A 287379-nucleotide genomic window follows, 5' to 3' on the forward strand; every position below is an offset into this window, starting at 1 on the left:
CAATTAAGCTCCAGTTAATACAGAAAAATGCACTTGAGGAAATTTGGTTGGGGTTTTCTGTTAGAATCACAGCAGTGAAAAAAAAAGTCTTCAATATTTCCTAAAATTATTAACTATTAATAACATTAATCTGCAACAAAAAATACAGCATGTTTTTACCTAAAATTTGAGCTTTGTTTTTTTTTTTCTTGGGCTGTGAGATTGAAAATAACATCAAGCATGGACGCAGATATCTTCTTGCACTATTCCTAATAATTAAAATCTAAAAAGTACCCTATTTCATCAGGTTTGGAGAAGGAAATTCAGCAACTGGCAAGTCATCCATTCAGTATAATATAGGAGCATCAGGAAATCAGTTTCTCCATTAAATTCTCCATAGTGATTATACCATCTTCTCCCAGCCATTTGAGTTACACTTACCATTTTTTAATTTACCTAGGGATAATGGTAAATAGAATATTTTTCTAATATTCTTCTTCCCTCAAATGATGAAACTGCGGAGTGCAGCACTCTTCATAAATGAGGCATTGAATTCTCAAAAGTAGGAGTCCCCTAGCTCTGCAGCAGATATGAGGACAGTTTAAAAGCTGCCACCCAAAAGCAGTGAATAACCTTGGTCCCTGCACCCAACCTGAGCTGGCAGTTTCAACCCTGGACACTCGTGTCACTGGAGGGTGGCACCACCACAGGAGCAGAGCTCTCTGCCCTCACCAGCTTGTGTTGCCCCTGCCCTTGGCTTGCAGCAGGCTCAGGGGGCAGGGAGGGCACCCCCAGTAGCTCCCCCAAGAGATAAGGCAGGCTGCTCTCTGTCCTGCTCCTTTTCACTCGGGAGGTGCCTGCTCTCCACTGGTTTTGGCAGGTGCCATTTAGGATGAACACATTGAAAGAATAAGTGTACACCAAAGAGAAATATTTTAAATCTATGTAATAAATGTGGTTGTTGGGTTCGTTTCTCTTAAGTAGAATCTGCTGGGCAGAAAGGTAACATAATAGAGTATTTTACAATCATACTGGTGTGAGAAAAGGAACCCCAAGGCAGAACATAATTTAATTAACTCTATTGCAGGAAATTATGATTATCAGAACTCATTGAAGTTAGGCCAGTGTGTAATCATCTACAGCTTTCAGAAAATACATGCTGCTTTAACTTTGATGAACTTGACTCAATAGCACACCCTCTGAATAGGTTCTCATTTGTGAATATTCATTATGTATTCAAAGAGCTTTGGTACAAAATAAATTCTCAGGACTGTACAACCAGACCCCTGCTAGACTTGTAATAATGTTGTGACAAAAGCAAGATGTTTGTCATGTTTTCCTCCTTATAGCTACTTTTTAAAGCAGAGACTGGAAAGATTTTATACTGTCTTTAACAACAAGTGCCAAGCAATTGATAAATTTGAAAAACAAATGTCCAATGATCTATAGATATAAAAAAAATTACCATTTGGGCCATGTATTTTTTACTTGGTGAATTTCAAAGCCTAAGAAATTCTAAAAAGTCAAAGAAAACATTAACTTGACAGGTTACATTAACATACACTCACGAATATTGGTAGCCCAATTTGAAATGAAAAGCTGACCCATGAAGCCCTTTCAGTAGACACGATATATGTAAATATCCATGCATGACCATGCTGCATGAAATAAATGAATACAGATTTTCCTGCAGATTACACAGAGGTGAAATTTAAGTCTTTTAAAAGCGCATTATGTAGATTAAATGGGATTAAAAATTTTAAAATTTAAAAAATTAGGGATAAAAACTTTTGGTTTAGTTAAAATCCATGTTAACAATTATTGTTTTGGTTGTCTGAGATATAAATTGCCAAGAAATGTAATGTAATATAGATGATTTTTTTTTTTTTTACACAAGGTAGATACAAAAACAGAAGTCAGTTTAATTGTTGAGACAATGTAAGCAGAATTTGGCTTAAAAAAAACTGCACGGGGAAAATGAGAAGCAAAATCTAAGGATTTTTAAATTAATACATGCTTCTGAATATTCTGTCAGTATGAATATAAAGTTTTGCAATTTAAATAAAATTACAGGATGTAAGAAAACATGTATCACACTTTTAAAATTTAAAATTATATGATCAATTTAAAATTATATGATCAATGTTTAAATTTATATGATCAATTATTTTATGGTTATAAATAAACATGTATCACACTTGTTATTAAAATACAGTGTTTAAAATTATATGATCAATTATTTTATGGTTATAAATATGCACTTTTTATGAAAAAGTGTCATGCAATTGTTCTATAGGCAAGGGTAACGCCACAAATGAACTGTGAGTTTTATTTTCATGATGTTGCACCTGGAAGTAATTTCAACCACCTCACATTCAAAACCTACCAAAAGTCTACAAAAAAATCTTGACATACTCTAAGGAAAAAGAAAAAAGAAAGAGAAGTCTAAGATTATTTTGGTCTTTTAATAATGCATTTATCAGTTTCATTGTTTTTGTCAATAGTGTGTAGTTCTGACAGACCGCTTGTAGCACTGGATGGGGACAGGAAAATAATGCAAAGAGAATGGGTCCCTGGAGGAAAGTTTGAGATAGGGCTAATTGCCAAAAAGAGAATCCAGGTCTGAATTAAAATGTAGAAACCTGGCCTTTTAATGGTGTACTCCCAATTATTTTAATATGGCAAGATTTCAACCCTGGGGAGAGGGAGCCATCACCATCAATGCAAGGGAAGAGGATTTACTACTTGTTTTATCCCTCATGTTTTTTAACAACAGAAATTGTTATCTGTTCCATGTGGGGTCTCCTCAGCACTGCTGCTTTTTGCTAGACTTGAAAAGTAGGAAAAACCTTGTGCACTTTCTGGGGTTATTTTTGTTTTCCAAAACCTTTCACCGAGGAAGCCACTGAGACCACAAGGCCTGCAGCAGACCACTGATGATCTCATGTGCTTCTTTTGCCTTTTCAATCGATAAACCAGTTTCAGATCATCTGATGTCAACAGAAAGCAGCTTTTTTTGTTTGGTTGGTTGGCTTTGCTGCAGGCTAGACCCGAGGACCTGGCTGTGCGAGAGCCTCTCGCGCTCGGAAGGAGCCTCTCAGGCCTGCTGCGGCACCGGCATCTGCTTTGTGCGCGGGGATGTGCAGAGAAGCTTAAGTAAGTGTGGGAAAACAGCAACTGCAGATCAGGATTTGCCATAAGGCAAGACCTAACACATAGCTCTTTCTGGTTCATCACAAACAGATGGAAAAAAACACATAATAGACTCCAGTTAAAAGTCTTCTGTTCTATTATCTTTCTTATGAATATACCACTGAGAAATTAGCAAAGTTGTTCAAGAACACAAGAACACTCACAGAGAAAGTAGCTACATAATTGCAGAGCCTTTTTTGTGTTAACAGTTTTCACGGAGATATGGGAGACATAATAACTACAGAATATGTGTCCAGGGTAGTTCACAGTGAACACGGTAATTTTTACAGCCCACAGTTTTTAAGCAACACGGTGATCTTTAGAGCACAAAGGAAAATTAGGCTCGTCACACTCACAACCCAGAGCATCGTATGCTGAGCAGGGGGAGGTCCTTCTGCAGCAAAGAGCCCTTTTCTCTTTCCTTTTTTTCCCCATGTGACCTTTAAGGGTGGTGGGAAGAGAGCTAAACAGCAGGAAGAGACTCATCTATACCTGTGGCTGCTCAGTGCAGCTCAGGTAAAGCCCCTCCAGATACAGGGAATGGTATATAAATATATATAATGGTATATATAATAAATATATATATAATATATATATAATATAATATAATTATAATTATAATATAATTCATACCAGCTGGGATTTTTCCTTGTGCCAGTTTCAGCTCAGTTTCATTTGCTGTGTTTGATATGAAACCCTTGGAGTTAGAATCTCCTGAAGGCATTGCATGCTGGCAGCCTTTTCTGGTGGGGGGAAGTTTGGGTGAGAGGGAGCAGAGTTTTCCCTACTGTAGGTCAGGCAAGGTGGAAAGTTTTGCTGCTTTGTTCTCTGTGCTGTACCCTAGCATTTCAATAAGTTGAGAGGTGTCAGCTGAGAAATAGGTTCCAAGAAGCTGGAATGTAACCAGTGTCCCCCGAAAACACTGATTACATAGACAAGGCAAGTCCCCTCTGTCTCCTGTAGTATAGAGCTAGAATTTAGAGGGAGAGTCAAAATTAATTAAAATAATAGAGGGACTTTAAATTGCAGAATGCAATTATACACTTTAATATGGTTTTATGTCCTATAACCTGAAACCTCTACACTCTAAACATCCACATCCCAATCAATCATCCAAACAGAATAATCCACTCATCAGTTACAAAGGAAGACTAATAAACTACATCAAGGATAGGTGCCTATATGTGACAAATGTACCTGTATCACATGGCAGGTGACCTCCACATACTGCCACAAGGTAGGATGAGCTCTGGCAAAAGTCTTCATCCATTCCCTGTGAATTTTGACTAGCCTGTTGGTTGTGCACAGAAGTATCTTCTCCTTCTTTGCTTGCAGAAGGACCTGGCACAGCCTGTCTCTCTGCTGGTGACAAGCAGGAGTCCTCCTTGGCACTGTCTAACAGGAACCTTTTCTTCAGCTGTTTAAAACTGAGTATGCCAAGCCACTGTGGACTTCCTCAGACTGCCTCATGTGACACTTTGCACATAAGTTAAAAGCACATACTTAGACTATGTTGAAAATTAGTATATTAATTCACTTTCTCCTAAACATACGTGCCTTCAGGCTGGCATCCTACACACTGCTTCATGCTTGATTCCCCCAGGTGCACTCCACAAGGCCCCAGGTGTGGATGGAAGACACATTCACTCCTAAGAAAATCCTGTGCTGCATTCTGTATCCTTAATACACATCTAAATTAGCAATCACATTAAAGGATTTGCCCTCATTTTGTCTTTCCTTGTTTATTTGGAGAAATCAAACATGCATCAGTGCTCTCATACACACAAATGAAGAGCCTCAATGTCCCTCCTCTTGTATCCACCTGCAGCCAGATTAACTATTTTGTTCCCAGTGACGTTACTATCGCTGTATATGAGTGGAAAAGAGAATTTGGTCCATTCTCACATTCTCAGAGTCTTAATAAAAATAATTCTCATTTACAGACAAACCAGCCTCCAGTGGCAGTCAGAGAGAAGCAGAGATGTTTGTCTGCCTGGCCTGGTGTCTAGGAAGAGAATACAGACAAAACAGAAGTTAAAGTTTGATGCCACATGGCAACTGCTCATTTATTCCCCTACATGCTTATTATACTGCACTGGAAACAATTAAAGCAAACCTGCCATGGGAGTGCTGCAGTTGTGGTGTAACTCCGTGCCAAGTGGTGGAAATAACAACACTGGGTGAGCCATCTACTGCTGAGCTACAGAAAGGGCAGTCTTTGGCACGCTTTTGCCTGAGGAAAGGTCCAGCAAGCAGATGGAGAGATCGGCTGAGGCTCTGACATGCTGTTAGCCAGCACTGTGGCAGCAGCCTCATTCAGCGTGGTGTCCTGCTGCTGGCAAGAGCTTCAGAAGTCACTCTATAACCCAGCCAAGGCTGACCAACTCACCACCACAGGAGTTAACCTCCTATGGCTCAAGAAAGTTAAAGAAGGAGGATAGTAAGATAACACTGAGTATTTAATAGCAGGCAAAGCACCCCCAAAAAAATGCCAGAAGTGAAAACAACAACTTTGAGAGTCTGACTCTACAGGAAAATGAGAAAATCTCAAAAAAAAAAAGGGTTGAAAACAGCCTTCATCCAACATCCAAGGTCAGGCCATCCATGAGCCTAACGGGACAGAGATGTGCTTTCAGCCATCCACTGCCCTGGAGCACAGGCACAGCTGGCAGCATGGGCACAGCTGGCAGCACGGGCACAGCTGGCAGCACGGGAACAGCTGGCAGCATGGGCACAGCTGGCCTTCCAGCCCAGGCACACACAGCACAGCTGGCTGGCAAAAATGCCACCCTGTCAAATGGGAGTCTCACACTCTGCACTCCCTGAGCTCTGCCCATTGTCCTCCCACCAAGATAATAACCATTTGTGTGAGCACCAAATCTGGCAAGTCTCCCATAGCGCAGTGTCCCATGGTTGGCATCTTCCAAAGATACCAAGAAAGAAAACAACATCTTTTGTGGAAGTAGGTGGTAGGCTTTTTTTTTTTTTTTGCCATCATGAATTCTTCAGAGCAAACAAAAATCTAGGTCATTAATCTCTTATGAATATCAGCACCATTTTATTACTTTGATATATGGCAATAATTCCAGATTCTGGCTGCTATTGGTATTACATCTGAATGTACAGCCTTAGTACATTTCATTACTGCTTGAAGAATATCCACAGACATAATCTTATGTATATTAATTTTTTTGTAAATGTACATGTCTACACAGGTTATCTGGTCTTGATATTTGGATATTAATTCTATTTTAGTGTACAACAAATTAACTTTTAGTTATCAACACTTCAAATTATTGCTGTGAGTTTTCAAAGAATTGAAAGAAAAATTGCAAGGCCATCGACAAGAACTTCTTTATAGTCATGCAAGAGACTCACGGTATGTTCTGATTTCTGATATTTCCTCTTAATGTTCTTTAATATAATTACACACAGTTACAAAGAGGGGACATCAAGAGAAACTGCTTGAAATAATACAAATTAAATATTCAGATCAAGGAAAAAAATTGCTAGCTGATCCTACAACTGCTGAATTTCCTTAAATCCTTGTTTCCCAACAGACTGATAGAACCTAATGAAAATAAATTATATGTTGGTCTGATTAAGCTGCAGTTATTAACTGAAATATTATTCATTAGAAAATAATCTAGCTTCTACTGAGCAGTTATACTTGTTTCAGCAGGTGATAAATGAATTTGGTTCTAAGATACAATCTTCTTTCTAAGGTATTCCACATCCAGTTTGCTAATTTCTAAAATACAAATTAATGTTTGTATTTGCCCACATTCTCTTTTTGACTTAATAGAGGGTCACCAAGGGATCTAAGGAATCACCCTTTGTATTTGTGAAGAAAGACCCTGAACTTGGCTGGCAAGTTTTCTTAATATGCAAGGTGGAACCGTATTTGTGCTTTTACTTCTGCCTGTGTGGCAAATAAATGAAGAAAGACCCTGAACTTGGCTGGCAAGTTTTCTTAATATGCAAGGTGGAACAGAGACACATTGGTACAGAGGTATGAATGAGGAAATTCTGCTTTATAGAGGCTCAGGATAGTCTTATTTGACTTTCATTTTCATTTTTCTTCTAAATATGTTATTGGTATTCTTTTGTAAGCACAAGACAAGCTTTTCAGTAAGTATAGAAAGGAAAGTATAACTGAAACAATTAATAATGTTCAACTCACCATCCTTCCATAAAGTCAAGCACCAGCTTCTTTGAGCAATTCACAAATTAGCAGAAAACCACCACTGACAGCAAACTACACAAACACAGAGCTGCACACAGGTCTGTGTATAGCTACATTTCACTGTAAAATGTGTTCCAAATCTCTTCTTACACAGCGGAATGTAAATTTGCAGCATCCAGTCACTGAATTTCCAAGCACCAATAGCTCTGTGCTATCAGCAACACCACTCACAAGTTTTAATTTTATGATTGGAAAGAGGGTAATGTTTAATACGAGCACCAGACCCTTCTGCTTTTGGTAACATACTGTGACCACTGAAACCATACTAGGAATTAGTTAAATCTCTTTTTGAAACAAGTGAACCAGAAGTAACATCTGTGAACTTAAAGAATTTCTGTTCTTATCCAAGTATCTGACATTTAATCTTTCTCATTTTGCTTTGTTAGAAAATATCACCTACTCTGGAATGTCCTTTGCATAAGAAGCCTCTTATAGAGGTTATAACTTAAAGAGGTCATCATTCATAAGCTCTTTCTAACAACAGTCTACAATTCTACAATAGTCATTAAAAATCATTCTTCTCCTTGGTTTCATTGTGCAATTCAGCCCCTCTTAGGTTAATAAACCTACATTTTGAGGAAACATTTTCTCATATTTTGTCACAATTATTCTGCTAGCATAGTATTCCTGCAGCGAGGTAAAATGCAATCTTTTACATTGGATTTTGGTGTTGTCACATTTACATGTACCATCCTGGACCTGCATCTTGACAACTGATCCTATGAAGAAGACAATTTGTGTGGAATTATGGTCTTAAACTTGCAGGTCTCTGGCACAGCCATGAAACACATTCATCTTTGCCTATCAATAGCAGTTCCCCTTACTGCAAGAAGAGCAACCCAAAGATATGTTTTGACTCAAGCAGCTGTACAACATTAGGGTAGCATTAGTCAGTACCCAAGTTTTCTCTATGTTAGTCCCTAACTTTGGCCAATATTCCAACAATAGTCAGTGTTTGTGAATTTATTACACAATTTTGCTACTTTCAGAGAAACTAATATTACATGTAGGTCTGTTGCACTAGAAATTAATGTTCTTTCTTGCAAAGGAACAAACAAAAGTTTGTGCGGCATCACAGAATAAGCAGAATTGGAAGGAATAAACAAGGATTACTGAGTCCAGCTCACAGGCCTTCACAGAACCATCCCCAAAAGTCACACCATGTGCCTGAGAGCATTGTCCAAACACTTCTTGAACTCTGTCAGGTGTGGTGCTGTGACCATTTCCTGGGGAGCCTGTTCCAGTGCCCAGACCTCGTGTGGGGAAAGAACATTTTCCTGATAGCCAACCTAAACCTCCCCTAATACAGCTTCAGGCCATTCCCTTGGGTCCTGTCACTGTTCACCACAGAGAAGACATCAGTGTCTGCTCCTCTTTTTCCCCTCAGGAGGAAGGTGTAACTGCAGTTTGGTGTTCCCTCTGCCTCCTCTTCTCCAGGCTGAACAGAACAAGTGTCCTCAGCTGCTCCTCATACAGCGTCCTCTCAAGGCTTCCCTTCCCCTCCTCACGGCCCTGCCTTGGATGCTCTCTGATATTTTTATATCTTTCTTATGTTGCAGAGGCCAAAGCTGCACACAGGTTCATAGTACCAAATGAACCTGATAAATATGCAACTTTTGCCTTCATCAAAAGTTTTCATATACAAATACAGCTTCATTGTGGAGTCCAATATGTTTCAAATTGAGAAAACAGTGGGTCATTCAATAATTTTTTTTTCTAAAAAAGCTCAAAATTCCAGTGTCATAATCAGGTTTTTTAATGCTTCCTACAATGTTATGTTGACCTTCTTATCAATACAGAATAGCTGAACATGAGTCTCTACAAACCAGGCCTTCCAATGAAGGAATTTCTATGAAACAGTGAAAGGCAAAATGCTTCTTTTCTCTTTCAATGGCTTGCTTTGTCTCTCCAGCACTCCAGGATTCCTCTTGTTCGTTTTAGTATAATCATTTTATTTTTCAATATTTGTACCTCTTAGGCAAAACTAATTTTTGAGTGCTCTTCTATCTTCCTTTGGGGTATGATTCTGAGAGCATAACATCATTTTGAGTCCAGAATGTGTTACACCTCAAAAATCACCTTGCAGAGCATACATTATTATGGGTGGCATCTTCATGTGCTACAGTGAGCAGTGCAATAAAATACCCTGAATAAAATCAACAATTTTTTATATAAGACTCTTAACGTGAGCCTTTACTACAACCTTTGTCTTAACAAAAATACTCAGTTTCTCAAAAGCCTGTTTTGGATTTATTTTAACCTTGCTACACATCAAAGTACAAGGATGAAGCTTTGTTCTTGCTGTCAAGACAACCACTGCCTCTTCAGCAAAAGGGGAAAAAAATCAAAGACTTGTAGAATGCCAGTTGAGTTTGAACCTGAAGGCCACAGTCTCTGAGCACACCTGGTACTCCCCACAAGAGCAGGATACTCAAGAAAATTGAGGCTTCAAACGAGCTTCCATATAACAACCTATAATTTCTTTTCAGGGAGTGGGGAAAAAACGTTAAAGGAAAATTTGACATGACAGTCCCTTTGCTGAAGCACAAGGAGGGGTTCAAGATGATCCTCAGAATGCTGCAAGACAAAAGGCCTCATTATACATAATAACTGCTTACCAGTACCCCAGATTGATAACAAGCTTCCTTTGCCAATTTTGTTTTATCATTATATGAAGAGGTGATTAAGTTATTTGACAAATCTTTTCCTCTGAAATATGGAGTTATTTACCTCAGGTAGAACCAAGCAAAAAAAGTAAAAAAGGGGGTTAACCAGCATGGCAACTTTAAAATGCCTGCACTTGCTCAAAACTTGCCTACAATGTGCAGAAAATATTCAAGGTAATTAGTGGTCTGGTGAAAACTATCAAATATATGTTGTGATATCACAGGGCATGCCAGCCTTCAGGCACAGTTTTGTGTGTATTGCCTGCTCCTCTTTTACAGATTGAAGAACTTTGCCCTATTTGATGGTTCCAAATCCTCCCTGGGTCTCCAGAGCAGCCTGGTGTGGCATCAGCTGTTGGGATCTGCTCAGACCAGATGAGGCTGCATGGGCGATTCACAGCAGCCTCTCAGCGTGACACTTCTTTTCCCCTCTCTGGGTGTCTGGAACAAGAGTAGCCATGCCACAGGCCACACAAAATACAGTGCAGATGGTTGCAACAGAGCAGCTGGCCATTTACCCTGGTCCTGTTTGGTTTACTGGTGCAGACATAGCCAATCTTTTCCACTTTATCATTTCAAAAGACATTTCTCCAGTACTCAGGATGTTGTTATTCCCTTGTTGCTCATTTGCAATCTTTCTCTGGAGGGGCAGAAGGTCTAAGCCAATTACCTGGGTTTCTCTGCTGCTGGAAACATTTGCAAATCTCAAATCCTGCAACAGGAAAATCATGACTGAGAGCAAAAGACATATGTCGAGTGACACTAGCTGAATTTTCTGTGCTGAAATGTTCATACTTTAAGCAAATATGACTGAGATTTATTCAGCGTTCAGACACTGCTGAAGTGAAAATGAGGCCATGAGAGAAGGTCACTTGATAAACAGCCCCACTCCTGGTGAATTCAGCAGGAGGTGCTGCATAAAGGGCAGTTACCACACAGTACCAACCCACTGTGCAGTAAGAAATGAACTACCTGAGTGCCAGCAACTGAAATGGCATCAAGGCGAGTGAAAAGCAAAGGTCAGGCTGATGTTGCGGTGCTCTGACAGTGCCCAGCAATAAGGTGTGTAACTCCCTTCTGTACATCTGTATTCCAAATTAGAAAATAAGAGGTGTGGAAGAAGAATCCTCTCCAGCAATAAGGTGTGTAACTCCCTGGTACATCTGTATTCCAAAATAGAAAATAAGAGGTGTGGAAGAAGAATCCTCATTTGACAACTAAGCGGGGCATTGCTCTTTCCACCTGTGAGTGAACATATGACCCTGACTGTGGCAAGAGCTGTCTCCTCTAAGCTCAGCAGATCAAATGTACACTTCTCCTTCCCCTACAAAATGCATGCCCAAGCATCCTCAGCGACCTTTGCAAAACTCACCTTAGCCAGCAGGCAACCACATCTCACCACACTGCATAAATGGAATCATAAGTTTTCCAACTCATTTGCATGATCTTTTGGCCAGCTGAAAAAAAACTGCTATCCAAAGCAGGTGCTGGCAATAATTGATTCTTTCTAAACCCCATGGGTTGAGTGTGAAAATGGTACTACATATGCTAATTTCTCACAATAATATGTGCATGAACTATTCTCTTATTTTGCCACATGAGTGCTTTGTTTTGAAAATCCCACGCTGTGTGGTTTCACACAGGCTGTGCTGTGCTCTTCTCCGTATGGTGATTCAGGGCTAATCTTTTACAAGTGGCAAATAACTATTTACTCCTCATGAGCCCATCACAGAGGGGCCATCAATTTCCTGTCCTCTTTATAGCATCCCCATCCTTATCCAGGGGTGGCAACTCCCACTACCTGTCTACTTGCCTAACTGATTAAAAGAATTATGTTGACCCCAAACAAATTGTTCTCTAGCAGGCTGCTTGCTGTGTTTCTAGAATTACATGCACATCAACAACAGTCATTCCAGCTTTTTCATTCTTTCCAACTGTTTAAATTGCAATATAATTATTGTTTTTATCATATCTACTGTGTCCAGAATCCACAAAAATATACACTTTTTTCCCAGACTTGTGTTTTGAAAGAATTACATACATCTTTCTTACAAATCAGGACTAAAATATAAAAGATGCACTGGATGTTTCATGAAAGTGTTTGCTTGGTAACTAGTTGTTTCTCAGCTCTCTGTATTAATTAATTCCTGTTTGTTCTGACTGAATTCTGTAAAAGCATTTGGCTTATTTTGTGGGAGCATTATACGAGCAATACAATCCTGTATTCTTGTGATTCCCTTGTGAAATACATTTACCACAGTAATTATTGAAATTATGGACACACATACTTCTTGTTTTGGACGATGGGGTTCTGCCATGGACAGATTCATTCAGTATCTGTTGATTTCCAAGAAGTTTGTCTTTATTGCAAGTTAGGTCAAGTTAGGAGATGAGCCAAAAATGACAGAGGACGTGTTGGGGGAATATATTTCAGGATTTAGTCTTCTCATAGTAGAGATCTGTAACTGTATAAAAGACTTTTATACAGTAACTATATAGAAAATATATAACTGTATAGAAATCCTGTCTATGATGGTACTATGCTTAAATAGGGCAAGGTACTATGATTACTATGAGTATGGTCTATGATTACTAGGAATATATGACTTAGGGGAAGGTTGCTTTTTGTCTCGTAAGCAGTTATAAATCAAACTTACTCATCCATAGGTAGTGCAAATAACAAACTTTTCAGCATATTTTGGAAAACCTTTGATTCTGTGGAAGTAGGTTTATGATATCTATGTATCTGTATATTCCCATTTTTCTAATGATTAATGATGTCTGTAAAGGGTATGTAAATATAAGAGTACTCCAGACAAAGACCAATGAAATCATGACTAACTGATGGTATAAAACTGTGAAGTCAATGGTTTTGGGTGATGCAATCTAGATTTTCTTGTGAGTTATGCATGATCCATCCAGAATGCTACACCTGAGGCTGCTACTAACAAGCATCTTCAAGGGACACGTTGAGCTATATCCCAAAGCATCAAGACCCTTTGGGACATGCTCCTGTCACAGTCATTCAGGTGCTCTCAGTGCAGAGAAAAAAAGTTTGGAAAAGTTCAGAAAAAGCAAGCAGTTTCTTTTGCAATCACCTGTTGGATCTGGCCCTAAACACTCAACAACTTGCAAAAATTACTGTACAATTGAGGTTTTTGTGCTCGTTACAAACTTTTTACTTTAAAAACTATTTAGGTTCTTTTTTCACATTCAAATTTTTAACAAGACAATTCAGAGTCCCACTCTCCCCACAATAACAATAACAGCAGTTCAATACAGCTTTTAGAACATGGGTCACAATTCTTTTTCTGATCTGTGAAAGACACATTAATAAGCTCTTGGCATTCAGAGGAACAATCTTTTCTCTTTCTTTCATTTTCTTTTAGTTTTTGGTGTTCATTGGAACTTTTTTCCCCCACCTTTCAAATTCTGCAGGAAAAAACCTTGGAAGAAAATTAAAACTTCTTTTTGAAACACACTGCAATTTGTTGATATTTTCAAGCTTTTCAGTATTACTCCATTCACAAGTTGAATGTGTGTGCTGTTTAGTATCAAACAATTGTTTTAGTGCCATTTCAAGTGTCTGGCTGTGTTAATGCCTGCTAATTAAATGTTTCAGGGAAAAAAAAATACAGCCTAAATTTCACAAAACTTCATCTACATCTGCTTCTTCTATGAAAAGATGTCCTTGGAACAACTCCAGTATGTTAAATAGAAAGTAAATTATTACAAATAAGACAGTAATTTACCTGCAGGCTTTAGCATGCACTACTGTGTATTAAATTTACCATTCACTTGCTGTTGACGGTCAAGAAGACAAGGTTCTCTGTGGCATGAAAAAGAAAGTACTACTTTAGGACTATTTAGACAGGTTATGTTCCTATGCTTTTGGTGTTTGGTGATAACCAAATATTTCTGTCCCATCTTCAGAGATTTCAAGGTGGGATAAAGAAGATGTCATGTTCCCCACTCTCTTCCAGCACAGAAGGTCATTCCAAGCTGTGGTGGCAGATTCCTGCAGTTTCCTTCAGGACAGGCTCTGAGAAGCATCACCATTGCTATGGAGCCTTTGAGGGAGATGATGTGACAACAGCCTGTCACAGACAACACATACATTTACATCTTATCACTTCAACTATGTGTCTTAATCACACAACTTCTCAATACTTTGCAAGTAATAAAGAAGCTAAAGATATAAACATATAACAAGATGCACTTGACAGAGAAGTACTATGGAGCGTTTATCCTGTCTGGACCACCCATAACCATAGCGTGAAGCACACACTACCACATTTGTTTTGGACTCCTCAAGGCTGTGATCCACTCACCCATTACCTCCCAAACTCACCACTGAACACTTTCAAGTTATAAAATATTCCTAGTGGATAGAGACAAAATAGGTTCACACTGAGATTTGGAACCAAACATATGAAAACATGAAGAGGGAGTTTTTTTCCAATACAAGCTAAGCAGAATTTTTGCAATGCATTGTTGCCTCAATTAATTATCTTTACACATCTATCAAGATAATACATGTAATGCATTTGGATGGAGAAAATTCAGCTCTTTGCTAGATACATATACATTATCACCAGGAGCCTATTACATATTGTAAATCCCCTGATCATTACATAGTTCTCTTGGTTAACCAATAACTGAATAAAATAAGTGGATTGCTGAAAAAAAAGAGAGATTTTTAATTCAACATTAAGTAGGACTGTTAAATATTTAGTGATTTTTTTTAATAACATCTGATATGACAAATCCATTTGCCTATATATTTTGAGATACAGGTTTTTAGTCCTAACCTCAACAATGGCAATTTCGTTAGCAGCAGAATCAGACCAGGTTTCTCAGAGCCGCAACCTCGCAGTTTAGATCCATAGTTATGAGAAACACCATTCCATCAGCTCATTTTGGCTGCTGGCAAGACTCAGTTCTAAGGTGAGACCTACATGGCTAAGCACTTAAGCCCTGGCTCTTGCTGCTGTGAGACGAGGTTTAGGGAAGACACTCAGGAAAACCAGAATGCAACTCAGCTCCCTTGGGACAGACACCTCTGTGTGGGCAGCTTGCCTCTGCTGAAAGAAAGGCTTCAGTGCAAGAGGGGGAACGGGCAATGGGGGACATGCAGAAGGCACCATAAAGAAGTGTAGGGAATAAAAGTGAAAGTAAAATAATTGTAGAGAAATAGGGAGGATGGGAATGTTTAAAGAATGGAAAAGAATCAAAATCCATGGAAAACCAGACTCTCAACCATTGCGGTGACTAAAACTAAACATTTTATTCCACCTTTCTGTGTTTCAGATCTGGGACTAGATTTAGTCGTTTAAGAAAGTGCCTTGAAAAAAATTTCAAAATCTATAAAACTCATACCTGTAGGAAGACAGTTTAGGACCCAAAGTTTGATCCTGGGTATTGCAACATTTAGAATTTATTGCTGCTTGCTCAAGTGAAATTTCAATTTCTTGTACCTACTCATATCACTTGTCTGGCAACAACAACATGAGAAATCTACACTGACAAAACAGACCTATCATTGACCAAATTGCTTACTGTTCAAAAAGCACACGGTACAAAACAAAGTTTATGTGATTTAAAGAGCAATTTTCAGACCCCAAACCTGGGGAAATTTTCATGAAAACGCCAGAAGAGCCAAGTCAAGCTTCAGTATTCTCCACTCACCCATATTCCAAATTAAAACCAAGAGCTTTTAAAATTTGGAAAAAATAGCACTGCAGCAAGACACTCTTTTCTTCTTGTCCACTTTCTTGGGAATAGTTCTGCCAAAACAAAATCAAACTTGTGAAAGACACTGAAGCAGGAAAAAACATTTGGAAATTTCCCTTTTTTTTGAAGGAGAATATGAGGCATTGTTGGTAGCAAACTTTCTTCCAGAAATATGTGCACTAAATTTGTCAGGCATTCATCTCAGTTGCTGATAAGTTCATGACAAGCTGACAGATGCAGGTGTCCTTTTTGCACCCATCATTTGCTGAAGCTGTAATACCATGCCATCACAAAAGTGGTGACAAAAAGACTGCTGGTTCTGAGCACTCTCACATGATGTGGGTCTACATTTTCTACACCTCTTTTCTACATTTTCCATCTTTAGCAATATCCTTCCAGTCCAAATAGGATTAAGGCAAAAGTATTATCACTCCCTGTCAGTTATCTGGCAAATTTCTGTCATAAGGGTGGCTGTGGTGCTACAGAAACAGTAACTTTTCTCCTTCTGTTCAAAAAACAAAGGTATTTTTCATTCTGAATATGAATTCTACCGCAGCTTGCAGATAATACATAACTGATACAGCAAGACTAGCCCTGCATCTTTTTCTTGTAGAATTTTATATGTACTTACACAAAAGATGGCAGAGAATCAAATCTCTAGTGGAGCCCAAAGTAACTGGAAAAACAACGCGTGTCACTTTATGTTGTCTGCATGTTTTCTATTGTATCACTCTTAAATCATAGCAGTTACAGGTAATTAGTAATTTCTAGTTTCTATTAACATTAAAAAACAACATCAAGAACAGCTCCCTTTTAACAATGGCACATTTCAACTAGTTTGCCCAGGATTCTTGTTTCTATGGCCTGGGCTTGACAGACTAAGAATACACCCAGCTGGTTTTCAAACCAGTACTTTCAATAGTCTGAGGAAGGGCTGTGTGACTTGTCATAAAAACAGCTGCCTCTGTCTCCCCAACCAGCCAGGAATAAGCTGAAGAGAACAAAACCTTGAATGAAATCACCTCGACTTTTCATGCAAGGACAAAAGGTGGTCATTATGCATACCAGGAAGGTTCTATTATAGCTGGTAATTACATATAAATTGGAGAGTTATAATAAAAAAAATCATTTCTCTCTTCATTTATTTAAAATGTGATTTCTACAGCCATTATATAATTACTGGTATTTTTCAGTAATGTTATTAAGAACAAATGAGCTAGTGTTTCGGAAAGAATCACAAAGATGCAAATACTGAAAGTTCCTTATTAGAACTGGTAGTCCAGCATGAAGCAAGTGGCAGGAAAAATATCTCTTATTGAAAACTGCAAACTGAACTTTTTCAGTGTTGAAAAATGATTAATTTCTATCTTTCTGTTATGAAGAAAGAAATTATGCCTATTATCTCTGACACATTATTTCAAGCTCTCAACTTTTCTCAGTTTCTCATTTGTTCAGAAAAAGTCTGTGAACTACTGACCTCTAGCAACAAGCCTAAAAAAAGACATAGAAAGACCACAAAAAAATTCTGAAAAGAACAAGAACAGCTCCCTGCTGTCACTACTCATGAAATAAGTGTTATTCATGACACTTAGTCAAGCACTCATTCCTGTGTACAATCTGAAATTCTTGAGTATAAGCAACAGTAGCAACATACTAGTGAAATAATATAAAAATAAAGAAAAAACATCTCTTAGGAGATACACAAATCTCCATGAATTACAGCCTAGACATATTTTAGAGAGCTAATTTAGGTTATATACTTCACCACAGTGCACAATTCAGTACTAAATATTATTAATGTAAAGGAGTAATGCAGGAGTGATACAGAGAACAAAGAAGAAAGACTTGCATTTCAAGTCCCTTGCATTTCAAGAAAGAATTGCAATCAGGTGCATAAATATCATCGTGTCAGCACTGAGTCCACCTCAGTGGAAACTTTATTTCTTTTAAGTCAAATTATTTTCTATTACTGGTAGTGTTTCCATAAATGGATAAAAGCAGCCAGAAAGCACAAGAAATGCAGAAGTAAATATCCAGTCCCCCAAGATGTTTAGTGATGGCAGAATGTAAAGCAACACACATCTCCTCATGAGCCCTGAGGCTCTGATGTCCAGGGGATTCCTGCTGTCCTGAGCTACCCTGGGCCACAATGGCAGCAGAAGGCCCCAAACAAAAAAAGCAACATAACTCAAAATGTGGAAGAGCAGACAGAGACCCTTTCCAGTTCCAATGGCAGTCCATCAAAATTGTGTCTCCTTTCTCTGGTCCATGCTGTCACACCAGATGCTTCTCACTTCTCTCCCAAGGGCAGAAGCTCTTTCTCTCCCAGCAGGAAGGTACAGGTTAGATCTGATCTAACAATGGGAAACAAAGGATCAGTACTGGGATGAAGGGGTGGGAAAGATAACTAATTTTTAAGGCAAGGTCATTTTCACTTTTTTAAAAAGAATGCAGGCGATGGGGAGGCTTTTGTTAGTATAGCAAATAAACTTTTTTAACACATTCATTCGGCTTGTTGAAAATCTGCCACTTACTCCACTGATGATGGGAAGAGTCTCTATCCTTAGCTGACTGAGATTATTAAAGTGGCTTCTTCCTGGCTAATTGTTAAACATCCTGGTTTAGCATAATTTTGTTGCCTTGCTTTTTCTCTTGTGGATAAAAACTTTCTGTAAAACTGTCACTTATTTGTAATGGCATCAAAAAGCTTGGAGTAAAACTGTGTACATTTTAATGATTTATCAGAATAGTTTTTATCTTGTATTTTGAAACTCAAAGTAGCAGTTTAAATTTGTCTGTGATTATATCCCCAGTATTTGCTGTAGGGCACAGAAGCTGGTCTTACAGATTTACGTGTGTTAATCAGAAAAAAATCACAACTTGCAGATCAAGTTCTGTGATACATATGCTAGGTATTACAAGTATGTGAGTACCTGAAAAAGTATTCGCAGACCTCACAGGCTCTTCAATAAGACCTTTTTCACTGCGTTCACACCAAACACAACACTAATTTACAAATAAATGTCTTTTTCTTTGTTTGATCACAAAATGCACCTTATTTACATGTCTGGCTTTACACTGAAATATCTACCAGTCTTCTTTAGCTGGAATAAGCAATACCTTACTTTAGCTGGAATAAGTGTTTTCAGTGTGACAAAAGACATTTACCTGTGAGTAGAGCTGAGAGAGAGGCAGAGACTGAAGTTTTATGAAAGTGAAGCCTGTATATAATAACAAAGTCATAATAAAAAAGAACCATGAAAGGTGACAAATCATAAACAAAATAATGTGTATCTGAATATGAAGAATGGGGTTAAGATAGGCCATTAAAAAGTGTTAATTCTTGCTTTTGAGCCCAACTGCCAGGCTGTAGTTTCAGAATGAGTGTTCAGAGGAATCTTTGCATGATCGCTCTATTCCCTGTTTCAGTTTGTGCCCATTGCCTCTTGTCCTACACCTGGCTTTTCCTTCTTTAGCTGCTCCTCTTAGGCACATGGATGCATTGATCAGATCCTCCTGAGCCTTTTCTTCCTCAGGCTGAACAACGACAGCTCTTTTATTCTTTACTATGCAAGATGTTCCACTTTCTTAATCACCTTCATAATCTTTCACCTGCTGCATTCCAGCAAGTCCCTGTCTCTCTTGCACTGGTCTTTCACCAAGGCTGAGTAAAGAGGAAGGATCACCTCCATGCTGCTAATGCTGTGCCTGATCAAGGCCAGAAGGTGTTGGCCATTTCACCATGAGGGCACACTGCTGGATCACATTCATTGTCCACCAGAAGCCCCAAGTTATTTCCTGTTAAACTGGTTTCCAGGCAGTTTGTCCCCAGCATGTAGTGATGCATGAAGTTGTTCCTTCACAGTGGCAGGAGATGGCATTTCTTTTTTTTTTTTTTTTAATTTAATGGGACTCCTTTGAGACTGTTTCTTGTGCCTGCCAAGGTCCTCTTGAACTGCATCACAACCATCCGGGGTCACTTGGTCTGTTCAGCCAGAAGCCTGAGGGAGACCTCATTGCAGTCTACAAGTTCCTTGTGAGAGGAAGAGGAGGGGCAGGCACTGATGCCTTATCTGTGGTAACCAGTGACAGAACCCAAGGGAATGGCCTCAAGCTGTGTCAGGGGCAGTTTATGTTGAATATTAGGTTCTTTCCCTAGAGGGTGGTTGGGCACTGGAATAGGCTCCCCAGGGAAGTGGTCACAGCACCAGCCTGACAGAGTTCAAGAAGTGTTTGGACAGTGCTCTCAGGCACATGGTGTGACTTTTGGGGATGGTTCTGTGAAGGCCTGTGAGCTGGACTCAATAATCCTTGTTTGCCCCTTCTGACTCAGCTTATTCTGTGATTCTGTGGTTCAGATGATTAATTAAAATGTTATTGATTAACATTATTGGCCTCCTCAGGCACATTTCCAGTGACTGGCCTCCATCTGGACCTTAAGTTGCTGATCATAAGCTTTCAAGGCCCGCAGTTTGGTTTTCCATTTATCTAGTTCATTCTTTATCAGTTCAATAAATATGTTGTAAGAGATGGTATAAGATGCCTTGCTGATCTCAAGATAAACAGCCATGCAAGAAATTCTGTTCTCATTCTTCTGTGATCATCATAGCTCCATTGCATGTACCAAGTCTCTAAATCTTGAACAACCTGGCCTGAATGACCCTGCACTGACGCTGCTGTGTGCAGGATGCTGGACTGGATGGCCTCCTGAATGATGACATGTTTTGTTACGGCAGAAACAGCTGAATTGCTCCAGGCCAAGAAGAGGACCCAGGGCTAGGTTCTTCCTGCTGTGGAAAAGAGCTGGGATGGGATACACAGGGAACCACCATGAAGGAACAAGCTTGCTTCTCCTGTTGGACAAAAGGAGGACAGGAGAGAGGAAGGCAGTGAATGCTGCTGCCGGGAGGGTCATTTCCATATTCAGCACTGAGACACTGCACCAGCCCAGCTTCCCCAGCTCAGCAGCCTCTACATCAAGGGTGGAAGCCCCTCACATCAGCCTCACCAGCCCAATGCTGTGGGTGAGCCTCCTGATAACTGTGAGCTGACTGATAGCACTCCTTCCCAACAGCTAAAGAACATTTCCCGGTGGCAGAATGAAAGGAAAGCCAGAGAGTAAATCTAGAAGGAAAAAGGCAAAAAGAGGCAAATAAGAAAAGAACTGCTAATGGTGCACACTTAACAGTTTGCAAGAGTTAGAGGATTTTTTATACCTGGCAATTATTTGCTCAAAGGTGTTGGGCTTTCAATAACACAGAGTACACTGGGGTGAGAATGCACTTTTTAGATTGTGCGAAAGAAACCCAAAGAACATGAGAACCTAAAAAAAAAATCTTCAAAAAGACTAGATTATTTTTCCTAAAAAGTCTCAGGCTGGTGGTTTCTTGTTATCTTTTAACAAAGCTGAGATTGTTGAGTCAGACATGCAGTATTGTAGTGCCTATGGCAACATTCACTCAGAATCCACTTATAATAAGAAACACAAAATTGAAAAAGTATCTCTTAGAGGATCCTCATCTATATTTCTAAAGATTGCAGAACCAAAGCAGAAGTTTTAAAGGGATTATAAATAATGGCACAGGGAATTGAAAAGCAAAAGCAGATAAAATGTTACCCTGAGAAGTCCATAAATTGCAAAAACAGGTAGATGGTGAACAAGTCAAGGCAACTTCTGATATAAAGATAAAAGTCTGTGCGAACATGACTAAGCCAAGTTGAACACAAACAGATAAAAATGAGAATTTAATAAATGAAAAAGTCAAGAAATCCCTCCTTACTGTGGTAAAGTAAGATAAAATCTCAAAAAGATAATATTTGTGAGAGTTTGGGGAAATGGAACACTTAGTCACTTGCTTGCAGACTGAAAATATAACAGATATTAAGAAGTCCTATTGGTCACTGCAGTGCTTCAACACCAATCAGAAATTAAACTGCCACTCCCTTCCCTTGCCCCTTCTGATAAGAGAGGTACAAAAGCAGAGACTACAGGTTGAGAAAACAACCTACTGAAAGCAAAAAACACAATTAAATAAGAAACACACAGTAACAGCAGCAATATTAATAATAAAAGCAACAAAAAATAAGGTATTATACCCTTAGAAAGGTGGTCACCATCTCAGCTTAGTCCCATATGGACAATGCTTTCCTCTCAACACCACATTCTGTATCTGTCTCAGAAAAATGGGCAAGGATGGATGGAGGCAGAAGAGGATGGAGTCTGCAAGGCTGATGTTGACAGCTTTCCCATTGGAGAGAGCGAGGCAAAAAATGACACACCTCCAGCAATGTTCTTACCTCTCCTTCCCAAAACCATGCCCCCGCCAGCTGATGGTACAGGGTAACAACTTAGCCACATCCATATGGCACTAAGCTCTGTCCCCTCTCTGCAACCAGAAGAATCACTTTAGTATTGCTGGGAGGTTGTTCATTTGAGTTGTCCCTGGAAATGCCTCCAGGACTACGTCATCCTCCTCTACACACACTGCACGGCATTTTTGGAGGCTCTCAGTCACGTCCATAGTGTCTCAAACACATCTCACGTGTCCTGTGAGGTCCTCCTGCACACTGGGCAGCTCTCCTTCTCCTGGGGCCTCAGTAGCCATTGCCACACCATGTGCATCCTTCACAGCCTATACAACAGACTTTATTACAGATTACTTTTTGTTATAAACCAGGGGTTAAGAAAGAGGACCACTGGAAACAGGATAGATCAGTGGATCAACAGCCTTTTTGGCACTCTCCCCACATGTTGAATTATTGAAAAGATCTACAGAGCAGCAAAGATTGTTCTATAGGACCGGCTCATCCCAGCAGAGGAGGCTCCTGCAGGGATGAGGCACACTGTCACATCTCATGGTGTTCATTTGTCATCTCTCCAGCATGTGTCCTCAAGCCTGGGCTCCCTCTCCTCAGAGGAAGCCCGTGAGCCTGGCTCCACATCAGTAGTGCTCACTGTTACCCAGGGACATGGCCAAGGCTGGTGGGGAATCAGGGGCCTTCTCTGATTAGTGTATGTTTGGTTGAATCCTGAAGCTAAGGTCCTTCCCCAGGGCACTGATTCAAGGGACAAGACACATGTCAACATATACGACATACTTTATTTTTGCCAGAAACCTCTACTGCAGTCTGATAGCATAATTCTTACTCAAGAGAGATCATGGACAGAGAGCAGGCCCTCTTAATACCTCCTTAATATTCCATTATTATGTAATTCATTTAATGGAGAGTGATCTGCCTCTCGGTGTCAAACACCCTGAAGTCGGTCACTTACAGACAGAGTCAGGCTTAAGTCCACAGAGCTGAGGACAGGAGACACAGGGAAACACAGCAATATCTGGAGATCTGTCTCAAAGGAAACAAATCCCACAAAAGTGAGATCTCTTCTCAGCTGTTAAAACCTGAGGACTAATTGGCTAGGCAGACGGGAAAAAAAGCTGTTAGAACAATCTCAGTCAAGCTATCCCACTACACAAAATAAAAACTGAAAAAAATCATTTTCCTCCAACTTTTCCTAGGAACTTTGCAATGTTTTTTCTACAGGAATCCACAAAGCAGAATGAACATCTCTTATGGGGACAAGCAGGAATGAGCACAAAACAAAGCTTGGAGCTGCAGAAGGGCAAAACTGAAAATTAATCATTCAAGCATATGGTGCTCCATTATTGTGCACACTTAAGACATCTTCCTGAATGGGCTAATTTTGAAGGTATCTGAGAAAACCAGAAATATAACCAAAAAAGTTGTTATGGCAGTGCTGTTTGCAATGAAACTCTTCTGGGTAGATAACAATTTTGTAGAAAGAAGGTTAAGATTGTTTAGAAAATCTGAAGATCCTACCCTAGACCAGAGCAAAATGCTTGATGCTGATATTATTGGACATTCTGGAACGTTTTGCAATAAAAAATGTAGAATGAGATCATCTGGCATGAAAAAAAAAATGGCTTTAAAAATGGTTTGGGAATAGATGGAAGGGGGAAAGTGGAAGTTGACTTTAGATAAGTCTGTCAATGTATTAGCAAAGCAAAGGAGCCAAATTAATATATATCCTGCTTGTCATGACTTAAAATCTGATCCAGTAACTCAAATGAGGACTACAAAGCAGTTTCACTTCTTCAAAAGACCTAACTCCACTGAATAGCTAATTCAACTTAAATTTTACTAAAGAGCTAAAACTTCAGTTAAATTCTACTAACTCAAGTTGAGAGTGCAGAAGCACTAATTCTGCTAAGAGGAGCCTGAAGTAAGCTGTCAGATAAGGATGATAAGGATTTCAGAAATCTTTCATGTATGACATCCAGGGTCTAACTATATGGTGCTGTAACTCCTCAACAACATCTGCACCAACCAGCTTTAGCTCTACATCACTACTGGTTGGTTTTCTCGTACGTTTGTTTTCTTCTCCTTTAGTCAGGTTCTGTGATACTTTCCCTGTTCTCAAAGGCCAATCAATCCCCTGACAAGAACTTGGTCAGAGCACAAGATGATTTCCATTATCAACAATATAATATGGTCCAGCATGAGTATGCTGCAGAGTTAAGTACTTTTTATGTCACCAAGTACAGTTGTTACTTACATATAGTACATCCTCAATATTTGAGCAAGTTTCATACAGAACACACACATTATTCTTGTATGATTCCTTTGTTTTTACACTTTAATCTTCTTCAATGGGGAAAATAAGATGGTTGAGGTTTCATAAAGCAACTTGCAAAATTAAAAATATATCTATTTTTTATTACCAGGAAAGAAATCAGAGGTGGGAAGTAGGAAAAGGGGCAGATTTGAGCCAGACAAGGCAGGCAAGAAATGGGCTAGAAGATGGGGAAAAAAGACAGATAGGAAGTCATTTGTGCAAGACCTTGAAGCAAGGAGTCTGAACGGTATGTAGGAAGCTATAATACAAGAGATTTTTCCATAAAAATTCAAACCAAGACAATGATATTTAAAAGCTTTAATAAGATATGAATTTGAGTAACAATTTAATTGTCTTTCTGAGAAAATTACTCAGGCAATCCAACACTCTGGACTATTTTCCATATTGTTTTCCCCATCTGTGGAATAACTAAATAATTATGCCATTATTGTGTTGAAGCCTCGCTTATTAGGAATTACAGCAACATCTGATTATACTGACACTGGCTGTGGTTTAGTGATGAAACTTCCTGCAGTTGCTTTAGTAACCTCTTCTAGCGAAGGATAGATAGGATTAAACATTCTCTCACTCTTTTGGAAACTCATTAGTCTCTGCATTACTAATGCATTAATTTAGTAATAATAATTCTTCATACTTACCAAGGTACTGACCTCAGGACCTGACTTCTGGGGTGACATTTAAGAATGTCTTAGTGAATACATACTAGTTTTCCTCTGTGTTTGAGCAGGCTTTTATTCTCTGTTGAATTTCTAATCAGCACCTGAAGGATGCCAAAAGGTATTTCTCCAGTCCAGGAAAGGCCTCTGGAAAGGCTGCAGTGGCATTGCCTCTTTCATCCTCAAGGTCTTGGATGAGGCAAATAAGCTCTAACTTTGCACATTTCTTCATCTATCACTTCCTGAAGGTGAAGTCAGGATCTAAGCTCTAGACAGACTCTAACAAAGGTTCCCACTGTCAAGGGATAAAGCAGCCTATTTTGCATACTGTTGCATCTGGAATTTTCCAAAGAGCCCTGAAAACTTAGACACCAAATGTCCATTGTAATCCCTCAAGAGTGAGACACCAAGCTCCTTGAGTAATGCTTCAGCCAACAAATCCAATTATGCTGAGGTACAGGTGATGTGACTGGAGCTGACTGTACTCTGACAATGGCTCACGCTGGATGGGGGCAGGAGAGCACAAGGGCAGAATAACATTGGAAGCCATGTGGCAGTCTGTGCTCTGATAGTTGTGCACTGACACCTCTGCAGCTCTCTTACCTCTGGCAGCTTTAGATGCCAGGCTGCAGACAGGCACTCTAACTACCCCCAATAGGTCTTTGGGCTCACCTAAAGTGCAGGTCTAAACATGCACTCTTTTGTAGATGTTTGCCTTTTTAGTAGCATATTTGTACCTGGTACAATAAAGTCCAAGAGTGCTTACACACAGACGTGGATTGGGAAAATTGCCAGGATTTTGGGATGCTGCTGACAGTACAAGCTCTAGTACAAAAAGATAAGTGAAGTTTGTCTAAACTCCTATTACCCTCTACTTTAGCCATTCTTTAGCTAAAGGTACCTTTTAGAACTGAGTGTAATTCTGTCACTCAGTTGCTTGTTAGGTTTGACATCTTTCATAAGCACGATAGCAATTCTGAAAGTCTTGGAAGGGTGCAGATGAGACATCAGGAAAAGCATGCACACCACAGAAGACTGTGCCAAAACAAATGAGTTTATAAAGATCAGTTTGCTATGTAGTCTATCTGAACATTGTACATGCCATGTCTTTCACCGTATATTCTTCAGACTATAAATAAATCAAATTGACATATATTCACAATCTAGCACCATCTGCTGCATAAAGGAAGAAGGCATTTTAAAAGCAAAGGATCTGTTTGTTTCCTTACATGATACATCTTAATCAATTAAATGTATCCCTTGTTTTATAAATGTGCAACTTGACTTTAAATATGACAAGGATTTTACAAGAATAATTTGAGGAAATCCTTCTAACTATGGATTCTCATTTGCCATTAGTTTCTGCACCACATTTAAATTCCTTTATTTCCAAAGCATTAAGCTGAAACCAAGAAGCAGGAAGGTCTCATTTGAAGTGTGGTGAATCAGATTTTTATGGAAGAGATGCATATATAATGAGAGATAAGAGTTATGGTTCTCATGCAAATTCTTCTCAATTAAGATAAATATTGAATGTAATATTTGAGAGAAATAATTGTCTGCATCATTGTGAAGGCTTTTATTTTGCTAATTATATTTTTCAACTGTTTTCCCTGAAAATAGGTTTGGGGTTTTTACATTAGCTATGACAAAAGCATGAGATATTACTCCCAACAATTTTCATTCTGGAATGAAAGTTTTACATTCATATAACTCTTTTCCTATTTATTCCTTTATTAAAAAAAAAATTATGTATCCTTCTAAAATTCTAAGGTACACTATTTTTAAACATTTTGGAAGACCATGGCAAAGCACAGAGTCATATTCTAAAACTTATACAGGCTACCTCAAGAAATTAGGCTTAAGCAATTTTGTTGCCCCATATGAAACTAAAATTAACTCATTCAGGAACTTAACTCTCATTCATTTGTTCTATAATTAATCTGCCTTCTTTGATATTACCACACAGTGTTACAAAACCATTGAAATAATTTAATATAACAAACCTGTTTACAATTTAGATCTCTTAGACTAAAGCAGTGAAAAATTGGTTTGCTTTCTCCCTCTGCTTTGTCCAAAAGGCATTATTCTTAGCTATCTGGCTGTCAGCAACACTAAACAAAGGGATGTTAAATTAAGTTTCTGCTTTATAAACAAAAAGGGAAAAAAAATAGACCACAAAATTTCAGTGTGTTGTTGCAGTGAATTCTGGCCTGTGCAAGGCTGAAGCAGTTTTCCTTATGGGCACTGACAAAGACAACTGTCACTGTGGGCCACAGGGCACTGTGAGCTGCAACCAGAATCCTGCCTGAACTCAGACCAGAGGCTGAAGGTCCCCTCAGTCCTTTGTTTCCATCAAAAAATGTCAGTTTTGCTTGTTTCTACAAGGAGGGAGGGGCTCTCTGGAGAAATAACAAGCACAAACTGGAGGCCAACCATCAGCTGTGCAGCTACTCCAACACAATTCTAAGTTGTGCTTAGCTGTAAATGTGCATTCCCAACAGGACTCTTTAGCCCCATGCTGTAGCTAGTAGGATCTTTGGTGGAGTACCTCTGAAAACCCCAGAGTGTTCAGCCTCATTGATTTTTCAAGCAGTATACTAAAAGAATACACTGTCTGCTTTTTTGCTTATTTCTTTTGGCGAGCTACTGCATTGCTTAGACTACTGAAAAATAGGTAAGTGCAAGTCTTACACAGAAAAACAGGACTCAGAGCTGAAACGTATTTTTAGTCCTCCAATTTTCTGAATAGAGCCAAAAAAATTGCTCATGCTGTAAGGACCAGTTATATGCTCCAAAGCTAAAATACAAGCCTCTGCTGCTCTGATTCACCAGCAGGTTTTAAAAACTACAAAGGACTATAAGGACTTCACCTCTTCCCATTCTCCCTAAAGCTTTCTCATCACAACTGCTTAGCAATCAGCAATGAAACTGAACAGCAGAAGAGCGATGAATTTTTCCTTAGCACTCTGAACCTCACTTTACTGCTGTTGTCTTTTTAAATCACACTTACTCCATTTCAGATCAGGACTTCAAATTACCTGCTACTAAATCACTCTCATCGGAAGCAAGCAGTCTACAATTTCTAAAAAAGAATATAAATGCAAGCCCTTTCATTACTCTTGAAACAGGATAATACATTCCAAACAGAACAGATTAAAAAATCAAAACTTAAACATCAAAAAGCACCACTCATATGCAAATCTACATAAAAAGATTATGACCATCACTCATAGCTTCCCATAATGTTTCAGAATATCAGCTCTAAACATAGATGAATATCCACCTCAGATCTAGTGATCTGTTTCTTCAGCTACTATTTTTTCAGTTGTTAAGAAACTTTCTTCTGTTTCTTGCAAAATACAAGTTTATAACATTACATATGCTGTAGGGAATCTTTCCTCATTGGATTGACTTTGAATATACCTGAAAGCATTTTTGTTGCTTGTAGATTTTATCTGATATGGTCCAATGAACTCCAGTGAGCTTGAACATGACCTTGACATGCTGAACTTTACCTTCAGGTGAAAATTCAGAAAGTAACTGCTCACAGTCAAGCACAGAATTGCTCTTTTCAGACAGAATTCTTGATCTTCACCATTCCCTGACCTGAAGCCAAGTGCAGTTAGCTTTTCTCCCATCCTCATGTCTCCTCAGCACATAGGAAATATGAATCCAAGCCTTGCTGCTCACTTCCTCAGATGCAGGTATGAGGATTCTTTTTTTATATTGAAATTACAGCTTACAAACACAGTGACTATTACAAAATATACTTTCAAGCACATAACTTCTAGTGAACAAAAAAAAAATAGTCCCTAGAAATATCTTCAGCATGAATGCACCCAAACAAACTCATACGTTTTTCTGGATCAATAAATCCTTTATTTGCAACACCAGAGTTGCAGCTGTAGAAAGGGACCCTTAAGAGCACACATGTTTTCATACCTACAGCTGAGCTTTCTGATCCAATTACATGTGTGCATGTGTGTGGATTTAAAATATGAGTTTAATACTAAAATCTTTGCAACTATATTCCTCCAAGTGTATAGAGCCATTTCCTTGCTTAAAGTGATCAAGTACTCCCTGAGTATTGTACTATCAAGCAGTTCAAAATCTAAACTCACTTGCATTACAGCAGACTACATCTATCCCACTTACATGTCAAAGAGCCTGGCAGATTTTAAATCAGTCCCACTAACCTCACTGGGGAGAGCAGGTGTTCCACACCTTTGCAAAAGCAGATAATTTTAGGGGTTGTTTAAAGCTGTAAACTCAAGGCTATGTTCAAACCCATTTAGCAAGTTTAGAAGAACAAACCATGGTCTGTGAGACCCTGCCCTACAGCTTGGCCATTCACATCACCATTCATCTCCCATGTGCATCCTCAGGCATTGGATACAACAATAATTACAGCATTAACTAGTAAAACATATTACAGAGTTTTGTGCCAAAACCAAGTTTGGCTGAAAACCAAAATTACCTTCAAGATCCTTACAATCTACTTCTTGGCAATTCTATGCATGCCCTTCCAGATGCATCCAGATTTCTTGATGGTGCTTCTAAGAAGAAGCTAATACAGGGCAAGTCAATAATCATCAAAACTGCTTCCCAAATTTAAAAATGGCATGTTACTGAAAATAATTGCTTTTGCAAAAATAGCCGAGGTTGAGTGTGAATCTTTGGAAACTGAAAAAACAGTTTACAAAATGCCTAGGCTAGTTTCTAATAATGTCCAAAAGCCATCTCAATTTATTTATTCTTCTTGGCTCTTCATTTCCAACCAGCAAATAATGTTCTATTCTTCACTCACCAAATGCACCCTTCATTATTCCCTGTTCAACTTGACTCAAAAAACCTGAGTCCTCCCATAGAAAATAAAATAGAGAAATCTTGTCATTTAATGTCTATGGCCCTTGACAAGCATCTCAATGAGTAATATTTTAAAGGAGTTCATCTTTCTTCAGTCTTAGCACCATTTTTTCTGCCTTTGCTTTCCACATTTTCCCTGCAAATGTGGTTCATTATTTTCTCCTTTATTATAAAAATGCAGAAGACATACCTGCTTTACTGCAGCTATCAATAGCTACAAATTCAGAAGGTAAAACCTGGGGGGTTTTAGTTTTTTCCCCTAGCTTCAAATGGTAGCCAGAGAGAAGCAATGGTAGACCTAGAGGCGCTAAGAACACAAAATCCAGCGGGTACTGTGCCCAGGCTGGCTGGCACCAGCTCCGCACCCACCCTGCGCCCTGAAGCTTTCTCACCTCCCTCCAGACCCAAATTTGCCCGCAGGGAGACCGACAAACGTGGGAACCGCCGTGACCGGCACACGACTCAATGAGCCCAGGAGCTGCAATCGGCCAGGCCGCAGGCCCACGAGCCCACGGGGGACCCTTCCCGGGGCGCTCCCGGCCCTTCCCGCAGCCGCAGGTCGCACCCCACCCGACGCTTCCCGGGGCATTCCCGGGACATTCCCGGCCCGGCCCGACGCGGCGCCCGCACCGCCCTCAGCGCCGCCGCCGCGGGGCGGGACCAAGCCGCAGGAACCGACCAAAGCCGCAGGAACCGACCAATAGGAGCTCGGGCCGCCGTGGGACTCAGCCAATCAGCGCCCGCGCTGGCAGCGCGGGCCGGGGCTGCGGGCGGGAGCGGCGGCGGGGCCCGGGGCCCTCAGGCCGCGCCGCGGGAGCGGGGGAGCAGCGGGAGCCGGAGATCTGCCCCCCTGAGCCCTGAGCTCCGTCCCCAGGAGCGAGGGGCCCGCCGGAACCCGGGGCTGCGGCTGCCCACCCGCCTGAAGTGCTGCTTTCCCGGGCCCTGGTTGCATCCCGGGCTTCCGACACCGCCCAGGTCGCTGAGATTTCGGGAGAACGTTGTCGCCTCATCCCTGGCCTGACAGGGACAATAAAACAAATTAAATCAAAATTGAATAAAACAGCCCAAATTGTGGTAAAATTTAATAAAATACAGTTTAACGCGGGGGAAAATTAACCATGACACCAAGCAGGATTAGGCAGGCTCCTGACGCTGCTCGGGAGCCCCGGCGGGCCCGGGCCGGTCACCGGGGCTGGAGCACCCACGCTGGACCGTGCGCGTCCGCTGGGAACGCCGCAGGAATGCGGCCCTAAATATGTATATAAATAAAGTTTAAAATATATATATATACACAAATATATATATATATACTATTTCTTTTCTTTTTTTTCCCCTCGGCTTTGGTTATTTGAGGTTGGTTACATTTAGTTCAGTTTTGGGTTTTTTCTGAAGTCTAAGACTGATTATTATATACACAGACCATTAATATCCACAAAATTAGTTTCTGGAGTACTTTTTTTTCTTTTTTTTTCTTTTTTTTCCCCTCGGCTTTGGTTATTTGAGGTTGGTTACATTTAGTTCAGTTTTGGGTTTTTTCTGAAGTCTAAGACTGATTATTATATACACAGACCATTAATTTCCACAAAATTACTTTCTGGAGCACTTTTTTTTCTTTTTTTTCTTTTTTTTTTTAACGAGGGTAACCCCAGTATTACGATTTGATGGAACACTTCTATTACAACTCACCAACTCTACAGACATGAAGATATTTCCCGTGTCACAGCTGAATTATTATACCCTTTCCACGACCTCACAGCACACGATGCACCCCTCCCCGACAGCAGCTCCACGGTGGGTGCTTTCCTTTGGGAAATCAGCAGAAAAATGTTTTGAAATAAAGAACAGGTAGGAGATATTCCAGGTCCTGCTGATGGTGCTATGAATGACAACTATTTTCAACTCTGCCAAGAGGTGAAAAAGACCCCCCTCTTTGCAGGAGAGGGGTTTTCCATTTATTTTTCATGTCAGAAAAGACAACTTGCGTCTTGGGATAAAATGAATCGAGTAAATGGGTACACAAGCCCAAATGGAGGGGAGGAGGGGAGAACAAAAAGAAGAAAAAGGAAAAAAAAAAAAGGCGACAAACAAACAACGCTACTGAATCAAACCTTTAAAGGAAATTCAAGATCGGCATTTGAATTCCCGCTTCCTATTGCTGCCAAGCATGGTATAGCCTTAAGTGAGCAAACGAAGGATCAGTTTTGTGACTGAAATTCTCGCAGATACTCAAAGTAATTTGTTTGCATTTCACATTGCATCGCCTACACCCCAGACTGAAATAAGGCTCGATCCTGAAAACTCAGTCTTCGAAGTGTATCGAGCACTCAAAGAGATTTACCGTCTGCTTCAAAGTGTGAGCTACGCCAAACCAAAAAGCGGGGCTCCTCCTGACTCTGCCTGCCCGAGGGCACACGGAAAGCCCAGCTCGGACTGAGCGGGCACACCCGCGCAGCTGGCCGGGCACAGCTGGCGGGTCACTGTCGGTAGCGTTGCATCCTTTTGCCTGGTGAGTTGTAAGAGATGCCAGGGGAAACAGAATTTTCTGACAGGTTTTGTTTTTTGGTTTTTTTTTTTAAGCTGAACTCGTTTCAGGTTTTCCATACCAAAGAATACGATTTTTTTTTCCCTCAAATAAAAGTAACAACTATTCTAAAGAAGAGTGTCTGCAAAAGTGGCATGTTTGACCGAGTGCAAACAGATAAAAACAGACTAATAATGTCCAGCTTTTAACAGCTCTGCCTTCGCCCTGTGCAAAACAAAATTTAAAAAAAAAATTTAAAATCCTAAGCATAGAGAAGAACAGATTGGATTTGGGATTTTTGCCCCTCGGTTTTGCTAAGTGAGAGAAGGAAAATGCTCAGGCGACATATTCAGAGGCAAATTGTTCAGAGTTTGACCCAAAGAGGCGGTATACAGATGGGTCTGAGCTTCCAATCATCAGAAGCATTGTGAAGAAACACGAGATCCTGCTGACAGCACCTCAACGAACAACTAGGCAAACAGTAGTTTGTCAGTAACTTTATTTCTTTTTTTAAAAAATCGCATGACAAACTGGAACCAAGACCAAAATACTGTATCCACTGTACATCGTTCATTAGAAAACAAACATACACCACATTTGTATTCTACCAAACAGAGAGTGTATTTCCTTTAAAATTATATAGTGCGTGCTTTTAGAGTCATGCTTTTCAATATTTATTTTACATTTGTTACTCAAATATTATCTGCTATAAATAATTGCAACTTGATCAAATGGTGCACCTGTTATGCGAACCTCTTCCATGCTGCAAGAGCGGCATTTTGTTGCCTGCTTTTTTCTGTCTTTCCACAAAGCTGTTGGTATTGCTTTATTAGGACCCAAGCAAGCACGGGTGAGGTGTCAAATAAAGTGTACAGGTGCCAGAGGCGCTTGCAGACCCGGGTCTGCTGCTGAGCCCCACGGCTCAGACCGCTGGAACGAGTGATGGGAGAGCGCATAGAAAAAAAATCGTTTCCAAAAGGCACAATTTTCTCGACACAAAGGTACAATAAAAATATATGGCCACTGAAATGCGGGCTCCTATCGGGACGCGGTGCCTGTCCAGCGGGATCCCGGGCCCGCCAGGGTTTCGCCCTCCCTTCCCTGTCCCGGCACCGCAGCTGCAGCACCGGGGGCGATGCCGTGGAGGGATCCCGGGGACGCCCGCGCACCCCTGCCCGCCCCGCCGGCGGCTCTGCCCGCCTGCCCGCGCTCCTGCGCGACACGGCCTCCCGTGGGACCGCCCCGGCAGCCCAGAGTAGTGGGAGGGGGGCTGCAGCGCTCCCCTCACCCCCGCCCCGCCCCGGCCGCCTCCCGCATCACTGCTCGCGGTGCCGGCTGCCGCTCTCCGGCTCGCTCTGGTCGTCGGTGAAGCAGACGTCCACATCGCTCTCGTTATCAGTCTTTTGCTCCTGCTCGGGCTGCGCGTAGCCAGAGTCACTCTTGTCCTCGGCCGCCTTGCCGAGGCTCTGCCCCGGGTGCCGGGATTTGACGTGCCGCTCCAGGTCGCGGCGCCGCACCAGCACCTTGCCGCAGTACTCGCAGCGGTAGGGCGTGTTGCCCTCGGCGTGCAGGCGGATGTGTTTGTTGAGATTGCTGGGGTCCCCGAAGGGCCGCAGGCAGACCTTGCACTTCAGCGGCTTGTAGCCGGTGTGAGTCCGCATGTGGATCTTCAGCCCGTACTTGCGGGAGTACAGCTTCCCGCAGTACAGGCACAGGTGCCCGGTCTTGGGTTTCCCTCCGGCCGCCCCGGCCGCCCCCGCCGGCAGCGCCTCCAGCCTCCCTCGGCCTTTCTCGGCCGCCAGCTCGGAGAGCTGCTGCGTGTGCATGGCGATCTCCCGGTCGATGCTGGCCAGCGAGCCCAGCTCTGCGGCGTGCAGACCCGCCGCCGGTCCCGCGAAGTACGACACGGACTCGGGGTACTTCAGGAGACCGCCGAGGTGCAGCTTCAGCGGGTAGTAGGGCGCGGCCCCGTAGAGCAGCTCCCCGTTGTAGACGGTGAGCGGCATCACCGGCAGCCCGCACTCCCCCGCGTACGCCTTCAGCCCCTCGAAGGGCGGCAGCGCGAAGCGCTCCAGGGCCCCGCCGGGCAGCGGCGGGTAGCGGGCGGGCGGCAGCGCGGCCGCGGGCAGCCCCCGCTCCACCTGCCGGAAGGCCGAGGCCTCCTCCAGCGGCGACAGCAGCGGGAAGGCGCGCAGCCCGCCGCCGCAAGCGCGCCAGCCCGTTGCCGCCCGCCGGCCCCAGCAGCGGCCCCGGCCCGCGGGCGGCCCCCACGCTCATGTCCAGGGCGCGCTCCTGCTCCTCCTTGCCCGCCGCCCGCTTGGGCAGCGCCGGCTTGGCGAGCGGCGGGGAGGCGACGACGGCCTCCCGTTTGACGGCCTCCCGGGGGCCGCAGCCGGGCGGAGGGTGGCCGCGCACTGAGGCGGCCGGCAGCTCCTTGGGGGGCAGGCCGAAGGCGGTGGCGGCGGGCCGGCCGTGGTCGTGATGGAGAAAGGGCCGGCCGTGGCTCAGAGCGCAGTGGAAGTGGACGTGGGCCTTGAGGCTGTTGGGGTATTTGAAGGTCCTCCAGCAGTACCAGCAGATGTACCTCTCCTCCCCTGCGGAGGCAAGCGGAGGGACCCGTCAGCGGCGGCCGCGCATCCCCGCGCCTCCCCGCGCATCCCCGCGCTCCCTCCGCCTCGTCCCGCCCCCGCCATGCTGTGCCGCGGAGCGGAGCGGGCGCTGCGCGGTCCGGGCTGAGCTCCCGCGAGCGGGGCGCCGTAGGGCCGGGGGGAGCAGCTGCTGCCGCGAGTCGTCTGTCGGGGGGCCCATCTGTTGGCGTTTGCAGAGGAGGTAGCGTATGTCAGGGAGTCGGCTGCACCGAACAAAGGCCAATCTAATGATCGTGAGCCCCTCATTACGCGGCGAGACAATATCCGATATGTATGGGCCATATGTAATCGTTCCCTTTCAGAGGACAATGCCCTTTGTACCCCGTCCCATTTCGACTTCTCTCAAGCGGAACAGACCTCGGTGGCCGCGGCGGTGGTGGCTGCCCGACACCGCAGAGGCTCAGACTCTGCTTTCCCCCTCCTGCCTTCCTTGCCAGGAGAGTACTCCCAAAGAGGAGCATCTCCCCAGCCCCGACGGTGAAACGCCGCCTCTGTGGCCACCTGTCTGTCTAGCAAGTCCTTCCTTCCTTCCTTCCTTCCTTCCTTCCTTCCTTCCTTCCCCCCACTTTCCCATTTCCTTCCTCTCTTCCTTCTCTCCTCTCTCCTTTTTTTCTGTCTCTTTGTACCCATCTTTCTCTCTTTCGTTTCTCCCAGTCACCATACTACGCTGGTAAGCCCCTGAATTTCCCTTTCGGCTCTTGCCCATCCTGACCGTCCCCAGCTGACCCTCATCCCGCAATTTCATGCACCGAAACACCTAAGGTGAGGCCAAGAGCCGCACGGAAATGAGAGCCCGCTCCAGGCCTGGGGCAGCTCCTCACGTTTCAGGGAACCCCGTGGGGGATGACAGGGGTGAGACCTTGCACCGTGCCCCTCGTCTGTCGGGACACCCGGGGAGGGCGGGTCGCCGTGGTGGATGCGATGGCCGTGACCCAGCCTCCCTGTCACCGGCTTTTGAGGGGGATCAGTCGATGTCTGCTGCGGGTGGAAAACGGAATCTTCGCTCTCCGCGGGAAACTCGTGTGCAAACTCGCGTGGAAGCATCGCACGCCGTTGCGTGTATCTCGCCGCGTGTATGCTCGCCGCCTTTCCTCGCTGGCCGTGGGGAGGCGGTCCCGGGGTCTGCAGCATTGTGAAGGCGCTGGGCGCTGGTTTTCCCCCCGTCGAGGTGGGGAGAGACGGGACTGTGTCTGCCCGGGCCACGGGAGAAGGAACCACGGTGGCAATCCCACTGCCATGCAGGGGGAAAAGGGTGAAGGATAAAATGGAATACAGCCACGGACCGCCACGGATTCCCTTCTGCTATCCCCGTCGAGGTGGGGAGAGACGGGACTATGTCTGCCCGGGCCACGGGCCCTGTCTGCCATGCAGGGGAAAAAGGGTGAAGGATAAAATGGAATACAGCCACGGACCGCCACGGATTCCCTTCTGCTATCTTCGTTTGCCTGTGCAGGTCTCTACAGCAGCGCGGGTGTCCTCGGCAAAAGATGGTAGGGACAGGCTCCCGATCGCCACCGAGCCCAGCTCGGCGCTTCCCCGGCTCAGCTCCAGTTCAACAAGAACGGCTCCAGGGAAAAGATTTAAAAAAAAAAAAATCCCACTGCACACCCCCACCAAAAACCATCTCTTTCTCACCACGGTGACCCAAATTAAAGGGGTCAAACACAGAAGAATTCCAAATTTAGTTTGGTTTTTGCGTTTTGTGTTAAAAAAAAAAGCAAAAATCTCTCAATTTCTTCTGCTGTGTCTTTTCGGTTGGTGGGGGTTTGGGACTTTAGTTTGATTTTTCGGCTTTTTTTTCAGCATATGGTCATGAAAAGAAGAGCACTTCAGCATACTGATACACTTTTTCTGAGTCTGTATTAATTAGTCTGGAAACTGTGGGACTGAAGACACAGCAGATCCGTAAGGTCACTTTGCAGATCAGCCTTGCTTCGACGGGGCGAGGAAGACGCCGCACGCTGGGAGCCTCTTGCAGACCTGAACTCTCATTTTTCCCCGGAGTAGCGCTGGTACCCATCCGCAGCAAGGGCTGCTGGGCAAGGAGCAGGGCACAACTCAGCCGCGAGTCCTCCTTGCTCCCGAAACTTCGCCAGGCTTTTCGAGGGGGTGACCCTCGGCAGATCCATGGCCTCACTGCCCTTCGACGTGGCGAGGACAGAAATGTGACCAAGAGTTTCTTCTCCGGGTGTAGTTTTCGGACAAGGAGGGATTTGGGCTCTTGCCCACGGCCCGGTGTGATATGATAGCCAGAGCCTGGCTGTCCCGCAGCCATCCCTTCGGAGCCATCCCCGCACACCTTGCGGAGCGGCCAGCCGTGACGGGGGCACGGGGCAGCTCCTGCCCGGATCGTGCACTCGCTCCCTTCCCGGGGACATTGCCAAGCTGAAGGATCTTCTGCGTCAAGCAGGAGCGGCTGGGGTTCCCTCATGTCCCGCGGAGCGGGCTCAGCCCGAGGGGAGTGCCCACAGGCGGCGGCCGCCACCGACGCCCCAGGGAGCGCCCGGACCCAGGAGCAGCGGAAGGGGGTGGCCGCCGACAGAGAAGCCCGACAAGTGGACGCTGAAATGTTCCGCCTTTTTTTCCCTGCCTTTTTTTTTTTTTTAATGTGCTGCCACCTTATCATTTTGTTAACACCGGTGTAATTCCAGCTAAAATTAGGTTTGCGGATTGAAACAAGCCGTTCCAGGCGGGTGTCTTCCCCTTCCCAACATCTTTGCATATCCTGATCTCTGTGTGATTTGACACCGACTTAACCTTTTACCTAATGTATTCTAATTTACAGGGACTGCCCAGAACTGTCCAGTTTTGGCTTGACTTTGTGAACCTACCCGCAAGAGAACCTGAAAAGAGTCTCTGAAACTCTGAGAACGGAAGGTAAACCCGATGTTTTTAGAAACAGCATCGAGTGAGCTGAGCGGACTCAATTTACTGTCTCGCATACCAACTATAGCAATGTTTCACAGAAACCCCATTTGCCTATCAAAGAATCATTAAATCGGGCCGATGAGGGAAAAACTCGACGCACGGGGGCCTTTCCATACGCTGCCGAGTTAATAGATCACCCTTTAAATGTAAGCAGATGGAGTCTTAGTTTAAAGGACGGTGGGTTAAATTCACGGCAGCTGTACTGGCATTTATTTTTCTGAGGGCCCAGGTTTGCCTACCGCAGTTTGAGTTCTCGTCAACGGTGTCAGCTAAAGAGGGTTTGCTTAGTTTCATTTAATTTGGTTGCTCTGAAATGAGTGCCCGCATCTGTACCTTTCTCGTCGTGCGTCGGCGTGGCCGTGACGGGGATGTCAAACCACTGCGCCAGAGGGTTGGAGTACCAGACGGTAAGCTCCTCTCCCGGCTGGACATCTCGCAGCGCCCGGTAGAAAATCTGGAGAGGGAAGAAAGGAAACTTCTTCAGGAGGCTTGAGAGGGGAGGCAGGCGGCGGAGAGAGGTGCCATGCCAGCCCGGAGCCGCGAGTGGGGTACCTGTCCTCCTGGCAGATCCGCAACAGCCTCCAGTGTCTGCTCTTGGGAGTTTCGGGCAGCTCGGATTAACCCTATCCACTCCAGAGCTGAGCTCCCGGCTTCATCCACTAATTCCCCTCTGACCATCCGCACCTGGAAAACAGGCGGCAGTGCTGTCATTTTCACGTGAAACGAAACACGAAAAGAGCAAAAATCTTCCCCGTCCCCCTGCCTGCCTGCCCGCTCTGCCTGGCCCGTCGAGCTGCATCCCCACAGTAGGCAGGGGGCTGAGCATCGCAGCTGTAAGCAGCGGCGAGAGCATCTCCTTTTGCCGCCTGTTTAACGCTTCCATCCTCACCCACCTTTGGGAAGGACAATCCCCGGCTCGCAGGTGCCTTGGCAAAGATGCGGCTGCCCTAGCGGGGGTTGCAGATCCGCAGCGTAAGGATGGAAGAACCCGTGCCCAGAGAGGGTAAACGGGATTTTTCCTTTGGGTAGCATTGATCCAAACGCACCTTGTCCAGTTGCAGCTGTTACATTTCGCTTAAAGCTATATTAAATACCCAGGTACGATTTTTAATTTTTTTTTCTTCGTCTCTAAGTCCGTGCAAAACCATTGCGACATGCAGGACTTGTCGGGAGATGGGGAAGGGGAAAGGGGAGAAGATTCTGCTTAGCTACAAAGTCCCTGTAGCCCCATACTTCATAATCTGCTTGCCCATACAAAGAGAAAATGAAGTGCCCATTCCCTGAATGACCGTGCAATAAAAGTCATCGGAACAAAGCAGTCTAAAGCGAGAAACCAAGGGAGCCAGATGAGAAATAAATTTGAGTGGGCTGGCAGAGCGTTTAAAAACAATTAAAGTGCATTAAAAATCAGAGCGGAACGCGTGAGCCGCGGCTGCCCGGGGGGCGAAAGGAGGGGTCTCATCCGCAGCCCCCTGAAGAGCCTGATGGACGGGGCGAGAGCCTTTCACCGCCTCCTCCTCGCTCCTCCGCTCGGACACGGACTGACCCCGGAGCCGTGTGGCCGTCATCCCTCCCGCTCCGGCTGTGCGGGCTGATTGCGGCTCCGGGGGAGCGGGTCCCCCCGAGGCTCTGGGGGAAGGTCGAGCTGCCCCGGGCTGCCCCGACACCTGCGACCTGCACCCCGGCGCTGTCTCCGGGGCAGCCCCGGTCCTCTCGCCCCACACTCCCTTCAGGCCCAAGCCAAAGGACTCGCGGCCGGGAAGAGGGATTAGGGGGCACGAACCCGAGCCAAACGCAGAAATAAATCGGTGCGTCTGCCTCTGCCCTGCTACTTCCCGGGACAAAACCCGGGCACTGTGACAGCCTCAAGCCCTCGCCTCGCCGGGGCTCCAGGAGCGAGAAGCCGGCCGTGGCAGGTCCCGGCTCTGCCAGGGAAAGGGGCAATGCCCCAGTGAGCCCCGGGGGGCGGGGGCTGGGTGCCGGGACCAGGGGCCTCCGACATCGGGCACGGAGCTCAGGCGACGCTTCCAGCACGTCTCTGTCCAAGGCGGGGGAGCGCCCACTCCTCCGGGAGAGCCCCCGTGTCCTCTGGCCTCGCCCCGGAGGTCGGCGGGCTGGGGAGGAGGGGGAGAGGGCACGAGCGGGCAGGCTTTCCTGGCAAAACCACGGGGAGACATCTCAGGACGTTCTGGAAATGCTTCCCTTTGCTTTCCTGGCTCTCTCTAAGAAGGAAGGATCGAAGAGAGACGGGGAAGAGCAGCCTCTTCTCCCAAAGCGGGCTTCCCCCGAGTCAACGAATAACCAAAGTCCAGCGGTGCAGGAGCGACCGTAGGAAAATACCTTTTTTTTGGGTCCTGGCTCCTTGCGGTCTGACAGGTACTTGCCCAGTTTGAAGGTGCCCGGCACAGGACCCAGGCGCAGCCCAGCCGGGATGCAGCTCTCCGCGCTGACGCTGATGGCCGGAGCCCTGCTGGTTTGCATCGCTGCCGCTGGGTGTGAGCGCTCGGGAACCCCAACTACTTAAGGGGGCCGGAGTGACAGCGGCAGGCGGCGGGAGGATGAGCACAGGCGTATCTCCGCCCGCAGAGTGACGCGGCGCTGTGTGGACGCCGGCTTTTCAACGGGAGCAGGAGGGGTACCCCTTGGCAGGGGGATGCTCTGGGGCGCAGAGTTTGGTGAGAGAGTTTGGCTCCTCGAGCAGCTGCGGAGTCCCATCCAAGAGGGTCACATGGAGCCTTTCCCTAACCCTCCTGCATAATCAGGCGGAGTGAATGGCTGGCAGACAATGGGCCAGGCGACCTTCCCATTCCTAAAAATCCAATTTGTCAAGGGCAAAGAAAAGGCGCTGGTGAATCAAAGGTCTGGAGGGACCATTAATCCTCAGCATGGGGTATTGTCCCCGAGACAGTTACGATATTTTAAGTGACAAATCCACTGTATAATTTCTCCATAAATTTTACTTCCTTTTATTGTTCCTCGACAAACCAGTTTTGGAAAATAAGTGACTATTTTAAGTCTACTTGGCTGAGCCTTTTGAGGTTTAATATACTTCAAAGATTTTTAATTCTCTTCCCTTGGCTTTATTGTAAAGGAGATTAAACAAAGAGATGGGGAATGTTTTGAGGACTTGTTAACTTCTATTGATTCCCGGCGTGTGCCATACAGAAATTGGGCAGGTACTTGATGGGAAAACACCAGAAAATACCTACACTTTTTTTTAAGAACGACCATATTACCATTTCAGTGGTTTGGTTTCAGGCCAGTAATCTGTTTCAGAAGAGCTTTGATCCTTAAGGAGGATGAATAGCACAAAATATGAGCCGCCGTAGCCCCTGTAAAACACAACCCGCTGCACCTGCGAGCGCTGGGGAAGCTGCGTCTGTAGTTCGTGCGATTAAGAAATAGAGACAGGAGGAAATAGAGACATACAAGCACCAGGAAACAGGCAGTCCCGGACAGCAGATAACACAGATATCTAGCAAACAGTGTGCAGCTGGATTCCTCCTTCAATACATCCACAAGTTCCTTGCCCACACACTAAATCTCTTGCACCCGAAACTGCTTTAGGAGGTGGTACCTGCAAAAAGCAACCGTAAATAAAGCCAGAACGAAGATATTTGAACAGAGTGTGCGCCTATGTCCCCCCTCTTCATATAAAAATTTTAATTAAGATACAACGAGGTGCTAGGATTAAGTCATCTTATAATTCAGGCTGGATAAATGTCCCAGGAATTTTCTAGGAGCAGAAAAGGAAAGGTCCGCGACTTTTTTCCTTAAGTGCATGCAACAGTTCAGATGTGCCTGTCAGACAAGAGGGACACTAACAAATTCAATTTTCCACTTTCGCTTTTATACTCCTATCTAATTCCTGCTGGCGGCTTTTCTCTGCTCCATACCTCATAATATTCAAAAAGAAGATTTCTAAACCTTTCTGCTTTGGAGAAGTTGCAAAGTTGCACATGAGATTTTATCCACTGCTTTCGGAAACAATGGCAGAGATGGAGCCTTTTTTTTTTCCTGTTTTTTTTCTCCTTTATTTTTCTATTTTTTTTTTTTTTTTTTCTCCTTTTTTTTTCTATCTTTTTTTTTTTTTTCCCCGGGGCGTTTTTGTAATAGTCAGCCCCAATAAATTTCAAAAGGAAAGCAAAAAAGCTACGCTTAGAGGTACATCTGCCAACAGATGCCAGGTAACTGAGCGGGCTCTTCTCAAGTAACCCGCTTTCTGCAAGATAAACCTTGGCACGTCGCTTTCGATGCGATTGTGTGTGGGAGCTTTGCTCTGGATTTATTCGCCGCCGCCGCCACGAGTGGCACCGTGGGTGCAAAGGCCACAAGGATGCGCAGGGCAACGAGAGCGGTTTCGAACCGGCGCCTCTCACCAGCCGGCGGTCCCAAATTCTTCTTTCCTCTCTCCCTGCCCTTCACGGCGCCGGGAAGCACTGAAAGCTCAGCCTGGCAGGTCTGAGCTGCTGCGATGGCATTTGCCCTCGCTGGCCCGTTCGCCGCGGCGATGCGCTCCCGGTGCGGCCGGCCGCCTTCCCGGGGCACCGGCGGCCGCCGCCACGGCCGGGGCGAGCCCTGAGGTGTCCGCGCCCCGGCAGAGCGGCNTGCCGGTGCGGTCCGTGCCGCCCCGGGCGCTGCCCGCGGGCGCGGGGGAAGCGCGGAGCTCCCCCGGACGGGCGGCACCGGGAAGGGACGGGGACAAGGACGGGACGGGGCGCTGGCACCGCCCGCTCCGGGCGCTGCTGGCCGCGTAGGCTGTGAGTGGATTTGTAGTAATGGTCCGCATTGGTGCCGCGCGAGATAAATGTCGCGCCTGCCCCACCCCGTGCCTCCCCCTGCAGCATCGGCGACCATCGATCGCGTCTCTCCGGGGTGCAACGCCAGGCACTGCCCCGGGAGCAGGGATGGGTTCGTTGTCACTTCGGCAGCGCTGGGAAGAGGAGGGAGGAGAGGATGTGGGGAACTGAAGATGACCCCTTTGATCAGCGGCATGAATGGGGGAAAAAGGATAAACAAGAAGTTGAGAGCAATAAATTTAAGCCATGAACATGTCCCTGTAACCTCTGGCCTGGCCACTCGAGGATGAGACCGGCTTGAAATTCCGCGAGCCGCAGAGGTAGAGAGAGAGCCTTTAAGGCGACCAAGGTACCCTACTGCTCCGCCTCGGGAGCCGCTCCCTCCCAGGCCTTAATGAGTCAAAAAGCGTGAACGACACGCGAACAATTTTATCAATAGGACCATGTAAAGGCCGACTGTGAGGAAAGTTATTTATTAATATAGCCGATTGTGGCTGGTTCCCATCCACTCAGAAAAGAAAAGCCCTTGCTCTGGAAGCATTCACACCAGTTCTCCAATTTTTATTCTGTCCTGTGGCTCAAAGTTGAAGTTCCCCAAGTGAAATAAATTGTCCACAAAAGAGGAAAGGAACCACATTTTCTTTTATTTTTCCTTCCCTAAAAAGGAAGGGTGAAACCGATCTAATGTGCCCACTGGAGCAAGATGCAGCATGAAAGGCCGGGTGTTAAAAGTAAAAGCAGCCTTTGGAGCAAATGGGATGGAAAATTAAATGAAATTAAATAGCTTGAACGACCGTATTGTCCCTTATTAAAAAGACACATTAATTACATGGTTTCAGCTTTATTCAAAGACAATGTTTAGACTCAATCAAAACATTCCACTATCGCTCTTTATATACTTAAACCGGGCTACTAGAGGCACCATTAAAGAGAGATCACTTTTGCCCAGAGATGCGATGAAAGTTATTTTCCTTGGCGGCCCTTATTTATGCCCACCGCTGAACTGCCGGTGCCCCTGAGTAACACTTTGGCACACTGTTCTCCCTGATTTAACAGGTTGCCCCATAATGAGGCATGAATGTTAAGGAACAACAGTCATCCAAAGAGGCACAGTTGCAGAGAGCAATGTCCCACCAGGGAGCTCCATTCAAACCATCAAACCGCTCCGGCACAGAGAAGGTTCAACACCACATTCAGACCAGCATGAATGCCTGTATACAGCGCCCGGCTCATTATGCCGCAGAGCATCGCAGCGGAGGCTGGAACAAAATGCTGCAAGTTCATTCAGCAGGCCATACTCCGGCGGGGCGGCCCAGCCGGCGGCTCCCGGGGTGACCTTTTTCCCAAATGGCTTTGCCCCGACAGGGCTGCCCTTCCCCGGGCTGCGGGACGGGACGGTCCGAGGCTCCCGTCCCTGCCTGAGCAGGCCGCGAGGCTCCGCCGCAGGTGGATAGGGATGCAAGGCACGGGGCGGAGGGCAGGGGGGAGGCTTGCTGGGACCCTGAAACACGGAAATCCACTTTAAACCGAAGAGACCAATATGGTCTGAACGTTTCTTTTGGATTTTTTTTCTTCTCTTGTTCTTTTATTTTTAAATCAAAATTTTACCCTTTACCCTTTTCTCCTTTTCTGTTTCCCCCCTTTTCTCTTCTTCATATTTGCCCTTCCCTTCCCTTCCCTTCCCTTCCCTTCCCTTCCCTTCCCTTCCCTTCCCCCTCTTTCTTGCAATTTCCGAGTATCTTTTCCTCGATCTCGCTCACCTTCTCTAGTCTTAGCCGCTCTTTCTCAACCCCCCTTTCTCTCTAGCAGCCTTTCCTCTCTTCTCTTCCCTCCCCTCACTTTCATTCCTCCCCGGTGACGCCGCCCGCAGCAGCCGCTGCCGCCCCGCCGCGGAGCCGCCGGTGCCCGGTGCCCGGTGCCCGGTGCTCGGTGCTCGGTGCTCGGTGCCCGGTGCCCGGTGCCCCGTGCTCGGTGCCCGGTGCTCGGTGCCCGGTGCCCGGTGCCCGGTGCTCGGTGCCCGGTGCCCGGTGCTCGGTGCCCCGTGCTCGGTGCTCGGTGCCTCTGTCAGTATGTGTTTTTAACCCAAAGCTGCTTCACATCCATGTCTACCTATTGCCCCGCCTGTTCGTCTGTCTGTCCGTCGGCATGTCAGCCGTGCCCTCGCAGCCCCAGCACCGCAAAGCATCCTGCCGCTGCTGCGGACGCTGTGCTCGTGGGGCCACAGCGAGAGGCAACCTCCAAAGGCCAGGCCTGGCCTCCACACTGGGGCTGTCCCGTGTGTGAGGTCGTCGGGAGGCAGTAGCCCAAAACGTGGTGGGAAAATGAATAATTAGGTGAGCGATTTCTACACTCTACAGTCAGTGATCAGAAAGACGATGTTTAATCCCATCACAGTCAGACAAAAAAGAGCCTGTACCGCTACCGGCTTTTGTTTGCAGAGGCTACTCTGTGCCAATGTGATGACGGAGAGCTGGTGGCCGCCTCCTGCTCTCACCCTCTCCACTCTCCCCTGTAGGCAGCCATCGTCCCGACGGCGCGGTTTTGTGCCAAAGCACCCAGCCGGAGGCACAGCCCCTGTCCCCGCGGTGCCCAGCAGAGCTCGGCAACGCCGGGGAGATACAGACACGGCTTTCTGTGGTGATGCTGAGCTGGGTGTCCCCTCTGTGCGGGAAATGCCCTGGCGTTACCTGAGGGCTTATTAGTGGCGGTGGGAAAGGTCCTGCTCCCGCCACCGGATCGCGCTGGTCACTTATGCGGGCACCTTCCCACATCCCGTGGGGCTGGTCGGGTGGGAAGAGGAAACGGGGAGTGTCCCCTAAGGCTGCTGGGCGTGGTGCCCCATCTCCAGCTTTGAACAGGGCTCGGTATGAGACATGCGAGGCGAGGCTGGCCTGGAAAGCAGCGCTGTGACCCTTAACACCAGATATTGCTGAAGTCTCAGATCAAGGACTGAAGTCGGTTTTCTAGGGTGGGTTTGCCCTTGCATACCGCTCCCGGAGAATGAAAGATCTGGTTTAGAGGAAGGACAGTGACAGAGCCCTCTGTTCCCAGTCTCCTCCCGCACCGGCGGGTGCCCGACGTTCGCATTCTTGCAAGACAAAGAGCGGCGGGCACGGTGGTGCGTGGCGCTGTGCGGGGACGGGGCACAGCAGCCGTGTCGAGTGGCCGCCGCTGAAGCCGGTAAAAGCCCTTGACATAATTTCACAGCAACTACGGTTGGCTAAGGGCCGGAGGAAAAGGGAAAAGCCCAACCCCGATGTGCCTCCGCCCCGAGACAGCCGCGATATTTAAATAAAAAAGGAAATGGCATCCCCGCGCCAGCCGGCAGCGCTGCCCCAGCTTTTGGAGCGGGGACCGGGCGGGTTTGCCAGCACAGCCCTGCCGAGCCAAACCTTGGCCCCTCCGTGAGGACAGAAACGCGGCCCAGGGCCAGGGCGGGGAAACCGGGGCTCTGCCTCCGGGTGCCCGGTACCCCCGAGGTGCCCGCGGGAGAGATGTCCAGGAGGTCCCACTGCCTGGAGGCTGCTCCTCTGGCTGTAGGCAGAGCTGCGCGCAACTCTGCACAGCTACAGCATCCCTAAGTGTCACAGGCACCTCAGAGGCAGCCAGGATGCGCTTTTGTCTGTACACACGTACCCGAGAATGTTTATGTGTAAACATACCCAGGGATTTATTTATAAATTGATATGCTCGAGTCGCTGTGATCATGTTTTCCCCATGGTTTTTGTGATAAGAGCATAGGGATGAAGGCCCTTCCCCTCCTTCCTGACCGTCCCTGAGACACAGGGCTGTTATTTAGTGAAAAGCATGTGGAAAAGCCAAAGGTTACCGAACGTATACAGGACCGATGTCTTAGGAAACATCTGCAAAAGTCTGCGCGGCGCCGAGCTGCTCCTGCGCTCCGGGGAGCAGCAGGGTGAGGAAACAGGGGGTGCTTCCCTCCCTCCCCGTCCTCCAGCATCAAATATCTCCCGGAATCCAATTCATGGAGCTGTATTCTGATCTGAGCTCTCTCTGAGTCAGGCTTTGTAAAGACAGAGGTTGTAACACTTAAATCAGGTTCCCTCCACCTCTAGGCAGGCAACCTAGTATTGACTTTTCATTTCAGCTTAGGCTTTAATTGTTTGGGGTTTTTAAATATACAGTGGGAGTACCCTTCTCCGAGCATTTCCACAGACTGTCTCTATCCGTTCTGACAGCTTGATAGATTCCAGCCAGACCCTGAATCTCTTCCAGGGATGAAATTGTGCAGCGACAGGAGAAGCCAAAGCACGCAGGCAGAGAGCCCATCCCGCAGAGCTCCCCTCCTCATCCTCAGAGGACTTCTCTGCTGTGCTTAGCTCAGCTCAAGGCAAAAAAAAGAATTATGTGAATTTGTTGCATTTTCCTGAAGAGCTTATGTATTGGGGGAGCGGGGTTCGTTTATTTTAAAATCAGCCGTGTTTACAGAAGAATTGCAGCTGTAAAACAAGGCACTTAATTTCTGTAAATATCCTCCTCGAGGGGCACAGTTATAGCGCGGTAACAGCAACGACACAGCTGGAGCTTGCTTCGTAGGTGGATGCCAAAGACCTCGGGAGAAGCAAGTGCCATCCGTGCCGGGACAGGAGCGGGGACCGTGCCCGCTCCCGCGGCGGATGCCCTCGGTTCGGGAGTCGGGAGGTGCTAACGGTGCTGGTTTCGCCTGCTGGGCTCCCGCCGAACCCAGCGCTTGATCCGAGGAGAGGCAGGGGAAATAAATCACTGGCACGGAAGAAAGAAAGGGATGCAAAAATGGTAGCTGCTGGAAGGAAGATCTCTCAGTGCAGTGGCACCAGGGAGCAGGGCAGAGCTTGCTGGCTGGCTGGTAACAGTGTAAATGGAGAAAGAGATCGGTTCTGCCAGCGAGCAGGAGAAAGGGCTAGGAGAGAGCTGACTTCCTAATGAGCGCATATAATGTTGTTAAGGGTTTCAGCGTTTTATGCTGAAGACGCGACTTTTCAAGACACGACTATCAGCAAGAAGAAAAAAATAGAACTTTAGCAAAAATGCAGCCATCGGAAACTGTTCGTTACACTCTGGTAAACATTCCCTCGTGGTAAAATTGTTGGTGGGGGCGGGAAGCAGAGCAAGAAAACGCATCTTCTAGTATGTGCAGCTCTCTAATTAATGAATTTGACAAACTGAAAGGTCTTTCTCTGGTCCCTGTGACTTGACTTCTTTAATTTTTTTTTCTTTTTCTTTCTTCCTTTTTCTTTTTTTCTTTCTTTTATTTTTTTTTTTACCCCAATAAAGATACTAGATTTGATTTACACATGCTGAATACAGCAGGTTAAACCCAGACAATCTAGGGTTTATCAAGTACATCAAGAAGAACAGCTCTTTTTCTTCTGTTTATTTTGCCATTGTATATTCCGACGCTGAAATATGCATCATTTTTGACAGATTTGGAGTTATAAGACCAAAGAAACTTGTAGGTGTCATCTGTCAAAAACAATTTTTCATAACAGCCAGCAGATGTAATGTTGTTCTTTCTACTCATTGTTTGTGCTATTAAAATCTAAATAAAATCTAAATAAAATTATTCAGTATTTTTTGCCCAACAGCCTGTGGACCGTTGCCCTCAGCTTCCTCAGTGTCATCATCTTTCAGTCTAAATATTCAAATAAGCATTTAGAAGAAGACGACAGATTAACCTCAAAGTTTCTGTCTCACTCTGCCTCTCTCACACGGTAAAACAAGGGCACACTTCGGGCACAGACTTACAGAAGGATTAGCTCTTCCACAGCTAGGAGGGAAAAATCTTATTTATTTTTGAACATTTCTATCACAGCTTGGTATTTGGGTCTTTTTAATAAGCTGACCTCCTTAAATTATTTGTGGAATGAACACTTAAAACCGGATTTGAATCAAGCTTTGCTTGGTTATATCAGAGCGGCATTAATCCCTTCTTTTGTGTAATTGTTTTTAAAGCTGAATTAGGATGTCCACCCTATAGGTATTCTGCCTGAGAAAGGACTTGCCCCTATTTTTTCTAAACCCCCGTCCCGAAGTATATAAAAAGCAAACAAAAAAATCGACTGCGCACACGGAGTTACCGCTGAGAAAAGGTTTTCAACAGTCCGTGTCAGCCAGAGCAGCCCCCCGCGCTGTAGGGCTCACCCCCAGATACAGAAACAGCTTTCGGATGAGTGCGGGACCGGACCTTCTGCAAACGCATGCCCCCACGGAAGGAACACTTGACTTCCAGTGATCCCTTCTGAGCCTTCCAGGCAGCCCCCGGGCTGGCTGCAGCCCCGGGTACCGAGCTGCCACCGCCGCACCAAGCTGCCCGCCCCCGCTGGCGCTGCGGCTTGCGGGCCAAGTGCCTGCCCTGCCCGATCTGCGGAAAACCCTGCAAGTCCCGACAACTTTTATTTGAGAAAGGACAGCCCCTTCGACAGTCTGGGTGCTCCGTACCCGATGTGCTGAGATTTTCTAGTACTTAACCTTGCAAAGAAAAAAACATTTTTTTTCTAATTTGGGGAAATCAAAAATACGCTTGTCACCTGGGATGGGCTCCCAGAAGAGGAAATATCTGGATTTTCATCACAGCCCACCTGAAGCTGTCACCCCGCCCCGTTGTGCCAGTGGTCAAAGCGAGCCCCGCTCTCCGTGTCTCTCAACTCCAATAAATATCAACCTTAGCGGCGCTGCCCCCGCAGTCTGTCCGCGGGAGGAGAGGCCGGCCCGGAGCCGCGGGGTGCGCAGCGCAGCCGCGCACATTGTGCGGAGAGACTGCGGGATGCTCTCAGGGGGCAGGCTGCGGTATCCCTGTCCTGCGGCCCCGCCGGGCCGGCCCCAGAGGCAGCTTGTGTTGGAGGCCATTTGAACCTGGGGCGAGAAGACAGCAGTTTCTCAAATTCCCTTTGGGAGCCCGCAAAACCGGGTGGAAAAGATGTGTATGAGATATATATGCGTGTTTCTCATATATGAAATGTGTCCGGGGGAACAGATACGCGGAATTACATAACGGGGCAGGGATACATTTTCTCTCTTTGGTTGTATAGATTTTCTTTACTTATATAGATCCAGAAATTCCCTCTGAGTTTCTGGCTTGGAGAGAAACCGTTCGTTACCAGATAGAGCGAGGCAGCGAAGCCTGCCCTTCTGAAAGCATCTCTCAAGCGTGATCCGGTGAAGATGCAACTAATTAACTCGCTTCTCTGTTTTCCGCTCATTTCTCTCCTGTAATGTCAGAGGCTTGTTGGGGAAGGGGGTGGGTTTCTCCTCGGGCCAGGCTCTGCCGTGCTCACCAGGAGCCACAACCCCCTCCCGCCTGCCGGGTTGCTTCAAGGTTACCCGATACCTTCGCGAAGTCGTGCAGAAAATCCAGCTCCCGAGGTCCCACAGGACCGAGTCAAGCAAGAAAATTAGTGTTCCTCATGTTATTTGAGTTAATAAAAGCAACACAACTGCTGCAATAGTGGGAGGCTTGGGTTGAAGGTGGAGGAGCTGCTCTCCAGGGGATAATGCAGGTTTTTGAGTGAAAACCTGGAGGAATAGTGAGAAAGGAAGGAGAAGTCCTGAGGAAGTGGGCAAAGCCCCTGTGCAAGCCTGGAGTAGCAAAGGAGGCAACCCTGCTGTTTCCCAGGGGGGTGGGCTGCAAGCCACTTCCATTTCACAGCAGTATAATTTCCTCGGGAAGGGCCAAGAGCTCATTGCAGAAATCTACACCCTCGAGGCAGCTTTCTCCTTCTCTTCTCAACAAGGCATTCTCCATCATTTGTTATCAGTCCTGCCAAACTGGAGAGGTCTCAGACAACTGAGGGTTGGCCAGTGTGATGCCCTTCTACAACAAGGGTCATAAGGAGGATCTGGGGAAGTACAGGCCTTTTAGCCTGGCCTCATTCCAGGGAAGGTTATGAAACAGATTATCTTGGGTGCCATCACTTGGCACGTACAGGACAACCAGGACATCAGACCCAGTCAGCACAGGTTTAGGAAAGGCCGGCCCTGCTTGACCAACCTGATCTCCTTCTATGACTAGGTGACCCATCTACTGGATGAGGGAAAGGCTGTGGATGTTCTCTACCTGGATTTCAGTAAAGATTTCAATACTGTCTCCCACATCATTCTCCTGAGGATCTGGCAGTCAGTGGCTTAGACAGGTGCTTTGATGGGTTAGGAACTGGCTGGCTGGCTGGGCACAGGGAGTGGTGGTGAATGGTGTTGCATCCAGTCGGTGGCCAGTCCGTAGTGGGGTTTCCCCAAGGCTCAGTTTCGGGGTCAGTCCTGTTTAATATTTTTATAAATTATTTGTACAATGGGATCAAGTGTACCTTCAGTAAGTTTGTGGATGACCTCAAGTTGGGTGAAAGTGTTGATCTGCTGGAGCATAGGAACACTCTGCAGAAAGATCTGGAAAGGATGGATTGATGGGTCAAGGCCAACTCTATGGAGTGCAATAAGGCAAAGTGCTGGGCCCTGTACTTGGGTCACAAAAACTCCAAGCAGCACCACAGCCTGGGGGCAGAGTGACTGGAAAGCTGCCCAGTGGGAAAGGATGAGGGTGCTGGTCAACAGCTGGATGAACACAAGCCAGCATGTGCCCAGGTGGCCAAGCAGGTCAATGGCATCCTGGCCTGTATCAGCAATAGTGTGGCCAGCAGGACTTGGGAAGTGATTGTCCCCCTGTACTCGGCACTGGTGTGGCCACATCTCAAGTCTATGTTCAGTTCTGGACCCTTCATTACAAGAAGGACATTGAGGTGCTGGGGTGTGTCCAGAGAAGAGCAAAAGAGCTGGTGAAGGATCTGGAGAGTAAATCATGAGAAGAGGTTGATGTTCAGCCTGGAAAAAAGGAGGTTTAGGAGAGACCTTATCACTCTTTACAACTGCCTGAAAGGTGGTAGAAGTAAGGTGGGGGTTGGTCTCTTCTCCCAGGCAACTAACGACATGATAGAGGGAAATGGCCTCAAGCTGCTCTAGGAGAGGTTGAGGTTGTACATCAAAAAGAGTTTTTTTCATTGAAAAGGTGGTTAAGCATTGGAACAAACTGCTCAGGGAAGTGGTGGAGACATAATCTCTGGAATTGTTCAAAAAAACAACTGGGTGTGGCAGTTTGTGCAAAGGTTTTGTTGACATGGTGGTGTTTGGTCAAAGGACAGAACTCAATGATCTTGGAGGTCTTTTCCAATCTTAATGATTCTATGCAAAGTTGTTCAGGGTGCAGAGAGGCACCCAGGGTTGCGGGTAGGATAGAGAGGTCTCCTGTCCTGGCTGGGCAGCAGCTGTGGTCAGCCTCCTGACTTCTCAGGAAGCTTTCATTATCCATAACTGCTTAATACTTATTTAACTGAATGTTTGGGAAGAGGTGAGAGAGAAGCAAACTCTCCCTGTGAGGTGCAGGCTACCTAAGAGACCCTCAGCCCCAGAACAGGTCCCCAATGGAGTGACCCTGGCAACTTGGTCTTTCCCAGAGGCAAAGCCCTCCCTGATGGGACACATGTCCCATGTGAATGGGTGACTGGCCTGCAGGTTGATCTGTGTGACTCCCAGGGTTTGAAGGACAGCCTGAGTAACCATCTCAGCCTCAGGGAAGGGTGAGCTGCCCAGGATCCAGACACACAGGCTACTCCCTGCATGGAAAGCCTGAGCTATTGGAGTGGAGGATGCACTTCAAGCTGACCAGAGGAGGAAAAAATAATCAAAACAACAAAACATTTATATGATACTCCATCCTGCGTATGCTCCTGCTGCATGTTTTACTGAGAGAAGGTGGAGTTAAATGCCAGTGTCTGTGACCCAGAAAGGAAAACCCTTTGAAATAACAGGCTACTATGTGGGAATGCTGATTTTTAAAAATTATTTTAGGCAAAGGTCAGTAGGAGGTGGCTGAACCATCTATCCTCATCAAGAGGTTGTCATAACAGACCTGATGGTTTTAATAACACTTCTGTCCCTTCTTATTTATCTTCATGCTGTAAACCAAACCCTCGATATTCTAAGGTCTTTCCCCCATCTAATGAAATTATCCTGAATGTTTTTGACATAAAATATTAAATGGTTTCTTCTGCAGGAGTCTGCTTTGTGTGTGGAAGTGGAAGTGTCTGTGATGGTGCTTCAAATAAAAAATTCTCCCATATAAATCCTTTTGCTCTGACACTGTCATTCAAAACAACAGAATTCTTACATTCAGATACATGCATTACTGAGCAGCTGAACTTTCATTTCATATGTATAAATTTTATTTGTGGCTACTTGCTGCTGGTTTGACACATGGAGTCACATCCAGGGTTACCACTCCTCCAATCCACCTCGCTTGTTGCAAAATATAGCCTAAAAGACCACCATTATTGGGAAAAATATCGGACAACTGTCACATTACCTAACTTAGTGAAATCATAACAAAGGCTTCCATTAGAAGTGACATAACATAAGCTGGAAGGGGTTTTCAATTCCACTTACACTTCTTTTCCTCGTTCCTTCCCTGAAATGTCTCACATTCTCAGCATGTTTTGTGGAAGCTTGATTAAAGTCAGTAAATCTGGTTTTGTACCATTCATTCATTTCCTGAGGGGATATTAAACAGCAGAGGGCAAACAAGAATGCTTATTGTCAGATCTGTGAAAAGATATGTACTGTTTTCAGTTATTAGATGAATATGTAAACATGTGAAAAACCTGAGAGCATCAGCAAAGACTGTTTTTGTGTTCATCCAAGGAAAAGAGATAAAGAAAATATTGTATTTCCAATTGTGGGGGAGGACCCATGAACAAAAAACTGACCATGTATCATCCTATTTATCATGCTATTTATAAGATGTGGATTGGAAGAAACATATTTTGGGGGGGAAAAAAATCTATCCAACTATCCTGTGTGTATTTATATCTAGCAATGGACTACGAAGTATATTCAATATGTTTGTGATAGTTTTTATTAGGGGGGCAGAGGGGGACGAGATCAGCAAGAGCTGACAGATAATTTCATCTCACAAATATGACAAAGTATAATTTCACCTGCAGGTTCTTGGCTGCGATTTTTTCATCCTATGTCTGGATGTCCCTCAGAGCAGCAGCCAGGTCTGGGGCTGAGCAGGAGACATCAGCACACACAGCAGCACTGAACATCTGTTTCATGAAGTCTTCATTTGCTTGTTTTGACACACACACACATTGAGGACATGGTAAATAAAGCCATCCTCCACACAGCTCCTGGAAAAGAAAGGTTCAAAAGCAATGTCAAGGGAAAAAAGGCTCTGTCCTGTCTTTCCCCTGCCATGCCTCTGCCCAAGAAAGCATCTCCCAGCCGGGCCTCCAGGGAGATGGAGTCACAGTGGCATCCACACATGGCCATCAGCACCTCTGCACTGTGGGTCCACACCAGCTGCAGGCCTCCTGGCCTGGCAATGGGCATCCCCAGCTAGAGGAACCTCCGCCTTTTTGCTCAAGAGATGCTGCAGGGCTGAGAATTACAACCCGCCCCCAAGCACTGGGAGCCCCCTGGGCGCCATTCTGCAGGGAGATCTCCAGCACGGCAGGGTGTCCCCTTGTAGGGCACTGGAGGATCTCCAGCATGGCAGAGCGTCCCACTGCAGAGCAATATGTAGCCCAAGGAGTCTTTTTTTCACTCTGGTTTTGGGTCTGTGGAGCAGGGAGAGTTTCCCTCTCCATAGCTCTGTTACTGGTGTGGTCTGCTGCAGTGCTGTGAAATGGGGTCATAAAATATGAGGTCTGTCCTGCTGGGAAAGAGACAGTCTGGGCATGGAGCTGGCAAGAATCTGCAGTGCCAAGTGCTCCCATTCCAGCAGTAGTAGACAGCCCCAGTGATGCCAGATACAGGGTAAGCAGAGCTGTTTCCCATGCCCAGTGTGTAGTGCAGCAATGGCATTTATCATAGCTGTGGTATATATCCTGCCCAGTCCCTACTAATACCCTGCCATACTACAGTGTAAAATCATAGAATGGTTGAAGTTGGAAAAGATCTTTGAGATCATCAGGTTAACCCAGCACTACCAAGTCCACCACTAACCATGCTCCCAAGTGCCACATCCCCATATCTTCAAAGTACCTTGAGAGATAGTAAGTGTAGACAGCCCCAGTGATGCCAGATACAGGGTAAGCAGAGCTGTTTCCCATGCCCAGTGTGTAGTGCAGCAATGGCATTTATCATAGCTATGGTAAATATCCTGCCCAGTCCATGCTCCCAAGTGCCACATCCCCATATCTTCAAAGTACCTTGAGAGATAGTAAGTCTACCATTTCCCTGGGAAGCGTGTTCCAACACTTGACAACCCTTTTAGAAAAGAAAGTTTATCTAAAACTTCCCTGCTGCAACTTGAGGCCATTTCCTCTTGTTCTGTCCTTCTCTGGTGGGAGAAGAAACCGACACCACCTTGCTACAACCTCCTTTCAGGGAAGCTGTAGTGATAAGGTCTTCCCTGACCCTCCTTTTGCCCTGGCAAAACAACTCCAGCTCCCTCAGCTGTTCCTCATAAGACTTGTGCTCTAGACCCTTCACCAGCTCCATTGCTTTTCTTTGGATAAGTTGCACTGCCTCAGTGTCCCAGAACTGGACACAGCACTTGAGGTGCACCCTCTCCAGTGCTGAGTACAAGGGGTTCATCACTGCCCTGGTCCTGCTGGCCACACTATTTCTGACATAGGCCAGGATGCCATTTGTCTTCTTGACCACCTGGGCACACAGATGTCTCATACTCATCCAGCTGTTGACTGTGCAGAAGCACAGATCACCACCACAAAGTAACAAAACACAGGCACTAAATCAGAGGAAGAGAAAGGCAGGAGTCAGGTAGAGGAAGATGGTGAAAAAAAGAGATGCCCACTTGATGTGATAACCAGAAGCATGAGGTTTGCTGCTATTTTGGTTCATCCAGCTGTTTACTGTGCAGAAGCACAGATCACCACCACGAAGTAACAAAATACAGGTACTAAATCAGAGCAAGAGAAAGGCAGGAGTCAGGTAGAGAAAGATGGTGAAAAAAGAGATGCTCACTTGATGTGATAACCAGAAGCATGAGGTTTGCTGCTATTTTGGTTGCTCTAGTGTGTTCAGTGAGGCGATGACGACAAGCTTCTCTGTTATACAGCAGCCTCTGTCTCTCTCTCTCTGCTGATTCCGTGGTGCTGTGTTATGCTGTGTGTGATGTGGTTGTGGTTGTGATCCAGGGCATTTGCTGGCAATTTGATTCAACTCTTTGTGACACTGATACAGCAGAGTAAATTGCTTTTCCCATACCCTGCAAAGTCTGGATATTTTTTGGAGAAAGGTGTCAGGTCGGAGAGCCCCCACTCAAACACGACTCCCCACAAACCCAGCCTGTGGTTTCCCTCGTGTCTCCTTGCACTGGGAAAGGTAAAGAGTTTACAAAATATTTTTTCTCTACCACCCTCCTCCACATTCCTATGTACAAACAGGGTCTGTAACCTAGAGTCTCTCTGGCATGTCAGAACAGTGTCTCATTCTGCCAGCAAAGGCATTTAGAAACACCACTGGCTCCATCTGTCCTGGTTCCAGCCAGGACAGGCTCAATTTCTGCTGTAGCCATGAGGGCCAGGGCCAGGACCTAGAGGTTATTCTATGCCACCTCATGCCATTTGCCAGGGACAGGGCAGGAAAAAAGGCTGGCTTGCAGGCTGGGATAACACTGCAGAGGGAGTGGTTGGGCATTGATGGCGGTTTCCATGGGGTGTGGGACAACTTTTGTTTTCTTGTTTGCTCTGTCATTAGTGTTGTTGCTGTTACTGTTAATTTCTTATCTTGTTCCACTTTCCAGTAAATTGTTCTTCTCTCAGTCCATGATCTTTACCTTTTGTGCCTCCAGTCAGCCACAGAGGGGGACAAGGGGACAAGGGGATGGGGAAGTGTGCGAGTCATGGGAGGTGTGGAGTAGTTTCAGTGTGAACACATTTGAGAATAAACCATTACACCATTTTACCCTCTGTACATCTTCCCTCTCTGCTTCATAGCTCCTAAAAATAATGTAAATTTCCCTTTAACTTACCTGTTCCCAAGTGTTCAAGTGTATGATATTGACACATCTCAATTCGTGTGTTGATACATCTCAGATCCCACCAAGAAGCTGAAAGCCGCCACAGGAAAGAGCATGGAAAGGAAGCAGGCCCATTTACTTCTTGTTTGTAGTTTAAACATACAATTATTAAGTAAATACCTCTAGAGGCTCTCTCTGATGAGGAAAATTCCAGCATGGAGCAAGCTGAGCCATGGAAACTTGGGAACAGATATGTTAAAGGGAAATTTAGGTGTGGTGGAGACAACACAAGACAAGCTAGCTCTGGATCTTCCTAGCTACTTCCAGTAGGGACCTTATTGGGAGAAGCAGCCAGTTTTGCACTGACAGAGGGCAGGTTTGGACTGGAAACAGGGATGAAATTCCTTCCGTGTGAAGGTGGCGAGGCACTGAACAGGTTGCCCAGAGCAGCGGTTTGCCCCATCCCTGTCAGCGCTCAAGGCCGTGTCGCACGGTGCGCTAAGCAGCCAGGCCTAGCGGGAGGTGTCCGTGCACATGGCGGGGGCTGGACCGGGTGGTTCGGAAGGTGCCTGCCCCCGGGCCCATCCCGGTCTGTGTCCCTGTGCCAGCCAGGGGCCTGCGGGGCCGCGGGGCGGGCGGAACCCGCGCGCGGGGGAACGGTTCCCAGTGCCGCGTGTTGCCGGCCGGCGGCGGCCGCCTCCTCCTTCCTGCTGCCGGCGCGGGGGCGGCGGCGCTGTGGCGGCGGGGCCGGGGCATCGCGGGCCCGGGCGCCTCCTCCCCGCTCCGCTCCTTCCCATGGCCGGGAACTTCTGGCAGAGCTCTCACTAGTGGGTGCCGCGGCCGCGGGGCGCGGGGCTCGGGTGCTGCGGGCCGCCGCCGCGCTCTGCCCATTCATTGCCGGGCCGGGCGGCGGGCGCGGCGCTGAAGGGAGGCCCGGGAGCGCCGGGCGGGCGGCGGGGCCTGCTCGCCGCGGGACCCTGGCGGGAGCCGGGCTGGGCTGCGGGAACAGCCCCGCTCAGAGCCGCTTGGGAAGCGTTTGGGCACTCCGGGACACGGGTCGCGTCCCGCTGTGGGTGCCCGCGGCACGCCGGGCTCCAGCGGCGGAGTGCCGAGCCTGGGTCCCTGACACGCTTGTCCCCAGCCGTGGGACAGCCGGGCCTCGGCCTGCGGTGGACATTGGGAAGTGCGATTGATACTGGAACGGGCTGCCCAGGAAGGCGGTGGGGCCACCGTCCCTGGAGGTGTTTAAGGAAAGGTTGGACGTGGCACTCTGTGCCGTGGTGTAGTTGACGGGTGGTGTTCGGTCACGGGCTGGACTGGATCTCAGAGGTCTTTTCCAGCCTGATTGGTTCTGTGATTCTGCCCTGAAACATGCTGAGCGTCAGGGTTTGAGTGGTGCCCGTAATGAAATGGCTGCAACATAAACCCTGTTAGTGACTGTCAGGGTCTAAGATCTGTACAGCCAGCAAATGTCCGTTTGCTGCTGGTGGAGGCTAACCTCAGCCTACCCCTGGTAGTTCATGTTTTGTTGTTTAGTTTTTGGTTTTTTGTTGCTTTGTTTTCAGTTGTCTAACTTTTGAAAACCCTGAAGAAGAGTTGCTTGAGATTGCTTGTGGCTTTGTTAGAGGCCACAAGGTCTTTATCCCCGAGCCTTAACTCATGGTCTGTTTGTTCAGTATAATGTTGATAAAAAGTTGCTGAAATTATTTTCCCTTCCTCTAGCTTACAATGGATTTTGGATAAACAAGATCTATTGAAGGAACGCCAGAAAGACTTGAAATTTCTGACTGAAGAAGAATATTGGAAGCTACAGATATTTTTTACTAATGGTAAAGCTTTTTTTTATTTCTGCCCTAAAATCTGTGCAATGTGTGCCATGTCTAAATGGAAGTTTGAATTGCTTAGAGAATGTAATGTTTTCACTGTTGTATTACATATACTTTCACAGCCTATTTTGACAAAGATGTGGAATATAAAATAATTTGTTGTACTAACACAATTCTAGAAGACCTTTCAGGCTAATTAGCTATATATATAACATTTTGATCTGTAATAGGACAAAACAGTAAATTTTCTTATTTTCAAGAGGTTCTTATCAAAACATAAGAGGAGGAGAAGCAAGCAGAAACTTCTAAGCTAGTGTGTTAAAGGCTCAATGTCAAGCATTAGTACTCAGCCTGGGCTTTTGGGGGGTTCTCAGGGTGGGGTAAGTATTTTAGGTGATCTGTGCCATCCTGTTAAACGGCAGAGTTTGGAAACTTGTTATTTGTGTTTGTTCATTTAGATTCTCTGAAACCTGCAACACAGCCGCGTTTGTCTTCTGACTGATTTCCCAGTACCAGGTGGCTCTCAAATTGTCAACAAGTTTCTGAGAGCTGTTGGCAGGCAGCCTGTTCTCCCAAAGAATTTGGGACTTGTGTGTGAAGTTGTCTAAGATTTATTTGATCTTGCAAAGTATTTAGCTATCCATATGAATGGCCATACCTGAGTATATCAGATTACAAAGGCACTTAAAATTTTCTCTGTGCGATTGTTCAATATTTTAAAATCTCCTTACACAAAGGGTATTACTAACTAGTAACTTGTTTGCAAGCAGCTCTTTATATATTTATTGCAGCAGTCCTTTAAAGTACAGAATGCTTATTTTTTCAGCTATCTGGCCAGACTTGTGGCAGAGAAGTGAAGTGACTTTCCCAGAGCCACTGGAAGATCTTATGTCAGTACTGGAATGGTATCTGTGAAAGATACCGTTGCTTCTCTCTTAGCTCAGTTATTTTTGTAACAATTGCATATGCCATAAACATGATCACTATGGATACCTCTTTGTTATTGCTTATAGGGCATCAGGAAATCCAGCTAGCAATGATGTACCCATTTGATCCATTCCTGAAATTTCTTGAGGTTAAAACCAAGTGTCATAACCTCATAATACAAAAAGAGACAAAAGGAGGGTTGTGGATGTTTCTAAAACTGTATTCATATGCTACTTTTCACTAGTATTAATCTGAACTGTGAAATAAGCTTTTTAAGTGTGTCACTTCATTGTTTTTCTTGTGTAAACAAAGCTTTACAAAGTAAACAAGTTAGTTTGTTAGTTATGGTTTGTGGTTCCCAGGGTCCTTTTCCTTGGCGCTCTGTGCCTCTCCTGAAGGTAGGTGAGTGACTGGGGGCAGCTGGAGAGCAGCTCTGCCAGGATCTCCCCTGTGCCTGTACAAACGCAGCCTACTCTGCAGGAGTCAATGGTGCTGGGCTTTCTGCCCCTCTCTAGCAGAGGGCAGGACAGTCAGGGCTGCTCTGTGCTCAGGCAGAGCTCGCTGTGTTCAAACCTTTGATGTGCTGTATCCTCGCCTGCCTCTGAGCAGAGACCCTGCTTTGGGTCCCCCCTTGAATCCCATCTGCACCACCTGAGAGCAGATGAGGCTCGGCCCCAGCATGTCACATTCAGTGTGTGTCAGCCCAGGAGATGGTTGTTCCCTAAAGCAATTAAAATCTGCATGGAGAGGGGCAATTTCCTGCTGCTTTCTCATTGGAAAACAAGTGCAGTAGATCACTAACTGATTGTGTGGTTCCCTGCAGCTATGAAGAGAAGGAAAAAGATATCTTCTAAAGTAGCTTGAAAAAAATCAACTGATGTTTGTTTCTCTGTTTGGATCATGAAGCTTTAACTGGTTTTGGTTGAGAGGTGTATCAGTTGTTTTCCCTTTTTGGTTTTGGGCAGAAGCAGTAATGTTTGTGTTAGAGACTACTCAAAATACTCAGATTTAAAACAACCTTTATGAAAAAACCCCAAGCTATTGAAACTGCTTACTTTCTAAACATACAGCGATAAATGATCTTACAGTTTCTTTTAAAATATTAAAATAATTACAAGCATTGGACTTTTTCCCAGTGTATACAAGCTTCCATTTCATTAAGTCTCTCTAGGCTCTTGTCCATTTTTTTCTTCTAAACCACACTTGATTTTTCTCTGACAGCAGATGGCCTAACCATTCCTGAAAATCCCATGGGAGTATGAGACATATTTGGAGAATTCTGTTTAGCCTAATACTTGAATTTTTCTGATGCCCTAGTAGTAGGACAGCTTTTTAGCCCCATGGTGAAATTAAAGGCAAAAATTCTTTCCAACCTCCCAAGATACTCTGATCAAATGTTTAATATTTGTATAGACATTGCATACTGGGTTTAACACCCTTTTTGTAAGAATTGCTTGTCCTACTGTCACTGTCAAATTAGTCCCAGTTTGGTATTCTCTAGAAAAAGAATGATATGACACAGGCAGGGATTTAGTGTTGCTTTGGGCCTTGCCAGTGGGTGACAAATGTGTACCCTGGCTGTTTGCAGGGGATACATGATAGGAGCATGGGCAAAAAACTCTCTCTACTTGAGTGTTTAAGTAGAGAGTAAGCATTTAGTGGTGACTGACAACAGAATTGTTTGCTTTTCCCACCAACGGTCACTGTCTTGGTCTTGCTGTACATATTTTAAATATCTACGTAAATGTATTATAAAATATTATTTTTGACATTTCTCATGAGGGAGGAAAAAAAGAAGAGGGAGTCTTCACAAGAGCCGAGCCGTTCTCAGAATAATGGCGGCGCAGAAGTGTGGGAAAAATAACAAGTAACAACCTTATGTTTCACTGTGCCATTCTTTACATCCAACCCCTGCTCTTAATCCCAGCTTGATGCATCTAATTTGCTTGGCACCTTTCCTTTGCCTGGGAGGCCAAACAAGAGCTACCTGCACAGATGACACCAGGGTTGTTTCTTGGCCAACTGGCAGAGGACCACCGTGATGGAGCAGCTGACTGCATCCTCTGGTCTCCCACCCCCTCTCCCTAGACTAAATATGTCATTTTTTTAACACCTGCTGCCTCAGCCAAATTTAATGACCGTGTTTGTGTTGGCAGTTTTACATGTTTGAAAAAATACCATCCATTTTGTGTGGCACTGAAGAGCTGAGGATTTATATTTCCTGTGTCTGAATTTGTTTTGCTCTAAAATGGAATACCTGAGCTTTACCCTTCCGAGATTTGTGGTCATACTGACATTGTACACAATGAAGTCAAAGTTCCTTTTCCTTTTTGAAGGTGTCCCCAAGCTTCAGGAGACAGCGGTTCTTCACCTGCAGGTCCATAGGTTTACAGCAGCATGTTGTCTCTCTAGAGCAGCAGAGGGAGAAGACTGTGGTGCTGCTCCTTAGAATCCCCAGCACTAGCTGTGTTTTGAGACCCTTTGCTATTTGGTATCAAATTGTTTAAAAAAACTCAACTCAAGCTTTTGTTCATTTTTTTTTAAGTTATCCAGGCTTTAGGTGAACATCTTAAATTAAGACAACAAGTTATTGCCACTGCTACAGTCTACTTCAAGAGATTCTATGCCAGGTAGGACTGTTTACTATGATGGTACAAGAATAAAACATTTGCTAGGCACATTTTGGTAGCCCTTTAAAATTGGAGTTCTGTATTAAAAACAGTGCCACTTTTGTTTTCTGGATGGTGTAAAGCTTTTATGCTTTAATAAAGTTAACTTAAGCTTTGCTTTTTCAAAAGGAAGTGTGGTGCTCTTAATAGATTAATCGTTCTATATGTATGAAACAACGTATTATAATTTTGTTGTAACATTTCAGATATTCCCTAAAAAGTATAGATCCAGTATTAATGGCTCCTACGTGTGTGTTTTTGGCATCCAAAGTAGAGGTATGAAGTATTACAATTTTTTAATGTAACATTATGTGATGTATGAGAGAAAGAAAACGTTTAGGACTTTCAAATTTTTTGTCTTTCTTCATGCTTTGGGGGTTGAAACCTTCTCTTTTTTGCATAGATTTCTATAGCATTTAAGAAAAGGAGACAGAGAAGGCCTTCAAAAATTGTCTGAATTACTAACCCTGAAGTGCCTCTGAAAATTGGAAAAAGATTTTAAATGGCTGTTTCACTGTCACACAGTGTTTAAAAATTTACATACACTGTATCTTAAATTGTGTATCTCTTAAGCAGTGTCTCCTTTCTGGTGTGTTTCTCCTTATTTATGTTTACTCAAACTTTAAAACATAATTGGAATTTTTTTCCTAATTATCTTGTTCTATTTCATATAGCAAGGGATCCTCAGAGTTTACCACACTTTCATTACTTGGATTAAAAGTGTGTTGTAGCTCATGCTCTGTCCTTGGGAAGTTATCATAAGGGCCTGACCCATTAGGGGTCGTGGTGAGAGGGCTCCATGCCTCCACCATCGGTACTCCCCTTTGAATGTGGCCAAGAGTTAGCATCAGCTGGGTGCTGCTGTTAGTTCTCTGTAATGCAGCAAGTTTACAGCTGTTTGAGAAGTGTCTGTGTAGTGGAAAAAAGTCCAATTGGCCACTTTATTATATGTCAGCACTAAGTTTTACAGAAGGAGCTCAAATACTGGTAGAAACAGTCCTACTAAACTAGTGGTGACATGTGATACTGTTGTCTGTACAAGTACTATGACACTCTTCAGTGTTGGGAAGACATCAAGGAGAAGAGAGGAAGTGTTGGAGAGAGTGATTTTTAATCAACCAGTTAAATGAGCCTTTAAGCAGGCACAGACATAGAGTGTATATACATAGGTGTAGCTTAAATTAGAAGTCTGTGTAGCTTTCCTTCCTGTGTAGCCTTCCTAAAGCTTCTGCAGCTTTAGAGGGCAGCACTATTGATTCAGCTATCGGCTTCTCTGAAAGAACACTCTATACAGAAAATTTTCAGATTGCTGACTGTCAGCACAGGAGCTAAGACTTTACAAAAACAAAACTAAAAAGAGTAGTTAATGGCAGGTTTCTAAAGACAGTTTTCTTTCCAAATGGGATAAGGAAAAAAATAACCTCCTTGAAGCCTTCTTCTCTATTTTGTAAAAGGAATGTTAGCCAGCTGAGCTTTTGGTGCTTTTGTACCTTTCGTAAATTATTACTGTTCCTCATAAACAACCAAGGAAATTAATCAATGAAATAGCTCTTAGGTAAAGAGTTTAACCCTGTTTACCTTAAGGGGAAAAAAAAAGGGGTGGGGGAAAAAACCCAAATACTACAAAAAGAAGCCCAGTTTAGTAAGAAGCCATTATTTTAATTTGATAACAGTGTGAGTGTATGGTGTTTCAGGTGGTTCACCTCATTTACCATTCTTTTTCTTCAGGAATTTGGTGTTGTTTCAAATACAAGATTGATTTCTGCTGCTACTTCTGTATGTAAGTATCAGTAATTTTCATTACACCCTAGTTAAATATCTCTGTAGGGAGATCAGTTGGTTTCTTTGCTTTTTTTTAAAAGGTATTTTTTTATCAAATCGTGGAGGATTTGATAAAAAGAGCCAGTTTTATAAGAGCCAGTTAAAACCATTTAGAATTATTAGATTCTCTTTCCAAATACAGAGACAGAAGGGTCCTTTTTGTATTAGTTTTTGGGTGATTATGCTTGGAACTTATGCCAGGCGTAAGCAAAAATGAAGTAATAAAATAAAACTATTGAAATTTATAAACAATCTTGAGTAGTAAATTGAATGCTGAACTACTCAAAGATACAATTGGAAATTTGCATCTTTGCCTGTTTAATAAGAGGTATGGCTCTGTGAAAGTACCTGTTTTAAGAATTTTTGGTAGGCTGTATACCTTCAGATTTTTTAAAATCCTTTTTACCTCATCATAAAATTAGTCTTTGGTATTTATTTCTAAAAATACATTTTATGACCAATTGTTCACAATAAATTCAATAAAATTACACTGTAGTTACTTAGTTCTCTATCTCTCCCACTTGCCTTTGTATTACCCAGTTTATGTAACTTTCATGTCATCCATCAAACTCTTGAAGTGATGTCTTCCTTAGCTGAATGCAGTTATCTGACCCAGAAGGTCCAGCTGCTCTCAATGGGCAATTCCTGGCAGTGCTCTTCCAAATGTAGGTCAGTGCTTTCAAAATCCCTTGTAGCTGTTGAGGGGCCAGGTGACTGGCTGCATCTGCAGCCTCCAGATGCAGAGAGTGTATCAGTCCATGGCGCTGGCCGTGTGACAGTTCTGCCACCAGGAACTGAAACACATCTTTGGTGCCAGCATGACCAAGACCAGTACTGGATTTAGCACTGAGAGTTGCTATTTTGATATCAGAAGCATCATTGTGTGGAAGTTTTGATGCATAAGTGTGACGGTTAGATGGATTTTGGTAAATACGCGACAGCTGATTTTACTTGGATATCTAGTTCTTAGCTGTGCTGTTTCTCAAAATTCTAGTCTCAGGACCCTACAGAAGATTTTCCCCACAGCTCTTCCTTCAGATCCAGAAGTCCTGTCAGTCCTGATAAGGACTCTGCATTTCATGGAAGTGGGGGCAGGCAACAGGCTTTCTCCAATTATTTATTCTTTTATTCTACCTGGTCTTCCTTTACCACAGTTGCTTCAGTAGCACACAGCAGTTTTTGGGAGTTCTTAATACCAAAGTCAAGACAAGTAAAAGTGAAAACAAGCTAACAAAAGGACTGGCGAATGCAATAATGACTGGGTTAAGCGGTTTGCTTGCTTTTATCTCAGTAGCAACATAAAGTTAATAACACTTGTTTCCTTTGTAAGGAAGATGATCTTAACCTGGTTTTTAACAACCTCTTCCAAAGGTTTTTCTTCTGTTAACACATCTCACTAAAATGACAGCTCCATGTAGTGGTTGTGTCTGCAGCTTGCTTTGTGGGAAAAAATGCTTTTTCTCCCTATCTTCTTTCTCAAATTGGTATTTTTTTACCATGTACATCTTCAGTTTGCATGCATCTTGAGAAACTTCTATTAATTTTTCTCTTTCTTGAAGTAATTAAAATTTCCTACCAATAGCCCCGTCTTGGCGTCCTACAACAAATTTTCTAATGAAGTTCACCTTAGGTCTAAATGGTGAATTCTTTGGTCCAGAGGACGGATACTGTCTTTTCTTTGAACTGAATGTCATACTGATTTTCTGGGAGTAATATCAATAGTATCATTTAATAAAATACTGTCTGTCATTAATATAAGGAATATTGTCAACTTCCAGGATGTTAAATGTTACTTGTTTTCCTTAGATGACAAGGACTTAAAATAGCTTTTTAAATGTTTGTGTGTACAAATGTCAAATCCACATCTTCAAGTGTTCTTGTTTTTCTTTTCCAGCATTCTAACATGAAATCACTCTGGTTTTGCATATTAGCATACTTCTTACCTGTACACTAACTGTACTCATTCTCTTTGCAAAATACACAAAGATTAATTAAATATCTCAATTGGAGACAATCATTACATTATGGACCTGCAAGAAGTCTGCCTGAGCTCCCTTACCCTGCCCTTGGGCTTGCTTTTCTAAGACTTCATTAGTTCCTTTAAAATCTTGCATGTTGAAGGATCAAACCTATGTAAAAAATCCCAGATGAAAATTCCATTTGGATTTAGTGTTTGTACTGAGATCCTGAACATCAGTAGCTGGAGAGCTGTGTGAATGATGACTTGTGGGAAGTTAGCTGTCCCTGAGCTAGTTGGTGGTTAACCAGAAGACTTTATGGTGTCCAAAGCAGCAGTCAAATGTCTGGCTGAGTATGTGTGCAAATCTGGGTTTCAGGTGTATTTCTCTTTCCTTTTCAGGATCTTAAATCTTGTAATTTATCTCTTCTCTTTGAAATAAAGTTTTTTGTTCTGAAAGCTACAAACTGAGAGTTGTGTTGCCAGGTAGATTTGAAGGGCGAATTAATAGAAAGGGAAAGACATAAAAGTACTAATTACATTATTTTTAACATACTTTTTTCTGTTTACTGTAGTGAAAACTAGGTTTTCATATGCCTTTCCAAAGGAGTTTCCTTATAGGATGAACCATGTAAGTATGCTATTTGAAATACAACTTGATCAAATAAATTAATATTTGCTAGCAGGAAATGATTTCTTTTAAATACCAAGAAAGACATATTCTCATATTCATGTGTCAGGCTTATTCATGATTAGTTTTGTGTAGAATATTGGGAAAGTTACTTTTAAAAATAATGAAAATCTTATGTAACCTCCTTTCCTTAAATTTTTGACAGGAAAGACAAGTGGGGTGACTGAAATGTAGTTTTTCTATAGCAGGATGAGAAAAGAGATTTAGGTTTTTTTGAATATTCTTGGTTACAAATACATTGCTCCAGGGAAAGTAAATGGCCTTTACACCTGGAATGCTTCCAAGCTTGCACACATGAGCAGTTGGCTTACAGAAAGCAGTTTTATTTTTGCCTGTAAAATTTAATGGCTCTTGAAAAATTGTTCTTAATTAGTACTTTAAATTTACCAGTGGCTTTCAAGGTATTCTAGTCACAATACTGAGAAGTTCTGTAGTTTTTCTTAAAACCAATTTTTACCTGTGCTGTAGAATTTTGAAAGCTAAACATCTAAATAGTTTTAGATTGGCTGTAACAAATACCACTTTTTTTTTTGTTTGCTTTTCACCCAATCTAGAAAGCCAAATGATACATCAGAATATAAAATACCTAAGATCTTATAATAAAACTGCACTGCTCTTTTATAGATAAAGGCAGATGGAAATACGTTTTGGAGTACTGCTTTTGTCTAGCCAAAGTTGTCCAGTCTTTTCCTTCATGTCACCAATACATCACCTTCTGTATTGACAGTGAGAGCTGGTTTAATTGCTACAGTTACACAGAAAATTTCATAGGAAATTAAATCTGATAATGTTTTGAAAGGCTATTTGACAAGTTAGTGAGCTGATAAAGATGCTCTAATTCTACAAAAGAACTTCTCTGTTGCTGTGAAGTTTTTATGGACTGGGAACAATTTGCTGCTACCAGGTATTGAAACAAATCGGGCAAGTGCTGCCAATGAAGCAGTCTTTCACAGCAAACTTGATGCAAAATATTTAACCTGTTTGTTACTATGACTGGAGTTGAGTTATAACAGTGATAAGGCAATAGCCAATAATAGTTCTGTTTGGTTTTGTAGTTTCAGATAAAATGCATTTAGGACTGTTGGAAATAGTTGTTGAGAATTCCTGTGCATGTGTGATGTTAAACTATGTGTCAGTTAATTCTTTCTGCTGCCTTAAACATACTGCTTATTAACTGTGATTTTGCTTCTTTACAGATACTAGAATGTGAATTCTATCTCTTAGAATTAATGGTAGGTTGGGTTTTTTGGTGGAACTGCTTCTGTTTTTGTGAGAGAGGTAACTGTATCTAAGTCCTGATGCAGGGACTGGGATGTCAATGTCCTTTTTCCTAGATGGAATGGCCAGTTATGACCATGAAGAGTTGTATTCTTTCTATGCCCTCTCCTTCTTGCCTGGAAGAATCTGGGGCTACACATACATATTCTAGCAGAAGGTGTGGGTACTATCCCATTCAGGCTAGTCTGTAACAACCTAATAATTAGAGTAGGAGTAATCTTCTAGGAAGTGAGATGTGGGTTTGAATCCTGTGAGGAAGAAACTGAATTCAGGCCTCCCATTTTCTGAGATGGTGCTGTAACTATTAGGCTGTTGGATGAAAGGAGCACAGTGGGACATTTTCTTCCAGATCCTTTCAAAGAAAGGAGTCATACCTGATTTTTGTAAGAGTAGCTATCCCATTGCTGTGTTTGCTCAGGTAGCTGAAAGGAGGCAATCCAGGCTTCTTACAGGGCTTGGATAAAGTAGTGCCTAATTTCTGCATATGGCTTGGACTTGGATGGGTTAATCACTGAACAAGTACTACTGTACTAGAGCAGTTCTGCTCAAATGCAGAGAAAAGAAGTGAGAAACCAGGGAGCAGTTTACTGAGTTAGACAGCAGATGAGAGAACATGTTTTGGGAACTGAACACAGAGATCAGATGAAAGGTTTTGTTTGTACCTACAAGTAATTTTAATACAGTTTTTAGATTCCTGTTTAGATTTAGTCTTTGATACCTCTGCTATTCATGGCAGTAACTCTTGAGTTTTGTATACAGGAGTTTTAGCACAAGCTTGCATTTACAAGAAGTTTACGTTTTGGGGATTCACTTATTTTTCCAATGCAATATATAGTGTATAGTGCAGTAATGGTGTTTCACGTAAGTGTTCAGCACATGTAACTTAATGTGGCTTTTCCCTGTAATATCCACACATTTGGCTGCTTTTAGCAAGAGGATTATTCCTTCCTGTTTACCTGGACCTGAAATGAGGGGATTTGAGAGCAATGGAATTTTTCTTATCTTTCTTTCCAAACCAGCATCAATTATTTTGGCATGTTCTCCATGTATGGTATTTAGTAGCAGACTGTTTTCTGGCAGCGTTTTGTATTTCCAAGTGGGAATTACGGGTTTGTAAGCAAATGAGGTTTCAGTGTGCTGCAGATGTGACTTTCTGTGTCTCTGAGGGGAAGGACTTTGACAGACTGGCAACTGTGCTGTATAATGGTATTCTAGAGAGAGCACTGCCCTCATTAGAGCAGGGCTAGGTGTTAGAATGCTACTCGAAAAAAATCACTAATTGACTTGTAAACAAAATGTTTTAATACGAACTGACAACGTGCTCTGCATTGAAATCTAACTTCTGTCCTGATGACATTTTTCCTAGGACTGCTGTTTGATAGTATATCATCCTTACAGACCTTTGCTCCAATATGTGCAAGATATGGGCCAAGAAGACATGCTGCTACCTCTTGCATGGTAATGAAGACAATGGAAATAGTTCCTCCTTTCATCAAGAAAGCAAGTGTTTAACTGTTATGCTTCAAAGGTGGTTAAGCTTTTGCTGAACCAAGCAGGCTTAGCCATTTTTGAATAAAAAGGGTGTCCTAGTTAACCTGTGCAGGTATATGTCCCTGACTTAGCTTATTCTGGCTTTAGCCCTGTAATGATTTTACTTTGCATTGGTCTAATTTTTATTTTTTAGACTAGTTCTAGTGGCACAGTTTCAACATTACTGAATGGTGACTTTGAGTAGAGGAAATTTCTTTCTGTCAACATTGTCATAGGAGGTAAAAGCAAATATATAGGGTTTTTTAGCTGTTTTAGGAGAACTCTTATTCTTCAACTGTTTCAAATACAGAAAGACAGTAGAAGTACTACTTTTATGCTAGCCTTTGCTTATTTGTCAAACAGATAATTACTTGATGGTATACATACACATCCACTGCAGAAAGACATTTATGTACTAAAAGAATGATTCCAAATAAACTTCTGCTGTGACTACAAGGGAAAAAAAAGGCTTTAAGAGATTTTTACAAGGGAAAAGATCTCTTTTCTTGATATTTTGCCCTGCAGCCTCATTGCTTTGACCATCTAGAAAACTTACAAAATATTTGTAAACCAACAGCAGTTTTTGAAGGAATATAGTCTAAAGATGAATAGGAAGATACTTACAAGTTCTTTTTTGCACAGGAGGATAGTGAATGACACATATAGAACTGATCTTTGTCTGCTGTACCCTCCTTTCATGATAGCTCTAGGTAAGTAACAGGTAATGTCTCCTGTCATGTTTACCTGGATGTATTCTGTGCACTGTCCCATCACAAACATTCCTCAGAGTGCCCTCATAAGGTGCTTCAGGCTGTGTCTCAAACAGCACTGACATTGTAGCCTTGCAACTTAAAAAGCCTAAAAGAAAAGTCAGATAATTAATCCTGAGTTTTCTTTGTTGAACTGTATAGCATTTATAAAAAACCAGAATATTTCTAACTGTATTTGGAGTGTTATCTTTGTTCAATATCCATGTCACCTGATCTTTTCAGCTTGCCTACATGTGGCCTGTGTTGTCCAGCAGAAGGATGCAAGGCAATGGTTTGCTGAGCTGTCTGTTGATATGGAAAAGGTACTCTGTTTTTTATTCCCACCACTTGTTATGGACTGACCAGAAATGGTAGTCATGGTTATCTTACACATCTGCAATACTGATTTGAACTTAAAATTCACTGCTCTTGATAGATGCTGTTGCAGTTAGGCAGATCCCTTTGGAAGGGAGACAATGTCAGGTTATTTGGTTATCACCCTGCTCTGAAAGTCAAGATAAAACCATTGCATAACAGAAGACCATTGCTGGTATTGCCATTTTCCAGACAGAAATATAAACCAAATATCTTTTACACTGTTTGCCAGAAAAATAATTCCCAGCATTTTTCTGTCACACAAGGTTGTCAGTATGAGTTTGACTTTTAAATTCAAGTGCATGTGATTTTCTGATTCACTTTTCAGCATCATGCCAGCAACCTGTTCTCATTTTCTCCATGTACATGTGCAGAGTGTAGGATAATGTAGAACATTTTTGATATTTTCAGGATGCCCAGCACTGTGACTTCAATCACTGCTAAGCAGGGAGACACCAAGATCATTCAGTTGAGTTCCCTACTAATGCAAATTCTGTGTCAAATAATCCCCTTCATTAATTTATTAGGTTTCAGGGTGCAGTTGTCCTTACATGAACAATGTTCTTCATCCCCACTAGTTTCTTTTACTTTTTAGGTTGGCTTCTTTAAGCTTTATTTAGCTCCAGCAAGCAAATTGAAGTAGTACTCATATTCCTTATCACACTGTTTCACTTAGCACATTTTTTCCAGTGTTTTTTTGAAACTGAGTGTCTGGAATTAACTAGCCTGTTATAATTGAGAGGTACCATTTCCCTCTGTGCCTGTGGTATTGCCCTTTATCCCACTGCTGTTACTGCATTGTGTTTGTATTCCAGGATTTGTCTTGAAATGTAAACACAGTGTGGATACTATGCAGCATGGAGAGCTCTGTGAATTATGCTGTCATACATTCAAAGGCAGGGTGGTAATAAACTGGCAGCAAAGGAGAACCAACATGTACAATAGATAAAATTACCATAAGCTTGATACTGAGTATCTTTGAATGTTTACTTGTATTAGATCTTGTGTCAGTGATCCATGGGCATGGTGAAGCACCAACTGTGATTTTTCATTTCAAGGACAAACTATATTGCTCTAGCACTTAATCAAACATCATGTATTAAAAAGAAGAAAGACGTCTACTTTATTAATTTAGAGAATGATGACACGTATAATGAATGAAATATTCTCCAGCTTTTATGTAGAATATTGCACTAGAAATTTAAAGGGAAGATAGGAAGTCCAAACTGGTATGGAATGCTTACACTTCCAGAAGCAGAATATGAAGTGTCAGCAATTCTTATTATATGTGTATAGGAATGTAAGAAGTATTGAAAAACTCCTGGGCTCTTTCTTGGAAGGAAAGAGTTCAGATGAATGTTTTGTGGTTTTGGGCTTTTGTTTTCCCACACCATATCAGGGAACCCCTGATATGTATGGAACATTGATAATCATCAATTACGGTATTGATAATGCATGGTCATATAGCTGCAGTCATGCTGCCCAAGTCTGTGTTTTCCCAGGAGCTTAGTTATAAGCTGTGACAGTAGTAATTAAAATGCTAATTAAATGCTTTTTTGGGACCAGAGTAAATGTGAGGCAGCTCTGTTCATAATGTGAAAATTGTGTTGCTTAGTTCCAGTTTGGGGCCCGTTTAGTTAATTGCACACTGAAACAGGCTATGTATGACAAAGGTAAAATCACTGTTGTGTCTGACCTTAGGAACTCTTTTCTTTCTAATACAGATTTTAGAAATAATCAGGGTTATTCTGAAGCTGTATGAGCAGTGGAAGAACTTTGATGAGAGAAAAGAAATGGCTACTATTCTTAGTAAAATGCCTAAACCAAAACCACCTCCAAACAGGTACGGTACTTCCTTATTGCACCTTTCCTATGGAAAAACTAGACTGATCTTAAGAATGTGTAAATGTTTCATTCAAGGTACAGTGTATGTTTTTACAGTGCAGATATTTCTGATACAAAACCAGGCTGATTGTTCAGGAGCTGGTGGGAAGCATAACATTCACTATCTTATGGAGAGTGTTAATGTGATTAGAATGTGATCAATACAGCTCAGCAACTCTAAGGAACCCCAGTGTGAGGCTCCATGGCCAGATTCAATGGAACTGGGCCTGCTTGATGTCGTATTTAATTACTGTGATTAAATACCACTGCTGGGAATCTGCACATGCAGATTCCTGTGCACATGCTTATGTAATGTGAACTTTGCAGTGTTGACTTCAGAAGTAGATTCAGCAGGCAGCTTCATGGTCATATATTGAATTTATTATTCACATAAATATGGTGAGGTTATTTATGCATGCTGAGAATAACCTTTGGGTTTTTTATGAAACTGAGCAGAATATTTTGACCTATTTATGTGTATGTTGAAATATAACAAAGTAAAAAAATATTTATTACTTTCAAAATACTGTATTTTTTAATTAAAAAAAAAAAAAGGATAAAAATGTAATGTGGTGCTTCTTATTAACAGACCTGTTTTTGTTTTCTTCAACAGTGAAGGAGAACAGGGTCCAAATGGGGATAAAAATGTAATGTGATGCTTCTTATTGAACAGACATGTTTTTGTTTTCTTCAACAGTGAAGGAGAACAGGGTCCAAATGGTAGCCAGAACTCTAGCTATAGCCAATCTTAAGGCATTCCAAAGAATTTCTTTATGGACCACTTTGACTCAAGACATCCTGGGATATTTCCTGTGTTCATGAAATGGACAGAAGGTTTTAGTAACATCTTTGACAAAGAACTCGAAGAATAAATAGCTTGTTTGTGTCAAGCATCTTGAAAGCTTTTTCTCTAAAACTACATCATTTTCTCTGAGGCTGGAACAAATGTGCTAAGATTTTTCAGTGTAAGGAATCAAACTTTAAACCAAGCTGCAAAAGATTAACGTTTTTCACTCAAAACAAATAGTTCATTATTGGTTTTATTTGTGTTGAAGTGAGCTATTTTTAGAGCGACAGTAACCCGAGGCCTAAGTGTAACTGTATTAATGACTTGTGTTGTTTTCATTTTGTTTGTGACTGAAGGAAGATAGTGCACTCTGTGTTGAATCTATCCATTACCTTCAGTTTTGTTGATTAAAAAAAAAATAAATACAGATTCTGCAACAAGTAACACACAGTCCTTCAGAAACAAATGCCTAGAAAAGCTTGTAAAGAACATTGTTACGGTTTTAATGAAAACTGCAGGAAAGAAAGTCAGTTTCTGGTTTTTGGTTTAAGAAAGCTATATTCCTCAGTAGATCTACTTGGTTGTTTTTGCCACGATACAGTAGCCCAGCTTGCCAGAGAAGTGCAATATGTATAGTGATTCTGCAGTTTTCTGAAACATTTCAAGTATTAGAAATTAAGACAACCCAACATACTAGGATTTTTGTTTTTTTCAAATAAATGTACTGTATGGTACAATCGGAATATTTCACAATCAAGTACAAGTCTGGATATTATTGCTATTTTTATGGTGGATTTTTTTGTAGAGAAGATATACACTGTTAGTCTGCCTTCACTGTTAGTGTGAATTTGCGTGGTTCATTAGAGAGTTTATTTAAGAGGATCAAGTGTTTGGTGAGCTTCATACTGGCTAATTTTAATTGGGATGTTAGGAGCAACTCTAGAATAACTGAAATGGGATTCCTTGGTTACCTTTGTGCTGGAGAAAATGAGATTTCTTCAAACAGAAGGCCATATCCTGCATTCCTTACTCAGGCAGATATCCCACTGAAGACAGGAATTGGCCTTAATTGATTACTTGATTTTTTTAGATAACTTTGTTTCTAGCTAATTTCTGTACAACTTTATTTTGAATGATAATGCCAACTTGCCCAAGTATAAAAGTTGAATGATAAAGTTCAGTAACATTTTGTTTTGTTTTGTTTTCCTGAAACAACACATTTCACTGCTCTGAAATCCTGGAGGGAAATTGAAAATGTGTGATCTGTGATGTGTCTTGGTTCAAAAAACCCTTGTCCCCTTAAAAAAACCCCACCTGTTTTTGCAAATAACTGTCTTTGTAACTGGCTGGTCATTCAGTGAAATATAACTGAAGTGTTTTTGTATGTAGCTCATTAGGCTACTAGCATTTATTTCTGTTCAGGTTATTTCCATAAACCATTTTGTGAACCAGCCCCAGACACTTTGGTGAGGTGGAAAAAATATACATTTTGGTCTTTGCTACTTGGTTGCCATTTGGTCCATACCTTTTATAGACACTTGACTGATGAAGTGTAATTTGGCTATTTTGCTTTCATTTCTTGAAGTCTAAAATGTGCGATTTGTAACGTGGACTTGGGGAATAGAAATAAATCAAAGCAACTTGACCTGTGTTGTGTGCAGTAATTAAACAGGAACTATTCTTTAGGTAAGCATCAGTCTTCTCACATATACTTTCTGCCAGGAAAGTTCATGTTTTGGATTGAGGAATTAATTAAGAATTCTGGCTAGATTAAAATTTTTCTTGCTGCTGAAGAGTCTTTGCAGACTTGACTTCACACCTTAAAGCACAATGGGACCTAAATCTTGGAGCTAAAATGTCAGGCACTTCTTGATGGTACCTAGAAGTTTCTTAAGGCATTTCTCTACTGGGAAGATGAGGCTAATTTTACCAACTTTGATTCCAGTAAAAACAGTGAAAGGCAATAAAGTGCAGTCGAAAGAGCTGGATTCAGTGAAGACAGTTTTAAAAAGATGTAGTTTTGAACAACAGGAAGTGGAACATAATGTGAATTCAACAGTCTTGTTACTAAGCATGCAGAAAAAAAATCACCTTTCTTGTGCTTCACGTCAAAGGAGAGGTGCATAAAAATGTGGTATCTCATTGAAAAGAGAGGTAGCTAAAACTCTTCACAGATTATGTGGCAACAGGTTACTCTGAAGTGTCAAAGCAAACACAAGCCATCTATGCCAAAAAGACTTAAAGAAAAATCCCAAAGGAACCAAACTGGATCAGACAAGTTATTTAACTTAAACCCGTCATTTGGAAGGCAAATTAGAAAGGATCACCTAATTTGGTAAGCTACAAATAGTATGAGCAGAAGTCTTGGAAAACCCTACCACGATTAATAAAAAAGGAAAATAAAAAGGAGGTATACAGTAATTATCCCATTATAAAAAAAACCCAAACCAAATCTCCTCAGTTCAAAAAAGACAGTAGATCTAGAAAAATCACAGGTGGTGTGAAGACTGATAGGTGACAACTGCTCACTTCTGACAGAAGGAGCCAGAGTAGCTGATGAATACATGGCAAGTTCAGAAGCAACAAAAGGAAAGATTTCTCACCACTGCTGTGTCTGATAGGAGTTTCTGATGAAAATTTACAAATACCCATATATAGTAAGACATGCAAAGCCTGAAACACTCTTGAGTTGTAAATGAGAGTAATCTGGAGATTGTCCCACTACATACTAATCCTGGTTTATGCTCTTCCTCAGATGTTTATTACGAATTGCTGCCATACAGAAAATAATGGGCTAGATAGATCCTGGCGTAACATAGAATAACTTGCTTATTTTTTGTGGTTATGTAGTTTTAGGTGTTCCCAAGAAATGCTAATTTAGCTACAAAAGGAAGCATTGCCTGCTCATGACTAAGTACTGACTTAGTTGATTAGAGTGGCTTGCTTTGTTCATTTGTATGCTGAAGTTTGGTGGCTTGATCAATACAGCTAAGCACGATGAATTATACATTTAACTAAATCATTAAATCCTCTATACATTCTGACCTCAATGATCTTCAAAAGGCATTGTTAGTCCTGGTGAGGCCTGGCACAACAGAGCCAGCAGTAGGTTTCTCTTGTCCCCTTCACATTAGAATATCTGCAGTTTGACTATTCTAAACCAACTACCCCACACAGGTACTTGAGAAATAATAATTTTATTTGTCCTATCATCATTAGTTTAAACAGTCACAAACTACATCATACAAAAAAAGTAAACAGAATCTGCACTTAGGTTCTCTTCACATGCATTCATCAAAACCATAACCCAAAGTAAAGGCTGAAATGTTGAGCAAATGTAATGTCCTCTGTTTGTGTCATAGTCTTTGGGTATAATTTAAACTAGACAGTTGATATGTATGGCTGTTTGAAGGTGAACATCCATGTGGGTGGGGCTGTCATCTTCATTTCTTTTCTGGAGGTTCATGTTTTACCCAGTCGTCAAAGCCACCAGCATACTGCTGAACTCTGAAAATATGCAGAAGATACCTTTCTCAAGAAGAGTCTTTAATATCGTCACTTAAAGAGGACACAGCAAAACAAACCCCAAAACCAAAAGCAAAAAATAAACATCCAAAACCCCACAAACAACAACAAAAAAAAAAGAAAAACCTACAAAAACCAGATTAAAATAAACCCCAAAACCACACAAACAACAAAAAAAAAAAAGAAAAACCTACAAAAACCAGATTGAAAAAAACACAGAAATTTTCTGCAACCACATACATTTGTACCTAGCTTCAGTGAGCCAGATGGACATTCCTTTAATACTGCCTGCTTCCATGCAGTGAGTTCTGTAACTCTTTTCTTCCAAATTACAATGTTGGAGTTCAAACATCAAGCAAGAAATAGTAACTGGATCAATGGAACAGTTGTCAGTTCTTTTTTAAAAGAGTGAGAAGAAACTCACAGCAGTGGGAGATATACACATCTATTTATTATGACTAATTCTTCAGTTGTCACCAAATAAACCCTGAACACTGGTCTTTACTTCCTTGCAAACCTACATGCTCTACAGGTCTGACATCAACCTGTGCTAAACTAAACTCTGTAAAACAAAAATCCACTATGCAAAGCAATATTGACTCCTTCAACTGGGCATCATGAAAAACAGGTAATGGAGGATATTTTTCAGTCTGAAACAAGAACATGCTTCTATACTTTTGACTAGAAATAATGAATGTCCCAGTTCAGTGAAAACGTGAGCAAATAACCAATATCTTAAATTTTATCTGCAGTCTTCAAGACAGTGAGCACCTTCCAAAGATAGGTTTAACAATCCTGCAAACCAAATGCTGCATTTCACTCTATCATCATCTCATTGTTTTGTCAGCTATTGCCTTCACTGCTTTACTGCTGGCAAATAATCCAAAGGAAGCAAAGGCATCCTTTGTCAACAGTGAGCTGTAAAGGTAGAACTGCAATTCAACAAAGGGTGTGGTTTCTTAAACTATTTAAGACCGTACTACTGCCAAAGCAAGTAGTTCTCCACCTTTAAAATCTTCCTGCATCTCAAGCCTAGTGCTTATGGAGCTCTTTAAGGAAGAAACATCTCAGCAAGGGAGCCCTGAGAGGCACAAGGGCCCTTTAGCGTGGCCTTGCAGCAGTTTGTGTCACCAGTGGCACATGTGCAGAGCTGCTAAAGGGTTGTTTCAGAGGGTGGTACACCTCACTTTGCTGCAAGACCCATGGCAACCTTCCAGGTTCAGTGGAGACAAGAGATGTCTAACTCAAATACCAGTTCATATTCCACATGTAAATGTTTACCTTTGTACACAGGTGAGTATGTGTTCTGCTTCATGGGGGAAGCAGCATTAATCCCATCCTTACACACAAAATCGTACCTGCTGAAACCCAAGGACATGGCAAAACCAAGTGCTTGTTTACTTCTTGTTCCTGCCAAACAGGAGAAAACCACAGGGTCTGACTTGGATGGCATTTTTTGATTATACTGCTCCTTGAACTCCGTTGGGTCCATTTGTAGAGCTTCTATTAATTCACCCACTGGAAATACAGAAAACAAGCTACTGTTTATTCTCCATCCAAAGACAGGTTTACATTGCAAGATTTCTAACTCCTCTGGAGGAAAAGTTCATCCTCATTACACGCCAACAGCTTTTCAGCAGCATTCCTCTTTGCTCAGTCACCACCAGCTGACCATTCCAGCCAGGAGGAACACGGAACACCCGACGCCTGCAAACAGCGGCGTTGACAACTTACGCGGTATGTTGATGGACTCGGGGATTTTCCCAAACCTGTCGATCTCCCACCTCTCCCGCACGTCGATGTGAAGGACGTTGGCCTTCTTCAAGTCTTTGAGCTCCTGGTAGGACAGGTTCGGCGCCGCGGCGGCGCAGAGGCTGCGGCAGGCGGGGCCTGGCGGAGGCGCAGCCGGTCAGCGCGGCCGCGGGTCCGCTCGGGGCGGGCAGCGCCNCCCGCAGGGCCCGCGCCGCCCGCCACCAGCGCCCGGGGCCCATCCCGGCTCCCCGGCGATGGCGGCCGCACAGCCCGGCCCGGCCCGGCCCCGCAGGCGGGGAGGAGACACCGCCTTCCCGCCCCTGGCACCTGCCCGCTCACACAGACACCGCCTCCGGCTTCGGGACATCCAGCAGTTACCCTGCATTGCCTGGGCAGGGTAAATGCTACCAGCCAACCCAAACTGTGGACTCGCCTGAAAGTACCAAATGCTGGGAGATGAAACAGATGAGGAATTTTGATGCCAAATCAAATTTAAATAATCCCAGCCTCTGAGTGTGTCGAGGAGAAAAGGTGATTTTAGCACTGGCCTGCACCGCTTTCACCACTGTCACTGTTCCCTTACAGCCACAGGAGACGTGGTCCAGGCACCAGTCTCATTTCTGGTGACCAGTGAGTGGATGCGAGGAAATGGCATGAAGCTGCATCACAGATTAGGTTAGATATTAGGAAAACCTTCACCCAGAGGGTGGTCAGGCACTGGAACAGCCTCCTCAAGGAAGTGGTCATGGCTCCAGACCCACCAGTCTTCAAGAAGTGTTTGGACAATACACATGGTGTGTAATTCTTGTGGCTCTACTGTGCACAGTCAGGAGTTGGACTCAAACTTTGTATGTCCCCTCCAGCTCAGGATATTCTATAGTCGATGATCCCTGGTTTCAGTTTTGAATGTTTTGGTTTTGAACTGAAACCCTAGTTTTAGTTTGGAAGCTGCCAGTCTTCTAGCCCCAAGCCAAGATGCATGTGAGTGGAGAAATTAGTGTCTGTTCCACATACTTTAAATCAGTATTCTGTATTTACTGCATACCTTTGTAGATGTGTTACGTACCAGCAATTCTAGTCTTTAAAAGCAGGCATGCTGGATCTTCTCATAAAAGATGCACTTTGAGGAATAGGTTGTTGAATCTTTACTAATAAGTTTTCCTTCTCAAAACGAGAACAAAATATTTCTTGGTACTGTAAAGTGTGACAAATTGAACTTGGCACATATAACTGGTTCACTAGCTGCCCTTCTGCCAGCCTCTCCATATGGCCTCCTTGACAGGCATTTGCAAATTGTCTGTCTGAAGCAGTATATCTATACACAAGCAGGTTTATTGCATTTTCCATTTCCCACAAGGTAAGGATAGAATACACCACTTCTAGAAATTATCTTCTGAGGGATAATTTACTGTATATTTTATCTGTAGTAAAATAATGACCACAGTTAATCTCCACTTATTGCATGTATCACCATAAGGACCATAAAGCGTTCAATGTGAAGCACCAGAACACTTGTCATATGAAATGCACATTCACAGAAAGAAGCATTTTCATGGTTTTGATTTGACCCCGGATCATACTATGCACAAAAAGAGAACACACTAACTTGCTTGCTGAAATAGGAAACATTCACTAGCCAGTTTGTGAAAGACTCAGAGAATTTGAGGTCAGAACAGATAAAGCTTAGCAAACTCCTGCAGCTTGGTGAAAAGGTGGGAAGCAGCACATCAAATTCTCCTTTTGTCTTCATAGCTGCACTCAGTCAACTCCTCTTCAGCAGCTTCCTTAATTTTCCCTCTTGGGACTTTCCATTTCACCTCTTCTTCACCTGACTTTCCAGTTCTGTACAACAACACTCAAACCCAGCGGCACCCAACCCAGTTTCCAGTAGCTCCCTCCTCGAGTGCTGGACATCCTTTACTCTGCCTGTCCTCGGTGGGGATATACACATTTAATGCTGCTCTCCTTCCAGTCCCTCCCACGGTGTCTGCCGGCCCAGACCCTGCTGCATAACCTCTGGGCACGACTTTCCACAGCCCTGCGCGCTGCTCACGGGCACAAACCCAGCGCAGCATCTCCAGCTCTTTCAGCAAAATTCAGAAGTGAAGGTCACCCCAGCCTTTGCCCTGAGTTTCCAGGGTGCCCCGCAGCCGGACCTGTCGCTACCTGTTGCCTCCCAGTGGGCCCCGCTGCGCTCCCGGGCGGCCCCGCTTCCCCACTGCCCTTCCCCCCCGGGACACGCGTTGTGCGCTGGAACCAGCACCAACGCCGCTGCCACTCGTGCGGAGCCGCCCGGGCTGCGGCTGGGGCGGGGAGCGGCGCGGCGAGGCCGGGGGCGGAGCGGAGCGGAGCTTCCTCCGCCGCTTCCTGCCGCCGCCGCGCCCGCCCCTCCCCGCTGTCGGCGGCGCCCGCGGCAGCGCTGTCCGGCGCTTCTCCCGCCGGGCTGGTGGCCAAGTGCGGCTCGTGTTGGGTCGCCGGCGATGAGCTGCTTGCTGGTGGCGACCGCCCGCAGTCGGTGTGGAGCGGGTTAACGCTGCCGAGACGTGAGAACGGCAGCGCCGGGCCGCCTCCGTGAGCCGCAGCGCGTCTCTCGGTGTGTTGGGCTGAGGGCGGTCGGTGGCAGCGCCTGTGGCCGGGCTGAGCGTTCGGCCCGGTCACTCGGCGGAGGGCGCGGGGCTGCGTGTGCCGGCCTGCCGCCGCCGCGGCCTCGAGCGCCGTGTTCGGCGGGCGCGGAGCCGTCCGTGCCCGGGGATTAAATGACAGCCCGATGCCGGTCTTTACGGTTAGCCTGAGACGTGGTATTCTAGACCCATAGCTGCAACTCTCCACGTTTTATTTATTACTGGGATTCTCTGGTTTTGTTTCTTTTTTTTTTTTTCTCTTTCTTTCTTTCTTTCTTTTGCTGTCATTTGTCCTTTACTTTAGGACTTTGTCCTGCCCTTGCTGTACCTGTGTTGCTACTTGCACTATTAAACGGGATATGCACAACAGCATATTAAACATAGGTGCAGTAGAATGAAGACATCAAGTAGAAGCTTATGGCAATAGCTGCACGTGTAGCACTGTATTCTAGTTGTGTGTCATCTTTAACTACAAGTATTTCCCAATTCCATTAAATAATCCTCTCATGCAAGCGTAAAGAACAGACTTGTACTTAAAGGATTCTTTCTGCTCTCTAGCTTTTAAAACAGAAGCATTGTAATGGCTCAAGCATGTGCAAGCTTGAAGCAGATTATGCCTTTGTGAAATTGTTCTCGTGTTTACTACATTTGTAAATATTTTGTCAGATTTCTTCATGAAATATTGAAGAACTGGTGCTCTGTAGCTTTATTTCTGTGAGATTCACAGAAGTGCAGCTAGTGTCTCAGGGGTTCCGTTTTGAGCATCAGTTGTAGATTGAGGACAAGTTGTTCCACTTCAGACATGCCATCAAAGCAAACTGGGGCAGTCTGTGTGGAGGAAGAAAATGGAATTAAATTTTTTGTTCTTGATGGCAAGACTTGGACTTTCAAAGAGCTCAAACTAGTAGTTAATTACTGTTTTATCTGTTCTATCCTCACTGATCAACCAACTTCCACAACACCCTTCCAGAATAGATGGGAAGTTGTGGGCAGCCATTGTCTTCCTTTATTTTCTCCAACTCAGCCCTTTAGGCAGAGGTACAGCAGGAGCCTTAGCTTAAAGTGTTGTCTTGTGTGGGTTTCAGCCTTCTGTCTCACACACATGCTTCAACCACAGTTCCTTTTTTATTTCTTTGAATTCACAGAATGAGCATTTCTCCAAAGTTCATCCTTTGCTCATATTGCCCTTTATTTTCTGTTGCGACATCTTGGGCTGCTTTTCCCCAGTTTTTGGCCACATGGTTGTCCTGGCAAGGTACTGTGAAGTTCACTGGTTACTTTCCAGCTGTTTCAGTTCTTGTGCCCTCAGATTTTCTGTCATGATGGTACAGTAATGTTGTTTGTATCATGGGAATGCACAGTCTGTCATCTGACTGCCTTTTTGCATGCAAAGTTTTACCTTGCAAGCCAACATCATTAGTTATGAGTTATGGCTCTTTTTATGGTACTTAGGTGGGGTTTTGTTTTATAAAGGATGAATTTTCTAGAAAGACCTGTGTTGGACCACACATGCATCTTCCCAGATGTTTTTCCCTTTTGATATATTATAAAAAAACCCCAAACATTTAATGTGGGATAGAGAACATAAATAAAAGTTGCAGTTTGCTTTATGGGGCTGGATATTGCCAGGTATATCTGAAATTTTCCATAAAACTTTGCTGTAAGATACTAGCAAAAAAATATGTCATCAAAATGCTACTCCTTTTACCCACTTAGAGCTTTAATATACTCCAGTCATAAACCCAGTTACAGAGTCTTTTCAGTTTTGCTCCTGGACATATCTGGCTTCTGTTCATCCTCAGAGGTTATTTTTCTGTGGCAGGTGATTTTAGAAGGAAATCCGAGGGGGATTGTGGAGGATACGAACATGAAAGTTGGTAGAACATGCTTAGCTTGAGCAGCTGGCTGAAGTGCATTACTGAAAGTGAGAGAGGCTATGAGATTTTTACTGTCACTTGGAAGGTTGTGTCTAGCTTTCCAAAGCCTCCATCTCACTCTTGCTCCAGAAGTACATCAGTGTCTCACCCTTTTTAGGACTGTAATACAACGTCAGGATTGGCGTTTGAGCTCCAGTGACAGTGTAGGATGTGTGATGTGCCTTTGGGCTAGGAAATCTTGGAGATGATGCTTTCAGAATTTCAGATGACATTTTCCAGGGGAAGAAGCTTCTCTGCCACTACCAGTCAGCAGTTCTGGTCCTTTTACTGCTCTCTCAGGCAGCGGGGGCTTGTTTTCCACCAAGGTTTCCGTGGCTGTCAGAGCGCTGAGCCTCCTGGCCTGCTGATGGCTGACACTGCCCGGCTGCTGACCGTGATGGATGTGGTGCTTCTTTTGATTGGGTGACACTTGGTCTAGTGGTGAGCAAGGCAAAATGCCACAGGTAATGCTCGAAGAGAGGTCCGAAATGTATCAACTTGCGGCTTGCATCAAAACATGTAGCAGTTCTGTGGAGGATCTGGCATTACTGATCCATACCTTTCACAGATGTGTTTCAAAGCATCTTTGGACTTAATCTGCACATCTGTGGAGTTCCTTCACCCCTTTGGTGCAAGGCTGCTGTTTACAGCTGGGCAATTCTGTTAAGTCGTATGAAAATGCTAATTTTTCCCAGTATTCAATGTGTGCTCTGCCCTTTCGGTGTGACCCAGGTTTTTCTTTGCATTAGCAATGTAAAATGATACAATTTTAACTTGAAAGTTTGACAAGTGATGAGACAACTGGAATTAGGCTACCTCAGATGAATTAAGGGATTGAGGTAAATGTATTTACCCCAGCTTCTTTGAATTCAGGTGCTCACTGATGAAGTAATTAACAATACTGGTTTCACAGCTAATGGACAGTCCTATGGGGAGAATATTGCCCATATCCAAAATAGTACCTGGAAATTTTCTGTAGACTCACTTGGCTATATTTCATAGGGTCAGTAGGCTTAGATAGGCTGGTGAGTTTTGCATAATTTTTATCTTGTTTGCATTCTAGTAATGCAACTGTAATCCTCCTAGTTAATTGAGAATCAGAAAAATATTGTAATAGGTATTACACAGATAAGAACAAAAATGTGTTACTTGTTTGAAAGAGCTCGCACCCTAATTATAAGAGGAGGGGAAAAGTGGATCTAGGCAGATGGAAGTAGTGATATGATATTAATCAGTGCAGCAGGTTATTTCTCTAACATGCTGGTGGTCTGGTCAGTGTTTCTGGTCAGCATCATGGTGAAGGTACATGAGAAGACTCACTAAGTATGCGAAGACTCCCTGAGGTGACACATTTCAATGTTTAGTAAGTGAACTGTAGACATTCTAGAAGGAGGGACTCATCTTTCAAGTGAGAAGTGCAAAATGGTAAGATGGGAAAAGGTTTTGGGAAGTGGAGACAGTGAAGACAGTTTGCTTTTCAGCTCTCTTGCATAAAAATGTTGTGAAGAGGAATAACTTGTTTGGTTGGTTGGGTTGGGTTGGGTCGGTTTGGTTTCCCAAGGAAAAGTGATTTTTAGTTCATGCTAGCCTTGTAACTTTTATTGGTCTTAGCTCTACTGAATTAATGTAAATTAAAAAAAAACCAGCAGTTTCTTATTTTAGAAACAACATTCAACTCTTGTAAGTATCTAAATATATACTTTATGAAGAGGGTAAATTTCTAAATATAGGAATATTAATGCTGTTAAATATAGGCTGTATCAAGCATATCTTAAATTTAAAATAGTCTGGGCACACCGTAGATTTAACTTAACAAATTCAGCAAATTGATTTTTGGCACTATGTCAAATCTGAAGCTTTTAAAATTAGATAGGCAGATCATTCTGTTGCTTTTGAAGTGGTTTGTTCTTTCTAGAATGGTGGAAATGAGCAGTTGAGTGAGGAGGTTTTGATCTTAATCAGCTTTTTGTAGGAAGATTGACATTAGGAGTCTTTTAAGAAGTAAGAAGACAGCTGAGAATAGCTAGTGATAGTGATGATTGCACTTCAAACTCTTGTGTACTGAGCTCAAAGAATCCAAACATGTTTGGCAAGGATTAGTTCTTAGTTTTGTGCAAAATAATTTTTTAAAAGAAAAGGGTTTAGGGTTTTTTAATCTAACTTTTTTTTTTTTTCTCAAGGACACTGCATAATTTCTGCTTAAGATTTTTACTGTGTGCCAAGTACAGATGAGGGTAGGGCTAACATACCCTCTAAGCTCAGGTTTTTCTACCACAAAAATCAGTGTCTTTTTATTTGTCAAATTAATTAGTCAAATATTGTATGCACCATGACTTGATTTTATGTGTATGAAGTGAAAAACTTAAATGTATTTGTTTTTCCATCACAAAAGAAAACTTCGAGTGACGATTCATGGTGACCTCTTTCTGCATAGGAAGAGGAGGAGAGTCTGTCCCCTTTGGGATACTCCGTAGTTGGTGGCTGTAGACAGAAAATTCTCATTGGACATATTAAAAAATATCAGAATTGGTTGGAAAGAGGCAAATCAGGGGAATACTTCCATGGTTTTTGATCTTCAGTGTGTCAAGTTATTTTTGAATTGTCTGAATTGTTCTTTTTTCTTTTGCCTGCTTGTCCTGAATGGCTTGTGCCTATGGCCAACAACAAGCTATAGAGCATCCCTTTTGTTTTTTTATTAGCTATATTTTATGCTTTCTTGAGTCTGTTTTTTCAGGATTTTCATTCCAACAAAATGTCAAATCTTTTATTTCCCATAAACTGAAATATTTTTGAGAGGTTATTTCTGAAGCATCCTAAGTTTCTTCCTCATTTAACTCAAATGTAATAATCAGATTTCTAGCATAAAAATTCTGATTTTGAAATTGTGTTGATTGATGTTGATCATGTTTTTATTAAACGGGATCTTTAATTTGTAATGATTCCAGTCCCTGAATGTACTGGAAAAGGGCAGGCAGTACTCCATAAACACTTGCATCGTAGATCATATGGAGTAGCTCATTGCTCTTACCCTTCTATCACACTTCTATGCTTTTCAAAATCAGGCACAAACCCTGGCTGTCTAAGTCCTTGGTATGCTCTGGTTTTTCCAAGAGCTCACAGGTCAGTAACCATTGTCTGATGGATGTCCATCTGTGTGTATGTCCATGAAAAGTAATTAATCTAATGGTCCGTGTTGTCTTTTCCTCTGCCTGCTCTTAGTGAAAGGAGACTGAAAAGTGTCTGGGCTGTGCAGTGTGGGTGCAGCTTCTTATGCCAGTGTTCATTTCTAATGCCATGTTGGTTAGGTTGGGCTTGAAGTGCCATGCTTTCAGTCATTGTGGGTATCAGACATGTGGGTTTTTTCCCCCATGTCCTGAGAGTTCCTAGGAGTGCCACAGCAGTGGGCTGTGTTTGCCCTGATCCAGGTTGTATCACCTGTGCTGCGGGCTACAGGATTTCACACATGGGAAAGGCTTGTATTTCAGCTGGTTGGGCCCACAGTTATTCACTGGAGCTCTCTAAGTGTACTGATACAAAGATGACTTTCATTGGGGTGAAGTCTGTGCTTTGGACAGTCTTACATAATCTGTCCAAAGAGATCAAAATTGTTATGCTGAAATGAACTCATAGATGGTTTATGTCAATGTTGAATCACCTAAACACAACTATGTTCCTTTAGGGAGGACATTTTTGCTGTGTTTGCTATTGACTCTTCGCATAATTTAGTGTAAGGTCTTGTGTTTTCTCACAGCAGCTCTGTTGGCCCTACTGTTTGATGAATGTCTTGACGAATCTTGTGCTCAGTTAAGTGGCAGTGTGAGAAGTGGTGATGGTAGTTTCATATGAAACTTGGGTATATATGAGAAGCTGCCAAGGCAGAAAGACACAGCTGAAGTTGTGAAGTTGAGCCTCCTCATGTTCTGGGGATGCCAGCTTGCATGGCTGTTGATAGACATTAGGTGTGCTAACATCTGTTGAACATATATAGTCAGGAGCTGGAATATTTAGACCTTTCTTAGTGTATGAACAGGAATTGTGAACCCATGAAATCAGCAAAGCTGAATTCAGTGGCACCGTTCACTTGCGTGTCTAGGCTTTATAATATAAGTATAGGAAAATTTGAAATCTGTAATTTAAGAACATCATGTTATTTAATATAGTATAAGCCAATTTCTGTGTAAATGTAGTAAAAAAAAAGTGCTGTGTTTTGAAGGCTTGAGGAAACATGAAGCCATTAATGAAGGAAGCAGTGACTAAAGATTTCTTTTATAGTATACAAAAATGTGACTTGTCCAAAGCAAATCTCTAATGGGTAGGTTCATGCAGAAAACCTGTAGCACCAACAGTGTGTAGGGCAGATGTGTAGGAACTTGGAACAGGGGCTTGGTGGTACAGATTGCCTGCTTTGCTTCAGGGAAGGCTGTTCAGGTATCAGTGGTGGTGGTGTTCTAATATCAATATTGATGACTGTTCTGCTGATTGGCTTAGTGGATAAGTAAGGAGAGGAAATATTGAATTCAATATACAATACACTGGTTGATTCCTGTGTCTCTCAGAGCTTCAGAAATACAAATGTCTAAATGCATGTACAAAAAAGATTAAAAAAATCTTAAATAGACAAACTTGTTAAACCTTGGCAAACTTAATTAATTGATCTGTAGTAAGAATATACCCTTTGCTATTCCCAAATGTAGGGCATTTTAGAGGTTTCCTATACCTAAATGCAGTAGCACAGTTGAAAATCTTTGGTCCTGGTGGCTCAGGTGACATTATTAGCCAGTTTCTGGTACACAACAGGATGTCATTTTATTTCTGAACAGAATGGCTCACATGTGTGCAGTGTGTGAGTATTTGATTATTTTATATTCATATGCATTGTATGTGAAAACAAAAATCTGGTTTTATGAACCACACTATTAAAAGACAAACTGTAAACTAAGCCCCAGCTGCTGTCTGTATGGTGCACAACTACAGTGCTTCAGTGGATTCACATTTGGATTTTGATTAAATGACTGGTGTACTGAAATCTCTAATTATTTTTAAAGTTTACTGGCAAATATCTATGCTTTAATTCTGTTCCTCATAGGACTCCTTCATTAATGACACAAATTTCCTATGAGAGGCTTCATCCTTATGGATTCTTCAATGTTTAATAGAGGGATCAGTTTGCAGTCTAGTCAGTCATCCCTTGTAGGATAGAACACTTTTATCAGATTTGGAAGACTTTTTTATTTTCTTACACTGTTTGAAATGGCTCAAAAACCTTTAGGGAATGTGCCAAGGGTAAATAATGACCGCAACCTTTCATAAGTGATATATTTTAAGGAAGCAAAACATTTATTTTGATCAAATTTTTCTGTTATGTTGTGGTTGTAATAACTTACTTCGCAATAACAAAAATAAAGAAAATCTCAATACCTCAAATATTTAACACCTCTGCCTAGAAGTGAGTGTGCATGTGTCCCTTTTTCGTACAGCTACAATTCATAGTGTCCTGTAGTCTAACTGGTGTGACATTTGTAAGACTTCATTCCTGACACATTCATAGTCCTTGTTACACAATAGCTGATATTAGGCCAAGCCTAAAACCGTGTGTGTGATGTTTGAATGTTTTAGAGTTCAGACTCAGTGAAACATTTCAATCAACAATAACATTACCTCTGTTTGTCTTTCCTAGTAAGCAACAGATGCGGGTGAAAGATCCATCAAGGACCAACCCTGAGAAGCCGAAGAGAAGCAAAAGGCCTAACAGGCCACAGGATGAGGACTCTTCAGATGATATTTCAGGTGAGTATGTAGGGTGGTGTTTGTCCTGAGGTTGAGTGTGGATAGATAAAATGTAGGAGACTAGAGATAGTGGTGAAGGTAATCTGGCCCCTAAGGAGTTACAGCTGTGCCAATTACCAAGCATTAAGAACAGACCTGCCCTTAATGGGCCACAGCTGGATCCAATTAGGAGGGATGTTATAAAAGAGCAGGTTGGCTGGTCGAGGTGAAGTTTGTTGGTTGTGCGGAGGAGGAGAAGAAGAAGGACTTAGTGCTGTGAGGAGCTGCCCATGAGAAACCACCAAGAAGGTATGAAACATTTGTAACAAGATGGCAACAATTGGTGACCCCGACGTGATCAAGGACCCAGGATGGTGCTGAGTTCCCTCTGAATGGCAGTGTGTGCAGCAGGACACAAGCTGTGTGATAGAAGTGGCAAATGGCATGGCCACAGCAGCAGGGGGTGCCTCAGCAATAGCATGGCCCCTGAGGAGTACGGGGGGAAGTTTGCTAAGTCACTGCTACATGAGCCCTGGAATAAAGGCACCATGGAGCTCTGAGAGGCAAAGTCAGAAGTGCACAGACAACATGTAAAAGAAGCCCTCTAAAAATGTATAGTGGGCATCTCCACAGTAACCTGATGTGATTGGGAGTGGGCTGTAGGGTGAAGTGCAGCCAGAGATGGAGCCCAGCGTAGCATTGAGAGCAGCAGGAGAAGCTGCCTGATCTGGACCTGACAGATTTTGACACCTGAGGTACAGGTGAGCTGCTGGGGACGCAATGAGAAATAACATATCGAGTGCCAAACAAATTGTTTGACATATGTAGAAAGAAATTAAAAAAAAAAAAAAGACTGTGAAATATAGTGTCAAAAAGAGAGCAAGGCAGCTGCAGATTAAGCTGGCACCTGGAAATCACTTTATAAGACTTCAAAAAAATGGAAGACAGAGCAAGACAAGAGAGGCTTGCAGAGATCAACTAATACAACAAAATATGTAGAAAGAAGAAGAGAGTTATTAAAACAGTAGTAAGAAGAAATATAGTGTCAAAAAGGGGGCAAGGCAGCTGCAGATTAGGCTGGCACCTAGAAATCACTTTATAAGACTTTAAAAGAATGGAAAACAGAGCAAGACAAGAGAAGCTTGCAGAGATCAACTAATACAACAAAATGTGTAGAAGGAAGAAAAGAGTTATTAAAACAGCAGTAAAGACTGAGGAAAGAGTAACTCTATTATTTAGTATGGTGTATTTGTTTGCTAATGAAATGTGCATTTTGTTTGTGATTTGCAGCTATGAATCTTTGATTAGGCATAAGTGTAAAAGTTTATATTCCATAAGTGTACGTACACTCGACAGATGCTAGATCAATGTTGTTCAAAGTTCTATGGCTGTTGATGTGTTGCTATCTTAATATGTAGCCTTTCATTTATTCTTGTTAGTTGCCTTATGAAGTTGTACAGCTGTGGATATTGTCAATATTCTAGAAATATAAATATAAAGGTTTTTGATTATATGTAATGTTAGTTTGAGTAATGAATCAGTATAAAAGTTTCTGATGATCTGTAATGCAAGTTTGGGCAACGAATCAAAAACTTAGTAATTAACAGAAAACGGGAGAATTGTGGTTAGATAAAATGTAGGAGAATAGAGATTGTGGTGAAGGTAATCTGGCCCCTAAGGAGTTACAGCTGTGCTAATTATCAAGCATTAAGAACAGACCTGCCCTTAATAGGCCACAGCTGGATCCAATTAAGAGGGGTATTATAAAAGAGCAGCTTGGCTGGTGGAGATGTGAGATGGAGTTTGTTGGCTGTGCAGAGGAGGAGAAGAAGAAGGACTTAGTGCTGTGAGGAGCTGCCCATGAGAAACCACCAAGAAGGTATGAAACCTTTGTAACAAGATAGCAACAGTTGAGGGCTAATAGCTTCCCTGTTGACTGATGAAAACCACAAATCATTGGTACCATGAAATGCTTTTCTTGCTTGAATTTATAACAGAAATATCCCCAGTCAAGTGTTTATGACATGATCAGTTGTTACACTACATGACTTCCTTGAAGGGCTGGAGAGTTGGCTGATCTTCAATGACAGTTTCTCTGTGTGAGGTCAGACACTCGTGGCAGGAGGCTGTGTGGCTGAATAGGGAGCTTCCAGCTGAGCTCAGAGGGAAAAAGGAATGGCAGAGAGGGTGGAGGCAGGTTTGAGCTGCCTTTGCAGAGGTCTCGAGTGTGCAGGATTAGGTAAAGCAACTTCAGAATTTGACCTGGTGAGGAGTGTAAAGAGTAAGATGAGCCTTTATGGATATAGTGGCTGGAAAATGAAGACTAGGGTGAGTTCAAACCTGCTGTGTGAGGGGGCAGGGGTTCTAGGGACACAGGCTGTGGGAACTAGCCTTTGCTTCTATCTTCACATGGAAGCTCTGCACCTCCCTGGCTCCTGACCTTAATGGCAGACTCTGGGATATAAACATTGCCCAGTGTAGAAGACTGAGAACTGTTAAATGAACTGAACGCACACAAGTCTGTGGGGTCAGATGGAATGCATCTGAAAATGCTGAGAAAACTGGTTGATGTCATTGTGAAGCTGGGCTCTGCCATCTCTTTATGGCAACAAATTGAGGAGGCCAGCTGACAAGCAGGAGGATAGGTCTGCCATTCAGAGTGACTGACTGGCTGGAGGAGGGGCAGGCAGAAACCTCCTCCATGTTCAGCAGTAGCAAGTGGAGAGTTTGGCACCTGGGCATAATCACGTACCATTACAGGGTGGGAATTAAGGCAGCCTTGCAGAAAAGGTCCTGAGGGTCCTAATGCACACACTGAATAAAACCAAGCTGTGCTGTTTGTGCCTGCTGTAGGCAGGATTGTATTAATGAGAGTGCTGGCAGGCAGGTGATTCTTTCCATCTTTTCAGCACTTGTGGGACTTCATTGAGAGAACCATGCCCAAGTTGTGGGCTCTCTCTTACAAGAAAGGATGACTTGTCAGTGAGGTCAGTGATTCACCCTGTCCACATTTTTAAAGAGATTGAGAACGTGATGTGGGAAGAGGGGCTGAATGGAATGTCTTTGTTTAGCCATAGGAGTGAAAGTATAATTTCTTTCATTGACTGTCTGATGGTAGTTACAGAGAAGGTGGAACCAGATTCTTGCAGGAAGTCCACAGTGAGAGGACTAAAGGCAACCGACCAAAGTTAGGGCACGGAAAATTTGGCTAGGTGTGAGGAAATTTATTTTATATTCACTCTGAGGGTGGTCAGACAGAAACCTGATTTTCTAGTGAATTGGTGAGGCCTCAGTCCTTGAAGATAGTCAGCATTCAACTGAACAAAGCCATGAGCAAAGAGATCTAAATTAATATTTGGCAGTGCTTTAAGTGAGGACTTGGACAAGATGGCCTTCAGGGCTTACTTCAAACTTAGTTTATTCTGTGATATAGTGGAATTTCTGCAAAAAAATATGACAGGGAAGAATGGTTGATATTCACATTCAGAATAAGCAGTTGTAGTAGGGATGCATGGGTGTTTGAAGATCTTTCTTTATGGGTTGAAAAGAGGTCAATGGCCTGTGTTGTTGTATGCAAAAATAGATTTATCTATTATTTTATTTTCAAAAAATGGGGAAATTAGTTTTGTACAAAAGCAATCCTTGTACTTTTGTATGAACTAGTTTATCTGGTTTTAAGAGGTGGCATTTATTGACTTGAAGAGAATTTCCATTATGGAAAGACTAAAAGAGATTCCTTCATAAAATTCAGTATGTGGGGAGCAGCTGGCTGATCTTTCCTACTTTAATTCTTTGCTGTTCTTTTTCCTGGTGCTGAATTAATTGAAGATTGCGGTCTTTCAGTGTACATGTGCTGTCTTTCTTAGCTGTTATTTTGGATGGATAAAAGCGAGTGTGTGTTGTTCTCTGTAGGGCTGACCTGCCAGCACGTGGGCCAGGCAGTGGACGTGCATCATGTGAAGAGAGCGGTGGCGCAGAGCGTGTGGTCAGTGTGTGCGGAATGCCTGAGGGAGAGGCGGCTCAGCGATGCTGAGCACGGCGCGCCTTCAGACATCTGGCTGTGTCTCAAATGTGGCTTTCAGGTAAGCACGTGTGCTCAGTTTGCAGAGGTGGAGTTCCTGAAGGATGTCTTTTGGATCCTTGTCTGTTTGGCACCTCATTGCCTCCAGAGGAACAGTGTGACGCAAGTGCTTAGTGTGAGAGTCCCTGCCTCAGCTTCCTCGGGAAGTGGGGTGTGACCTTATGTTCCTGTTCATTTTTGGCAGTGTTTAGGGTTAGCTTTATGTGTCACAGTGTGGTGTGGCATCATGATTAGTGATGGTCCTGCCTTTCTCTGTTCTTATCTGCATCTTCTTGCCACTTACAGAGAATTGGCTCTGGGAACTGTGTGGCTGCATCCGTTCAGCTGGCTCCTCTGGCAGAAGTTCCCATAAATGAATGAAAAATAGGAATGAATGAAAAACCAAACATGTATATTGCTGAATGAACTTGTGCTGTGGACACCCAATTGCTAGATTTGATTGAAGCCAAGGAGAAAGGGAGTGAGAATGCTGCTCCTGTGGCAACTAGCCATTAGAATGGATCAGTTATAATGTCAAATCATGGAGTTCAAAATGGCAGGTCCTGACCCCAAGGGCTTTCACAGATTTTTGCCCTGGGAGTGAAGTAAAGAAAAAATTTTACTTAAAATTTTACAGCACAATTCAGTTTATGGGCGGTATGAGGCTTGGTTCAGCCAATAGTTGGCTGAACCAACTATGAACAAAGCATGTCATGATTTTCCTGGAATTTCAGTAGGTTTGACTATAGAAAACTACTTTCAGTGGGTTTTACTATAGAAGCCAGCTCCTACCAGTATAATATGAACAGATTTGATTTTGCAAAGAAACATGCTGTTCACAGGGTTCAGAATATAGTAAACTAGATCTGAGGAGGACTCATATATCTTGTTTGAAAAATTTCTATTAAGGAGGGCTTCTAAAAGGAGTTAATTTTGTGTGCTTCTTCATGTTCATGCTGTTAACAGCTTCTAAAACTTAGGCTTATTCAGAGACCATTCTGAATCTAAGTCCCACTTTGTTCATACTTGAACCATTGCAAATGCTTTCTCTTGAAATTGCTATACATAAATAGCGTGTTCTGAGCAGCTTTGTAATACAAAGCACTTCATGTACTTTTTTCATTTGCTGTATGGAATGCATTTGACATTCTTGAGCAGTGAGGGTTAACCTATGCTGTTAATATCTTCCTTGATATTCTGTGGACCAAATACGCTACATAGTTGTCTCATTCACAATTACTAGAGCATTCTTTCTTTTGTGAATGGTATAGTTTTTTGTGTGCTGAAATTTATTAAATACTTATCCAAAAGCTAGGAATTATTTCTATTCAGTTAGAGCAAACTTAATAATTCTATGTATTTCCAGTGAATTTTCCAAGTAGAAAAGATGAGAATGTTAAATCCTCTCAATCCTTACGAATGCTAAATAAGTAGGGCAGAATAGCTCCTTGTCTAGTTTTGAAAAGTGGGGTTTTTGTAGTGTATTTACTAATAATATAGTATTTTCATTCTTCCCTTTCATTCCCCCTCTTACTGGGTTGATGTGTCCATTTTTAGGGATGTAGTAAGAATTCAGAAGGCCAGCATTCTCTGAAACACTTCCAAACTGCACGCACAGAACCTCATTGCATCGTTATCAACCTCAGCACATGGATCATATGGTAAGAGTCAGTCTGCAGGTGTTTGTGTGTGCCTGTACCTAAGGACTTCACATAACTGAAAGCAGTGTCTTCTCATGATAAAGAATGATTCTGACAGATAAAATTAATGCTTTCTATAGAGGAAAGGTAGGTTTTCTGGAGGCAATATGTGTTTGTCCTTTGTGTTCTCTGAAATTATTTAAATCTGTAAGGACTGCAGTGAATTGGGACTGATATAGAAGAGCGTATATGAGATGAGGGAATTCAATTCTCTTCAATTTTTTTAGTGGGAAAAATTGAAACTGAGAGCTTAAGTAATTTGTGTAAGGTAGTTTTGGAGGTTTGCTAGAGCTGAAATGTGCATGCAGATAGCCCTGAATTCCAATTTATTTCTTCTTTTATTTAGGTGTTATGAATGTGATGAAGAGCTGTCAACGCATTGCAACAAAAAGGTTCTGGCTCAGATAGTTGACTTCCTTCAAAAACATGGTGCCAGGGCTGAACCAAGTAAGTTTGCACAGTTAGTTTTATCTGGAGTTAATAACAAGCATTTCAGATTTTGAGTCGTGTTAAAAATAGAATTGCAAAATTATGTACAATGTGAGTATAATTGCAAAGCATCTTGGGGAAGTAATGCCTATTAAAACATGGTGTCACTTCTTTTTCTACAGTATGATTACATTTTAAAAATATTTTGGACACTATAGGATGGTTTTTCTGAATTTTGTCTTTAACAAAGAAAATTTGCCATAGAAGAGTTATCTTACATAAGATAAGGCCATATGAATTGATAAATTTATCATAAATTAACACATAAAAATATATAAAAGTATGCATTTTATATTCCCTATAAATGAATTTAATTTTCTTGGTATGGATATATAACACACCACAGAAGAGTTGTTATCTTACATAAAATAAGGCCATATGAATTAATAAATTGATCATAAATTAACACATAAAATATATAAAAATATACATTTTATATTCCCTATAAATGAATTTAATTTTCTTGGTATGGATATATAACACCTTAAAATTTTCTGATTTAAGCTTGTTCTCCACAGTTAGCTAGATTTGTTTAAGTGGATTTTCTTGTACTCTGTTGTTTGGTGTAGTGTCCATTTTTACTGTTTGGTTTTAATTGATAGAATGGTCATTCCTACTAAAATAAGATAGTATTAAATTATTGTCTTATATTAGGAGCATTCTACACCTTCTCAATATATGTGATAGTGGATAGAGCTTTGTATGTGTGGCCCTCATCTGTCTACTCTTGATAATGTTGATTTTATTAATTTCTGCTGTAACAGACTTGTCAGCATTTCTGGCTTGTGACTTAGAGAGTGCACTGAATTCCACATTTGCTTCTCAAAACCCACCTTAAATAAATTTCTAAAACAATTGGTTGCATCCTTTAACAGAGATAATCAATCAGTTAGAAGTGTGAAAGGAGAACGGTTGCCTTACAGAATTACACTAAATATTCTACTAGCTGAATGTGCATAAATCCTACTGGTTTTAAGAGATGTTACATATTTTTTGAGGGGAAAAAATGAAGGGCTGCTTATAAATGCGATATTTTGATCTAGTTACAGGTTGTATATTAAATTATTCAATTTTAATAAATTGATATATTGCTACCTTTTGCATCTTTTTTTCTTGGAGCAGTGAATATATATTGAATATACAATGTGGTTTCACTTCTATTCACAGCTTAGTTTCAAATTTATGTGTAATAAATGTTGCAACTTTCTTGCAGATGAAAATGCTATGGTGGTTTTTTTTCAGTTAATGTAATGAAAGCAATTCTGTTCCATTATTGTGCTGCTGGATAAGGCTTTCTGAGTGATACAGCTCTGTGCCTCTGGTTTAGACTCTTAATTTGTGAAACTTTGAAACATCTAAAGCTTTCAGATTAAGAAGTTTAGATGTTTTCTGTGAAACGTCTTAAATTAAGCAACTAAAATTCCAAACTAACTCAGGAAAAGTAAGCGTATTTATAGCAGAGCAGGGTGGCATATGTTTCTGCTGTATATGCATTTGTGTTTAATTTTGGTACTCTGTTTCGAAAATGCTTACATTTCATGTAAATGTTTGCTGATATAACTGGAAACTTTGCTGTAACTGGAACCAAAATAGTATTTTTTTTTGTTTAGGGCTTAGACCTTGCAGTGTGCCTGTCTTGGCAGCAAGAGGTCTGAGAGTGCCAGGGCTGCTCCTGCAGGGCAACCGTGTCTCCTGCTCCGTTCTGGGAAAGGGTTGAGGCTCCGGTGCAGGCTTGGATTAATGCATTAAGCGTGTGTGTGTACTTCCAGTGATGTTTTAAAGGTGAAAGTCTGTGACCCTCTCCACTCTCTCTGCTGAGCAGTTTAGATTGCATTCTGGAAAGCTCTGGGAATGTTGGCCTAAAGATGATTTGTTGGGTTTTCCTGAGTGGCAAGGAAAAGACAGAAAAGGTCTTTGCCCAGGACTGTTGCTTTAGGCCAGGCTCCTTGTTGGAAGAGCCTGGAAAACAGCCGTGTATTTATAAATGACTGGTGTGAATGACAGGGAACTCCCAACCAGAATTAGCACTCTTTGATAAATGACAGACTTGGTACTTCCTCTACAGAAATCTATCTAAGATTTTTTTTTTCTTTAAATTAGACTACCTTTAGGTATTCTGAAAAAATAAAAACTGAAATTGAACTGCAGTTCATGCTGTTGTCCAGAACACAAAAGGACATGATGTATTACTGTGAAAATTTACTGTGCTTTTGTTTTGCTTTAATTTTTTTTTAGTGTAACATTTTATTTCATGTTCCATTGATATTTTCAGTGTAGATATCATTCTTTAAATTATTAGTTGGTGTAGAGTTTTAAAATTTATTTTGTGTATTCACTCCTTAAAAACATAAGCTAATTTAAAAAAAATGAAAAATAACTTGTAAAAAACAAGTAGTGTGAAACTGAAAATTAATTCATATTTTTCGCTTAAAAATCAATTTTGTGCTTTTTTTCCGCATTGCATTTCCATTTCTTTCTAAAAAAGCAATCAAAGTGAAGACAGTTCTCACAGCAGAATGTGGCACTGTAACAAGAATTCATCTTACGTCTGGATTTCTTTCTGTTGTAACAACTGGTTGGCATGGTGCATCATTAAAATTCAAATTGCATTGTGTAGAAATTTCTGTAGAAATGCAGTATGAACATGGATTAAGTAGCAAATGAGGGCTGCTAGGATTTTTTTTCAGTTCTCAAAAGTACAGGATTCATTTAAAGATAAAATGATCGGTTGAAACATGTGAGAGGGTTATATAGATTTCCTAATTAATGCATCTTGGAAAATAAACAAAAGCAAAATGCTTGTCATTTGGTACTAATGTGGTGGAATAGTGTGGCAGCAGGATCCCTGCTTTTCACTCGGCCTCTCATAAAGATTCAACTTCACTTCAGCTGTAAAAATGTGCAAATTACATTACTACTACATGACTGACTTTTGTAATTACATTAAGCGATTGAGATAAATCCCAGTGCTGGGTTCCCAAAAGAATGCTTGCAGCTGTGTGATTTTCACATCTGATCCTATGGTTTGTTGTACCCAGCAATGCCTGCTCTTTTCTTTTTTTTTGCCCCTTTTTTTTAAGAGGAGTCTGTTTGGTTAAGAGGTCATGTTGGGCACAAGCTGGAAGAAAAAAGCAAGATTGCTTTCTAGGGTGTACCACCCAGAAATTTGTTTTGTGGAGAAGGTTAGCAGGCCGTGATGATTGCCACAGAAAGGCAGGTGCAGTATTGTCCATGTGGCACACTTGTGAGCTTCACATGGACATAATGCACATGTAGTACACAGGAACCATGCTGAGACATTGCAATCTGTGTGTCTGCTCATTTACTGGAGAAAACAAATTGTTTTGCAGTCTTAAAAGTGAATCTTATGCGTATTTTCCTTTACAAAAGCCAAATTATATGTTGGTGGAAACATAAGATCGCATACTTTTTATAGAGCAGTTAATTGAATTGGTTTGTGTGGCAATAGAATGGGAAGGAAGAAGATATATTCTCGAATGTTGTAGTTAAATTTATTGTTGGGAGGGACAAGCAGAGGAAAGACGTTTTGCTAATAAATTCAGCTGCCTGGATTTGCCTGTAAGTGAAAGTTAGAAACTTGATTTTTGTTTTGATAGCTGTAATTAATGTATAAAAATAGGTATAATTTTACAGTACCTGAGCGTTGTAGATTTATATGGAAAAACAGGTAGTGTGATGAATAACTTGGCAGATTTGCATTCTGCTGCAGATATTAGCAGTTGACAAAGGATCATATTGAAAAAAGTGATGTTCTTTCTTAAGTGACTTTTACATGTAGTTTGGAGTCATAGAAGACCATTCTATCTACTTAAAATTAACTAGCAAAATAAAGCAGATTATAACAATTCTCTGGATCTGAAAATATACTTTGGCAAAAGACTTTTTAGTTATTGGTCAGAATTTTTCTTTCAAATTTGCTTACTTTCTAGCAAGTTCCTTGCAAAGGAATGAAAACTGCGTCATTGGCAAAAACATTTTTTTAACTACTGATTCTCACCTTTCCTGTCCGTATACTTATTTACTTGTGAGGTGTAACACAAGTCATCTCAGCACAGAGGTTCAAAAGCAGTCCTTGAATAGGTTGCTCTTCCACACTATGCAGATGTCTTTTCTAGTTTATAACATTGTGGCAAGACTCAGAGAAATAAAATTACAGTTTATAATCTTTGATTTGTAGGGTTGTAACACTACTAGCGAAATTCCGCTTTTAAAATGTAAACTTAATGATCATTTCAGAAGAAAACCAGGCTGTTTTTCTAAAGGTTGGATTCTAATTGTTGTACAGTGTTGAAAAAAAAATTTAAAATTTTAGATAAAAAAGAAGTGCCAGACAATTTAGTAGCATTTCATAATACAGCATATGTGAACTTGGTAAAAGACAGTCTGTTCACCTTGCTTTTACTGTGAAGACCTTCAGCTGAAGTACCAGAGTTACATTCAATAGAAAACGCTTGACCTTGGAATAAAAGTGTGTATTCCTAGAACCCTTACTTTAATTAAAAAAAAAAAAAAGTTGCATTGAAAAATGAGCAATAGTGCTTACTCCTCTGGCTGAAAAAAAAAACTTGATGTCATTTATCTTCTTGCTTTCATACCATCTGCACCCCCAGACACAGCTCAGTTTCTTCAGCAAAGGTGGTACGGAAGTCCACGTGTGCTGCAAATGTTTGAAAGGCTGGCAAAACAAATTGTTAGGGAACCCACAATAACTTTCCCTTTGCAAGCGGATGTGTCAGCACCGTGTGTTTTTGTACACCTGGTGCAGAAAGTGGCTCTGCTTTGTGGAATGAATCGTTGTCCATGCTAGTGTTTGCCTTAGGAATCTCAGTCACTGCCCATGAGGCTGGTGCTGAGCAGCTGTGGGATAGAGCAGTGTTCCTGCCTCTGGGGAGCTTATGGGATGGGACCACAGGTGAGTTGAGGAGCCACAAGAAAAGCTGAAGAAAAGAGCAGCAAGAAAAGGATGCTTTGCAGACAAGAGCTGTAGCAGAGGAGCAGCTTCTGCTGCCCTTCTTCCCAGAGCTCTGGTGGGAAGAGGGCTTTCTAGCATGGGGGAGAGCAGAGTGGTGTTAGGAAGCTTTGCTGAGTCTGAGGCTGTGTCTGTGTACAGAAGCAGGTGGCTGAAGGTTGGAGGTGGATATCATAGTGGGACCAGAGGGGGGCACTGATCTGGAGCCTATGGAGAGGTGGTCAGTTGGGTGTGATGATCTGGATGGAGAGCTGGGCAATGGGTTTTGGCAGAGTGCTCAAGTAGAGTGTCTGTGCAGCCAGATACACTTTGTCAAAGGAAGAGAAAGTTCCGGTGATCAAGGCACAGCTTAGGTGAGAGTTTTCCTTGTATGGTTGCCTCAGAAAGATCACCTCTGCAGCAAAACAGCAGGAAGAGTCTGACAGAGGCATGGTCTGAATGTGAGTCCCAAGCACAGTAGCTTAATGGTCACCAGGTCAGTTCTCTAAAATAGGAGTTAACTAGTGACAGAAATCTGTCTGAAATTAATGACTTCTGTGCTTTTCACCCATCCTGCTGTCATTAATATGAACAAGGTCCTTTATAACAAGTATCACTGTATATGGACAAATGACTTGGACTACTTCTTTTATTCTGTTAGGCCAGGAGCTGAAGGTCCTTGTGGGCAGCTGCAGATGACAGCTGTTTTGATGGAATCCTTCAGCTGGAATCCTTGTGTATATCTGCTTAAAAGTCACTTTTCATATCCAAAAGCACTCCCGTTAAATTACAGAATTGCAAGATTGAGTCAGCAAGGGTCCATGAAACAGTTGTTCAGTGCAAATTCACTTTAAAAAATTACATATTAGCTTTTTGATTAATAGCATGCATGTAGCCTTGGGTTAATCTTGCAGGAGGACCCTCCAGCCCCAATCTGTAGAAGTATTAACTATCACAGTCATTACCAGCATGTTCTATTAAGACTGACCAACTCTTCACATGTCAAGTAAACATTCAGCTTCAGGCCTGTCTGTCATTTATCTCTGAGTTGGGGACATTGAGCAGAGCTAAATTAAAAACTGCTGTCCCTCCTCTGTTTCTGTATGTGTACTTAAAATATCTGTGTGTTGTAAGCAAGGCAGCACGTTTCTGTCGGGACTTTCTCACAGATACAAAAAACATAGTAAAATGTCATGTAGATTGTGTTTTTAAAATTATTAAGAAATCAAAAGGCAGTAATTAAAACCTTCTGAATGAAAGGAGATTTCTAACTTTGATACCAACATCCAGGCATTTTTCCAATTTGCTGCTACTTCTCCTTATCCCTTTACGTATATCCTTATCCCTATATATATCCTCCTAATTATCCAGCTTTGTGGCAGTCGGATGTCTGGTTCTCATTTCTTGGGTTTTTAATTGCATATTCATCTAGCTCTTATCACAAAGCTGGATGCTTTGGCTTTGTTTTCCCTCCCTTAAATAATTTGTATGTAAGGTTCAGCAAATGGAACCTTGCTACTTGTGTGAAGCTGCCATTTAACCATGAAGTGAAATGCTTTTATCGAGTTTGCCCTGCAGATATGGTCCGCTGTGGCAGTGCTGTCCATATTTGGTGGCTGTGCAAGGAGAGCCAGGTGGTGCTGCAAAGCATAGCACAGTGAAGCGTGGACAGATCTAGGTTTGACATTTGTCATCCTGTACTGCTAAAGGGAAGAGAAAAATCTGCTTTTCCATATGCTTATGCTTTAATTTTTGCCTGCAGTTTTGTCCAGATGGCCCTGTGAACATTGTTTACTTTAAGATGCTGTCCCAGATGTTTTTGAATGCCGATGGATAAATGCAACAACTGTGGTATACTAATACACAAATTATTTCCACAATTTTGGCTCTTTTTTCCATCTTTTTTTTTCTCTTTTTAACCATCTCTTTTCCCCAGAACTACTTTGGATGGCCCACTTCTCTGAGGGAAAAACATCTCCAGTTACAATATTAGACTTCTGAGAGAGGGCAGTGCCTTTGAGTTGTAGATAACTTGGAGCTCCCGTTCCCATGCTGTGGTTGTTCTGAAGCTCTGAGGGTGGATGAGCTGCAGACACTGTAGCATTCCCCTTCTAAGCATGCCAGTTAAAAGGTGTTGCTTCATGTAGCCCATAAAACAGTGACTGTTCAAGGGTGTGAGCAACTCGCTTGTTGTTTATTATAGTCAAAATCACTTTGTCTGCTTTTTCAAGAGAATTCCGTCTTTTACTTTGCCCTTGTACTGTCTTAATTTTCCACCTGAGTGGAAAGGAGAGTAATTTAAAGCTGTGTAAGCACTGTTAACAAGAACATTAAAAAATATTCTTAAACAGCAAAGCACCTCTAACTCTGTTTTGAAGAACTCTGATACAATTTGGAAGAATAGTTGTGCCTCAATGGCACTGTAGGGTGCAGGCAGACTGCGTCAGAAGCTTGTTGCCAGATACAATAGATATTTTAATGACTTCTTTTTATTTAATTATATTATTTTTTTCATTTTCTAAGCAAGAAGGTATTTAGGAGTGTACATAAAAGAACCTTTTGGCATGAGAATTTCATTAACGTAAATAGGTCTGTTAGTTATTTCTCAAGAACACTTTAATGAGACTTCAATGTGAAACTCATTAGAACAAATACATGAATTCATATGTCAAGACAGAGATTGTAGCATCACAGTTCTTGGCATCTATTAAGTCCATAACTCGTTTACATTGACGTGCATTGTTAATCAATATTTAAGACACTGCAGATGTCAGTAATGTTCACATTTAGTCCTGCAACCATGACAGTATGAAAGTTGCTAGTAGAATTCAAGGCTAAATATTGTTATCTCAAGTCTTTCCATTACCTCTAGGCTACAAGTTAATGACTGTCTAACTTTGCTGCCCCTCATCTATTTAAATAATAAGGGAAACAAGAAATTATGTGGATGTTATAGCATCGTTTTATCAATTTTTTTTTTACTTGAAATTAAAACACTAGCATTGTATGTATGTGGATTGCATTAGTAATTCCTCAGGCTGTGACAAAGGGAGGTGAGTTGAGGAGCAAATGTAGGGATAATGAGTCCACTTGGGCTGTTGACAAGACAGTTGGAATGGAACACTGTAGTTGATAAAGACTTGCAGCATTCAGTGGTAACTTTGGGCTGCCTCCTTTCAAATGCACCAAAAAGCAGCCTTTGGGTGGTGTTTCTGATGTGTATAATGAACATATATCTCAGCTGCCTATTGCTATTAGTAAATAATTCATTTACTTTTTATTGCTTGTCTCATTGTGAAAGTTACAGTCTTATAGGTCAGTATGATTATTATGGAAGGTTTTGTTGGATATATGTAGTTGCTGAGGGCATTTTTTTTACCCCCAGGGGTTTATCTGTTGATGTCTAGTTTTTTGGGGTTTTGATGTTTTTAAGACTGTGTACAGCAGCTTAGAGTATTATCAAGGTATCTTCCACATATTTTAAAATTAATAAACATAATAGGAGGACTTAATTGATTATACTGTGCAGTTATGTGGTCATATTAATCTATAATTTAATTATAGGTTCATCAAAAATCATACGTCTTCGTGAAGAAAACAGTGAAACTGGTGAAATACTGAAAGGAAAAAGCTCTGGTAATGGTGCATCAGTTCCAGTTAAAGGAATAAATAATTTAGGAAATACCTGCTTTTTTAATGCTGTCATGCAGGTAAGATGGAAAGATCATGCCACTTTCTCTTAACAGATTTCAGAAATACTAAATCTATATAAGCTCTGGGCTTCTGAAAAGGTTTTGAGTATTACAAGTCGTTCATTCTGCTTTCTGAAAGTCCTTTTCAAATTCTTTCTACTCTTTGCTATCCAAGGAGTGTTTCCTGTTATAATAAAAAAGAATTCCTGGATCACTGGTGTTTTGCACAGTAACGAAACAAGTGAAAATGCCAAGTGTTTTACACAGTGCATATGTGTGTGGGTTGTACTGTAGCATGTGGTTTTATTTGGAGTTCAACATTATTAGTCACGACTAATGCAGGGTATCTACCATACTGGTAATGTGAATAGTGGCACTGTGTGCATAATGTAAATGTCTGCACTATTCATTGGGATGATTTTAAACCCCTACAATGGATGCAGTTATAAAATTACTGTTATCAGTTATGTTTTTTTTCTGATTACGATAAGAGGAATGAGCTATACTAATACACATCTGTTGATGCTTAGTGTACAAACAATCCAAAATCCTCAAGAAAACCAGTAGCCCTTGTGGGTTTTATATTGCCCCATCCTGTTGCTTGTCAGCTGAGCAGAAATACTCTGTGTCTGCAGACAGGAGTGCACAAGTGAAAGAAAACTGCTACAAAGGTGTTCTGCACTGGCACACTCCCCTTGTACTTATGATGTTGATTGCAAAACCCATCAAGCAGATGTTATCTGCAAATTATCTGTCCATACTTAGGGCATCGTAGAAACCTAAGTGATCTGCTGTCAGAGTTGACCAAAAATAAAGAAACAAAGCTGAGATATGTTGAGTTGGTTTCTCTCCTAAATTCAGAAGGATAATACTTTTCATTGTGCCAAAGCCTTTGTGCTTCATGGGGCATGATGAGAGGGATTGTAGAGTTTAAAAGAGGGAAATGGTTTCTGATAATAATGTCTTCATCATAAAAAAAAAATCAATCTCGTTCAACATAAATAAAAAAGTTATTGCTAGTGAATTATTTTGAAATTACAGAAAAAGAAATAAATACAATTTTAGAAACAGTCAATTCAGTGATTTTTTTAGTGCTCTTTCTAATGGTCAGATCTAAACTTCAGTTATACATTATGAAGTGTATCTGGTTTGGTCTACCCCTGAATCTAGAATATATAACTAAATAAACTCTGTAATTTAACATTCAGCATGTTTCTCATGGTGTTTGTTTTGTTTTTTTTTTTTCTTTAAGAACTTGGCAAAGACTCACGTACTAAATGAACTGATGTATGAGATAAAGGAGAAAGGAACAAAGTTAAAAATCTGTCACACTTCAGATTCTCAATTGGTAAGTGTGCCCTGAGAAATACAAATTTGGGAAAATGTGGGAAGAAGCTGGAGGATGGGAGATCATGTCTTCATTAAAGACACACTGTTACTCTCCCATTTCTTTCACATTTTAATTGTTCAATGGGTTTACATTACCTGTGAACTGATTTCTTTTACAGAAATCATTACTCAGCCCTGGAGAAGGAGGAAGAATTGCTTGCTTTCACATTTTTTGATGTTGAAATATCAAATAATGCTTTACCTTAAGAAAGAGCATCTGGCATATTTTTACTTGCCATTTAATTTCTCTGGTATGAATGTATGATACAGGAAATAGTCTGAATAGTTCTGCTCTAGAAAGTATCTGTGAAATATTTTATTCCAGTCCATCCCTGCCCTTCATTGATAAGGTCTGTAAAGTTTATTACATGCTTCACAGGTCAGGGGATTAAAATGAGAGAAGCAAAATTTCAGTGAGGCACAAATTTGTCCTCAAGCTCATTGCAGGCATATGGGAAAGTGTCTCCTGTGGCTATTATCCAAAGAATATTCTGCTGTTCTGGTCATGTCTTGGAGACTTGGGGTTTCATTATATGTTGTTGGCAATAAAGATAATGCCCCTTTCCCTCTGCTAGCTGAAGCAAACAGTTTACAGAGGATTTTTTCTTAGTTTTTTCCTCTTTCTTCCTGCTGTTTGCTGTGAGCTTTCTGGTGGCAGTGAGGGTAGAGGAGTGGTATTCTGTTTCAGATATCTCTGAAATGATGATGATTTCACTGTGTTCCTGTAGGTGATGTTCATAGCTTCTCCAGGCAAGAACAGTGTGAAATTCACTGTATTGCTGTCTTTATTTCCTCCAGTGGCAGTTCAGAGCAGCAACATGTTTCACAAAGTTATCCTGAGCCACAAGATAGGTCTGGAGCTTGTTTTTGCCCAAAGGCTTAGCAAGCCAGTGGGATGTTTGCTTATGCTTGATGTGTAACTGGCACAGCCATAAGGTTGAAAGACTTATTTTTCTTTTCATGACAATGCTTACAATGTAAGTAAGGTCTTTGGAGCAAAGAATGTGTTTCCTGGTCTTTGTATGCCAATGCAGAATTTGGCATTGAATAAGAGGGCTGCAGTAGTCTAATTAATAGCAATGTAGAAACCTGCAGCTTCTTGCTTGGTAAGGGGCCTTTTCCCACCTTTTGATAGTGCATATAAAGCAAATATTTTATATTTGTGAGTATCCATATTGCTTACATTTTGTGTGGATCTGCTTTCTGGATGAGGTGCCCTCTCCAAGTGTTTATCTGGCACTTGTCATCTGTTTTTCTGAGAGTCAGGCCAGCTAGTAGGGAGCACTGGGGGCACATAGGAACCTTGGAGCGTGTTAGGGAGAGCTGGTGGTCTGTGGTCATTGTGACACATGGTGTATAAGCTGTGCAGGACTTTAAAATTCTGCTTCAATATTGGCTTGATTTTGGCTTGATCCTTCCAGACCCAGAACCTGCTGGCTGGGCTGAACGTCATACCAAGAGGGGCTGTGCAGGATGTGCCTTGTGCCTGTCTCCCAGTGCCACAGGGCACGTGTGGGGTCTGCCGTCAGCTCTTGCTGTGAACCACTGCACCTGGTTTGTGGAGGAACATGTGTTTCTATGGCTGCCAGATGTGTGGGAATTGCAGTGTGTGGCTCACAGATCAGAGAAGCCGGATGCCCCATTCCTTGGGCTGGGTAGCACAGGGCCACTGAGCACAATCTGACGCTGGCCCATGGAGGTGGTCACCTGGGTTGTCTCTCCAGATGAATTTCAGTACATGTGGGGGTAGGAGTAAAGCAGGTAATGGAAAGGTTGCCTCTTTTGGTGAGAACCAGACCAGCTCATGGACATGCCTGTTTCTTGCTTTAAAATTGGCTTGATTGGCTTGATCCTTCCAGACCCAGAAGCTGCTGGCTGGGCTGAACATCATACCAAGAGGGGCTGTGCAGGATGTGCCTTGTGCCTGTCTCCCAGTGCCACAGGGCACGTGTGGGGTCTGCCGTCAGCTCTTGCTGTGAACCACTGCACCTGGTTTGTGGAGGAACATGTGTTTCTATGGCTGCCAGATGTGTGGGAATTGCAGTGTGTGGCTCACAGATCAGAGAAGCCGGATGCCCCATTCCTTGGGCTGGGTAGCACAGGGCCACTGAGCACAATCTGACGCTGGCCCATGGAGGTGGTCACCTGGGTTGTCTCTCCAGATGAATTTCAGTACATGTGGGGGTAGGAGTAAAGCAGGTAATGGAAAGGTTGCCTCTTTTGGTGAGAACCAGACCAGCTCATGGACATGCCTGTTTCCAAAGCTATTGGTTACCACCAAGAATTGTTTGGTTTTGCAATTATTACTCCTGAAATAATAAACCTCTTCTTAAATTATTTCAATCAAATGATTGACATCAATGTTTAAAAAAAAAACACCCTGAAACACTCTTAAGACTGAAAGTTACATTGCTCTTTATCAGTATCAAGTGACTTGAAAGAAGTCTTGTGTCATTACTTTTGAAATCTGATGTGTAATTTACCTTTGTTTTTGAAGGATCCTTTGGTGGTAAACCTGTCCAGCCCGGGACCTTTGACTTCAGCAATGTTCTTGTTTCTTCACAGCATGAGGGAGGCTGGAAAAGGTCCTCTGTCTCCCAAAGTGCTGTTCAGCCAGCTTTGTCAAAAGTATGTATTGTGTCCTCAAGCTCATCTTTCACTTACGTTTTTAATTTTAGTTTCTAGTGATGTGTTTCTAAGTGTGCAATGTTTGTTGTCCTTTCTAAAGAAACTGTTAAATTTTTACCAGGCAGTCCAGAAAACAGCTCCTGCATGTTTTAAAGTTGGAAGGACTCCTTGTTGCACACTGGGGTTGTACCTGCTCTCTGTGTAACATGTGGTCCAGTTCATAACCATGGGCACTCGGCAGGCTCCAAACTGAGTGTGAGGGGGCAGAAGAGGGCATGATAAAACTGAAGAAAATAGGACTACCTTCCAGGTTTTGTTGTTTGTTAGCATAAAGCTGTGCTAACACTACAAGGTGTACATAGGTATTTTGTATAGAAGAATAAGGTTTTAAATGGGGAACTTCTGCTATGATGTCTAGCCTTGGCATCAATTCAAAGTTAAAAGGGTCTAACAAGTAAGGACTTGAAGCAGTACTGAAATGGCATATGGCTCCAGATTGCAAAGAGCTTACAAGCCCTAAAGAAACTCCTGTTTCTTGGTGTGGAAAATGTTTACAGTGGTGCTTTGTAGGTACTTTCAATTATGATGCAAACAATCTTGCTTTTAAAAACACCTGTTGAAGACCTACTTAAAAGTAGATACAGATATTTAAATGTTGACTTACTAGTAACAGAATCTGTAAAAGCATAGTAACTGGAGGATGGTATATATGAGTCTCATATTTAAAAAACAATAATGTTGTGTGGTAATTTATTTGCTACAGTATTGCTGCATGGAACTTTTAAGCATTCTGCAGCATGAGAGTTAGGAGGAAAGTTGTAGCCTCCTACCGTGGAGTTCCAGGACAACCTTACTGAGTAGGAATGGATTTAAAATATGGTAGAAAGAAACAAAAGCTTTTAGAATAAAGCAGGGACAATTTAATTCTGTAAAGAAGCAAGTCATTGCCTTTTCTTTATCCTCAAAATTCAGCTTCAGAAATTTAATATTATATTTTTTTCTATTGTACTTGTCTTCCTTTTGATTCTTTTGAGCTGTAAAAGGAAATGTGTGTAAAGTTACCTTACAGCATTTTTGAGTCAAGCAGCAGTGTTCTTTGTTTAGCGTTATTTACCTGGAAGAATAATATATAGGGAAGAAAACGATGTTGTTTTCTCACTCCTCCTTGTGTTTCAAGACTGTCTCAAAAAATGTGAGTGTAAGAATTAAATTTGGCTGAGAAATAAAAGGAAAATTATTAAATAACACTAGTAGTTTTTTCCCAATTAGTACTAAGGATTGAAGGGAAAAAAATATGTAAAACATGTTTTGAAGACCACAACAAGTTTCCTGAAGAGATGACAGGATGAATATGTAAAAGGAAGAACTACACTGACACAGCTACTGGGGAGAAGGACATGGGGAAGGGCATTGCTATTGTAATAGTAATGTTTTGGGTTTATATTATATTACATAAAGGTTTGCTGACTCCAGTTGCAACCTCTTTTTTTTTTTTAAATTAATTCTTTCCCCATCACAGATCTTGCTGTCTCAGTGCAAGTATACAGTATGTCACCATACTTTTCTTCAGCAAAGCATTTATGAAGGAGGTTGTACAGATAGTGTAGGATAGAAAAGGGTGCAGACACAGCCTTGTTCAGCTGCAGCTCTGGCTTGCACCTGAATGGGATCCCAAAACCCACAAGTGGATACATGTTCACTGCTCAAAAGCAGTAAGAGAACTGCAAACTGGTTCTTTTAAGAGTCTGAGGAGATTACAGTGTGAAGTTCATAATCTTGTGTATGAAAGGACATTTGTGGTGTTTTTTTTTTTTTATTAAATAATAAAAGAAAAAAATGATACCATGTGTTAATTTTATCAAATGGTGGAGTAGCCAGGTTGAAGAAGGGAAGAAGAAAGACTCATCCACTTCTTTCTGTAGCAACTGCTCAGTGTCTGGTACTAATTCATCCACTGTTAATTTTGTTAGTGTTGCAGCTGTCAGATGTTTTGCAAGGACAGATTGTGAGCATAGCTACAGGGCCCTTCTGTTGGTTTTCCACTATGCTGAATATCAGGACTGCAGACTTCTGACTTATCTGGAGACTTTGTGACTAACGCAACACTGATGTATTAAGAGGACATAAATTTATTTCCTTTATTTGTTATGATTGAGTAATTTTATTGGTGGAAGAAAGCTTAGTGTTGTGTAGCAAGTAAATGTTGAAGCATGTAAGTGGTAAGTCCAGAAAGGAGGTACAGAATTTAGCTGCTTCAAACCTCCATTAAATAATTATTAATAGTGGTATTTTATTGCTACATTACCATGTGGGAAAAAATACTTCCCTAACAAAGATTTTATTGGTGTTCATGAAATCTACATAGGTCTTTGTTCTCCAAAGACCATTATTCATCCTTCTCATGTGCAGAAAGTGGAACTGGGGACAGAGGTGGCACTGGCAGAATGAAGGTCATGTGTAGTTAGGACTGTTGATATTAACAGAACAGTAGTTTCAGAGGGAAAACCTAAACAATTCCATATTTATCACTTCTGAGAGGAAATGCTAAGGAAAACTTAATGTTATACAAGATATAAGAGTTAAAGGAAACAATTTTTCTCATTAAGGAGTCTTTTTGAGCCTTTTCTTTTTAAATAATACTGCTGTATCTAAGAAGATATTGAAAAATAATCTTAGAAGATATTTTTTTGCTTGTTTATTTTTCCCATTTGACTTTTACCCTGTAAGTATAATAGCAGCAGAACACACAGTTTGTTTCCTTGACAGTAGTTATGGATTATTTTGTGTCCTTGTCATGGCTCCTTGTGCCTTGCTGGTGGTGCTGTGTCATGTTGAGGAGCTCTGACAGTGGAGATTACAGCTTCTCTGGGCAGTGGCAGTCAAGAGATAGAAGACATCAAGAAACTGCATTCTCAGTAAACTTTGTCAGTGTTTTCATAATTTTAGGAACAAGTTTGTGAGTGCAAAGTAGACAAATTGCATGTAAGAGTGTGTGTTGGCAGCAGTCACCTGTACGTGTTCCTGAGCTATATGTTCACTTCTGTTTAGCAAGAAGACCTGTGTAGCATTTTGGAGAACACAAGTATTTTCAGTGTGTGGTATTGGTGAGCTGTGTAAGCAGAGTTTATAGGCAAAATGAAGAAGAAAACCAGTAATTTTATTAGGTACATTGGCAGTGTATTCTCTGTTAGGGTTAACCAGAATTTAGGGAGGGGTAACAAAAATAGGAAGCCTTTATGCCAACAGGGACTTGAATATTGTGAGTTCAGGCAGGAGAGAACATGAAAAGAAGACATAACAACAAGAGAAGGCAACGAATGATAAATTAGCTGTGCTTCTTTAATTGCCCTCATAAGAGTTCAAGGAGGTGTCTCTGAAACTGAAAGGCAGCAGATTTAGAGCCAGGGGGAAAAAAAAGGCAGTTTTTTTAGCATTTTATAGGGCTAACCTATAGAACATGTTGTCAGAGTAGAGTGCTGCTGGAAATCTTAGCAGAACTTAAAGGAAGAAAGAATGGATCTGGTGCGTTGCAAGAAAGTAGAGGTATCTCATTTTCTCTTTTGGGGGAAGATGAGACAAAAATGATGAAATGAATTGGTCAGTACATCCAAAGGAGAGCCAAGTGCTGTCTGTCCAACACAGTTGTGCCTGGTGTTATCTGTTACTTACATGAGGAGGCGAGCCCATGTTTGGCTGGGCTCCTCCCAAGCACCTCCCGCTGAGCAGAACTCCCTAGTGTATGTACTGCATTACAGGATTCCTGTGCATGTTGCCTTATGGAAAAAAATCAAATAGTATCTTTTGTTTTCTGCTTCCAAGTGCTTATTGTTGTTTCTAAAATTTTCCAAGGTATTAGGCTGTCTTCTGCACAATAGTAATTCTTGAAAAGATGACTTAGGAGAAGATTTTTATTATAGACAGTAAAAGTATGTCAGCTCTGTGCAGTATGATTGAAGGACTTTAATTGTATCCCAGTTCTGCTTTTAAAGCACAGCTTAACTTCCCTCCAATGAATATAATATAGGAATTAAAACTATTAGTTTTTTTTCTTTAAAATACGATGTCACTATGTAGTTTTTGTTATTACAGTCTTCTAGGAAGTAGATCATCGTGAAAAGTATTTCTTTAAGTGACAGTCAAGCAATTATAACTGGTCTCCACATGAGCAAGGAGAGGCTAGTAGATAAGATGTCACAGTTGTCCTTCACCACTTCTGGCCATTAGCAGGAGTTCAACCTGTTCTGTCATTATCCTGCTGACACTGTACAACAGGTTGTATCGCATTGGCACTGGCTTCCATATGTCAGCACATCTGTGAGCGGCCAACTCAACCAACCATCTCCAAGTCCCCCACTTTTGCCAAGGATATTGCTTGAAGCATATTTTCAAGGAGACGAGAGCACACATCTTTTAGTTGTCAGATTTCTGTGTATCAGCATGGATTCATTCCTTTTTCTTCTCTCATACTGCTTTATACATGTCGGAAGTTCCAGTAAATGCATTGTGAGATGTAAAATTCCCTCCTTTCTTTTTATTATTATTTTCCAGTTTCCTCTTGTGGTTCCTCCCCCCACCCCAAAACAAATGCACTAATTTCAAATATTTTTACACAAAACATGAGATATTTAGAATTATATGCAACATTACATAGCATGCTTTGTACAAGAATGACAAATTAAATACATTTTAAGCAGTGTTAATAATGACATAATTTGTCAGTCCAAGTAAATGACCCAGCCTTACAGGGAATCTTTACAAGTCACTTTCCCTGCCAATTCACCTTTAAAGTGGTAGCTGTTAGATTCCCATCATCCTTGTTTCCATTAAAATCAGGCATATAAATTTAGTGCAGGCCCTGAGAAGCCTAAATAATCTTGTACTTGTAAATGCACTGTGTTCTAATAAAATGAAAAAAAACCTCAAATCAAACCAAAATAAAAAACTTACATGGCTGGGTTAATTTCCTCCTCTCTAATTTAAGCTAATAAAACTGTGTGGAACATGCAGGTAAATTATTTTACTTTGAAATACAAATTAGTAAATTAATTTGCTCCTGGAATGATTTTTGTATATTCATCAGTGGGAGGTTACACTGCAGTAACAAAAAGTATGTGTGGGGCTTTTTCCTGATTTGCATTGAAGATTTAGTTCTGTGAGGTGTCTCTGCAATGAAAAGAAAACCCCTCCTGTAACCGTGATGGAATTTTTGCTCGCTCTTTTGTCAAGTAATAATTAATTTTCTTCCCTTTTATTATAGTCTCGTAGAGGTCCTGCTTTTGTTGCCAAAAAATAATAAAAATCCTGTTAGTAGCAGGATCCAGAGCTGCTACTGGATATATGTGAAGGGTTTTCTTGCTATACTGGAGCTATTAACGTGCCTGTATTGGAGGAGATGGCTGTATATACTCATTGATTCTCACTGCCTCAGGAAAACAACAAATTTATCATAAATTAATGATAATACTGTGGCTAACTAACCAGATTCTCAGAATTGGACTGATTTTGGCATCTGGGTTTTTTCAGATTCCTGGACATTCAGTGAGAGAAAACTGTTTTGGTGAATTGAAAAGTGAAACTGTGCATGCAACTACATATGTTATTTATTTTTTAATGTATATTGAGTGTTTAATTGGAATAAAAATAAAGGTTCAGTGCTTTTCAGAAAGTATTTGCAATTTATAATCAAATTTATTAGAAATAAACCGTGTGATTTTAATAGACGAAAAGGTGACATTTTAGGAATATTAAACAAAATATTTAATTTTAAAGATTATATCAGTTTTTTAAATTTGAAGTTAATTTTTGAGGTTGACTTGCTTGTGAAAAAAATTCACTTTCAAAAGAAGGCTTGATAAAGTCACCCTCTCTACTGATTCCAGATTTTATAGGAAGCCTCACAGTACAGTAGCATTATTAAAATATTTTTTAACTAGGGATATTGTCAACTTTGTTTCAAAAACTAGACATGAAGCACAAATGTGAAAGTATCTTATTTATAAATGTGAACATGTTGTTTTGCATACGCAGGTCCCGATTTGCTCCGCTTAATTTTAGGCATTGACCTTAGACATCTGAGTTGTCACCTTCAGTCCTTCTCCAGTTACAGCCCCAAGTGCCTGCAGGGAGCAGTTCAAAGCTGAGACCCCTGTGTCACTGTCCTGCCTGTAGCCCATGTCTGCTGCACCCTGGGTTGGCATCTTGACACCTTGCCCAGCTTTACATTTTACTGTTGTGGGCACATTGCACATCTGGGGTGTTTTCTGATCACCTGTAATTTCTCCTGTCCATGAGCACAAATTTCTAAGGCAAATCTGAGCAGCTTTAGTGTATGAATGGGATGGAAGCCTCAGTAACCCTCAAGAACCCTGAGCAGCTGAAGAGCTCTGCTGGGCAAGTGAGATCATTGTGCCAGGGGAAATACCAATGTGTATTTATGCTTCTGTGTACTGGCTTGCACAAACTTCTAAGGCAAATCTGAGCAGCAAATCTGAGCAGCTTTAGTGTATGAGTGGGATGGAAGCCTCAGTAACCCTCAAGAACCCTGAGCAGCTGAAGAGCTCTGCTGGGCAAGTGAGATCATTGTGCCAGGGGAAATACCAATGTGTATTTATGCTTCTGTGTACTGGCTAGCCATAGCATGCCATCCACAGCTCAGAGTGAAAACTGGTTCAATGAGTGCTTAATAAAATCGAGGAGCTGAGTGAGTGGTTGGTTTTTCTGGCTGTTCTGCCAGTTTGATGAAATTCCTGTTTGAGCTGTGCTAATCCAGTTGTTCCCTGTGCTAGGTTTTGGAAGGGGTGCATGTGGTTACACCTGTGTGTGCTCACCTCAGTCTGCAGCAAGAGTCACAGCTGCCATTTGGTGTCATTACTGGAAATTCAGAAATCTGCCTGTGTCAATCCTGAGTAACTTGCTCTAGGGGACCCTGCTTGTGCAGGGAGGTTGGGTTAGGTGACCTCCAATGGTCTCTTCCAACCCCTTGTGATTCTGTGGAATCTCATTTTAGATTAAGTAGTTCAAGACTGTAATTAAAGATCTAAAAGGTAACCTGCCTGGAAAGACAGGTATAGTTTGGCCAGTCAGTTACACTTAATGTGAACAGAGATGTGTTAATAGTGAATACTATTCATTCATTTGGGATTGCAAGATCCTGAAGATTCAAACTATTAGGAGGAGCCTTCTGGCTGTGGTAAGGAGAAGGATCTAATCTTAAGGATCACCTTAAGGATATATCCATGTACTCATAAGTTTATTTTTTCTAATTTCTATGTAATCTGTGCCTGAAAAGTGTGATATTTAGATGCTGTGCATAGTAAAAAAGAATTCAACAGTTCTTGAATAGCAGTGATTGGTGCTACTGAGTTGCTGTCTCAGAAGTCGTGCAACATTACCCCCGTGCAGTTGCCTAGAAGATCAGCAGTATAAATGGCAGCGTAGTCAGAAATAGATGTTTTTCCTCTTCTGGCTTCTGAGGGTGATGTGGATGCTGCTGGTGGTCTAAAAGGATTGTTTACGCACATTTGAGATTTCTCCTCAGTTGAGAAAAGGGTGAGATAACAAAGGAGGTTAAGCACTTAGAAAATCTTTTTGTCTTTCTCTTCCATGACATTAGGAATATCTGGTGGTGCAGAAGTACTGGTGTAGTCTGTCAGGAAAGGGCTGCTACCATGGATGAGACTCTACTGCCAAATCTGTATTTTAGTCAAGTCATATTCCACAGAGCCAAACTGCAACCCAGGTTAAAGTGCAGCCTTGTTGGTGAAATTGCCTGCTGCACCAGGAGCTTCCTCAAGCCCCATGAGGTTCTGCAGGAATTGTACCTATTTGTACCCCAGCAAAGTGTCTGATGTTGATGTTGTCTTGTTAAGAATCTCCCAAGATAATCTAAAATTCTTTACTGTTTCTTTCATAGGGCTCCTCGATTTAAGGGGTTCCAGCAGCAGGACAGCCAGGAGCTTCTGCACTATCTGTTGGATGCAATCAGGATCGAGGAGACAAAAGTAATGTCTTTGTGTGTCTTCTAAAAGTGAACTACTAGTCATTGCTTCAATGTTCTTCATGTTCCCAAAGTTTTAAAGATGTACTTCATGAAGCAGGAGTGTCTATTTTCATTGTCTTGAGGAAAATGTATTTTTTAAAAGATACTTAATTATGTCTATATTGATTTGTTAAAATAGTTGATTAGAATCAAAGTTTCAGTTAGTAGGAGGAATATTATAAGTAGAACGTGACAACTTTAGGAATACAAGTAGTTTGCCTTGAAAAAAGGAAAAGGAGGGAAAAAAGGACATCTGAGACACCAAGAAAGTAAAGGTAGAACCTCGGCGTTAGCTGACAAAGTGAATTTTTAAAGCTATGGGCCCACCCATATTTTTAACAAAAATTTTTCACTGAAAATTGTGGGGGGAGGGGGAAAACCTTGCAGTTTCTTGTGTCTCTTGAAAGTGTGAAGAACTCTTTGCTTTATAAATAAAGTTCTGCTTGTGATTGCTTAAAATCTACATCCAAGTATGTGAAGTATAGAAGCAGTTTGTTATATTGAAAACGTCCCTGTGAGGGTTTTTTTGTTTCTTTTCCTTCATTATTTGTGCTTCCTGTATTGTTCATGCAAGAAAGAGAGTGTTTGGTTGCTATTTTAACCATATCAGATTTACTCTGTCTGACATAGTCTTGGACCCTTCTTTTCAGATGATACTTTGTGGTAAATAGCCTTTTCTAGGCCTCCTCTAAAGGAAGGCCTTAAATCTTGTACTGACCAGAGTACTTCCTCTTCCTTTTCATTTAGTAACCCAATGAATGTGATCCTGAGGTGAATTATCTCATAGATAAGATGTAAATCTGTGTCTGAGCCTGGTTCCTGGCACTACAGTAGAGCTGAACAAATCCCCATCCTACCAGAATACGAATATTTATTGGTCTTGTCAGCATTCTTGATTATAAACAGAACTGAACTGCAAGAAGAAACAGTCAAACCTTGACACTCACGCTTAGAAAATGATGTCTTGAACACAGCACACAACAGAAGCAGCTGACTTCAGTTGGAAAACAGTTCTTACATTTTTGTAGCAGAGGGAAACTTTATTATTTTAGTTTTTGATTTCCATATAATAAAAAGTGAAAATGATGTTTTCTTGACAAAGGAGGAATCACAGAAAGCAGGATTATTACAACAACTAAGCTGCTTGTCCAGGAGGTGCTTGTGCTTTCCCCTCAAGTCAGTCTCCTGTCAGCTTCACTAGTGCATGTGCCATCATTGCAATAACCTGCATTAGCATTTGCCTTTTAAATAATTTATTATTAGAGAGCAGTGACAGCTACAATACCTACCTCAGAAGAGTGATGGAAGATGGTAAGAATTTACAGTGATTTTTGGGTAGTATTTCTGCCACTCCATCAACAGGCAGAGAGACATGGGTGCCACCCTGCCCTGCAATTACATCCCACTGCTGCCCTAATGGTGCATGACTGCAAACACATCTTTATCACCTCGGGGTGCTCTGCCACCGACAGTACTAGTAAAAGCTCTCTCCCCCTCCCTCTCTGTTTTTCTTTTTTTAATTATCCCATGTTTCAGGTCTGTAGATGGCAGACAACCAGCTGGGCACAGGCAGCAGCCCAGCCATCCCTGCTTCCCTATCCCTGTTAGGATTAGTTGTTTTTAAACCCTTAGCTTTGATGAGAAATACATATAATACATAACATTAGTTATAGGAGCTAACCAAAAATCCTATTATACTTTTTCTTCTTCTGTGTGGTTTTCTGTTTGTATCTGACACCAGTGCTGAACTTTTGCATATTCCTGAGGAGAAAAGTTAGGAAGGGTACACAAGTGGACTTTTCAGCTAAAAGCTTGGCCATATAACAATAAAGATGACATAGCGTCTGCCGTCTCCAGCAATGTGGGCTGGAGATGGTTTCACACCAGGGCCTGAAGTGGCTGAACCCTGCTGCTAATTGATTAATGTCTGCTGCCATTGTCCACAGCACCCTGCCCATTCAAAGACTATGTCTTTCTTTGACCTAAATAAATGGTTCAACGCACTAATCCCAACAAAAGGGTTGCTTATGGCCCTAAACCCATTTATGGTGCTCAACTTCATGAATTACCTATTGATTAATCCTTTTAGTATATTGTTGGCTTCAAGATGAACAAAGCTGAGCTCGGGGCAGCGGGAGTTAATTCACAAGCCAGGTCACATACTCATAAGGTCGGAGTATGACTTGGTCTGATGGGTGCCTGAACTGGAAACCAAACCTCTGACACTGTCTGTCATCCTCACGCTACAGTGATATGTGGCTTGGAAGTGTGCTTTGCTGCCTGGAAACTAGAGCCATCTATTAATCTTTTCCTGTTAGGACAGAGGGTTTGAGTTGCTTTTAGAAGGTTTGGTATTTGTCTCTTGGAATGGTACTTTGCTCTAAGTGTGACTTCAGTATTTAGTTCTAAATGTCATTTGCACACCAGCAAGGGAGACTCTCTAGTATGTGTTACTAGAGTCTGTGGATCAGAGAGACAGGACATTTGCCAGGAAAAAGGAAAGCATAGGTCATGCATGGTAGCTAGAGTCAGGGGACTCGATTCATCCTCCTATTTCCCTCTCTGCAGCATGTCAGAGGTTGGGCTTTTCTACCAGCTCTGCTGCCAGGAATACAATGCCTCTTCACTTCCAGGCAGTTGAGAAATAACAGGGACAAGCACCCCCTGTCTGGAGAGCTACAACTCATTAATGAATTTGCTTCTTTCTGATCCTTATTTCAAAACTGTAGTTTTTAGGGTGATTTTTTTTTTTAGTAAATATTGGTAACATTTACATGAATTCGTAATAAGTTTTCTTTGTCTTCTAAGATTTTCTAACACACCTCTGGAATTGGCAGTGTTAGAAAATAAACAGAAGTGATAAAAATACTGCCCGAATGCAGTCACTGAAGTTTGGCTAGTGAAAGGCTCTTAGCTGCCTTCCAGGTATTTTGTATCCTAGTCAATCAGTGTAAGTCCATTCACAGTGGGAAAAATAGATAGCGTTTGTTCACTGAAAATCTCATCGTTTCTTGGTAACCTGTGAAGTGCCCTGTGATGGTTCCCTTTTAAGGGAAGGAAATTTTTGGGTGATTATCTACTCAAGTTTAGCTAATGTAGTTTTGACATTGTTAGTGAATAGCAACAATAGTTTTACAATATTAAATGACGTTTATTTTATGGAAATCAGACAAAATAAAGTCGAATCATATATGACTAGTTTTAGAATATTTACACTTAAAATACTTGGTTTTATTTTTACTTCTAGCGTATACAAACTGGTATTTTAAAAGCATTCAATAACCCAACTACTAAGACAGCAGATGAAGAAACTAGAAGGAAAGTCAAAGGTATGCAACTCTTTATTGAAAACTTCTATAACTGCACTAGTCTTCAAATACCATTTTCTTCTGAAGTGGCTATTGGGAAGAACAGGAGATCTGAAGTGCTGTAACGGCCAGAGTTTATTCTGTGTTACTCTAGTGCCGCCTAGTGCGTACCTAAAGCATAGAGAGCTTAGTGTGTGCTAAGACTTGCATCTATGTATCCAGGAGAAAGCCTCCCCAGGGTTAATCCATCTCTTAATAATAGGTAGAATTTAGTTTTGTTTTCTAAAATAGCCTGCTCTGTATTTGTTACGTACTCATAATTACTTCATACTCAGAGAGGCTGCTTTCCATAAATGAAACTGATTTCTGTCAGTTGACCGGTACTGTGAGCACTCTAAATACAATTACAAAGTCAAGATAGTCAGCTGTTTCTAAAGAAGATTTTTTTTAAAAAAGAAGAGGGTTTTGTGATTTTTTTTCATGAGTTCGTTTATTCAGTAGTTCTAATTTGGGGGATTTTGTTTTAATTAAAGTCCTAATGAATGAGACCTTTTGTAAGTCATCCTTCCCAAGTCTGCAAAATTAAGGCATAAAGATGTGCTAGAAAATTATTTTGTTACATTTTAGAGCTTTATAGTTGGAAAAGCCATTTTAAAAGGGTGAGAATATGTCTGATTACCCCAGTGTCTATATCAAGGCAATGCAATATTATTTATTCAAAAGAAAACAGATTTAAAAAGCTTCTTCTTAGGAGATACAATATTATTACTCTGTTACAGAAGATGGGGAAGGAAGGATAAAAGGGAACCTTTCACTAAAATATTTGTAAATGTTGAGATAACAGTATATGATGTATTAGTTACTCTATTGTGTTCACAACATTTTGAATATGTTTAAAATTGTGCTTTCATAATATATCTTGAAAAGAATTTTGTTGTACTTATAGTGTGGCATTGGATGTGTTATTTTTCACATTTAAAAAAGGCAATGTTTTTTCAGCATATGGAAGAGAGGGTGTGAAGATGAACTTCATAGATAGGATCTTTGTTGGTGAATTGACTAGCACTGTCATGTGTGAGGAATGTGAAAATGTAGGTATTCTGGAATTTGGTTTGATGTGGAATAGATCACATACTGGTTTGATTACATTGTCTTGAAAGTATAAAATTGTGTTGCCAATTTTATACTTGTTTGTTTGTTTGCAAAAACAAGACTTTATTGAAAGTTTCTTGTTTGAAATTATTTATTCCTTCTTTAAAGCATTATCCTTCTAAACCGAAGAAGAGGGATCCTTTGAATTCAAAGAGGATCCAAGTACTGGGCTTGATTTTACATCTGACTTAAGGCTGGAGGTTCCAAATTCTATAATCATATGTGTTACACGCTAGTGTTATTTTATATTTTTGAAAGACCTATTTTAAAATATAAATCCTCCTGCCTGCTCTTCTGGGATACACCTGAAAATTGGAAATGACTTACTTTGAATTAGAATGAGTGGGAAAATGCTAAAATTACTTCTTTTTCTTTGAAGTATTTTTTATAATTAACATAATAACCCTAATGAACAGTTTATTCCTTTCATAATTAATATTACTGACATTCCATCATAAATGCTTTCCATGGTCCTTATAATTTTCTTTTAAGTTTGACAGAGAAAAATCTTAATTGCATGACTTTTTAAATTGAATGTTACATTTGTGTTTGGCTTAAAACATTCTATTTCATATTATAGAGATTAAGTAAATTAATCAATCTGAAAAATTAAGCACAGTCCTGCAGTGCCAGGTAAACTTCCCTGTGTGTGATGTGCAGATTACTCTTCAATGTGCTGCTAGTACCAATGAAGAACTTTGACCATATAAAAAATAGAGGTTGTATGTATTTTGCATGTCTCATCTATTTTTGCTGGCTTCTTATATTCTGCCTGCACACAAATTGGGAATTTGCTAGCTGTAGCCCTTTGAGGAAGAGTTTAGTATTCATTTTCCTTTGCCTGCCCTGGCAAGATATTTTTGATACAAGTTTGTTCATGCAAACCAACACTTTAGAGGAGCCCCTGTTTGAACATCGCTCACCAGGCAGGCAGGCAGTCACCAGAGCTGCCTGCTTTTGATCTCATTTATTGCTTTACTGGAACCTAAACATTCCTGAGTCCCTCGCACAACAGGTAATTTAAGCTTGCAGTCCATACCAAATGTCACAGGTGGAAGATGGGGTCACAAATACAAGAGAAGGGACATGGTGACAGTAATTGATGGCATGGCTGTGACTTAAATATACAACATGATTTTTACTTCCTTTTTTAAGGTTTTGTTTTTCACAGTCTTTTCAGAGGTAAGATAAGTCAGTTTTGGAAGGAATTCGAGAACAGCAAGGGAGAGAGCCTAAGGAACTTAGTGATAAAGGCAGATGGAAAGTGCTGAAAGAGATTGTCTTTAGGTATGCTTTGGAAGATGTTTCCAGCTTATACATGGCAAAATGAAACCTCAGTAGAAAAAAAAAGAGGTTAGTTTATTTCAAGTCCCTTTTCCCCTGTAATTGGATTTATTTTCCCAATTAGTGTATGGTGTCAAAAAATCTAACAAAGCTTTTGACTGTAACCAATAAGACTGACTTAACCTTAACTGAGAGCATGAGGTTAGAACCTGTCACTTAACTGTCATTAACCAGTCTTTGCTGCATAACAGCTCAGACACCTGTGCAGAAGTGTCCAGAATCAGGAAACTCTAAAAGGTAGCTTTCTACAAAAGGGTACCACAGGGGCCCACTTGAAAAATCCATCTGGAGCTCAGAGAAAGTGAGCACCACACTGCTTCAAGTCAGTTCATGCCCAGATTGATGGCCTTGCCTTTTACCTCTACATGCTGAAGTTTGTGTGGTGTTAGAAAGAAAATTAGAGCTAACTTAATACATTTTTAAAAAAGTTAGTGGGAAGTTCTTCATTGTAGTTTCATACATCTTGTAAGTGTTGTATAGTTTTTGATAATAAATTGATTGAATAAAGGGAGCTATGTACTAAACCCATATATTGTTCTTCATGTTTAAGTGCATTTTCTCTTTTTCTTCAAGATTTCAACAGTAAAAGAACCTTTCATTGATCTTTCACTTCCTATAATAGAGGAGAGGGTAAGAAACAAATGTGTAATACGTAACTTGCTTCCAGTGGGTTGGTTTCAATAACCTATGAAGACATTTATCCATATACACATAGTTTTGATTTAAGACTAAAAATGTACCTTTGTCCATAAATCTGTGTACTATTATCCATCTATTCATGATATGATTTTCTTTATATATGTATATAGGTGTACAATGTCGTAAGTGCATATATCTTTAAATTAGTCCAAACTTGCATCAAATGCCTATAGTAACCCACAGAATATATAGGTCTGAGATTAGCTTAATTTAATAGTATGTACTTATATAAATAGAATTATTATAAGCCTTTTTTTTTTTTGGAGGTCCAGAGAGTCAGATTCTGACCTATTGGTTTGTATCTAGAGAACGTGGGTCCCTTGGGCTGATGTTTACCTACAGGATGAGACACTTTAAAAACAGCTATTTGAATTTATTTATTCTGGTGTTCTATGCATTTTATGGATTGCCTCCATTAGCTGCAGAGGAACTGTGTTCCTGTGAAGGCACAAGCTATTTTTTCAGGACTTGGGCTTTTCATTTGAGATTAGTGGGTGTGGCTTGGTAGTGGTTCTTCCTCTATCCTGCATATATTCATCTACATTTAAAGGAGAGTAATTAATGTAATATTTATTTCTGTATAAAATGTATTTTTCTCCAAACACCAGTTTTTTCATAACCAATTCTTCATTTTTGTTGGTGCACTGAGTGCAGATGCCTGTGGGAGTTAAGGCTGTAAGAGCATGTTGAGTATCTGTGCCCTTGTGCTTCCTGGCTCCCATGTGTTCGTGGGTTCTGTTTGAGGGTGATTTCTGTGGCTGTTCAGCAGTGGCTGCACTGACTTGGGGATGGGCATTACTTTATAGCCAGCACTTCCCTTTACAGGTGACATGTGCTGCTGCCAGTAATGTGATGGAGGGGTGTTGCAGCTCTGTTGTCACAGGCTGCACCAGGGACTGACTTAGGAGGACCTGTGTCCTTTTTGATAGTCACATCTCATGCAGCTATACATGTGCTTATACTATAGTAGAATAGATTATTTTGTATTGTATTACATACAGAAATTTTGTATCGTTCCTCTTCCTTGTGGCTTTCAGTTGTACCTTCAGAGACACTGACAGTGAGTTTATGATTAAAAAAAAATAATTAGAAAGTAGCCTTATATTACAATTCAGGGGACCATTTAATTGGTTTTATGTAGGTCGCTGTTTCCTAAAATAAAGGAAAAAATCCACCTACATTTATCTTTTCTCTAGGTTGCAAAAGAATACAAAATTTACATGTTGCCTTCCCTAATTTCCTGTCTAATTTCTTAGGTTGCAAAACCTGTGCCCTTGGGAAGAACAGGTAAAAGTAAAAGTGTACAGGAGGCAGATCTTGGTCAGTATAATTGTTCTTCTATCAGTACTCTGAATAATCAACCCAAAATTGTCAAGAAACACACTTTAACAAAAGATAAGGTAAGAACTTGACTACTTGCACTAAGCAGTCATCCTGAGTTGACCCAAGTTTCTAGGGTGACTGAGAACTTCTAGGGGATTTTGACACATGTCAGTGGGGTTTTTTTAGTATACATATAGCTGACGTAGACTTGTTTTAAAATATTTAGGTCATCATCAGAAGTGTGAGAAATGACAGTCATTGGTAACCATTTAGCTTTCCATTACAGGGTTTCATTTATAAGAAAAAAAAATGATCTGCAGGCTAGTTTCAATTCATGTTGCTTTTGGGACTATTGCAAGGGTCTGTGCTCTGTTGAGTACCATAAAAACTCTCCTGGATCAAGTCCTAACACATTAAACATATGTGAAGAAAAAATACAACATATAAAACTCAAAATATAAAAGAATGATAGGAGAAGAGAATGAGACAGAAGTAGAAAAAGGACATGGACATGAAAAAGGAAAAGATGGAAAGAAGTAGTGCAGAAACTGATTGTTACAGAAGAAAAGGCCTAAAACTCAAACTGTTGAGATGAATGGAAGGATTCCCATTGGTACCACTGGAATTTTGATCCAATTCAAATAAAGGAAAATAAAAGGGAAGGAAAGTTACTAGTTTCTTTTGGAAAGTATCCAAACAAAAGAAGGCAAGAAAAGAGTCATGAACATTTGCAAATCACCTAAAATTATGGCAGCTTTGTGAGTTTGGTTTTCTAAATCTATAGGAGTAGTTTTGTGTGGAAGCAACCTTTTACTTCTTCTTGCATTCTCGATTAAAAAAAAAGTCAACTTCAGGTAATATTGAAGTCAGCAAACATCCTCCCAGTGATGCCTTAGTTAATTCTATAACAAACCACCTGTAGGTGAGTTGAATTTTTTCTGGAGCTGCTCATCAACTAAGGCCTCTAATGGGAGGTCAGGGGAGTAACTTAAACTTGAGGACCTTTTAGAAGCTTAAATTAGATTTAGTGAGTGCCACTTCAAATGTGCCATCTACAGCTGTCACAAAGTGAAAGTAATTAGTTGTGGGAGGTATTGATCTCACAGTAAGTATAATGCTCTTAGCTGACTGGGATGTAGGTTTCTAATCCTAAGTTAGTTTAAAAAGATCTTAAGGAAATCAGCTATCTTAAACATGAGAGATGGAGAATATAGAACAATATAACCCCCCAGTAATTTGCTTTGCATTTGTCATGTTTCGAAAGATTTGTTCGCTTACAAATCTGCTTCCTGTTTCTCCCCTCTATTACTGAATTAATAATGCCATAATTTACAGAATCAATTGAACCATGAGAGACGGCTTGCCAGAAAAGCTTCCTCAAAGGAAGAAGAAAGAAGTCCTGTTATCATGCAGGAAAAGGCCAAAAAGCTTGAGCTGGAAGGTAGCTCTGGCGTCTTGTACCCCAAAGACCCCTGTGCAGAGGCGGCTGTCAATGGAAGCCAGACGGAGGGCAGTGAGAAGGAAGCCAGCCGCTCCGAAAGCAGCTTTGATGCAGACAGTGAAGCCTCAGAAAGCGAAAGTGCTTCGAAGCAAACAACTTTGAGCCCACCCAGCAGCGTGTCTGGTGTGCATGTCAACCACTTAAACCCTAAAATGCCGCACAACAAGCCAGGCGACAGCAATGAAGAGATGATTTCCAGTTCCATATCCAAGCTTAGCTTCTGCGATCCTGTCAACGAAGATAAAAAATCAAGCTGTGGAGATCCAGCACTGGGTTTATCAAATAATTCCATGTTCTCAGTAGGCAAATCCTCACTATCACAAAACCCTCAAAATGCTTTCCAGACACTTTCCCAAAGCTACATAACTAGCTCAAAGGAATGTTCTGTTCAGTCCTGCCTTTACCAGTTCACCTCTGTAGAGCTCTTAATGGGGAACAACAAGCTTTTATGTGAGAGCTGCACAGAAAGGAAACAGAAGTATCAGAAGAAAACCAACTCCACAGGTAAAGCGCTTGCACCTCTGGACAATTCCCAGCATTGCCTCCCAAAGTCTGGGTGCTGGCTGCTCTTCCATTGCTCCAGCATGGGTCTCCCTGCTGTAGTTAAATAGAAAATGTCTCCCCAAACAAAACTTGCTTGTAACAACTTCAGACTTCATCAGGCGATGGCAACAGGACTAATTTTTATATTAGAACATAATGGGAGATGTAACATAGAATTAATTTTGCATCTTTATTCTATCCAAGATAAAAAGTTCAAAGATGACCATAAACCGAGTATGTGCATTTCTTGATGCTAATCTTTGCTGTTATTTCTGTTCCTTACAATCCTCAAAGCTTTGGAATATATGCTGTAATATTCGGCCCCAGTAGCTTACATACTCAGGGAAGTAATGTAATTGTGTATGGAAAAGAGGCAAAAGAAGAGAGGTGTAATGAAGAGAGAAAAAAAATCCAAATATTTGTAAGAATGGAGATGAGAGAGAAGGAACTTTTTGTGAAAATGTTTTCCTCGATGCTTGTATAGCCCAAGCAGACCATTAGAGTTCACTGAGTAAGACAAACAAATTTAATGAAAAACCAACATTTTAGAAGAACTGGAGGATTGGGTTTTTTATATATAGAATTTCAGAAGAATAAAAATTTAACTCTTCTGATAATTTGTAAATACAATAAAGGGAGCTCATATCATAACAAAAAATTGCTTGTTTGCTGTGCATTTATAGATATCTGGAGAGATACAAGCTAAGCATGAGTAAATTCAGAAATATTATTTGTATTTTCTAGTCATCCCTTTATGCATCATTGGACTGTAAGTGCTATATAAATAACGCCTTGGTTCTATGGGCACCATGGAAAAGCAAAATCAATTCACAACTAATCGTTAATTTTTTCCTTCTAAAACAAAAGATATAAGAGGTCACCCAATCAAACATTAAGTGCTCCTTCATACCTCAAATGAACTATTTTCTTTTGAACAAATGTAAAACCAGTAAATTAAGTTTTTCTGCAAAAACAAATTCTGATGGTATGTTCTCTTTTACTGTGGAGCTTTTCTGTGGAGCCTTCACTGTGCTACTGTGTTCCGTGCCTTCTGCACCATAGTGGGTTTGGCCACATATCCCAGTCCTGAATGCTGAAGCCAGCAGGTTAGGAAGCTTCCTGAAGTAGACAGCCCTCCTCAGACCTTTTTCTTAAATAACTATGAAGTATGTAGTCATGCAGAAAGAACTGAAGAATGGAAAACTAAACTCGTAGTGACTAGGACATTAACACAGATAAAGAGACTTGTGTCTTCCAGTTTTTATCCGGGGATCATCCATTTGTTTTAGGTTTTAACAGGAAAGTTGGGTGCTATAGTAACAGAAAATGTAGATATTTCAGTGTGCAAGCTGACCTAGATAGTGGACAGCCTTCCAGCTTCTAATCTGATTTGAACAAGACTGGCTAAAATAATGCTGAGATTCACAGATTACGTTTACTAATAACTAGAAAAATGAGAAAATATTTTTCTTACTCCACAACATTTCCCTTGTGTTTTATTTAACAAGTACAAAACCATCACAGCGTAGATCTATTCTGTCAGATGTTTAGAAAGTATTTAAAAAATTCCATATGACTGCCTTCACTTTACATATTATTTTGATATTAATAAATACAGAAAAGAAAATGGAAGGTGTCTACACAAATGCTCGGAAGCAGCTGCTGATTTCTTCAGTTCCTGCTATTCTTATTCTCCACCTGAAAAGATTCCACCAGGTAAGAGGCCAGACCCCTCTTGTATATTGCTCTGCCCCTCTGATGGACATCAGTTCTTCAAGTGTCATTGTGGATCCCAATACTGCCTCTTTAGATAGAGACCTGGTAGAAGCACTGTTTGAAACGTGCTGATGTTTCTTGTAATTACTCTTAACACCTTCAGAGTGCATTTAGCCATCCTGATGTATCCAGGGAAACCCCTTGTATGTCTGTCATGTTACATGTAGCACTGTATTGGAAACATAACAGAGAAGGTTTAAATCAGTTAAAATCTTACTCTTGGATTTGGTTAAGTTTAATAGTATAATGATACACCTTAGCTTTAAAAAGTTACCTTGTAAAAATATTTATTTTACAGTTTTTCTTTTTTTTTTTTTTCATTTGAAGGCTGGTTTGAGTCTACGGAAGGTAAACAGGCATGTGGATTTCCCATTGATTCTAGACTTAGCACCATTTTGTGCTGCTTCTTGCAAGGTACAATTTCAAGTCTTTATTTTTGTTGTACTTCAGCAGTTGGTGTTCTGACCACAAGTTAAATTGGATTGGTGATGATGATGATGATGATGGTTTTTAATCAAATTGTAGAGTGAATTTTTCAGATAGTGTTCTGAGATCAGACCTGTAACTGTGTGCAATCCCATTCATATAAAGAATATCATAGATGTTAGCTACTATTAGTTAAGCTGTGGTGCCCTGGTGATGTTGGTGTGTATAACAGCATAAAGGACAAGTTTTATTGCCTCTATGGTAACTAAATTAGTTAGACTACTGAGTACTTGTAATAGAGATATTTTGCTGTTGGAAATGCTGTGGGTGGCTGCTTGCCTCTTTTGGACTCATACTGCTGATAGCTACTTAACATGCCAGTAAAATTTATCATGAAATAATTCACCTTTGTTTTCTGTGTTTCTGGGAATGCAGAATGTTATGGATGGTGCAAGAGTGCTGTACAGTCTTTATGGAATAGTGGAGCACAGTGGCTCAATGAGAGGCGGTCATTATGCAGCATATGTGAAAGTCAGGACATCCTCCAAGAAATTGCTGGAGCATATTTCTACCACTAAAACTGTTCTGGGTATGTACAAACAGAGCTTCCTTTCCTTTACTGTAAACCAAAGGTAACTGTCTACAGGGATTTATAGCAAATAATTTTTTAGCTGAGAATAATTGTGGTTTTTAGACAAGTTGTAGAAAGCCCATCCCAGGATGTGCTCTAGGCCAGGCTGGATGGAGCTCTGAGCAGCCTGGGCTAGGGGAAGGGGTCCCTGCCCATGGCAGAGCTGTTAGAACTAGATGATCTTTGAAGTTTCTTTCAACCCAAACCAAACCATGATTCTATTAATTATTCTTTGTTGTTGTTGCACACAATGCATATCCTACTTCTGCTATTAATCCCATATAGAACTGAGTGAATAATGGAATTTTGATTCAGCTGTTAAACAGATAATTGGGGGACAACTTTCCTCTCTTTCCTACTCAAAATAATACATCCTGATGAATAGTTGTGCCTGATAAAATTTAATTATTTTGCATATTTGGTATCTGAAAATGGTTTAGTACACCAGTCAAATCCATTACATTAAAACAAATTACATTTTCTGAATATTTGAGCATTTTATGTATCTTAGGTATTTTAGGATGGGAGTTTTTTAATACTTAAAAATCTGGAATACTGTGGCTTAATGTGAACAGCAAGAATCTTTTTCATGGAAGATACAAGATTTGGTGTAGGGTTTCTGTTGGCATTTTGAGAACAGCACACTAGTTCTTTCTTATTAACTTGCTGGATATGCAGAACAGATGACTGGGGATACAAGCATCATAAAGTCACCCTAGGACGAGAATTAAATAAGTTTCCAGGACAGAATCTGTTAATGAAAAGTTTCCAGCAGCAATAATACGTCAAAGTTAGGTAAATATATTTAGTGTTTCCCTTCTTGGCGGAAAGTGAGAATCAAAGCATTATCCTTTCTATCCTATGTATTATCACTTTGTATTTGAAGCTCATTTCCCAGAAAGACAATATTTTACATTATCCATTAAATCAAAGTTTCCTTCAGTCTTATGCTTATCTTGCAATAATTATTAGAACAGATCAGATCTTTTCATGTTCTTAATTTCACACTGGTCAGCTTTTAAAATAAGACCTTTTTTCTATATCAGAATTGGTCATGTTCTAGTATAACTTCCTGTTGGAACTCAGCAAGCTGTACTGGAAATGTCTTAGTCTTTCTAAAAAAATATGAAAAAAGCCATGGCAGCATCCATTCCATCTTCCCCCAATTTGACATGTAAGTTTCAAACTGAATAGCAGACTCTATCTAAGTAATGAATTACTCCTGTACGTTAGAAGTTTCTCTTGCTTTTTGAAATAGGCACTGTATTTGCTTCATGATGCCATGAAAGACCAGAAAAAAATTTTCTTTTGCTTCTGCATTTCAGGTTTAAAAGAAGCCATGGGAGCGTCAGGAGGACAGTGGGTGTACGTTAGTGATACCCATGTTCAGATGGTTCCAGAATCAAGAGTACTAAATGCACAAGCATATCTACTTTTTTATGAAAGATTATTACTATAATTCTTAACAATTTAAGTTCAAAGAGGGTAGTGTTATTTAGTTTATCTTATTTAAAGCTGCAGTGGTAAGAGTACCTGTAAATATTGTGCCTTTATCTTGTAGAGAATTTATCATATTTTGATTCTGAAGTTCAGTTAAACTATTATAAATATCTGAATGATTCTCTTAAAGTATGCACTTTGCCAAACATGTAAAATTCCTGGGTTCATTAAAATGCAGTATCGTTAGAATGTAAGATGATGTCCTATCCTACTGAGGTCTAGGGAAAGTTTGTTTTTGATTATAATAAAGATAAGCTTTTGCCCATAGTTCTAGAAGAGTTGAGAATAGAAATACTGATAGCGCTAAGTGCCTGGATTTGCTGGTGTACAGTAACAATACAAAGTGTTCAACTTCTTCTGATCCAGTCCAGACCCTTCCCATCACAGGGTTGGATGCCAGCTGTTAGGATTTCTGCAAACAAGAGCCTGTCAAATAGTGTCGCTTCCATGTGAGGTAATTGGAAAGCAGAGTCCTTCCAGAATGGAGTGACAGCAGCTGTCTCTGGGTGGTGCTTCAGTGCACTTCCCTGATAAGAGCTGGGAATAGCTTGGGAAAATATGGCTTCTAAATAGTGACAGTGAATCCTCAGATACCCAGTACCCTTTCAGTTGTCTCCAACTGGCACTGGTATAGCAATGTACTCCTGTTTCAATATAAATATGTACTTGGTGTGCATAAGTATATCCTCTGAGATATATACACACACCATAAATCCATCAATAGATATTGTCATTTTACCTTCTAGGAAAGATAATTGCAAATAATTTCTGTATTTAGTAATTTTTCAACTTCACAATTATGACAATGTACAGCATATAAGCTTGTGTATGTACAGAGTTTAAGTGTAATTCAGTAAATTCTGTTACTTTTGGTTCCAAACATGAACTTGTTTATCTGTTCCTGAATACTTTTCTCACAGGAGTAATAAACTATAAATTATTTTTGCACTGTGTGTGTGAGTTGGACAGTAAATGATGACAACTGCCTTCTGATATATGTCTGGACTTCCTTTTGTCAGCAGTGGGGGACAGCATGAGTCCAGGTGGCAGAACAGGTTTCTGTAAACTGTGTGACTGCCCTGTTTTGAGGTGGTACTTCCTTTGGTAATTTCTCATTTCCATCCCAGAGGGTAACAGATACATTCTAAGCTGACCTGATGAGTACTTGAAGTTATGTGGTAATTAATTTATTTAATAAGCAGTTACCTAAGTACAAATTACTTCTCTAACAGTTCCATCCTGTATAACTTGCTCTTTGGTAGAGAGAAAAATGTTAATATATGCTTACTGTTTTCATTTATGGTAATGCTTTTTAAAGAAAAAACATGCTGTCCCTATTACTGTCTGTACCACGTTGTCATATCTACCTGCCTGACTCTCCTATTCTCTACTTCTGTTTCAGAGCTTCATCCCACTTGTGTTCCCTCTTTTGCATAAGAAAATGGCACAGCCTCTTAGAATTGCATTTGCTCAAACTGCTGAGGTGTATCTTAGACCTGCACATCCTTGTTCAGGCACTGGGGATTGTTAGGCCATAAAACTGATAGTCATAATGGAGTGAGCCTCTGGTTGCACAGCATTTTATTTTCAAAAGGAAAAACCCTCTGTTTAGATCAAAATTAGGCTACATGTTTTGGACAAAACCATGGTTTTTTCCTTGTACAAATTAAAATTGTCTCAGTCTATCCAAAAGTAGTAAAAATCAGAGAAACCAAGCAGCCAGCTTTAGCTATCTGTATTCCAGCTAGCATCTTAACCTAAGTCTACAGTAAGTAAGAAAGAAGGGTACTGTTGAAATGAGAGTTGGTTAAAATACCATAATTCTCTTCTAGCTCCTTATCTTCCCATACCATTCATCCACCTACACACACTTTCATCCTCTTTGTATGTAGCTGATCAAAACTCGGAATTAGTTCCAAGCAACAGTGGGAGCAAATGGCAACTAAGTATCACTTGTGTGACACAATCTTGCTAGGAGGAGCATGGGGTGAATCCTCCACCCTAATGCACTCAGAGTGAGTAGCTGCCCTGACATTGCTCTCTTTGTGATTTCTGGAAAACTACTGAATTTAGGTACCTGTATTACTCTTCTCTTTAGCCTAGAACTACTTCCCTAGACTGCACAACTAGGAGAGAAACAGAATGGGGTTCTTAACCTGTTACTTCCTATTTTAATGCTGTTTTCAGGAAATTCCTGAGGTGGTCTTTGCTCCTTTTTAACTGGAGTTTGCAAGCTGTTTGCTAAAATTTTCCCAAGTGGACATAACTGCCTAGGATGTCATAAAAGATGCGGGCAGGATTATTTTCTCATTAACAGCCAGGGAACGTTTACTTGCATTTACAGGTATTTTATACAACATAGAGAGAAAGTGCCATGAAAAAGAGCCAATGCCTTTATTCGAGGCAGCCATCAGTGTTGTTCCTGGCTGAGGTGTTCTGAGCTGAAATAAAAAGCTATGTTGGCAGGAACTCTGTAAGCCTTGAGTCAGAATCAGGTATAGAAATATGATAGAAGGAAGCATTCTCTAAAAAGGAAGGCAATACTTGAAGTTATGTCTTCAAAATGAAAAAAATTATGACCAATGCAAGATGTCACACACAATTTTAGATGCAAGTCATAGTGTCCTTTACACAGACCTAAGTTATTCTGTGTAAAGTTTGGCTCTAAAGAAACTACATAAATGTGTATATTGAAGACTTAAAATTCTTTATTAGGAATTGGAAAAGAAACTTTGAGCATTCTGGGAAAACAAGAGTATACATCCCATATGTGCTAGAATGTTAAATATGATTCTCGAGTCAAGGAACTGGCAGTTTCCTGAACTGCCAGATGTGTGCATGCTATTGAAAAGCTGTATGTTTTCAGAATTTAAGTGAAGGGCTTGAAAGTTTAAGACTCCTTAAAATGTCTTATGTTACCGATGAACAATCTCATCAGGCCGACAGCAGTACTCTTTACAGAGCTTCACCATACTTTTGTGGTCCCCCACCCTGAGAAAGCGCCTGGGTCTTCATGTGGCAGAGCTTCAAAACAGCTTTCTCTTCATCCCACTATTCTCCTCTCACAAGGGCACCACTGCTTTCTTCATCAGCTCCATTTGTTCTTTATGTTTTTGGGGTCTCTATAAGTCTCTGTGTCAATGTCTTTGCTTTCATTGATCCTTCGGCATGATATGGTGGTTCCCAATCTCATCACTTTGTGAGCTTGCAAAGCTCTTGCAGGAAGAGCTGCTGTAGCTGTACTCTGCTCTGTCCCCACCACCACACTGGCTCTGCCTACAGGCTGCAGTGCTGACCCCTGAGAAAAGCTGTGGCTCCTGAGCAGCTCTCTGCTGACCAGTCACAAGACAGTGCCTGTAGAGCAATTACAAAGGATTCAAATTAAATAGTTCCTCACTCATCAGTAAGTAATGGGAATACTTCACCTACGGGAAGTACCTGATATACATATATGGACAACTGGAACCCTCTAGAAGTTTCCTGAGTACAGAGGCATCGACAAAGACCACTGCATCAGCTAAGGAGTTAGTACAGATTATAAGAAAGAGCTTTGTTATCTTTGGATTTATGTATCATTTACACCAAAAGTGGCAAAAAAGGATGGGGAGATGTACTATACTAACCTGTCTACAATATGTGTACAGACATCATGTCTGCATTAGTCTGTTCTCCTAAGAGATGGCTACAAAGAGAGGTGAAGGAAAAACAAACCCTGAACTTTGCCGCCCAAAATGTACACACTGTAATCACCTTTGTTTAGAAAATTAAATCCATGCAGTCTGCCAACCTTCCTCCCCTTTCCCATCTGCACCCTCTGTGTGCATCAATGAAGTGCTCTTGCCTATGGATTTCAAGTGGTAGCAGGTGAGATGGTTTATAAATTCATTAAAAGGCTGAAATGTCTTAACTTCACCATTTGCTTCTTTTTTGTACTAACACAAACTGAATCATAAAGGGACATGGAATTAATGCATGTACATTCTCAACCCATTACAGAAATCTTATTTGAACATATTGGTAACACAATAAGAAAGGAGTAATTTAGTAGAAAATCTATGATGTATTAAAAAGGAAACAAATTGGATGGGAATAAAGAAAGCATTTAAATACAACTCTTCTGTTAACAATAATTAACAAATTCAATTTTCATTAAAAAGTGGTAGCACATCTCAGTTTTAGCTATCTGTATTCCAGCTAACAACATCATAACCTAAGTCTACACTAAGAAAGATAATGTTTAGATGAGAGTTGTTAGAACAACCCTGATTAAATAAAGATTTGATACTCCTTAGTTTTCAATATCTGGACTCTATTTTGCTGTGCCCCATACACATTTGTACAAAGATTTGTATATCTTCATGAAAGAAATGCCACTATCCTTTAGGGGAACAATTTCAGTCTCATTATTTTAGAACAGATTATTGTTGCTTCTGTGTCTATTTACCATATCTTAGGCTGTCATTTTGCCAGCTGTTCTAGCTGTTGTACCTCTCCTGTTGTTGTATAAACAAATTGTAGAAATGGTGGAAAAGTGATTATTCCAAATGATTCATAATCTATTTTTTGTAAATGAGATTATAAAATATATTTTCAGATGGATGTCTGTTTGTGCAAGTCAAAACACTTTCTATGTACAACATTCTGTAAGAAATTTAAGTGAATTTTTATGTTATAATAAAACCATTGCAATGCTTTGCAGCCACTTCACAACTACTTGGTGTACATTCCACTTCTATAAAGTTATAAATACTTCCATCATCACTGACAGCATCGGCATCAGTAGAAAAAACTAACTTTTAAGTATCAAGAATGTTTCTTACATCTATTGCAGCTTCCAGTATTTTTCTAGTACAAAATGTAAAGGTGCAGAACTGCTTTTAAAAGAAAACAGGAGTGTTTATTTTGAGTGAGTTTAGACTTAGCAATTACCTCATTGCTTTCCTAGTTTAGGTTTTATTTTGCTTTTGAGCTGTTTAACGTGGGAATTGTTTTAATGTATTCTGTAGTGAAACCACCCTGTCAGTGGCCACCATTCCCTATTTAGCCATTCCACAAAGCTGTGTTCTGATTCTACTGTCATTTATACATGGAGATAATCCCTGGTATGTTCATGTGTGCTTGCACTTACACAAAAGACAATCCAAGAATCAAAAATCTTGTTGCTAAGTTCAAAATACTTGTGAGCAATAAATCAAGCATGTTAAAACTTTCATCTAGTTTTCATTAATTTCCTTTTTTCATCTATTTGAACTTATAGTCTGACTCTACTCTGCAGGTGTTTAAATAGCAAATAGTATTTTTAGAATTTGACTACAGTGCTGATACATGGTACATTTCATTTGTAGATTTCTAATTCCAAATATTACTAAGTAAACAGGGTTTTACATACAGACTGTACTTGAAAACAAACACAAGTCTGATCAGTTTTCCAGTCTAACCAAGGTGCTTTAACAAGTTTCTGCGAGAATAGCTGCATTTGTCATCTATTCATTTTGTCTTTTCATGTTATATATTGTTAGAAAAATGTGTAAATAAAATATCCAGCCATTTGGAAAGCTGTGTAATTTAAACATAAGCTGTATGTTGTACATCTGAGTTAGTGTATTTTTGCTTGTGTCTTGTCTCACGTCATCCCTGCCTGTGGAAAAGCTCCCCAGAGATGAGGCCATATCCTTGGACACTTAAGGTGCACCTCTTGTTTCTCCTGCCTTACCCTCTGTGGCAAAGGGCACAGATACAGTTTGTTCCCTTTACAAGAACTGAGTTCTGCAATTCTGTGATAAAGCCAAGAGTGGGACTCCCTCACACGCCCGGTTTCAGTAGCAGCTGGAAGTTTGTCCATCATAAGCATCACTGCAGAGTTCCAGCTGTGAGTCAACAGACGTAAAACTTCCATAACACTTAATGGAAAGCATTCTCAATTCTGCCATTCCATGTGATACAAACAGGGGAAAATCTAGAATGCTTCAGCCAACACTAATATGTAGTCTAACTGGCACTGACAATCATTACAAAAGTTTCTTGAATCCTTCACTTTTCTCTAGATTTATAAGAGTTAATTTTATTACTTCGTGTGGGTATTAATATAACTTTATGCAATGATCAGAGAGACTGTGGATGTTTTAGGCATTTACATCCTAAATGACGCTGAAGGAAGGGAAGGCAGTGATCCCAGCGTAAGCAATGTGCCAGCTCATGGAAACCTCTGCTCCACACAAAGGAGTGGAATTACTCAGTCCCTGCCTGCAGAATCATCCCCGGTGTCCATACAAGATACAAGACGAGCTGTTTACTGCAGGTGATTTTTTTCCCCCCCCTTCATGCCTTAAAATCAAAGAAAAATTGCAGGTAGAACTCACAGAAGTTAATTTGGATATTCAGAATAACTACTTGGAGAACTGTCCTGCTCCACAACCACTCCTTATAGCCGTACAGCGGCCTGACTGAACGCTCACACCCTGCAGCCGTGCAGCACAAAGTTATTGCGTGTTTCAGTGTAGGGCACTGCCCAGAGCCTTACACCTCTTACAGGCGGAGCCGCCAGCTTTGTTAACTTCTTCATGCAGCTTTATCAACTTCTTCATGCCGACCCCGTACGGGACACACGGATCACTCCGACTACAAGTTACCCGTGGGGCCAGGGAGCCGCCTCACGGTGCCGCAGGCGGGAAGGTGAATCCCGCTCGGCTCTCCCGGCTCCCGGGCGGGGCGCGTCCCCGCCTCCCTGTCCCGCCGCGGCTGCCCCGGAGCGCTGCCCGCAGTAAAGATGGCGGCTCGGGCGTTGGCGCTCCGGCCGGCGCCAGGGGAACGGGAAGCGCCGCCCGGCCGCCCTCAGCTAAGATGGCGGCCCCGGGCTCCCGTATATGCCAGGCGAGGGTCAGCACCGTGACGCCTTTCACTTCCGGGTGAGCGCCAGCGGGCGCCATATTGTCTTGTCCGTGAAGACGAGGAGTGATAGCGGGGGCAGCGCGGCCGCGGAGCGGCGGCACCGGCGGCGGCGGGAGGCGGGGGAGCGCGTAAGTAGCGGGGCGGGCTGCGCTCGCCAGCGCTCCCGGGGTGCCGGCGGGTGTCGCTGGCCCGGTCTTCCCCTTCGCTCCGAGCCGAACCGGGAGGGCGCCGCGCGCCGCGGTGGCGGCGGCAGCAGCTGCCCGCCGGGCGTGAGGAACCGGCGGCGCCGACAGCGGAAACCGGCGGCCAGGACGAGAAGGGACGAGCCGAGAGCCGCTCGCCCTCCCCCGCTGCCCGTCCTGGGGGGGCGGCGCGCCGCGCATGCGCGGCGAGGGCGCGGGGGGGCCGACGGGGACCCCCGGGACCCCCCCGTCCCCCGGAGAGGCCGGCGCCGAGCGCGCGCCCCGGCGGTCCCGGGATGCCGGGAGCGCGCCCCGCCGTGCCGGGAGCCGCCCGCTGCCCGGGAGGCTGCGGTTCCGCGGGGCACGGCGTCTCCTCGGTTGAGCCGGTAACCTGGTTAGGGAAGCAGCATGTGCGCTGGGATTTGGGAGTCGGCTGTGTCAGCAGCCCGGCGGCTGCGGATGAAATGTATTTGTGGGCATTTGTGCTGTTTCATGGGTTTCGGGGCCGCTCCTGTGAGTTCGTTCCACTGGAGGGCTCCAGAGAACTGAAATTCACACGGCGGCATTTGTGAGATACCTGGAGCCGTAGCTTGGCAAGCGCAGGGTGGTTTTAAATGGATCCTCAAACAGGTGATGGGTTTGAAAGCCTTTTTGCTTTCAGCGCTTATCCCTGCAGTTTCTTTGTACTTCATTAGACAATCCCACAAAGTTGTTGAAGTGAATTTTAATGGGATGTGCTAGGCTTTGCAGTTAAGGATGGAGACACAAAAGTGGTCTGAGGGCTGCAACCCCTCTTCTGTGAAGACAGGCAAAGAGAGCTGGGATTGTTCAGCCTGGAATAGAAAAGGCTCCAGGGAGACCTTATTGTGGGCTTTCAGTACCTAAAGGGAATGAAGGTACTTTTGAATATGAAAAAGGTGGTAAAAGGCTTGTTACCAGGGCTCTGGGTGAGGGACAACAGTATTAAACCAAAATATAGATTTAGACTGAATGTAAGGAATAATTTTTTTATGATAAGCATGGAGAAGCTGTGGTGTCCCAGGGAAGTTGTGCAATTGGAAATGTCCAAGATCAGGTTGGACAGAACTTTCAGCAACGTCATTTCATGCAAGATGTTGAACTAGATGGTCTTCAAAAGTCCCTTCCAACCCGAACCAGTGGATAATTCTGTGCTACCCCAGCCGAAATTTCCTAAGTTTCTGTAACAAGTGATGATGCAGAGTATTCAGTCACCTGGGTTGTTGTTAATTTCTTATCTTATAGTTAACACCTATAAATGTTTTCAGGCAGTCTGTTGGAAGTGTGGGATACAGGAAACAAGGGGTGCCCTAAAGGCTTTGCTTTAAAGCAGAGTCAGCCACCTTCCAAAGAGAGGGAATGGTGGTGTGCAAAGCATAAAGCATGTCGACCAGCAGCCAGTATTCTAACATCATTTTCCAAAGCCAGGGTTACAAATGCCAGTGCAGGCCAGCCAACACCTGTGCTGTTGGTAGGAGTAAGAAACCTCTTTTTGGAGCGCAGCTGCACTAAGGATGGCTCTTACAGGGGTGGCAGATGCTGCAGCTCCCCTGACTGTGGAACAGCGGGGAAGTGAAAGTCTTGGCTTTGTCTGGGCACAAGCTGCTAGGATTGCTGACAGACAAGCTCCTGGTTCTTAATTTGTTTGGTGCAGCAGCAAACCTTGTGTCATCTGTGCTGTTATGCCATTACAAGACTTGCCCTGTCCCATATGACATACAAACTCCTGCTCTGATAAAAATGCTTTCTGTACTTTGGGCTCAGAGGTGTTGTAGGGCTTAAGAGTCCACAAATTTAGCACAGTTCCACAGTTTTTTAGTGGTTAACTCACCTTATAAGCTGTGGTGGTAGAGTGGAATTTACTATCATGTTTGATTTTTAGTTAAGTGCAGGATTATGTAAAGATTCAATGGGAACAGGAGTGTCCAGTCTCACTTCTTTTCATGACTGAGGTATATGGTGGTTCTAATGCTTTTGGTGACATATAATATTTTGGGTAGGTGTTATTAAACTGTTCTTACTTTCATCACTAGCTGATCCATTATTAAGTGATAATTGTATGTATCATTGAGGTTAATATCTGCTCAGGACTAGTCAGGAGCAGTTGTTTATTTTGTTATTGGCACCATTAATTTTTGTGCAGAGCATGTTCATTGCAGAGGAAGTTGCAGATGGACCATTCACTTCAGAAAAAAAATAATGCTGTGTTACAGGGCTAATTGAAAATCCTGCATCAGGGCTTTCAGTGGAATGATACATGAAAAAAATAATCAGATTAGACTTTTTTTTTCCCCCAAACCCAGCACAGTTTTGACTTAAACTGCCTAAGAAGTTATGATAATGTTTCTATGGTAGTAAATGTTCTAGCAGTGATTTTGCTTTCCTACTCTATGATAATCAAATCATGTGTTTGTCTTTGTCTTGGAAATACAAAAAATAAGTAAATGGTCTCTGGATGCCAATATCTGGTCCTTTTGCTCTTTTAAAAAAGAATTGTGTTCAGCTCAGTGGATATGAACTGAACTTACAGTGGATGTAAGTTTGAATTGACAGACCTTGGAAGCTGTACTGCTGGAGTGACTCCCTGAAGAAGATTTCACAGTACTTTTTTTTTTTTTCTTTTAGTTTTTTTTTTTTTTAATTTGACCTTTGTTCATGCTGCTTCATCTTGTTAGCATTGTAAATATTAGTCAGATGTACTGATGTGTGAAGCAGGTTCTGGAAAACTTCATGGATACTGAGCAAGCTGTTTAATCAGCTCTTTTTCTGGTTCTGTATTTTGGATCTTGGTCACACATTTGAAAAGCCTCTGTTCTTCAGTCTGAGAGAGAACACTTCTGATGATAAAGAATGCAGTGGAGCAAATTTTACTGATACACAACTATAAGTGAGCTGGAAGATTTAACATGTTTTTTGACTTGTCATCATGCTAACAGATCCCAGCAGGCACAAAGGTGCCTTCTGGCTCTCAGGAGGAGAAAAGATGCATAATATCTGGGCATGAAATACTGGGAACAACTTAGGGTGGTGCCCTACATGGTGTATAGAAGTCTTGGGCCAAGTGAAGGTGTCGTGAGTGAAACAGAGTAGTAGGCAAGACGGTTACTGTAACTTTTTCTGATTTAGTGCAGACTTAAATGATGCCATAAATATTTGATTTTCTAATCATCAGCTGAGTGTAATATTGCTATATTAATAGTGAATATTAGTAAATACTGATTCTCCCAAGTAAAATCGAAGCTGGTATGTTTTTGTCTGCATTTGTTCTGACTCTGAGTGAATGTGTCTGCAGCCTCTCTGCAGGAACTTGCAGGGTCCTTTCCTGTGTGGGTGCATAGGATACAGTGCTTTTCCAGGCCCCCACATCTTGTTAACTGCAGAAGTGTTCTGACTTACCTGGGTCTCCTATGTTAAGACCACAGCCTAATGATAGTTCTTGTGACACCCTTTCTGCATTGAATTTTTCTTCTTCGTAGGGGGGCTCCTTTGGGAATGCAAAGCTATTTTTCATTTGCAGTTCTTTTCAGCTGCACCTCTTATGTACAGATTCTTACAGAAAAGTATATTTTATTCCAGTGACACAGTCATGGATGAAGCACCCTGTTTACATTTTCTTCCAGTTGGGAGCACTTTGAAATAGACATCTTTGGAGTTTGTACCATGTGTGTCCATTATTGACTTTGGATTCCAGCTTGGTTGGATGTTGATAATACCATGGCTGAGCTACTCATTCTCATTCCTTGGGAGAGCTATGTGAACTGTTGGTGTTGTATCCCTGGAGTATTTATCCACTAGTCCTTCCAACCTCATCAGTGATGTCTTTGCTACCATGGCCCTGTTGAAGCAATAGCATAGTGGGAGAAGAGGGAGGGGGGAAAGAGCTCTGTAGCAACACTTGTTCAGCTTCAACTCTTGGAGGTATTGGCCTTATTCTTGTCTTTCTACTGACTGCTTTGATCCTGGTGTGGTGAATGTAGGATTAGGTTTAGCCTGCTTGCAACTGAGCAATTGCACAGAATTCATCATGGAAACTCATCATGAGCTTTCAGTCACTGTGCTAAAACTTCACAGAGTCAATAACAGCTATCTTGAATGAAAGATAAAAATCTTACAGTAGAATAAGGCATCCACATGAAAGATCAAGAAATCAGGCTATTAATTTCAAGGAGCTCTGCTCCTGAAATATCTCCATTTTCCTTTAGGTTCACCTTCAGAGCCTAAATATATATGAGATGAAGAAACTGCCTACAGAGTATGTGATGCTTTTGAGATCCTTCTCAAGATGTGTTGTGGATGACTTCTGTAGCCCATGTTCTACAAAGAGCATCAGAGACTGATGTGCCTTTGCTGCTTGTCTTGTCTTAAACTCACACCAAAAGATTACCAAGCTAATGACACTGACTGTACAATAAGTGTGTTTCAAAACCAGTAATTGCAGTTATAAATCACGACTCCTATCTCCTGGGGTCTTTCCCTTCAACTATGTAGACCTAAATATAGTCAGAAAGTCATGGCTGCACTGTCAGGTTACCTTAGAGTAGAACATCTTTCTAGCTTTTTTTTTGTGGCTTTTTTGTTTGTTTGTGTCTCTTTTTTCTTTTTTTTTTTTTGGTTGGTTTTGTTTTTTTGCCAAGATACCTGACCTGTAAATGGAGTGCAAAAGAGTGTGTTGTCTTTAAACCCTGAGGTACAAAGACTAGGTAGGGATTCTTCAAGTATGCATGATGGCCTGCTCTTTCAGCTTCTTTGTTTAATTAGATGATGGATATTTCTTTGCTAAATGCCATGCTTGTTTGGCATGCCTGCAAGACAAACCTTTAGTCACCAGAAAAACTCCTGCAGCTGTGTGTTAAAAGAGCTCAATTTGCAAGTAAAACTCGTCAGGCCATCTTGTGTCATATATTGACCTGCTCTTCAGGAATGATGAGTAGCATGATCAGAAAAGTGATGCAGCAGCCTCCCCTCAGCATCAGAAGGCTCTTGATTTCTAGCTGTGGGTTCTGTAGGTTCCAGAATCTTTAGTCTGCCTGTCTACAGGGTTGAATAAACCACCACCAACCAGGGTGTGTGTGCCCTGAAGATCAGGTCCAATGATACTGATGTCTGATGTAAGAATTGCTAACCTTGATCTCTTCAGCTCATGACACAGCAGAAGGTGTTGCCACTCTCCTAGTGACAGCTTGACTCCTAGGCAGTCTTCTGATTTCTTGGAGTTGAGACAGTCTAGCTTCTAACAAATACTTGGTTTCATATTCCAAAGATTACTTTTTTCCTCATTTGTAAGATACTTCACTTTGATGGATTTCCTGGCAAGCCATTCAGAATCTCTGTTGAGCTGTAAGGTGTTCTGCATGGTTAGGATGGTGTGTAACATTGACATTAAGAAGAAGCAGATTGTCAGAGTGATGGGAGTTACTTAGAAGGAGCAAGGAAGCGTGTACAAGATGCACTCATCAGGACAGCTTGGTATGGTTAGTTATCTTCCTGATGCTTTCTGGAGCTGAGCTAACTTCCTAGGTCTCTGTGCTTCTTGTCTTGGACTAGCTGCATGAACTGGAGCAATTCAGTTTATCCATTAGCTGTATTAAATTTTGTTTAGGGACAGATCTTGCTTATCTTTCCAGGGGAAATTTCTTGATATTTTTCAGTTTTTCTGCAGCCAATGTCGTAAGACATTTAAGGAAGATAGTATCTCCAGGGTGACAAGCAGGCTTTGTCTTTTGACATTTCCAAGACTTGCTCCATAAGACTGCTCCTCTCCAGTGTTGAGAGGTCAGAGCACAGTTAGCTCTGCACAAGTGCTGTTGAACTGGTAGTGGATTTTAGGAGTTTGCATTATGAAACTGCCTAGGTAGGGTTGTCCAAGGAACCTGAGGAGCCTGTTACTGCCCAAGTTCTGTTGGTGGCCTTGTCTAAAAGATGGCCCCGTCTTTGACATCAAGAGCCTTCACTAAGCACTGTGCCATTGGTGAGTTCTCAAGAAACCATGCTCTCCTTGACAGGGTACATTCCTCTTGGTGTGGAAATACATAATTTGCTTCAAGATAGCTGTGTTTTGTGGGAAGTGCTTGGGAGAGTCTCCCAGAGTTAAAGGTGAGCTTGTGAATTGTCACTCAAGACTGTTTACTGGTAAGTACCTTCTAAATGTGTGCCTTTCAGTGTGTGGTGTGTCTGGACACATCATACAGCTATGTTGAAAAATACCTTATTATGCTAACCAATAGGTTGAAGGAGATGCCTTTTTTCCTAAAAGAACAGGTTAACATTGAGGTGTACTTTGTAATTTAGATGCATGTTACAATCAAGGATGGGAGTGGAAAGCTGCCTTTAAAAATATGTTCTTTGTCCTTACACAAAGAAAAGTTAGTTTAAATACAGTGGCAGAGAGTTTGACACCACATTTAAATGTTTCTGAGTGCTGTTGGCTCTCAGAGGTTGATGGTGATCGAGGTAAGTCCTGTCTGTATTGCTGCCTCAGCTTTTGTCATCAGCAGGGGAGCCCTCACCAGCAGTCCTGTCAAGGATGGCATATTTTCATACCAGTAATTTGCTTTAATAAAACTTCAGCAGATTCTGGTCCAGCCTTTGAATAGTAATTTAAAAAGAAAAAAACCCCAGCATTTGAAAGAACATATTTCAGAACATGTTTGCTCTTAAGAACTCCAACAGGATTTTCAGGTATCATGTGAACTTTCCATAATCTGTTAAATACGTGTAACTGAAATTAAGTGTGAGTTGATGGGGTGCTTTGCTCATGTGATTGTGCTTCTGTCTAAAACAAAAAGAATCCTGAATTGGCTTCTGTTTCTTCATTGGTAAACAGATTTTTAATAGATTCAGGTTCCTGTTCTGTCATCTGACATCAGGGAACAGCTCTTGAAGCATCAATAAATGTTCTTTTGTTTGTTTGTGTGTGTATGCTAGAGAGAGAAGGAAAGGAAAAAAGGCTATGTCCAATTGAATTGGAGGGTAGAACAGCTAAGTAAAAGAACCTTAACCCATCATTGTAAAGGAGGGATAGTGTCTGCATTTGCCTTTTCAAATAGGTGCCTACAAAATGGATCCATTTTTTGAACCTGTTGCTTTTCAAACCTGTTGTATGTATGAGTGATATCAGAACCAGTATGTCTTAATGACTGCTCAGTTGAGGTACCCCTCTGTTACTAAATGTTTTGCTAACCTTTGAAGTGAGTTTAATTTTAGCCAGTGTTCATCTCCCTCCCCTCCAACTTCGGTAGAAAATAAAGTTTTGTTTCACTGTCATTTGGATGCTTTGCTGTGTATTTGGTCTTAGGTCACTGGTGGGAGATAGAGCTGTCCATTGTATTAGGTGAAACCTTTCCGGTGGTGCTCATTTGGGAACTTGTGAGAAATAAAAAGCTTGTGTAAAGACATTATTTTTGTGGCAGCATCCTAATTTAATTTTGTCAGTACAGATTTTAGTTAGTGGGAGAGGACTTTGAGTCTCTTTTCTCCATTATTAAAATTACTACTTGTGTCTCAGGTTGTTTCTTGTCATATACATTATTAGTGTTAATTTTGTCAGTGCAGATTTTAGTTAGTGGGAGAGGACTTTTGAGTCTCTTTTCTCCATTATTGAAATTACTACTTGTGTCTCAGGTTGTTTCTTGTCATATACATTAGTACAAGAGGTTCCAGTTGTTTCAAGCCTTTAATGTAGTGGTTTAGTGGGTGAGAGGCATTTTTCTTGATTTCGGGTTTGTTTCCTCTTTCTCTGCCTTGGTATAGGAGGTGAATTCCTTGCAGTAATTTTAAAATTACTGCGAACAGGCTACATTTTCTCCACTGTGTTTTGTGAGTCCTTTGTGAAGTAGTTTGTGGCCTTTTCTGTTTATGGACTCAGGTTCAAAAGTGTTGTTTTGGTAACTCACATCTGGTTTGTTCATTACTGTATGACTTGACTTGATCTGGTTTTATTTTTGACACCTTTAAAATATCACTAGGAAGGAAACTGTCAGTGATGTCTGACAGGACAATCCTGAGATTCTGTTGAAAAGTCCTTTCATGCTCAGTAAAGTTTCACAAGCAGAATACAAAGTTACATTGTGTAACTTTTCACATTCTTTATGTAAAAAAAGAGTAACATCAAATAGCACAAGTGCTTGTTTTAGTTACCTTTTAGAACATAACAGCTGCAAATGAAGAGCTAAAACCAGGTTGGGGTTTGCCTCTGAAACTTAAAAGCAGATGGAATTATTAGACAGTGCAGTGCTTACCAAAACAGTTTTTGAAGACAATGAACCATCTTTAAATGCCTGCAGCCTTCCTGTACTAGATAAAAACCACCTATATCCAACTTTTTCATGTTTACTTTGTACCAGTTGGTGAAAACTTGGAGAAAATGCAGGAAAATAGTGGAGAACTAAAAAGCAGGGTAGTTTGTTTCCCAGAAAATGATGATGTCCTGCTGTTCCAGGTCACCATAAAGAGAGAGGTGCTAGAACTGACCTCTTCTGTTTAATGGCACTGAGCCACATGTTTAGTCTTCAATATTAAAAATTTTGAACACATCACCTTCTCTTTTTGCCTGTATATGTTAAGATTACTTCTATAAACATTTTAAGGTGTGAATTTTATTCCTTCCATATCCAATTCCTGTTTCTGTAAAGCAAGGATTGCTCAATAAGGAAGATGTGTTGAAATAAACAAAAAAATAGTTTTGGACAGTTTTCACATCATATTTGGAAAAGGGCTTCTGCATGTATGGTTGCATAAAAAAAGTGATGTCATTGCTTAAGTGTTTGTGTAGTACATATTTCTGATTAGTAAAGAATGCTTTTACACTGAATTTGATAATAAATCTGTACTTGAAAGCCAGTATCTTTTATAGTTACCAACCTATGCAAATCAACATTGGTTCAGGAAAATGTAGAAGTACAAATGCAGTACAGAATTAAAAGCTTTCAAATACAGTTCACAAACTAAAATTACCTGTTTCAAATAGCAGTGATTTTAAATTGGTTTGTTCTGAGCGGCATAAATTGAATTTATCAAATGTTGAAGTTCTTCAGGGTTTTACACTGTTTTTGCTGTCTTGTCATAATGTTGTGCATCAAAATAGAACCCAGCTCCATGACTTGACCTATTGCTTTGCACTTCCCCACCTGATTTCTCTCCCCAGAATAGAAGTAGTAAGGTGAAATAATCTCTCTAGGGCAAGTTGAAGACTGGGCCATATTATGTTGCAGAGCAGTGGATCAGCTGCTATCTGTGCTAACAACTAAAACCCAGCTGTGCTTTTTATTCTGGCCCTGCAGCCAGCTGGCACTGAGGGAAAGCCTGTGACCTTCCAAACTAGACTGGACACGTGGTAACTGCTTGTGGGGTCCAGGTCCATGCACACACCTGGGACGTGCTTGGAAGCACCCAGAGAGTGCGAGGTGCCCTGGGTCAGTGCTGTTCTCTAGTGGGGGGACAGTGGGGTCCTTCAGCACCCCTTCCTGTAGCAGTGTGGGCTTGGCCTCGGTGTCCTAGGGCATAATAACTTGCTGGTGGGGCAGCCAGGAGGTGAATGAATGCTGCTGCTGTCTGAGGTCACTGCCTGTCTGCTTTATCCCTTGGTCACCATTTCAGATGCCACTTGGTACAGGGCTGCAAGATAATATATCTTTCCCACAAGGTTTATTTGAATAACTTGTAAAATAATAAGGCAGTTACTGTCTTGAGGGCAGGTTTTACTGAGATGTGGAGGCATTTGTGGTCTTAGACCTTATTAATGATCTAAACAAGTGCTTCAGTTTGTCCATAGTGAGCATCAAGGCCTGAGAGTAAAGAAGGAAAATAGCCAGAATACTAAGTGTCCATTTCAATTGAGAAATAGATAGAAAATTGTGTTAGCTGGAACGTGTTTAAAAAAATCTGTAATACTGAAGATTTTAGGACAGAGATAGAACAAGTCCAGTAAAAATAAATCTCCTCTAATCCTACCGTGTAAAAGCTGCGTGTAGGAGGTTCCAATTTAGTTGCATTTGTAGAAGTGGTCTTAATATTTTTACACTTTGATAAGAGAAATTGGTATTTAACTGTGTAAATTTTAGTGCATTCAGTTATATGCAAAGCGGTCTTATTAGTAAAAAAACCCCTAAATCTTCTGCTGAGTTTTAGTGTAATTCCACAAACTTCTTGCAACATACTGTATATTGAGGTAAAGAAATGCTACCAGAATTAGTGAAATCCATGTTGATTCTTGCTAGTGGGATTTAACAGCTGGAAACAAAGGGAGCAGCACCATGAGGCTGTGCACTGCAGTGGTAGTCTGAAACCCCAATCTTATAACTTTTAATAAATAAATAAATTTATTTTGACATTTGAAGGAATCTTTATTTTGGATGGAAAGATGAACTGAGGGAAGGAAGAAACATTTACTTACCTTTTGCTTTAGGGTGAAAATAGTATTTGCAGTTACTTCATGATATGTAGTATATGAAATATGTGTCTATCAATACCTGGAGAGCTAGTTTAAGGGGTCAGCTAAAATGTTGCATTAAGTGCATTAGTAGTAGCCACCCATACACTCAGCTGGTATAAAAAAGTTACTTTCCTAGGTACAGGTAAAAATGTAAAAAGAGAGACAAGAGAAAGGGCTGTGTCTTCACTTATTAAAGGTTTGAATAGCATAAAAGTATTCATGAAATGGGAAAAAGCCTTCATACTTAGTTTGGCAAGAAAAGATGGTGAAAATAATAAAGTATTAGATAGGTTTTGCCCATTACTCTCCTTGTTGCCAAAGTTGATCTGGTCTTGTTTAAAGCCCCCCAAAATGCAACTGTATGTTTCAGAGCCACAGGTGTAATTTTTGTACAGTGCTGACAGTAAGTGCTTTCAAAACAAAGGCGATCTACAGTTTTTCATGTAAAGGATTTCATTTGACAGAAGTATGCAAAATACAAGTTTGTGTTCATCTCTTCATGGCCCAGTGCCCCTGATGTTGAGTGCAGCTCTGTTGTGTGGTGCACTTTTGTAGAGTGATGCTCTCTGCCTGTGCAGCCATGCAGTCCCTTGTGTGAGCGGGTGAGCACAAGATGCCTTTGCGAGCAGGTTCCACTCCAGTGGCTTTGTCCGTGTGCTGAGAGTGGGCTCTGTCTGTGGGGTGAGTGTGTCCCACTCCCTCAGAGCCACTGGGCTTTGCTCCTGGCTGGCCACCCAAGTGGCACTGGCTGCTTTGAGCTGGTTTGCTCTGAAGCAGAGAGGCTCTATTCATCTATTCTGTATTGCGCTTGGCTGTGAGCCACAACTGGGCCCTGTGTGCTGCTCCTGTGACCTCAGAGAATGAATTTTTCTCTTTCTTTTAAGTCTGGAGTGTTTGAAACAACCTACATGCTTGATGTTTTAACAGTGTGAACTCAGGGATTGTATATTAAATTCCATGAGGATATATGCATTGATTGGAAGGCCTGTTGAGAAGTTCTTAACAGATTGGGTAGGGCAGAGGGCGGTCACACAAGCATTCCTACCATACTGGTTTTTGGGAACAGCTTCTGGAGTGAAGTGTTCCCAGAACTGTGCCTAGTCTTTGTCTTTGGAGAAGCTGTTTGGAGCAGTGCAGGTGGCTGCTCTCTGGTCTCCCATGTCTGGCAGGTTAGGTGTGTGCTGGAGGTACAAATGATGGAAGGAACTGGTGTGCCATTGCGGGCACTCCTGCCTGGACTGCTGTGCCTCATCAAACTCCCACAGAGCTGGCCTTGGAGATGCACTGTAAGCAGGCTGTGGGGCTCTGCTGCCTGCCGTCTGCAGCCAGGGCTGCTGCTGCCTGCTCAGTGAGGGTGTACACGGCACAGCAAAAATTGCTTCTCATGATTTTAAGGGACAATGTGGTAATTGCGTGGTCACATTTATCTTTCTTTCTCAGATTTGAAGGTCTATATTTAGAAGTTAAAATGAGTCTGTACAATGCATAACATGCATGTGGGCACTGTCTTGTACCTGTGCAGTTCTCCTGTGCAATCATTAACAATGTGTTTTACCATTTGGTGACTTTTGTCTTGCTTAACAGCCTTGCATGACACTTGTTTGAAGAAATACACATCTTTTCCCCAAGAAGCAGGCAAAGATACCAATCATGCCTTTTATATTTTGACTTGCTTTAAATTGCATTTATTGCCAGTTGAGATCTTGTCGTACAAACTTGTCATATATCTCCTTGAACATCATTTGGTAGTTAATTTCTTTGTGCAAATACAGAGAAAGCATACTAGACTCCTGAAATCTTACAGTAATATTTCAGATATTACTCCAAAGGATGAACCATTTCCTCCAGCTTAAAATATTAAGCCAGCATTGCTTCAGCTTGCTTTGCAAGGCTTAACTATATCTGCAGTTATGTAAGTTTCAGTTATGTGATTATTTCATGGGCATCTATTTAAACATACAACTATTATTTTTAGTTGAAATATAGACTATATAAAGACTTAAAAGATGTGGGATCAAGGTGGACAACCTTGGCAGCAATGGCCTTTGAACCAACAGCAGTGGATGCAGTCATTTCAGCACCAGCAAGACCCAAGTAAGTATATAGAAAGCTTTGTGGATTCATTCTTTTAATGTGTTGTCATTTAAATTTTTGAATCTTTGTAACAGAGTATGACTCATAGTTGCCTTTGTAGCTGCTCTCGAGATAATACATTTATGATGCTTTTCTGAACTAGAAAGCGTAGAAAACATGCAAAGGTTCAAATGTTTTCACATAGTTAATATATAATATGCAAATACAAGCAAGAAACCTGAGTTATCCTACACAATTTACCAACATTTTACCAGTCATACAGATCAACATTTAGACCTCTGTTACCAGATATGTATCCCTGTCAGTTCTTTAGCTAAGCTAAATCCTTTTTTTAGAAAATCTGCTTTTTTATTCAGTACCTGTGTGGCAGAAGTATTAATGCAGATTATATATACAGAAGAAAACCTCAAAAGTTTTGGTATATATACAAAAAAAAAAACCTCACTGGAAGACCAATATGGTTTTTGATTTAGGTTACAGCATTCATATTCATGATCTCTTGTTGGAATTTTTTTTTCCTCACCAAAACCACCAAGTGCTTTAAAGAGTAGAACATAATATACCTATTTGATTTAGGTTACAGCATTCATAATCATGATCTCTTGTTGGAATTGTTTTTCCTCACCAAAACCACCAAGTGCTTTAAAGAGTAGAACATAATATACCTTAAATTGAGAATGAGGTGGCAACAATTCAAAATATCAAGAGAAATAGAGAAATGGATGAAAGTGCAGGTGTGTATTTCATACTAAGGCAAAGTGATCAGGCACACAGGTTTTACTTTAATTTCCGTTAAATTCACTGGAGAGTTTTCCTAATTTGATAATAAGCAGAAGCCATATTAGTGTTCGTCACTTTAATTTCTGTTAAATTCACTGGAGAGTTTTCCTAATTTGATAATAAGCAGAAGCCATATTAGTGTTCTTATCTGAGAGTGCAATTTATTTATTTACTGATAGGAATGGCAGTAAAGAAAAAAAAAATGGGAGAGAGAACTGTAACATGATGTCTGGCAAGGGTTATATGAAGAGGGTACGCTGAAGAATAATTTTCCAACTATATATCTTTTTCTCAAATCTTCAGGAATTTGTATTATAAGGATATGTATATTAATTTCTGATGTCAAAATTAGCTCACATTTGAAAAAGGTGCATTACTACCACCCATTCAATGCTAATGTGAATGTAAAATAATCTGCCTTGTGACATTTTGAACATACACAGAGAAACTGTACTTCAGCAAGTCTGTACACTGACATTTGCTTTGTTTCTTTTACTGTACATTGTGAATGAGTTTAAATAGTGCTCACAGTGCTTGCTGAAGGTAAACGTTGCCCATTTATCTTGAGCAATAAGACATGTAATTGAGAAACAGTGTTAAACTTCAGACGTGTGAGTTCTAACCTTTTTAACTTCCTCTGTTTATTTTAGGCCAGATTGACTGGGCTGCATTAGCTCAAGCATGGATTGCTCAGCGAGAAGCCTCAGGGCAACAGAATGTAGTGGAACAACAAGGAATGATGCCAAATGGACAGGATATTTCAGGAATAGAGTCTGGTCCAAACAACCATAATAATTTTCAGGGGGATCCCAACTTCAACAGAATGTGGCAGCCAGGTTTGTTTCCCTTCCTGTTAATTCCTTTTTTTCATGTTTCTTCATTTTATTCTTGTCAGACTTTTTTTGGTGTGAACATGCCCTATCCCTCAGGCTTCAAAATGCAAAACTACCAGTTGACTTACTAATCACAGCTCCTACTTAGAGAGCTACAGTTGCCTCTCCTGTAGTGTAACACCTGCTTTGGCATGATCTTGACATGTAGAATGAGTTCACAGTATAACTGGTGCTGGCTTTAAATGTCTTAAAATCTTTAAAAAGGAAGATCAGCAAAATTCTGTATGAAAAACATGGTTTTATTGTGTACTTAGGATTTACCCTTTTAAACTCAGGTATCTGATTGTCAGCATTTTTCAGTCATTTTAAGTTAAAGCTGATTGGATGCTTATGTTAGTATCAATTTTTTCTGTATTTTTTGCTTCCTCCAAACTTTATTTTTTCCCAAAAATTAATTTTCTTTATAAAACTTCACTAGATACTACTGGTAATAAGAATGGGATAGAAATGGGTTATTTTCTGCTAAGAATTTTTCTGAAATTGTTTTCTGAAAGCTGGGTTATAACAGTATACTATAATGCAATTTGAAGTGTATGAGCAACACAGTAAGCCTATGTGCATGTCCTCAGTTTTTTTGGGGAAAACTGCACTTCATGCTTGATTCTGTTAATGGTTGAAAGAATAACTGTCCCAGTTTTCACTGTCATTATCCAAATTTATTGAAATGCAACATTTAATATAAGTAGGCTTAATATGTTATTTGTAGCTCTTACATGTGTGTAATAAAAGGGAGGCAGCCATCAGGTTTCACCTACTTGCACTAGGCTACAAGTTATTGTAGGCACATGTAAGAATTTTTAACTTTTCTATGTGGCAGAGTGTATTTTAGCTGTATTTCTGTACAGTAAGTAGAAATTTTCACAGAAATAGAAAAGCTGTAATAACACTTTTTAGTTGCTACAGTAATAGATCCAATTATGATGCAGATGGGAAGGACAGTCAAAATTAGAAAAATGTACTAAATGACTGGATAGAAGGTAGGAATTAACCTGAGAGGCTAGATACTAATCTGTTACTGGTGAGAGTTATAAGGCAGCTCTGTCATGGTCTATAAGTATCTGTATAGTGCACATAATTTTTGTCTTTTTAAGGAGTCAGTCAAAAATTATGGCCACACGAGCTATTAATTCATTCCTTAGACCTTTTTCACTCTGTTAGCCAGTTGAAACCTATGTTTGAGGGCTTATGGCTGTAGCTTATTCTAGGACCTGTGCTAGATATTGGGCAGTCCAAGAAATCATCCATTATCAGGACTGAAGATTTGGAGCACAGGTTTCAGTGGTTGTGCTGCTTACAACATCATTTTCTTTCCACAGTAGGTATTTCAAGTCTATTATGCAAAATAGTAAAATAGCTCCTTGCTTTCAAAATTGATGTAGAGAAGTAGGAGAGGAGCAGATTTTTAACAGTTTAGGCAACTTGTAAGTCTTGTGGTGAACTCATTATTACTAGAAATGTATAAAAACCAATTTACAGGATGTCTGTGCCTGTCCAATTCTGTCCCCCTACTGCATTTGTCAGTTCACAGCTATAGCTGTTTGTATTTCCTTCATTTAGTTGAAGAAATTATTGAGACAGTATAATGCAGTCTGCAGATTGATGATTCTTCCTTGCTTTATCATCTGTGATGCTTTGAGGAACCTTATGATAAATACAAGAACACTGAGTGATTGGTGACTCATATGAATTATACTAACTTGGTATCAAATTGTATTCTGAATCCTAAACAGAATGGGGAATGCCTCACCAACCCCCTCACCCACCTCCAGATCAGCAGTGGATGACTCCAACCCCCCCAGGTCAAATGGAAATTGTTCCTCCATCAGAAGACAGCAACAGTCAGGACAGTGGGGAATTTACTCCTGACAACAGGCATATGTTTAACCAGAACAATCACAACTTTGGGGGACCTCCCGATAACTTTGCAATGGGGCCAGTGAACCAGTTTGACTATCAGGTGAAACATATTTGTTGCTTTAATATTGTAGGCGCGCAGAGTCCCTTCCGTGGATGTGTTCCTCTAATATCATCTAGCGGCGACTTTCATTCTTCAGTTCTACAAACATCTACAGAATCTGTTATCTGCTAAGATACATTTTAACCAAACACTTGACAGAAGATACTTTAAAGTTCTCAGTTCTGTTCAGAGGCCAAAGGGTTTTATTTTTCGACAGTATTAATGAGAAACTGCTGTTGTCTGCAATATTAAAATGCATCACTGTGTTCCAGTATATAAATTAACACTATGTAGCTTTCTGTTTAAAAAAAAAAAAATGAGGACAAGGAAAAAACCATTCAGACAGATATGCTTAAATATGCTAGATAATGTACCACAGGAAACAGTCCTGTATTTGCAGGGAGATAGACTGGATGATCCATTGATCTTTTCCATATCTATCTACTGTGATTCTTTGAATAAACAATGGTATTTCTAAAAAAAATAATCCATATCCACTTTTTTCTTCATTCTGGCATATAAGTTGTATAGTATAATAAACATGTAGGTGGTTTTGTTGCTAATAATAGCAGGGTGCATTGGACAGATACTTAAACACGAAGAAGTTTTGTATCTTCCCTCTATTTTCAGCATTTTTCTTTCAGAACTGCTGATATAAATGACAAACTAGCTGTCTAAAAACCTACCTCCTGTTCATAAACAAATACATGAGAAGATGGGCAGAATTTTTTTTTGTTATCTTCTAGGCTATTTTTTTAATCTTCTAGATTATTTTTCCTCTCACAATTCTCTTGCTCAACAGTATTGTTAAATAGGGAACTAATAATTTTCCAGTACATGAGTTTAGTATAATTTTTGTTTATTGTCATGGGATAAGGTCTTAAAATTAGCTTCCCTGAATACTACAGAAATTGTGTTTTGCATTGAATGAGAGAGAGATGCTTAATCTGAAATTGCAGTGTAGAGTGCCTTAGTGGTAGTCACTTAAATACTCAGTGGAATATTTGATACTGTACTCTTTTCCCTGAATAACCTCTTCTAAAATAGTTTCATTTGGCATTTCTGGGCAGTAAATATTAAAATATAAAACTTTCATATATGTCTCAAGATTTGTGACTTTTGGGTTGTATACAGATTGCCCAGAACCCAGGATCTGTACTAAAATTGCATATTGTGCATTTAGTATTTTAAGCAGCGATAATAATAAGATCTGTGAAGGATTACTGGAAATTGCACAGTGCAAAATTCTTATGTAATAAAATGCTGAACTTTAAATTTTTGTTCTTATTTTGTAGCTAAAAGACTGCTAACATAGCTAGACTCTTAAATCTGAGTTTTGTACACTCTTTATTTATCTGCATGCTCTGATGCTAAGCTGGCATGGAACTGATGGAGATAGATGGTGATTATAGAGCTTAATGCTTAGCACAATATGAAAGGAGATTGGTTGAAGCCCTTTCAGGTTTGTTAAGTATCCCTGCTTAAGTCTAAGTTTAGTCATTAAATATTTAAAAGAAACTTGCTTCTTGGGGACCGCAGTGAAAGAGAGTGAGAGATCTCAGTAGCATAGAAATCATGGATTCCTACTTGCATGGATTTTTGTAGACCGACTTGCTCACATGCTGCATTTAGTGTTACCATGTGAAGAAAAATAAACTGCATTACTCTTTCAGCATGGGGCTGCTTTTGGTCCACCTCAAGGTGGATTTCACCCACCTTATTGGCAGCCAGGACCGCCAGGGCCACCAGGTCCTCCAGCACCTCCTGCACCTACTCAGAATCGAAGGGAAAGGCCCTCATTCAGAGATCGACAGCGTTCGCCTATCGCGATGCCTGTGAAGCAGGAGCCTCCCCAGATTGGTACATGTTAACCACTCCTTAATGAAAAAAATTAAAAGCTGTATTTTATAAAGAATTGCAAAATTTGAAGACCTTTTTCTTTTTAATAGCAAGTAAAAGAACAGAGAAAGAAAAAGCAATTATAAATGTTTTTCCCCACCATCAGATGTGGGACGTGTTTTGATGGGGATAGGGGGCTTACTTTGTTTTGGGGGAATTTTGATTCCTTTTTGTGGGGAGAAGGTTTTTTCATCTTGCAAAACTGTAAACCTTGCTTATGTAGATGCTGTGAAGCGTAGAACTCTGCCTGCCTGGATTCGTGAGGGCCTGGAAAAGATGGAAAGAGAAAAACAGAAAAAATTGGAAAAAGAGAGAATGGAGCAGCAACGTTCACAGATGTCTAAAAAAGAGAAAAAGGAAAGTGAGGAGGCTGAAGAAGGGGATGGCCCACGGTTACCTCAGAGAAGTAAATTTGTAAGTATAAGGGCTTGTTTTTTGCTCAGGTTGGTATTTCCTGAAAGGTGTCAACTTTTTAGTCTCTTCAAATGAGAGATTCTGTGTTCGTGGTTACCTCATTGCTTTTGTTGTTTAGAGTAAGGTTGAGCTGCTGCTCTGTTGATAATTACTTGATGTTTTAAAGGTTTTAGTGGCTAAGAGGTAGAAGCATATAATTTGATCTGTAATTGCAAGGAAACAGAGATGAAATTGGACTTGTTGTTTTTGGGTTTTTTTCCCTTTTGGAACCTACAGAGCTTTTGAAAGTCAGAATTCCAAATCAGCAGCTGAAAATATTCAGATACTTGCATTTGCTAAACTGAGCCAATTTAGGAAACCTTGCATTGCCTTCATTTTAGCAGTTATCTTTTTGTAGTCCAAAGTATATATCTGGCAGGGAACTGACAACTAAGTATTTTCTTAGCTTGTGTGGGTATGTGTACCTGCATATTTTTTAGGAAGGGAGAAAATAAATGGTTTTATTGTAATACAGATTTCAGTACAAAGTAAATGAAGCTTACTATTAAAAATAGAAACTAAGGAGCTTGATATTTAGGTTTTTCCTGAAGTGTGTGATGCTGTTCTTGCAGGACAGTGATGAGGAAGATGAAGATGCTGAAAACACAGAAGCTGTAAGTGTTGGGAAAGTCAGCAGGAGTCCATCCCCAGCTCCTCAAGAGGAGCAAAGTGAACCAGAAATGACAGAAGAAGAAAAGGAGTATCAAATGGTATTAATAATGTAGTTCTCACTAAGTATTTCTGTTTAGTTGCTCATATTTTTCTGGCATATCAAAATAAATCACTTTTTCTATCTCTGATGCTGTCAACAGAGGTATAGTATGCATTCTACAGTAAAGCAGGATTATATTTGCATGTCTGTTCATAATGCTGTCTTTTTCATAGAAACAAGGATATCAGTTATGTAACTCATATTTAGCACAATAGTGAAAGAATGTAATGACTATAATCTTTGCATTGATCTTTACTAATTCTATGGGTTTGCTTCATTTACCAAATTTCTGAAAACTTTCAGCGATTAAATGCACCCATTTCAAATCTGTGCTTCAGCCTCAGTTCCTGTGAAAGGGAATTTAACAAATGTATTATTGCAAGGAAGTGCTACAACCCTAAATCCTAGATCACCAACAGTTTCACTGTGTCTGCATAACCTTCATACTTGTGAATTCTTGTTAATTAAGGCCCTGAATTCTACTAAGTTTGATTAATATATTTTTGTAGAGCATGTGGCCAGACATAAACGATTTAGAGAACTAGCTACCACCTCAAATTTTTTTTTTCAATTTTTGTAGAAAATATGTAATAATAAAATGCTGCATAAGTAACACCTTATGATCAATCTTTACAGGCAGCATACCACTCAGAAAAGTGCTCTTTATTTTTTGAAAGAATAATTGGAATCAGTCTAAGTACATTTCTGATTTACATATTCATTGTTATAATCATTTTAGACATTAAGATTAGTGCCCTGGATAGTTGTGTGCAATACATGCAGACACAGTTCACAGTCAAAATAGAAACTTTAGAGTTATGAAATCAGGTCACATTTAAACAGCTTCAGTCTTTTTGTTTTTTAGCCATGTCTTTTCAAAGAAGTTATTAAATAAAATATACAGGAGATGACTTTCATAGTCATCAAAAGAAGTGAAGCTGTATGGGTGTAATTTGAATGCAGCATTTATTCAAGATGTTTTGGCCTTTAATTGTGTATGCAATTTTCTTCAGATGATGCTGACAAAAATGCTGCTGACAGAGATTCTCTTAGATGTCACAAATGAAGAAATCTATTATGTGGCCAAAGATGTTCACCGTAAAGCAACTAAAGGTATGCTGGGTTTGGAAGGGTTTTTCTTTTTAGTTTCTTCTGCGAAAATTCTGTATTTGCATGTCTTTAGAACATTTAACCTCCATAGTTCTCCCTTAAGAACAATTCCAGTATAATGCATCCAACTTGGTAGAGTTCAAATCCAGTAATCATGTACTGTCGTCCTGTGCAGTGTATTGTGAGTTACTTGAGTTATTCCATTCTTTTCATACAATTCATTTCAGTTAAAATGGTACCTGTGTGTCAATGGCTCTTGAGTTGTAGCTGTTCCTTACTACGATCATCTTTATCTCAAAGCTGTTCAGAAGTGAAAAGAGATGAACTTTGAGTCTTTAATTAGTAAATAATTTGCTTTCGCTATTAACATGTATTGTACTGCAAAACAGATTATTTTAATATCATAGAGTTAATCTAACTATGTAACTACTGAAGTTGAAAACTATGTGCAGATGCTGTAACTTGGAAAGTGATTTATGAGTATACATTTGGGTTTTTTCTGCTCACTGTTAATTTGCAGTTAAATTCTAAATCTTCATGGTCAGAAAATCTAGAAGTGGTTTTAAATGGATGATGCGTTTTTAATGTTTCTTCTCTCCCTCCAAAGAACAGCAATAGTAGTAGATTTAACAATACCATAGACTCATGACTATGAAATCGTGGCTATTTGTGTTAACATGTTGTTCCTGTTGTTGATGTGATACAAAGCTCCTGCAAAACAGCTGGCACAGTCCAGTGCACTGGCTTCCCTCACTGGACTCGGTAAGTATGTTCCTTATTTTTGAGAGGGCTTAAAGGGGGAGTTTCACTTTTGCCTTGCATTTCTAGAAATTGCATTTTGAAATTAGATTTTAATTGCCTGGGAATATGGGTCACTTTCTGATAACTTTATCATTATCAGCACCTTTGTTTGTTCCACAGGTGGTCCTACTGATATATAAGTGGGATAGTTGCTGGAGTAAAGGACTAGGCAGTGTGATTTAGTGTATGAGAATCTTGCCCTGATTTTGAAAATACATAAAAGTTTTAGATAATTTTACTTGTCAAAGTATTATAGTTTCAGAAGCACACTGCAGCCTTCAAAGAAAGGAATACTATTTCATACTTTTCTTCTGTTTTGATCCATATGGACCAGAGGGGAAAGTTGGTAGAAGAGTATTGTGAAAGTCTTATACAGAAAAATATTATAATCTTTGTAATTATTTTATTGAAAAGCTACATAAACACAAAGGCTCTCATATCATATACTGCCAGAAACAACACAGGAAAGAGAGATTGAAATTCCAGCTTGAGACACAACTGCAAGAGATTTCTCCCAACATGACTTTTATCATCTAAAATGCATTACAGCAGTGTCAGTGAGCAGTTATGTGTTCATTACATGGAATATTGATGAATTAGATTGAATGTTATCATCACAAGTATTCATGTTTCAAAACTATCTCAGTAAAGATCCCAAGGACCTCAGACTGAAAGAAATCCGTGTCAGATGTTTAAACTGACTTTATCCTTACCAGTCTAGTAGTTAAATATCTCTAGGGGAGAAGAAAGTCTGTTTCTATTCCGTCTCCATACCTGTCAAAGTACAGTGTTTTCTTAATCATATGGAAAAAATTGATATGGCATTCAGAATTTCTGTAGCCTTGGACTACGGAGGCTGCTGAAGTCATTTCAGAGATGTCTTCTGGGAAAGATCCCAGGCATTTTCTGTCCCATTGCTGATACAGAGACAGGCATGTTACAGTCTCCACAGGGAGCTTTTTTGCCTTTCCATACAATGGAAAAAAGTACCATGGTCACAGTGGTTGCTTGCTTGCTGAAAATAAACAAGCTGTTCCAGAAGGAGTAGAAGCAGACAGTGACCATCAATGCAGATACAGGGGCCTTGAACACACTGGCAAACAGCACTGGCACTTACCAGAATAAAGTGACTTCTTCAGAGACGAGGAAGTGAAGGAAGGGCAATGTTACTCTCCACTTTGCCTCACAGAAGTATTAAGAACAAAGCTTAATCTTTCCTCGTGATAGACTGGACTTTATGCACGCAGGTGGACTGGGTGGTTATGGATCAGGAGACAGTGAAGATGAGAGGAGTGACAGAGGCTCTGAATCATCTGATACTGATGATGAGGAATTACGACACAGAATAAGGCAAAAACAGGAAGCGTTTTGGAGAAAAGAGAGAGAACAGCAACTACTACTAGAAAAACAGCTAGAAGGTAAATCATATGATGTCTTACTGTACCACTGTATATGGAGTTTACTACTTAGTGTATGTAAATTGATGGCAAAGAAACACGTTTTAAGCAAAAAAAGTATGAAACTAAATTTATAAATGAAGTTTTTAAAATTCAAATTAAAGAAAACCAAAACCCTGTGATTTACTTCTGCTTCTCTTTACAAGGTTAAGGTTTGTCCTTTTTTACAAATAATGTAGGCCAAAATGGTAGCACAGTCACCTCCCAGTGCTGAAGAGCTGTCTAAAGATGGATGCAATGTTAAGTCATGAACCAAGTTCACAGGTTGGAGGAGAAAGTGCTATTATGATAAACTTCAAATTGGTGGTTTCCTCCTTTAACTTTTTATTTAAAAGACTGAAAAAAAGACATATGGAGCCCTTAATGAAGGGCTGGACTGGCTAAACTTTTGGTTTTCTTAATGGTCCAGTCTCTCTTTGAGTGTTGGAAGATGTATGCATAAAAGCGTAGCCATATGGAGAGTGTCTGAGTGGTGGCCTCTGTCTTCCTAGTGCGGGAAGCCACATGTCAGTGTGGAGACATCTCCATGGGACTGTTTGCAGAAATACTAAACAAGGCTGTAAAGCAGCTGATTCTATACATCCAAAATACTGAAGAATGCTAGTGCAGAGTCTCATTTGTAGCAGTGTTTTGGAAAGGCAGAAGATTTCTAATGGACAATACAGCATCTTCTAATATACACTGGCTTGTGCCTGTATTGCCTAATAACTTGGGGACCAGCTGGAATTGTTTTCTGGGTTAAATCTGACGATTAGCTGCCATTTGGACCACTCTGGGTTTCTGGATGCAGTTTTATTCCCTAACTTAATTCAGGAAATGATGGCCCATATCAAAAGGCCATTTTTAGGCAAAAAATGTATGTCAGTTATTTTTTCTGGTTTCATTTTAAAATGGGGAGATAAAGTTGGCAGTGATGCAAAGAATCCTAGATTGAATAAAAACAACTTTTATTTTGGAAACCTCTGAGAAACACTCTGAGGGTCTCACTATTGAGAAATACAGCTTCTTAGACCAGACAGTAATCCTCAAACCCAGATTAATGAGGCTCAAAGAGAGGCAGGAAGCATCAGTACTTCCTGCTGTGCTGATGAGGAGTCTTGCAGGAAGGAGAAAGGTTGCAAAAGGAAAAAGTCTTTTGTGTACATCAATTTGAGAGTTCTGGTGTTCCAGGATATTTGTTGGAGAACTTCATCTTAAACCATTAAAACTGGGAATAACGTCAGTACTTCTAAAATGACTGGGCTCTACTTCGAAACCAAGAGGACAACTTTTCTAGAATTATAAGAAAAGAGAGTGGTTTGTTAAGTAGTTGGTATAGTAGCAGTGTTTTAATTCTAAGTATTATGACAGGTGCTTGGAAACTTGTTTTTTTCAATGCAGTGGTGTGGAAATTACTGACTATTGCTCGAAATTAATTGAATTTTGTTTTCCATGTACTTCTTTTTTCAGAAGAAAAGCTACAAAATGAAAAAGTTTCAAAAGAGATTAATGAATTTATCAACAAAGAACAGAATAGTAACTTAGCATCACAGGAGGCAAAAGAAATTGAAGCAGATATGGTTAATGAAAAGAAGAGATCTCCAAATGCAATCGCACCTGATGTAGAACTCAAGAAAGAGGGTAAAGAGAGGACAGGAAGGAGTGGGTCAAGAAGCTCTAGCAGTGGTAGCAGCAGCAGCAATAGCAGGAGCAGCAGCAGTAGCAGCACAGTATCCAGTTCATCGTATAGCACTAGCTCAGGTAGTAGTCGCAGCACTTCACGTTCTTCCTCTCCCAAAAGGAAGAAGAGACACAGTCGCAGTAGGACGCCATCACATAAAGTTAGGCGCAGTAGAAGCAGGAGTTACTCCCACAGAAACAGGAGAGAGAGGAGTAGGAGCAGGGAGAAAATAAGGGAAAGGAGAAGATCTAGTAGAAACCACAGTGCTGAAAGGGGGGAGAGGCGGAGAAATCGGAGTCCTTCGAGAGAGAGGAGCTGGGATAGACGTAGAAGCGGCAGCCGCTCGAGAGACCGGCGAGCCAACCGCGCGAGCCGCAGCAGGAGCAGGGACAGACGTAAAGCTGAAGACCAGCGTAGAAGCCCTACTGGAAATAGGCACAAACATAAAAGTGAGGGTAAAGATCAAGAAAGGAAGAAGGAGCAGGGTGGAGGTGTAGATAAAGACAAAAAAAAGAACAGAGAAAGGGAGAGAGATCAGGAAAAAAGAAAAGATAAGCCCAAGAAAGAGGAAAAAGAATGTAAGGCTGGCAATCATGATGACAGTAGATTAAAGAGAAAAAGAGACAGCGAAAGAACTTTCTCTCGCAGTGATTCAATATGTGTGAAAATAATAAGACAGGATTCCAGACAAGAAAGCAAAAAAATTACTACCAAAGATAGCAAAAAACGATCAGGCTCTGAATCTAGTGCAAGGAGTAGTTCTGAATCACCAGGAAGCAGTAAAGAAAAGAAGGCTAAGAAATCGAAGCATATTCGGTCATGCTCCATGGAGAAATCTCAAAGGTCTGGTAAGAAGGCAAGCCGCAAACACAAGTCTAAGTCACGATCAAGGTAGTATACTTTTTAAGTATTTTGTCTGACTTTTAAAAAGTTTTTTTATATTCGTCTTCATGTGTACGGCATATGAACCTTTTTAATAAAGTATGGTATTTATTAAACTTTTTGTCTTAGGCAAAAGTAACTTTGGAAAATCTTTTAAAACTATTAATTACTAAGCCTAAACTGTGTGTGGGTTTGGGGGTATTTTATTTTTTCCAATTAACTTTTTCCCCCTTTTCCTTTATTTTTCAGATCAACAACTCCTCTTCGTCGTAAACGCTGAGGAATTTATGGCACCAGTGCTATGATGTTTAAAAATTCCATGAGTTATAAAAGGCTTGTCTCATTATAGAGGCACATTGTGGCTATGTAGGTGAAACCAGAATCCTTTTTTTTATTTGTAAATAGGTGTATTTTTTCCAAATGCTGCTCAGAATAATAGGATTTCTTTGTATTACATTTTTTCAAGAACGGTAGTGCTTATTAAGACTATAAAACAGGCCATTCTCTTTCAGCTGTAATGTTCTTAAAATTACTATTGAATGTACTGTGATGTCAATAAAGCTCTTTAGTTCATTTTTTTTGTTTAAAATTCTTGCACCTGAATTTTGTGGTAAATGGTAGAAAGTACTTAAAAAAAAAGAAAAAGGCAGCTTTTTTGGTATAACAGATTTTTAAAGTACTTGAAAAAGATTTAACGTGAAACACTTGTAATCCATGGACATGATAAGATTACTTTATTGGGGGTATGGAAGAATAGAGAAAAGACATCTTATTTTTCTTTAGATATGTGTAATAGATTTTTTAATAACCCTTTTTTTTTTGGTCTAGCTGGTACTATATGCTGTTTGTGTAAAATATGGGTCACTGTAATACAAGGTATACTTAAACAGACTGAACCCCATTAGGAATATGTGCGATTAACTGATCTCATGTGGCAGTATTAAGCTCTGGAACTATATTCCTCACCCAGTTTTCAGAGAGATCTTTGGATGTTCAGGGATATTACACACATCTCAGAATTTTCAGTGTTTTTATGGAGCATGTTTATAAACGTTATTCAGTACACATTGGAAAACTGACAATAGGTTAACTTTACATTTTGGCACATGCATTAAATGCGTAGTGAATATTAAAGCTGGTTCTTAGTGTCACAAGAATTATGATTCATGTAAAGCTGATACATTGATGTATTAGCAATGCCACTAAATTTTTGATTTTAATATTGCCATAAAGTGAAAGAGGTCACTGATTACCTACTTAAGGAAATTGACTATTGCTGTTAGAAACAAGGGTGTGAAATGATATAAGTTAAAAAACAAACCAACAATACCCAACTCTAGGCCAGTGACTGTTACAGAAGAACATAAATTCAGGGAGAGATCTGTGCCTAAAAGGTCTGGTAAGACAGCAGTTGTGAAAGAGGTAAAAGGTTTAACATTGAAGTAAGTTCTCTTTGATTGGCTCCATCTTCTAATAAAAAATGGTACTAGTACAGGCAACTTGGAAAGCATGTCTTTATGAACAGATAAATCCATTTAACTAAATCAGAATTCAGCTATGCAGCTTTTTGCCACTGTAATTTTTTTCATAAATAAGATGCAGAAATAAACTGCTTCAGGGCAAAGAAATACATTTTAACTATGTGTTTAATAAGCAGGCTAATTGCTAGTGAATACATGCATGTTTATCAAAACACTGTTACAGATAAATAATCAGTTATAATTTATAACACCCCCCCTCAATTATATCTTTCACTTAGAGTAAGCAGTCATATTTATTAGCAAAATAAGGCATAATTTACAACACACAATTTTTACTTGCATTGGTAGGAATATAAATAATGATGTATTGATCCAATCTCACTACACTCTTGACTCTGGGTAAGAGTGAGGAATTTTTGGAAAGTGGGTAGCATAACTGTTCAGATGTCCTAGGAGGAAGTCTTGTGAGGGACAGAAAGAAACTAAGAAGGAAATAAGCTTAAGAAAAGCTGTTGAGGAATACAGTTTCCAGGATGCATTGAATTTGATTTTCAGTTCAGATTTTATATACTCTGTCTAATAATAAAAAAGATTGTGTATGAAAAGCTTTATATACTCTGCCAACAACTGGAATTCTGTCACTTCCTGTAAATATGAAAATTATTTTTTTGACACAAATGCACTTCTATGGGTAGTGACTGTATGCCAATAAAAAGAGCATACGATCTCTGTATTTAACTGTTTCAGAAATCTTACTCATCACTCAGTAATTAATACACGCCGGTACTCTTCTCAGCATCACTACATTAAACTTCTTTGGGCTTTGGAAACTCCCCTTAGGAATGTTTTTCACCAGAAAAGGCTAAAATAACAACCACTCTTTTAATTCCATACATCTGAAGTTGTCCTAAAATGTGCAAATACATACAAAAATGGAAATGTATAGTTTTAAAATGAATGTAGCAAAAACATTTCAGTGCACTACAGGAAAGCAATACATAGGATTTTGAATGTCATGCAGCAACATGACATTTGGAGGATTTTCCCTTGAAAATTTTTTTAATAAAGGAGGAATGGTGTGGAATCAAATGAATAATGATTTCCATGGAAATTGTTCTGAAGGTGAATACAACCAAGCCACTGTCCATATGTGCCCCAAGGAGCCCGCAACACCTTGTAAGAACAAGAATTGGCTGTGGCCATGGACAGGCCAAAAAAGAGTAGTTGAGTAAATATTCTGACTTTAAAGATTGAGCATCTACATGTGTTTTGAAATATGGCACAATAACAAAAACTCTGTTCTGTATTTGAGGCTCTATCTCATGGAATAGCTACTTCTAGTTTCAAACAAGCTTGTCCTGTTAAGTAGAGTACATGGCCAGTGTGCATGTATTTACTTGCTTGATTCTAAAATCAAAAATATAAAAGCAGTGGCAACGTAAGGTTTGGCTCTCCTGCTCAGATTTTGCATTTGCTTTGCTAAAATGAATGACAAATAATAAAATTGAATAATATGTGGATGCATGATTTGAAGGAAGCCTTCTGTCTCTTAAGGAGGCTATCCATAAAGGATTTGTTGGAGCTCTGTTTTTTTCAGTTGCTCTGAGGTGTTATTAATGATTCGTAACTCCAGTGCACGGTGAGCTTTGTTGGATAGAAATCAGGTGAGTAGAAAAGTGAGGCAGGTACATACTAAGCAGGGTTGCCATATGTTTAATTGCTGTCAAGACAAGCTTTTTTTGAGCCCTTTCAGCAGTCCTTATTTAGCTTTAAAAATAAAAGAATCCAGACTTTCACTACTACATGAATTATACTGTATTTACAGGAGACCTGTAAACAGGCAGATTTCAAGCAGTGAAGTGAGGGTTGTCTTTCCAAGCCAGGTCCGTTCATACAGCAGGCTGGCACTAGTGGGAAGTCAAGCCAGGACTGGTTATACTACAGATTTCCTGCAGCCCGGAGGATGCTCCTGCCCTTGGCGTTGTGCAGGCCCTGCCTCCTGCCTGCGGATGCCAGCATCGGCACTGCCAGGCAGGGAACCCGGCCTGTGGTCACCGGCCTGGCAGGCACGGGAGCACTGCCAGCTCTGCCTTCACGGCTCAACTTCGCCTTGCTCTGCACTGCAGCTTTGGTTTTCACTGGGCGTTCTTGTGGGACCTGCTGCTCAATAAAGTGTGGGAAAACTAATCCTTAAAAAAACTGGCTTAATTATTTTCCATTTGTGTGTATCAGCCCTGATCTGCCAGGGCCACTCACCGCAGTTCGGGGCCCTGGGCAGCAGTGCCTGCGAGGGAGCAGGGAGAGCAGAAACCCTTCTCGTTCCTGGGCCACAGCCTGGACTTCATCTGCAAACCGTGACACGGCAACCTCTCGCAGAGGCAGCGGCATGCCAGCTTGGGTGGCTCCCCTGAGGGGGCTGCCCCAGGCCCAGCCATGCAGAAGTTCTGGGATCGCTTCCCTCTGCAGCCTGCCCCGGGGCGAGGACTCGTACTTTGTGCCGTGCCCTGCAAGCCCGGTGTGCTTCTTGGTGATGAAGGGGACTGAAAGCTGTGGGCTCGCGCTCTGTCATCCGGACGAGCCTGTGCTTGCGGGTCTTTCCGTGTTCCAAGACACGGGAATGACGGGGCACACATTTAAGCAGAGTTGCTCCAGATGAAGCCCTGGCGACAAGCGCCACCGCAGGGGCTGGCATTCGCCCCGGCCCCAGCACCGGGCGGAACCTTCCCAGCGCCCGCCCGGCGAGGCAGCCGGCACCGCGGGCCGCGGACCGGGGCGGGGCGAGAGCGGCGGCGGCGGCGGCCGCGCTGCCGGGGGCTGCGGGCGGTGAGCGGGCGCTGGGCGGGCGCGGGAAGGGATGAGCGGGCGGGAGGGCCCCGGCAGGGCGGCATTACGGGGCTTGGCTTCGCCGGCTCCCTCACAGCCGGGCCCCGCAGACCTCCGGCCGGCAGGTGCCGGCCGCGTCCCGCAGCACTCCCAGCCTGGCGCCGGCCGGTCGGGAAGGTGCTGTTCCCCTGCCGCCTCCTTTGGAGTCCCAAGGTGTCTAGATCGCTCCATCGCTCACTGCGGCCCAAAATCGTCCTCAGAGGGTGCTTTACTCTGGGTGCAGTGAGGCATTGCTGTGATTCGGGGGCTGTGGGTGACCACAGCAGCGGGGTGTGAGCGAGTGTTCTCCGTGCTGGGGAGAGCCCTGCTAAGCACGAGTGGAGAACAGCTGAGGGATCTTGTCCCTGGCCTGTCTGTTTTTTTTTAAGAAAAAAACACCGTGAGGGTTTTTTCTTAAGTTTCCTTACCGGTTCCTACAGTGCCAAATGAGTATGCGGCTGTGTAGGTCTCTTTCCAACACATAATAAACCCAGCACTGCTGTGTGTGTGTGTGTGTGTGTGTGCACAGCTTACGGTCAGGGTAAACATTGTGAGGAAGTTCACACTAACTGAAACATTTCAGTTGCATAAAAAGCTCTTTTCCATGCAGTCTCTGAAGGTGGATACTATGTACAAGTTATTGTACATAATTTGAGGAGTACAGGGGTGGTGAACATTCTTTTATTTAATCCCCAATTCCATAAGTACAATAGTGAGCAAATGTGCAAAGATTGGCATGGTTAGTATTCTACTAGAGCAGCACTCTTACAACTAGGTGTTTTGTCTTTGACTTCTTGTAAAGCTGATGTTTTCCATTTGGATGTCTTTTATTTATGCAGATGACCATGCTGATCTGTCTTTTCAGACAGGTCTGAGAGATATCCTTCAGGGCTACAACAGGAAAAGACAACTCAAATCTGGTAGTACCTTGCCTGTCTCTCTGACTGAAATGAAAAGCAACATGTAAGTATTGTATCTAAAATAACCCTGTGAGATGAGGGCTACCCTATTCTGTAACAATTTAATTTGACTTCCTGCCAGTGTCACATGGAGTCATTTTTATATCTTACATGTTTGATGTGGCCTGTTCTTATTTTACTAATTGCCAGCTTAAAAATTAGAGGCATGCAGCCATCTGTTTGGGAACATAGGTTATCGATGCAGTGTATAATATCTGTATGTTACTAAACAAGTCTAACTTGAATCTCTAAAGAAACATGAGTTTTACCTTTTTGTATTTTCTGATGCAGTATTTGTTTTTCCCGTATTTCAGCTGACATGGAATCTTAGTATTGGTTTAATGATGTTCAGCTTTCATTATTTAGGTTCACTGTGAAGCGGCCATTCAGCACTTCACACTCATCAGTGGATTCAGAGGAAATTAAAAAATTCCAGCTCCTTGCACATAAGTGGTGGGATGAAGAAGGAGAATATGCAGCCCTTCATTCTATGAATGATATTAGAGTGCCATTTATTAGGTATGGTTTTGTAGACAGATTTTTTTTATATGTACTGTTTCTGTATAACCTCAGAAAATACTGTAAAAAAAGCCAATTACTGGCACTTAAGATAACTACAGCATCTATTGAAGCACCTTGCGGGTTCAACCTTAATCACATCCCTTTTCTTCCAGAGATACTCTGTTGAGCATGAGTAGTAATTATCATCTGGGAAATCCACTTTCCGGAATCAAGATTCTTGACGTGGGCTGTGGCGGAGGACTGCTGAGTGAGGTAAGAAACAGTGAGCTCTGTGTTTTCTTCTTAGAAGGCATGCAAGGTATTTGAATTGTTGTACTAATTACACTGCCTAATTTCTAATCCTCCAAGGAGGACTTTTTCTCTTCTATGATATGTTAGTTACTGAGTATAGTGCAGTGCACTCATACAAAAAACCCCATAGTGTGTTTGGTTAGCATAGTAATGGTGGTTTACAGAGAATGAGGGAGTTGGTAATGAGAAATTCTAAAATTCTGAGATTCTAAATCAGGAAAATAAGATTTCAAGCACTGTAAATTAAAGGAGAGGGGAAGAATGATGAAAAAGTCCTTGAATATTTCTTTCTTTCTTTTTCTTTTTTTTTTTTTTTTTACTTTATAAGTCTAGGCAGGAATACTTGGAATCATGACATTCTCATTACCAAAGAAGCAATTTTTGTTATAAACTTCTTCTTCCACATTTGTTTATTTGAACTGCTTATCTTCAATGTTTTACATGAGGATGGGGATTCTCACCTTTGATTTGATCTCATGGGAAATGCATGGAATAACATCAACCACCCAAATCATACTTCTCCTGTGTCAGTAGAGATTGCTGTGGTAAAGGGGCTGATGTTACAGTGGCTTCCAGAGAAGTCTGCACAAACTTGGGACTGAGAAGTTACTGTTTGTGGTGGAAGGCTGTCCACACAGGCTCTGAACAGTGCTGTGTCCCATCAATAGACTAGGGATGGTTTGTGAATTTAGGGTTGCAGATCTGGCTGACTTACTCTGGGAACTTCCTCAGCATCTGAAGTGAGGTATTACAAAGGGACCTGAATCTCTCCCATGTTTTCTTTCTTGTTTTTTTCTCCTCCTTTGAGCAAAATCGTGTAGTCTCACGAGAGGGGTCTCTCCAACAATGCTGGCAAAACTGGTGTGCTGCATCACCTTCTCAGGCTGAACAACTGGTGAATTTCAGGTTGGAATATCATACATGTGGTCATGTTCTACAGCCTGTTTCAGTTTCAGAAGAGGTGATGACTGAGGTGCTAACCTTGGAGTAAGAAGACACTGGAGAAACCTGAGTGACAGCCAAGGCTGATGCTATCCTAGTAAACATCAGTGTTTAGTTCTCAGCACTGAGAAAGTCCCAGAGATAATCATATATTAAGTAACCATTAAAAAGATATGAGGATTTACCATTACAGGTGGATGTTGAAGAAAGTAATGACAGTAATTAAATACAGCATTGTTTTCCCCCCTTTAATTACTGTGTTGATTTTCCCCCTTTGTTTTTCCTGTATCAGAGAGTAGTAGTGGAATAAATCTTTATTTAGTGTAACAAAATGAATTGAGAACAAATTATTCTAAAAGACAATTTAGATGTGTGTATAGTCCACTATATAATTTTCTAAGAAAATTAACACCATCTTTCCCAAATCTTAGGGTGTTTTTGCTTTAATAAACATTTTAAATAAAACTGCCTGATCAGAGCTCATAATTTACTGTTGTTTGTCTTGTGTTGATGCTTTCTGCATCTTGTATGTACATTGCAGTTTCAGAAACCTTTAAGTAAATTGTTTTCATGCAGAGAATAAATTACACTCTTTTTTATTAGCCTTTAGGTAGACTGGGAGCTTCAGTTACTGGAATTGATCCTGTGGAGGACAACATTAGAACAGCAGATCGGCACAAGTCATTTGATCCAGTCCTGGCCAAGAGAATACAGTACAAGTCCAGTTCACTGGAGGAGATTGTGGAAGAGTCTATGGAAACCTTTGATGTAATTGTAGCTTCTGAAGTAGTGGAGCATGTGGCTGACCTTGAAACGTTTATCAAGTGTTGCTCTCAGGTGTTAAAGGTAAGAGAGTTTTTGCTTTCATCGTTGGGAATATTGATTCTCTTTTATTATTGTGGCTTTTTAAAATGAGTGTGAAAACACATCTGCACACATTCCTCCACTAAGTCAGAAACATGTTCTAGAAGTGCCTTCCATTCTTCTCCATGATGCAAATATATCTCCCCAAATTCAGTAACCACAGTTAGGGGAAATTTATTTCCCCAACTCAGCCTCAGAAAAGTGTTAAGGCATTACCTAGCATTGCAGGTTTGCATTGCATCAGGACCTTAAGAAATCTGATTTCACACAGGGGAGAGAAAATGTGGCAGTGTGCTGTTGATGGACAGCTGTGGCTGAGACTGCATAAGAGCTCTGTAATGATGTTTCTGACACAAGATTTTATTCCAGCAGTAGCATCACATCAGATGAGATCCTAGATTGCTCTTAAAGGTTCCTAGTTAATCTTTGGAGATAATCAGGGGGTTATTCATCTTGATACTAATTCATTTGCAGAAGAAAGATGGTAAGCTTAGCACATAAATGGTAGCTTTTCTTTGATCTCTTTATCTTTCTGGTCATCAGAAGAAATATTAATTATTTCAATTGAATGCACTACTAACTTTTAGTCTGCTAGGGACAAAGAAATTATCCCTTATTTCTAACAAATAGTCCTTTAAGGACTTAGAATTTGTTTCTGGCTTTGTTTCTTTGCCTCTGTAATTATTAAAACAAGCATGGCATGGCATTCAGCAGTCTCAGAAATTGAGGAAGTATTTCACATTTTACTTTGGTTTCAGTTATAAAAGCGGTTTGTGGTTTTATTTTGGTTTTTTGCTTCATTGGGTTTTTGGGTTTTCTGGGTTTTTTGTTTTCTTTTTTCCCTTTTTTAAATTTTCCTTTTTTTTGGTGTTTTTTTGTTTTGTTTTTTTGTTTGTTTGTTTTTTTACTCTTAACAGTAGATATTGTATATGCTTTAATATCTTTTATTTATCCATTTCCTGAGCATAAAATATTATAAGTGACTTTTCTAGATGTTCTTTGGGCGAGAGAATAGTTTCTAGGCCACCCAAGACCTGATTATGTTGATTCTTTGAAGATTCCTGAGACATACTGTTAGAAAATTATATTCTTTCTTGTATTAAAATGTTATAAATATCTATCCTAGGATGAAATTACTTCTTAATCTTGCATTGTCTAGACTGTGACATAGACAAATGATTTGTCTTAATGTGATTAAATTTACGATTTAAAAAAACCCCAAAAATTCTTCTAATTGAACATTTTAATATTTTAATTAGCCTGAAGGTTCTTTATTCATTACGACAATCAATAAAACACAATTGTCCTACGTCCTGGGAATTGTGGTTGCAGAAAAAATAATGGGGATTGTACCAGAAGGAACACATGAATGGGAGAAATTTGTTCCCCCTGAAGAGCTGGAGCACCTCCTGGAATCAAGTAAGTTTCAGGCCAGATGGTGGGAATGGAGAGAGATATCCAAATGGTGCCTGTGGAAATGGCAAAGTGATAAGTTAGGTGGAGTGAGTGCTAGGAACAATACACAGCTTTTCCTGCCTGTGTTAATGGTTGTATATTAAGAGTATCATTCCTGGTTTAAAGACACTGCTGCTTACTGGATTTTGCATAAAATAAATTAAATTGAATCCTAAGAATGCAATGATTACTAGAACAAAATCACTGTTGCAGCTGCCCTCTGTTCAATAGCCTAAATAAAAAATTCCAGTGTTTTCCATTGTGTTCTGGTGACAGAATGTGTGCTCTGAAGTGGTTCATAAGCTCGAGGTCAGGTTTGAGGAATTGACTGTGTTGGCACTCTGGGGCTGCACTGCTGCCACTGCATTGTTTGTCGCCTTTCCTTTCCTCTGGGAGGAGGTGTTTTTATTTTTGGTTTGCTGCTCCATGTTCTCTATTCACATTATGTTACTAAAAGATTTCTTCCAAAATGTGAAGATGAAACCTACCACAAATTCATTAGTCAGTTCTTGAGAAACTCTGGGATACTGATTATAATTATTTCTAATTAAATTACCCTGGTCTGACTGCTTTTAAAATAGACAAAGCACTGAGCTGGGAAGACTTCTACCCATTGCCCTCCTTCACCACAGATGTTTTAAAACCCTCTCACCAAATATTTCACTTTGCTCTAGTGCACTGCAAAGAAGCTGAAGTATGAGTGGAGCTATTCTCTTAGCAAGGTCTTTTCTTGGCACTTTGCAGTGATGCCATAAGAAATATGACTAATACTGGTTCACATACTGATGTTTTTTTAGTTCTTCCTTTGAAAGGAGAAGCAGGTGCAGTGGAGTGATTTATTTTGATAGGGTGTTTGTTTTCTGCTTTCCATCCTGTATCCTGCTGGGACACAGCAGATCCATGCAGTGAACTGAGTGCTGCTCAGCTGGGAGTGATAAATCACTCTTTGCACCAAGTCCTTGATGGCGTTAATCTGCCTTTTTCTTACATTTTTCCATTCCTAAAGGGAATCTGAAGAATCCTTGCAAAGATGTGCTCAGATTTTGATTTTGGAGCATGTGATGTCAACCTGAAGCGCGTCTCCACCTCCAGAAAACGTTACCAGTCAGTCAGATGGGGAGGTGTGAGGCTGGGGTTTTCAGCAGAGCCCTGCAGCTGCTGGTGGTGCATGGCCTGGCACAGAGCTGTGCAGCCACCTCCAGGAGCAGGACCTGCTGTCACCTGCGATGCCAGTGGCACTGCATGTGGGGGTGTCTGGCAAAGGCAGATCCCTCACAGCCCAGAGGAAGAACCATGTTTCAGACTTGCTGTTCTAAAGAGCTTGGTGTTGCAGTGACCTACAATATTAAGATCATCTGTTGCTTTATATGGCTTCTTTCTTTCCTAGATGGCTTTTCAGTCAGGAGCGTGAATGGGATGCTGTATAATCCGCTCTCGGGCTCCTGGAGCTGGGTGGAGAGCACGAGCCTGAACTACGCGCTGCACGCGGTCAAGTCTGGGGCTCCGGCACAGGCACACGCCACAGAGCCCCTGCCAGAGACAGATGTTCAACAGCGCTCGGCCACAGCTGGCACAGCTGGCACCGGCCCAGACAGCGCTGTCTGACGTGTGTGGTGATGGACTGTCACCAGAACAGAAAATGAGCTTTTACTCAGATGGACACAATAAAACCTTTGCCAACAACAAGCTTCCTGTTTGCATCAATATACACGTGCTATGTTTGGCCAAATACTAAGGGCGCTCTGAAAAAAATCAAGTGCCCACTATTATTGTACAATCAGGCAACCCCAGTGTCTGGGAATGATTGGCATCTGACTCCATGGATTTGGAATGCTGAATGCTCACTTTATTAAAACTATATTATATTACATTATATTGTATTAAAGAGGATACATACTATATTATACTTACTTCTAACTCAAAAACTAATGACTCTGCCTGAGAGTCCCGACCCACATGTGGATCCAGTTGGTCACCTTGGGTAAAAAATCTCCAGAATACATTCCACTTGCGCACAAACACAGGAGCAGCAAATGAGTTAAGAATTGTTTTGATCATTCTTTGCTTCTCCAGGAAAAACCCAGAGAGAGAGGATTGTCTCTCTCTGTTCAGAGAATGTGAATCCCACACACTATCTCAGGAATCTTTTAAGATTGAAACGAGCAAAGCTTTTAAAGAGTAAGTATTTTCATGAGAAAGTAGTTTCAAATTGTTGGACAGGGAAATGCAAATTATTCTGTTGATAGCTTGGAGGGAGCTTTATTATGTGGTGGTTTCAGTCCTGCTGGGTCTCAGTTCTCCATAGAATAATGGCGTAGATGTAGAGTGAGTTAAAAACCGTGATGCTGTACAATAAGTAAAATGCCTTAAGTAAGATACTGTAAAAATATATGAAACTCTTAAGATCTGCAAAGACTTTTTTTCTGTAATACACCTTTCTCCCTGAGCAGGGGAAACAAAATAGCAAACCTTTACTGTTGAGTCCTGCTGTTTCTGTAACTATGAAATGGAAGAAGAGTCTCAGTGCCTATTTTTCAACTTTCTCCCTCTGCCCAAATAAAGAGAAGTTACAGGTAAAATTTTACTAAGCAACCAGAGCTCCATGCTAGAAGAACAACACAATAGCAGTCTGTCCTACAACTGAGGTGCCATGCCTGTTTATTCTTAATGTTCTAGAGCCTGGGTAAGGAAAAGTCATTTACAATGAAACAGAACTTTCTAAATAAAGTGTCATGTGTGTGTCTATTGACTGCATCTTTCTCTTTTTCCTTTCAGCTTGTACACAGCTGGAAAGGTGTCTTGTTTTTGTTTACAGGGATGAAAATGAAACTTTTTTTTTCCCCTCTTACTTTTCTCCCTGTTCTAGTTGCTTGTGCGTTTCTCCTACTGTAGAAGTGTGGTGGGCTAAATTAGTTTTTTAGACGTTTGCATTCTTCCTGCTTTGCTGTATCTGCATGTTGCCTTCAGATCCAAGTTTCCTGATGGATTTGATGATGCCCAGCAGAATACAGGTAATTTTCATGGAAATAATAATTATTCATAGCTAATAAAGGTTAAGTAGTATCTGGTGTAATTGCTTCCTTGACAATAAGTTCTGCTTCATAATATTTCTGTGGGCTATAGCTTGGCTTTGAGAAGAAGATTCATCATCATATTAAGAGTTCAGTGATTGAGAAGCCACACCAGTAAAGAAATTGTTCCAAAGATTCATTAGTTGAAGCGGTTTAACCTTGGAACCTCAGTGATGTCCTATCATCCTCATTTTTACCTCATTTAAGTACCTCTATCAGCTGCAATTTTGAGTTCTCACCCCTTAATTTTCTCTTAGTTGAGAGTACCTCTACAGCTCTTGCCACTACATGAGAGTTTCCAAGTTCCCATGAAGTTTTGTGGTAAACGTTGTTTCTGGAGCATGGTGGTGGAACTGGCTGCCACAATTCATTAATGGTTTCACTGATGCTGTCCACAGGAGGAATACATCATTCCCTGTCTGCCTTTCTCCTGCAAAGGAGTCTCTGCTCCATTGGTCATGCATGCAGTGTGGTGCACAGCATTCAGGAGAGGGGTGATGCTGGAAAAAAATGTGGAGTCAAAGATAACCAGTGGTCTTTACTCCAAAATGTGTTCAGGTGTGTTAAACCATGTGGCTCCAGTGAGTTCCCCTAACCAAATTACCAACATCAATCTAAGTTACTACAAGTTCAGGAGAGGGGTGATGCTGGAAGAAATTGTGGAGTCAAAAGAGATAACCAGTGGTCTTTACTCCAGACTGTGTTCAAGCGTGTTAAACCATGTGGCTCCACTGAGTTCCCCTAACCAAATTACCAACATCAATCTAAGTTACTACAACTGTATGACTCTTGTTTCAAATTTTGCCAGCAGCTCTGAAAAGCACTGATACCTGGACAGATTCCTGAGGTAGATGACAAGGAACACTGCCCAAGAGGCAGTCCCTCCTCCCCTGATTTGTTTTGAGACTTGTCAAGTGAATAAAAATAATGTTGTAAAACTGGCATCGAAAGAGCTGATTTTAGGGTTTTTTTAGGAGCCCTAAGTCCAGATGTTTTTGTGTCTAGCTGTTATCCTGGCTTTCTCATTCTTTCAGTTTTTCCTCACTTCATAGATTCACAGAATATTCTGAGTTGAGAGGGACACACACAGATTAAGTCCAACTCCAAAGTTAATTACTTATTACTTTCTTATAGTTTTTCATTAAACTGTGAACCACTTAGGGAAAGGGTGTTTTGTTTTGCTTTTTTCACAGTTATTTCTATTGCAATAGGACAAAAAACCTTTGATGCTGCCTGGGTTCTCTGTCCAAGTTCACAAGAGGGATCCTCTTGTGAGGATGAACAATGGCTGGCATTTAAACCACAAGCACATGGACATGGATACCTCTGGTTTTGACAAAAACCTTACCACAACCATCTAATCTTCTGCTCCTACATCTGTATTGAAGCCCTGTCAATCCAGGAGAGTTTTGAGGGCAGTGTGAACAAATGAATTGGGACTGCTTTAACAACTTGCACCTTTAGTATGTCTCTAGATTTCCTGATATGCTCCATCCCCAGTCCTTACCCCTCAGTTTTCTCCTGGGGATTATCCTAACTACTCTGGCTATATTTCATCCCTCTGTTTAAAACAACTTTGTCTTAAAGCAGGAATGATAGAATGCGGTAGAAATCATTTTAATAAGATAACAAACAGTACAAAAATATCCTACACTTGTGAACTGGTTTTGGTGTTTTACATCCATACCTTTTTCATAAATGTGCAGCTGGCAGAGTGTAATCTAATTCAGTACTGTGCTGTGAATATGTACTATGCACTTGTGCTCCAGAAATATTTTCTTAAAATCTGTGGCTAGAAACCAATGACATTTTCACACTTCTGTTAGCCCAGCTGCTGCAGAAATTTCATAGATGCTATTGAAATGGACAGAATTGAAATAAAATAAATTTGCAATTTTTTGTCTTTCATTTTGCAACTTATTCATGTTTATGGAGCCATAGCTACAATGCTTACAGGAACAGTGGTGGTAGGAGGTGAAAAAAGCAATGTTATTGCAGCAGGCATACACCCAGGACTAGGGGGGAGGCAAGAGGTGATCCTTGCCTTGGGATAGGGAAAAAACTGTATTCGGGGCTTGGTCTTTTTCAGCCTCTGTGTTTATTTCTAGTTGTACACTCTTGACTCTCCTATTACCAGCCATTTATTCCTGCAACAAACAAATCAGAGTAAGAAGCTGATTCTGGAAAAAAAAAAATCCAGCAGAGCAAACAATGATGTTCTGGGTGGTCTTGGCTATTCAGCTGTGGTTTGGCTTGTTGTGTTGTTTCATCTCTCCCACATTGCTCCACATGGTCCCAGTCCCAGCTCTTTGCTCAGATGGATTCTTGTCTGAGGTGTAATTTTTTTTTCTTTCTTCCTTTTTTTTATTATGTTTCAGCGGGATGCTGCTGGTGGTTGTGCTGTTCAGGGAGCTGAATTTCCTCACTGTGGAGGACTAGAGCCATTTGGGAGATAAGCACTGGGAGTAAATGGACAGGGAGAAGATGGGACAGAACAGCCCCTTGAGGGGCAGTAGGCTTTTAAGTTGGCTCAGTCTGTCTTTTGGAACAGCACATTCAGATAATAGTTGACACATTAATTGTGCTCAAGTCCAGCTGGAATAGTACGAGAGCCTCAGAGGAGATCTGCATTTAATCTCCTTTTTAAATAAAAATACAGCTTGAAGTTTCCATGGTTCCCATTATGCTATCTTATTGCCTATTGTTCCTTTGTGGTCCAGTGACATTTCATGGTCATTTTTGCAGGACTTGACAATTTCTTTTCTCTACATTTCCACTAACACCCTGTATCAGGTTCCTTGGGGATGGAAAAAAATAGAGAGAAAGGAGTGGGAAAGGAATTGTGCAGTGGCTGTGAGTTGAGATAAGAATAATGACTATATTGTTGGAAGTTTTTCTGAAAATGGCTTCTGAAGTTTTTCACTCTGTTGAAATCTCAGTTTTAATTAAAAAGAAAGGCAACAAACAAATAAACTTATTTTCCATACACTTTTAATAAATGCTTGAAAGGAATAATTCCATGCAGTCGTGAAGTTCAGAAGACTCAGTGTCTTAATTAGCCTGATGAAGCAGACTGGAGGAGAAAAACTGAGAACATTAATTACTACGCAGGTGCTGATACTGTATTTGCAGGGGTTTGAGAGGTGCCCAGGAGTGGTGCCTGGAATGGGAGACAGCATTGAAAAGCCAGAAATAGAAGGAGGATGAGCAATGTCTGGAAGATAATTATGATTCTGATGGAGAGGAGAAATGTGAAGTAGAGGTATAGAAGGCAGTCTGGTTCTAGAGTGCCTTTGAAGAGGAACTACTGATGGTTGGGAGAGTGGCTCTGTGTCAGGCTGAAGTGTAAAAGTTCAGGAGTTCACAGCCTCCCACTTGCTTTTGCACATTAACCTCCAGTGCCTCATTCCAAATGCCTAACTCTTGCTGAGCTCCTAGAAGGAAAGGTGACTTATTAATCAGGATTTGCTGACAGTTTTCTCATTCATGATGTTCTCCAGGTTATAGGACAAAATTCTAATCACTTGAAGTTTGTGCTGATGGTAAACCTTATTTTTATTGACACATGTCCACTGAAGCAATACAAAATGTCATGTTATATTCTAGCAAGGAGGGCTGGGATTTCACCTACACTGTAAAATCACCTGACCCGTCTTGACTCAAACAGGCATTAATTGCACAGCCACCTCTCAGTGCATTAGGAATTCAGGATATATACTTGGATCTCCATTTTATTGTGCTTGTACTCCCCCATGGAGTCACTCCAGCAATATGATCAATATTCACTTGTTCTAAAAAGTTATATTTTTTTCTTCCTAAAAGGATTGTGAAGGCCATTAGTGTTCCATTAATAAATCTGAAATCTCTGTTGCATTCTCATGAGGTATGTTTAAAAAACTCCGAACAAACAAAAAAAAACCCCCCAAAACAAACAAACAACACAAAAAAAAACCCCCAAAACAAAACAAAACCCATTAAAAAAACCAAAACAAACCCAAACCAATCCCAAAATAACTGGGAGATTGAATTGCTAACATTGCTTTGTATGGTAGTTGTATGATAAAAACTTACAATAGTAGAAGATAGAGAAAATGATACGGTGTTTATTTTCCCGAGTTAGAATATGCACATACAACCTGCAGACATAAAATAATTAAACAAAACATACAATAAAGGATACTTCAGAAGGATGTATCCAACTCAAATGTAATCCAGCATTTACCTCAAATGCCCTGTGATGAAGCATAGCCCCAGCACTGAAACGCAGGGTTTCCTTTCCAGCTTTGCCTTCCAGCTGTTGCAGCAGTGGCAGCTCAGCACCTTGCCTTCCTTGATCCACCTCCAAGTTATGCTTTACAGAGCTGACAGGACCTGGCTGTCCCTGGGGGACCCCTTTGGGGTGCTCCCTGCCATGGTCCCCAGCTGTAACTGGGGAGGTCCTGACCCAGATGGGCACATCCACAGCCACCTGGTGCTCGCTGCTGCTGCTGCTGCAGGAACACTGAGCTGTGTGTCTCTCCCACACTCAGAGATGTTAAAAACCATAAAGCTCTATGCTGTTCTTTCTAAACAAAGCACTACCACGTTGCCTTTCGATGTCAAAGATGTGTTCATTATCCTCCTCTCAGCCCTCCCAATCCCAACAGCAAGACCATCCAACCTCTCAAGAGCACAAACCTTTGGAATACTGAGGCAGTTCTCTGACCATGGACTTGTCCAAAGGCCTCTGTTCTGCAGCCAGGAAAAACGACCCCTTGAATTTAGAATCACCAGAACAGCATTTCTCAGTACACCATAGTAAGAAAAATCCTGCCAAAGCTCCCAACCAAAGGTGTCTGCTAAGAAGAAATATGTGTGTGTAGGATGGGGTTTGGGTCACACTGCTATGGCTGAAGATGAAGTGCTCTGGAGAAATGTTGGTTTTTTTGCCTTCTCCAGAAGTGTGAGGCCCCAGATGAAGACAACAAAGTCTCTGAAGGTGTTGTCAGATGAGATGATGTCCCTTGAAAGGATAACTGAGGATATTATACAGGCTGAAAAACTTAATGGCAGGTAATGAAAGAAACTTTACCTGGCCTGTCTGGGCAGAACAGCATTCCCATGTGGGTTGTGCAGCACCTCTCCCTTATTGAATCTTACCTGTGGATAAGGAAAAAGCTTCTGTCTACAGGATTACTTAACAAGCACTTTTTCCAGAGCCAAATTTATAATCAACCAAAATCCTCCTACCTTCTACAGTGCTCAACATTTCACCTTCTTGGAGGATGCAAACTGCAGAGCATTGGCTCTGCCACTGTCTCTCCCATTTGTCTTTATTTGCAGAGCTCTTGAGAGACAAAAGCACACCCTTGCCCTCAGGAATATTGCCTCTGGATGGGTCTCTCCTCCTCCCTGTTCCCATCCCTTCTCATTCCCCTCCCACTGCTTTCAGCTGACAGTTGATTTGCAGACAAATGTGTCATGCTGGAATGATCTCCTCTTCCCATTTTGTGGCCTGATTGCTCTGGATTGGCAGGGTTTGTTTTCTCTAATGGTACATTGTTCCATTTTACAGTGTCTGCAGCAGTCAGTGCTTTTACCTCTATTACCACCTTAGGCTACTTATAAGCAAATCTAAGGCAGATGAATTGAAGCAACTCATTTTTCCTAAAAATCTGAAGACCATATAGATCTCTTGAAAAAAGTAAATATGGTAAGGAAAGGAAATCTGTGTAAGAAAATCTGCAAAACCTTCATATATCTCTATTGTTAGTCAAATATGAACTGAGATGCCAACTAGCTAATGGCAGTATGTACTGCAAATCTTACTTCTTCTGAGGATGCTGTAAATCAGAGAGCATTTATAAATGAGCAAAGACTGGGAACCACTACACCAGGCTATGGCAAGCAATCTGTAGCAGGTTCTCAACATTATTCTTCTGTTGAGAAAGTTTCATATGAAAGACCTGACTATAAATCATGTAACTGCCCCCATGATATTGTGAGGGTTGTCAGTTGTCCAAAGGACTTGTAAAACAGAGTAATAAAATGAAAAACAACTAAAGAATTGTGGGACTGTGGGTCTGTCAGCTGAGTACCACCCTGAGTACTTCCACCTGCAGAAAGCAGGAGGTTTCATGCAAAGCCTTTTCTTTTTTTTTGACCCATCAAAGCAAGGAACTTGAGTTACATCATTCAAGGCAGTCTCAGGGTATGTGTTGCCTTAGAAAGTGGCTTTGTTTACCAGCAAGTGCAAAGTAAACTCTGGAGAACTGCTGGAATTGCACTTAATGTGGACTTACATACAGACACTTCCATATAGCACTGAAGTAGTTTAGATTCTTGATGTTCTGCAATTTTATATGCATTTGTACCTTTATATGTCATTAAAGTATCATTACTTCCTTTTCTAAATCCAAACTGAAACACAGCATTAGTATTTTGCATCTAGACCTTGGCTATTCTTATCTGAATAATTAAAAAGACATGTTTATGAAACTCAAGCTGCCCTGAGAGATCATTAATATTACAACAAAACCAATCCTGGCAGCAGTCAGGGATTGTTTCAGAAGGATCCTGGAAGCCTGCTGGTGATGAAAAACCTTTTTTTCATCCTCTCATAAACTCAGACCTCACCACAAAACCCATTAAATTATGTCATTGGCAGCAAAGGGCTCAGTAAGTCTGGGCTACTTCAAAGAGAAGGAAAGCACTTCCACACCACGGGATGATGACCCTGGCAGCACTCGAAGCGAGAGCCAGCCTGACCTGGGGACAGCCAGTCCCTGTGCAAGGGCACAGCAAGGTGCTTTCACTTCAGGCAGAACAACCTGTAAAACCAACCCACTCTGATTCATGGAGCTGTCCAAAGCTCCGTGCTGCCCAGCCTTTGAGCACTTGGAAAAGAGAGGCAGTGAGTAGGAGCCACGGATGGCACCTTTGCGGGAAGTGAAAAATGGGTGGCCCTATTTCTTAATGTTCCAGGGGAGATCTGTTGAGTGAAGCTCTGCTGTTCAAACCCAGCTGGCAGCAGTACATGGAAGTAAACCTGTGGTAAGCAATGAGCTCAGCATTAGCTCTGATTTTTAAAAAGCTGACTTAGTTCTGAGCTAAAACACAGATGGGACAGCTTGTGCACTGGCACTCCACAAAGTCCCATCACAACCACTGGGTTCAGACTGTGGTTTCCACCCAATGCCACCTCAGTGGGCAGCCTGCCATGGTAACGTCAGGCTTTTTTAAAGATGTGCAACAAACTCAAGGACATTACAGTTAAAATAAAAAAAAAGTAATGAAGAGATCGAGTCTTTATACCAATGTAGAGAATCTAGTAAAATTCTAAGTGCCTTCCTGCTCCCAAATCAAATTGCAGGCTTCAGAAGAAAAATCTGGCTTGCTATATAACAAGCTCAGATTTATGTTAACTAAAAAAATCTACTTATTTTATTCTGTTACTCTCTCTTCCTTTAGGCAGCTGCAGTAGAACAGATTACAGATAAAAGTGTACTTTAATGTATTAGGTCTTTTGCTCTGTGTGATGTATCTGAGTCTCGGTGTGTGTTTGCAGTCAGACAGATTTTGAGTGCATCACTCTTAGCTCTCATTTTCCCCACTGAAAAAAAGTGAACAGTGGTAATTAAGCAAACATGCTAAACCAGCTGGATTTCCACCCTCCCTAAGCAAGACAGCGAGGCATCTGCTAGTGCAGTGGGCATCACTTGTGAGCCTCTTTGAGGCAAATTTGGGAAAATCAGGAATATCTCAAGAACCACCCAGACTGTGGCACCTGCAATGCATGGGAGCAGAAAACAATACTCAGGTTTGTGGGCATTGCTACCAGCTAATAATCCTCCCTAGTACAAGTCATTTGCCACAGGCAACAGTGCCTGAAGGAATGGACATTGTATTTTTCCACAGCCAGGGAAAAGGCAGGCTAAGGACATACTTTTTGCTGGTTTTCCTGCTGATAAGCTTGACTACCAGGCCAAATGGAATCAATATCTGCTGGCAGAAATATTTGAAACCTGAAGGAAGAAAGGCTGGCCAAGCATCACTAGCAAGACAACCTAGTGTGGGACAGGTATAAGGGTACTTGTGTTCTACCCATGCTCTTTATTTGCTATCAAACTCGGGCAAACAAGATGTAGCATTGGGACCTGCACCTTTTAAATGGCCAGGTCTGGTCAGCACCATGCAGGTCAAAATCAACCTCTAAAAATCCTGTTTATGAGCAGGACAGCAAGGCTGCTGGGGTTTCCATGCAGATCTGTATCTGACATACCATGAGGTATATATGCTGTTGCTGAGGCTTCCCACACTATTTTAGGAGACATGGTTGTGCTCTGGACCCTTTCAGCTTCCAGGCAGCACTGCAGTTGAAATGGAATTAACACAGCATAAAGTCCTCCTCCACAAGAAGGGCAGCAGTGCCCTTACTGAGCAAGTGCTAAACACCTGACTGAAGTCCTGATCTGAGAATCCCGGGGCAACCAGGCAAAAGCTGGACTACCATAACACAGTACTGATCTTCAGAGCATAAACTGCAGTAGTGCATCCAGGTTTGCCTAACTTTTCTGGGTGTGCACTGGGATCTTCCCTCTCTACTCTCCCCCACAGGTCTCTGAAATGTGCTGGCCATTGATAAAAACACAGATTTCAGGATAATTCATTGGTCTCTGAAAGTCAAGCAGTAGCAGCAGCTGGGATGTGGATGCCCAGGACCTCTCCCTGCCCTCAGAGAAACTTAGATCCCAGCTGTAACTGGATCCCTCTTATCAGTAACACAGCAAGCAATTCCCATGCAGGAACAAAAGCTGAGACCAGCTACCAGGCTGTGACAGTCCAGATTTATTAGGCTGTCTGCCACTTGAAACAAATCTTCCGCCTGAGATTTGCAGGTGCTGTAGGAGACAAAAAAGCACTGTTCTTCTTTGTCTCTTCACTGCCCTGTCGTAAGAATTTAACAAAACCATATCCTGCAAATGATCAGCTGTGGCATGAAAAGGCTGCTGCTCTCACTTTCCACACTTGTTTCATTACCTGTGCATCACCTGTCATGTGGCATAGCTCAAAAGCTGTGCAGAAGCTGCTCAGCCAGCTCCTTGCTAAGGGTGAGTGGAGGGCACAACCTGTATGTGGAATGAGATTTACTGGGACCTCTCTGATCCCATGGACTCCTGAGAGTGGAGTATCAGCACAGTCAATATTGAACACATACCTGCATGGCAGCCTGTGGCTACTGAATATATGTATACAACATGCTCAAAGTGAGGAGCAAAACAAAATGCTGCAAGGAGCTACTGCAGGAAAGTTGCAGAGCACAGCAACCTTCCCTGGTGAGTGCAGGGAGGAGGCAGAGAGTTCATAGAATCACAGAATCATAGACTGTCCTGAGATAGAAAGGACCACAATGGCCCTCCCTGGTGAGTGCAGGCAGGAGGCAGAGACAGTTCACAGAATCACAGAATCATAGACTGTCCTGAGATAGAAAGGACCACAAGGGTCACAGAAGAACAACTTCTGGCCCTGCACAAGACAGCTTCAAGGATCACGCCTGAGAACTTCCTGGACTAGGCTTGGTGCTGTGACAGCTTCCCTGGGGAGCCTATTCCAGTATCCTGGTCACAGAAGAACAGCTTCTGGCCTTGCACAAGACAGCTTCAAGAATCATGCTTGAGAACTTCCTGGACTCTGCTAGGCTTGGTGCTGTGACAGCTTCCCTGGGGAGCCTATTCCAGTATCCAAGCACTGTCTGGGTGAAGAACCTTTCCCTGCAATCCAACCTAAACCTCTCCTGACAGCTTCAGGTTGCTCTCACTGACATTGCACAGAAAAATAAACTCAAACCTGGCCACTGATGGCACTAGGAGAAGTCACTATATGGATCTGAACTTCATGAGTTTGCTCAGGGACCTCCTGTTCCTCATTCGGCTCCTCTGTCCCACCTGTCCCATATCCTGAGATAAAGCATCTACAAAGTCTCGGTCACAGACTTTGTCCATCCCTCCTGGACACTGAATGTTTGTCCATTTGTGTTAAGGATAAGGTCATTTCTCTTGCCCGATGCCATAATAAAATATCCAGTTTGTGTGAGCATTTTGGAGCAGCTCTGTACACACCACAGCATTTGACAAAGGGCTATTTAGGCAGTGGTATTACCCAAAAAACAAAGGGTGCTGTTTTGGGGTTGGTGTGATATACAGAGCTGAGGCTATTTGGCAGAATGCAGGTGAAGTCCTGCTCATGCCATCATGGGATACCCAAAGATCCTACTGCAGCAAGGCTATTTGGCGGAATGCAGAAGTCCTGCTCATGCCATCATGGGATACCCAAAGATCCTACTGCAGCAGGGAGCCCAGAGGGAATGCTGGCTCCCCAGTGCCAGTAAAATCTCATGACCTTGTGGGACAAGGGATTTGCTTTGAAGCCATTTTGCTTTCCTTTCTGCTCACAGGGGTGTTTTCCTCAGTCACCTCATCGAGCACTAGAGTAATAAGAAGAAAATCGCGGCGGGGTTTGCAGGCATTGCTCAGCTGCGGCCGGGCACCGGGGTGGAGGCGTGGTGCGGCTGGCTTTTTTTGTCCCAAATTCCGGGTGAATGCGAGGCTCTGCTCCTGCAGGAGCAGCGCGGCGATGCTCGGGCCGCGGGCAGTCTGACAGGGCAGGCTCACACGCAACCCCCGAGCGTGGAAGCCAGCCCTCAATTCCGGACAAATTCTGGACAGCGGCTGCCGGGCCCGGGGGACTCCGCAAGGGCAGGGCAGGACACACCCGGCCCGGTCCACCCCATCCCCTCCTTCTCCTCCCATCCCCTCCCTTCCCAGCGCGGTGGCGCAGCCGCGCAGCGCCGGCCGAGGGAGCCGCGGAGCCGCCCAGCGCGGCGCGGCCCTTCCGCGCCGCGGGGGCTCGGCGGCTCCGCGGCGGGGGATGCGGGTGCCGGGCGCAGGATGCTGTGGGGGGTGGGCCTGGCGGCGCCGCGCTCCTGCGTGGCGGACCTGAGCCGCAACCGCAGCCTGTCGCTGGGCTGGTGCGCGGGGCCCGAGGAGCCGCCGCCCGCCTTCTATGGGGGCGAGATCGTCGCCTTCCCGCTGTCGGGCGGCGGCGGCACCATGGCGGCGCTGGGCTCCGACTCCTGGTGGAAGAAGACGCTGTACCTGACGGGCGGAGCCCTGCTGGCCGCCGCCGCGTACCTGCTCCACGAGCTGCTGGCCATACGGTGAGGCTGCGGGGCTGCGAGCCCCGGGCGCTCCGCGGGGCCGAGGCGGCGCCCGGAGCCGCTCACACCTGCGGGGTCAGGTTGGCGACGACCGCCGGGTTGGGGGTCTCTCCTTCACCGTGCTTTTGCCCTTTACCTTTCTTTCCCCCCTCCTCTTCCTCCATTTGCCCTTTGCGGCAGCGCAGAGGCGGCTCCGCGGCGGGCCCTGCGCTCGCCCCCACAGGTGGCCCGGGCTGGGCCCTCTCGCCGCCGCCTCCGACCCGGGCAGCCAAAACTGCAGCGGCCCCTCAGGGGCTGACGAGTGCGTTGCCAGGGCCGCGGTTTCTCCTTTGTCTGTTTAACGTACTGATGTATCATGCACCTGTCCGTTTTTATTTTATTATTTTTTTTATTCTGTATTTTTTTGACAGCAAAGAGGAAGAACTCGATTCAAAGGATGCTATCATACTGCATCAGTTTTCAAGGCCTAGGAATGGCGTTCCGAGTTTATCCCCGTTCTGCCTGAAAATGGAAACCTACTTGAGGATGGCTGATTTACCCTACCAGGTACGTCGTGCAGTTTGCCTTTGCCTTGCAGCTCTCTGTAATTGCGTGAAATGGCACATAGGCGTCCTGCCTCTCGTCCCCCCAGTCTGTCTCACCCAGGGAAATGTAAACATACACCTACAGCTAGGTGGGTATGGCAACGTTTTTATGTCTCCAGTTAAATTTAGTGTATAACCTTTAAAGATATGACTTGAATAAGATTATCTGGAACAGCTGTAGACTTAACTGGCAAAGCTAAATTAATGTTAAAATGCTGAAGTGGGAGAGTAGTCTGGAGTTTATATAACACTAAGTAGCACCCCAAAACTAAAGCAGACTACTGTTTGATCCTTGAATATCACCATGCTAAAGACACCACGATTAGACAGGTTGTTGTTTTTCTGGAGGCCTTATCTCTAAAGCTGTCTGGGAAGAAGTGCTTGCCTATTGCTTCACCTCCCATGGCTAATGCTTCCTCCCCAGTGAAATGAGATAGGATTGCTTTCAGAGGTCGTGAATACTGCTCCTTAATTGTGGTTGGGTGCATCCCATGCCATCTTCCTGCAGGGAATGAAGCCTGAGCTACTCCAGTGAATGAAAGCTGTGAGAGGGGATGCTTCAATCTCATGGTCTTGCCTGTTAGCATTGAGGTTGAGCTGGGACACTGCAAGTGTGGCACACATCTTGTGGTGTTGGCAAGCTGTGCAGCACACAGGCTCTTTGAGACATGGAATAGTTTTCTTTTTCTGTGTGTGTTAAGCACTGAATGCCTTTAAGGTGATAAAATAGTGATGATATTTATATAACTAAGATCTTAGGTAGAAGAAATGGCTGGGCTTTTTTTTTTCCTTTTTTCTTCTCCCTTTGTTTTTTCCTCACTAATATAAGTTTGGCATTTTACTCCATAGCAAGGTATTAGGAGAATGTTTTGTATAAGTCAAATGTTGTACAGCAGAAAACCAACTCTATTGCAGCTTTTTTAACACATTTGCCATTGATTTAACACATTTAGCTTCATTGTGGCTAAACTCCTTTACATTGAAAGAGGAAGCAAGTCTAATCAGTACATTTTCCTTAATTCTTTAAAAGCTTGAGTTTAATGTTTTCTTACAATTCAGTGGGACTTGAATCAGATACTTGGGAGTACTAAAGAAGAAAACTTCCATCCCGTGGGATGTATTTTCCTCATTTAGGTTACAGAACTTGCAAGATTCTGAAACTTGAACATGTCCTTGGAGCAGGAGGACTTTGTACACATTGCTTTTCTCAAAATAATTTGGGTAGAAATTGCATGTTTGAAGGGATGACTCTCATGGTGTGATCTGATTTTCTTTCTAATGGCAGCTGATGCAGTTCAAAGGTTTGTGATGATCATGTTTGCTCTGGTGGAGAGTAGGCAAAGAAAGCTGCATTATAAAAGATGGTTGTGATGGGACATGGCCACTTCTGAAGGACAACACAGCATTTGTGTGATTCAGGATGGAGTTGTTTGGAGAGCTCACGCTGGTCAGAAATCACACGGCTTTTTGGAGAGAGGAATTTCCAGAGGGTTATCCTCCCCTCTTTAGTTTTTGTACTGAAAGACAACATTACTTTTGGTGTTACATGTCTCTCACTAGCTGTGAGTACACGAAACTGACAAGACCATCAAAAGCAACATTGCTACCTTCAGCTCTTCCTCTTGTCCCTTCCTGCACATGATTTTCTGTGGCAGCTCAGGCTGATCAGAGCTGGCCTAGCTGGAGCCATGACGTTTTAGTTTATTTGGTCTTAACTCAGCTTGGTTGCCCTCGTGTTCTGTGTGCCATTTTGTAGGAGCAGGGATGGGTCCTGCGGGTGCTGGGAACACCAGGATGGCGCTTTTAGCCGTGCTGGTTTACATGGGTTTAAGGTGTTTGTGGGGTTACTGACCCTCTGAAGGGTTTTAGAGGTAAGTTTGGTGGAGCTGGGCTTATGAGCTGAGGACACAGCTCTTTTTTCTGGAAGAAGCAAATATTGTTTCTGTCCTTGTGTTAGGAGTGTGGTGCTTCATTGGGCTCTGGCAAGTGGAGGAAAGTATGGCTGCTGCAGTGGGATTGAGTGGGAGGGGAGCTGGAAGGGGCACTGTTCTTGGCTGGAGTCTCTTATACTCTTCCTGTAGACTTGTATCTTGTTCCATCATGACTGTGCTACCCTTAGGGTGCTGTGGGTGTCAGAGGCACCTGATGACTGCCTGGCAGGCAGCACGGTGGGTGTGTAGGGGGCTTCAGCAGGATCCAGAAGGAGACACCTTGCTTCCCTGCACACTGTCAGGGGCCATGATGGAGAAGTGCTGCAGGTGGCAGCTGGTGCTCAGCCCAGGAGACCTGCTGTGGTCATTCTCTTGCTGGGCAGGGACTGCTTTGAAGGGAGGGTTCTGAAATGGAGTGAGGAGAAGACAGTGAGATGCTCAGATCGCTTTTACACTTTTGATTCCTTGTGTTTATTGTGGTGCATCAATCAGACTGTTGAGTATTGTGCTTTGTGTTATGCAACGTGCTTTAATGGCACGTGAGGGTTGGAGTAGATTGACATATTCCTACCTTACTGTCACCTGAATTTCTCCCAAAACATGCACTATTGTCATGTGCTTATGATTTCTTGAATCTGCCTCTCTATGTGTGAGTTTCCATGAAAAATTATTTGGGAGCCCCACCCCAGCTGGGCTGTCATAATCCCTAGGTGTGTTTTCAAAACATTTGATGCTTTTCTTGGTAAAGCTTGCTTTGAAAGAGTCCTGTCTGTGTGATCATCAAGATCTTTTGGGTATTCCTTGATTTCCTCAAGAATATAAGGAGCTGAGCCTTTATGTAATCTGATAAATAATTAGCACAGCAGGAATGTGCTGTTTTCATGCCAGGTCTGTGGAAATGGCAGCCTCCTTAGGAAAAGACATGAGTGAATGTAAAGTCATAAACAGGAGTAATGGAAAATGTGAAATCTAATTTCTTCCACATAGTACTGTAAAATTACCCTAGAAATACCTTGAGCCATTCTTTTTGTAAATTTCTTATGAATGAGGTTCTGTAGAGCTATTGTTATTGTTGCTCTGCAGGCACTTAATGTACTGTGAATGAAAAGGCATATTCTTTTGGTTTGGTTTTGGTTTTTAATAATACTGTAGCTTTTTCCTGCTTAACAGCTGGAACAATTTTTAAGTTCATAATTGATAAATATTTGATAACAATTAGTATCAGCCATAAGGATGCAGAGGTTTCAAGCCTAAAAATGTCTGTTTGAAAACAGTGGATACAAAACCAGTATAAGAGATTTCTCAAGAGACTAAGATTTTTCTCAGGTCACGGAAAGATATTTCCTATTTTGTTTGATAAACCATATGTAATGAACCACAACAGTCTTTTTAGGCAATGTATTTATAAGTATTAGATATATGTGTTTGAAGAAATGTGCAGCTGAGTAATAACTTGCTCTTTTTCTGGGTTTCAAATGGACTGCAGTAATTGTGAGATGTAATAAGCACATCTTCAAGTCCAGTAGCTTCTGCAAACCACCAGTGTTTGTGTACAAGAAGGGAAATATCTTAATGGAAGGTCTTAATGAAGATTAAGCCAGCAATGCTGAGGATCTTCTAAACATGCTGTGTAGCTCCAGGAAAACCTTGTGCTTCTGTAGTAAAGCCATAATGAAAAATCATGGAAATGTGTCAGTCAGTTTCCGTGCTGAAAGACCATTTTGATGAAGGAAAGGTCTTGGAAGGTGTAAGGACAGGGCAAGTGCTGTCCTTTCAGTTTCAGACCTTCAGCGGTTTTAGAGCTTGTGCCGTGGGATTGGCCCCCGTGCCACCCACACGTGCAGGTGTGAGGGATTCAGGTGCTTTATTCACCCAGGATGGTGGATTTATTCACTGGATGATATGGTGTCTCACCCACCTCACCCCAGGCAGGGTTGAGGTGGGTGAGACACCATATCATCCAGTGTCCCTATCATGCTGCTTGTTTGGGCACAAGCCCTGGAAGAGGCTGCAGCCAGAAGGCATTGCTTCCCAGAAGTGGTACCCGTTCGTTTTCATCCGGAAGGAAAGAGCCTTTGGGAATGGCTGTGTGATCCCAGATGTGCATTGCACATCTGCATTTGGAGTGGCAGCCAGGATGCTGGTGCTGTCAGACTGAGCAGGAGGCGTGTTCTGGTGTATGCTCCTTGCTGCCAGAGCATCTTAATCCGTCTTAAGTGGATTCAGGAAGGATAAATACTTGACACCCAAACAGATCAATCCAGAACTGCAAATCCTAAACCTCCAGCAATTAGGAGCTAGGTCCTGAAATTCTTGGGGTGACTGCCAGAGATTGAGTGCAGAGACTTTACTGTTCAGCTTTCTTTGCTAGGAGTTTTCATTCACTAAATAACAGGATGCGAGGATGGGAATCACAAAAAAGGAAAAAGGTTGTGCCTTGTGTCTCTGCCTTCAGGAATAAGAGAATTAAGACAAATGTCTGATTATGTTTTGGCAGCCAGCACTTCCTCTCATGCCTGTTACATGAGAGAGATATTCTCTAATCTCTGTGTTCCACCTTGTCATGGGAAAAGCACATTGCTGCTTCTGTGTGAGTGCTGTGCTGAGCAGGTATAGCAGTACTCAGCCATGCAGTAGCACTGTGCTCTGCTGTGCTGGGCTCTTGGGAGACCCAGCTGTGACAAGTATGTGTGTAAATCTCTGAGATTCCTAAGTTTTGAAGTTGCAGAAAGCAGATTTCCCTTCTGCTCGGGAGGGAATGATATGCCTTTGATATGTGCTTGTGATTGTGTGTGTTTTGTCCTTGTAGGTGATGCAGCCATCTGAGTTGGGTAGTGAGTTTATTTTTTTAAGGTATTCTTAACATGAAAAGGGCAGATGTGTGAAGGAGCTGAATTTAGTTGTGAGTTCTGTGATTTAAAACTTCTTTAGAAAAATGGGCACAATCTTTTGGGAAGTCTGAGCATCTCTAACTCTTAAATAACCAAGGTATTTAAATAATAAATAATATAATTTAAATAATATTATATCACATGATATTCAGCATAAAAGCGTGGAATACCTTGTAGGGCCCGGAAGTAATTCTGTCTGAATTTTTATGTAGGGTAAAGCTGCTCTTCTGATTGAACAGCCATTACTACTCCAGAGTATTATTTAAAAAAAATAAAGTTGTGGATTTGTTTATTTAAGAACACAGAAAATTATTTAAAAATATTTATTCTCATTAAAACAGAACCCGAAGGGCTTTTTTGTCTGTATATTTGTTTGTTTACTTGATTTTGTTTTTTCCTTAGAACTATTTTGATGGAAAACTTTCCCCTCAAGGGAAAATGCCTTGGATTGAATACAATCACAAGAAAGTATCTGGCACCGAGTTCATAATTGACTTTTTGGAAGAGAAACTTGGAGTGAATTTAAATAAACACCTTGGTCCGCATGAAAGAGCTGTCTCCAGAGCTGTGACCAAAATGGTGGAGGAGCACCTGTACTGGTAAGTGTGCCTGGCAAAGCTGGCTGTGTTCCTGTGCTGTCATGTGTCCCTCAGCTTGGGCTTCGACACAAATGCTTCTTTTCTCCTGCAGAAATCTTGGGTACCCAATTATTAACTTCACAGCTCTCTTCATCCTAGGAAACTGCTTCTCCTTTATGTGTATGGTGGTATGAGCCAGGGATAATTCCCTTGAAAAGCTGTGCTGTGTAAGCAAGGTAAAGTCAGGCCCTTTGACTGCAGCTTTGTAGAAGGAAGCAACAGTGGGATGCTCCTCTGTTCAATGTGACTTCTGTATAGGAGCAGCCTCGTTAATAAAGACCAAAAGATCAAGGTGGCTGAATGTATTTGTTGTTTGGGGGTGGAGAGGAATGAATCCACTGTTTGTGGTGAATCCAGAATATTGTTGTCTTACTTTTACTGATTTTGATTATGTGTGAGTGATTGCAGTATGGATCGTTGCCTTTCCTGTAACACAGGATTCTCCCGTTGATTTGGATTGTTGACAATACTGCCCTTTGATAACGTCCAGCATTAGTCACAGTATCCTGAGAAGCTGAAGTATGTATATAAATAGAAAATAGAAATAGAGCCTTTCTGGGACTTTATGCATTTTACTGACACCTTTGAAAATAATTCCTGTGATTTCCTCTGTGCTTTACATTTTTTGTCTTTCTTAAGTGTCCTTTCCATTTTGGGCATAGAAGCATCAGGTGGACATGCACCTTGGGTACTGCATTTGCTGCCTTAGCAGGCACAAGGCTTTCTCCCAATGGTTTACTTTCTAGTATGCATTTAAGCCCTCACTACACTAAGTTTTGCATTTATGTTGCATGTTTTTTCTTCAAAACAGTGTATGATTTTTAAATGGAATGCATTTAAATTGAATGCTTTTTCTTTCACCTTTTGATCAATGATCAGCAGGAATGTGTACATGTAGTTCTTCAAATAATTTTTAGTGTCTCCTGAGAGAATAATTTTAGCACTCAGTAATTAGCATACTGAAATGATTTGGTTTAGAAATTAAATCTTTGCCTTCCAAGAAGTGTGGCCTTCACCAGTTATACCCATCTGCAGTGTCATAGCCTCACAAACATATACAGGTAGCCTGTAAGTTAACTTTTTTTTTGGTTCATTTTTCCACCCTCAGTTGATACAGCTGCAGAAGGGAGGATGAAGCCTTTTAGTCCCCTAATGCTTCATCCCTTTCCCTTGGTGTCAGTTGTTTTGTGGTTCATAGATTTAACTGTGTTAAATATGTCATTACTGATGGCAGTCTTATTATGCTATTGTGTTTCAATTACACAGTGCTTTCCTCTGTGAAGCTGTTGCCCATCCATCCAGGCTCCTCTGGAGCTGGACATGACAGGGGCAAATGTGGAAGAATTCAGGCACTGGTCCAGAGACGGGGCACCTGTTTTAACAGGTGGACAAAGTTACATCAGGAACAGAGATGTGCATGCCTGGCTGTGTATCCCTGTTGCCTTTCCTGTATAGTCACACACAGCTGAGTTCCTCCAAGGCATGTATTTTTGCTGCAGTGCAGTAAAAAGTCCAATTGTAAGTCTTACTGTATGTCCCTCTGGCTGTACCAGAGGCTTGATATGTTGGTGAGGTTATACTTTGCAGATTCCTTGTAGTAGGCAAAGCCTGAACCCAGAGGTGTTGCAGTTGTGCTGTTGTAATTCGTGGAGAAAACTTTGACAATCCTGTACTTACACCAAAGTAAAATCAGGCTTTCCCTGTGTACGACCGTATTTCTCCTTGACAGCATTGCATCTGTGGTTGTAGGATCACTACACATCTGTCCCTGAACATTCCCACTAGAAGCTTAGACACTTTTCTTGGTGTCCTTGCGTCTCATGGTGAGGAATTTGAAACAGTGATTGCCTTTTTGCAGAATAAGGTATATAAAACCAAGACTGCAAGCAGTGATACATAATGTGATTCCTACTGTTTTGTGCCAGCAGCATGCAAAGTAGCTTCATCATAAATTAGTAATACTGTAGTACATTTATCAGACAAAGAAGAAAAGTGCACCCTGTGGTGTGCTGTCTCTGGGGGGAGCTAATCCTGGTGAATGCTCAGCATTTCCTCCAGAAATGTTTAGTTTTGCCTAGGCAGTGGCTCATCTTCAGCAGTTAGTGCCTCTTACATGTGGAAGTGACTGCTGTGGCTGGAATTGGGAGCGGTGTGGGGCTGTTGAGAACCTCAGCCTGTGGACACCTTCTCTGTGCCCCAGGCTGTGGCACCTGGCAGAGCTCAGGCAGGAAGACAAGTGAGCGTGCCTGTGTCCATGCTGGGGTTACACTTACCTCTAAGATGCACAGGACTGATTTGGAGCTGGTGCTGGAGCTGCAGTCCCTGGAGAAGGCAGTAAGCCATTAGGCTTTTGCTATGTTTGGTTGGTGAAAGAAAAAAGTCCTCTAAGCTGAATGGGTGTTGAGGTGAGCCAGCAGTGAAGAGATGGAAATGAAATAATTTTGTGACCCCAGGGCCTGGATCCAATGCAGACCTCTGTCATCTGCTGTAGGCCTGCTCTGAGTTACCTCTACTGCCTGCAGTGACCCGTGGGGCACCCACAGCCACCTTTGGGGAATGTGTTGAGTTTTTGGTGTAACTGCAGCACACTTGTGGGATCAGACCTCTGAGTAAGAGAGGTCTGATTCTCTCTTCTGGAGCTGGCATGCTGGGCTCGACAGTACTGCTGGGATTCAGGCCAGGCACCTCCTGGGTGCCTGTAGGGCTAGCAGTTGCTGTGAGATGCTTTCTGTCACTTCGATCTCAGGAGACAGATCTTAGGTTGGTGACACTAATGTGCTTAGTGAGAACATAAAGCCTTGACTATTTGGCTAAAGGAGACCAACCTATTAGATTGCTTGCGCTGTATTGTCAAACACAGCTGTAGTGATTTGTAAATGTGCGTGTATGCGTGTGATTTATAAATGTGTGTGTATATATCTATATATACACTTGCAAATATATTTGACTTGTTTCTTGCTTTTTCTTTCAACAAGCAAGCATCATATGTGAGGAATGCTTGAAGTACAGCAAGAGCATAATATGAGAATATGGATGAATCTGACTTTGGTCAGTATTCAGACTTACCACATGTTAAACATAAAATATTTTTATAATGTAAATATGTTTAAATACATCAAGCCAATTTTAAGAGTAGCATCTCTCCTACTGCTAACAGTGATGAGGCTTGAATGCTGCTGGTGACTTAAAAGCCAGTTGCTCTGAGAAGTTGCACAGCAGGTAGGGTTTCTACAGCTGATTGTGGAATGAATTTGTTAAAATCCTTTTGTATATCAAGAAATTCTGGTCTGCACAGGTTCAGATAGGAAAAATAACCCCCTGTTCACATCCTTGTGAATGCTTTCCCCTTGCCTTGAAGTTCAGACAGTTTTGGGATAATCAGGCAAGCTACTGTTGATGAGTCACTTTCTTCATCTCTTTGCCTGATTTATGTATCGAGGCCAAGGCTGCTGTTACATTTAGACTTTGGATTTACTTCACCCCCACAGCATTGCTCTTTAATGCATTATTGTTTTATTTATACTCTAAGATTTGTACAGATGTGCTAGCACAAATGAGAATGGTAATGTTGCCCAAAATGCTCTATTCAAGCCAATATTTAAAATAATTATGTAATCCCATAAATACTTACTCTAGTGTAAAATGTATAGTTATGCTGTACTGAAGTAGATTATGTAGGCTGCCCAATTTCTGGCTTTTCCTAACCTTTTGTAATATGATAATACTCCACTAATGTAGTCTGAATATAGGAGTGATGGGTGGAATTAAATGCTGAGAAGCATATTTTGGCAGAAAACATAGATTAATGAACCCTTGAATAGAATTCTTTTAACAAAGTACTTGTAAAGCCAATTTTAAAAGTGTTTTTAACTCTCCCTGAATTAGAGCCTACTTTTTGTCATGTTTTGTCTACTCAGAACCGTAACATTTTGGAAGTAAACTCTGTGATTGTCTATTTAGCTGACTTCATTGCCCATGTAAATTTGAGACTTGGGACATTCAAAGAGACAAGAAAATGTCTTAAGATTTATGCTTGACAGTTTAGCCTAAGCAGGATTACCTAAATCCTGTGTAGTTCTCTGTTGCTGTCCTAGTCATTAAACTCCTGGTCTGATTGCTGCCTCTTCCAGACCCAAAGACCTTCTCTCCCAGGGCAAGCAAGTGAGCTATGGGGAAACGTATTTTTGCATTAAAGTATGGGTCAGTTAGCTTTGTGGGAGACCTTGTTCATTGTGTTTTATGAAATTAAAACAATTTTGGACATGATTGATCACTCTTGGTGTGATGCCAGCTCACTGGTGTGGTTGGAGTGGGCAATAATGATGGCAAGTCCATAGGGCCAGGTTTAATCTTGTGAAACCGGGGTGACTTAAAAAATGCTGCAATGGAGTTCTTGTGTTCTTTTTTCTAGGTTTTTTTGGACTTATTTTGCTTATTGCCCTTCTCTAGGCCAGGCCTGTTGTCCAAAGTAACTTTGTAAAGTAAATTGTATTGCAGAGTTGCCAGATGAAACAGGTCAGGTCCATCCTGGGGAAGGAGGGTCTTTGCAGCAAGACAGAGCAGTGCTTTCAGAAAGCAAGTTCTTCTTAGCTTATTCAAATAATAAATAATAACTTAGAGATTAGGAGAAGAATTCATTCAGAGCAGCACTGTGGAGAAGGACTTGGGGGCTCTGGTGGATGAAAAAATGACATGAGCCAACAGTGTGAGATGGCATCCTGAGCTGCATCAAGAGAAATCAAGGGAGGTGATTCTCCCCTTCTATTCTATGTTTGTGAGACCTCACCTTTTTCCACTCTGAATTCCCCAGCATAAGAAAGATCTGGACCTGTTAGAGCAGGTCCAGAGGAAGCCACAAAGATGATCACAGGATTGGAGCACTTCTCCTGTGAAGACAGGTCTGGAGAGCTGAGTTTGTTCAGCATCAAGAGCAGAAGGCTCTAGGGAGACCTCGTTGTGGCCTTCCAGTACTTAAATGTGGCTTATAAGAGAGCGGGAGAGTGACTTCTGATGTGGGTAGATAGTGATAGGACAAGGGAGAACAGTTTTAAACCAAAAGAGGAGAGATGTAAATTAGATGTTAGAAAGAAGTTCTTTACTTGAAGGGTGGTGAGGAACAGGTTGCCCAGAAAATTGTGGATGCCCTATCCCTGAAAGTGCTCAAGGCCAGGCTGGATGGGACCCTGAGCAACCTGGTCTAATGGGTAATAATATCCCTGTCCACAGAGTAGGTGTCCCTGCAGTGGACATTTGGTTGGAAGTAGATGATATTTAAGGTCCCTTCCAACCCAAGTCATAGTATTCTAATTGTTCCATAGTGTTCACATCAAGAGTTGTTCCTGTTCAGAGCTGTACCTGCTGAAGAGACTTTGTCCTTTGCCAGGCCAGTGAAACATGACTAGTGCAATATTCTGCTCTATGGAGTGCCCTTATGCCTTCAGGCCAGCCTTCTTTCCATTTGTCTTAAGTCCTGCTTTACTGTTATTCCTGGAACAGGGCAGCCTCACACCACATCTTCCAGACAAAGACAATGCTTTAGGAGTTTCAGAAGCTCTTTACTGCTGCGTTTGTTGGCTTCACATTCCTCCTGTATTGCTGGTGCCACTGCTAAATCTGTCTCTGATTCAAACTTTGCATTGCTGAAACCTGCTAAGGACTTGAGTTCATCCATGAAATTTGAAAAACCAGGACTGTGCAGAACACCCCATTCTGAAAGTGGTGTGGAAGCATGTGAAATGTCAGCAGGATACTTTTGTTATAATTACACAGTTCCAGAGGTTGTGGAGTAATCTGTTGAGGGTCAAAGCCATCAGTAGCAGAGCAGGTACATTTTTGTTCTTCCCTGTTTATACATTTGCAGCAAAGCCTGTACACACCTCAATGTTACTGACTTCAGTGAAACCAGTTAGAGCAGAAGGCATTGAACTGCAGTGTGAGTTTGATAAAATGTACGTTGTCAAAAGAAGTCACTGGAGTTCTCCAGGAAAGACTGATTTTTTTTTTTTTTACTTTCCTTTCTTGAATTAGGTGAATCATATCAACACTAAGGAAATTATGGGGAGTTGGAAATATGTACAGTGATAAAATTGAAGTCATATTCCAAACTAAAATAATGAAGCCTTAGAATGGCTTGGATTGGAATATGTGTATCAATTCCCAGTGTTTCTGAGACACTACAGGCTTTCTATGTTTATCTTGTCTACTTTGAGATGCCTTTAGTTGTTTTTCCAAAAACCCTTGAACTTCGTGACAGAAGTTCATCTATATGGTCTTTTTGGTTTATTTGTAATTTCTGAAGATGCTGGATATTAAAAAAGTTAATGTTTCTTTTTCCATAGGTTTCTGGAGCAACAAATCAAGATATGTTTGCCCGTAATATTAATAAGTAACAAAAACTCATATGGGTAACAAAATTTTAAGCTGATGAGACAAATTATATCAAAAGACTTTTTAAAAGAGATTATTTGCCATTCAATAAAGCATGGAATGCAACAGAGTCCTTTAGAAACGTCTCTCTCATAAAATCAGCATTTTGAATAGAGGAAATGGTACAGGAGAAAACTAACTCAATAACTACCACCTCTTAATTTTTTATATTTTATTTTTAAATGGTCATGTTATTTCTATTTCTGAATAGAAATCTTCTGAAAAATTCCTCCTTCAGTATTTATGTTGCAGCAAAGTTACTGCTTGTCTAAGCATCAGCAGTAGAGAAAGGAGAAAGGTTGGTGAGAAAGATGGATTTTTTTGGGGGCTGTTTTGTTGTTGTTTTGCCCAGGTTTGTGCAGTGCAGTCTTTAGCTAATAAATGCATTTTGTTACAAGAGTTCAGCAGAATTCTGCAGCTTTTACTATATAATCCAATATGAATCTTGTTTTCTCCTGGAGTGAGTCATGATTTAATGAGAGAATAAGCACTGGGCAGTCTGCCTAAATACTGTAAAGTGCGTTTGCTCTGCTGGCACTCCGAGTTGCCTCAGAGTCTGCTGTTTATGGAAGCTACCTCTCCGTCAGGGCAGTGAGCACCTGCCTGACCTCTCTGCGAGCCTCTGCTGGGGGGTGTTGGGCACTCTGGGGTTTACACCGCTGTAACTTGTATCTGCATCCTTCCAGGACTTTAGCTTATTGCCAGTGGGTGGAAAATCTTCATGAGACGCAAAAGATGGTTTCGCTTTTTGGCCCCTTCAGCGACTTGCTGAAGTGGATCTTCTGCCATCTGACCAAAGGAATTGTGAAGCGGGAAATGTACGGCCATGGCATCGGGCGCTTCTCGGAGGAGGAGATGTACACGCTGATGGAGAAGGACATGCGGACTCTGGCAGGCCTCCTGGGTAAGGTACTGGAGTTACGGTGCTCTGCTCACAGCCCTCTCTCCACAGGGTGGAAATGACCTCCAGTGCTTCCTGACAGCTTGATCACACACAAATAATCTCATTTTGGCAGACGATAGAGGCTGTCATTTAGTGCCTTCCTTGCTCTGGCAGAGACACTGTTTTCTTTTCCCACTGTTTGCTGCCAAATTGTGTGTCTAGAGGCATAAGAGGCTTCCTTCTCTGAGCACCGAGTATGTGTATGTAGAGCAGCAAAACATGGCCTGCTGTTTTGGAAGAGCATTTAGTGATATGGATTTTGGAAAATGCAGTGTTTAGTTCTGCAAATGAAGCCTCTTTATACCTTTTTTGAGGCCTGGGGGTGTCTTCTCATTTTTTATTTCCTGGTTGTATTTCCTTTCCTGTTTTTTATTTGTGGCTGTTTGACAGATTGCTGTGAGGCTGTCATTTGAAAACCCTTTGCAGGTGCTATTTTAATGAGCTGAACTTTATTGTGTTTGGTTGGTGTCAGCAGCTTTATTCAAAGCTCCCAGTAGGAGATAGTTCTGTGCTGTCAAAATACGTGTGTTTAAGATTCTTGGTTATCTTGGGTGGATCCCATACAGTTAGTCTTAAGGTTGACTTCACTTAGCTAGAATTACATGAACCTCATTTCTGTTGTGTGGCTCACCTTGAAATACACACTGGAACTGTTTCGCATTGTACTTCTTGCCTTCTGCTCCACTGAGAGCTAAGCATACTGTGCATCTGTGTAAGACTTGGATTTTGAGGAGTTGCTGTGGTGCAGGTCATCACTTTCCTTGAGCTTATGTCTCTCTCGCGTAAGAAACCAAGAGAGATGGTTCCTGTGTGTTGTTCCCTGTAACAATTAAGCAATTGTTAAAGAGGTGGCTGAGTGGAGGACAGGAGGATGCCTCCCTGCCCTGTGCTCCAGGGGGACACACTGCACATGCTCTAAAGAGAAAAGTGTGGAGTGGATGACAGGAACAAGCTGGGGAGAGCCCAACAGAAGGCAGAAGCTGAGTGCTTGCTGAGAAGGGGAAGGAAAAAACATGCTTCTGGACTTTCAGGCTGTTTTGGAAAGGAAGGTATTTGCAGTGGACCCAGCTGTAGAATTTTCTGTAACTTTGTTTTCTGAAACAAACCTGTTGAGTTGCTGGATTGGAAACAAGGTGGGAAAAAGCCCATGAGATGCATGGACACAATGGGCAAGGGGAAGATTTGTTGGCAGCTCCTCTTTTGACAGCACTTTCTTATGCTGCATTTTGTTTGTTAACAGAAGCAAGTATCTATTCTAGTGCCTCTTCAGAGAAAATCTGTTGTTTGGAGATTAGGAGGTCCCTTTTCTTTAAGAGGGAGAAAAGGAGGGAGCAATTAATTTTGGAAGAGGAGATCTGGTCATACCTGCTGCAGAGCTGTGGCCAGCTCCAGGTGTTTTCCTCTGTGGGACCACTGATGCTATAGTTTTGAGATTGGCATTGCATGCTCCATGTTCATCACAAGGAGGAGTGAGATCAGGATAGGAGCTGGAGTGAATTCAGTAGCTCAGTATATCAGTATATATATGATTTAGTAGCTCAGCAAAGCCCCCTGGTTCTGGCTAGACAACTGTCAGGCTGAAAGGAGTGGCAGTGGATGTGTCTGTGCTAAAGTCATCGCTGTCTACCTAGAGCAACCTTGAAGAGAAAACTACAATGTGTGCCTGAGTACCTGTAAAAATATCTTGATTTGCTTATTTCTCTGGAGTGTATAGTGACACTCAGATTTTGTAAGATTCCAAGTTCAGAGGGATCATTTAATCATCTAGACAGATCTCTGGACCGGACTGCTTGACTGCTGTCTTGAGGCCTGTGCCTTTTTGCTGGCTTGGGGATGGCTTCCTAAAAGCCATCCAGTTTTAATTATGGGATTTCAGCAGGTGGAGGTGCCACCATGTTTTGCTGACAGATGTTAGTCATTCTCTAAATCTGTTCAAATTTGGACTTGTTTCACGTGAGGGTTTGATTCTAGCCTACAGACAAATGCTCTTCCTACTTCTTTCTCCCTTCCTGGGTGGCTTGGGTCATCTCCCTGTGAATGTAAATGCTATAATCAGTCTCTGGCTTTTATGGAAAATGTACCGAAAATCCTCAAGCACTTCTTCACTATATCAAAATTTTAATTGTATTATACATATGTTACCAGCAGAGTTTTTCTTCTTAATTCCAGATTGTTGTTGAGAATGTGCCTGTGTACTTCAGAAAGCCTTGATGGCCGTTTGCTGTATTCCTGTTATTTTATTACCAGCTGAATGTTGTACATTTTTTCATCTTCCCCTCTGAAATGGTTGTCAGATTAGTCAGTGTGCAGTTACATGAATCATTTTATTTTCCCTTTTGATTATTGATGAGTTTGTCTACTTTTCTATAATTGCCTTAATTTTCATTAACATGACTGTGCTCGTGTTTTCTGCAGCCATCTGTTTATGGTAGGGTCTGGTAACTGTGGCCTCGAGGTGGTATCCTGGAATGGGGACAGGAGGTGGGATGAAGACTTCCAGCCTGACTAGAGGCTCCCATGTTTTGAAGAGGGAAGAGGGCAGTCAGTCAGCTTACTGCCTGCACAGTCTTTGTGAGATTCCCCTCCATATATATGTATCCAAGTGTTTTCCCAGAAGAGAAAGTAGTTGAGATTTTGTTATCTTAAGAGCTTAAAAACGATGCCTATGGTGCAGAATAGCTGCACATACCAAACTGTAGCTGTCAGCCATCAGGAATATCAGATTAATGCTCCCCCTTTTTTAACAAGGACCATTCACATGGGAACGAAAATAACTTTTAATTCTAAGGGCTGCTTCCAGAGAATGATAACTTTGCAGCTGTCAGTTCTTATAACATAAATTTTGACATTTCCAATCACATCTTTGGTGCATTTTTATTTTCTTTATTTTTATTTCTAAGAATAATTTTTCTATCTCCCTTATACCCATTTCCCTGACAGACTCCTCCAGATCTTATAAACATGGAAATTGGAACTAATCCTACTGTGATGGATCAGCCTGTCCCATTGGTATCACTTTTCTCTCTGTCCTGCAGTCTTTAAAACACAAATGTAATTTCTTTGTATTATAGCAGTTTCCTACTGCCTGGTGTAAGAAAGTGTGGGGAATGAGCACATGAATTAGCAATGTATAAAAATACACATTTTGGTAATTGTTTAGAAGAGGCAAGTGAGTGACCATAAATCTGTTGGTGTACTTTCAGCTCTCTGCCTCTCAGGCTCTTTGGTAGATGAGGATTTTGAGCAGGGAGTTGCAGGCCAGCAGCTTCCTGAAGTAGATTTTGAAAAATATTTGATGCATTGGGCAGGGCAGGGGTGCTCAGAGCTGAAAACTCAGAGGTCAGACTAACTTGGATCCAAGTCTCTAAAGCTAGTTAAGTGCCCTGTGGCAGCCTGCAAGTGCTGTACCTGCCTCTGTGGAAGGGTCTGTGTCCTACAGACCTGCTTCTTGCTGGGGTTTCTTGACCCACTTGTGAAGTAGCTGCTTTTGAATCCTCTGGTTTACATGAATTTGTAAACAGTGGAGTTGGATACTCTCAAATTCATGGGGATTCAGTACAAAGGTGATCCAAGTCCAGTGTGACCAGGTGATTTAATTTCTGTTGGATTAGCCCGGGGATGCAGAGAGGTGTTTGAGATGATCAGTGCTATGGCAGCCTGGGTGTGACAGACACTGTCTAATCTTGTCTAAAAACAGACACAGAGCTATCTGGTCTATCAGAAAGTCTTCTGGACTAAAGTTGCCCTGGAAGTTTTGAGAACAGGTTGGGAATGGTGGAAAAAATGTGCACAGGTGCCATATTTTGTGGAGCAGCATGACTGAAAACCAGATTTGGAGTTTTATGATCCCACAGTATTATTTTCTCCTCTTGCTCTTTGTTTCCATGCACCTGAAGGTGTGGGGTGTTGTGTCTGGGGAACCAGAGGGTGGGATGGTTTAGCCCTCACTCAGAGCCTGCTTTAGTTGCAGCAAGGTGGAAGTGACAGTATTTCTTCCCAGCACAACATCACTATGGATTGAATCTCAAGACCCAGTTGTATGGTGCTAAATTCCTGGTGCTGGCATATAACTGTGGTTTAGGGACCAATTTTTGAGCTGTGTTTGAGACTGATGAGTGCTTAGGTGTCAGATAAATACCGAAAAGACATAACATTTACAGAGTTTTCAAACAATAAATTGATGGAACTGTGGAAGGAGCTGGGGAGAGTTAACTACATGTTTGAATTACATCTGACAGGCCAGAGAAGGTTATTGTTACTGGGTATTCCTGAGCACTGTTTTGCTGTGCTCTTGTGCAGGGGATTGGCAGCATTCCTTTTACTGTGCACTGGAATTTGATGCATTTTACACTGGACAGTTCCTCTGGACTTGCTCAATAAACTGAACATTGAATAACCTGCTGAATTACAGGCGGCTCGGAAGAATGTCCTGGGGAGATGGGATAACTGGATTTTGAGAATTCAATTAGATGCCACATTTCACAGAGTTAATGGCGCTTTGGGCCGAGGCAGGAGCAGTGCAACCAGCTAACCTGACCTCTGCAATACTTCATGTTTTACTGTGTGCTCTGTGCCTGGTCTTTGTTCCTGGTCTTCTGCCTGTGATGAGAAAACAAGTCTACAGTGGATGTTTTGTTGCAAACAGTGGCTTTGAAACATGGATTTTCTTCCCTTAGTTAGTTACCTGTCTGTTTGTGCTGTGGTGGCTATTTAGGACCATCATGGTATTGGGGTGCCCAGAGAGGTGAAGCAGAAGTGCTGTGAGGAGCAGACATGTCCCTGCACTGCACCAGGCCAGTCCCAAAGGGCTGCTGTTTCACTTAGTGCCTGACATGCCTCTGATTGGCACTTGTCAGGGCTCAGTGGGGGTGAGAGCACTGCAGCGATGGTGTGTGTGTGTGAGAGGACCTGTCCACTCCTGCCTGCAGCTTTGTCCTCTTCCTGGAGATGCAGGTTATTTCTGAGCAGTTGCTGCAGCTCTGACTGGTACATCCATTTCATCCTGAACAAAGAGGGAGAGAGGAAAGTTTGGGTGTGACTTTCCTTTTTCCAGCTGATCAGATGAGTAAATTGAACCTGGATCTGTATGTGTGGGAGGCAAAGGGTGACCAGCTTCTTTCAGCAAGTTCATGATTTTGAACTCTGGTTGAGTGGTTTTGGGTTTTCACCAAAGGCACAAATGGTATTTTCAGGTATCTGGTAGCTGCAGAGCAGATTTTAAATGCAGCAGAACAGTGCAGTGTGTGAGTGCTGCCCGCTGTGAGGAGCAGAGGAGGTTCCTTGGCCAGTGGTGGCTCTGTAATTGACCTGGTTGTAGAAGTCTTGAGCACAGGGGCAGCTGCAGTAATAGATTTCACTTGCTGAACCCTAGAAACAGCTTTGGAATCCCTGTCTTTGAACAAGTCAACCTTTTCATTGAAGTGATTTCAGTAAAATAAATATGCTAAAGGTGGAACTGTGATTTTTTTTTCTTTTGGGGAAAAGTGACATCCAGTCAAGAAATATTTGCTGTTGTATTTACAGGTGACAAGAAGTACATTATGGGATCAACTGTTTCCACCGTTGATGCCACTGTCTTTGGACATCTCGCACAGGCAATGTGGACATTGCCAGGGACTCGACCAGAGAGATTAATCAAAGGTAAGAAAGCTTAAGTGATCTCTGATTAAAAGTGATTTCTTGGTGGCATTTTTCATGTTTAAACTTGGAGTACCTTGGAAGGACATTTTGAAGACTGCAGTACTTCAGCAGACTGTTCTTGTTGATGCCACTGTCTTTGGACATCTGGCACAGGCAATGTGGACATTGCCGGGGACTCGACCAGAGAGACTAATCAAAGGTAAGAAAGCTGAAGTGATCTCTGATTAAAAGCTCTTGGTGCCATTTTTCACATTTAAACTTGGAGTACCTTGGAAGGACATCTTGAAGACTGCAGTACTTCAGCAGACTGTTCTTGCCTTTGATGTAGTGTTTGTATCCTGTAATGTTATCTTCTCTTAAAATTCTTTTATCTTAAAAAAAATTACTGTGTAGAACGTTAATTTTTGTACTTGATCTTTTCCCTGTTTTACGTGGCAAAGCCTTAAAGCTTCATTTTCTCTTTAATGTTCTACACAGTAATTGTTTTTGTTTTCATGCTTGGTCTTTTCCCTGTTTTACGTGGCAAAGCCTTAAAGCTTCTAAGGAGTGAATGCTGGGTAATGTATGAGAAAACAGAAGAACAGCCATTTGCCAAATTCTGCTGAGCTGAGTACTTTCCTTGACAGTAGAATTGCAAGTACTATTGTCTCACTGAAATTACAGCCTTTGCTCTTCCTGCAGATGCCAGGCAAGGAAGAGATCCAGCTTGGCTTTGGAGTCACTTTGCTTTTGCATTAATTGAAAGCCAACATACCCCTCTTCTGCACAGAGGGTTGTTCTTTGGTTTGGTTGTTTTTTGTGGGGTAAAGTATCTTTGCATCCATTTTCATAGTAAAACCACACAGCATGAAAAATGGGAAGAGCTAGGGAGGAAAGTGATGTAAAATAATGTAAAAGGAGTGAATCTGACCTGTAAACCCACTCTGTTCAAGACAGGTCCACTAAACCTGTGGTGAAGAAGCACAGGCTTACTCTTTTCCTCAGATAACTAAGGAGGAAAATTATGTAAAATAGTGTAAAAGGAGTGAATCTGACCTGTAAACCCACTCTGTGCAAGACGGCTCTGCTAAACCTGCGGTGAAGAAGCACAGGCTTACTCTTTTCCTCAGATAATGAGCACTTGAGATGAGGATATAAATATTGGCTATGCATTCTTCCCCTTTATGTCTGGGGCATCACAGGTAAAATTCTGAAGGGATCATGGCTGTCTAGAAGGATTACTGTGCTTGTTGAATTAGTTGTCTATAGTGAAAATAAATAGAAGGTAATAGATTGAAATACCCAAGCAGTGTGGTTGATTCTGTGTACCTATCAACCTACTTATGCTGTAATGAGTACAGTTTTTACATGCACCTCCCCTTTAACACGCCCTTATCTCTTTCTCCTTTGAGTTTTTTAAAATGATTTATTCTGTAAGCATACATGTATTTATAAACAAGGCTTAAGATACTAAGGCTGGGAGCAGTAGGAGTGAGCCAGTGGCCATATTAAATGTGAATTTATGTTGCAGACAACGCTGCCATCTGGTGGTGGAAACCCCACATTCACTGCATTTAATAGGCATACTGTGCCATCTATAAGATCAAATTCTGTCTTTAGCAACTGGTGTTTGCAATTAAGCAAAAAGTTCTACTACAAAAACCTTACAGTATTAATGTCTTGTCGTGATTTCTTTTTGTAGGGGTTGAATTTGGGATACTTACTTTGCTGTTTGTGTGACCATGCATTTGTGTTTATTCCTGTGTAACCCTTCTTGTTGTATGTGGTTACATTAAAATTAAAAACAGCTGCTAAGAGGATTGATGGCATCTTGGAATTTTGAAACTTCTTTGGAAAGGCCCTACACAGTTTGTTTCCAAACGCAACTACTGTGTTTTTGCATCATCAGGTGAGTTAGAGCATTATTGGCTGGATATATTTACTGAAGTCTGTTGTGTTGTGTTGCAGGTGAACTGATTAACCTTGCTATGTATTGTGAAAGAATAAGGAGGAAATTTTGGCCAGAATGGCACCATGATGATGACAACACCCTGTATGAATCTGAGGAAAGCAGCGAGGCAAGCAAGACTTACTCCCCTTTGCAGGACTTCAGTTTTTATTCAAGGACAGAAACATTTGATGAGGAAGGGAACAGTATTTCCCAAACCCCTGACACAGATTACACTGGACATTCCCTCTTTGATTCGGATGTGGACATGGATGAGTACAGAGATCATGAACAATGCAAGTGATATGTACAAGTGTCTCCCATTGTGCAGATAAGCTGTTTCTTGGGATCACTCTGATATCTTTTCTCCTTCAGGTCAGGAAGAGGTTTATACCATTTTGGTGGCGACCATTGTGCTTGATTCAGCTGTCACATACTGCTTGGACTATTTCAAATGTATTTCGTTTTGTGTAATTGTTCAGGTGGATCAAGGTAAACACATTTAAAACACATGTGGGCAAACTGGAGTTCTAGAGGGCAGCAGGACCTTTCAACCTGTTTTTGTTCATGTTCAAAACCAGATCCCCCATCGAAGTGGAACGAACTTCTGGGAAGTGGAGCATTTGTCACAACTGGTTTGTGTTGTTATCTTATCTTTACAGCAATGGGTTGAGGACAAAAATGGAAGAGGTATGACTGGCACAGCTTTATTCCATGGAAGAAAATGATGGATGCTGTAATGAAAAGGCCCTGATGGTGTTGGTTGACTGCCATGTCAGTATAAGCCAGTGGTGTGTTGAGGTGCATCAGATGCATGCAGCGCCCTGGCCTGTGTCAGCAGGAGCAGGGCAGTGATTTGCCCCTGTCTCAGCACTGGTGAGACTGCACCCCGAGTCCTGTGTTCTGTTCTGGGCCCTTCACTACTAGAAAGTCATTGAGCTGCTGGAGCACATCCAGAGAAGGACAGTGAATTTGGTGAAAGGAACTGGAACACAGGTCTTGTGAGGAGCAGCTGAGGGAGCGGGGATGTTTAGCCTGGAGAAGAGGAGTCTCAGGAGAGACCTTATTGCTCTCTACAACTGCCTGAAAGGAGGTTGTAGCAAGGTGGGGGTTGGTCTCTTCTCCCAGGTAACAAGCTCTAGGATAAGAGAAATGGTCTCAAGGTGTGCCAGGGGACGTTTGGATTGGATATTGGGGAAAAACTTCACTGAAAGGGTTGTCAAACATTGGAACAGGCTGCCCAGTCACCACCCCTGGAGGTATTTAAAAGCCACGTAGATGTGGCACTTCAGGGACATTGTTTGGTGGTGGACTTGGTAGTGCTAGGTTAACACTTGGACTTGATGGTCTCAAAGGTCTTTTCCAACCTAAAAAGAATCTGTGATTTGGCAAAATTTCAGGGGAATTTTATTTGATAGCTACCCATACTTTGGGTGCATATATTACAGGGTCTGCAGGAAAGAACTGCTCCCAGTTCTTTTGGAAACAGTCAGGGAAGGATGGAGGAAAACATAACCCTGCAGAAAGGAGCTGATTAGTGTTTTTTGTTCTTTGCAGAAGGTTGAAATCACTACTCTAGAATACTTTGATGCAGGAGGGAGATGTCAGTGTTAACTCATCTGGAATGTGTGTTGGTCAAATTTCTTCTGTGTTTTTGAATTATGTTTTTACTGCCCCTGGCTGCTGTCTGCTATTTCTAGACAAGGCTAAAGTGCTGGGATTTGTTGCTAAAAGTCTGGTGTGTCTCAGCAGTGGGTGCTTTGTGTTCCTCACCAACAGACATTGCAAACCCATGAGGATTACAAAGCAGTTTGAGGTATTAGTAGGCACAGGACTGTTGCAGCTGTGTGGTTGCAAGATGTTGGCCCAGGCAATTGAATGTTTTATAGCTGCCTAGGGTGGTGCTTCAGGGGCTGCTGGGCGCTGTGCTGGCTTGCAGTGCACAGTCCCTAAAGCTGATGCACGAGAGGAGCTGAGATGGGACAGTTCCCTCAGCACTGCTGTGTGTTTGGGGAAATTCAGATACTGAAAGAATGATTAGAATTTAATTTAAATTGCCTTTGCTGACATATCTGTGGATCTGGATCCCAAAATGATTGCACAGGTTCTGACATGCTTCATGTCTCCCTAAATGCTGGTTAGAGATGAGAATAAATCCATTGGATTTACTCACAGCTTTGAAGTTAAGCATGTACTTCAGTGTTGCTTGGCCATGACTAGTTGATTTTGATAGAGAGAGAACATATCAAACATACTGAGCTGTTGTGTTTTTAAAAATGCATATAAAATTGGGTATTTGACTGCAGACTTTGTCAGTGGCCTATTTTAATTATGACATTCTCAGTGACTTACAGTTAGATGAATCAGGATCCCTCAGCAAATTTTTTATAATGTGTTGATTGTACCAAATGTTCTAGGAGCAGTCAGGGCAGACAACTGCTTTAGGATGTTAATTGTTGGTAGTTGTAGTGAGTCTGGAGCTTGAAATAACTCCAGCACAAGAATAGCTTGCTCCCTAGGATCCTGGAGTGCCTCCTGCAGAGGAAAGTGCCTGCTCTGGGGAAACTTGGAGTTAGCCTTGGCTTTGAAAGCAGGGACACCTTTGGGACACCTTTGTCTGCACTGAAACCCCAGGTCTGTTCATGCATGGGAGCCACTGCAGTGAGAGCTGACAAGTTTGGTGTGAATTTACACCTGTTTCCACAATTTCCTAGGCATGTCCTTGAAGCCTTGTTCCAGTCAATGTTGTGGGCAAATATTAATGGCAAAGTGAACCAAAGCCAAAGAGGAAGATTTCATCCAGTTACATGGGACCCTTCATGGGAAACTAAGCACAAAAACAGGGCACAAGAAGATAAGTCTTGGGCTTGAAAGTGCAGAGGTGATGGCCTGGGTAACTCCATGGCCAAGTCAGGAGAGATTTTATCTGCAAAAATGTAGGTACTGATATTCTGAATAAAAGGAATCTGCATCAAAAAACTCCTATTTAAAATCGTTAGTGTGTTGGAAATTCTGATGGAGATGTTCTCATTCATTTACTGATGCATGTTTGAGGGCTGTGCTTTCTCTATTTGTTCAGCATTGCAAGATGTGCTTGCAGCAGATGAGTCCCAGTCATTAAAAGACCATTAAAGGACGGTCAGACCTCTTTGAAAGGATTTAATCCATGCATTTTCTTTTGAAAGATGTCTTGGTAAATTGTTGTGGGGAAACAAACAAAAAGTTTAAAAAAATAAATTTAAAAGTGTTCATTTATTTTGGATTGCATGGGAAAAAAAAATGTTTTCTTAAAATGGGAACAATTGTTTTTGACTTTTCAAAATTTTGCTAAAAGGACAATGTTTTCTTAGTCCTGCAGTCTTTTTTTTTTCCCATTCCATCATATCTATTTTTAATGTTAGTGCTGAGGGGCTGTACAGAACTAAAAATAGTCAGAGAGCATCTTAATTTCCTTTTGGTTTTCTTTTTCTTTTTCGTTTTTTTCCTCCCTCACTGATCAAAATTGCGAGTGAGTCCATTGTGGGGATGCTGGAGATCCTGACTCTGCTGCTGTGGAGTTTGAGGGTCAGCAGGTGTCTCTGCAGCCATGAAACCTGGGACAGCTGTGGATTGCCAGCTGCCCAGCAGGTGAGCTGGGATAGCAGCTTCTGCCAGGAGCTGGAGGCTGATGGATGCCAGGACATCATGTCTGAGGTGACACAGACCACAGAAGGTTTTTCCCTGGCTGCAGGTCCCTCTGCCACAGCCAGAAACTCGCTGTGGGATGAAGGAAGGAAGGTTTCACTGTTAGGAGGGATTCAGGGGCCACTGTTGCCCTGGATGGGTGGGACCCCTGTCCTGCTTATGAGCTGGAGCATGAGCCCAAATCCTAGTGAGGAGACAGCACTGTTCCCTGGTTACTTTACCCTAAATAGTGCCAAAGGCTGAGTACTGCCTTTGTGTTTCCATAGTGCTGCTTTAAAGGAATGAGTAATTGGCCTGCCCCTCATTTGGCAAATGGGAGTTCAAAGCAAGCCCTGCATTTCCAATGGAGTTAGATTTGAAGCAGTCTGTTGTTTTTTTTTTTCATGTGAATTGCAGTGTTTGACTGTGTGACACCCTGTCATGTCAGAAGGGATTTGTTTACCCCTGTCGGTCTCACTGGCTCTGTCAGCAGAGCTCACTGTTACCGAGTGGGGGAAACAGGCGCTGGGATGTATAGGTCCTACAGAAATCCTGCAAATGTGGTGTTTGATTTAAAAACCAAACTGAACCTGATGTTTCAGATCTGGAGGACTGTTTCCATCCAATTATAGCACTGCAAGTAACACATTTTGATCTTTAAAACCTTGGCAATGTCCCTCCAGATCTATATTCTCTTTGAAAAAATACTGCCTGAAATATTTCTGCAGCAACAGTTCAGGCACAAATTTGCTTTTGTCAGTGATGTCTGCTCAAGTAATCATGACAGTTTCATACTGTTTTCCTTGAAAGGCCTGTATCTGTCAGATGCTAAGCCTTACAAAATATTGCCTGCTGGAAAAGCGTGTTATGTGCAGATTTATGCAGGGCAGCTCACCAAGTGAAATTTCTGTGGCAGGGGATGAATTCAAGTGGGTCTTGTCCTTAGATGTTTGAATAAGAATTTGAAGCTGTTTTTTGACAAGTAGCTGTTTGGCCTAACCTTCCTTCCCTCCCCAAATACTGTGAAATTATGATTTAGGCATGTGATACTAATAAAGCAAATTGTGCTCTCTAAATGCAGAATTAAGTTGGATGGTCCAGTAGCTGGGATATGGAAATGGGTACCCGTGGGTGTGAGTCATGCCCATACCTCTCAGCAGCTGTGGCCCAGAGCAGCACGCAGGTTGTACTGTTCAATCCCACGGAACCAGAGGAGTAGAGGTAACCCTGAATGACTGCAGAGGCTTTCAGCAGTTGTTCCATGCTGTGGGGTATCCATGTATGCTGTGCCTTGGGTATTCCTTAATGCTAGGTAGACTGCAGGGGCTCATTTTGGTAGCTGTGCCTCCTGTGGGGCATCAGCCTGCTGTCATCCCATGGCTGAGCTGCAGAGACAAGGGTCTGTTTGGGAGTGAGCCTTGGCAGTGAGCAGAGCTTTGAGCCTGCTGGTGAACGTGGGCTGTTGTATTGGTGTGGAGGGATGTTGTTCCTCCACACTGCACATGTGCATTAAATTTTCAGGCCAGCGACCCCAGCCTTCACAGCTTTGCCTTGGTGGAGAGCAGGGTTGCAACACGAATCAGCTCCATTTCAGCGGTTTGGGGCAGTCCTCTCTTTGATGGCCGTGGGGAGGGCTTCTTCTGTGTTCATTCCCTATGGAGGTGCCCCAGTGTGAAATACTTCTTAGCAGAGGTTTCTGCAGCTCTCTGAGCAATTTGGAAAGTTAAGTGGTGTTAGTCTGTGTACAGCACAGGAATGCCAGTCACTGAAAACTCTGTGTGTCACTATAGTGTTAAACTTTTAGTTCTGTGCCCTGGTTGCACCACTCCCAGGTTTTTCGAGGCCAAGGAGATTGTTACAGGCTTTTGGTCAGACAGCAGCATAAAAAGGTTTGTGGGGTTTCATGTAATGATTTACACATTCAGCTCAACAAGTTAAAGCTGAAACATATGCTTCCAAAAGGCATTCAAGTTCTGCGGAATAAATAAAATCCTGCTCCACTTTGAAGTCGCTGACAAAAGTGCCATTTGCTTCAGCAGTGCCGGAGTTTCCAACAGAGCTTCCAAGTGACCCCGAAATTACCACTTCTCTCATTCCTGTCTAATTATACTTAAGTAAAGTTTTGCTTTATTGGGGACAGTAAGGCAAACTAGATGTGACTGTTGTTCTTTTTTAAGCTCCCTAAAAAAAAGTGCTTTTTTCGTCTGCACTGGTCATGTTGGTATTTTCACTGGGCACTATGATTGTATGTGTTCTTCTCTCACTTCTTAATTTGTTCTTCTGACTTATCTTTCCTCAAATATTCAAGTTTTTATTTTTCAGGATACTTGAAGAATGCAAGTCCCAAAGACAGGGGTGTGCAATCCAGCAAGAATAAAGTATATGTAGATGTATATGGGCAAGGGATATACCCAGCTAGCTGCAGTGTACAAGGTTTAACTAACAAAATGAAGCAACACATTTCTAAATGGGGACTCTGATGCTGCAGCTGCATTATGTTGTTTGTCTATGAACTACACAAGACATACGTTATTTTAGCACTGTTATTACTAGTTTATAAAGCCATATTTAAAATTGTACACTTAATTGTAACATAACTTTAAATTGTGCACTGTGTTGATCAATGTACATATATATGAAGATCTGTATATTTTGTCTTTATGCTGTATGTCATTGGTGTGTAAATTATAACTGATGGATCTAAAATATCTTTCTGGTTCATGTCCTTATTCTGTGTCTGTGCTTTCTGTGGAGCTGTGAACAGCTGAGAGTTGCTCTCTTGAGAGTGGGGATTGCATGAAACTTTAATGACCAGTCAGTTAAGCCCTCATCTCCCCAGGCAAATACTTTAGCCGCCAGCATTGTTTGGATGGAGTCATTCTGTCACTGATCCCCCTGTCCCCTTGACACTCAGCAACGATTTCAGGGTGTAGCACAAGAGGAGGACTGACATAAACTTGGGTGTGGGGAGGGGTCCCTGCTCTCCTCTCTTTTTATGGCTACTGCTATCCATGTGAAAATAAGTAATCCTGAGAAGGCAACTCTGTCAGGAGTGCAGAAGCTTTAAGGTCTTTGCTCGGAGCACTGTGGTAGCTAGTTTCACTATATTTTTGAAAATTTTCAGCAAGTTCAAGACCTTAGCCAGGTTTATTGTGCTGCCCCAAATGCAGCAGAGGGGCTGCATGACGGGAGATGTGACCTGGCTGGAGCAAATACAGGGCAGCAGCAGGCAGACAATAAAGGTGCAAAACTATACGCAGGTCTTTCAAACCTCACAGAGGTCTGACATCAAGTCCAGCTTCCTAAGTGGTGGTGTCGGTGTTTCATTAAAAAATCAAAAAAATCCCCAAACACCCAACCCAACCTACTAAAAATAACCTCACTAAAAAAACCAAAGACAAGTCAAGCCGAAGCTGTAGTACCATTCTAGTAGATTTTTAGCTCCTTTCACTGCCTTAAACTTTTATGGTTGGTTAGGTTGTTTATAGACTTTTTCTCTCCATGAAGGCTAGAAATTTTAATGTGTTTAATAAACATAGAGGTCAGAAACATACAGCTAGGTTTAAATAAAGGACTTGAAACATTAAATATTGCAAGCTTGGAAGAGCTTGGGAAGACTCAGCTGCTTACTGCACCTTTACCAGTGGCAATTTGGTCAATTACAGTAACTGGTGGTAAACCTGATCCTTACTTCAGAGAGTGCTGCCAGAAAGGTGAGGGGGGGTGCCTGTGTTCTCTGCGTGAGGAGGTGGAGGCAGGCACGTGGTCCAAGAGTGCCCCAGGACAGCAACCCTTGGGAAACTACACAGATAAGTTCCCTGAAAAGCCATTTATCTATTGGCCAGATCCTGCATGGCAATGTCCCTATTCATTGAAGTGGGATTCGACTAGATGACCTGTAAAGGTCCATGCAACCCCAAAACCTTCTAATATTGCTCATTTTCCAGTTAAATTGTTCACAGCAGCTGATCAGAAGTCTCTGCCAGCTTTTCCCTCATGCTGATGTCTCTTGTGAGATGAGCTCAAGGGCGCAGGGTTGGGTGCCCAATATGTCCTGGGAGACCTGAGGCATCTGTGTAGAGAAGGCTGGCAGGATCCAGGTGAGACCAGGAGCAGCAGCTGGAGGCCAGACAGGCTATCTGCAGCATCTGAAATGATGGCTGAAGAGCTGCAAACCAATCCTGCATAAAGGGAACCTCTAAAGAGAAAATGGAAGTGATGGTGATGTTGCGACTAATACTATTCAATTAGGGCCCAAATAATCTGGCCAGCATGAGTCCTAGCATGCAGTGTTCTTCAATGGCCCAGATTAACTACTGTGAGGTTTGCAGTCTGAGAAAAAAAAGGTGCAGCAAGAAAGAGAAGAGAAAGATAGTATCAGTTCAGCGTTGGCTGTGCATTTAGCCATGAACATTTAATTTTATCTTAAGGCTTTTCCAGGCTTCTCTAGGTGCCTGTGTTGTTGTAATCCATGAAGATCTGCTCTGAGTGGCCATGCAGCCTCAGGGCTCCTCAGCAGAGCAGAAGTGTCTGCTGTGGAGTGAGCAGAGCTGCTCCTGCTGCACTGACTGCATGACCCAGATCTCTGTGGGCGGACTGTGAAAGGTGAACGTGGCTCAGGAGTGTACCCTATGGTCAGACACCAAATTTAACACCTCAATCCCAGGCTGAATCCCACCCAAAACCAGTTGTGTCTTCACCTGAAAGCCCAGTGATCACCTCTACTTTGATACTTTTTCTGGGCCATGATGTGGCATTTCAGACAGGGGAAGTTGTTCAAGGGAACTTCAGACTCTAACACTGAGCACTCCATGGTTAGGAAATAGCAGAGTTCCATTGCACATGTAGTTTTAATGCCACCTCTTTTTGCATAGGTATGGAGTGCAAATTTCAATATTTGCTTTCCCTTACTGTTTTCTTTTTTTTTTTTTTTCTTAAGACCTCTGCCTCATCTGGTGCAGGAGGTAGAGACTAGTGAATTAATGACGAGGTGGTGGGGATTTCTTTTGAAGTTTGAACGCCAAGCCTTACTTACTGCACAGGATTGAAGTCCTACAATGGAAGCAGAATGATTAATTTCCTCATGAGTTTCTCTGTGGCAGTCACTACCATGGTTTCTGGGTGCTTCAAAAATACTAACAAGTTGATAAATGCAGTAATAGACAAGACTAGAAAGACAGTTGTAAAGAGCCTTGAAACTAAGTGCAAGAAATTGGAATTTGATATAGGAAGTGCCAGTGGGTGGACTCAAAGAAAGAAGGAAAGGTATAAACAATAGGCATCAAAGAGTTTCTTAGCAGATGCAGTTTAAATGGGTTAGAGGGTCTTAGAGAAGCGCTGATTAGGATGGAAATTGAGGGTCTAAAATAAAGACTTGTTTATCAAAACAGGGAGGAAATTTAATGGAGAAATGTGATGCAGAAATAATAACATTTGGAGAGAGGACGCATGGGTTGTCACCAGGCAGATGCAGTTTTTTCTGTCCTTCACAGTAGACTCTGCAGTGGCTGAGGGTGTGTAACCTTACAGACAGCAGTGAAAGGAGCTGAGTTTTCTCTGTTTAGGCATGAAGGCTTTGAGGCTGGGCCGTGCTTCACCGTAATTTGGAACGCAGCATTTCTTTGGGAGCCACCTGAAGCACGGTTATTATCTAGTAAGCAGCTTTGATTTATCAACTACATCTATGCATAGGGAAATTGCCGTAATTTCACATGCAGTGATTCACTGTGACAAAGAAAACCATAATTACCCGGGGTGCAAACTTCACCGCATGCTAATGCGGCTCCTGTTGCCGCGGCTTCTCGGCTCCGTGAGTGCAGCGCTGCAGAAATAGCCCGTGGAGCAGGGGAAGGTGACTGCTCCCAGGAGCATCTGAAGTATTGGGAGGTAGAACAGCAGGCTCACTGTTGCTTGGGAGACCCAGGGCTGAACATAGGAAAGGTTGTACCCAGCCCAGCATTTCTCTGAGCCCAGCCCTATTTTTGGTCCCGCCACTGAAGATCATCGGTGATTCACTGTCACACAGTGATTCAGAAGGGGAAAATGCGAAGGTTTGCTGGTGAAGGAAGCATCGCTGTGAAAGCAGGTGGCTCCCAAATGTGTGCATGTTTTGATAAAGCAGGGGGTGAAGTTTGTGCCTTCTCTCTCCTGAGTTGTTGAGCAAGTTGTGAACAGCCCATGCTTTTTACAGCTCCAGAGTAATACTTCAACAGTAAAGTACAGTTACACATTTTAAAAGTGGGATTGTAGCTACTCTGCCTGCCCAACTTAGTGCTATCTGAATAGTAAATATTCTCCCAGCTATTTTCTGAAAACCAATGCCAGCCCTGCTATTCCAATAAAATAATTCAAATATCACACTCACTTCATTCTACATTTCTTAATAAACATGAGTTAGGATTTCATTGTAGCACATAACCAGCTACCAAAATCCTGCAGAATAACAAAGAATTATAAAAGTGTGAGATGATATGAAGAATTTCTAGCTGCTGTAACTATTGTTAGGTATTTGATTTCTGTTGAGGCCAAAAGAGGAGAACTGAAGAGGAGAAAAAAAGCAACTCCATCTGATACACCATTTATATAGCTATGGATACATTTGGAACCCACTCGGAGTGTCAGAGTGAATAGCAGCCTTTTTAAAGCCTGCTTACTGAAGTAGTTCACAAAATCAAATGCCTCAGAAAAGTTGTTAAAGAAGTCTTCACTTTTTTTTACTTGAAAGCCATGAAAATATTAGTATTTTTACAATAAGCCAAAAAATATGGCAAACAAGAATGAATGGTATGACTGCAAAACTAATCTCTCTGTGGTTTTGGATGCATAAATATCAAGTGCTTCATAATGATATGCCTTGCCTATTATTATATATATTTTTTAATCTGTACATAGATTGTGGAGAGCTTTGGAACCATGCTCACATGAGCCTGGTAGCATCAGACAGGGCCATGTACTGTGATGTATTCTGGCAAATAGGCACGAGTGGCGAGGGAGAAAGAGCAAGCATTTAAACAAATGGGGTAAACCAGAAGCTTTGAATAGGAGGAGGATAATAGAAGGCAGGCAATAATTTTACACATGCAAACCTATGGTTATTATGTGAAGCTTTAAAATTCTAGCTAGTATGATTGTAAAGCTTCATGGGGAAGAAAGGGAATGAGATCCACAGGAGGGTGTCTCTTGCCATCTTATTTAGCTGTGATACCTGACAATAGAGATCAAGTGGCTGCAGCAGGCAAGTTCCTCTTCACAAAGTCTGTAAGAAGCAGCCTGCTTTATTGCAACTATGGCTCAGTCTGTCTTGAAGTAGCTGCTGCTGGCCAGCTGATTTTGGGATAAACTTTTACCAGTCTAAAACCAGGCTCTGAAGCTTGGTGGCATCCTAAAAGTTTCAGAATGGCTTATATCAGATTACCTTAACATTGGGTACTTGCTATGCTAGCAAGGTGAGAAACTTCTGGATTTGCTACTGACATTTGTGGCTTCCTTTCAAGATGGGAACTAACCATTAGTAGGTTCTGTGACATCATCTACTTGCACAAATCTAAGTGCATACTTGTCTCATTGAATTGTAAGTCAGGAAGAGGTTCATTCATCATCTAAATTAAACAGTCTCTCAGCTCTACAGACAATCTTGTATTCTACTGGCTTTTGATGGCTGAGGAGATGGGAAGAGGGAAAAGAAACTGGGGTGAGGAAGGAAATTATAAATACAATACTTAATATTCTGCTAAACGTGTTTATAAAATCATAGTTTGTACAGCCTTTATTACAAATATTGATGACTAATTTTCACAGAAAAAAAACATGGCCATGTATTTTGGTGTGAATTTTTCCCTGCAGGCTGGGATGGTGCAGCCCCCTGGGCAGCCTCTCCACACACTCTCTGCCACTCAATGAGGCAAAAAATATTGAAGCAGAACAAGTCATCCTGCAGCATTTCAGCTTGCAAATCTTACGAAATTTTCCTGTTTCCATTCAGGTTCAAGACCGAACGATGCTTCAAACTTAAAAAAAAAAAGAAATGAGTTTGAGGCAGCCCTGGCGCAAGAAGCAGCTCACACCATGCCCCTTATCTGATTCCATGCTGCTGGGAGGCACCAGGACCAGTTTTTAATTGCACAGACTCAAACTTCCACGCTGGGGTTAAAATGACAACTTAGGCATCAATCACCCTGATTTTGATCTGGTACAACATTGCCCCAAATAAGGAAAGGCCCAACTAAGTCCCTGTTTAGGTGTTTTTTCATTCTCGCTCAGTGTGTAATCTCCCGCAAACAGAAGTGCTGTTTTTCACTGCAATCTGAGCCTATTTGCCCCGTGCTGGAGCTGAGGGTAGCTCATGTCATCAGACCATTGCTAACATAAGCACACGCAGCTTTGTTAGGCAAGTAAATGTTTTTTCTCTTTGACATGTGAATGAAATGAAATAGATATGAGTGATTGACTGGCACCGGAGATGTCAGACCCCTCGGATGCCCCCCTTCTGGCCTAGTTTAGTCAGCATTTTGTTCCATATGTATTCAAAAATGTAATTAGTTTTTGTTTATCCAGAATGATGTTTGTAATTTAAAGTGCTGATCTTTCCCTCCTGTAACCTCCCCATCCTAAGCAGGGTATAGTCAGACAGTTTAACATTCAAGCCAAGTGAATCAGGCCACAAGCTTTCAGCAACAAAATTACATCATCTAATGCAGACATACCATGCTTTTGAAATGTGGTGTGCTCCCTACTTGGTGCTTCATCTCTTAGCAGCCATATATCAAGAAGCAGAAATAAATCATCCACTTTGCATTCAGCAAAACATCATTGTGGATGACTGAAGTTGGGCTTCTACCTTATTTGCCTTCAGCTTGCTTGTGCTGTTCAGCCTCCTCCTGGTTGTTCTGACAAGTCTCCAGCAGAGCTGGCTGCTCCTGCACACGATGATGTGCATCCTCCTGCTCAAGCAGTCTGCCATCTCACTAGGAGAGGATCGAGCAGTGAAACTTTTGATCATAAATATTCCTATTTTCTTTCCTGGGGAAAATTGAAAGAGACTCTGAAGAGATCTGCTGGAAGAAGCTGCAAAAAAGACCCTGACATCTTTCTTCAAGGGGTTGCCCATGTGACACTGTTGTTGATTTTAGTTATGTCTTTTTCCTAGAAGAGAGATGTGAGATGTCCCATCCAATCTTGCCGTATTTATACATCAGGGAAGTGTACATAATTCTGTTGTTTGTGCCCCTTTTTTCTATTGCAGAATCCTTGTTGATGATCAGTTGCTGTCAGCTGCAGGGACGTTCCCAGTTCTGTCCTGAATCATTCCTTTGCAAACACCTCTTCTGTGCTTGCCTTGCCGGATACACAGGTGGTAGCACAGCATTGCCAGCATGCTTGGCTGACTCCTGGATCCCCCTGTGCTGACAAATCTGCCTCCTTAGTTTCTCTTGTTTCAGTTCCTGACCACCTACACTTCATTTTGTGGTGCCTGGGCGTAGCTGTCCATGTGTACATGCTCTCTGGATGCATTTGTTTCAATGCCTCCAGGCTTTGCTGCATCTCACCAAATCACTCATCTCTTCTGTGTTCTTGTGGAGAGGAAACCAGGGCCCAGCCTTCTCCCTCTGTGCTGGCTACTTACAGAGAAGCTGTATTTAAATAAAAAGTCTTGTCCATCCTTGAAAATTCCCTCTCCAGCCCTTGCTTAGGATTTTTCTCACGACAGCTCACAGGGTGGCTGCAGTGGATCTGGGCCCCAAGGGACATCTGTGCACTGGATTCCCCTGCCACTGCTTGGTGTGGGGACACCCACAGAGGAGATGCTGGCCCTTAATTATCACACGTGCAATGGCACCTGCCCTTCACCTTCTGCCTCTGCGGTGACAGCACATCTCCCCATTATTTTCATAGAAACATGACACACCTGTATGGTGTCAGCAGTGTGGCAGTAATTTAGCAATTTGTAGATTACTGATGGGTGAAAGTGGGAAACAGTTTAGGCAAACAGCAGAAATTCTGAAAAATGTACTCAATTTTTTGATTTAAGATTGCTGAACATCTCTTAAACCTCAGTTGTATATATGTTGACAACAAATACAGCACATGCCAAAAATGCGGCTGGATTAAAAGCTGCAAAATAACAATTCCAATACACTTGACAATCCCAACCCTTCCCCTTTGGCAGCAGAACAGGAAAATGAGTAACAATGTGTAATCCTACCTGCACCTGATCAGGAATTTTTCAAGGACTCTTGTGTTGTATTAAGAAAAAAATGGAATAATTTCAGAAAATAATATTTTTATAACAAGGTTTTTAAATTCCCTTTTTCACAAGAATACACTATTACAATTTTCTAAAAATTGTAGACAACTATTAATACATTGTATCTTCTCACAGTTTTTCAATTCAGTTATACATGTAACATACCCTCTGTTATTTTCTAGTAATATTCTGCCAGTATTTAAGGTATAAACTATTTTTCAGCCAACAGCCAAACATTAAATGATGGTGAAAGACAAGATAAAGAAAATCTACTAATTTGGCAAATGTATTCACATGGATTTGAAGAGGAGGCCTTCCTTTGCTGCCAAGTGCTTTGGATGTACTTTACACACAGCCACGGGAGGGCAGTGAATGACTTGGATATGCAGCTTCTTTCTAGTTTTTATCTGTTTTTTAATAGTTTCGTTTCCCTTCCACTGAGCTCCTATCTTGTCAAGAAATAAAAATTTGACGCTGATGCGAGAAAGGGGATTTGATTTTCATTTCCCTCTGCGGGTTTGGCACATTTTCCTCATACTCTTGTTAGTTCAGCTTATCATCAGTGTGTGGAGGGCGTGTGATACCATCCCTGGTGCTGCATGCAGGGCAAGAAGGGAGCGGGGGAAACGTGTTTGCACAACTCCCATGTTTGCACAACTTTCAAGGTCAGGACTTCCTTCCAAGAAAAAAAATAACAGAGAGCCCACAAACAGTTTAATGGTTATTTGTGATGCTCACAAGTTGTCCTAGATACACTCCAAATTATTCCTTCTTCATTGAAAGACCTGACCCACATTCCACACAGGTTTCAGCCAACAGTTTAACAAAATCATAGATCTAGACCCTCCTGTGGGTTGCTAATAGGCTGGTGTCTCTTTTTGCCTTAGCTTTTTGCTAAGTTAGCAAAGGGTAAAAGTTGTAGTTATAATCAGAAGTAGAAATTTTTGGTAAAACCAAATGAAAACAAATGTCCTCGTAATCAGTGTTAGTGACCAGAAGGTCTCTAACAATTAGAAATGCCGGGACAAGCTCTCCAGACTGACCCTACGTGCTGATCAATGTATAGAAATTGGCAAATAGTCAGGATCAGAGGAAGTCCAGCCTAGCAGCAAGCAGAAACAGCCACATTCTGGCTGGACAAGTGCTCCATGGAGACAGAGCATGAGTTTTACAGTTCACAGCAGAAGTGATGTTTGAAACATTTGGAAGGAAGTTATGGAGAACAAAGGCTGTTTCTGTGGCACACACAGTGTGGGGAGGAGACGAGAGCATCCGCAGCCTGCCAAGGCGGTATGAAATATATGCCTGTGTCTCAATATGCCAGAAGCTTCTGGGCTTTATTCCCAGAACTCCCACTGGCATGTATGACCTTGTGCTAGTCACCCACGCTTTCCGTGCCTCAGTTTCCCTATTGCAAACTGGGGACAAGAGTACCTCTGAGCATCTGTCAAGGAGCCCATTTTGCAACTTTAGGATTGTAGGGATAGGATGTTTTTTGAGTAGTATCAGCTCTCCAGCATTCTGGAGCTTTTTGACGTTTACAGTAGAGTAGCCAGTCTTTGCATTGAGGCAGAAAAAGAAGGTCACAGCAGAGGCAAAACTCACTTTTCCCCAAGTACAATCTCTGCCAGCTTCTGATGGAAAAACCACCTCAGCAGCTGAGAAGGTGGGAGCTCTGGCTGGTGCCGAGGTAGTTTTGGCCCCATGGAGCAGAGAGTGTGCAGATACCCTGGCCAGTGCATAACAGTGGGTTATTGACCCATCCTCTCAGCTGCCAGGCTGGCTGGCCACCAGCTCCCAGTGCAAGGTTCAGCACGCCCATGCTGGCAGGAGGGGATGTTCAGGCAGCACTGGAAAAGCAAAAGGAGCCTGACCCTTAACTGTGAAGGGCAGATGAGAAACCATGGGGTGACTGATGAAAATCTCCATTTGGCCAGCCTGGTGCTTGCTGGGTCGGACTCCACATGCCCACTGTGAGTGGATTGGACTTGCTGTGTCCATGCATGATTTATCTCTCAGTGGTTTTATACAGATTTACAAATCTGGCTTATTTTGCATGGAATTACAGCCTCTCAGATCTGCCTTGGGTTGCAATATGTTTCTTTCAAATTAAGGTTTGGATCTAAAATCCAATCCATTTGGATTTTACATCCAAAATTTAATATAAACTTCAAGAAGTGGGATTTTTCTGTACTTACATTGCTTACACAAATACACCTATATCAAAATGAAACTTCAGGCTCATACCCAACACTGGTGCATGAGCACAAATCCCTACACAGCCCATCAGTAACTGATTTTTGGGGGAAACAGGGAGAGCATTTTCGCTATTAGATCCTTGTTCCTTTTTCTAATTGGTTACCTCAATAGTCAGGGGAGTAAGTTTGTTGACAGAAATATCTTCTAATCAAATAGATTGTAAATTACTTCTGTAGTAAACCAGGAAGTAATACAGAATCCATATCTGCAGAGACACTTGTGTTACCTCCTCTCAGCAGCAAATGCAGCACAGGGGCTGTGACCATTTCAACTGTTTCAAATATTGAACATTGTCTACTGTCAGCTGGTTCCTTGTGACCTATCTACCAATAAGCAGACAGTCCTCCTTTCTTTTTTTTTTTAAGTATTACTTCTTTTTATGCTTTTCATATCTAGATCTTCTCCCAGCATCCCAACAACCAGTTCTAAAAGCTTATCTCCTTTGAGGTTTCTTCTTTAAGAAGAAGAGTTCTTTGTTTGTCTGGGTGGATTTCTGGAAGGAAATTATTGCCTATATCTGGTAGGCCTGTGTCAAGTGAAGGTGGAGGGAACCAAAGCCAACCCCACACCAAGGCGCCCCAACCTCCAACAGTGCCTTCAGCACCAGAGCACAGAGGTCCTCCTCATCATGACCCACCTCTTCGTGAGAGATATTTTTTGACTCTAACTTCACCCAAGTGACTTAGTCTTTACCAAAAAATTACTCCAAATGCAGTCTAAATTAACTGGAAATACTGAAAAAAAAATGTTAATCTGAGTCAACCTGGAGGAAAATTTTGGTTCTGAGAGCTATTTCTGTTGCCTGTAGAGCTGAAAGCCAAATGCTTATTTTCCCAGGCTATGCAGTGAAGTGGGTGGTGGAAGGAGAGAGAAGAACACGAGGTTACCAAGATCAGCTAGTCTTCACTAAGAGTTTTGAGACAAGTCTGGTTTTGTTGTTATTTTTAAGCCACCAAATAAACAAGAAATGTTAATGGCATCAGTAATCCCTCATGGACATATGCTTGGTCATTTACTTCTCTTATTTTTGTAAGAAAAAAGCAACAGCATTACATTGTGTTGATGCTTTTTAAAGAAAATATCACTGGCAAATAATCCTCTTAAGGAAGTGAAAGTGGCTGGAGGCAATGCTTGGGGCTGAAAAACACGAAGTGGGCTCAAAACAAAACAAATGCTGCCCTCCATGCTACCCTGCTGCTGGGCCACCCTCAGAATACTAATACAAAGAGGTCTGGTTAGCCAGGCACAGCTCACAAAACGAAAGGGTTTGACCACCTTTTCTGATTGAAGAAAGCTATGTTTGATCAGTGAACACTGTCATATCTTATAAAGGGTAGAAGATAAATCAGCTACCAGATAATTATCATGTCAGAACAGTAGATCAAGTCCATCTCTGCTGCATGCCAGTGGAATTCTGATACATTTGACCAAATGTATTCAGTATTTTTACCTGCTACTTCAGTCCCAGTTAAACTTCCAGTGTGGTGGTGATAGCTGTTTTCCAGTGGGCCCACAAAAGATTTTTTGAGGTGTTCTCAAACTCATTGCCTGTTTTTTCCTTACCTTCATAGCATTCCCTTTCATTCTAAATGGAAGAACAGCCTCATCCTCTAGATCTGATCTGCTTTTTTAGATTAATCTCTGACTATGCAGTCAGTTCTGGGCCTTCTTCATTGCATCTCTTAATTTTGGTTCAGAAGAACTAAACCTTGGTGAGATCCATGCCTGTACTACCCAGACTGCAATGTTGCTTCACCTTTATATTATTTTCTTTGCTTATGCCCACCAAAGCTGCTCTATTGCTCTTCTCCTCAGCTAGAAAGGAGAGAGAAAAGAGAAAAAAAATGTTGAGGGATGAGGTAAGGAGACATCCTTGAGCACTTAACATTACAGGCAAAACACACTTGACTTGAGGAAATTAATTAAATTTATTGCCCTTTAAATCAGACTGATTTGAAACAATGGGAAACAACTCAAAACCTTAAAAATACATCCCCACCCCTCCCTTCTCCCTGTGGTGATGCTGTGGTCAGCTCATCACAGGTTGTCTCTGCTGCTCCTTCCTCCTCATGGGGGAGGACTCCTCACACTCTTCCCCTGCTCCAGTGGGGAGTCCCTCAACAGGAGGCAGTCATCCATGACTTCTCCAACACGAGTCCCTCCCTCAGTTCTTCATGAACTGCTGGAGTGCAGGTCCCCTCCATGGAGTGCAGCCCTCCAGGAACAGGCTGCTCCACTGGTTCCCCTTACAGGGCTACAAGCCCTGCCAGCAAACCTGCTCCAGCGTGGGCTCCTCTCCCCATGGGTACACAGAGCCTACTCCAGCACAGGCTTCCCCCAGGGTCACAGTCTCCTTTGGGCATCCAGCTGCTCTGACACAAGTTCCTCCAGAGGCTGCAGGTGGAACTCTGCTCTCCTTGAACCTCCATGGGCTTCAGGGACACAGCTGCCACACCATGGTCTGCACCAGGGGCTGCAGGGGAATCTCTGCTTCAACAACTGGAGCACCTCCTGCCCCTCCTTCTTCACTGACATTGGCATCTGAAGAGCTGTTTCTCTCATGTTCTTGCTCTTCTTCTCCAGCTGTTGCTCTACTCCATCCTCTGCACACCCTGGCTTAAATCTGTCATTCCAGAGGCTCTGTTCACCATTTGCTGATGGGTTCAGCTGTGGTCAGCAGAGTCTGTGCTGGAGCTGGCTGGTATTGGCTTCAGTGGGCATAGGGGATGCTTCTGGTAGCTTCTCACAGAAGGCTGTCCTGTAGCAAATACAATATGCCTATCAAATTATACCCTTCTTCTCTACCCCCCAGGAAGATGGGCATATGATACATGCAAATTCTAGGAAAGTCTGTGATAAAGACTCTAGTAAGTGTAGTTTAAAAGCTTTTTACATTTTTGTAATCTTTATCAGCCTGTTTGCCTTTATTTTTGCTCTAATATAATTCAGTGATTTTTGTTTTCATTTTTTCTTGTACAGGGGAACTAAGTTCTCTAGGAAGTCTGCATATTTATATGTTCAATTAATTCTTCCTTAAACCGTGGGGTTAGCAGGGCTGAATGAATTTCTGGGAACCCAGAGCAGAGCAAGGAGGGTCTGTAGGAGATGCTCCAGTACTGGATGGTGGAATAAACTTTTGCCTAGACTATCTTGTATGGCAAGGCAACTGCTGGAGCACAGCCTTGGTCTGTCTGATGAGGTCTGATGGCAAGAGAAGTTCAGTGGCAAAAAACTGATGGGGTCGTGTTGTATCTTTAGGGCAGGACTCCATTTCTTTATCTTGTTTTCTGCTTTTTATAATTTCCTGTCGTTATCTCTAAAGTTCTCTCTGCACTCAGCTGTTGTGCCTGTGCTTGGTCTATTTAGAACTTCCACCAGAGAAGAATTTGAGCTGGACTCACAGCCTGTGCATGGCCAGCAGTAAAGCTAGTGATACAGGCCATGAGAATTACGAGCTTATTTCCCTGGTCTGATCACAGAGGGATAAACCAGTCCGTATATATTATGAGGCAATTATATGAGCTAATGATAGAGTTTTCCTACTCAAATTTTAATAGCTTTTTAATTCCAGCAAGAAAAAATCTGACACAGACTCTGGCCAGGCCAATAATGATTGCCAGTTCCCGTTACACCTTTAAAAGTTGAATAATATGTGCAGCACTTGCAGTGTTTTAGAGGCACTTAACATTGCCAAAGAGCTGAACAAGCAGTATTGCATTTCACACTCATTTCTGTCAAGCAGGTGTTCACAACCACCAACCCCACCAACCTTCCTGCAATGAAACTAAGGTCTGAGGAGAGATGAGAGTGAGTCTGTAGCTTCTGCACATCCTTGCAGTAACGCAGCTCTCTGTTTTCCACACTGGAGTGAGATTACATCCGCCTGCACCTAGTCATGTAAGTGTGCCTCTCACGGCTGCTCATGTTTCCCCTTCTTCTCCTCATTGTGGGTTTAATGGAGTATTAGGGAAAATTTTGCAGTTTTGTGTTTTGTTTTCTTCAGATGTCTGCAAGAAATTTTGATTCTTTGCAGGGCATACAGGTACATGAGGCGTTAGCCTGAGTCATCCTGTGCTTTGCAGCAGAAAGCAGAGCTATGTACTGAAGTCTTCCTAGGCAAAAACTGGCCAAGCTCAGTTCTGGAGAAGCTGCTGCAATGTCAGCTGCTGCAGGCTGCTGCTCTGCTCAGCATCTCCTTGGGTCCAATGCACAGTGAACACCTGAGGTCACTGTGCACTGGAGTCACAATCTTCCCTTTGGAAAGGAAGAGGGAATTACACAAAAGGAAGACTGGGTAAAGTACGTCCAAACGAACTCAGCTGTCTTCAAGTTAAAAGTTTAAATCAAATGAGTTCCTTTACTCTCTTGGATCTCTACAGTGGAATGATATCATGGAGGCAGCCTTCAGTGTCCAGTGTATAGAACAGGTATCTCTCTACCCCTAGAGAGCATTTTGTAACATCCTCAGACAGACATCTACAACAGATGGCAATGCATCACCTCTGCAGGCTGCTTTGTCTCCCTGTTCACAACTAAAAACCCACAAATCAACAAGGTCAGGATTTGCCATCTTTTCAGCCCTGAAAATTTGTTCAGATGGCTCCTTTTGTCATGTAATAAATTTCCATGTTTCATTCCCTCATTGAAAATCTTGGTCTTTCCTCATTACATAATTATATAGTGTCTTCTGACATCGTCCAGGCAGTTTTTCTGCCATGCAAGTGGGTCAGTGATACTATTTTGTTGTTAAGAACTTTGGGGCCAGGCATAATTGCACATTTTCCTCTTGTTTGTCTGCATTTCTAATCAATTTGCACTCTGGAAGATCCAGGCTGAAGACATGTCATTATGGGTAACTTAATGCATTGACTGTGGCGTCTATGGCTATAAAACTTGAAAAATTATTTCATCTACTGCAGAGGATTTGCCATATTCAGTCCTAATTCAGCCATGCTTCTCTTTTTCTCTCTCGCCCTTTCTCCTTTGGTGGGAATGTTGGAATTTGTTCTGCATAACTTTACTTTAGCCTTAAAGCAAAAGTAACCAGACCTAAAATGTATTTTTGCACCTTGTGTTTATTAAGCTACTAGGTCAAGGCCTAGAAAGTATCAGCACAATCATGTGTTACTGACCCAGGGTGTAAACTTTTCCTTGTTTTGATTAAAAACTTCACGACACACAGGGAGAGAAATCAACTCTGTTTTATGTGAAGAAATAATGAAGGAGGGTAGACACATCAACTCAGGCTAGCACAGAACTTAGGTAGGAGGTACTGGGGTGAAAACTAAGACCAGTAGGGAAAAGTTCAATGGCCTGAGAGAAGAGATTATGATAAAATCCCTTGGTGTTGACTATCAGGTTTTGAAAAGATGATTTATAAAAGAAAATAAATTACCTGATAAATTGTGATGTAGAAAGCACTGATTTCTGTTCATACTGAACACAAGGGAGCTTAAATTATTCTGTTCATTGGAAGAAGTAGATCAAACTACTCATAAATATTGTTGGGACCTCAGTTCAGCATAAGTGAGAAAAGAATTGGCATAGCCAGTGGAAGTGGCTGATCAATATGGAGCTGTAGGTGAAAGGATTGAGAGGTGGGCTGTGCATGGAATGGAGCTGAAGGCAGAACACATTCCAGGCATACCTGACATGTCATGAAGATGCAAATCATAAAATATGAAAAGATGAAAATCATAAAATATGACATCACCCAGAATTCTGGTCTGAGTTCTGCTTTCTTTGTCTCAAAAAAGAAGTGTGAAGCAGAAGCTGCCATCTCAGTAGCAGAGGTGGTTGTTAAAATAGAAGGTGCTCCCATCTGAGTTATGGTTGAAATTACTAAGACTGCTTAGCTTGGAAAGAAAATAAGGAAGTGGGAACATATTGGCAGAACATATAACAGTGAAAATGAAAAAAGTAAATAGATTGCATATTCTTTCTGGTAATGCCAGATGAAATGAATATCTAAACTAGAAAGCACTACTACTACTTAAAAACAAAAAAAGGGCTTTTAAACATGATACAAAATAAACTTGTGAAGTCATGGTGGCTTGCTATTGTAGAGCTCCAAATCATTAGCAGGATTAAAAGCGAATTAGACATTTACTATTAGGGCAATTGCAGATAATGAAGAAGTCTACAGTTATATTAGATGCAATGAAAAATACAAAGGGATATAAACCTTTTTGCCTCAGTGAATACAGAAACAAGTCAAGAGATGGGATTTAAGCAGACACTTCCTCCATGTAGAGTCCCACATTCCAAGACCAGCTTTCTTCTTAATTATCTGTATGAAGATTTTTGCATCTTTCTTCAAGCCATCTGTCACTGGACACTATCAAACTTTGGTTGGCTATTCTATTTTTATGGTGGAGATTAGGGAAAACCTGATCAAAACTTGTGAATGTGGCAACTACACTGCATTCGGGACCAAAATAGATACAACTGTTGAAGAAACTGTAGATTTCTTGTAAACCTGCTTAGAAATGAACTTATTTAGGGGAAGGAGATCAATAGTTTGGTGAACTATATAGCCAAGAAAATCTAAGAGATTAGAGAAAAAGGAAAGAAGAAATGATGTTGGAAAAGACATGGGAAGATAACTCATTTTTTGGGTACAATGTGGGCTGGAAGAGATGTAGAACTGGGATGGTGGAAAAAAGGTTTGTACACATGCCTGTAAATAAAAATACGACTCAAAGAGATAGCAGACTGTATCATCAACTTAAACTACTCCTAATTGTAGAAAAGAGGCTAATTGACCTGTACAAAGAAGCAACTTCAGTTCTGCTCTATCCTATTCTCTCTATTCTATCACAATAACAGTAACTTCAGCATGTCTATACTAAGCTCCTTCTAACTTATATTGAATAATGCGCATTTAATTTTTTATTTTTAAATTTTGTATTTTTTCCATGGCAAAGAGCTGCAGAGGCATTTGTAGTAGGGTCTTACAGATTTTTTAAAAGGTACCTTGCTGATAGTGTTAAAGATGACAAGGATGATGAAATGTGTTCTGCATATGGATCAGGCAGAATTAACAATGGTTCACCACTCCTGTGAGAGTTCATTCGGCTGCCACAGACTGGCCCATGAGAATATTTCTGGAGAGATGAACTTTATCTAATAATAAAAAGTCCACTGACCTGCTCTCATGTCACAATTCCTATAGCATGAATAATGGCACCCTCCTGTATAATTGGCAACATTAAGAATGCTAAGTGAAATAATTAGGCAAGACTCAGACTTCACGAGCGCACCGTGCTCTTACTTTGAGGATTTCATTCGTACCTCTTCCCCTTTCCTGGATAGTCACTGCTCGGCAGGGCTTCTGCTGGGAGACGTGGGCAAGCATCTGCCTCAGCAGCTCCTGCCAGCCTGACCCTGGCAGGGTGTCAGCAGGGCCCCAGGATAACCATGGCATCTCCAGCTATCTGGCCTTAGGCGTTCCAGCATTGCCTGGTGAGATGCGAGTCCGTGGCACGGAGTTTTACACCAGGTGCCTTGAACTGGGGTTTTCTGGGGCTGGAGGCAGCAGCGTGCTCCCAGGCACCACGGAACAAATCACTCAGGAACTGCAAGGTCCCTGTTCCACAAATTAATAAAGATGGATCCTTCCCTCCCAGATCTCTTGAAAAAAGTGACAGTATCACATTTATGGGAGAGCAGCCATTCAGAGCTGACTGAGTGAGGACACAGCTCTGTGGTGGGTCATGTAGATGGGAGCGTGCCATCTTTGCTGGGTCAGTCTGAAACCAAAGGAGAAAAATCTCTGACCATCTGGCAGGATGCAGCTGGCACCTGGGGTAGTTAAAGATATTTTTGCTGGTTGCAGGGCAAGGCAGAGCTTGCCACAGAGTGCTGCATGACATTCCCAGACAACCCCAGGGAAAAACTCCAGCGATGTGTTCCAGCTTTGACTGGGACTGATCTGTGCAGATAACATGTTTGACAACCACCCTCTGCCTTATAAAAAAACAAACCAGAGGAGATGGAAATCCACATAAAGACAGGAAATAAGAGCTGCTGAGATTTAACTTGGAATTAGGTGAATGTGAAAGGTACTATGATAATTTTTAGCTTACATGTTGGGGTGGAAATCTGGGATACTGAGTCATACGAGGGATGCAATCGTGTGCACTGATCACAAAAGAGCTGTGTCACAAAATATGCCAGATCACCGACTGGGGGAGCAGGACCTTGTAGGAGATGCACTCATGGTGCCCTGTGCTCATGCCACACCTCCCCAGCACCCATGTGTGACCTGGAGTGAGGGGCATCACATGGACTGGGGACTGGGAGTGGTGGTGGTCCAGCCTCTGTGCCCTGTGGCAAAGCAGGAGTAAGGGGACACCGGCTGAATGGGTCTCATGGGAAACACCTGACACTTTCTTCAACAGAAAAAATCATGTGAGAAAATCTTGAAATTAGTACAATCAAACTGTACTCTAGGAAGACAAATGGAGGGCAAAAGGAAGAGCTGGGTTATTTCTGGAGAAACCAGTAGTCAAGCGACCCTCTTGTGAACACAGAAGATAAAGAATTGGTAAGGCTTCTGAAGAACAGGTGGTCTTCTCAAGATGCTACATTGCCATAGGTTTGTGATCTTTGCTGCTTGACAGCTGACCTCTGATAATCTGACACCATTTGGGAGAGGCCAGAGGAATAAGTGACAGCAGAGGATTTTCCTCAGGTGCAGTTCTGGTGCATCTTTTCTATCTCCTTGTCCCTGCGACCCACCTTTTGTGTGGGTCTCCATAACACATGCACAATTCACAGATAGTATCCATTTCTCATACACCCCTTCCCGAATTCACTCAATAACCCCCACAGCCCTAGTTCTCTGCACAGCCCCCATGTAATACCAGAGTTTTCACCCCCAACCCATTCAACCTTAAACACTGATGTGCACCACTGGTTCTGCTTGTGCCTCGCTGTGTGCCAGCATTAGCCTGGGACTTGCTTTGGCAGGTTTTTGGGAAAGAGGTGTGAGGACACAATGAACAGTGAAAGCAGACAAACAAATGTGTCAGCACAGGCCTGAAACAGGGACTAATATTGTGGTTTTGTGCAGACTGCTAAGCTCTTCAGAGCATCTGCTGGGAAAATGCTGGAAACCAGGCACCAGCCACTGCCCATTATGCCAGATATTCCTGCAAGGCAGCCTAAATACAGATGTCTTTTTCCCTCATGTTCGTTAGTTTCCATACGTCAACATAAACAATAATAAAGATTAAGGGAGAAAATCTTTTCTAGTCAGATAAAATATAAGGAGAAGGGAAATGAATATAAAGAAGGGTTCCAAGGCATGAGGCAACAGGCTGCCTGCTGGGAATGGAGGAAATAAGCACTGCTACAGATGAAGATTTATAGGGTGATTTCTAAATGTGCTCAGCTGAAGCTGTTTCAGAAAGGGGATGGATCCAGTCTCTTAAGCTAGGTTTTAAACTGGATTCTGCCTGTGTTAACACTCTTTTATTTTGGCAATTATAACATTTGTGTTTATCCTCACTTCTCAAACTCTATGTAATCTGAGGAGATTGTAGTATCATGTAGTATGGCTGACTCAGACACCAGGAACAGTTTATGTAGTGAGATTATGTGGAGAGATATTTAATATTTTTGCCACATTCTTTCCAAAATGTCACATGAACAAATTATTTCTGCATTATTGTTTATAAGAACAGTAGTTAAGGCAAAACCATTATGCTCTACATATTTTTTGATTTTGTCATTTTTACATGGAATAGAGACCAGAATCGTGGGAGCCATGCAATATTAAATGATGACTTAGCATGTGCTTAGACCAGTTGTTTGCTTTTCACACAGTGGTAATATAGACTAATTGCCTTTTCCTGCAGTAGCAGACAATTCTGATTAATACACAGTGAGCTCATAATCAATTAATTTTGATTATGCTTTACTAACGATGAACTATTGTGCAACTTGTCAATAAAAATTAAAGGTGTGCCGGACATTCAAAACATCATAAATTTGCAAATATTCAGAGCGTGTGGCTGGGGCTACCTTGCCTTAGGATCTAATGGAAATGCATAGTGTTTTTGCATAGTCTGTTCTGACTGTACAGAGAAAATCACAGTTTCACTGTGCCTGGGGCTGTCAGGTAGGCTGGAAGACTGGAGATCAATGGTGCACAAAGGACTCATAAAGAAGGATTGCAAAATTAAGAAACTGGTGCTTGGTGGCTGGTACTGGCTGAAAACTTTCCTTCCAGTCTGTTTTCTTTGAATGGGAAATTGGTAATTTGGCAGAAGAAAAGTAATTTTCCTTGAAACTGTTGCTTGAAAAACAAAAAACTATAAACCAATGCTCTTTGCAAACAATTGAAGAAAAAAAAAGGTTTCTAGATTCTCAGCAAAATTTCAAACTTCTGAAACAAAGGCTCCCACTGTCTAGTCATGGGGACAGCCCCCATGGGCCCATCCCTCCTGCCTCCTGAAACAGCTCCACAGCAGGTCAAGCAGGACACTTTAGGAAAGGTCATGCTTTGCAGATGCCCTCTTTCATCTAGATGTAAGATGCAAAGCCTGACAAGTTGTGCTTCCGTATCACTTTTTTTGCCGTGTCACACTTATGCCTGGGTCAAATGCTGCCTGCTTAAGTTATTAGCATTGTAAACTCTTATTATGTTCAGCCTGCACTTCATATGTCATTGGCCTCCAGCTGTTGGTGCTAGCATAGGAGAAGATGACTTGACCTTAGGTGGAGAGGAGGGGTGTTCTGGGGGACCCTTGGAGTGAGGCAGCCTGGGAAGCTGTCCAAGGGCATGCATGTGTAAAGAGCAGCTGTGAGAGGTAGGACTTGCACAGGGAGCCATGCCCTATCACTCAGATTAGCAATTTCCTTATTGTTTCACACTTTTCTGTGATATCAACCAAGCCTGCAGTTGACGTGGTGGTGTCAGTGAGCCATTAATGATCTGTGACACTGGTCCTTACAAGCCATACTCAACAGCATGGTGCATAAAGAGCTAAGAGCCAGCCCAACCAGGCCACCTCATGTTCAGAACTCAAGGGAGGGACACGTCTCACTTCTGCAAAACTAGCACTGAGGGCAGGCCGTTGCTCTGAAGGGAAAGGAGTTTGGCCGCCTCAGTGGTTGCAGAGTGGCCAAGACTTTTTAATGTGGAAGAGATGTTCCTTTCAGTCAGCTGGAAATCACTACAGAGTATGGAAGAGAAAATTTTGAAGGATGAAAGCTAAATGGAAAGACCAGGAAAATGGAGTTCCAATGAGTACCTTAACAAACAGAATACAAATGCATCCCAGAAGGCAGGAGAAAAGGAGAGAGGGAAGGGGTGAGCTGCAGAAGAGATAGATGTTAAATGGCTTTGGGCAAGGGGTGGTGGCAAATCTGTTTGTAAGAGAGGAGAAAAGGGACAGGGGAGGGGAAGCACCTAGGACAACAATAAGGTGATACAAGGCCCTTTCACTCCAATTTTCCCTTGAGCAGTGAGCTGGAGAAGTTGTTCTTTTCTGTTGTCAGTAGCACTGCTGCAGTTTTCAAGAGGAAAAAGACTGCTGGAGCTCTTCCCAGCATGGAAGAGGATGGCCCTTGGTGTGGAGTTTAGATGGGTGGTGAGGTACTTCAAGGGATTTCAGGAGCACAGACCAGGGTCCATAGGAAATGGAAGAGGGAAGCATTTCTGCCACTGGTAGGACACCATGGCTTTACAACTGTGGGACCTGTGTCAGTCAGGAAAAAGGACAGGTTGCATGTTCTTCCTAATGCTACCTCAGGCCCACAGGTGACATACTAGGCATGCTTTAGCACTAGTTTCATGTCTCTTTCAGTTTGGCAGACTATGTTTCAGGGTATTTTTATAGCTTTGGTAGCAACAGCATAGCCATGAGGTGGTAACCAGAGGGAAAAAAGTGACTCTGACAGGGAAACTTTAAGATCGTTCCATTCCAAAGTGGAAGAACTGAAAGTCAGTGAATGCACCTGTGTGCCAGACAAATTTGGGTACAAGGCTTGCACCTGAAAGAATCAACAGCACTTCTTATACACATGTATATATATATATATGTGCATGTACTTATGATTCACAGATGGGTGCACATGCAATTTCTTGTTAGGATCATTTTTTCTAGTAAAAAAACCTAACCACGCTGTGAGCATCCTATAAATGAGATATCTTAAAACCAAAGATGGATGAAGATCAGAAATGCCCAAAGGCCTGAATGACTTGGGGACATGATTGCCACCTGCAATACACCTTGGACTTTGCTGTTTGGGGAAGAGGTTGTTCCAGTCTCCAGAAAAGTCTGAAGGAGGATGCATTGCTCCCAGACCCTGGGGAGGGTGGGACGGGGCAGTTTCTGGATTTGTGGCCCCCTTTCAGTGCTAATTGTGTGAATGCAGGGTTTTGAATCCAACTGAGCACCACTGTTTCAGGTTACACAATACAGCAGAATGGGATGCGACTGAAAAGGCTACAGATAAAATCAAATGCGAGGGAAGGATGAGAACACGTCCTTTCTTCTAGCCATGACTATTTTGTTGTGTCTGTTATCTAACCCTGTAATTAGGACGGCATTCAGAAAATGCGAACAAAGTTGGTATTCTTTTCATAACCCCCAAATCTTTGCATTGCTGCATGAAACTTTTGGCTTCAGCTTTTCCCTGTTCATTAACCATGCCAAAATTTTTAATCTAACACCACTGTTAAAGAGTGGCAGGCTTCCAGGGAAATATATCAGCCAGGCTTATTAATTTCATGCCAAGTGCTGGAGGCGTGAATGTAGAGAACGCTGTTTGAGTTTGGATAATAGGAATCAGGCAGCTTAAAGGCAGGGGATAAAGATCAGGAGCCCCGTGTCTCAAGAGGAGGAGCAGGTGCAGGCTGCAAGCAAGGCCTTCAGGCCCAAAGGGGCAGCCAGTGCTTAAAACAATCTGCGGTGCCTTTCCCCCCTCCCCCCCCTTTTTTTTTTTTAATTTGGCATGTGCCTCTCACAGCTTAACAGACCGCTGCTCCACAAAGAGTGGTAAACAGAGAAAGGGAAATTAAAAAGGGAAGTCCCATGATAGACAAAAACAAATTAGGGCAAACAAATTACACAGAGTCAACAAATAAACAAGGGAACATCTGTGAATATATTTCTTGGATTTTCTGATTCTGAAAGCAACCTGAGAAACAGTGGAGGGATGTATAAAATTTAATTGGGGAACCAAGCCTCCCCTCCTCTCCCTGGCCTTGCCTTCCCTGGGAAGGTTGAGTTGCAGCAGGGGGTACCTGTGCTGTCACTGGGGACCTCACTGGCAAGGCACATATTGCTTCCTTCCCGACCCCATCCCAGTCCCTGTCCTGCTCCTGTCCTGCTGCCACCAGTGCCATTCCCGCTGGCTGCTGCCCTGGGAGCACCAGCAGGAGCCAAGGCAGCCTCTGCTGGCACTGGGATGGGATGAGGCTGCAGCCACATCAGCATATGAGTGGTTTCCCTTTCCCTGGAGCATTTCCCAGACACTCAGGCTGGGTCTCCAACACGCTGGGGAGTCAATATTTGGTTCTCCAGCTCTTTGATTTACCACTTGTTATATCCAGAAATATGTGGATGTATGAATACATCTAAATAGAAACATAAATGTAGTTATATATTTAGTACATAGATATGTGTTTTTATATACAGATATATAGAGACATTACTGACTATGGAGATACAGACACAGATCCTAAACGTTTTAGGGTTTCTCTTTGGGGAGGTTTTGCTGGGATGCCTCAGGATCTGAGGACATATAATTATAAACGTGAACTTGAGTAGAAATTCTGTGACAACCTTTTCACAAATCAATCTGGATCATCAAAAAACCAGTCCTCAGACAGCTGTATTTGCCTTTTATGCAAACACTATCAGAAAAAGACATTTACTTACCATTGGTTGTAGGGATGTGTGGAAAAGGAAACAGAAGAAACTTTAATTTAGCAAACAAGTGTTTGTTTTAGCTTCTAGAAATTTATGGATTTTTTTCATTTTGGAAAGTTCATATAAAGGGTCTGAAATCTGAGAAATCCATTTAAGGAACACAGATCTCAGAATTGACTCAAGAGCACAAACCAAATATTTCTTTTATCTCTGGATCTTCACATTGCTCTAAATAATCTTCTCTCCATCAATTACATTTATGACACTAACAGATGCTTTCAAAAGAAATTGCTATGAGGATAACCACTCAGAAGAGATACATCAATACTGTCCAAGTTTTCTATGCAGACTTTAATTAACCCCCTTCATAAGAAGTTTTAGTCATAGCATTGCACAACATTTTTCTCACAGAGCTGTGGCCTTCCTCTGTACGTGGAAGGGGCAATACTTATTTAAGAGGCAACTATTCAGCCCTTTGGTTTTGAATTATTCTGTGTGTGGTCTCTGCCTACTATTCAAACTTGGCTCGGCAGGCAGAAGTTGTTAGTTTTTGTGAAGTTTTTCTGTATTGTTCCAAACCATGGTTTTGAGGTGTTTTGTTTCCATGGCTCTCCAATGAAGGTGGTGATGGTGACAGTGCTATTTTTGTCTTACAGATGAGAAGTGGAGGCAAGGAGCAGCTGCAGGTAGGCTTTTTTCAGGTGATCAGTTTGAAATGTGTGGGACCTAGGCTTTATTGTCCCCAAACATTTGTATTTCTAGTTAAGCATGCATCTATAAAGCATATTTGCACTTGAAACATCTTTTCATGTGAATCTCTCTTCATGACTTTGATATTTTCTGATCTTTCCAGCTATTGTTTCAGCTAATTTTCCTATTTTGTTACATATAGCCAAATATTTCTTTAGCCCTTGGGGTATTACACAGCAACATGACAGAATGCATAGGAAAAATCAGTCTGGTCTTGCAATAGACCCTGGTTGCAACACTGAAGAAAGCTTCCATGTGGTCCTGTGCAGCATCATATCCTACATATGTGAAATTTATCCAAAAGCAATTGTCATTTCAGGTGAGCAAGCCATAGCAGCAGCCATGGGCAGTGACAGCTGGGTGGACATTTCCCAATCAATACTTTCTCTTTTGCTGCAGAGAATATCAATTAAAGTGGTCAATTAATGCTGACTAACTAGAAGAAATTTCAGTGAAAAAGAAAAATAAGACCTTTTCTATTTATGATAATTTTAGAATCATAGAATCATAGACTCTCTGAGGTTGGATAGGACCTTTAAGATCATTGAATCCAACAGTTAACCCAGTGCTGTCAAGTCCACCACTAAACTGTCCCCAGGTGCCACATCCACAGTTTTAAAAATATCTCCAGGGGTGGTGATTCCACCAATTCCCTGGATTGTTCTTCTGACCCTTCTTGTAGATGGGCTTTACATTTGCCAGCCTCCAGTCAACAGGGGCCTCTCTGGTTAGTCAGGACTGCTGGTGGATGATGGAAAGTTGCTTGGTGAGCTCTTACACCATCTCCCTAAGCAGCCTTGGGTGGATCTCATCCAGCCCCATAGACTTGTGTGGGTTGTATCTGCAATTATCTCTATTGATCAGCAGTCCTCTGGGCGTTTGAAAGCATCCAGAATTGTTGTGGTTAAAACAATGAAAAGTAGATAAATTCCAGACAAACCAAAAGTTGAAGCAGAAAGCACAGTGCATGGGTAAAGTTCCTGCCTTACACACTGAGGCTGGAACTTTCCCTGTAGATTTGGACGCTTAGCTGCTCAACTTTCAAGAGTAATTTTTAAATGCAAAATCTGGGAGAGAAGTTAGAATTCAGCTTGCTCTGAGTAAAACGCATTTATCTGAAAGGAAAATCACATTTTTGAAATGCACTTTCTGCCTCACAGCCTTCATGTGGCTTGGTATGCAGATCAAACCGAGTAGGTGCTGGATAAACATGATCAGTAAAGGCTCATATCAGACTGATGCACACCAGGCTTGTGGCTTCCAGTGTTATCCAGGCTGGGTATGCCATGCAGAGAGAGGAAAGTAGATGAGGCAATGAACACTGTTTCTTTCTTTCTCCATGCTCAGGTTGGCTTGGTCTGCTGCTGTAACAGAAATGCTGAAAAAAGTTGAAGAAACTTTTGTTATCTAAGAGTTGCTATTTAAGGGGGCTGGAGGAGGAGGAGAAGTTCTGAGAGAGTCTGGGCATGCCAGTCTACTTCAGACACTGAAGTTTCTGCACAGTCCTGAGCACAACAATGAAAAGTTTCATTAGGACAGAAAAAAAGGTTATCCAGAAATTTAATATAAGATTTCAACTGAAAGATTTTAAATGGCAGGGATTTCTTGCCTAGGCTCCCTTTATTTTTCTTATCATTCTTTCATCTGATTGCAGATAAACATTGCCCAGAAGTTTAATAAGTTTTGTTGGTTGCTCTTTCTGAGTCTAAGTGAACGACAGGAATCCAGTATGAATTTGTCTTTGAGATATTTTGTTCCTTGTCTAAATGGTATCTGTCACCTTGGAATTATCAAAATTCTGCTCCATCTCATAGGGGCATGGTGAGATATTTAATTTTATCAAGCAGTTCTAAGGCCATCTTTGTCGCACCCAGACAAGGCGTGTTCTGAGGGTCTGGTGTATACTGGGACATTGATTAATGCAGCTGACGGAGGGTTCGTCCTCATGGATGGGACATGGGAAACGTGAGCTGGGCAATCCTTTGGCATGGAGAGCACATACCTGGTTTCTGTGAAGAAGGCTCTTCATCAAGCAGTGAAGGCACATTTTGCAATTTCTGTTTGGTCCCAGTTACTGGGGGCAACTCTATGGCCACCTATATCTCCTTAATTAGTTAAAAAACTTCCTCTTCAAAATAGGTCTTGTCCCATTCATCCATATATTTGTGGTCTACTGGGAATGGTTTTCTTTATCTTGAGTTCATAATTGCAGAACATAAATTCTCCATCTGTTGTAGAAAATATACTTCCTCCACAAAAGCTGCTACAACTCTAATTCAGAGAACCACCACTGTAACACTTGATAAGACAGAATCCTGGGTTTAATACCTGTTTTCTGGTTTTAACTTTGTTTGCAGCACGAGACTGTGTATGTACTTTTAAAATTCAGATCTCTGTCCTGCTTATTTTCTTCTGAGTTCACCTGAGGCATCTTTGCACACTGGTTTAAGACATGAATGATTAAGGATGAGGTACTGTGTCTCTCTTAAAACTACAGGAGCTCACTAGACTCTGTAGGTACTTAACACACACATTCACCTCATTTCAAAAGATGTCAAACAGTTATACTTTTTTGGCTTCTAAATACAAGGGTTTAATTGCACTGTCCACATTTAGATCTTATTACTTAGCTTCTAAGACTGAAAATTTGACCATAGCCAGCTAATCTGAAGCTTCAAATGTTGAAATTTAAATGCTTTAGCATTATCTGCATGGCACTGCTTTCAGTATCTTTGCCTTCTCTACATCCCCAAAAGTATTTTAACATATTTTGTGCAAATTTCCTCTCTCTTCCTTAACTTCTGGGCAATTTCAGGAACTTCAAAAGCTAAATAACACCTGCTAAAAGCAAGTTCCATATATCCCTAGGGATGATATTAACTTGAGTTGCCTATGGTTTTACAAGTCTGTCAAGCACTGTGGTGCCAGTTACAGTGGAGGGAGGTGGGAAGTATTACCTGCTCAAAGACCTCCAGTGGTTTTAAGGGAGATGGGCAAAAAGTCACGAGTCTTTGTCTCTGGATATCTAAGAAAACTCTGCTGCTGACATATAGCAATGTTCTGGGAGACAGAAAAGTGTCTTCACACACCAGGCAGCTCCAAAATTTGCCTCTCCAGTGCACAGCTGTGAAATAAACCCCATCTGCACCAGCCTGTGTCTCCTCATGGTCATACCTCAAGGTGTCTGTGTGGCTTTACTAAGCTCTCCAGCTTTGCTCATCTTCTCTGGGCATCAGTGGGGCTGTAACAGGGAGAGAACAGGGATCTTGGGCCTTTGGAAAGGAGGTAAATGCCATTGCAGGAGAGGGACTCAGGCTTAGGAAGGAGCTGGATGGCTGTCAGAATGCAGTGGAGAGTTTCATGTTGTAGCTAGTGACTCGTGGAGAACACCATGTTGGTTCAGTTGAGGTAGAGACAGCTGCACAGAGTTGTAATGCTGTTTGAGAGGGCTGCAGGCTGAGGAAGAGAGATTTCATAGCAAATGATGGCTTGCTCTTCCTCTTTCTTTTCCGCTGCTGCAACATATGTGGATGGCTCTTTGCAAAAATTCTTGCTTTAAATTTGTCATCCCATCAATCAGCTGGATTTGATAGGAGTGGAAGTGCCACATACGTGTGTGTGTATGTATATGTAGGTAGATAGGCATGTCTATGAGCTCCTGTGTGCATACAGTGATTCCAATGGACTTGTCACCAGACTCATTTATTTGATCCATGGAGGCTCAAAAGCTCCTTAGGTTGCCATGCAGGCAAAGGTTTTCCATGCTTCCTTACCTCTCCATCAGCAAGGCTACTCGGGGAATAAGGAATTACTCTCAGGGAAGGAAGGGATTGTGTTGGAACACTACTTCAAAGGTTGATTCCCAGAGTGGGTCATGAAGGGAGGCAAATTTTTGGTGTTCTCTGTATGACTTGGTGCAATTGTACTCCCCAGCTCCTCTGTCTTGACCCTTGTCTTTAGCAAGACAGCTCGCAGGACTCTCTGTAAATGAGTGTTATTGATAAATGCCATGGAAGTAAATTTGAGGATTTTCTTTGTGTTTAAATAACTCTTCTCAAAATAGATTTTTCTTTCTTTGACAACAGCAGTGCCTGTTTACAGGACTGCAGTATCAACCTGAATACCAGTGGTCTGGTGATAATTAGGAAGAAATTTTTTACTGTGAGGGAAGTGAGACACTGGAAAAGATTGCCTGGAGAAGTTGTAGATGCCCCATCCCTGGAAGTGTTCAAGGCTGTGTCGGATGGAGCTCTGAGCAACGTGGTCTATTGAAAAGTGTCCCTGCCCATGACAGAGGAGTTGGAACTAGATGATCTGCAAGGTCCCTCCCAACCCAGACCATTTTGTGACTCTGATGATTCTGTGACGTCTGTCTCTCTGCACTGCTGCAGATAACCCAGCTTTAAAGTCCCTCCCAACCCAGACCATTCTGTGACTCTTTGATGATTCTGTGACGTCTGTCTCTCTGCACTGCTACAGATAACCCAGCTTCTTGCCATTTCACAATGTAACACAGCTGAAACAGAACACTGGGTATTTTAGACACCTTGAAAACATCAGCGCACAGGTTGAGGCTGGAATTTCTCCATCAAACGTGGCTGCTTTTCAATTAAAGAAGAGGACAACTCTCTGCAGTATCTGCAAAGAGCAGAAATTTACTCCTTAATAAAAAAGAAAAGGTGCCTTTTATGAGCTTCTTTCAGAAAGACTAGAAAGTACCTTGACTTTCGATTAAAGAAGAAAAAAATTGTATCAGAAAGTGGCCCTGGTTACAGTCCACCTGATTCTTAAGTTTTAAAAAAATAACTGTGACAAAAGATTATTCTTAAATTAAATGAGCAGGGGAGAAGATGAAACAACACATAACTGTTGATGATAAGGCCTGAATCATTCTGGTTTGATTCATTAGGCTCCTGAAATGAATGTCAGTACACCTTTTTCTGTACTCAGGGTTAAATTCCAGAAGTGAATGAAGTCTGGTCTTTTAAAGAGAGATGTCTTACCTGAAAATCAATGTACAAATCTAGACTGGCAGGCAGATGTTTTAGTGAACCAGACCCTGAGCTGAATATCAGACTTTAGTAAAACTTAAGCCATGTGGATACAGACATTTTATTTGGTTCACAGTTTGAATAGTTTAAGAAGAAAGATTAGGCAGGGATGAATCGCTGTGTTAATGAAAACTGATAGGTCTTGGAATGGGCTGTTGCAACGTTGATCTCGGTGTCTCAAAAATGTAATGTCATTATCCAGGCTTAGAGATTATAACTGAGAAAAAGTTTCTTTGTGAACATGATTTTTTTCTCAAACTCTCTTGATTATTAGATTACACTAAACACTTCACCCTCACAATGTCTAATGTATTATGAGACAGGCAGACAAAGAAAATAAACAAGCAGGTTTTCTCAGAATTAATTGCGATAACTTTTTTCCTCCTTTTGCCTATTCTCAACACACAAAATGTGGCCTAGTTTCAAGGGCATTTTGAGAAGCAATTCTTGGTTTAAAGTAAGAATTCACAGACTCCAGGTAATCTCTCTCTGTCTGCAAGCTTCTTGAAACTCTTTTCACAGTGTCTCTGGTTCTGTGGGACTGCAAGGACAGAGGAGCCTACAGTGACCAGCTCGTGTGACCTCTCAGGACACAAGCCAGGCTCCTCTCCAGTTTCTATGCCCAGATAGCTCCTACATCTTCAGAAACTTAAAACAGTCCTGAAATGAAAGCTTTGAGAGATTCATAAAACCTCACCCCGTGATTCTTTTAGATACTAATGAAGTTCCTTTTAAAAAATATGTTTATACTTTTTTCTCTGGCTTTGGCTTCGAACACCTGGATGTCTTTTCCAGCCAAACCAAAAAGTCATGCAGCATAAGAGACCTTCAAGATGCCTGCTTGTAGCAGTCAATCACTTCTTAATGATTTTTGTTGAAATACTATGCAGTATTATTTATAATTTATATAATATGTATTCTATAAACTATATGAATTATATGATAAATAAATCAATAAAAACTAAGATTCTGGAATATTTTGCTATGAGGGAATTTTTCTGAATGCTTACTATGACTTGAGCTTTTTCCATTGTTTCCATCTTTCACTTGCTCAGAGCCTTGGCATTCCTGACCACCAACTTCCTGACTTTGCAGCTTCACAAAGCAGTGTTTCCAGGGTAGTGGAAAACCCCAGGGCAGGTGAATGTCTGGAAACCACTGATCTATAAATCAGTGGATCTATATATATCTATATAGAAAAACTATAAATGTTTTTCTTCCAGGAGTGGCTAGACAACACAGTAATGGAAGAGAGAGGCAAAAATCAGGATGCACGATGCACCTCATGCATCACATATGTGTTCCAGCTGTTGAGGTGGAAAGGGAGTCTGCCAAACTATCCAGACCTGCTTTGCAGCAAACATCACTTGAAAGCTCCAGCTTAACTGAGAAGAGGGCTAAATAAAAAGTGAGCAGGAACATGTAGAGGTATTTCATGTCTCTCTCTAAGTTAGCGTGATGACAGACAGTCTCTTGAGATGCATCTCTACTCGAGAGTTTAATACCTGTAGTTGAATGCTGCCACATTGGAGGAAGCTTTGTTTGGTATTATATTACCTGTTCCTGCAAAGTTTATGCAATGTGAGTGCTGTTAAATCATCAAAGTCAAAGTTGTTCTTCCTTTTGAGAATTTTCCCCTTCTGTTTCTTCTGTTCTTGTTGCTTCAAGCATTGTTACAGTTAAAAAATTAAAGTCTGGATCTCTTTTCATTACAGGACAGTTTGTAAATTCCAACTAGGCATTTCTCAATTTGCATTTGTCATCCTTCCAGCTAATTTTCACTGCTGCAAAACAACTCAAAATATTGTTTGAAGCCCTTCATTGAACTCTTCTTAACATGACTAACACAATTTTCCTGTAGTGTTTCGTTTCACTCTGGTCAGTGTTTATTATTATCACAGAAGGCAAAAAAGGGGAGAAACTCTGTTTCTATGCACAAAAATAGAATGAAACTCTTCAAATAACATGACTTGGAAATGTTTTTGACCCTCCAAAATTTTATGTTATTAAAAAAAAAAAAAGTGAGCCAAACAAACAAATCATAAGGACTGAGATGAAAGACGGTAAATTCACAAATTTTCCTGTCTTCCATACCTCTGCAGTGATTAAACAGAAAACCCTTTAGCAACCAAGTTACATTTTCACTTTAAAAAATCTTCGGCAAAATATAACCTTGCAGCTGTAAACATATGTCTGAATAATTATTCTGGCTTTATATCAAAAAAACCACCTCTGCCAGAGCAGACAGATTTTAATTTAGCATTCCCCCCAGAGCTCTGGAGGGCAAGGTGGATGATTGAGAGGGCAAGGTGACTTGGCTTCAAGGGCTATCTTTATTTGCATGAATGAGTAACCGTAAAGCACAGAAAATATCTTTAAGTAAATTCTGCCTGTCACTGACAGTGATCTAAATGGAATTATAGTTGCATGAAACTCTTTTTGCTAATATATATATATTTTTTTTTCTGTGAAATATTTCCCCCCACCCATTTTAAAATCATGCAAAAAAAAAAAAGTGACAACAAAATGAGCATTATCAAAGAGCAAGGAAGGAACATGATTGAGTACAGAGACAAATCTTTTAAAAAAATGGAATTTTACCCCTCCTAGGTTGGATGGAAGGTGTTGCAACTGCAAGCCTCCCATTTAAACCCCAAATAGGCACTGCAGAGCCCATAACAGCCAAGTCTTCCTGTAGTGGTCTGCTGATGTAGCTCAAAGGTGTCCTGGAGAGGGCCCATGCCAGATGAGTGTCTAAGCTAAGTCTATTTTTAAGACCACAATTTAAAGTTGATGAGTTTCTGTACAAAGGAATTAGAGTTGGGAATGTTCAACCTGAATAAGAGAGAAGGTGTAAAGGAGGGAGGGTGCAAAGAACTGAGGCATTTTTCAGTGGTAGCCAGTGGCAGGACTATGGGCACAGAACTGAAACACATGAGGATCCCTCTCAGACATCAGGAAATGCTTTCTTTATGGTGTGGGTGACATGGGTACAGGTTGCCCAGAGAGCATGTGGAATCTCCATCTGTGCAGGCATTCAAATCCCAATTGAATGGATTCCTCCTTATTGCTATTTGTTTATCACCTACCCTGATAAGTTTCCAGGTTTTGGGAGAGAAAATTTGCTGTACAAGATTCTTCCAGTGAGCAGATATCCAAGATGTGACCTCCTTTGATGCACAATTAATTTATTATTGGGATTCTCCACTCTCTCTATGCATAATTTACTGAGAATTTACAGAATAGAGCATGATGGTTTGGACATTTTGCACCTGGAAGTTACAAATGGAAGGAAGAATTGTAAGTTTTGTTGTAATTCTGAATAATTTCTGCAGAGACTGACACATAGGAGCAAATGCCATCTACCTCAATGCAGCTGAGGTGACATTGCTGCAGGACAGCCAAGAAAAAGATACCCTAACCTTGACTTGCTGCCTCCCCAGCTAAGTGTAATGGATTTCTGAAATAGTTTCTGGAGCAGGAGGAAAAGCTGGTGATGTTCTCAGAGCCCTTCCCAGCTTGGGAAGCCACTGCTTGTCAAGGGAAACACAATAGCCAGCTAAAAGGGCTACAGGCTGGCAAGAGCAGAGAAACTACATGGTATTTAGAGATAGATATGGTTCTGATAATGATCAGAAACCATTTCCCAGGAAAAAAAAAGAAAAAAGCACAACTTGCATTTATCACCATATGGAATAATGTGACCAGGGTCTAGGTGTAGGAATAGTGGTAACCTTGTAGGTGTTTTGCAATGAGATTTGTTAATGGTGGTCCCACTTTGACTGGAATTTTTTTTTGACAGCTCCTGGTTTCTTTTTGTTTGGTCTGATGTATTTAATAGCTTCCTAATTCCACTAAATTAATAAAAGAAAGAAGTATTTAAAATCCAAAATGATGAATGTTCAAAGCCTCAGCATTTTCACAATTTTGCTACACTCCATCATGGTTTGGGGTCATTTCAAAGTTATTCTTCTCAGCTCTGTGAAATGTCGCTCACAATGGGAGGAACACTGGGGAATACTGCTAAGGACTTGTCTACATGGGGAAATTTACCAGCAGAATGGTGTTGGCATAATTGTGGTGGTGTTTCATCGGAGCTCACCACTCCACTACTGATACGGCATATTTAAATGACATGGGAACTTTGAAAAACCTCTATTTGATTATGTTATGGAAAGAAATTGCATCTTCCTTTTGTGCTCACCTCTTAAAATAAAAATGATTTTAGAGGGTGTTTACTGAGTTAAGTGGAAGTGGAGCAAAGATCATTTTAAATGATACATGATTCTGAAAATATGCAACTGGTAAGAGGAAGACATGACAAAAATGTCAGTCCAGGCTTCAAGAGAGAGGAAAGTCTAACAAGAAGAGAACCAAGAAGGGCTAAGGTTTTGGCACTTTGTATTTCGTGAAGGACTAAATGAGATGGCTAAAGCAGTTAATAAGAGTAACTAATGGCTAAGGACTCCAGCTAAAATCTGAAAGAAATTTACATGAAAGTTGAGACATTTCAAAACAGCTGGACAAGTCAGGGCTGAATAGCTTGGGAGCTGCCTGAAAGAGCTGGAGAATTAGCAGGACTTTGGGAAGGGAGTGGGCAACTTCAGAAGTGTGGGTGATGGCAACTTGGGGATCTATTGTCTCTCTGTAAAAGACAGGGAGGGATTCTGGGAATTAGACAAATTTTGACTTAATAATTTTTTAATATTTATGATATTATATATATATACATATATATACATATATGTGTATATAGTATTATTATTTGATGAATTTACTAATGAATTAGCCATCTAGATTAAAAAAAAAAAGCATCCAACAGGCAGTAATTGCCCCATCAAGCCAAATATATCCAGCCAAAGTGACCTATTTATGGGCAACAAATCTCATGGAGAAAAGAAAATGATACTCAGGATAGATGTTGATTCCTGGCTGTCATGTATCACATGACAGGTTCATGAGCAAATTTAGAAAAAAACAGTGACCTGTGGGCAGATGGGTGAATGGCTAAGTGGAAAGCTGGCCACAGAAAGCAGGCAGCCCTTCACTGCTACACTGCAAGTCTGCACTGATTGCAGAGAACTGAGAAACTTAGAGAAATACCAAACTGAGAAACACTTCAAGTGCATTGGTGGGCAGGGCTAGAATTCAGAATTACATTGAATATTTTAGGAATTTATCTGCAAAAATGGAGTAGACTTTGATAAATGCAGGCTCCTACACTTCACAAGCGTGATTGACTGCAGAAATGCAAGGCAGGGAATAACTGTCAAGGGAACAGTTTGGCAGCAGAGGAGCTGGAGGTTGTGATGATGTACGTACATCCAGAGCGTTACATAAGAGTAATTAAAGACACACATGCAATGTTAGCATGCAAATATTCAGATAACATGGTGCTCAGCACTGGACACCTCTTAGGTACCACAAATTCCAGAGAGAGGAGAGGCCAGGGAAGGGCAGCAGGAACAGGCACAGCAAACACGACCTTTGGAGGAAAAAATCTCACAGTTGTCTGTTTCTTGTGATGAAGAAATAAAAGTAAGGACATGGGGCAATTTTAACACATCATAAGCAAAAATGGGAGGTGTTTGGGTTATTTGGGTGTCTTTTGGAGATCAGAGAAGTCATGGAGGTGTGTATCAGATAAGAGGAAGAGGAGTTTTCTGCCAGCAAGAGCAGCTGAGCACTGGACAGTCCATGAGAAGTAATCTGGGGTGGGGTCTGAGCAATTCACAATGGTTTTCTTCCATTCACAATATACTACATCAATGTGCTAAGGGTAATAAGCCATCCCTGCCTTGCCTTGTCATGTCAAACATCTTCAATTTCTCCATGAAATAGGAATTATTTAAAGAGCCTTTTGAAAATTTTGGGGACTTTCACTCTGAAAAGTAAATTTTTGAAGTTTTATTTATTTTTTAAAATAAATTTTATGCTCTTTACTTAAAGGAGTATCATAAAAAATAATGATTCAGGTAATGAAGTTTTAATAGAAATTTTTAGATTTTGCTACTCATCTGGGACTGAAACTTCTTCTGCTGGATCAAACTGTCTTCTGTTTGTGCATTTTAATAAAGTGGTTTGAAATGGTTTTATTAATCCCCAAAATAGCTTAATTAAGTATTACTAGGCTAACAGAAGAAAATTGAAAGTACCTGTTCTCAGTCACACATCATGTTTATTGTACTAAACTAGCCTCTTTAATTTGTGCTTTTATGTGACATTTTAAAATGTCAATTTGCCATTAAGATAACATAATAATTAAAATAACATTCGTAGTCTGACCATGAAAATATGTAATGCAGTAAGAAAATGTTTGCACTTAAATGAAATTCAAATAAACACAAAGTAAAATTTTTAGATTCCAAACTACATTCTTACATTACAGTGCAGATATTTTTTAAAAAAAGGAAATTCACAGAACTGGCAATGATTTCACCTGCAGTTATTTACGGTCAAAGCAAACTTTTGCTAAGCAATACATTTTCTGACCATTTCTGCTTCTAGTAGAGATGAGTCATATGTATGTATGAACAGCTAGCCTTTGGTACATTTTAATAACAAATACTACATTTTAATCATATCTTTTATATTCTTGCATTTATTAAACCTATATATACTGTACTTTTATTTTGCAGTTTCCCGGAATTTCCGAAAAGCCCATGTTTACATACTGACTTTTTATGTCAGTGTTCATAGTGATTAACAAGCTGACTTTAAAAATACAGACTAGGCATAGCTTCATAAAGGAAGCGGACATATGCTCTAATCAATTAGAATTTGAAAATTTTTGTTTGCAAATTTTTTCCTCTGTGTGTGTGTGTATATATATATATATATATATATTTATTTATTTATTTTTACTAGTTGAAATAACAAAAAAGGTTCTGCAGGGAGCAGAAGACAAACCCTAAATCCTGCAGTTAAATTTTAGTGAATAGTGTCCCAGTACCTTGTCTGTGGTGGAAAGGGCTTCACAAAAAAAAAAAAAAAACAAAACCAGATGTTCAACATTCAGTAAGAACATATTTTCTCACAGTGCCAGCTCTTGCTGCTTGGGTTTATTGAGGCAATTAAGAGGTAAGATGATGATAGAGAAAAGAAGGACTCCCAGGGTGCCTGGGAAAGTGTTAGGAAAATGCCTGTCTTTTCTACCAGCACATTCTGTGTGTCCTCACATCACTGACCTGAATGAGAAAGTAAAGCCAAATCCATTGTACCACTTAATTTCAGCTTGTTTCTGAACTGATTTACAAGAAAATATGTCAATTGCTTGCAAGAAATATTAGCACATGTAATTCCACTAAGGATCTTTTCCAAGAGTCCTCACACAAGCCACCTCCCTACTGACTCCATCTGTAGGATCAAGTCCAAGGTAAGGTCTGAGTAACACTTTTTTCCCCCTCTGGCCTCCAGGTGAAATGTCAATGAATTTTAATCAAGTTATTACAAATAAGAAATTAAATCTGCAGTTGTGGTAGTCAGAAAAATTGTTTCAAAATCAGAACTGTTTGAATAACTTCAAGAGTATTGGGCTCCTTAAACAGAGAAAAAAACCACGAATATCCTGCTTCTCTTGCAGTTTAGGGCTCTGCTCAAAGGCATAGCAAACAATCTTTACAGGAAGACCTCTCAGGACCTCTGACTTTCTATTCCATTTAAGCCCTTCACTGGAAACCCTCAGGACAGACATTTTGTGCTCTCTCAGTCACCGGCTCCCAGGAAAAACATTATGTAGATGATGCCTTGAACTGTGTTAGCAGCACTATGAAAAAAAAATTATGTGATTCAGCTTGTTTGGGCAAGGAAAGATAGTGCAAAGTTCCTGAGCAGTAGTGTTACAGGGTGATAACTCAGTGAAATTGAAGCATTTAATCCATGAAGGATAATTAATAGCACCACTGGTTACTGATTCTTGTTTTTCTCATTGTTCCAGGTGGATTATACTTTGAAGGGCAGCACGCATTTAGACAATGCGGATTAACATTAGACATCACTAAAATCTAAACATTAGATATGATGAACTGGGAAAAATCTCATAATTGTTGTTGTTTATATTATTAATGCTGGTAGCTAGATTTAGAGTAACTATCCCTAACTTCAATATGAATACTTACTTAAGCAACCACTTATATTCACACCTGACAATCTCTCTTATATTTGGCCAATTCAAGGAAGCAATGTTATGCATCTCATGTATGTATGGTATGGTTTAACTTTTTTATATAAAGGCAGTGTATAACTACTTGCAAAACTCTTTGTGAAGGTTGAAATAATTACGAATGACAACTATTTCCCAGGAGTACTTTATTTTTTCTTGTAGGAGTGTTTATAACATAATCCCAGATGGCCAAAATCATGCGATGAATGACAATTATTTCCCAGGGGTGTTTTCCTCGTAGGAGTGTTTATAACATAATCCCAGATGGCCAAAATCATGCTTTCCTTCCATTTATCACAGAACTTGCAGTGTTTCATGGTAAGAGTGGTCCAGCTGGGAACTTACAAGGGTGATGGACAGAAAAACCCTGCAAGGTCTGGGGCTGAGATCTGTGACTTGATATTCACATTTTATAAGGTATCACGGTAGAATCATGGAATAAATCAGATTGAAAGGGACCTCAGGAGGTCATTTAGTCCAGTGCCCTGACTGAAGCGTGGACAGATATAAGACAGCAGTCTATCTCCAAGGAAACATAAGAGCGAGGATCCCTGCCCCATACTTCATTGCCCATGACCTCAGATTATTATCAGCGACCTGACAGAGGGTTTTGGCAAGTGGCTGATTCGCCACTGAGATCTCCAGGCTCATTATAAATAATAAGTGGGTGCTGGGTATCCACTGTAACTTTTCAATTGCTGGTGCCACAATCCAAACTGAGGGGCATTTTATGGATGATAAAAGACTCCTTTAAACCACACAAATTCCTTATGCTTCCTTTTCTCTGAAAAGTCTCCAGGCATCTAACACGCAAACATGGAGTCCCAGTGCTTTGCCTTACTTCTTGCTCATCATCTGTGTTGTGCCCACACTGGAGAAGCTGAAAAGCCCTTCTTCAGCCCTGCTTCATATTTAATTTATATGTATATGGACCCTTTGGAGTCTTCTCCAGAGATGGACGTTGGTATCTAGGCTGTGGAGGCAAGATGGTTTGTGATTTCTACCAGGCATTTCTTTATACAAACAAAACCCACACTGTCACTTCTGCAATATCATTGCTGTGAGAGCTTCTCTAGGGCCTCTTGTCCTCAGTGGTTCAGAGTACTTTTTGATGCCCAGGCAGAGCCTGCTCTCTGCTGCCCTAAGTCTTACCTGAATTACACTTCATTCACCTGTCTTAAAATGCTCACTGCTGACTCACAACCACCCATGCAGGCAATTCCCATCTGCCTGGAGCAATAATCTGCTCTCCTTGTTTACCACTCTACCAGTCTTAGTGCCATTGGTGAGTTGTGCAAGATTTTATTTTATCATCTGTACTGCAGATAAAAATTCAAATGTGCTCCTGCCTGTAAGCCCTCTCTTTTAGCAGTGGCCATCCTTCATATTTCTCCACAAACACTGGAGTTTAGGCCCTGTTATTAAGACCTTATACCTGCTCTGCTTTTCATAGAGTCTTTCTGAAGGAGTTCAAAGTGCAGCTTTAAAGTCAAGGCAAAACAAAGCTCTTTAGATTTTGAACTGCAAATAGCAAGTAGCCCAAAGTTACAGAAACAAGTATTTTTTTAAGCAGCAGGAATGGAAATGTCTTTCTGTTGTGTTCACCTGTTCTCAGTGTTCTTCTTGCATCTCTTTATATCTGGTAGTATCCCTAAAGCTGTACAGTAAATTCCTTTCAGTGATGGCTTAGAATGATTGATAGTATATAATGTTTTATGAGAAACACGCAGACCAGGATACAACTCTTGGAAGTTAAAAAAAAAGAGACAGCTTTTACGTTTAGTTTTTCAGATAGCATTGGAATAATTTCTCTTAGAGATGCGCATTGTGGCTTTAAGGTTTTGAAACTATGGCATCTAGTTTCAAGGTACTCTTGATGTTTGCCAGAGCATCCTCATCACTGTGTAAACTATTTCTTCTCATCTTCCCCTAACACTGAGGAGAGCGGAATACACAGTATTTTTATTTCCACAGGTGGATCTCTGCTTGCTGGATTTGCTGCTTGTGGCACAAGAGTGCCCTGCAAGATTTCATCCACCGGCATGTCTCCCTGCGGAGGCAGAGTGCACTCACCAGGCTCTTCTTGCTGGTGGGACTGGAACAATCTGAATTTCAGCTGGGCCTTACCTGCAGTACCAGTGAGACCCTGCTGCACAGAGACAGGGATTTGCAGGAAATAAAACTGCAGATATGACAGAGGGTGTCCTCAATAGGAGCACGATCCCCATGCCTACAGGATGCCTCTGCAGCCCCCTGCCCACAGCCACGGGTGCCACATCTCAGGACAGGAGCCAGGCTCAGAAAAGCACACATCCTGGTGGCCTCTGGCATCTCCCAGCCTCCATGTGCTCCTCCTTGTAGCCAGCGTGGGGGAGAAAGCAGAGCTGGCTATTATTCCAGCTGCTATTATCCCAGGGACACCTTGGGACTATGCAGCTCTCCCAAGGGTCTGGTGTGCACTCATGTGCCACGGGGCTGTGTCCCAAATCCTGGCACACTGGCAAGGTCAGATGGTCTCACAAACCAAAGGAGTCCTGGCTTGTAGGCACACTGTTGTTTCCTGTCCCAGGTTAGTGCTGCAGTATTATTTAAATTCAGTGTTTTCCAGAAAGGTAGCTTTAGTTAATGATTATTTTGATAGGAGAAGATTTCCCTTTAGCCCTTTAACTTTTATGGTGCTGCATTTTTCTGATAATTCCTATCCCTTTTGGAGCACACCGGCTCCTGAGGGTGGACCAAATCTCCTCCTAAGCAACATATTTGCCTGACACTTCTAACTGCCCCATGCTTGCTGCCTGCACCCAAGCACAAAGCCCAGCCAAAGCCACATGCTGCTCGCCCTCTGATTAGCCAAAAACTCTGAGTGGTGGCTTTGGCTGAGCAGGATCTACTGCAAGAAAAGCCTAGCAAAGCCCAACAGCTTTCCTTGTATCCCTGCTTGTCATCAGAGCGATGGATGAAAGTGTGCTGCAAGGGAGGTGAACCCTGCAGCTGTGCCCTGTGCAGGGGTGTGTGTGCAGCTGTCCTGCAAACCAAATGTGTGCTCTGATAATGCAGAGCTAATGTGATTTGTGGGGTTCCAGCGATGAGCGTTTGGCCTAAGATGTAAATTCAATAAATGGGGAGGGGGGAAATACATACATACATACATACATATATATTTGTACATATATATGTGTTTTTTTTTTCGGCTTCCACTCTTGCTTATCTCAAGCCAGTTAAAAAAAAATAAAATCCCCAAGTTTCTATTGGACTTTGGATGAAGCAGAGACAGCATATTTTCCCTGTCTCTCCTGAAGCATCACACCCCACTTTGGGAACTTCATTTATATGCACATCATATTCAATCTGACTGACTCCTACTGTACCTTTGAACAGATCCAATCAGATACCCATATGCATGTAAATGAGGTTCCCAGAGCTGCGCTCTCTGTGCCGAGGAAGAGGAGTTAAAGAGCAGCTCTTCTTGAAACTTGTTACGGTGACAATCTCATCCTGCAAAACACAATAAAACCTTCCCCATCCCCCCAGCCCTGTTCCCCAGCCCTTCGCTTTTCTCTCTGCCACACATGTCAGGAGAATGCCCTGTAACTCACTTTTCCAGGCTGAGGTAATTTATTTAAACATGGATTATTTGAAAAAAAAAAAAAAATGGGAAGGGATACAGGGTTTGATTTTAATCCCTGCTAACACAGAGGAAAGAATGCTCGTGTCACAACTCAGTGAGTGTAAAAATTAAAAAAGGCTGAGACTATTGTTTGAAAACAGGCAAAATAATTAAAATTATTATGGAATAATCACATATCACACAACAACCTCCCACTCTTCTGAGCAACAATCCAAAACAGCTCCTCCAAAGCAGGCCCAGGGGCAGAGGTTCTGTATATCATTCAAAGACCATCTGTCATTCAATTCCTGTAGCCCCTTTCCACTATTCTAAGGGCAGGCTGAAATTTAGTCCTGGCATTTCTTTTTCCATTTGCTAACAAACAGCAGTGATGGCAGATAAATATGGCAAACAATAGGTGTTTGTAATGAACTGGAAAGGGATATGGATTTTTGGAACCAGCACCAAGAAGTTCCCGGTCCCGCGTGATGCTCTGGGGACCCCCAAAGCCTGGTTCTGCCATGTGGCTGCACAGACAGACATCTGCAGGCTGTGTTAGGCTTTCAAGAATTCAGCCAACCTGCTAAGGGGCTGATTTGAATAAGATCAAATTTAAGGAAAAAAAAAAAGGAAAGACTGAAAGCTAATTCCATTCCAGGGTAGGATAAAAAGGGACACAAAAGGATCATGGATATACAGCACAAGCAGTGCAGAAAGCCCCCTGTTCTAACAATAATCTCTATTTTTTTTTTTTTTTTATTCTCTGCTTTTCTTAACTCATTCAGCATTTCCCATTGATTCACATAAGGGAAAAGCAGCAATGGATCCTGCTTTTATGCTGTTCTTTGGGAAGTCACGCGTGTTAAATGCTATTTAAAGCCAATGCTCATTTTATATTTATTTATTGTTTGGAGACTGAAAATGAAGTGTGATTGCGCAGAGTCGAAACAGAATGACAGAATTACTGCTGCACACCCCTTGAATCGATACCGTTTCTGCTCACAAATTAACTCTCTGGGAAGTACTCAGTGGCTGGCATCAGAGGGATGCAAGGACTGCTGGAGAGGAAGGAGGATGTGGGAGCGTGGTGCCTTACCTCTGTTCTGGCTTTGAGAAGCCGCCTGGGCAATGGGACTGCCTTCATCATGTGCAGCAAATGAGATGGAGGGGCAAATAATGAAAAGGGTGCAGCTGTTTTGGGTGTTGGGAGGACACCCTTTAACACCCAACCCAGCAGCAAGAAGATTTTGTTTTCCTGGGTTGCTTTTCTGGTTTGTGAGAAGCCATGCAAAGGGCTGAATGGCCCCTTGTTTGGGACACAAACCAAGGCTGAGGCGGACCATGGCCCAGAGTGGTTCTGGACTCATCGGGATGTAGCTGGCAAACCATTTCTCCCTAGAGGGAATTACCATGAAATCTGTAACAGATCCCACAGGGACTGGGATGAGATGGCCTGTGTCCCCATCACCTTGCTGCTTGGCTGTGACATCCTGCCCTGTCTGTAAAGGGCATTCCTGTGTGGCACAAAGTGCTGTAGCCCACAGCTGGGCTTCCCAGGGCACAGCAAGGCTGAGCTGCATGGGTGGGAGAGGGAGGCTGGTCTTAACCACAGGCATGGGCGCCAGGGAAAGGGGAGCCCAGCCTGGCTCCCTGTTCTCTGCAGCACTGCAGGAAGGAAAGGCCAGGTGAGGATTTGGCTGCTTGCAGCCTCCATCTGCTGCCCTTTCCACCAGTGCCTGGGGCTGGTCCAGCTGTTACCATCATATAGCAAACACTTCCATGGGGGCTCAGTCCCCTGCACTGCCTCTGCCTCTACCCCAGAGAGAAATCAAGGGTCAGCTCCAGTGGCCTGCCCCAGCTGAGGTGAACCAAAAAAGCTTGAAAACAGAGGAAAGCGTGAAAACAGAGAAAATCGCAATTTTTGCAATTGTCACATTTTTGCAATTGTCACATTTTTGCAATAATTTTCTTGCACACATTAATAAGCCAAGCTTTCTCCTGCATACTGAGAAGGGAAAGCACAACTCCTTTGATGCTGCCTCTATTTTTAGAAGCTAGAAAGTCTTGGGTACAATGGGAAACAGGGAGAAGGGGAGCATGTATTCACACAGATACAATTTGTGTCCAGTATAAAACTGGACTAGTTTTCAATTTTAATATAGATTCTAAGCAAGCCTTCTAATAGCTCTCTTTTGGTGTCTCTAAATATAAAGTATGGATAATTCTTAACAACAGGTGTGCTATCAGGCTTAATTAATTAATGTAATGTAATTAATGAGAACTTGAAAGCAAGGTGACATGAAATGCAAACTAGCACTATAGCAATCAGTCACTTTTTCCAAGTTGATTGTCTTTGCTACCACTAAATTGCTCCTCTAGAAGAGCTTGTAGCTGCTTGTTTCAACGTGGAAAATGATAAGCGGCATGTGTGAAACAATATGCTCTTAATATTGCACTTTGTGGAGAACTGATGACTTTGTTAGATGATTTGCAGATGACTGAGAGAGAACCCTGACCTCCAGAGCTTTCTATACTGCTTTTTTATAGCTTTTGCCCAGGACAAGAAAAAGAAAAGACTCAATGTTTCTCAGAACTGGGACGAGGAGTACACAACTACACTGGAAAATAATATTTTAAAGCTGAATTTTACAGAGTACTTCACTTTCTAGAGACGCCTTAGCCATGAACTCTTTTATACAAGTTAGACAGTCAGATCCTCAGAGAAATTCTTTCTCCAAAGAATTAAGAAAATGAAATTAATTGGATCAGGGAAAGTGCAGACTGGATATTAAGACAGGGTTGCTCATCAAGAGGGTCACCAGTCACTGGAACAGCCTCCTTAGGAAAGTGGCTATGGCATCAAGCCTGTCAGAGTTCAAGGAACATCTGGATGACATTATTAGTTATATGATTTCGTTTTAGGTAGCCCTGTGCCCTTCTAACTTGAGATATTCTATGACTCTATGATAAGGCTTTATATTTCTGCCAGGAAGAGCTGAATGCTGGGAAAAATCTGGTGACATCATAGAAAAAGGTCATGTTGCACAGTTGGGTTAGAGATCATGACTCCAGCTGTGAAATTTTTTGAAGACAAAACTGTGGGACTCCAGATGAGCTAAGATCAACGTGTAGAAACGTGGAACAATGTGCCAATGGCTCTGTCAGATCCACTTGCAATTGCTCCCCATGTGGCACTGTCATTTCACAAAATTATTTGGGTGTGGCTATGGCTTCTCAGCAAAAGGAAGAAAGGCTGTACACCAAGAATGGACAGCACCAATCTGTCTGTCTGTCTGTACATCAGTCAGTCCTTAGGCTTGCTGGTTTTCATGGGGAAAACCTTCTAGATATCTTACTGTAGACAGATATATACATATGTAACATATTTGGTACAGGGCATGGTTTAAGTAAATTGATAAAACACCTTGTTTTTCCTAAGCTTTTGCATTACTTCAAGAGAATAACGAGTTATTGCTACTTACCTATGCTAAAAGAGCAAGAGATGAAACTTCCTTGACAGTCCCCTGGGCTATCTCGATACCTCATGATCATTTTCAAAGGGTATAATTTACATGAGATTTTTTTTTCCTGCCTTGTGAGCCATAAATTTATAGGGAGCCCCTCTGAAAGACTTACTGCTTTTGTGAGGCCTCAGATGAAGTCAATCAAGCCAACCAGTACAAAATCCAAACTCCAATTAATTCCATCCCTGAGGACCATGTTGTTTGCTGTGGAATTGGAAGGTCTGTGGGGCATAGGCTATCTCATTCCTGGATGCAGAGGGCCTGTGTTGAACAAGGGGCATTTTTCAGTCCACAGCTTGAGTAGCCGTATGTGCTCTCTAAGGAGGAGGAGATCATTCACAGCACTGTGAGTGTACCATACAGGCTCTTAGAAAATGATAAATAAATAGCTGAGGGGTTAGTTTCCTTTTTTTCTCACTTGCTACCCTCTCTACTTGCTACATTCAATTATTTTTGGAAGCTGCATAATAAGCAAAATTGTACATTTCAGTGTTCCCAGACGAGATTAGAGAGGATTAAGCATCAAGGGGTGGCAGCTGGTCAGTTTATTGCACATTTTTAATGTGGAAATGTTTCTAAATGAAAAAATGAAAGGTGGGAGGTGGTAGCAAACTCAGACTCTTGCATCTGCTCTCCAGAAAGCCACTACATCCATGGAGAGGGGATGAAGGGCATGGATGATAGGGCAGCTTCATGGAGCTGGAGTGGGTAAGAGGCCAGGCTAAGGCATTCACAGCAGACCTAAAACTGGGATAGTTTTAGTCAGGGGCCACAGGGGGCTCTGGTGAACACCAGGGCTGTCAAAATATTGGTGCTGAGCCTTGTGCTTGCACACAGCAATGTGGTGGTGGCAGCAGTGGCAGTGGCACCACAGACCCTCTCTGCCAGCACGGGATGCTCAGCCTGTGAGCTCACCTGCTCCCTGACCTCTTGTTGGAGACCGGCCACCCGAGTGTCAATTAGTGCTAATTGTGAGGGGTTCTGTTTGTCATGTGGCCACCTGTCCTCCAGGAGCCAGGCTGAGACCCCTGGCAGCCTGTAATGAGCAGCTGTCAGCCTGCAGCCATGCTCACACTCATGCCCAGGGCTGCATCCAAACATACCTCAAGGTGAAGGTGTATGGACTTTGTTCCTGGGAAATATCTGTGTCATCCCCATCATGTCTTAAGTGTAACCTATATTTTAAAGGAATAGAAATGTGTCTTGGATTTTTTTTTTTGGCTAATTAAATTACACCCACCTCTGTAATTCCAAGATGTGCATTAAAGAGTGTAATTAAATGAAAGCTCAAGTCACTAATTAGAACAATTCTTGAAGGGATACATTCTCCCAGTGATACTCGTGTAACCTCTATATGTGAATGATACGCATCTTGGCATTGCAAAACATGTGGTTACCCTTCTGCAAGACTTTTCTGAAACAACAAAAAAAAACTACAGAAGAAAATTTGAGAGGTTGATCTGATTTCACCACTGTGCTCTTTGCTGAAAGGCTTTATTTGGCAGTGTATCTTCTGAAACACCCCAATAGGAACACAGCCATTGATGTGTGGATTGAGGGTTAGTGTCAGTGTGGGAAACCTTGACATAAATCCTGCAATGTTCTGAGGAGAATCTAGTGCTGCAGCCCTGGGTATGGTAATTCCCAGCACTCCTTCCTCCTTCCCCCTGTCTTTCCTGTGAGGCCCTACTGCTTTTATATCTCCTCCTAGTTCTGCAAATACCCTTTAAATGATTTAAAAAAACAGTCCTATAACCAACACGTCTGTGTGTGTGCACATATAAGCAAGGATCCCTGATGCCTTTTGTAGGGCTCCTGTTTCAAACAAGAGGTGCAACAGAAGTCCGTGGCTGTGGCCCAGCTCAGGGGCTGGCAATAACACACTAAGGTTTTCCACTATTCCTGACTGTGAGGGCATCCAAAAGTCCTGCATAGTAGTTTTTAAGTCCTGCTTCCCAGCCATATGTGAGGGAACACGACTCTTTTTGCTCTGCTTTCATGTTGCTCTGGGGCACCGAGGATCTGAATGTACATGAAAGTGGAGGCAGTAGCTGGTCTGTAGTTTCCTCATGAAATTTTAGGGCATGTCTGGGTAACACTGTTCCAGAAATGAGAAGGAAAATTTTAGCAGTCAGATGAGGTCGAAATATCTGTGGATTAGTGTGGACCAGACGCTGACCTGACGGTCCTAGACACTGGGAATGGAACACCTTGGCAGAGGAGGCGATGACACATTGTGAAACTCGACTTACAGACAGGGAATACAGGCTGCATTCCTTATGCAGGGTAGCTGTCTCTCTGGGACTATGTTCAGAGGGAAAAAAAGAGCATCTCTCTGCCTTTGCTTCTTTCCAACAGCATGCCAAGAATAGCTCTGCAGGGACTGAGCAGAGGAAAGCTGATTACACCTTTTGATTGATGGTGCCTTACACATTTAAGAGCGATTTCATACAGGAGCCTGATTTACTTGCACATCAGTTCTAGAGAAGGGCCCGGAGCAAAGCCCTGGACTCAGATACCTCAAGCTTTTAGGAAATTCAGAAGGGCATCTGAATTTTCATGTATAAATTGCCTTGTACCAATTCTTCCTTTAACTGTGAATCTACTCTCTCCTTCTATTCCTTGCTCCCTAAGGCCTCTTCCTAATAAACCATCTCCAGAGTAATTCAGGCTGCTGAGGCCATTGATCACCCTGTAAATCTCACAAGGCTGGGCACGCTGCAGCCCTGTGTGACTCACGCTGCTCGGACCCAGGCCATGCCCTCTGGCTGGCCCAGAATGCCCTGGACAGAGAAGCAAGCCTTGTATAGATGGTATCTCTCACCTGAACCTCAGTGCAAGGACTACTGCTGCAATTGATTTCTGGATTTGCTATTTGTAAGGCATCTATGTAATTTCCTTACTGTAAAATGCCAGGTGATTCCAAACGACACAAACTAGGAACAGTTTGTGACATGCAAACACACAAAATTACAGGTAGAATTGTGTGTTTGAGTATGCAATGAAGACAGCTGCTTCATTTACAGATAAATTTTATATCTTATTGTTGAAATTAATGGTCTTATAATTAATGTTTACTGTAATGAGCTGCCTGAAATACTTTTTTTTTTTTTTTTTGTCCAGCACGGGCATGGAACCAAGTATTGAAGTGAGTATGGAAAATGATGTCTAAAAATAAGAGTGATTATAAAAAGGGTTAAAGTGGGCAGTATTTGCAGTCTCATTTATCACAGTTGCTATCTTTGCACAGAATAATAAACCAAGCCTGAATCCTATTAATAGTAACACTTTTACAATAGTAATGTGTATTGCTGGATTCCAGTGCTTTTCCAAAATACTCCCCTCATGAATGCAATGAGGCTGGATTGCCAACCCGGCATCTATGAAGGCTGTAAGGCTGGTGAAGTATCTTATCTACTCAATGTATGCTTTCTGTCCATTTGCTGGGGTGGATTTTTCACTTTCCTTGCCAAACTTGTAAGAGCATCAATCCCCCACCTCCTTCTTTGTCCCAGCCACCTGCATTTTCCAGTGCTTGTTGGCATCTGCAGCTCTAAGGTACAGAGGCAGACACCATCCTTTTAAACATACTTAGCCTTTTAGAAGAAAAATTACTGGAATTTTTAAAGAAGAACAGTTTTATATCAGTTTTTCAAATAAAATGTATTGAATTAAATGACCTGCTTTTCTCCAAAGCTGCTGAGCTTCCATATTTGAAGCTGATGGAAACCATGGTAGCTAGAGACCTCAGATAAGCAACCAAAACATAATGTGGTCTGTAATTTTTCTAGTCTTATTATGGGGATGCTAAGTTTTTTCCTCCATTTAAATCTCTCTCAGATAAAGCAAAGTCTGGGAAATAAACTGTATTTTATTCAGTTTAGATGAGAATTTGGAAGGCTGGTAGAAAAGGTACCTTCAGTAAGATGCAAGATTGCAAGATAATGAAAGCCTGGGTAAATATTTCATTCTTCAGAGGTTACTAACATGTGACTGCTGAAAAAAATATGGAAAGGGAAATATTTCTAGAAATCCAAATCCCTCATCTACAGAATTTCATCACCAATATGGCCTGACTCAAATTGCTGGAAGGTCCAGGCATGGGCTGGGACATTGTGGCTCCAGAGACTACAAAAGCACTGAAGAACAAGAGATTCTGTGCTGAACTGCAACATACAGAAAGAAGACCAGGAGACACACAGGACCAGCAATAGTGGTCATCAAGAAAAACAGAGGTGCCAGGGAAAGTGAAGGAAATCAGGTTTTGTGATGCTGCATTTGAAGTGGAGATGGAAGAATGGAAACAAACCCCTGGATGCCTAACCATACAGAGCTCCTTTTCATCTCTTGCACCAGCATCCTCAGAAACCAAGAGGATCTGGGCAGGATTGAGGATTGCAGGTCATTTTTCTATCAATGTCACTTGTAAGGACATCTAAGGATAGTTCTGCCAAGGAACAAGGAGATAGCTATGGGCAAAGACTGGTAAATTTGGCAAGTGGGAAGAGCAGTAGGAGGATGCAGGAGGAGGAAGAGGAGCAACCAAACTCAGAGGTACTTACTGTAGTCATGAGAGTAGGGCACATATTGTCTGAAAGTCTTGGGAGGAAAGACACAGAGATTTATCACTTGCATGCATCAAAGGAACTGCATAGATCAAAGAGGATGAAAATAAAGAAGGAATCTTGTAAATATATGTGTTGCAAAAATACTTCAGGTAAGGGGGCGAGCAAGGCTTTATTGCACTCCTCTACACTGTGAAGTGCTCCTTTTCCAAATCCATGTGCTTTCATATGACTCACACATCCTTTAGGTTCTCTTTGATGAGCAAAATCTTGCACAGACAGTTTCTGAAGCAAGATGGGTCCATGACCATACTGTGCAGATGTCACTGAAATCAGTGAAAAGTGAAGGCATTTGTCCAAAGGGAGGCTGGGACTTTCAGCTCCAAAGTCTGAGGTCCTGTTTGGGCTTTGTTTGAAAGCTGAGCTCAAATGGCTCCATTTATTCTTCTCACTTTTTTTTTCTTTCTTTGGCTTCATGTACCGCTTTTAAAACTAAACTGGAAAATTTTTAAACATTTGATATGGCATCAAGGAAAGAATAGCTCTGCTGATGGAAGAGAAACAGTGAGAGAAAAAGAATGTATTTTTTTCTTCTTCTGGACTGAAAATATAATAAAAGCCTGGACCTGGTGTTATTCAGCATGTTTTCTGCTGTGAGATGACAAGCAGGGGGTGGGGGGTGAGGATGGAGTTTCAGCTAATTCCATGAAACTATGCTGATTATCTGAGGTGTCAGATGTATATGTGTCAAGAAGCATTTGAGTCTTTGCTTCTTGTCAGATCATTTTTTTAAATCAGGGTGCCTGGGGCCCTTCTCATAAGCAAAAACAGGATATAAGCCTTCCCCCCCCAAGATGATTATCAGTTTTAGAAGTACATTTGTATACTTTCAGAAGTCTTCTTGAAATGTAACCGGGCAACTCATTTGGGGAAGGAAACAAATGTCAGCCCAAACTCCAGGCTGAACTGCAACACAAGTTTATAAATTCTGCCTTTGAAAGAAAAGAGAGTGAGTCAACTTTTGTGGCTAGGGAAGCTGGTACAAACTGGATTCACTGCTTACATTTACTGTACACAAAAGGTAGGAGATATACATGCTGCTTAGGAAAGGCACAAGTTAAATTGGAAAGTAAGTGATCTACTTGAGCCAATAACTCCTTATTATGAGGATTCTGTGATTTTAGTAGATTATACTTCCCTCTCTCTTGGGTGCTTGACTTAGAGATTCCTGTAGTTTCAGATGGCCAAATTCTGAAGGGCATAAAGCCCACGTGGGTTTAAAAGTCCAATTCTTAACTGCCCTGGTACATACCATTGATGCTTGCCTTAGGCATGGTTACAGGGACACTATACAAAGTTTAAGACTCCTATTGCAGAAGTGCTATTCCAAAACTGCTAGCTCAGGCAGGCCTGAGGTGTCTCTCCAAATGCTCAGCCTGTGTAGAGGGTGGGAATGTGCATCCTGCCACTCAGAAATGCTCTCATTTTCCAAGGGTAAGTGAAGATGCACAGGTCCAGACTGTCACAGAAGAAGATGTCGCAGATGCTTGTTGCGGGCAGGGACTGGTGGTTTGTGCCATCTGCAAAGAACAGTTTTCCTTTGATTCATCTGTGAGTTTGCCCAAAGGTGACTCTTGAATGTTCTTCTTTTCCTTCTGAAAACCTGCATGATGAAGCAATATTATGCTTCGAGCCAGCTTCTCCAAGTTACTAAAATCTACCCAGAAACAAGTATCTTTGAAACACCAGGACTGCAGCATCTTGGTACTAATGCACTTACAGCAGGTGATATAAATAAGCCCGTTCATTCCCTGTGCATGTGCTCCTTCCCAGCTCAGCCCCCACAGATCTGGGACAGAGCAGGGCATTGCTCTGCCACTGATAAACCAAGGTGCTGCCGACACACTGGTGATGATGAGGAAGAATATGGCTGTTTTAAAACTGTGGCATTTGTCTGGTTAGTAAATGGAAGGTAGCTGTCACCTGGGACATCTCCAGTGAATTCTTTAAGTGCAAAATATGTATTTATTATAACATGAAATTTTAAATTGGTGTTGATCACTTAATATTGTCCACCAAGTTTTAAAAAAATATAAATTTCTTCTTCAGATCCAAATGTTTGTTCTATACTAATGCAGACATCTCAGCTTATATGAATCAAAAAAAGAAACATAAAAGTGTGAGAGAAAGGGTTTTCAGATATTGCATCTTTCAGGAAGATTGGGTTGTAAGAATTTTAAAGACTCAAGAGAGGTCATTTATTCCAACACAGCAGCATTTTGATTTTGGATGAAACCTTACCTGTGCTGGCTACTGTTACAAAAATTAAGGAAAATACCTTTCTAGAGTGGAAGATGAAGTAAATGCACAGAACATGAGTGCACCAGGTAGGAACATTGCAACAGCTCCCAAATGAAATCCCACCGTTCTGAAGTGGGTGCAAAACTTTCTGTGAGAGCACTGGGACTCAGATTTCCCTTGATGCTTTCCTTTCTCATGCAGGAAAAGCCTGAATGGCAGCAGGATTGCAAGTCAGTGTGCTGACACAGTGAATCATGTAATGAATATATTTTGATGCTCCTTTGGATTCTGTAGTATATTTATAATTTAAATTATAAACTATGGGGAGCAAGTATTGTGTCTTTTAAAAGCAGCATTTAATATGCTAATGTGTTCAATATAGAACAGGCACACTCACAGAAATAAATGCCTCCTTGTTTCATATATGCTTTGTCAGGTTAGGGATACATTGGCAATTAAATTTTTTATTTTTCCACAATGAATTGTTTGTTATAAAGCAAAAAAAACACTACTGAGGACCCACTTCACTCCAGCATCTGGGACCTACATGTGTATTGTACAGTGGATCTTCTGATTTCTTTTTTTTGATTTGTTCCCTGCCCATCAGGCTTTTTCTGTCTCTCTGGTCAGCACCAGTGAACCTGTCCCTGCTTAATTATCTCTCAGGCACGATAATCTACTGCAACTTAGAATGCAAAAAAATCTTATTAGCAGTAAAGCAGTTTTAGACCTCAGGCATCCAGATCTATTAAGCCATATAGGCCAAAAAATTCAGTCTCCAGAAAATTCTTGGTGATCCAATGCATAGACAAATTTGGAAAGCTTCCTGGAGACCCAAAGGATTGTGGTTTTTTGTTTGGTTGTTTTTTTTCCTTTTTATTTTTCTTTTCCTTGGTAATGTGATGGTTGGAGACAAGTGATGCTGGTAACTATAATGAAACTTCAGGGTTGCATTTATGCCTATAGAAATCTGTGTGTGTGCATCTGTGGGAGGTGAGTGGGAGAGAGAGGGAAATGCAAAAATACAATTAATTCCAGTAACCTCCACAGGTATCTCCCCAGCTGACATATGTATTCCCAGACAACCAGGAATGTGCTGCAGATTAGAGTGATATATAATTTCCTTTGCCTTTGACAACGCCCCCAGCCCCATGCACCAGCACGTAGCTCCTCACCTTCCACAGAGCTCAGAGTCAGGCTCTGCTGTCTCTCCTCAGTACACACAGTCTCAAAGACACTCATTTTCCCCACCACTCCAAATGTAATTCTTGCTTTCTGCTTCCCCTGCATGATCACCTACTATGCTGTCTTTTCCTATGCTCCACCTTTTCCTCTCTTTTTCTCTTCTGTCCCTCTCACAGCTGCTGATCCATCTCTAATTTCTCTCACACCTCCCTGTGTCTCTGCTTGTGTTAGCCAAAACTGCCTTTCCCCCTCAGTGATGCAGAAGTGATGTCCCTGTGCATCAGGTAACCTCAAGTAGCATTTTCTCCCACTTGTCCAAAGCATTCCTACTTGTGATAGCTCACTTCTGCTACCTTCATCTACTCTTTTTGCACTACCCTTCATGGACAGTGGATAAACATGTGAAGTGACCTCCGTGTTCAGCAGGGAAGCAGCCCTCCTCTTCCCTCACCTTCCCACACGAGTATCCATGACAGTGTTATTCTCCAGGTTAAATTGTAAGCCCATCTGGACAGGCAGCTTTGCCTCTGGGGCATCCCTGGACTATTAAGGCAGAAGTCTCTGACTACTCAGAAACATCAGCAGCAGTATTTTCCTCCATGCTTCTAGACACTGTGCTATCCTTGTAAAAACAGATGCTTACAAATATATGAAATTAAAGCAGCCTCATGGGAAAGAAAGCCTGGAGCACCCCAGGCAGGGAGCCTCCCTGCTGGCACCCAATTTGTGCATTAGGGGGTGATAAGCTGGAGATGCAGCACGGAGCCATGCCGCTCTCCTGGTGGTTTTGTTGTTGTTGTCACAACATGGTGGAGAATATCCAGTCTTGCCAGTAAGTCAAGGAACAATCTCTTCATATTATGCCAGCTCGAATACTAAACCGGCTTACAGTCACACATCTGCATGATCCTAACCTTCCCTCATTACAAACACAGTAGGGATTTACTTGCACCACACTAGCTGCATGGGGCCAATATTTTTATCCAGCAAAATCACATATTGTTACCTCCATATGTACAGTGGAAACAGCGTGAGTAATGGAACCTTTAATCCTCATTTTTCAAAATTAGATTATAGTTTTACCTTCACTTTCTCTTAGTTTTTAAATCTCTCCCAATGCCCAGCACTGAAGATGCTGCTCCCCCTCTAATCACATTCTCTGGTGGATCCAGTCATAGCTGGCTGGAAGGGGCTGCCTATGCAGATCCAGACCACAGGAGACTGCCCATATCACCTTCAGTCACCTTCCTTGTGTCCCTTGAAGAATTAGTTTAATCTGAGCAGATAAAGTAAATGCCACATAATGTAAAATTAAATTAAAACCTATATGTAACAACAAAGATAGTATTAAGATGTATCCATCATGCCTCCATATCTCTGCACTTGCAGATAAACAGAGAGATTTATAAGAGATTTATAAGTTCCTGCCAGAGAGTACCAGAGGCTGGCAATATTGAATTAAGCTGCACATATTTTTCAAAAGCTTTTTGGAAGTAGTATGGTCTGCACAGTGCAGTGTTTTGTACCTCCTGCCATGCTCTGGAGTGAAACACGTTACACAGCATAACACAGTGGATCCTGCTTTAAGGTACAAAGCAAAATCGTTGTGTGATCTACTCAGCTGCCTCACACTCCAGTTACATTGTTTTAGCCAGCACAGATGTTCAGCTGTGCTGCCATGTAGTATCCTTGAGGATCTCTTAGTAAATTCTCTTTAATCACTGTAAAATAATTATTCTGCAAACTGCAGTCTTCTAGGAAGAACTAGACATCCTTGCATAACCATGGCAGTGACCATTTTTTGGTGCCCTGTAACAATGGCTAGGACTCTTTCTTTCATGGCCTGAAAATTGCCCTGCTTATGCTGATAGGAACAGAAAATATTGCTGGAAGCTTTAAATACTCTGTGCCAAACTGGTCTTGAATTAAATGTAAACAAAACCCACATGATTGAGGCACCTTCACTAATAGGAATGTTTATATTATCATGCATTAATTATTATTGTTTGAACTACAAGATGCGGTATGGATGTGCAGCAAATACCTGCAGACACCTTTATCCTACTCACTTTACACACACTGAATAAAATGATGGTCCTCCCCTGTATGTCAAATGATCTCTTTCATCCACATGCACATATATATGTGTGTGTATATACAGTATACATGTGTGCAGCACCACAGTGCACAGTGTCTGTGATTTCACCTTTGTCATGTCCATCTCCCAGCAGCCACAGAAGAACGCTCTGGTGGGTCAAAAGGCCTTGGGATTGGAGTCAGGTTCTTGTCCCAGGTGTGAATTCCTGGCCTGTCCAACTCACTTCCAACACAACCAGTTAGTCCAGAGACAAACCTTTGCACTCCAGTGCTGCATCAAGAAATCAAGCCTACCTCCAGGTCAGAATTACTGCTCCATCTGTAAGCAGCAGCATGGGCCTGTTGAATGTGGTTAGTTCCCTACATCTCTCTGTCCATTGCCTTCAAGGAAAGTTGTGTCCTCACTGCCACTTCTCTAGAAACATGCGCTGACTTCTGACATGTTTGAATTTTTCAAACTGTATTGTGTTCCCAGTCTGTGCTGGCATGCCTGTTATTCCTCATGCCTTTGCTCCTCCTAGGCATTTTTGGGTATTTGAGTGCTTCTCAGTGTCTGCCAGAGCCTCCACAGTGGCAGCTGGCCAGGATCTCAACTTGCCAAGGGGCTTTACTCCTTTTTTTCCCCCTTTTACTCTTAACCCGTTGTGCAATTTTCACTCCACTCCCCATATCCCTGCCCTCTTCAGCCACCTCCACAGAGCTCAATCCCTCCTGAGAGAGGCAGCTCAGGGAAGGCAGCCCCATGGGCAGCAAGCATGACTTTTCCCTTGCCCATGAGCACAGCTGAGCGTCTGGGTCACAGCAAAGCCCCAGAGCCTTCCAGCAGCCACAGCCTGCTCTGTGCCCTCAGCCTCCTGAGCAGGGACAGCTATAAAAAGCTTTTTACTCCACGGGTTGGTAGGTGCTCTCCCCAGATCACCTGTGGAACACTGCTGTGGGATTCATAAGCTGAGCTGTAATTAACTTAAAAAGCATATTAAAAAAAAAAAAAAGGAAAGGAAAGTTGCAGGATTTGAAGCAGGAAGCCTCATGAAAGGAGATTGCATATTTAATTTGCTCTGTCAGACAATAAGAAGATCAAATGATTTAAACAGTTGATGTGTTGTGAAAACACATCCTGTCGCAGCTGGGATGTGGATGGAGTCCTAATCATTCATTTCCCCTCAGAGTCATTCCCCCTCTGTTTGCTGTGACACCATGGAGTTTGGAGTTTAATGTGCTGGTAATTGAAAGATGCTTCTCTCAATATATTTCAAGACAGATTTTTCAGAGAAAGAGACCCATTGTATTTTCAATATGTGAGATAATGTAATTAATTTCTTGTACCCCAGTTTTGTCCTTTGCCTTGTCCTCTTGTTAAGTCATTAGAAAGCTTTGTTTACAGCTTCAGTTTTTTATTCATATCCTGCTTCAATTTTTTACCCATATCCTGGTTTTTCTCCCCCTCCTTTTTGCTTTCCTCCAGTTCTTTCTGCTTCTCACCATCTTTTCTTTCCCCTTTGAATCCAGCATCCCAGGAAGTTCAGTGAGCATGCCCTACTCAGTATTATTCATGCAGGTGTCTTACAGGACTCTTTTAAACATGCTGTGAGGAATTGAGTTCACTCTTGGGCAAAGGTTTCTGAGGAAGGTGACTTTTATTACTCAGATGCACTCTGCAGAATACAGATAAACTTGAGTGCTCCCCTCTAACCCTCTGTCCTCTTCTAGCACTCCCAGCACAGAGAGTTATCTTCATTAACAAGTTCAGATCAGCACACACTTGCAGCACCAGTGGTCAATGAGCGCACGTTTTACTCGGTCTGTGAGATGAGCTAAACGAGGAAGTTACTTCCCCTGGTCAAAAACATCCTCTTTCCTTAATGGAACAGCTTAATTATTCTTTCTTTCTGCTGGTCCTGGGGGACAGATTATTGAAGACAGATGGGCAGAGAAGTGTGCATACATTAGCGGGTGAGGCTGGATGCAGCCTTTCCGTGGATGGGGGGCCGACAGCTGCAGGGTCACATCCAGACACCCGGGAAATTGCCTGAGCCTGGGGACTGTGTGCAGCACTGGTGACCCCGTGGTGCTCTGATGCCTTCAGCTGGGGGTCCACAGGGGCACATGTGCCTGCACATGAAATCCTGCAAGGCCCTGCAGGCTTGGCCATGGCCATCAGACCTGTGCAGAGGAGCAAATCACACAGATACGACTTCTTAAAAAAGTCATCTCTTTGTACCAGCCTCATGTTCTCTCTTCCCGATTGCTTTGTGACAGCCTTTCAAAATCAATGTTATTGCTGACTCTTTTGCTGCCACTAGTTCCTGTCCTTCTGCAAACTCTCTGAAGCTGTTTGTCTGGAAGGTGGCATTGCCTTCTTGTGAACAGGGAAGCTAGCAAGGCAGCCACCAGAGCCCAGCTGAGGAGAGGAACCTAGATGCTTGATGCTCAGTTTCTACAGATGGATTTTGGGCTGTGCTGAGTGAAGAAATGTGATACTAATGTTTCATGTTTAAGGACAAATCCAGAATGATGACAACTATATACTGATCTCTGCTGTGACTGGCAGGACTTCTGCCATTCTGGTCCCAACACTAATATGGAGCCTGTCCTTCAAGTCTGGCAGGTCATTAAGGTTGAGATTTCAAAGTGTCCAGATGATTTAGGAACAGAAATTCCATTAGCTGTATGGTTGATGTTTCTCGGCCCATTTACCATTATTTAAAATTTGTGTCATTTTGTGAATGACCTTCTTGGATGGTGTCTTACTTGAGCAGCAGTGGTAACCATCACTTGTGTGCAGCTGAAACAAGGCTCGAGTCACACAAATCACACAAATTCTCCCCATGCTGTGTTGGTAACTAGAGTCAGCCACTGCAAAGTCTCATAAGTAACATCAAGTTCAGCAGTCTTGAGGGGACTCAGCTATCCAGACCCAAGAGCTTACTTGTGCTGTGAGATGGCTTCAGTGCCTTTCCATAAAAGTGCTACTATGCTTTGATAGTGCAAATGATCAGGATGATGAAAGTGCATATGATCAGGATATTAAGTGCATCCATTGCACTGGTGAGGGGGCCCCAAATTTTTTTCCAGGATGTGTCTCGGGATCCCACTGGCTCATCACTGAGTGGTGGTGTGTAAGAAATGTGCTTCATGTGTGACATGTGTGACATGACACAAAGAATTCTTTATCAGGAAACTCCTTGGGATGGAGGGGCCGTGCTGTTTCTTGTCTCAGTGCAGCACCTAAAACCAGTTTCCCAAGCTGTAACTAGGATTATGACAAAAGGCAACCAAAAGAGCAAATACACTAAGAGTTAGCTCAGACAGTAGCAGTGCTCTCTAGCTAGTGAGCAAAGATTGTCAGCCTTCCTTTTTCTTTTTTTTTTTTTCAATTGAGAGGACCCCATGATAAGTGGTTTCATTAGTCCTCCCACAGAGATAGTTAAAAAACTTTGAAATAAAGTCAGCTGCTGGAAACCCTGTCTGGAGTCTGCACACCCTAATTTGCATTTTGATGTCTGTGATTTAACTGAAGGCACAGGTTGTCACTGCCAAATATCCCTCGCCTACCGAGGGATATACAAGGTAGAACTGCCCAAAGCAGCCTGACTTATGAGGACTGCCACAGCAACACAACCAATGCATCCCTAAACATTTAGTAATAAAAAATCTGTTGTTCTTTAGTCGCCAGGATTTAACAAGCCTAATCCCTAGGAGAGGTGATAAAAATTCATTAATCTAATTAAATACTTCTTATTGCCAAAGTGACTTTGTAGAGGAGCTTTGCTGAAGGATAAGTGCAAAGTAAAATGGAGTCCCAGCAGAGAAACAAACGTTAGACTTCAGCAAGCTGGTACACGCTTCATTAAACTCATAATTATCCTTTGGTTCTAAGTAGCTGATAATATTTAATGAGTATCCAAGATAATTTAAAGAAAATGTTTACTAATGAGGAACAAACAGTGCTATGGAAGACTGATATCTGGGGTACCATAGCAGTGTATCTTACCTGTATCTTGTGTTCTTGCTTTTGAACAAGAGATTCAAGTGTTCTTTTCCGAACTATTTTAGTACTGGCTGGTGTTGCTGGTTTCACTGAGCTCCCCTGTGAACTACAAGGCACCCAAGGGAGAAAAGGATGTGCTGGGGAGCAGGCAGGCTGTGAGGGATGACAGACAAAATAAGCCTGAGGGGTCTGAGCACAGACCGGGGAGTAAGGATTGGGATCCCTCAGTGATGTCAGGGGGCAGTTTGTCTGGGATTCTCCTAAACATTAACTTCTGGGCTCTAAATTGTGATGGAACCTAATTTTTGGCTCCTTGGGGGAGGTTTGTCTGGTCAAGGTGAATGCCCTGAAATCTGTGTAGCTTTTATTATTAAATTTAATAGAAGAATTATTTGACTCCTGACAACCTACATATCATCTGTTGGCAAGTGAAGCAGGATAGACAGCCAAGCACTGGCCAATTGCTTTCCTCCAATATTCCTTTACAGAGATTGGTTTCTTCTTCACTGGGGACTTGTGGCTTCCAGATCAGAATACTCTGTATTGGAGACAGTGTGTTTTCTTTGTGTTTGCATCCTGCAAAGATGCAGCTGTGTGTCTTTCTAGGACAGAGGAGTTGATCTATATTTAAAAGATGTCAGGAAAGAAAATGAACTGTTTTGTGTGGATGCTAAGGTGATGAGAAGCAGAAAGTGAATGTGTGATGAGGAGGGGCTCACCACTGGAGAGTGAGCTGAACCCCTACCCACCTCTTGTGAGTGCTTTGCTTCTGCTCTGGGCAGCAGCTTCATCCTCCCTCCCCAGCCTGGGAGACCTGACCCAGCTCCCTCTTGCTGGCTGGCTCCCACTCCTGTTTGCAAACATGCTGCTTTGGGAGGTCTGTTGTGTTTGCTCCCCGACAGCAGAGCACCCAGAGTGAGCTGTAGTGACTGAAATCAGCATTGCCACACCACAGAATTATTTATTTTATATGCAGCAGCCAGCGTAAAAAGAAACAACCTGCATTTCCAGTGCCTGGCTCGCAGTCTGCTGTTTCCCTTGGGATGTGAGCTGGCCTGATTTGTCACTGATAGATCAATTTCTGGGAGCTGGCATTACTTTTACTAACACCATGTCCCTCCCTGCTCAGTGAGGTTGTCCAACTGAAGGGACACAACCCTGCCTTAAGATGAGGGTGGTTGTGCCCAGTTTGAACAGTACCAAACTTAATATGTGAGTTTTTGGGTGAATATCAGCTGCTGAGCTCTCTAAAGTCATCGAATGCTTTCCTGCAGTGTGTGGCAAACCCCGATAGCAGCCAACACTTTGAAACCAGATAGCAAACAGCAGGGCAGAAGCAGGCATAAATACAAAATTAATGTAGGTATTTCTCACTTTCATCATAGCAGAAAAACAGCCTCTTTTCCAAAATGCCTGCATATAGCCTTGTGTGCTGATGGCGTACGTATATTATTGCAGGTATTTTGGTGCTGGAATGAAAGGAAATGGGGAGTGTGTGGATTAGGAGACCACATGCATGTGCCTATTTTATGGCTGTGATTATCTTTGTGAGGTGCTTAAATGCTGCAAGTGTAGCATCCTATAAATGGGTGGGCAGATTAGATTAGATCTGCAGTTCTCAGCAAGGGAGTTTATACCTGCTTGGCTCACTTGGAGGCTGAGTTTCTCTTTAAATGCAGTATTGCTAGCTGTTTCTTATGCCCTTTATCAACTGAGTTTCCAACCGGCAGCCTCATAGGGCTTGATGCTGTATCTTTGATCTCAGATAGATTTTTGTATATAAAATAATATTTCACACCAGCTTTGCAAGCTGTTATGTTAATTCATTGGCTGTCTGCTATCCTGGCTGCTATAAACACAATAAATACAGCATAAGGAGTGTATAAAGTAACACCCATCCATGCACCCAGTCTTGCTCCTGAAGCAAAATCCAGGGCAAACCTTTCATGTGGGGGAAGGGAAGGATTTTCTTCCACATCTGTATGTATCAGATTTTCAATTTTTGCCTGATGGAAGCCTGATGATTTCAGAGGGGTTGAAAAATAGCTGGTGCTTGGTCCATAATGACTGTGCTACTGTTATATCACAGTGGTTCACTGAAGCCAGGACTCTTGTCAGACAGATTGGCAGAGTGCCTGGACATTTTTTTTTGGTTGAATTTGTTTGGTTTGTAAGCAGGAATTGGGTAAATTACTCTTTTGCAATATTAGTAAATCTTGCAACTGGTCGTTGGCTTTCAAGCAGGAAAAATATCCTTGTGACAGCTGCCTTTCCTGTCTTTGACAGCAGCCCTGCAGTTCAGTTTCCCATTTTGCCCCAGAAGATTCCAAATTAGCCAGCAGTCATCAGCCCATTGGAAAGAGACTGCCTGTTCACATTTGGAGAATACAGGTATGGGAATGAGAATGGCTTATGCACCTCTTCTTGGAGGCAGGGAAGGAGTCATAAAATTGTTCCAGCTTTTTACAAGTTGGCTCCTTTCAAATTCTGGAGCACTCTTCCTATTCAGCATCTTACAGCTGAGCAGGTATGTTGATGTGTTTACAACTACCGTGAAGGGTAGAGTTAAGTGTAACACTGATGTGAGCATCAGAGCTCAGTGCAATATAACGTTACCCTTGTGAAATGCAATTATTTCAGCTCTTGTTTTTAAATAGTTGTTTTTCTCAGTGTGAAAGCTAAATCACGTAACATAACGATGTTATTCATAAAGGTACGAGGTTTTTTCCCAGCAAATTTGTTTTGATTTTGATGGGGAAATCAGATGTAAACAATTTTTTTTCTTAAAATCTACAAGTACTACATAAAACAATAGATAAAAATGCCTTTCAACAAGCCAGCCCATTCAAGCAAATCTAAAAGGAGCACCTACTCCTTTTGTTTCACATAAATACATGAGGTGAGAGGTAGCACAGTTTTAGAGCTTTCTGATACATCTAATTTTCTCTTTGCAACAAAATTGTCATTGGTTCCAGTGAGGAAATACTGTGTAATAGCATTTAAAGTAAGTAGATTGTGGTTATAGGCTTAGGGTCTCATCCTGGCTCTTATTCTTAACTCAAGGTGTTTCAGTGAGGTGGTATTTGAAAAAATGTGGCTACCGTCTTGTCCTGTTGGAAGCCAAAGTGTGTTGGAGGACTGCTCACGGGTACCTGCTTCCAGAGAGGTGCAGTGTGTGCTCTGCCCCTTGCCTGTGTGCTCTGCTTGCACCAGATGGGCTGTTGAGAGCTGGAAGGCTTTGTGTGGGCTCCGATGACCACCTCAGCTCATACAGAGAAGGAGCACTCGAGGTAACTGAAGCAGTGAGTTTGTAGAAATACAGATAAAGAAAGAAACAAAAAGCCTCCTGGATATATTTTTACGCTGACATGAAAAAATACAGCAGTTTCAACTCTTTGAGCCTAAAACTCTGCATCCAAAGTACCCACAAACTGGAATTTGATTACAGTGATGAAAACACAAGGAGAAAATAGAATATTAAGAAAAAGTTGAAACTTCAGTTGAGGAATAGATCCTTCTTCTTACCTTGTAAATTAACCCTTAGATGTGTTTTTCATAGTTTTGTATATAACTTTTGACTTCCACAATTCAGATTTAATTATAATACTGCCAAAGTTTCAAAGGTAGCTTTTAAAAACAGCCATTGTTTTAGTAGGACAGGTTGAAGGGAAAGACTTTCTCCTCAATAATTTATGAAGAGCACATATTAAGTATCCAGTGTATGCCAGGTAATTGCACTGAGATACTAGGTTTTCACACTAGGTAAACAAATAACTATAATGGAAACCCAGCTGATTAATGGTCAGCTAAGAGTAACTGTAAGCAGTGGGCTTCAGTTCCAAAACACAAGAGAGTTTTTGGGGATAGAAAATAGGTAGAAAATAGACAGAAGGTAGCAAGGTTTGCTGAGATGGAAACTAGAACCCTATAAATAGGAAGGCCATAGAAGGACAGAGGAAAAGATAGAGGATCTGATGTGTGAGATGTTGTCACACCACTGAAAGATTAAAAATTAGTGTGGGTGATGGTTTGTGTGTTAATCAGGGTGGCAAAGTTGATCCGACAGCCCCATCTCTGAAAAGTTTGAGAATGAAGGGAAAATGCTTTGGTTATGTCTGCACCACAGATAAGGGTAACAATGTGCAATATGCTGTGTTCATCCAATCCATATAACGTCTGTCTGTCTAAAGTCTTTGTATAACATAAGAACTAGGTATAGAGATATACATTTTATTTCACTGTCTGGTTTTTCCTCCTCTGTTTTTCTCCAGCATTTTAAATATCTCTCTTTCCATTCAAACTTTTATCCCACTGGCTGGGGTCATAAGGAAAAAGGGAGCACTGCACTGAAAAACTGACCATATTCAGCAACCCAGATGCTCTTTTCAGCCCTGCCACCAGCTCACTGAGCAAGCTTGGGCTCATCAGCCTCCCTGCCTGCAGCCTGGGGCCAGCAGTGATGCTCAGCACCCTGGGATGGGCTGGCAAGCAGCACTGCATCAGCCCTGGCTTTATTCCATCTGTTATTAATGATGACCCCGAAGGACTGAAAGGAAGCTGCCTCTGCTTCCCTTGTGGGTCACTGACACTCTGGTGAACTCAGTTTGTTTTCCAGCATCAGGTGTCTGTGGCCGAAGCCTTGTCCTCTCCCTGGCCATTGGCAGGGCAGGGGGGCTGGAGGGAGCCTCTGTCAGCAGATGCTTGCACGTGGGACAGCGTATGGTCTGTGCTGCAAGGGCTGCTGCCAGGCAAACCTGAAGGCTTTACAATGCCAACCGTGCATTTCATATGGAAAGTGTTCATATTGTTGGAATAATTGAGTCAAACTAACCTGCAGCAGGGATGTATTCATTTTTGCATGTAAGACTTCACAGGTGTTATGTCACAGGCACAGCATAGCATTCTCTCAAATTGTTTGTAATTCAGCATTTAAAATGATGTGGTGGTGTTAGTTAAGCAATTATCAAGACCTCAATTCCAAGGCACAGAGGTTCCAGGTTATAGGTCTCATGAGTTTTATTTACTTTAATTCATGTCAGCTCATTATCAACCTCATCAGGGAGTGCAGACTTAAAAGTAAGCCTGGATCAGTCATTATTCTAGGTACACACATGTGGATTAAGGGTCTTTTCATCTATACAGTTTGGGAAAGCCGAGCAGAAATCTATATTGTTTCACTTTCCATTATTCAAATTTGTAAAATAATTTTTAGATGAGTCGGGGAGGCCATGGAGATCACTAATAACATCTCTTGTATCAGAAGTAATTTGGTTTGTAACTCTCTATGATCAGATCAAATAATCCTTTTATACCTGACCAAAATTGCTTTGCAGGGTTCATGTGCTATCGCTAATAATTATCATCACAGTGTGTCTTTGAACTATTAGGCATTATGTTATACACATTTTTATGATGAGGGTGTTAGAACTAGAGACCTTATGTTTCTTTTTGATGGATTCCCTGAAACACAAGTACTTTTCCTAAATTGGACACAAGTGTGTCCACTATTGGAATCTCTTGAAAACTACAAGTCAGCCTTCAAGTTCAGAAAGATGTCATGGTACCTTCATGACCCCAGCCTCCTTCTTCTGCTGCAAGTATCCACTCAGTTAGACTTAGTCTTACTGACTTCTCTTGGTAAGGATAACAACCAACTTTAAAAAACAGGTAATCTGGTATTTAACTGACCATTATATTTTTAATTCTGATACACATTGTGTCGAAGTAAGAATGCAGAATCTCTAAATTACTGTGGGAAAGTGTGAACTTAAACTTTAGTCCTTTTTTCTTTTTCCTTGGTAAAATTGTGGGCAAACTTCTTAATCTTTGTTAAGTTATGTCTCTGTCCCTAGGGATTTCTTGCTGCATTAAATCTCTCAGCTATGTTTCTCATTTGGGGCATCATTCTGCACGGGAGGAGAAATATGATTCTAGTTTCTTCTAGAAAGCTTCACTTTATTCAGATTTCAACATAAAACATAGTAACTGTTGGTGTGCTAGTCAAAATTTTGTAATTTATCATCCCTGTGCTAATGAGTACTGAGGTGTAGACTTTTCCTTCCCCCTTCCATTCACATGTTGATCCAAATCCTGTAAAATACAAACTACTTTGTAATTTTAACCACTACATTCATTTCAATGCAAGACTGGCATCCCCATGTGTGTTTATGAGATGCATCTGTCACTGTGACATTATACCTCGCATATTTTTGATAAGGCTTCTACTCTGGGGTCCCCCCTGGGATTTTGCAGTCCTCTGATAGTGGATGAGCAGGCCCTGGAGGCTGAAGCCTTCAGCTGGTCAGACTGCTGAATACTAGGTGCTAGCCAACAGGATATTTAAGCCTTATACATGTCATAACAACGAAAGCAAATAAGAGAAGCCAGTATAATGTACTTGGAAAAAAAAAAAAAGGATTACAGCTTTTTTTTTTTCCAGGGGCAGGGAATTGTGGAATTTGAGGGCTGCCTGAGTCTGGCTCCTGCCAGCTTTACCTTTGCGTTAAACAGCAAAAGTGTCCTATTTAGAAGCAGATGTACAAATGAGGCAGGTTGGGAGAGATCATTTCTCTGATAATCTGGAGTCAGGTCATTTAGGCCTTAGCAGATTGTAACTGATATCTTGATTTTCACCAGGAAGAAAATGGGTGGCCAGCACAAAGTAATGAAAGGCTTTATTACCATACGGTACCTTAGAAAGCTCCTTCATTGTACAGTGACAAAGAACTAAAAATTGCTTAATCAGATCAATCTAAAAAGGAGAAAAAAAGTAAAAAAATAAACAAACTTTGCCAAGAGCTTGAAGACAGGAGTAGAAAAAAGGCACAGGAGGTCCCTTCCCTCCCTTGTCTTTTGCTGCTCAGCAACTCTTGCTCTGAGGATCCCTCAAGGGGGTACCTTTCTGTTCTCTGTGTCTGTGCTCATCCCAAAGTGCAGATTCTGCCTCTGCTAAGTTGATCACTCCTGGGTTTTATCTTGTTTGCAGCAGAAAAATAGCAGGGAAGGCAATCAGGGAATAAATGGTCCTGTAAAGGCTGCAGAGTCCTGTTGTGTGAGAGAGCCTCAGCACCAGTGCCTGGTGCTTGTTTTCCTTCACTTTTGGTGGAAAAGTATGTCAACGGATGTCAAGGTAAATTCTTCTCTTCCTCTCCTTCCTCCCTTCCCCCCACCTCTCCTCCTTCAAGTCTGTCTTTGTGTCATCTCTTCAAAGTACACTACCTGTAAAATATTGATTCACAGCAGGCTGAGCTGCCAGGTTTAGATTTCTTTTTCACTGGCAGCAATAATAAACTACTACAGACAGTGCAGGCTCAGTACCAGCCTCATCATTGCACCACAAGCACATCGGTCTGTCTTATGCGTGACTCAACATAATGAAACAAGGACCCAGAGGTATCTCAAAAGGAAGAGGGAACTGAGAAACAACCACAGGGGACATCAAAGGAGCCTAAGGAGGATGTAAGCTGAGGATGTAGCAAGTGCCACCTTAAACAGCAGTAACAGCAGCTCTGTTTATTCAAAATAACTTGTCAGAAAAAAACCCAATACAATAAAACAACTGGTGCCACTTGAGACTGGAAACCTAGAATAAACAAACTCTCTCTCTCCTCTGTTCAGCTTAAAAACAGGAATACCACCCACTCCTAGCTATCTTCATAGTCTTTATGTTGTTGGAAAAAAGTGTCAGGAATGATTACAGGAAGGTAAAAAGACCCTCAATAGCTTATGGCAGTGCTATGAAAATTGTGCCTGGTGGGAACAGTGGATAGACGTACGCAGTGTATGAAATGTATTCCAGTTTGATCAGAGGCAAGGGTTTCTTGCCTTATGAGCTGTACAAAGAGTAAGGAAGAGGTTTTGGTGTAAACCAGGGTCCCATGCTGGCACTTCCCTCTTTGGTCTGCACTCACTGGAATGCTTGAAGACTCAAGTAATAAAGCCAGGCAAAGGACAGATATAAAATATTCTTTACTGAGGGGAAAAAAGACGGAGCAGGGTATTATTTTCCTTACTGTAATAACCATATAAATACTGTTTTGTTTATACTTGTACTTTCTTTAAACTGTGACTGCTCTAAACAGTTCTCATGCAGAAGCAAATCAGAAATGTTCAATGATCTCTTCTACACTTTTCTACCACTTGCCTGACATTTAAAAATGTGGGGGAAGGGGAGACAAACAAGCAATGCCAATAAATTGACAGGAACATTCAAAGACTCCAGCTTTGCATTCTTGTTTTCCTGAAGCTTTCAGAAAGCAGTGGTGGCTGCCCTGACATGCAGTGCTGAAGTTCTGAATGGCTGTGGCACCCCACAGATTTCACTCCTGGGATCCTGTGCTCCCAAGGAGGCAGAATGCATATTTGAGTCCAGAAGTTATAGTACTGCAAATTGTCCTCTGATCCCCCGAGCTTTCAGGCCTCCCCTTGGGAAACCCTTCCAGCGAGGAACTCAGAAAAAACTAGAAGCCACTTCTGCAGCATGTCCAGTAGCTTGGAAATTCGGCTGTGTCCAAACAGATACCAACCACTAAGGGGCTTTGAAAAGCACTAAGAGGAGGGATATTGCCTGGATTTGGATATCCTCAGATGTCTGTGTCCTAGCCAGCCACTCCAGCAGGAGCTAAGGAAGAGGAAGGGGAACATCCAGGGTTCAGTGTTTAAGAGAGAGGTACCTGAAAATTTTTACATGCACTGACATTCATGTAAAAGCCTGGCTTGGTGTAAAGTACCCAGAAATTACAATCTGTGTTCCCAAAACAATGAAGTTAATTTAAAAATATTGAGATTTTAAAAATAACACATATAAAGGACTTAGTTTCAAATACTTTGCAATTTTCTAAGGTAAGTTTTCCATGTTCATAGGCCCTGGAAAGGCAGTTATCCCTTGTAAAGTTGGATTTGTTATGGACATCTTGCTTCCCTCTGCTACAGCTCCCTGGTATCTCTCTCACAGTGTCACCGAGTCGTGTTACCACTGCTCCTCCTTGTGTCCCACAGTCCCCTCAGTGCCAGGTCAGCCACAGGCTGCTGGGATTTGTGGCCAGTTGGTGGCTACAGAACTCACACTGTGTATGGCAGCAATTTGTGTCTCTCCTCTTTTCCCAGCCACAGATTTTCTCAAAGCTTGTCAGGATACCATATCTTTGCAAAATTTCTCTGCTCTGGCTGATGGAATCAGAAGCTGGAAAGGAACAATGGGTGTGTAAACATCATCCTATGCACTGAGACTCTTACCAAAGACAAGCCCACTCAGTTCTGGGGTAAACACTTTTTCCAAGATTCAGGTCTCAATGATAAAAAAAAAGGCAAGAGGTAGAGATGATGCAGTTATCACTTCTCCCTGGCCCTGCCTGCTACCTTTATGGATTATGTGTTCAATACAAATAATTTCGTGCCAGATTTTGTCATTGTCTTTGCTGCTGAGCAGTGCAACAGAGCTGCTGCCCTACCTGGCAGAGCAGGTTTTTCTTCCTGCATCCACATACCATTACTCATGGGTGCAGCTTGTCTTGGGGAGGAGGGAATGCTTCTGCAGGAAACCATCCTCAGAGGAGCCAGGGTGCCTCCATCAGCAGTGCAGGAGCTGCTTGGCAGGACTGGGTTCCAGCACTGGTCCCCATTTGTGTGGGGGTGTAGCAGCATTCCCTGTTCTGATGGACACTACCCCGGGTCTGCCCAGGCCTTTGTCACTGCCCCATTGGGAGCAAGGGGCAGGATTGGAGCTTCTGGGTCAGGACCACCTTCATGCAGGCACGCAGCAGCAAGAAAGGAATAACACAAATGTGCCCATGAAGCCACAGAGGAGAAAACAAGATTAGAGATCCTGTGTTTGTAGTTGTCTTGTTTTGGCAGCATTTTGGAAGAAACCTACTCCAAGTTTAGGGATAGTCCAACACCTGGATGTCCATTACCATTTCTATTCTCCTGATAAATAGTTGTGTGGAAATCCATCTCTGACACAGAAATTTCATCCTGCATGCTGCCAAAGGTACAGACTTAGGAGGGGTGAACACAATAGATCCCTCCATTGCTCCTCTAATCCTTTCAGTGCTGTGCAGTAGGCTCTCAGCAGATAAAGCAACTGCACCCAGATTTACTTTTCAGTATCACTTTAATAAATAGGATGGCAATAGCTGTTTTCCAAGGCATGCTCTCCAGTGTGACCTCCTTTTTTATGATGGCCTATAAACTTGGGTCTTCATTTTGTGTCCTGCTCAGCAGTGAGCACTCTGCTGTCAGTCAGGGAAGGATGCTGGCAGGGAGCAGCACAAGATGGTGCTGCTGTCAGTCCTCTGTAAAGCGAAGTGGAGAGCTCAATGCAAACATTTCCCTCTCCTTCACTCTCAGACACAATTCAATGCCTTGCCACTGGCAGGATTCTACTGAGACCTTTCTGGGGATGATGTAAATCACGTCAGTGCTGCCAGCCCTCTTCCACTGGAGCAGGTGGGAAAGGGCAACACAAGCACTGCTCCCTCCCTTGGGCAGACCAGGTCAAGGAAACAGCAGTTAGCTCCTTGCTCACGTGGAAAGGGAGGTGATGCAGGATACAGGAGAGGTGGGCTGGGTTCCTGGGTGGGCTCATAATGTTTTGTCTCAACTCTTGAGGCTGCCCCTAAAGCAAGGACTTCTATTTCATCTGTGCCTCACAAAGATCCTTGAGATTCGAGAGAATGGTAAACAACTTAAGATCAATTCAACCATTGGTAAACAACTTAAGATCTGATAGCTCATTTTTAACCCTTTGCCTATACCTTTCACTTCTCATCAGCGTACCTGGGCCCTGCTGAGTGGGAGGGGTGAGAGAGTGGTGTGATCGTGTTGTATCACTCCTGGAGAGGGAGAATTGCAGCTCTCAAAGACCAGTGGTACTGAAGATTTGTTACATTTACCTTTTGTCTGTATTACTAGTTTGCAAGTTGCACTAAAAGAAAAGAAAAAAGAAAAATTCTTGAGGAGCTATGCAAGTTAAAACAATTGAATCAGAGTAAGGCATTTATAATGGAGATGTTCCCTATTTAATTGCAGGCAATGTTGAAGTTAGTCCCTGCCTGTGCTCCCTCCCTCCCTGGCAGGGAACAGCCCTTACTTTTCTCTTCTGTTCCAGCTTTCCCATTTCTGGTTTACAACATCAAAGCTTAAAGAGCTGTGATTCTCCCCTATTGAAAAAACCCAAACAAAAAAACCAACCAACCAACTGACCAAAAACAAGAAAAAAAGAAAAAGAAAAAAAAAGAAAAGAAAAGAAAAGAAAAGAAAAGAAAAGAAAAGAAAAGAAAAGAAAAGAAAAGAAAAGAAAAGAGTTCAAACCTTTTTGTTTGAGTGTGCCTGTCCATTTACTTTGTATTCCTGTCCACTCTTCCTTCCCTGCATTTTTAATAAGGCAGCATAAGCATCTTTGAGGGATGCTCCCTGGTCTGTACTTCACTGCCTGATACTCACAGATCTCCTACCACTTTTTTGGCTGGGGTCCCTGGTGTGGAAAGCAGGCACAGGCTTCTGGTGAGGATGCTGAGCCTGGATTTAGAGATCCTATTGCTCTATTACAGTGACTGAATACACAAAGGAATGGTAAACAAGCACATATGAAGGAGGAAATATTTTTTCAAATGTTTTTGTAACCATGGTGGCCACCAGGTACCATCAAGTGCCCACCCACGCTGCTTCATCTTTCCCCTCTTTGCAGGACAAAGAGACAAAACATAAGGATGGCTGGTGGGTTGGGATAAGGACAAGGAGAGCTCACTTGTCAGTTGCCATCATGAGTAAAACAGACTCAACTTAGGGAAATTCGTTTAATTTATTAACAAACAAATCAAAGGAGGATAATGAGAAAATAATACTACATCTTAATACACCTTCCCTGCACCCCTGACTTCTTCCTGGGCTCAACTTTACTCCCAAATTCTCTACTTTCTCCTCCTTGGTGGTAATGGAGGCTGTAGTCAGTACATCACAGGTTGTCCCTGCCATTCCTACCTCCTCACACTTTCCCTGCTCCAGAGTGGGGTCCCTCCCACAAGAAACAGTCCTTCAAAGACTTCTTCACTGTGACTCCTTCCCACTGGCTGTACTTCTTCACAAACTGCTTTGCTGTAGCTCCTTCAGGAGCAGCTTCAACATGGGTTCCCTAAGGGGTCACAAGTCCTTCCAGGAGCCTGTTCCAGCATGGACTCCTCTGTCCATGGGTCCACAGGTCCTGACAGGAGCCTACTCCAGCACAGACTTCCCCCAGGGTCACCGTCTCCTTTGGGCATCCAGTTGCTCCAGCAAGGGATCCTCTATGGGCTGCTGTGGAAATCTGCCCCATTGAGGGTCTCCATGTGCTGCAGGAGCTCAGCTGCCTCACTGTGGTCTGCACCAGGGGCTGCAGGGGAACCTCTGGTCTGATGCCTGGAGCACCTCCTCCTCATCCTCTTTGTCCACTGACCTTGGTGCCTGCAGAGCTGTTTCACACACACACTCCCACTGCTCTCTAGCTGTGGTCACTGTTGCATGGTAACTCTCCCCCCCACCCCTTCTTACATCAGGTGCCACACTCATTGCTGACAGGGCTGGACTTGGCCAGTGTGGGTCCGTCCTGGAGCCAGCTGGCATTGGCTCTGTGGGACATGGGGGAAGCTTCTGGCAGCTTCTCACAGAAACCATCCCTGCAGCCCCCACTACCAAAACCTGGCCATGCAAACCCAATGCAGTATCTCTCTTTCTTTCCTTAAGAATTCATGAGTTTGTCCTAGCAATAATAGTGTGCTTGATCTTTCATCCTTTTTTATCAGTTTATAGCAGATAAGAAGTCTGTCTGATAACTTTAGACTTGATTCAAGTTCATATTTTAAAATCTTTTGTGTTTTCTCTGAAGGCCTCATGACTGCTGTCTTTTAAATCCATTCTTGGTTTCGTGCTATAGACATCAAAATTTTGCTCATGATTTAATTCAGAGTCTCTCTTCCTTGTTCTCATCAGTCATTAAAAGCTCAGCCATTCACCAGAGATTTGTCTTTTGTGGTACTTTTTGGTCACAGCTTCTTTTTCTCTGAGGAAAGGGTCTCAATGAAGAGCTGTGATTTAAGAATTAAGGCGATGGCTCTGTGCAGAAAGCATTCCAGAAAGCTCTTTTGATTTCCTGTTTCCATATGAAGGCTTTTAAGGGTTTTTTTGGTGGAAATCCTCTATTTTTGTTGAAATAGAATTGACAACAGACTTGGCAATGCTGTCTTGATTATAGGGGAAAGTTAATCTTGATTATAAGAAACAGGGCATTTTGTCACTTGTGTTTGTGCTGTTTCATGTTTTTCAGGTGGTAATTGTTCTTCATATTCTTCTCTTGTACAGTAACAAGGAAGAAACAGTATTCAGGCAATTTCTTCTTAAACCCTCTATATCGCTTATTCTTTTTCCCCTATTGTTGACTCCACCACAGTTTCCCCACAGCTGTTTTACAAAGACAAAGCAGTTTGCAGAGCTGAGATGTATTCTTCCATGAGAAACATCCTTTCCTAGACTTTTCCAAAGCACTTCCTTGCTGTTGATGTTACAGATGGATGAAAGCACCATGTGCTGCACTGAGGGCTTCATTGTCCCCTGAGCAGACCTGGTGTCCATGGTACTAATGCAAAGCTAATAGGCAAAGAAAAGTAGCTAAAAACACAAATGAGTGTTAGGGAGGAGCACTTGAGAGGAAGAAAATTAGAAAGTCAAAAGTACAAAATGCCATTTTAGGACAATAACTCTGAAACAAGAAGTAGAAAGATGACCCTTACAGTTGCGTGATATATAAAAGCTGGTGAAATCACGCCTTGATTTCTGGCTTCCAAGGGGAAGGACATGAGTGCACAGGCTATTTTGAGAGTTTCTTCAAATAGAACAGCCAAGATCATTTGTGTACTGTGTTTCCTTTGCCATTTCACCATATTCCCAAGAAGGCAGCAAGTCCATGGCTAGGTGTTGACATGGTTTCTTTCAACTTGTTAACCCTAGAACTGATCTGTTAAGATTACCTCACAAAACCCATCATAAAAAATAGAACAGCAAGACTGCAACTTGTTGAAAATACTGCAGACAGGGCTCTGCTCCCAGGTAGTGGGAATACTCAAGGCTTACACCACCTGGTTAAATTTAGCCACAGCATTCATGGGGCATGTCTTTTGAAACTGCCAAACATTAAACAAAGCAGAAATATTGCTACTGTGCATATGCAATGCTAAATGTTCAGGTGTGAAGATTTTTTACTCATTATGCAGTTGTAAAACAATGGGAAATAAGCCACTGGAGAAATTTCGAGCTGAGGTAGGATACCTGTCCCTAGAACCTCTCCCTCCAAAAATATCTTCATGGTAAGCAAAAGCCACATGTAATAGTTAAAAGAATCAAAATCAATATCTTTAACATTTGATGTTTGTGTTCTATGGTATATATGAGAAGGAGGGAGGGAAGAATAACCCAAGTTTTTACTAGGCCAATGCTTTTTTAAACATGCTTCTGAATTTAGTATAATACACTCACCACTTGTCAGACACAATGCTGGTCAGTAGTGTGACTGAGGGAGAGAAATAGGTTTCATTGCTATGTTGTAAGAACTGTGCTTATCTATTGTTCTCTGAAACAGCTGTCAGGAGAATCCCTCTGCTACACAGGGAGATTTCAACAGCTGGAATAATTGACATTGTTAGAAGGTGTGGTGCAGTGACTTTCTACTGAATGGACACAAGCATTGGATATGTTGAAAATGGGGTAGGAGGAATGAAAAATTACGAGGATAGGGTATTGATTGGTTCTTTTCTTACTCTTCTTGCTAGGCCCTAACCTGGTCACTGCCAAGGAACAGAGAGCCCAAGGGTCCTTTGGTTTGCACCTGAAGATCAGCTCCGTTGCTCTATGTGAAATGCATCTGTCTCAGCTACCGTGACATTTAGAGGCTGTAACTTGCACAGGCTTCCATGCTCAGCTGGTGCACACCTGCCTGATAAAGTTTGTAATACTTTTCCTTGGCATGTGGAGTCCCCGTTGTCCCAGAGGAACCTGCCCTCCTTCCTAAGGGCAGCACACACCTTGCCCCATATGGGGCTCTGCTAGCATTGCTCACACTCTTCAGTCTGTTTTATACTCCTGCAGTGTAAGACCAAAGGTTTCCACTAAAGCAGTAATCCTGAAAAG

The 287379-nt window shown here is 41.9% G+C and overlaps 8 protein-coding genes across 21 annotated transcripts; 5 read left to right on the forward strand and 3 right to left on the reverse strand.

Annotated features, from left to right (window-relative positions):
• Positions 1-33834: 33834 nt before the first annotated feature.
• Positions 33835-40575, reverse strand: PRDM13 (PR/SET domain 13). The gene is made up of 5 exons (XM_039727728.1): positions 40435-40575; positions 38647-38778; positions 38428-38548; positions 34773-35112; positions 33835-34726 (listed from the first exon to the last, which is right to left on the reverse strand). Exons 1-5 carry the CDS (start codon positions 40573-40575, stop codon positions 33835-33837), a joined length of 1626 nt encoding a protein of 541 aa, XP_039583662.1.
• A 16985-nt stretch (positions 40576-57560) lies between these two features.
• Positions 57561-75004, forward strand: CCNC (cyclin C). 3 transcript variants are annotated; one of them, XM_039727012.1, is made up of 12 exons: positions 57561-57692; positions 58588-58694; positions 62164-62248; positions 62494-62563; positions 64016-64067; positions 66641-66696; positions 67953-67988; positions 69401-69492; positions 70207-70274; positions 70557-70636; positions 72413-72531; positions 73270-75004. In XM_039727012.1, exons 1-12 carry the CDS (start codon positions 57661-57663, stop codon positions 73322-73324), a joined length of 852 nt encoding a protein of 283 aa, XP_039582946.1. In that variant the 5' UTR covers positions 57561-57660; the 3' UTR covers positions 73325-75004. The 3 variants fall into 3 exon arrangements, with proteins under 3 accessions (XP_039582946.1, XP_039582962.1, XP_039582951.1); XM_039727017.1 differs by lacking the exon at positions 57561-57692 and adding an exon at positions 57720-58120; XM_039727028.1 differs by lacking the exon at positions 62164-62248 and having other exon boundaries at positions 57678-57692.
• Positions 75005-76537: 1533 nt separating this feature from the next.
• On the reverse strand, positions 76538-78793 carry TSTD3 (thiosulfate sulfurtransferase like domain containing 3; the record flags this gene model as incomplete). Its single annotated transcript, XM_039727737.1, has 3 exons — positions 76538-76866; positions 78243-78402; positions 78619-78793. Coding segments are annotated over 3 exons (399 nt in total), but the record flags the coding sequence as incomplete, so codon positions are not given.
• Positions 78794-81210: 2417 nt separating this feature from the next.
• USP45 (ubiquitin specific peptidase 45) lies at positions 81211-131055 on the forward strand. 8 transcript variants are annotated; one of them, XM_039725993.1, is made up of 18 exons: positions 81211-81229; positions 88851-88960; positions 92852-93021; positions 94557-94660; positions 95046-95146; positions 103722-103867; positions 105102-105197; positions 107736-107866; positions 115779-115866; positions 119152-119233; positions 120212-120303; positions 122282-122338; positions 123664-123807; positions 125066-125735; positions 127393-127490; positions 127878-127964; positions 128412-128565; positions 129933-131055. In XM_039725993.1, exons 2-18 carry the CDS (start codon positions 88861-88863, stop codon positions 130064-130066), a joined length of 2454 nt encoding a protein of 817 aa, XP_039581927.1. In that variant the 5' UTR covers positions 81211-81229; positions 88851-88860; the 3' UTR covers positions 130067-131055. The 8 variants fall into 8 exon arrangements, with proteins under 8 accessions (XP_039581927.1, XP_039581909.1, XP_039581919.1 ...); XM_039725975.1 differs by lacking the exon at positions 81211-81229 and adding an exon at positions 81400-81418; XM_039725985.1 differs by lacking the exon at positions 81211-81229 and adding an exon at positions 82494-82512.
• LOC120510326 (collagen alpha-1(X) chain-like) lies at positions 129984-137428 on the reverse strand. Of its 2 annotated transcripts, none has more exons than XR_005629455.1 (2): positions 136467-136611; positions 129984-133461 (listed from the first exon to the last, which is right to left on the reverse strand). XR_005629455.1 is itself a non-coding variant. In XM_039726076.1 (2 exons), the coding sequence occupies exon 1, from the start codon at positions 137376-137378 to the stop codon at positions 136758-136760; it is 621 nt and encodes a 206-aa protein (XP_039582010.1). In that variant the 5' UTR covers positions 137379-137428; the 3' UTR covers positions 129984-133461; positions 136628-136757. The 2 variants fall into 2 exon arrangements, 1 of the variants encoding a protein (XP_039582010.1); XM_039726076.1 differs by lacking the exon at positions 136467-136611 and adding an exon at positions 136628-137428.
• On the forward strand, positions 136978-164536 carry PNISR (PNN interacting serine and arginine rich protein). Of its 3 annotated transcripts, none has more exons than XM_039726062.1 (13): positions 137056-137123; positions 143198-143324; positions 149600-149718; positions 151149-151334; positions 153122-153348; positions 155022-155208; positions 155471-155661; positions 156273-156410; positions 157426-157525; positions 158231-158284; positions 159571-159741; positions 161230-162331; positions 162572-164536. In XM_039726062.1, exons 3-13 carry the CDS (start codon positions 149631-149633, stop codon positions 162600-162602), a joined length of 2475 nt encoding a protein of 824 aa, XP_039581996.1. In that variant the 5' UTR covers positions 137056-137123; positions 143198-143324; positions 149600-149630; the 3' UTR covers positions 162603-164536. The 3 variants fall into 3 exon arrangements, with proteins under 3 accessions (XP_039581976.1, XP_039581996.1, XP_039581985.1); XM_039726051.1 differs by having other exon boundaries at positions 143198-143288; XM_039726042.1 differs by lacking the exon at positions 143198-143324 and having other exon boundaries at positions 136978-137123.
• Positions 164537-166666: 2130 nt separating this feature from the next.
• COQ3 (coenzyme Q3, methyltransferase) lies at positions 166667-173384 on the forward strand. 2 transcript variants are annotated; one of them, XM_039729872.1, is made up of 7 exons: positions 166667-166839; positions 167505-167628; positions 167991-168143; positions 168299-168398; positions 169983-170225; positions 171503-171662; positions 173086-173384. In XM_039729872.1, exons 2-7 carry the CDS (start codon positions 167615-167617, stop codon positions 173301-173303), a joined length of 888 nt encoding a protein of 295 aa, XP_039585806.1. In that variant the 5' UTR covers positions 166667-166839; positions 167505-167614; the 3' UTR covers positions 173304-173384. The 2 variants fall into 2 exon arrangements, with proteins under 2 accessions (XP_039585806.1, XP_039585795.1); XM_039729861.1 differs by lacking the exon at positions 166667-166839 and having other exon boundaries at positions 167456-167628.
• Positions 173385-185653: 12269 nt separating this feature from the next.
• Positions 185654-213314, forward strand: FAXC (failed axon connections homolog, metaxin like GST domain containing). Its single transcript, XM_039729301.1, has 6 exons — positions 185654-185963; positions 186374-186509; positions 191772-191968; positions 199120-199337; positions 204900-205016; positions 206964-213314. The coding sequence occupies exons 1-6, from the start codon at positions 185695-185697 to the stop codon at positions 207245-207247; spliced, it is 1221 nt and encodes a 406-aa protein (XP_039585235.1). The 5' UTR covers positions 185654-185694; the 3' UTR covers positions 207248-213314.
• Positions 213315-287379: the final 74065 nt, after the last annotated feature.

This window comes from Passer montanus, unplaced genomic scaffold (assembly GCF_014805655.1).
Source record: "Passer montanus isolate IOZ18808 unplaced genomic scaffold, ASM1480565v1 scaffold11, whole genome shotgun sequence".
Taxonomy (NCBI): domain Eukaryota; kingdom Metazoa; phylum Chordata; class Aves; order Passeriformes; family Passeridae; genus Passer; species Passer montanus.

Bases quoted from the DNA above. Each gene is read 5' to 3' on its own strand.
- PNISR (XM_039726042.1), top strand. From the start codon at position 149,631: ATGTGGGATCAAGGTGGACAACCTTGGCAGCAATGGCCTTTGAACCAA. The intron at 149,719-151,148 runs GTAAGTATATAG...TGTTTATTTTAG, and splicing joins TCAGCACCAGCAAGACCCAA to GCCAGATTGACTGGGCTGCA. The intron at 151,335-153,121 runs GTTTGTTTCCCT...AATCCTAAACAG, and splicing joins CAACAGAATGTGGCAGCCAG to AATGGGGAATGCCTCACCAA.
- USP45 (XM_039725985.1), top strand. The intron at 94,661-95,045 runs GTAAGAGTCAGT...TCTTTTATTTAG, and splicing joins CTCAGCACATGGATCATATG to GTGTTATGAATGTGATGAAG. The intron at 95,147-103,721 runs GTAAGTTTGCAC...ATTTAATTATAG, and splicing joins TGGTGCCAGGGCTGAACCAA to GTTCATCAAAAATCATACGT.
- LOC120510326 (XM_039726076.1), bottom strand. From the start codon at position 137,378: ATGCGCGGCGCGCCGCCCCCCCAGGACGGGCAGCGGGGGAGGGCGAGC.
- COQ3 (XM_039729861.1), top strand. From the start codon at position 167,471: ATGTTTTCCATTTGGATGTCTTTTATTTATGCAGATGACCATGCTGAT. The intron at 167,629-167,990 runs GTAAGTATTGTA...TTCATTATTTAG, and splicing joins ACTGAAATGAAAAGCAACAT to GTTCACTGTGAAGCGGCCAT. The intron at 168,144-168,298 runs GTATGGTTTTGT...CTTTTCTTCCAG, and splicing joins ATTAGAGTGCCATTTATTAG to AGATACTCTGTTGAGCATGA.
- FAXC (XM_039729301.1), top strand. From the start codon at position 185,695: ATGCTGTGGGGGGTGGGCCTGGCGGCGCCGCGCTCCTGCGTGGCGGAC. The intron at 186,510-191,771 runs GTACGTCGTGCA...TTTTTTCCTTAG, and splicing joins TGGCTGATTTACCCTACCAG to AACTATTTTGATGGAAAACT. The intron at 199,338-204,899 runs GTAAGGTACTGG...TTGTATTTACAG, and splicing joins GACTCTGGCAGGCCTCCTGG to GTGACAAGAAGTACATTATG.
- CCNC (XM_039727012.1), top strand. From the start codon at position 57,661: ATGGCCGGGAACTTCTGGCAGAGCTCTCACTA. The intron at 62,564-64,015 runs GTATGAAGTATT...CTTTTTCTTCAG, and splicing joins TTTTGGCATCCAAAGTAGAG to GAATTTGGTGTTGTTTCAAA. The intron at 72,532-73,269 runs GTACGGTACTTC...TTTCTTCAACAG, and splicing joins CCAAAACCACCTCCAAACAG to TGAAGGAGAACAGGGTCCAA.
- PRDM13 (XM_039727728.1), bottom strand. From the start codon at position 40,575: ATGCAAACCAGCAGGGCTCCGGCCATCAGCGTCAGCGCGGAGAGCTGC. The intron at 35,113-38,427 runs GTACAGATGCGG...TTGCCTCCGCAG, and splicing joins GCCGACGCACGACGAGAAAG to GGGAGGAGAGGTACATCTGC. The intron at 34,727-34,772 runs GCCGGGGCCGCT...GGGCTGGCGCGC, and splicing joins AGCGTGGGGGCCGCCCGCGG to TTGCGGCGGCGGGCTGCGCG.